Source organism: Manis javanica, chromosome 13 (genome assembly GCF_040802235.1).
Source record: "Manis javanica isolate MJ-LG chromosome 13, MJ_LKY, whole genome shotgun sequence".
In the NCBI taxonomy this organism is placed as follows: Eukaryota; Metazoa; Chordata; class Mammalia; order Pholidota; family Manidae; genus Manis; species Manis javanica.
In genome coordinates this window covers 2,659,399-2,898,270 of record NC_133168.1, presented here as the reverse complement: position 1 = coordinate 2,898,270, position 238,872 = coordinate 2,659,399, and the positions used below count along the sequence as shown (strand labels likewise).

Sequence of the window (238,872 nt, the reverse complement as noted above, 5' to 3'; positions counted from 1 at the left end):
GGAAGTGAAAACTGCTGCAACCCCACTCTCACCGTCCAGCCTTGGAGAAAGCGTGCTGGCCCAAAGGACAGCTCCTTCGGAGCCCAGAGTGCTGGCCGGAGGCTCTGCACCACCAGGGCCCCCACGCCCGAGGGGTGCTCAAGGGCCTGCAGCCAGGAGTCCCCTCACTGACCACCTGCCGCAGCCGCAGGAAGGAAACAGGGAGCAATGGGGCCAGTGTCCTAGCCACTGAAGAAGAAAAAGAAGACACAGACAGCTCTCGTAGTTGGTCGACTTTTAAGAAATTATTTCTGCTGTGGATCAGAAGATTCTTTAAATGAAATGGTGTACATACATTCGTACGTACACGCACCCATATACATTTTTTTAGGTCTTATTTGACTTGTCTAAAATCCCCTCATACAAATGAACTAGAGACCTGCTGACTCCACTTCGAGGAATCCACCCCAGAGAGAGAATCAACCCAGACTACCTCTACAAGGATATTCACTGTAGGGTCGTTCGTGATTGCAAAAAAAAAAAAAAAAATGCAAGAATTTGGAAAAGAGTTTTATGGATGATACGTGCCATGGAATCAGAGTCCATCAGAGTGACACCTGCTGTCTTAGTGGAGGTGAGGGCTTCACAGAGCCGTTGTTCAAAGCAGCAGCCCCCCCTCCAGCCGTATCCTCAGTCCTTGGCAGCCTAGGTTCCGCCCTCAGGAGGGCTCAGGTGTCCCAGGTCTGGGCTAGAGGCCCCTGCTCTGCGCTTCAGGGCACCTTGTGTTTCCCCTGGCAGGGAAAACTGGACAGAGTGTGATCACCTCCAAAATTCATGTATTGATGTCCTAACCCCCGGTATATGTCAGAAAGTGATCCTTTCTGGAGATAGGGCCTTTAAAGAGGTAATTGAGGCTAAGTGAGGTCATTTGAGTGGGTCTCAATCCGATATGACTGGCATCTCGCAAGAAGAGGGAGACACCAGGGTGTGTGCCGAGGAAGGACCCTGAGGACAGGCAGGGAGGAGGCGCTTCGGGGAGGCCAGGCCTGCCAGGACCTTGATCGTGGACTTCCAGCCTCCAGAACGGTGAGAAAATACATTTCTGTTGTTTCAGCCTCCTCGTGTGTAGGAGTCTGTTACGGCCCCTGAGCTGTCTGACACCCATTCTGCTCACCAGGAACCCCAGTCACCTTTATCTGGCTCCACAAGAATGTAAACCTCTGGAGGGCGAGACAGCATCCCAACACTGCCTCTGTGCCTGTAAAAGCGTTGATTTGCAACAAATATTTGCTGGAAGGATACATGAGTTGTTGTTCAGTATCATATGCTCATCCTCTTCCCCTTTCTGTAGTGGGAACAGTGGAAGGTTGGGGACGGGGCGGCTCCCGTCTACACAGATGGTGCCTCCTGGGGGCATCGCTGTGCGCTATGGGGGGACAGCCCACAGGCAGGTAGTTGACTCCCCGTGGCCCCGGGGCCACGAGCCTGAACGCCTCCCCCTTCCCAATCTAGCGCTGCATCCACCGCCCTCCACTGACTGAAATAACGGTCACACAGCATCCATACTTGTCCTGTCAGCTCAGGCTGCCGCAACAGAATACCATACACTCCTAGAACAGAAACTTATTTTCTCACACTTCTGGAGGCCGAAAGTCCAAGATCGGGGCCAGCATGGCTGGGTTCTGGCACGAGCTCTCTTGCTGGTCTGCAGGCAGCCCCGTTCTGCGTGTCTTCACATGGTAGAGAGAGAGCAGCTCCCTGGTTCGCCTTCTTAGAAGGGCACTAATCCCATCCTGAAGGCTCCACCCTCATAACCCCTTCTAACCCTAATACCTCATCTCCAAATATTATCACACTGGGGGGCAGAATTCCAGCATGTGGCTTTTGGAGGAATACAAACATTTAGTCCATGACAACGGTGCCTCACGCTTTGTCATCCTGTTCGCCCCTTCTCACAGACCCACAAGATGTACAGGTGTGTCTCCTCCACATACCAGTCCACCCCATTTTAAGCAGATGAGAAGAAATAATGTCCAGAGAGATTACATGGTTTATATTAATTCCTTCATTAAACAGCTAATTATTGCAGGCCTAATAAGTGCCAGGCATTGTGCCAGGCTCTCGATTCATAACTGGCAGTTGGCATGACTTCCATTATATCCAAAGGACTAATTCTTCTGCTCTTTCCCAATTAAGTCTACTTATTTCCCAGTTTAATTGCTCAAAAACATCAGTCCTGCTGAGCAGAAGAGAATTTAATCTTTTCCTTTCAGAAAATTCATTCTATGCTAAACTCAAAGGTGTGCTTAAGTGTTCCTTCCTGCCCAGGCTGGGCGTTTCTATCTGTCCTGCCTTTGTTTGTAATGCTCTGATAGCCCCTTTGCCAACGGCTCTTCACCCTCCACTTTGTGGCCAAAGGTCTTCTCTGTAGTGAGGTTTTCGGCATCCCCCTTCCCACCAGAGGGCTGGCACCCAAGTCTATGCTCCTGACTCACATGCAGGCTCTGATTCACACCTTTCCTGGGGACCGGCCCAATGTCAGCCTCCCTGGTGTTACTCGATCGTGCCGTTTACATGTGCTTCCATGATGCTCTTACACTGGACTCCATGCAGCCTCAGAGGCTGTGCTGTGCCCCCTCCTGTTCCTGTGGAGTCTCAGGGGCTCTTCCGGCTGTGACGGGGGGCGCATGCCCTGGGCACTCCCGCTGGGGTCGCTGTGCGGGTAGCCATTCAAGGCTGCAGGCAAGGATGCCAGAACTCCTTGGGGGCTTGGTGCTGGCTTGTCCAGAGAGGCACCCAAGTGGACAGTGAGAAACCACCAGCTGAATCTGCTCTTTGAAAAGTGTGCACGTCCCGCGGTGCTGTCCTTTCCCAGGAAGGCCGTAACCAAGTACCACGGACGGGGTGCCTTAGATGAACATCAGAATGGCAGAAACTTACTGCGTCACGGTTCCGGGACTAGAAGTCCAAAACCAACGTGTTGGCTCCTCCTGAGGCCAGTGAGGGAGGCCCTCCCCCGACTCCCGGGGGCCTCGGGCATTCCTTGGCCCAGAGGCGCTGTTCTCCCTGTCTCTCCTCGTTGCCTTCCCTCCGCAGTGTCTGTCTGGGTGTTCAAGTCAGAGGGGATCAGAGCCTACGCAAAGGACCTCATCTTCCCTTGCTCTTCTGCAAAGATCCTATTTCCAAATAAGGTCACCTCCACAGGCACTGCGGGTGAGGACTTCAACCTCGTGGGGGACAAATTGGGAAGAAGAGTGACAGGCCCACCTGGGTTCAGTCCTAACATCCCAGAAGCACCGGGTCCTAGCATGAGCGCTCACCCACAACGTGGCTGCTCAGCTGCAGAACAGCTCCAGGGACTCTTGTCAAAAGGAATCTGCCTCTTCTTTTATTTCTGAATGTGCTTCATTTCATTTTGCTGCCCCCTGGGGACTGGGCCATTTGCATTCATATGTCCAGCCCCCCAGCCATACTGTCCCACAGCAGGTGGTGATAAATGCTGTTGCACTTGGTGTAGAGCACGGGGCTTCTGAAGTCAGACAGATCCGGATCTGAATCCAGGCCCCATTATGTACTGAGTGTGCGGTTTTGGATGCTGCTTAAGCTTTAGCTTCCATTTCCTCATCCACAGCAAGGGGCACCCGCCTCTATAGGGGGGCTGTACGTGGCAGTTCTTTGCGGCACTGGTATGGTGGCTGACGTAAGGTTCATTCCATAATGGATTGCTCTTTTTATTGGTTGTAAATGCGGAGAGCCAACTGTTGAAATAACTAGCCCAGGCACATAACAGGGTTTTGAAAAATAACATTTCTAGTTTAGCAGCAAGTACACAAGGTTCATGTGACCAGCCTGAATGCTGCCGAGGACACCCACAGAACACCACATTAAACTCAAGCTCCACCCAGAAAGGAAAAAAAAGATACCATCATATGATTCTAAAACATGTGATGGTCCCCGACCACAGTTCTAATGTTTGTTCTCCTTACCCCACCCATCAGGAAAGGGCAGGGAGTCCAGCCATCTTTCTCCAGGACAGGTTCTGGCAGCTTCTGCCGTGTGTGCATACGGGTGCCGCTAGCACCCTGAGCTACATGCCCGAGCCAGGGAGAAAGTAAAGCTACTGCATGCAAATCTCATTCCATACATTTGTGCATAGGAAATGACCATTGTTATCACTTACTTTCCATTTTGAGCCCCAGCTTTCTGGAGTCCTCTCCACCCCAGTAGGTTTCCAGGGCCCTCTGCCCCCCAGGCATGTGTCCACAGGGTTCTTGCTGAGCCATCTGTCATTCTACTCCCTGTGCCCTGCAAGCAGCAGCTCGGAGGTGCCAGCTAGCCCCACAGTCATCTCTGTGCCAGGCGGTCTAGCAGAGGGACCACTATGTGAATGCCTACGAGGAGCAGGTAAGCGGAGGGCAGGTGTGAAGGTGGTGGTTTGCCTGTTAAGCACAGAGAACATCTTCATGTCTGCAAAGAAGTGCACCAGCTCCCCAGTCTCCTCAGCAAGAGCCATTTTCAGTCTATCTTTTGTTTCTCCATTTATGGGGAAAATCTTGGGTAAAGTGGAACATCCTCTATTGTCTGGGAAACAGCAGTGTGTCACAATAAGGGGCAACTGAGGCTCGGCCTCAGCGGAGGGGTGAAGCAGGGACTGGTGGGGTCCCTGGCAAATGGGATCGCGCATTCCTTACCTAAGGCAACGGTGGGCAGCCATCTGGGGCCGTGACAGCCCAAGCCCAGCATGACTAAGTCTGCCAGTTACTCAACAAAAGCTTGAACCTGGACTTTTACAGTGCTTAGACTTTAAATGCTGAATGACTAAAATTCACATGGCCGACCGAGCAGGTCAGGGTCAGTCTGTGGGGACAGCCCGCAGCTGCACCTTCTCAGGGGGCAGGCCCGCCCCCCAGCCAGGTTGCTGGATGCACCACATTGCAGCCCCGCTGTCCCAGCGTCCTGTGCAGAGCCCACTGGCTTCCACCCGGATGTCCTGCCCACGGCTCACGTCTCTCCCTGCTGGGCCTGAAGCTCTCAGAAACCAAAGCTTCGGGGCAGCTACAGCTTTCGGCTCCATCTCCCCTCACCAGGACAGTGAACCCAGACGGGAGTATCTGCCTGGAGGCAGCGGGGAGAAAGGGGGAAAGCCCAGGAGAATAAAAATACATACTAATATCTCAAAAATATCATCTTGCCACATATACGTACTGAACATATTTGACCTGAGGCTATGTATAAAACAGTTTCAGAATTTCTCTGTGCTACGGGCTCCCAGGGAGCACTAAGAAAGTCCTTTAGGAAGGAAATCCCAATTTGGCCAGTTAATCGAAGATTCTATTTTTTTCACTGTAAAAAATACATATATAAACATAGCATCTTCTTAATAATATATTATGATGAAGTATAGTACCTTGTTTTCTTGATGCTGTGATGGCAATTTATGAATTCAATAAGGCTTTTTGAAAAAATACATAAACCTTGAAGGTTTAGCCATTGAGCTAATAGTAAACACATGATATGGTCATTACTGAGAGGTCATTGGTTTAAAGGACGAACCTTATTACTGAGCCATTCCTGGGTTACAGGACGAAAGCAGAGCAACCTTGCGCTCTGGGAAGATGACAAATTTGGGAGCAGAAAGTTCAGACTCAAATTACCTCCATTTCATCATTTCCCCAGTGGTGGGAGAGAGATGCTGGTCATCCAACCGTGATACTGATGTGCGTGGTCAGGAGTGGGGCAAGAATATTAGAAATACAGCACAGGAAAAGCCTTCAGATAAATGACCTTGTTACCCTCCTGACCTATATAACCAGCATGGAGCAAAGAGGAATAATTGGCCTTTGGCACCCCAGTGTGTGAGTGTGAGGGGGAAAAGGGCAGAGGAATCCAATCAGCCACATTACCTGCTTCTTCCCTCTGAATACTTCACATTAGAGATTTTTTTAAAATGTTGGTTATTTCCCTCTAATAAAATTTAAAAATATTTTTAAAAAGGAAAGCATTAGTTTAGCATCAGCAGAAATAAAGCGGCATATGTACAGCGGCCGGGAGAAACTTGTAACAAGTTTGGGGACAGGTAGGGCCCTCATGTTGTGATGCCCTGAGACCCAAACATTTGGTATCTTCTGAATTCTCTTTCTGGAGATACTGAAGTTTTCAAGTGGAATATATAGCAAAATATATTACATCCAACTTGATAAGCCATGATTCAATAACGTTTAAATATTAAGAACTAAAGAGATGTCAAGGTACAGCTTCTGTAGCCATGCCAATTCTTCATAAATGCTGGTGGCAAACTTAGCTTTCAGTAAGGAAACTTTGTACTTGTGGAACTGCATTTATGCAGCCTTGACATTAGGTAAGTAAGTAAATTATTTCCATGTCAAAGGGATCTCTAGGCCAGACTGGGGGGAGGGAATGTGTGTTCCCCAGGCCTGGGTTCCCGGAGATGTTTGCAGAGGCTGAATTTGGCTCATATCAATTGTAGAGAGAGAGACAGGGAGGCCATTTAGTACTTACATAGAGGCCTGGGCACCCATGCACATAAGACCTCTTTCTAAGATGGCCTGACAGGCTTTAGTTTGACAGAAGCTTTCAAAAACAAACATTTACTGAACACCTATAACATCAGAGCTTTGAGTCCTCTGAGGAATTAAGAAGTGGCTAAGCCAGGCCCTTGTCCTCACAAGATTTCAGTCTACCTGAGGAATCAGCTGGGAGTTCTAAGACTGTGACCTAAAGCCCAAGTGAGCACCAGGGGAGGGGCCCAGAGGGGCGTGAGCAGGGAGCTGGAACAGACCAGGAGGGCTCCATGGAGGAGGAGGCCACCCTGGGAGCCACCCACAAGGCTGAATGGGATTCTGACCCGCAAAGGCTGTCAAGGGCATTCTGAGCAGGGAAAACTGGAGGCAGCAGCTGAGGCAGGAACTGCAGGCCATATTTAGAAAACTATAAATAGCCCTTTTGAATAAAAACCAGAGCCTTTAAGTCAGAGGATGGGCAAGAAGTAACACGGAGTTCAGAAGCCCTAGGTGGTGAACAGATGAGAGCTTCGTGGGTCTGGGCCACAAATCTTCCCAAACCTGCCCAAACCCAACACTCAGTTTGTCACTTGACAATTTCAAGCATGACCTCCGGCAGCCACAAGCCAGAATCCAGGGCTCCTGGATCCCTAGGCCTGCTGTTCTGCGCTGAGCAAGGCACTCAGACGGTCTGACTCCGTTTCAGCGACCCCGCTGTAACTCAGAAGGGGGGATGCCAGGAAGAGCGCTGGGGACAGAGACAGAAACGTAACCATAGCTGCCCACAGCCCTCCAACAGACCTGCACCGCCATGCAGCTTCCAAGAGGCCCATTTGCATATTCAGGACCACACCCAAGATCACTGGGACAGGGACACATGTTTATACAAAGACGGGAAAGCTGTTCCCAAACCGAGACATGTAACAAAGGAATAACCAAACTAAGAATTTTTGAGTCTATTGGGGAAAAGAGATCGTCCACAAAAGGCAACTGTAAATTTAAAAATTTTCATGGTGTTCATGGGACAGGGTTAACATTCTATGGATGGAATTTTCCATTTTTGCATGTCTTCCCTTTTTTCCTGCTTAAATTTCAATAAGGCTCAACTTAATCAAGGCTTTTTTATAGCCAACCAGAAACACTGAAGTAACCAAAGACTCCAAAATAGGAAACTATAGCGCTACTCTCATGTCAGAGCGTGCAGGCGATCCTTGATACGCATAGTGAAGCCCCACATGATGACCTCATCAAAAATGTAATTTTATGTGTAATGCAAAACTGGCCATGGGCTCCCACTCCCTGCCTAGCCCCTATCTGAGAACAGGGCAGGAATAAGGGTCAGGGGTGGGGTTAAAGTATGCTAGGGTCAGGGAGGGGGGTCTTGGAATGGAGGTGGGACAGGTCATGAAGGGGAGAGAAAGGCATGTGAACTTTTTTCAGAAAGAGAGGTGAAGGGTGTGCTCTGGTCCTCAGGATTTTCTCAGCTTACTCTCTGCATCTGGCCAACTGGCTGGGACATTCCTGCTGCCTCTGGACTCAGAATTGTCCCCAGCACCGAACCTGGAGCTAATCACCACCAGCAGGTGGCACCAAATCACAGCTGAGTGGGGCATGAGTTCAGGGCAGCTGGACTCCCAGAATTCCTTACCAGCTAGTGCCACCCCAATCATTGTGTTGTTAACCTTACAAGAAAAACTGTGTCTTGCATTTCACATGTCTGAACTCTTTGGCTCACTTATCCAATTATAGTAGCATTTACTATATTGATTTATGATAACCAATAATTGAGGCAAGTACTCTCTTAATAGACTAAAGACCAAGGGAGACTAGACATTGTATTGTTTTATATACATTAGCCAATTTAATCCCCTCAACAACTTATGAGGTCTAGGTTTAATAATTAGATCAAAATTTGCCAACTATTGACATTTTCACACAGTGGAATCTATTAGTGACTATGAAGCTATTCCTTGGGTGCTGAGTTCTATACATACCTCATACTTGAGTTTATTCGCTGTATTATTCAAAACTTTAGTATGTGTATTTTATGTTGGTCTGGTCTATTGACTTTCGAAAATGTGGTTCTAATCTATTAACTGTAACTTGATTTATCCATTTCTCCCTGCAATTCTTTCCATTGTTCCTTTATATATTTTGAGGCTGTGTTGTTTGGTGCATACATGTTTTTGATGATTCTTTTACCTTCTTGCTTTATTGTTCCTTTGGCATATAACACCTTTGCCTTTATCTTTTTTTAACCTTATGTTCTACATCATCAGATATTAAGATTCTTCCCTTTTCTTTGGGTTCATATTTTTCCATCTTTTATTATCCATCTTTCTGTGTCTTTTTCATCTAACTTTATCTTTGAGACAACTTATTATTGGATCTTACTTTTTAACCCAATCTGAGAGTTTTACAAAGGTGAATTTAATTTATATTTATTATAATCAATTTTAATGCAACTACTTATTTCTGCCATTTTGTTCTATTTTTTCATTTACTACACATTTTGTACTTCTTTCTGATTTTTTTAAATTGAGGCATAAATACAGATAACTTTATATTACTTCAGGTGTACAACATGATTATTTATTTGTATATATGCAAGATGATCACATAAGTCTAATTAACACCCATTATCATACAGTTACAAACTTTTTTTCTTGTGATGAAAACTTTTAAGATTTAATCTCTCAGCAACTTTCAAATATGCAATACAGTGTTATTAACTATAGTCGCCATGCTGTACATTACATCTCCATGACTTATTTATTTTATACCTGGAGGTTTGTACCTTTTGACCCCCTTCACCCATCTCCTCCTTCCACCCTACCTCTGGCAACCATCAGTCTGTTCTCTGTATCTATGAGTTCAGTTTTTTTTAGATTTCACATATAAGTGAGATAATGTGGTATTTGTCTTTCTTCCCTTTCTGCTTTCTATTGAATAGGTTTTCTTAAATGCAGAGCATTTCGGTCTGCCTGGAATTTTTATGTTTTTAAAGCTCACTGTCTGTTGCACCACATCAAGTTAGGTAACAATGGGAACTTTAGAAGTTTGTCATCTACCCCACTGGATCTAAAACTGGTGTGTGTATAAGAAATGTGGATTCCTGGACCTTACCTTCAAAGATCCTGGCTCAGTATATCTGGGTAAAACCAATTCTAATGCAAGCCCCAGGTTTTGACACAGTTGGGTCACAGACCACACTGTGGGGATACTATCACCTGACCCAAAACTTTTCTAATGGTAAGCTTTAGACTTGTCTTTGCCATTTAAAGATTGCTTTTTAAAGATATACCTCTGGGTGGGCAGCTCTAATCATCTCCTTTCTAGACCTTCTCTCACCTTTATTGTCTTATATGTCTGCAGACGTATTTCTATAATCTCTATTTTTCTAATTAGAGTTTGTAAACCATTGCTCTTTTATTAGTATTCTATTTTGCTTGCTTCATCATTATAAAAACATATTTCCTTTAACAGCATTTATTGAATGTCCACCTCTGAATAGGTACACCAATAGGTGTTTTGGGGCACTCAGCAGCCACTTTACTAGAGAGCAGACCGTCATTTCTACAAGAAAGACGAAAGAAACTTGTGGAGTTTTCTTAATATCCCATTCAATGGAGAAGCTAGTCTTTGAATCCAGCTCTGTCTATTCTGCTTGTTACATCCCACCGCCTTCAAAGAGAATCTGACCCAAGAAGCCCACAGTACGGTGCGGGGACACGCACCATCTCACTCTCTGGTCACCTTTGTGCCAGGGGAGTGCTTTGCACGCAGCAACAATAAATGCCAGTGAAAAGAAAGCATGAATTTATCCTGGGTTCTTACTCCTTTCTCTGTTTATGATTTCCAAGTCAAGGGAGTTACAACCTGGTAAAACAAAACAGCAGCAAACAGTGTTGTTTGGTAAAAAACAAATTGGGAGACAAAACAGGAAGCAGAGCACAGAGCGCATGTCACAAAGTTCGTTTCTTCCTCTAAACAGCTACTGTCGCAGGTCATCAAAGTCCCATTGTGTGAACATGTCCTTTAAAGCTGCGGCTGCTTTCATTTTGAGCTTTCAAATTACTTTTTCTAATTAATTTAATGAAGTCTTTAAGCAATACAAACATGTATTAGTACTATTTTCTCCTTCCTGTACTCAGTTTTGTAATGCTGATGTCGAACATAACAGCAAGAAACTATATGCAGTTGTAGAAATTATTGCTGAGAATTTGCATATGAAATATACACCTCTACTGCCTCTGGCTGGCATTGTGAACTAGGTTATAAATAGTACAGTTGACACACTGCAAACAGAAAGCGCTTTTCGATGGGCACATGCTATGAATGGGAGAAGTGTTCAAACACAATGTTTAGGTTGGAAAGCTTTCGTTAGAACAAGCCAAGGGGGAAGATGGTTTATTTCCTAATCATAGCCTTGCTTTAGGAATTCAATTATATAGAAAGACTTATGGTAAAGCTTTCTAAAACCAGATATTTATGCTACTGTTTGGGTAAACAAGTAATATATCCCATCTATAAACATATCTTTTTTTTTTTTATAAACATATGTTAATAGTGTTGATGGGCACTTTCAAGAAAATGGGGCTATTCCCTTTGGCTTAATCATCTCTTACTATGTATATGAGGAGAGGCAAAGAAAGTAGCCAGACTAAGATATAAAATTAGGATGTGCAGCTTATATTTATACCACTCTTGAAGATAAAGCTCATACTAGGTCATTTTGCTGAATTTATCTACTTGAATTTGAAATTTCCAAACCATTTGAAAAAGTTTAACTACTGAGACAGAACAAAAAGATGCCATTTATTTTGACTGCATGACCATAAAAATGATAATTAGTGAGGCAGTATTTTTGCTGGTGGTTTATATTGCTAGATTGCAGAAGTTCTATAAACTTACTGTGTGGACTGTTTCAATCATTACAAGATGTAGGTACAAAGACTAGTGATGACTTTTGTAAGTGACAAATACATTTGCAGATATTGTATTTCATGGGCTGTAATAATTTGGTCTTCAAAAGTTTGTTCTGTTATGGCTTAAAACAGCTATGACATGGAATTTTAATGCTGAACTGCTCGTCCAGATGACAGGGGAGGTGAGGGGGCTGGGGACAAAGTTTTCTTCCTACACATTTGCTTTTAGGCATCTGTATTTTCCTGAGTGCCTTGATACCATGGTGATAGCTTAGCAACGGCTAGATAGAAGTTAAGGTGATCTGTCATGTGGCCTCTGATCACAGAAAGTTGTTAGGTAGTACACTGGGAAGAAAATCTAAAATGTTTAGATGTTTAATGGTTTAACCAAAAAGCCACTTGCTCTCTCTACTACCTGCCCTTGTCTGTCTCTTCATCTCACATTCATATGTATATGTATCGAATGAATCCCTTTATAAAAGAGAAGAGAATCTAAAAAAATTTAGCTCAAACAAAACCAGTATAACTGGTGAGATAAAACAAAATTTAAACCTTCCTTAAATAGGGAACAATACATTTTCACCTTTCTTAAACAGGAACTAATGATCATAATGGTTGATAAAGAGTATTTTGCAAAGACATTTCAAAAGGATTTTTCATAGTAATGGACATTCTGAAAGGGTATCTCACCGCGACCCTCCTTACCCAAAATGACTCAGGAGACACGGGCCCATGCAAGAGACTTTATTATCTGAAGGAAAAGGTGGCTGCCCCAGAGGGGGTGGGGGGAGAGAGAGAGAGAGGGAGGGAGACAGGGAGAGAGGGAGAGAGCGGGGAGAGCAGGGGGACAGAGACAGAGACAAAGAGAGAGAGGGCAGCAGAGAGACAGAGAGAGAGACAGCAGAGAGAGGTCAGCAGCGTGGTGCCTTTTACTGTGGCGGATCCGCTCGGCCTGTTGCCTTGGGGGAGGGTCGGGATGTTTAGAGATGAGGCGGGGGAAGCCCAGCAAGCCCCAGGCAAGCCCCAGGCAGGCCCCAGGCACAATTCTCACCAGCTTATGTGCTTGGGACCATGGGGCAAATGGAGGATAAATCACTATTTTCTCACATTCCTCCCTTTTCTGTTTTGTAAGTGGTAGAGGATTTGGGAAGGGGTGCAGGTCAGTCTCCAGTAACTGCTTCCTGCTGACTAGGGGCGATGAAGTTCATTTTTGTATTGATGGGGGGCGGTCCTCAGATGAGCCCTTGGTCTGCAGTGGCGATGGCGTGTTCCAGGTTCAATAAGCATCATCGTCTTTGGAGAGGGGTTGGTAATCCTGTGATATAAGCTGGTTAAAGGTTTGGTTAGAAATGTTTTGCATTTGGGCTGATTGCTATGTTTACATAGGGTGGCTGAAATAATAGCATTTTTGGGGGGACATGTGTGTAGGCAGCAAAGCAACCTGTAGGGCAAAGGGAATCCTTGATGGCGCAATCTTTCGGACAGTCTGAAAGAGAAGAAAGGGCTGGTGTTGGGAAGATAGGTCTGGGGAGAGAGTAAGTGCTGAGACCAGGGTTAACAATCCTGAGGCATGACGCACGGCAGTTGTAAGGGAGGTCTTAGGACTCCGTGCTGGCAGAAACCTCTTCAGTGATGAGTGGAAGCGGAGATGAGCAGCGGGAAATGCGGAGAGTAAGAGGTCCCGTCAGGGTGGAGTCAGAACCTGTGGGAGATTTGGTGGGAGGGGAATAAGGGGAGACAAATGGCTTAAGGTGGGAGTTGTGTATCCATGGGAAAGACCCTGGAGTTTAACTGCAGTTGGTGTGGAAAGGATTACTGTGTATGGTCTTTGCCATCTGGGAGTTAGGGATGGTGTTGCTTGGTGTTTGGAACGGGCATGGTTTGGAGAAGTTTTTTCCTGTCTATGGTAATGGCCTTGTAGCCTGGGGAGAGCTGAACTCCCAGGTATGTGGCCTGAGCAGCAGACAGCTGAAGTTTGGAGCGTGAGACCCGACAGGCGCGTTCTGAGAGAAAGTTTAAAAGGAGAATAGTACCCTGTTGACAGGTTTGTAGGGAGGGACCGCACGGGGGAGGAGATCATCTACATATTGAAGGAGGGTGGAGCTCGAGGGAGTAAGGGATTTGGGGTCTTGTGCTAGAGCCTGTCCAAAAAGGTGGGGACTGTCTCTAAAGCCTTGGGGAAGGACTTGTTAACTGTTCTCTGAATATTAAAAATTAACAACATAAGGAATCTCCTGCCTTGATTTTTCTCTGGGATACCGGTGTCTTGGTCTGGGAGAGTATCAAAAGGCTGCCTGCTCAGTGCCCAAGGTGGGCTGAGGTCCTGTCTGTTTGCTAAAGAATCCTGCCTCTTACCATATCGTCTACACTGGGTCTGCAGCTAAGTTAGTTGCTCAGTTTGCAAAATAACCTCCTCAGATCTGAAGGAGGAAAGACAGCACAGAGGCCTGGGCCTTTTAGTGCTAAAGTAATTTTACACATGGTTACAAATGATCAGCATAATACAACATGTGCTGCTCTTCTTTATCTGGGGAACATTAACTGACCTCACTGAAGAATGATTCTAGAGCTTAATGTTCAACATAGTTTTAGTAGGGGGGGTTCCTAGCATGTAGTTTTACATTGCTCTGACTGCAAATATCCTGCCTTGCTTTCTTTAGAGGCTCTCCCTTTATTCTAAAGCCTATGGTCCCTGTCTCATTCTCCCCTCTACAGATGGAGACCCTAGCTGCTGCTAGGGAAAGGGGGCGACGACCGCTCTGGCTGCTTCATGCTGAGAGGGGGCGCAGCTAGGTCTCCATCACTGGTAAGCTGAGAGGGCCTCAGAAGGTTGGCGCTTCTATTCTGGGTTTCATTTCTATTACTATTTGCAGTTTTGTGGCTTCTAGGCAAGATAGAACAAATTGTGTTATTAGGTTATGTAGCAACATCTGGAGTTGGATTTTCCATTCTGGAAGGACAAACTTGAGGAGATTAAAAATGCATGGCTGAATATGAGAACTAGAAATATGAAGAGTCTAATTGAGAATCATAGCCAGGTTTCATGGGGAAACTAGAATTCTGGATCGAGTTTACATCTCAATGACTAGTATTAGGATTTAGTATAGATAAGACTGCATTATTGAAACAATACTTTTCTCTAAAATCACCCTCATTTTTATTAAAAGTAGCCAGATTAAGAAAATAATTAACAGTTGGCTTGATTATTTGCATAAGTGCAGCAAGAAGAGCAATTGATTACATGGGATCTTTTAAATGTGCTTTGCTGAAACTTTTTGCAAGGAATTTCAGATTGAACTCTTAAGGGCTTCTTGAGGCCAGAAAGCTAAGCCAGACTTCCCATCAGGTTGTGCCTGCAGTACCTGTAGATTTGGGTGAATTCCTCTCTTCTTGAGGTTCCCAAGACATTCGAGGTTCCTGCACCTGCCAGAAGTGACCTTCCTTACTCACCTGGTCAGGCTGCTGGGAACTCTGTAAGCAAGGTACCAGGCCAGTTCTTCCAAGGGACTTTGTTGGCTTTATAAAGTCAATCTTAGTTCCTTAAAGTTGTCTGTTCATATCTGAGTTTACACACGTGTCTCTCAGGTATTCCGTTCCAGTCAAAGCCTTGGTAATATAACCAGTGCTTTTAATTAGTCCTCTTACAATGAAAGCAGATTTTTATTGAACTTGTGCAAATAAACATACTGCAATGAAATATAAAAATAGTCACTGAGAGTTTTTAAATTCTGGAGGGATCAGGTAGAGAAAGATAAAGTTTCAATTCTGCTTATAAAGGCAGTCATTTACTAAACTGTTGTCAGCTTAAGAGAAAAAGCTTAAAACACTTTATCAACAATATTTGAAACAAAAGCCACTAAGTCATCTTCCTTAGTTTACTTAATCTTATGTAACTAATACCTATTCTGCTGAAATCTAGTTTTTTGCTAGTTTAGGAGTAATAAAACAATGAGTATAGATGACAGAAGACTTACAAATGATAATGGTTAAAGATCTGAAGAGAACTTACTGTAAGACAGCTGTCATAGGAAATTTGGATATTTTTGTAACACAAAACATTCAGTAACAAAGTTTAACATCATTCCCTGTGACAGTGCCTTCTAGGTAATTAAGCAGGTAAATAAGCTAAATTAGCCAAATATTTTCTCCAATGAGAAAAAATTCCTCTGACATGTTCTAGGGGCCCTCTGGAAAATATCAGAGTGAACTAGAGGTAAAAAGCACTTTTCTGAATTTGATTTGGGGAAGCTGTTAAAAATTTTAAGGCACTTGCTTAAATAGTTAATCACATTAGACAAAGCTACACTTCACTTTAAGCATTTTTCTTTGAAAGATTTAACAGATACCATCAACTTAAATGACTTTAGGTAAACTTAGGCAGCTGATAACCATAAGGACATGTCTATTTCAGTTCAACTTAAATTAGCATTAATGCTTAATATCTTCTATTAGAATTTTTTGGAAGTTTTAGAATGCCCAATTTTTACAAGTGCTTGTCTTTAAATCAATTTTTATTAATACCATCTGGAGGTAGAAAAATATTTTTCATTTACACACTTAGACACAAACATACAGATTGAGACGTAATGATACAGTGAGAGGACAGACAGAGCTCCTGGCGTGAGCCAGGAGGGGACAAGAAAGCCCGTGGTGGTGCATTGTCTAGGGGTTTTATAGGCAGTTGAGGATATTTGGGAACGTGAAAAAAGCTTAGGGGTGTGGACTTTAAGGCAAGTAGTAGGTGTTTAGGATTGCACGGGGGTCAGGGAGAGGGCTTAGTTCGGAGGTAGGAGAAAGCCTGGATACATGGGATCTCTTTCCATTTGCCCGTACGCTCACAGAAGTTGTATAAGTCACAGAGAATTTTAGGATCTAAAGAGCCATTTGGGGGCCATTTAGACTGATTGTCTAAGGGATATTGTGGCCAGATCTCATTACAGTAGCGAACAGGTTTGAGGTCTGGAGTGAGGTGGAGGGGCTTTAGATTATTGAGTAAGCACCCTAGCGGTGAATCTGTGGGAACAGAGGGGCCAGATCCCATGAACAAGACTCTTCAGAAGTCGCTGAGGTGTCCCTGAGCAATTGAGAAGGTCGCGGAGAAGACCAGACACAGTCAGGGGGTCGTCACCACCTCTAACTGTGGAGTCGAGGCGAAAACGGTGGGGAGGCTCGGTACCTGGTACCAGGAGTTTCTGAGTCAAGTAGATACGTAGATAAAGGGAGACTAGGCCTCAGTGAATGAGGATTCTCACCATGGGGAGGCAGAGAAGGGTCGACTATGGGGATCAACCGTGACTCTGAAAGTTGTGGTTGGGGGTGCCCCTGTCCTGGAGGAGCCCTTGGGGGTGCCGGACACTCAATGGTCACTTCCCAGGTTCCAAAGGGACATTTAAGTTGACTATGAAGGGGAGACTCACCAAATCGAAGGCGGGTGTTGGGCGAGAAGAGGAGCGACCGGGGAAATGGATGGTGAGCCTGTGGAGGAGGATTGGGCAGTGAGGATTCCCAGAGCAGCTCAGGTTCGCGGAGGAAGAGCAAAGTCAATGGGAGAGCCTCATCCGAGTCACGGCACCAATGAAAGGTATCTCGCCACGACCCTCCTTCACAGAATGACTCAGGAGACACGGGCCCCACAAGAGACTTTATTATCTGAAGGAAAAAGTGGCTGCCCCAGATGGGGTTGGGGGGGTGCGGGGAGAGAGAGAGAGAGAGAGGAGAGCAAGGGGAGAGTGGGGGAGGGTCGGGATGTTTTGAGATAAGGCAGGATAAGCCCAGCAAGCCCAGGCATAATTCTCACCGGCTTCTGTGCTTGGGAATGGGGCAAATGGAGGATAAATTACTATGTTCTTACACATTCTATTTCCGTGGATGGCTGTTAGGAGGATAAAGTCACATAAAATATAAATGCCACTGGACCAACAGACTGGGGTGACATGAAGACACTGCCGTTTTTAAAGTCAACATGCCATGTGCCACTTTTCATTATCTTTATGATAATTTATATACAAAGCAGAGAACATAAAATAATCTGAGAGGAAGAACATCACGTTTGGAAAGCCAGGAGTCAATAAATCACCTTGGTTTTCAGGGCTATCGATTTTATTCCAAATGCCCCCAAATAGTAAAATGCAAGTTAAAGCAAATAGTTATTAGCTGGTTGAACAGAAGTGCAAATAGATTTCAACTTGTGTGCTGGCTCTGATACATTAAACAGTGACTTCCTGGAGTGCAGTGTTGAGGAGGATTCTGAGGTTCTAGAGGGAAAGGGGCTGTGATGAGGAGCAAACATCTGGGCGGGCTGCGAGGGAGGCTCAAGGGTAAGAGCCTGCTTCAATGAACCGAGGGATGTGCTTAGCTCAAAGCCCCCAAATACAAACTTTACATTTATATTGGTCTTACATTTTTATATAAAGTAGATGCAAATCTTACATTCAATTTCCTAAAATATATTTGGTATGCTATAGAAGTTTAAAAAATAATTTGTAATTAAGTTACCTAATTTCACTTTGTGGGGAAAAATATGTTTAGACAATGTGTGTGTTCATTCTATGGCTTCCCATAGCACCTGCCAGGCTGCTGACTATCAGAATGGACAAGAGGCTCAAACATGGGAGAAGAGAACTCTGTGGGTAATGTTTTGAGACTTTGGGTTAGGCAAAGATTCCTTAGATATGACACCAAAAACATGATCTATAAGAGAAAAAAATAGATGAATAGGACTTCATCAAAATTAAAGATTCTACACTTCAAAAGACATCATTATGAAAATGAGGTTAAGCCATAGACTGGGAGCAAATATTTGCACATCATATATCTGATAAGGACTTGTATCCATAATATATAAAGAATGCTTACAACTCAATAATAAGAAAAACAACCCAGTTAAAACATAGACAAAAGATCTGAACAGACATTTCAGCAAAGAAGACATATAAGTGGCTGATATACTCAAGATGCTTAACATCATTACTCATTAAAGAAATGCAAATAAAAATCACAGTGAGATACCATCTCATTCCAACTAGAATAGCTGTAATAAAAAAGAGAATACCAAGGGTTAGCAAGGATGTGAAGAAACTGGAACCACATATGTTGCTGGTGGAAACATAAAATGATATAGCTACTTTGGAGAACAGTTTGTCACCTTCTAAAAAGTTACATTTCGTATAAAAAACAAACTTACTCTTAAGTTTTACTCCTGGGGATCTACTCAACAAAAATGAAAACTTAAGCCCACACACAGACTGGTACCCGGATGTTCATAGCAGCATTATTCATAATATATAAAAAGTTGCAAAACCCAAATGCCAATCACCTGGTAAATGGATAACCTAAGGTGGTCCATCCCTACAATGGGATACTGTTTAGTAATACAAAGGATTAAGGATACAATGTGGATGAATCTCAGAAACCTACTTACTGATACAAGCCAGATGCAAAAATCTAAGTACTGCATAATCCCATTTATATAAAATGTCTAGAGAAGGCAAATGTATATATATATAGAGAGTAGATTAGTGGCTGCCTAGGGTTGAGTGTAGGAGTAGGGGTGACTGCAAATGGACACAAGGGACCTCTAAAACCGAATTGTAGCGATATTTGCACAATTTTGCAAATTTACTAATCATAGGGTTGTATACTTAAACTAGGTGAACTTTAGGGTATGTAAATTATACCTCAATAAAGCTGCTCTTAAAAAAGAACGCACTTAAAACAGTACTGATCTTCAAAAAAAGAAGGAGAAAAGGAAAGAGAAGCCTGTTACAGAACTGCGTAAATAAGGAGCAATTAGGAAGGTCACAATAAACTGATCATATTCTGCATGAACAAGTAAGTTTAAGTTACCTTGCAACTCATGATAGCTGGAGGCATCGTTCAAATGCCTAGAAAGGGCGAAGTAATGAAAACAGTAGTTACAATGATTAATTTAAGGAAGGAGAGTTCAAATGTAGTTTAATTCGTAGAGGATGATGTTTTCTAGTTCATTGGAGGGCTTAAAAAAAAAAGACCCAAGCAAAGCAAGATGACAGCACACATAATAAGCTCACAGTGCTCTGAGAGATTTGCTCAGATATGGGTTATTTTGTTTCCCTTTTTCCCTTCTAGGTTGTTTGGCCTAATAACTAAATTGACATAAGACAGATTAACAGTAGAAAAACAAATTTAATTTCTCATGTACAGGAGCCCATAAAAATAAGAGACTCAAAGACGTGACCAAAAGCAGGCAGCTTTTAGACCTTCTAGAAAAAGAACAAATAACATTTGTGAAGAACTGACAAGACAGAGGGGTTGGGGCCAGGGTGTGAATTGGTGCAGCGGCCCCGCATCCCGCTCCCTCGGGCACAGGGAGGGCGCCTCCTGGCGGGACATCCATTCTTGCTTCCAGGGGCCTAGGGAGGGCCAGGGAGTCCCCACTCCGAAGGGGCGAGGGAGTCCCCACTCCGAAGGAGCCAAGGCGGCTGCTCATCTCTTACAAAATGCTCTCTCCGTGATGTTGGCCCATAGCAGAAACCACGACAACTGGCCGAGGCGCCTTCCCTCCCGACCGAGGAGCCTGTGACCTTCAGTGGGCAGAAGTCAGCCTAGTGACGTGTGGCTGCCTGAGCACCTGCAGTGGAGCAAGAGGGAAACACGCAGAGGTGGGAGTCCATCTTGAGCGCCACCGTGCAGGAATGGGGACCACCAGCTGAAAAGGTGAACCATTTAAGTTGAAGAATTTTAAGGGAATTTGTTCCACATCTTTCACCTGCAGTTGTGGAGAATCTCCAGGGGGCATTTTTACCAAGTCAAAGACTTTCTTGGTTGCAGGCTGAGAGGCTGACTTAGGAAGTGTTTTCTGTACCATCCTGGCACCACAGAAACCAGTCGGGAATAGGAATTCAGATACCTTGCTGAGAACGTAAGCTACTTAGTAACAGTGGTTATGAAGATGGCAGCAGCACAGGGAAATGTCCACGTTGGGTCAGATGGAGACAGCAGAGCCCGAAGTCAAATTTCTATGATAATTACAACCATGCAAAAAAAAGATACGCGTGGAAAAAAACGCCGGGAGAGAGACAATGAAATGGTGATACCGATTATGCTGGCACAGGGAAGTTGTGGAGGATCCATTTTTTTTTTGTTTTCCAAGATTTCTTTAAGGTGGTTATTTACTTAAATGTGTTCAAAAAGTTAAATTTAAGCCAAGGCACGTGGGACCCACAGCGAGGAGCATGCCGTCTGGGGAGTGCGCAGAACAGGCTGGGAGAAAGCCCTGCAGCTTTTCCATGAAGACGAGTCACTGTCTCCAGAAAGAGAGCATAAAAGCCTTTTCTAAAGAAAAGAAATAAATACACATCAAGGCAGAACTTCGGTCCACCAGGAGGTGGGGGGTGCGGGGAGGGGACGCGCTCCCCCTCTCAGGGGTGGTCCTCCTGGGGTCTCCCACGTGCCCTTTTACTTCAGTCACTCTACAAGTACCTGACCTCCCTTACGGGGAGGCAGGGCCCACTCTAAAAGGTTAAGTTGAGAGGGAATCAGGACCCAACGTAGAAAAAGAGAAAGAGGGAAATGATTATCTTGTTATATTGATTGCTTTGTTTTCAAAAGAAAGTGCAAATAACTTTATTCTTACTAAACACGATGAACAATAACGGAAACTGTTGTTACGACTAATGGAATAACAACGGTGTCCTCACACTTACACGGCTTCAAAAGCCAATCCCATCTATTTCTGCCCTGGTGGGTTTTAGTAAAGGTGTGGCTCATCTTTTCTAGATTGAGAGGCAGTCATTGCGGATTCTAAAGATAAGGCCTAGAGCTTCTATTGGTAAAAAGGCGATCTTCAAAATAGGACTTCAAAGTAGGAAGACAAATGAAGAGGCAGGAAGGGCTCCTCCTGAAACTGAGAACTCCAGGGAGGAGCTTGAAAAGGGTTTTCTGAAAAGCCAGGTTCTCCTTATCAGGAATGAAACTGCTGATTAGATGGTCTAAGAAAGAGGAATAGGAACCAGGTAGCTGCAGTTCTGGTGATGAAGCACAGCTCTCCCAAACCTACCTGCCCACGGGCACCTACCTGCCCACCGGCACCCGCTGTGGCCATCCGTCTGGTTTTGGAAGGAGAGCATCACGATTCCCCAGGTTACTTCCTGGTGACCTGAGATGTGGGTGTTGTAGCTACTGGGCCTCAATCAGTCTGTTTTTGCGGAGCACGTTGCACTACCCTACACGTGTCTCTGACCCCATTTGCAGGTCAGCCACCTTCTGGGCAGTAGCAATAGTGCTGTGGGGTAAGGGAAAGTCTCAAGGGCTGGAGAGGGAGACCCGGACGGGCAGACAGCGCCACCGGGAACCCAGTCTTAGGTGTGGCTGGATAACCACATTATATGACAAGAACGCAGGAAAAGGATTTAGTCTTATCCTCAAGGGCAATCTGCAACCAAGTTCCAGGAGAGCCACAATCCTTATTCTCTTTCAGGGCAATTGTCAATGGCCGATAGCGCCCTGCCTATGTCTAATTGATGTTTTTTTAATGCCAGAAAACAGTTTTTTTAAAAAGCAGATTTAGTGGGGCAGGAAACTGCTTTGTAGTTTCTGGGGAAATACAGTTTAAATGTTTAGACAACATCCCTGGGGGTGGGACTAAGAGATGTGTCAGCCCGGATACTCCGACCACAGGATGGTCAGAGAAGAGGGGACGAACAGAGGCGGGTCACTGATGGGGGGCGTGTTGTCCGAAGCTGCACTGGGCAACGGGAAACGCTGCTGGAGGTCTGCGCGTGTGTGGGGGGGGGCCGGGTTCGGCCCCCAGCATCGCAGCAGGGCCCTGAGGGAGGGGCACGGAGACTATCTGCATTTAACACCTCAGAGCGAATCAGCCAATGGGCGAGGCTTAACAGAAGCTTTCCGGGCCGAGGTAGCGAGAACCCCTCTGAGTAAGACCCCAGCAGAGGGGCGGGCGAGGCGCACAGTCAGTCCACCGTCAGGGCGGCACCGTGGGAAGGATGGAGGACGTGAAGGCGGTGAAAGGTGGAAGGGAAGGAGCAAGGCCCCCAGGGAAGCAGACAGCCTTTCTTGAAACAGAAGATTCCAGAACCACATGCTATACAAAGGAGAGCTAGGAATACCGCGGGTCTAAGGCCTCTCCAGGTGCTACCCTCTTCCCTTAATCTCACGTAGATGGTCAGAAATGGCAAATTTTAGAAAGTAAAACAAATCTGGAAGGGCTTTCATACATTCTCCTGTTCAGCCTTATTTTGCAGATGGAAATTCAGGCTCAGGGAGAAGTGACTTGCTCAAGATCACACAGCAAGCCAGCCGCCAACCCGGAATTCCCAGAGCCCTGGGCTCCTGCCTTGCGCCCTGAAGTACACCCCCAGCCCGCCTAAGCCCCCGCACGCCCAGAGAACAAAGCAGGGCTCCTCCTTCGTGGAGGTTAATGATTGAAACCTAGTCTGATCTAAAGCATCGAGCCCTAGTTACTAATTAAGCCAATGTCTGTGAGAAAAGGCATTTCAAACAGAAGAGTGGCGTGTTCTCTTAAACTAAATCCTTAGACCTTCTTCAAATTGTAGCAGCACAAACTATACACTTATAATATTACAAGTATATCAAATCTTTCCTAACACAATACCTTAACCTCTGCAGCTGACATTTCCTCTTCATTGCCTGCCACATGCTGGGTCCTGATAAAAAGGTTTTGTAACTTTTGCGGGGGAGGAATTTAACTAAAATAACTTCACTCAGTGTTTGAGTGAATGAGGTAATAAAATCTGTTTGCCGGGCTCGCTGTCTCCAGATAGGGCTGTAATTACACCACACAAGGAAGAAAGGTGGCTGCGTCTCCACCTAGATCATTTATGTAAACTCAACCTTCTTGTCAACGGGATTCTCGTGTTGCAAGCCTGCAAACCGCGAAAACCATCTCCTATGAACCACACGGAGCCCGGGTCTGATCGCAGGCCTGTGAGATGGCTTACATGCTTTCTGCAACTGGATGTCTGTGGTTCAAGACCAAAATCTGACATCCTGAGGTTAAATATGTACCACCAATGAATTCTCCAGTACAATTATGTAGCTGACACTTGTAAAAATTAAAGATAGTTGCTACACCAAAGTAATACAGACGAACACATTTTCTTTGGAAAAAGCACCCTGCTTAGCTTAAAAAAAAAAAAAATTTTGGTTCTTTGAAATGTGTTTGACAAAAAATTGGTCTTTAAGAAAGGAAAACAGGCTTTTCCTACTACAACCAAGTTCACATTTGATAACTTTTAATTCCTGCTTCCAATATTTGGCATTATTTTTTTCAGTATTTTTTCTCCCCCCCAATCTTATGAAAACCAGGAAGTGCCAAGTATATTCATACCGTATCTACAAACACGCAGACATGGCAAGGAGACGAGGCGCATTTTTCTTAATCACTGAACTACTCCGTGATGAGAAACTGGTCACAAGTCTTGGATCTGACAGTCCCCCTGGCCGGCACCGGTAGTGCCTCTCCTGACACCCCGAGCTTCCAGGCTGCTCTGTCCTCTCTGGAAGGAAAACCACAGGCCGCCGCCCTGGAGCCATCACTGGTGCAGTTCAATCAATAAGGACTTATTTCCTGTCCATTTGCTGAGGTCACAGGAGCGAATCTCATGAATTATTTCTGCCCCTGCGGCCTCCGGAGCGCTCCTGGCATGACAAGCGAATGCTGCTTGACCTTTTCCCTTCTGATTTTGTTTGCAGCAGTTCCAAAAAGAAGGCAGTACTCATTTAGCAATGTGATAAAAGGAAGGAAAAAATAGTATATGTTTTTAAAGTCATTAACACATTCAGGCATTTCATCGCGAAAGCCCTCCCGATCACCTTGTTCCCAGTTTTTACAGCTCCCGAACAGCAATGTCTTTTTAATTCGGTGTCACGAAAATCTGGTCACAGCAAACACCATGTTTTGTAAAGCAGATCTGGCCTCGGAGGGAGGAAAGCTCTCCAGGGCCGCCAAGGCCTTGTTTCCATGGTGACGACACAGGTCAATAGCTGAAGTCACACCTTTGCCAGCTTTGATTGTTTCTCTCAACTGTTAAGAAACAAACGCACAATAAGTCAGTTTTTAAGGTACCACAATTAAATCGGGGAGGGGAGGTGGGAAACAAAGAAGGGGAGAAACAGTACAGATTCATCGTTTCTGCCATTCTGTGGACACTCACTCCAGTCCCCAGCGAGTCTGAGACGCTGACAGCCCCCTCAGGCTGCATGCAAGGGGTCTCCGACCTGCCTAATCACACCCCCTCCCCGACTCCCACCCCTTGAAGCCTTGACATGTGCCCTGCTGGGGATGGCAGCAACGAAGGCCTCGAGGGCAGTTACATCTCTGGCATTTGAAATTCAGCAGGCTGAGCAAGGCTTCATTAACGGCCTAGTTAAGAACCATTTTTTTAGCCTATGTTGACACAATAGTCCACGTGAAAAATTCAAGGAAGACAGAGTATTAGATCCGAGTGCTACGTTTTTAAAACTAAAAAGCTTTGTTTGGCAAGGATGAACTAAAACACCTTTAGTAAAAAGTAAACTCTAGCCAACAAATGGAGTTGGTTTCCCTCCGTCCAGTGGTGGGAAAGGAAGGACAACAGAACAGCTACACTTCAGAGCTGGAAAGTACCTAGAGCGCTTTGCCCCGTCCGCGCCCCCTGCCCTGATTCCATCTTCCCTCTCTCCGGCTCCCTCCCTAAACCAGAAGCCTGGGAGGCCCCCTCCATCCCCTCCGAGCGAGTCGGGCACCAGGCAGTTTCACTGTTGGTCGCCCAGGACTGAATTTTTGCCCCCGGCCCCCCAGGTTGGGCCAGGTGACAAGTTCTAGTCCGTGGGCTGGGAAAGATGCGTGTCACTTCCGGCTGCATCGTGGAACTGCCCATGTGAGTCCCCCTGAGCCTTCGCTCTGGCATATCACCCAGGCCACCTCAGGGAGGCTCCCCAGGCCGCAGCCCTGGGTGGCCACGATGGGCACATAGTGCCTCTTCAGTCAGACATGCAGCCTGGGCAGGACACACGTATTGGAAGCCACCGAGATTGTGAGGTCGTCTGCAGCCATCTCGGCTGAGACAGCCACTGAGTCCCAGCCATTTCATCTCCTCTCGAGCCCTCCCATCTGTCCTCGGCTCCTCATTCTCGTTGCCACTATGCTGCTCCAGCTGCTTCCATCCCAGCCTGGGCTGTTCCCTGGCAGTCACCCCTGAAGAGTCTGCCCACCACCAGTCCTTGGCCCCTGGACTTCATCTGCCCCACTGCCAGGGGGCATTCTCTATCAAATGCAAATACGATCTTGCTTAAATCCTTCACTGCCTTCCAAATAGCCCTAAGAAGGCAGGGCGGTCCTTTCGCCATCCAGCTCCTGTCCGGACTGTTTTCTCCCTTTGCCCTGTTCATCATTTTTTGGGGAGACAACTTGCAGCTCTCTCTCTCTTGAGACTGTCCCCACACCACCATGAAGCTCCCCAAATTCCACGTGGGTGGAATGCACTCAGCCCAGGATGACACCCTGAGAGGCCAGACGCCCTTCCTTGCAGAGCTCCCGGAGTGCCCTGTGCATTTCTGGGGCACAGCATCACTACACACTGTTGTACCTCAAGTCTGTTTACGAACCTCTCTTCATTAGACTTTATAAACTACTGCATAAAAACCGAAGGAGCAAAACAGCAGCCGACTCACAGACTCCAGGAAGGGACCAGTGGGTGCCAAAGGGGAGGGGTGGGGGAAGGGGACTGAGGGGTGTTATGTTTAGTACACATGGTGTGGGGGGTTCACGGGGAAGACAGTGTAGCTCAGAGAAGGCCAGTAGTGGCTCTGTGGCATCTTACTACACTGATGGACAGTAACTGCAATGGGGTATGGGAGGGACTTGGTAACGGGTGAATGTAGTAACCACATTGTTTTTCATGTGAAACATTCACAAGAGTGTATATTAATACCTTAATTTTAAAAAAGAAAAAAAAAACTACTGCATAATGCACAAAATGGAAAGGAATAAAAGGAATAACCTGCTTTATTCCTCTAATTATGCAGATGAGAGAGCAGAGTCCAGGGAAGCTCAGCCGCTCACCCAACATCACAGATGGATGGTGGCAAAGCCCTGATCAGAAGCCAGGTTTTCTGATACGCAATCCAGTGGTGCTTAATACTGTACTTCACCAGACTCTCAGCACTCCACAGATATTTCCACGCTTTGGGACAATTTCAGCCCAGTCTCATGCCAATCATTGAATGCACGAATGCACTAAAATGATGCTGGGTATCAGAAGTAACAAGATTCAAACTTCCATTCTAGCTTTATAATCTCAGGGAGGCCATATTAGTGGTCTGAGTTCTAAAAGGGAATAATATCAATCTTGTAAACTGTTGGGGGGACTACATGAGACACCAGTGAGTACTTGACAGTGTTTAAAAGACTATAGATATTCAGAATGACTTAATTCTTCTTCCTCCTCCAGCCCTTAGCTATTGCCAAGAAAGTCACCCATCCAAGAAGATCACATCTATTTCAGCTGATGCACAACCTCAAAGGTGGCAGGAGTTGAATGAGAAGAGTCTTAAATATAAGAAAGGAAGGAAGAAGGAAAGAAGGAAGAGCATGCCACCAATTTCCATGATCTTTAATGCCCTCAAATCTAAATTACACATTTTCTCTGCTAGATTTCAAGGTTGGTACCTGCGGGCATATGGATATGTGCATGACTGGATTTCAATTTACAAATATAATTGAGCACCGATTATGTACCGCAAAGAGTCCAGTGATCCTTCTCTGCTTTATGGATCAGGAACTAATTAAGGGTGTACTGCAAAAGGCAGCAAAGCCGGGGAACAAATGTGGGACTGTAGATGATCAGAGAAACGAGAGATCAGCTTTAATTAGTAGAGATTCAAGAATCCTTACAGAATCAGTGGGATTTGAAGCATGTCCTGAGAATGTTGACAAGTAGTTTTGCAACCCTGGGGGTTGCAAGGGAATTACAGGGAGAGAGAAGAGCTTGAGTGAGGGCGCCGAGGACACCAGAGTGCAGTGAGTGGGGAATTAAAATAGATGGTGCGGCACATGTTGCAGGAGTAGGCGTCAGGACACCCAGGAGGGCTCTGGGAACCAGGCTAAGAAATCTAAACTGCACTAAAAACATTTTTTTTATTATCAAATATTTTAAAAATATAGAAAAGTTGAAAAACTAGCACAGAAGTTGGCAAACCATGGCCCCGGGCCAAACTAGCCCTTATTTTTATAAACAAAATCTTGTTGGACTGTAACCTCTCAGTTCCGTACTGTCCACGGCTGCTCTTTGCTCTAACGACAGAGCTGCAGAGTCGTGGGGCTGCCCGCAAAGCCTGAAATTGGACCTGGTGGACCTTTATAGAGAGAGTCCTAGAATGAATGACCACATGTCTTCTACCTAGATTCAACAACTGTTAACGTCTGGCCATTTCTGTTCTATTTACTTGCATGTGCGTGTTTTCTGAACCATTTGACTGTAAGCAGTGGGCCGTGGTGTGCTAGTGAATTAGCTTTCAAGAGGAGGAAAAGAGCCCTATTTTGTAGCATTTGCTGATTTTTGTGGTATGAACACTCTCATCATGGTTGATTCACCCTGCCAGGGGTTGTGGAATCTCAGACTCTTGTGTATTTAACAACAGGCTCTGAGCTGGCAGTATTTGGCTTGGACATGCCACGGGCTGCGGGATGCCTCACTCTGGCTTTGAAATGCACCTCCTGAGATAAGAACATTCTTCTACATCAGAATACTATTATCGCAGCTAGGAAAGCTAACAATAATGCATCTAGCCCATGCACAAATTTCTCCAGTTGGTTCCCAAATATCTTTCTTAGCTTCTTTTCTTCCCCAAACCAGGAAGAACCCTGGTTCCCACACTGTATCCTTTAGTTATGACACTTTAATTTCCCTCTGACGATGTTGCCATTTTGAAATGACCAGGCTGTACTGCACAATGTTCTACCTTCTGCATTTCTCTGATGCCTTCATTTAGTTTGTTACTGTATAAACTTATTCAGATAGGCTCAACTGAATATTTGATGGTGATTTACCCTTCAGATTAGGGCAAAATGGAAGCCAGGAGGGCATCATGGAAAGTTACCCCAGCCTGTGGGTCAGTTTCTCTTACCTAGTGGCTACTGTATTTCCATCCAATACTCAGATCTGCTCCACGGAGTTGGGCTCACAGAGCTTTGCATACCAAGAGACCTGGTACTTCCATGTGCAAAATGCCCATTTCATGGCTCACCAGTAATCTAAACCTTCACAGGAGGGATTCCTCACAGACATCGACACACACTTCCACCAACTGAACATAAACCACTGCTTCCAAAAAAAATCCTTTAGATGCAATTACTAGCCCATAAATGAGACTCATTGTTACCATCAATTAGAATGGGCAATGGGTCTATCCTGACAAAACAATCTTGTCCCTTGTAAATAAATGTGATAAAAAATATATAAAGCTGGAGTTCTTAAACTTGGTTGACTGTAAGATTCACCTGGGGAACTTTAAAATGCAGACACCTAGGCCCAATTCCTGGAGATGGATTCCATTCAGGTCTAAAAAATGCTCCTTAGGTCATTCCAGTGATTAGCCAGATCTGGGAGTGCCTCACGTGCTGGGGCTTGGATTTTGAGTTACTGTATTTTAATATACTTGTGTTGGGTTTATACTGTTTTAATCACACTTCCAACTGGCTGTCTTTACAATGATCAAATTCAATTCAACCAGCATTTATTGGGTACTTATGAGGCCTAAGTATATAGTAGGGGCTGGAGATGCAGAGAAAACCCCAGCTGCTGCCTCCCAGGACCACCTGGGAGAGGGATGGTCACAGGGTCACAGGGCTGAAGAACCACAGAGGGCTGAAGGGAACATGGGGGGGTTGGACCCATGACCTTGGTTCTAATAGCTGAAGGAGAAAAGACCACTGCTAAAACAATTCTTTTTCCCGCTTTTGCCTTCACCTACACTTTGACTCAGCAAATCCCAAATGGACGCATCGACAGAACTTTCCATATCAGGCTGGGGCTAGAGGGGCTAGTGTGCCCACTCTGGACTTTAGAGCTTGAAAAACACTTCAGCCAGATGATAAATAGCACAAGTACAAAAAGGTGAATTATCAGGTTGTGTTTTATTTCCCTGATATAGCACTTTGGAGCACTAATATAATCACATCTCTAATGAAGTCAGCTGAACAACTGTGTGAGTGAGGCATCACCTGAAATAAATTAAGCCCAAATCCCCTGCTAAGGGATCCAATTAAAGATATGAACACAGAGAGGGGGATGCAGGGTACTTAAAGTTAAGTGCATTGTTACTTAACATTTATTAAAACATGTTACTAAACACCTTTTCAGTGGTAAACGTTGCTTTTATGAGACCCTTTTGAGAAATCACTGCATGCCCCTGAAACTGTCTGGTTCAAAGTCCTCTTAAAGGACTAAAGACAAGCCCTTGCCAGGAGGGCTCAGTGGCTTTAGGAGGGGAGGCAGCGGCCCGTCTCTCCAGTGCCACCAGAAGACCAAGACCTAAAAGAAACCCCTGGCACGATCTCATCTTCTCACCTCGCTGTACAGAAGAAACTAGGATGAGAGAGGGTATGTGATGTGGACAAGAGCCAAGAGCAAATTCTGGGGAATAGCCTGGGCTTCATTCTGCACACCCAGAGCCCGCCCATCGACAGCACTGGAAATGATCTGGGGTTAAGCCCCCGTTTTCTTTCACCCACGCAGGGAGAAAAGAATGCCAGAACTTGTCCGGAACGCAGGCTAGAGCTTGCTCTGAAGAAGCTATGCAACAGAGAAGGGCGTATAAAACAGTATGTCAAAGCTTTTCTAAGGGTTGAGAACACCTGAATAAGGGCAAAGGGAAATGGACGGGGACCACCCGCTGTGGGAGGAGACCACACACTCCAAACCCGTCGAGATCAAGACACTGGCAGAAGGTGAGACGCAGTGATGACAGGGGACTTCACATCTGAACGTCTAAAACTCGCCTCCGTGGCTGACGAGTTCTTGGTGCGGCTGACTGAATGACAACCTCATGGGTCACAAGACAGATGCCGCCCCCTTGGCTTACCTATGGCAACACAACTGGATGTAAAGGTCACAGGAACCTGGCAGAAAAGGAAGGCCAATGCCATCTTGGCATCAGAAGGAGGGAACGAGAGGACTGGCAAGCATTGCTTTGGGACCCCCAGCCCGCACATGGGGCAAGTACGCGGCAAAAACAGTTCCTGGGACCGGCCTGGCATGGATCCGAGGGATCCTGGGTGGTGATGTCGTTCAAGGGCGGCCGGAGCCTCTGGTTAACTGGATTCCAACAGCGGCCATAATTAATGACGGAAGAGACCGAAGTCGGCGGCCACAGAGTAAGTTCTCCCAGGGCTCGGACCCGACAAGGTCCAGGAGTGAAGGGAGGGCCGCCCGGCCCCTCGACGCCGGCCCCGGGGACGGGACGAGGCCGCCAGGACCGCGGGCATCGCCCGCAGGTCTGTTTCAGCGCCAGCACCCTCGTCCCAGGGGTCGTGGAAGTGCCGCTTCCTGCAGGAAGACGTTCACAGGCCCACCACCTCGTCAGAACCTGCTGAGGGCAAACTGGGGTGCACGGCGGGGGGAGGCGAGGGCAAAACTCAGGGGCACCGGAATGTAAGGGCCGAATGTCAGATAAGAACAAATGTGCTCTAAGATCTGCAAAAGATGAAGATTATTAAGAGAAGACAAAGAGGACACAGAACAACTAACGAATGGGTAAAAAAAACATTGTAGAGATGCAAATAAATGCCACGAAGAGGGGCCTTCCAGGACGAAACGGGGTCCCACAGCGCATCGCGGGTTGCGAGGGGGCCGTGGAAGCAGCTGCCATCCTGGCTTTTATGGGGCGGCGGGTGCCCTTTGTTTCCCAAGGCCGCCCAGCCTCCCATCCAAAGGCCAGGTCCTCCTCGAGGGCATGCGGGGCGCTGGCCCCACGCCCGTCCCCACGCCCAGCAGCTTCCCACTTATGTTGCCTGAGCTCCCGCGGCGCCTCCTCCTGCTGGCGCCTCCCGGCTCCCTCTTCCTTCCCCCTCTGGGGACCTGATTCCCAGGCTCGACCGGCGGCACAGAGGGACCCGCCCGCTCCTGGCCCGCTCCTCCTGCTTAGAACGCGCGGACAGGCTGGCAGCCTGGGAAATCCCAGGGCGAGTCAGCTGACGGTCTGCAAACACAGGACGGAGGGAAATAATGAAGACAGAGGTGCATTCTGGAGCGCAGACCTGTCAATTTAGGGACAATTACGGCAAAATTCCGGGAAAGGTTATGAAGTAGATGGTGTGTGAGCTCCAGAGAAAAGGTGTGGTGATCACAGCCCTAGGATATGAGGGTCCCAATGAGGAAATCAGGACAAAACACTAATTTTCCTTTCAATTTGGCTCCTTGGCTGTTAGCTCAGGAAGTACAGATGGATTATATTCCGATTTTGGGAATTTAGTCCTTCCTGGATAAAACAGAGAAATGGTTCTGGACTAGAATATGGTAATATGGATTCACATATAAAACTCCGGCTCCGAAGAAAACGTTTCGTGGATTTACACACTTAGCAGAAAAGTGACCTCTGGAGTTGTGCTCAGGACCGAAGACTTGGTCTCTTTCCCTTATCACAGGAGAGCTCTATGCACCACTTGAATGAAGACAGGGAAGACATGAGTATTAAATTTTAATTTTTAGATGTCATACAGCTGAGAGAGAAAGCTGACACATAGTCAGCATCACAATTTTCCTGACTTTGACATGCTGAAGACTGATGTCAGCAGAAAAATGTAACAGAGATAATTGTACTGTGGTACATTTAGGTATCAGAAATTAATTGTTAAACCATAAGCCTCAGTTTGGCAACGACTCATAACAAAGGGCTGAGAATCTTTGATAACCACATTCTTTATATAAACCAAGACTGTAGATACAAAAAAACCCAAAAAACAAAACAAAATACAAACCTTGGCAGTATCAACAGATGTCTGTGCCCAAAACCCAGGTGGGAAGGGCCCCACAGCACTCTTTGATGGGCAGTTCATGTTCAGAAAACTATGTTCAGTCCTGGGCACTGTGGCCATGTGCCAAGAGGGGCATTCGAGAGCGACTGGGTCTGCATTAGGATGAAGAAGTGTTTGGAACACGTCCCCTCAGGAATGTTTAACCTGGAGGGAAGGATTAATGGAGGGCATGGCCGCTACCTTCAAGCACCCACAGCAGAGAAATGCAAGGGACAGTGCCCTTCTCCTGTGCTTTGGGGGACAGAACAAAGAGCAGCGGATGACATTTCTGGGAAGCAGATTTCAACTATGAATAAGAAAGAGCTTTCAAATGACTAGAGTTGTCTAACAACAAAAAAATTATTTTTTGACAAGCTACGAACTCCCTATTACTGCAAGTCCCCAGGGACTAGATGGCCATGTCAGGAGAAGCGTGGATGAGACTGCAGGTGGAGAAGGGAGAGGAACCCCGCTGCCTCCAGAGCCCCGTCCAACTCCAAGTTCTCGCCGTCGGCGCTCAGTTGAGCCAACATCTGAGTGGTGAGACTTGGTACAGAAGGAAAGGCTACAATTAAAACCTTTCTCCCAAATAAACTGTGAAATTGTATAGCAAACAACATAACAGCAATCCTTTTCACAAATTATTTGCAAGAGTCTATAGAAAAAAAATCTACAGATCTTAAATATCTACTTTTAGCAAAAGGGGAAGTGTCCTCAATCACATGAATCTGCGTGTGAAAACACCACCAACAGTAGTGCTTCTCAATATTAAAATGGCAATAATAATAGCAATACAAACAGGGCAACGAAGACAACTCGTGTATAGTGCTTTTGTGTGTCCAGCGCTGGTCTAAGATAAATATAAGTAACACGTATCTTCAATCCTCCTACCGATGAGGCGGATACCACTCTTCCCATTTAACGGATGAACAAACTTAGGCAAGATAAGCTGCCTGCAGTGATACAAAAGGTCAGTACTGGGGTGAAGATTCAGTTTTGCTCTTAGCCAATGACACTATAATTCCTTTTCTTTTGCTCCAACGTAACTGGAAAGCATTACAGTTTTATCTGAGAAGACAACACATACCTACGTCAAAAATACCTGTCCTGTGTATGCCTATGCACAAGGGCAACATTTTCTAATACACATCACAAATTTTTAAAAATACACCGAGTCAAGTGACCTTGGATAAAATCATCTTTACAGAGATGACAGAGAACTGAAGCCATCATTAGGTATGTGTCTCTATTACAATATGCAGCCACGACTAAAGCTGCCATATGGTTGGAGAACCACAGTCAGTAAGAATGAGAAGGGGAAAATGTCCACCTTAGTTGCTAAGAAAAAGGCCAGAAATATCTCAACTGATTAGTATATTCTTCTAGTCATATTTTTTTTTTAAAAAAACAAGGCACTGAACAAGACTCAGGTATTGAGTCTTAACTCATTATATCCACTACTGAGTCACAAAACAAAACTAGTGTGTTTTTACTTAAATTCTTAATAATAAAAATTTATTTTTACTAAGAATCTTAACCAAAGACTGACTGCAGTAACAGTAGTTGGGGTTTTACACAATCATAGGCTATTACCCCACGTCCTTTTCAGTATTTTTAAAATCCAGTTTCAGGGTTCAACCTACTATATTTAAGTCATTGGGATAAAGGATTAATGGGTTCAAAATGACAAATGTCATTTAGCCCGTGCTTTCACATTTTTACTGTTCTCTAATAAAATATCAGAGTATTTTTATTTTGTTAAATAGCCTGTAAAATTCCTGTGATAATGGATTTGCATTGAGTTTTAAGATAGTCACCAACTTCTACTTATTCTTCTGCAGAATTAGAACCATGCTGGGTAACTGTGAGAGCACATGACACGGGGGTCATTTGTTCCGCGGCTCCCCTTCTCCTGTGCTGAGTTGCAACCTGAAGCCCATGCAGAAGGGAGGTAAGTGCGAGGTGGGCCCTGCGAGGGAAGAAATGCTAATATTTCCAGTCACCATGGCATTTCAAGTATCTTGGAACAGATCTCCAAGATGAAGCCACACAGGAAGTTTTTTTTTTCTTTATCTTATAATGGGATGAGGTTTCCCCCCCATGACTTATTAATTCATTTCTGCTCTTTCACAATAATATAAAAATAACTGTAGAGAGGCAGCAAGCAAGCATTAGTAGGGATGTAACAGTGAAAAAACCTGGCATCTCTGCCTTCACACTGTATCTGCCTCCTTTGCTGTCTTAATCTTTGGGTAAAAAAGCTTCTGCTCAGCCCTACAGCCCTGCATGTAGGCTGGTTAATCATCAAAAGGGATTTTGCTCATGACTTAAGATTGATGCAACCAGCCCCTTACCTGAAACTCCCCTCCCCCGAGGAGATAAGGGGGGTATGTGCAAAAAATGAAGGCTGGCTTGTCAAGGACTTACACGCACATCAACGAAATGACTGGAGACAACTAAGCAAGGACAGGAGTGTCACCCCCTCCTCAGACCCTCGCTGACGTCCAGATGGCTGAGTTGATCGTCACGTCCTGACCTCAACCGCCTCCTGTTCCCCCTCTTCCCTAATAGAAAAGAAGCTTCAAATCAACCCTAAGTTAAGACGGTGTTTTAGGGCATGAGTCTACCACCTTCTCGGACTGCTGGCTTCCCAAGTGAAGCCGCTTTCCTTCTCCAACAGCTTGTCTTGTGACCTCCTGGCACGTAATGCGGCAAGTGGCACGAGCGTGGACTCGGTAACGGGGACTCTGGACCTGGATGACATGTGTGACCTTGGGCAAAGCAACTTCTCTAAGCCCAACCCACTGTAAAATGAGAAGGATAACATGTCTGCCGCACGGAGCTATCATGAGAACAAATAAGAGGGTACGTGCAGTTCCTTTGACATCAATAAAATGCTATACGAATGCAAGATCTGAAGAGGAAGGGGGCATGGAGTTCACCAGAGCTTACATTTAACATTTGCATATTGCACCTGCTTAATTGTAAACATTCACAGATCATTTTACATAGATGCATGAAGGTGTTTTAAATGCTATTTTAAATCTCAGATGACTAGTGAATTGGAAACATGCTTGTTTTTGGAAATGAATTTCCAAATCATCTTGACCACTTAAAATTTAATCTATTCCCCTTAGAAGAAACAAAATGAAAAAGACAGTTCTGTTGTGGTTTTCTTGCTTTCTCCTCCACATGTGTCACTTCGGGCAGGTCTAGGTGGTGTGTGGCCTCCTGTTGAAAGTGAGCTATGAGTCTAGGGCCGCATTGCCCCAAACACGCCCGGTCGCATAGGATCTCAGACGCTTAGCGGGGCCGGGGCTGCTTAGCCCTTGGACAGGAGAGTGAGATTTCAGAACTGAATTCAAGGCTCAGCCTCTCAGTTAAGTGCATTTCTGAGCCCGTGCTGTGGATGACCACCCACAAAGCGCTTTATAACTGACAGCTCATTTCATGCAGATTGTGGTGTCTGAATGCATATATCCCTATTTTCTGTCTAAATAACCCTAAACCACATCTACATACATAAAAATACATATAAACCCATAGGGATTATTAGGGATATTTTCATGTAGTTAAAAACATTTTACTGGCATACTCAAAACTGCTCTAAATGGTTGACTCCACAGCAGAGAATTCAGGCCAAGCAGTGCCTGCTACTTAAGAAACCGAGGTCAACTTCTAGCTCAGAGTGTGAGCAGATGGGCCCGATTTAACAACGTAATTAACTGGAACAGAATGACAGTTTACTTTTTAATCTACAAACTTCCATTAACATCTGGCAGGTTAGGTCTTCAAGGTTAGTAATATGGAATTACATTAAGTTGAGGCTTAATTCCACAGGAAAAGTGACCACTGCTTCTTGGTTATGTTTTCTGAAGGAAAATTTAACAACTTATAAATCATCTCAGATTATCCATAATCTGGTTCAAAGCTAATTTTTAATTTTACTATCATATTCCAAAAAGGAATTTAGTTCTACACATTGAAATTCAAAAAGCAAAATGGCCCCTGTGAAGCTTTTTAGCAAACGTAATCGAAATGCAGCCGGCAGAACATACCGGAGGTTGTTGACCGCAGCAACAAGCCCGTTCTGCCTGCAGCTTTCTGAGGAGTGAATCAATAAACAGTAGGCTCTGCAACCTCAGGAGAAACACTATGCTGGTTATTTAATTAAAAAGAACACTGTGGGACAAAAGCCCTTGCATCGTGTAGGTATCCAACAGTCCCAGGGTTATTTAAGAAATACATAAACTACGGAAGACTGAATTCGGGTTCTGCTATTGTACTGGAGTCCATATCTTACTTCCACATTTCTTAAATCCTCCTCCTGTCCCAATTTTTCATCTGCTTTAGTATCTGACTCCTGGGGATCACTTATGTCAAACTACCCCTACCACTGGCACCCACAGGACCCCCTATTCCTAACATCCTAACATGCGTCCAGATACTACATGAGCATAAAGCCCATGTATGACTCCCTCCCTCACTAGGAAGCACTTCAAACAGGAAGACTATGTATCCACTGAGAATAATGATAATGAAATAAATGTATGTCTCAGCTGCCTTAAAGCCAGGTTGCATCAGACTGGGGGCTGTCGCAGGAACCAATGTACGGGGTGAAGAAATTTCTCTCTCTGCCATATAAATGCAATCATATGGCAGGATTACACTTCTTCAGGTGTGGGAGGTCTCCATGCTATGATGGTACGGAAGCTGTACTTGTTAACGTAGATCCTTGTCTCCTTGAAGAGGATGGTGATGAGAATGTATTTTAAATGGTTGTATCTATGAAACTTTCTTGGGAGAGTCAAGAATGCTAACCAGTAAAAAAAAAAAAAGATAAAGATATCACAATAATTACTGTACAGGTTCGGGACACGTAAATCCGAGGACACTTACTAGACAATCACTATTTCTGACACCAGAACTGTTAGATTTTGTAAGACCAGCGTCTGCATACAAATCCCCTTGCTTCTTTCTGCAGTGTGTCTGGGGCACCTTGAGAAGCAGTATGGTGGCAAAGATTACCGTGAAGTCGGCAGATCTGGGCGGAATCATGATTTTGTGAGATAGTAACTGTGTGAACACTGTTAGGCCACTCAATCTCTTCTCCATAAAAGGAAGGTATTCAGAGATAAAATCTGATAGAACCATTTGATTGAAGCGCTCAGTGTGTGTCATGAACACAGCGCACACTGAAAAGCGTGCAGATGAGGGCTTATGTCGTCAAGAGATCGTGGCACATTAGAAGGCCTATAGCCTTTCCTCACAGGGGCACACAAATCTCATTAGCAATGAATCAAAGATAAACATTAGCATGATTTTCTTAAATCTCGAACAGGGAGAACTTCCACAGGGGGCACCATTGCGCCATGCACGAATCAATCTTTGGAGGAACATCCTTGGCTTTATTATGATCTGGTGACTAGGTAAGCTCTTTCACCAAGCCAGAAGGTCAAGGACCTGGGGGACAGGGACAGGATCCACTCACACATGTCCTTTAGGAGCATCTTGCTAACCAGTGTTGCTGGTCCTGTGATCTCTATGGTTATTTCAGTGATTCTGTTTGAAAATCAGGGTGGCACTACATCCTGCTATGGCAGGGAAGGTGGTTACACACATCCAGGATCAATACTCTGCCTGACGTGGTGTCGGAGAGGCTGAGCAACACTTAGGAAGCATGGAAAATGGCTTCAGATATACCAGCTACACAAACTGCAGCTTGCTGACAGATCGATTATCCTGAAATCACAAAAATCCTCAATTCTGTATGAAATCAGGCTAAGATTAGTGTAGGAGTTTGGAAATATCAGTTCGGTAATGATGAAGACTTCTAATTCACAAAACCACATTCTGCATCTGCACAGGCTGCTTCCCTTTTCTTTCTCTTCAAAAATATCGTTTTGGAAAACTGGTGCCTCTGCCCTGCTTTTTTATGACAGGAAGGATGAGTCTTCCCTTCAGACCTACTTAAACACTGTTTCAGCGGTCTGAACAGGTCCTTTTGGGGGACAGAAGGCTCCGCCCTCTACATAAAGGCATATAGGCTCTGCCTGCGCACAGGTGGCCCCTGAGGCCACCAACTGGGGGCAGTAATTGAATCCAGCTGCCCCACAGTGCACAGCCTCCACCTGCAGAGCCGGCCGGGAGGGCATTTTTAGTTGGCTTTCTAGACTCAGGTTCAAAAAGTTACCCCAATTGAATCCTTTTTTCTACTCAGGGAGGGCAAGACATTGAGGATATAAGCATTTAATTAAAAATATACTTGGTGCGGAAATAAGAGGAACAGGGTGGAGTCATATGCCTTAAGAATGAAAAGAACAGAATGTAGTCACAAACATTCGGCCTATCTCAGGTCATTCATCCATTCATTCAACAGTAACTCACCACACACTGACTGGGCGCCCAGCATGCCCCGGCACTGTGTCGGACCCTCAGAGATAATGCTGGGCAGACGCAGACACCATTTTGGCCCCCAGAGATAACGCTGGGCAGACGCAGACACCATTCCGGCCTTGCAGCTAAGGACTGGTCTTCTCCAGCGATCTACGTCTGCCTTACCTTCCTGATAAACAGTAGATATCATGCAGACATGTAATTTCTTAGGGGCTAGTAATTCAAGATGGCAAACTTATGAATGGGAAAGATTGCCCCAGTAAATATTACTGTTATGAATAATTTAACATTTCATATATAAAATTAGAAACCAAACATTAACAAGCTAGCAATATATGATTTGAAGAAAAATAAAAAGATCCACAACTGCCTGGAGGATTGAATTCAAATAGTATCAGTAGTATTTGGACTCATTACTGAGAGGGTAGCATATTTTATGATGTTATAAAGAGAATTATCGTTTTTATCATTTAATAATTTTATTTACGATCCACGAGGGAAGAGATTACAATCATTAATCTGTTGATGCCACTGAGGTGTGTGGGACTGCTAACACTTCAGAGAACAGGATCTGATTTTAAAATAACATTAAGAAATTAGAGGAATAGATCATCAAAGCAAGATGATAGTCACTGGGGACAAATGCAAAATAATATACTCGGAGACTTAAGGCAGAAAAAACACTAGCCTGATGCTGGCGAAGGAATGAACGACCAGAGGGCACCTGTTTTGCAAAAAGACTTGAGGGCTCAAGAAGGCCACATTCTGGTCCAAAATTCTAACTACTGCATGTGTTATTAGAACTTATTTTTGATGAGAAGTTTCACGTAGTACAAAAGCTCCTGTACATTATTGTGAACAGAAATTCATCAATGATTATTTTCCATCATTAATAATTGTGTTTTGAAGGAGATCTGAAATCGAAGCAGTAGTTGCAAAAAAACCTCTGACTTTAATAAGTTGTTTTGAAAAACAGATTAAACAAAATCTATTTGTTATTGCTGCAAGGGAAAACACGCGTTGGAAATGTGTCTGCCAAAAGGAAAGAACTGGCTGTGTGAGATTTTAAGGAAATGAGTGGGGGGTTTAAAGCTTTCGGACGGCAGGCCTGTGCTGTGGTGGGGTCATGAGACCCACCCCTGCAGTGTCCGCTCAGGGCCCTGGGTTCCTGCCTTCCTCGACAGCCACCCAGAATGGCAACCACTTCCTTGAGGCCTCGCAGAAAATTCACAGTGTAAAAAAATTATTTTTCCCAACTGGTCATTTCTGCCTATTGCCATAGAAGCAAGCAATTGTTTAGGAGCCCACAATTAAATTCTGGCTCTGTCACTGAAAACACGACTTCATGCAATGTATTTTTCAATTCTCAGTAGCTCAGGTCATAATCTGAAAAAAATCCAGTTCAAATTAGAGTCTACACTTTCAAAACAATTTTTAAAAATTACAATGTATTTCTTCTTTAAAACGTGCTTAAATGTTATCACCTTGAAGCCCCTATTTACATTTTTACATGTTGTCTTCCAGTCTTTATCAAGCATATGAAATTTTCCATGGTTGCATCCCTGTCATGATGGCATTTGGATTTTTTTCTTTATATTTTATTATAAACATCTTGCAAGTCCTTTATGGAGAAAGACGGGAGAGGCGGAAGTCAATGCTTCCACAGAGTCTCCATTATTATCATTACAACGGAAATCCTAACGTTAAGACAACTCCAAGAGGTTAAAGGGAACAGGGATCAGCGCACACAGAGATGCTGCATGCACAAGGGTACCCAGGAGCTCATGAAAAGCCCCAGCACCTGCCCAGGGAAGGGTGCAGGGAAAAGAAGACGCACCAACATCTGGCCTCTCCCTGTGCCAACAGGAAAGACTCCCAGAGCCAGGCGGCTGGGGTTGTAGGAAAGAACGGGCAGGCAAAAATGGTCTGCCAGAAAAAAGAGGGCACGAGCCTGGCTTTGTCAGTGAAGAAAGGACAATAATATGTACAGAAAATCTTCTATACTTAAGGTTCCACAAAGTAGAATTTTGGACTGAGTATGCAGCAAAATGGTTGAGGCAGTCTAGGTATAAGGAGAGAAAAAGTGGCTACAAGGGCAACTGGGGAAAGGGGACCATGACGTAAAAGGAAAGGCTCCTCGCTCTCCTTAGAGCGTAGGGAGGGCAGGTGGCCGCGCCAGGGCAAATGTCCGTGCGCTGCCTGCTGGTGGGAGAGAATTCTAATGTGTACCCCATGCAAACGCGCTTTATAATAAAGCTAAACGTGCAGGGCCTTCGGAGGGTGGGCGGGAAGCACGGGGCAGCCCTGGACACCGTGCCAGGAGCCTGCCGCCCCAAAAACCTGCTCCTTTGCCAGATCTTTCATACGTTTGACTGAGAACTGGATGTCGAAAGAATGAACATCTGGTGGAACCTTGAGCACTTCTCTGTGCCTAGAGTGAACCTCACTCAGTAAGGAGACATCTAAAAAAATTCTTTTTTCTGTACTGAGTCATGGGGAAAATTATAAGAACTGCACGTAAAGACTGGGGATGAATATAAAGAATGCCCCTGTAAACCATTGAGAGTCTTTGTGTCAAAACTAGATGCAAGTCAAAGCCCATTTACAGCCCAGTCTAGGCGCTTGCCGGAGAATGAGTGGGAGGCTGACTCGTGTGTTGACAGAGTCTGGTTTTGACCAAATGACTTCTGTTCATCTCTGAACATCTGAAGCAGTTATTGAAAAGAAATTGGGAGAAGGTCTGTGCTTCTGTGATGGAGATACTGAAGCAAGCCATTTTGAAAGTGTTAAAAAAATTAAAATTGTGGAAAGCCGAGCCCTAGGTGCCACATTTTGCCTGAAAGTGGGAAAAACGCCACCTGCCTCCCGTCTCTTAGCAGCGTGCCCACGTCAGCAGCAGTAGGCTGAGCGGCAGGCACACGCTAGGCTCCAGCTGGGGGAGACACACGGACGTTTGTAGATGTTTTCTAAGCAAGAGGAGCCAACATATTCATTTTCTTTCAGACAATATATATACTCCATGGCAAACCAAGTGTGAACGTGGTCACAGGATTTTCGCCATTGGCCCCCAACACTGATCTATGAGTCCCTGCAATTCAACAGGTGTTTTCTCCCACCTCTAGCACTGAATCGAGTCAGGTGTGCTTACTGTGGGGCCAGAAGCCCAGGGAACACGGAACAGCCTGAGAGAGACACTCAGGGCTGCAGACCAGTCGGTGTGCACAGGAGCAGAACCATCAGCGCCAGCCGTGTGGCCATAGCTCACGTCCAGGGGTTCTGTTCTCTGGCAGAGCCCCTGCAGGTCTATGTAGGCACATGTTCCTTGTTTTCCCGTTTTGGAAGCTACTGGGTGGAATCACCTCCGTCACACCCCCACCCCCACCAGCTCCCAGGAGCACCAGTTTCAGCACTGGGGACAGTGCCCCTGTGCCAAGCTCCCCGTCTCCCAGAGGCCACAGAGACGCAAGGAATAACCAGCTGTCAAGCATGTTGTGGCTGAAGATGACAGGGCTGCCGCACTGTGCTGCTAACACGGCCAGGCTCTGGCGCAACGGGAACTCAGCTGAAAGGTAATTTGGTGTCTCATCTGAGTGTTTGAGCACCGGCCAGTGTTTTGCTGAAGGTGACGGACATCCTCAAGAACCAGCAGAGGCTGGTGTTGAAATGACCCCTCCTCTGCCCCTCCCCTACTTCCTCACCAAGCTGAGACTGACAAAATCTGAGAGATGTCCCAGAAAGCCACAGCACACAAGGCCAGAATAATTCTCCATGGTTCTTGAAATCTGATTTTTCAGATAAAGTTTGGCTTTTGAGTAAATAATCACCACCTAGAAATAATGACATTTTTGCACAAATACATTTCATGACAGTCTCTCCAGAAATGGCTGCTGAGGTTTTTCAAATGTGGTTTTACAGATAAACCCACCTAGGGGAACCCGAAGCCACTAAGCATGCTGCCCACCTCAGTCGCAAGAGCACCATGGCCGTGATACGTTGTTACTATAGGCATGAGACACCACCTAAGGGACAGTACCGAGCTGCACTCTGCAGACATCTCCCCGATACTCAGTAGAGCTGGATGTAACCTTTTCTCCCCAGGTTACTGGGGTTCAGTAAGTCTGTGTAAGGGACAGTCTGGAGGCAGTGCCTAGGTCAAGAAGGGCACCACATGTCCCAGGAGGGTGGGTTTCTATTCACTGGCATGAGAAATACAGTCACTGAGCACGTGGGAAGGCAACCTTAGGGCTCCCGGACATTGCGATGGGCTGCGTTATATAGCTGACATTTCCTTTGCGTGGCTAACTGCTGTCTACAAGCCTCGATTCCAGACCTCTCCCAGCCCCCTGCCCATCCTGCATGACACTAATGCAACCGCCATCTGCACGCGCTCAGCAAGCACTTCTGCATGTGGGCCTGGGCCGGCACAGATGGTGCAACCCTGAACGAGGCCGTCGAGGCCCTGCGCTCAGGGCACTTACATTCTAGTGGAAGAGGAAAACAGAAACAAGCAATAGAAATGACAGCTTTAGAGATGATAAACGTCAAGAAGAGAAGAGCAGGGCACAGGGGGAGTGGCTGCTTTGGCTGGGGGGGTCTGAGCCAAGCAGTGGGACGGCGATGCCTGCCTCGGTCTTGCTGGCGGTGGTGGTCAGCACTGGCCCAGAGCCTCGTGTGTGCCGCATACAAACAGCGGCTGGGAGTGACGTGGATGAAGGGGCGCACGGACCTCAGCGCGCTCAAGTGCATGAAGTACCGGACCCCAGTGGTACACAGAACAGATGGCAGCCTCCCTGCCAAGAATGTCTTCTTGCAAACCCGCAGTGGGCCTACAGGGTGGGAAAGTACTACTCTAACCTGCTTCTTGCATGCTCAGGACCTGAAGGAAGGCCCCCGAGGGTAAGAGATCGACACTAGGTTTGGCAGTGAGATGCTGGAAGAACCACTGCTGGGTCCGGGGTGCTCTGTGTGCCACATTTTTGTTTTCTTTAAATCTCATCAACTGTCATGTGCCTCTGCAGTAAGAGACAGCAGGGGTGCTCTCCGAGTCACCCACAGGCATCAACGACCAACAGGCAGGTGATCGGGAACTGGGATGACTTTCCCTTACTTCCTTGTTCACAATTAGCTCTTCTACCCTCACAGTGAAATCCCAGCCTTTCTCTCCAAGCTCATCGATTATAATCGTCTCAAGCAATCTTTTTAACCCCATTGGTACCTGTGACATGTGTCAAAAGCTCTTTCTTCTGAGGTCAAAAACCCCAGGCCAGATTTTCTCCTGCACCTAACCTCATGCATCTTTGGTTCTCTTCTCTGGCCCTCGCTCTCTCTCCATTTACGGAGCCCTAAGCGCTGTGTTAGGCGCCAAGTAGTCAAAGACAGCAAGACACGGTCGCCGACCTCAAAGAGCTCACAGTCTGCGGTCTGTCTCATAAACGGTCATTCCAATACGATGGAGAAAGCGCAGTGACTGAGGGAGGCAGTGTAGCAGAGGATGGAAGACACCCCCTGATCCGGGGAGCCGGGAGGACCTCCTATAGGACATGATCCTAACGGGGCCTTACACGAGGTGCAGAGGTGGCTGGATAAAGGCGAAGGGCATTCCAAGCACTGGGGCGTGAGTCAGGCAGAGAACAGAAGCGGTAGGTTTTGAGTGATGAAGTGGTGCTGGAGCACAGGGTGGGAGGGCACAAGCTGGGGAGTCACTCTGGGAGGTGGGATCCCACGGGGCTTTCTCCGCCCATCCAGCAAGCTTTCAATGTGCCGTAGGGACAACGCGGAGCCACCGAAGGGTTTTAAACTGGAGTGTGAAACTGCCGGATTTGTGGTTTTGACAGACATTCTGGTTGGTAATGGATTTGTGGGGACAAAAGGGAGGCAGGGAGACCAGTCAGTAGCTTTCCAGCGGTTCCGATGAAGAGACTCAACATGAGCAACAGAATAGAGGCCAAGGGGAGGGGCTGGATTCAAGGAAACCTGGGCCATAGGACTGGCGTGCCTCGGGCATGGAGCGTGGGGTGAGCGAGCAGGGGCAGTCAGGGGAGACTTCCCAGGTTCCCACGGGGCTGCCTGGTGGGTGACAGTGCCAACATCAGGACAGAGAGTAAGTAAAGAGGACCAGAGAGACGACACCGAGAGTGACCCTAATGTGAACTATGCACTTTGGCTGATAATGACGTGTCAGTGTAGGGTCATCGATGCCACAAGTGTCCTGCTCTGGGGCTGCAGATAGTCAGGGAGGCTGGGCTGCACGTGGTTGGGGAGGCTGGGCTGCGGGTGGTCGGGGAGACTGAGCTGCAGACAGTTGGGGAGGCTGTGTGCATGCGCATGTGGGGTCAGGGTGAAGCGGGAACTCTCTGCACTTCTTGTTAAATTTTGCTGTGAACCTAAAACTCCTCTAAAAAATTCAAATCTATTAAAAAAAAGACCAAAGATGTCACAGAAGATGGTGAGTTCAGTTTAAGACACACTGACCTTCTCTGCTTGTGGGAGGCCTGAGAGGACAGGCCCACAGGCCGTGTTTGGGAATATGATCCAGTTCAGGGGGACGCCTGAGACAGAGCGGCGACACGGAAGCCCTCGGTTCAGAGGGGCTCCTATCGCCCAGGTTTTCTTGGAGGAGGACAGAGCGGGAGGGCCTGCATGCCCGTCAAGGAGAAGGGCTGGGGGGCTGGCAGGCAGCGCGGTGTGCGCCTCGCGGCTGCAGGGAAGACACAGCCACAGGCACCGAGGGTTTCACGGTCCCACTATGAGCAGGGCCCTTCCAGGGCACATCCCCTCGTCTTTGGGGTGCAGGTGTGCTTGCACCTGGTCACTCCTGACTGCTGCAGAAGCCAGATGGCTAGCATGCTCCCTCAGCCAAGAGCTGCATGTGTCCCACACACCCGCTACATGTGCCATTTGTCCCCGAGGCGAAAACAGAATGTCACCTCCGTGTGTTCACGGGCGTGCACTGTGAGCTCCGTGGTAGTTTTTAAACAGGACAGTGTCAGGACTGCCTGTGGAGCCCCTTTCAGCCCTTCCCTCCAGCCCCCGCGCTGCTCTCCCCACCAGGCGATGCTGGTCCTGCTGACAGAGGGTGATCTGTGGGCACCAGGTCCGCGTGATGTCCAAAGCCCCACAGGCGAGGGGAAACCAGTGCCTCTGGGCGTCCGGCTCTGCCCTGTGCGGTGCTTCTCAGGTGCTAAGAGCTGGTTTCCACCCAGAGGCCAAAGGCATCTTTCCAGCAATGGTGAGTGATTTCACTGTTTCTTCACAGCACTCGCCACCCCATGGCACTGCATCATGCACCCATTCAACTGTTCCTTCACTATCTGTCTCCCACACTAGACTGTAATGTCCTGAGGGGAGAGGCTTCACCGGGGTTCTTCTGAACCCCCACACCAACATGGTGTCCGGTGGAAGCAGGCACCCGGCAAGGACCACTGCTGTGGAGTGAGCCTCACTTTCCCTATGAATGCTACTCGACAGGGAATATCCCTCAGCTTTGATGGCGATGATTTTCTTTTGACTTTTCAAATATGAAAAACCAAACACCAAACTTAAATGTATAAAACCGTGTAGTATATGTAAAATCCACCTACCTTAGCATAGTTTAATCTTCCTTTCTCCTGAGCCTAAAATAGAAAAGAGGGGGAAATTAACTCATTTGTCCTTTAAAAATTACTTAGTGCTTCTCTAACTTTTGCTTCTGAAAGAATAAAAGTCAAGCCTCTCTCCATCATATATGCACCTAAAGATCTGTCCCGAGAACTGTGCAAGCAGACCGTGGAGACGCGGCGGGTGGGGCTCACACACACTGCCAAGTGTGCATGAAGTGACGTTTACACTATACTGCAGTCCGTTAGGTGTGCAACAGCACCCTGTCTGAACAATGTACATACCTTCATTAAAAAATATTTTACTGCTGAAAATGCTGGCCATCAGATGAGCTGTTGGGGACCGTAAGCGTTTTGCTGGTGGAGGCCCTGCCTTCCTGCCGCACACAGATGGGGTGGCGGTTGCTGTTGGCCGGGAAGGCTGGGGCGACATCTTAAAATGAGACACCGTGAAGCCTGTGGCACTGATCCCTCCTCCACAGGTGGTTTCTCTGCGGCCTGCGAAGCTCTGCGATGGCACTGTACCCACAGTAGTTCTTTCACGATTAGTCAGTCCCCTCAACGCTGCCACCGCTTCGTCAACTAAGTTCACGTCATATTCTAACCCTCTGTCATTTCAGCGAAGCTGTCTGAGAACCTGCTGGTTAGTGCCACCTTCATGAATGACGTGAGCTGGGTCCGCGGGGTGACTCGGTGCAGCTTCCCCCTCAGCACCCGCTGCTCCACCTGCTCTTTCCCGTCACAGAGGAGTTGACTTCTTTCCATAAACCTCGCAAACCAACCTCTGCAGGCTTCGACTTTTCTCCTGGAGCTTCCCCACCTCTCTCAGCCCTCAGGGAACTGGAGAGGGTTGACATTAAGCCTCGGCTTGAGGGGATGCTGGGGCTGGTCTGACCCTCTACCCAGACCGCTCAGCCTTCCTCTGTATCGGCAATAAGGCAGTTCCGCTCCGTACCATTCGTGTCTGCACCGGAGGAGCACTTTTAATCGCTCTGGAGCACCCGCCCTTTGCATTCACAGCGTGGCTGTTTGGCTCAAGAGGCCCAGCCCCGGGCCTGCCGTGACTTCGTCACTGAGCTGACTCATTTCTGGTTTCTGAGTTAAAGTGAGAGATGTTATTTCTTTCACTTGAACACTTAATGGCTGTTGTAGGGTGATGATTTGGCCCACTTTCAATATTGTTTTGTCCCAGGGGACAGGGAGGCCCGGGGACAGGCAGCCGACAGAGCAGCCAGACACACGCACTGCCCGTTAGCCTCACTGCCTCACACGGGAGGGCTTGCGGCTCTCCAGACAATTGCAGTAGTGACATCAAGGGTCACTGATCACAGGTCACCATAACAGATACAAAAGAAAGAAAATCTACTAAATATCAAGAATATTGATTAAATAATTAAAAATATTAAAGTATAAAAAATATAATGAAAAAGTTTAAAATATTGTGAGAATTCTAAAAATGTGACACAGAGACATTTTGTCACATTTTGGGAGTAAAATGCTGTTGGGAAAATGGTGCTGACAGACTTACTTGACATAGGGCTGCCACAAGCCTTCAATTTGTTAAAAACGCGGTATCTGTGAAGTGCAGGAAAGCAAAGCGCAGTAAAATGAGGCAGGCCTGTCCGTACACACGGCAGACCCCATCGTCCTGAGCGGTGAACAGGCAGCACCCGGAGCACCCGGACGCTCTCCGTTGAGGTCTGAGAGTGGCACACAGCATGAGTTCACTCTCCCATGCCTCAGTGCGTCCCCTTGCAAGCACAGGACATCTCATGCATGACCATGTGGCCACCACGAGATTAAAAACCTAACAACAATGACTCACCACCTAACATACAATCCTTATTCACATTTCTCCAACTGTCCCAAGTGCATCTTTTCCCCCAAAACAGAATTAATCAAGATTCACACATTGCATTTGGTTTCTGTCTCTGGTTAGACTTTTAAGCCCTAACTAGCCCCTCCCCATTTTTCAAGAAGTGAAAATAAAAGCCATTAAATTTTTTCATGAAAACCATTGACTTTTTGAGGAGACCAGGGCAGCTGTTTTTTAAAAAAAATGTTTCTCTTTCTGGATTTGTCATATTCTTTCTTTCTTGTGTCATTTAACTTATTCCTGCTCTGCTTGCAAACTGCAAGTTGGATCTGAGGATCGTGTAGATGTAGGTTAAACACTTTTGGCAAGAATACTTTATGTGGGGACATTATGCACTTCATATTTCACCGATCCACAAGGCACAAAACGTCAGGCTCTCCCGCTACCCTTCAGAAGGCTATGAACCTGATCCTTTGGTTAAGGTGGCGACTATCAGATGGTTCCATTGTAGTGGTATGTTTGCTCTTGTATAATTAGTTCAGTCGCCTGTGGGGTCAGTTTTTTTCCCCAACTTCTTTTGGCATAATTTTTATTGTGTTATTATGTCAAGAGACTCCCACCTCCACTCACCCTGACCAGGGATGAGGATAAGAGGCGAAGGAAACAACCTGCATGAGGTCAGATTTTATCTAAAAGATGTTTTTCATTATTAAAAACAATTAAAAATTATCACATAAACTCAAATGTGTGACATATAAAATCTCAATGCAATAGAGAAAACCCATGTGTTAGTCTTTGCTAATGGGTCAGTTCTTTGCAGACTTCGGAATAAAATTTGAGACCATTTTGTTTCTGGGTCCAAAATAGTGAAATAGATAATGAAGGCAGGCAGGTTACTTTCATGAGAGAAAAGGAGACGTTTATGACCTTGGCAGGGACCCCAATTTGTGCAGCAGATGGGACTCTTTTTGCTTCTTTATAATCCTTCAAAAGTTTATCCAAAGATGCCTGCATTTTGTTTTTCTTAATAATAAGCACCTTACGGGAAGCCACTAGTCACACACAGCTGTTGGCACCGCTGCAAACAAATTCTAAGTGAAAATTGTGACTTGAAGGTTTTCTACGAGACAAAAGGCCTCTGCAACCAATGAACTGTAAAAAAGAATTTGGGGTTTCCAGTCTGCTTTTCAAATGTTTTAGGGATCTAGGACATTCAGTGAACTAAGAAGAGTTTGAACTTGGCCCTGAGGTGCATTACACTAAAGGAGTATGAGTCAGATTCTTTCAGAAATTTAAAAACCAGGCTTATTCTGCCTGCATAGATACTTTATATTTACTGTTTGTGGGTCTATGGACATCTTTTTCCAAAGTAGTTTTGTCTGCACTGAAAATCCCCCCCACCGGCACTGTGACACCTGCAGTTGAGGGAGGCCCGTCTGTATGGCGCGCTCATGACGTGGCTACTGAACTCTGTTACCGCGCAGATATGACCCGGTCTTGATCCCGTGAATAATCCACGGCTTGTGACCAAAATCTCAGCAGTAGCATCTCACATATGCCCCGCCTTCGAGCTCGCCGGCCCCCCACTGCCTCTTGGACCCACTCTAGGTTAAGAGATGCCCACCACAGGCTGATCCTGGGCTGGCACCTTTCCTGCCCTCGCCTCACCTCCTGCTGGTCGGCGTGCTTTGCTCAAGCACAGCACCTCCCCCGTGCTGCCCAAACTGGGGGCCCCGGAGGACGCCTCCTGCTGTCCAACACCTCACTCCTGAAACACAGCGGCCATTTCCTCACTACGGTCAGTTCTGCTTCCGTTCTAAGCAGCTCTTCTTTCTAGCTCTTTCAACAGGCTCATCTTTCAGTGTTTCACCCAAAGGATGGGTTGAAAGTGTTGCAAGTGGCACTTGTTCAAAGTTGGGATGCTGAGCAGCCTGTGTGTCTCGGCTGCGAGGTAGGGTGCGGACGGCCGATGTGACCCCCATGCAGGGTGGACTTGTGCCTGGACGGGTACCGTGCTGCTTCCCAGTTTGTCTCATTAAAGAAAAACGCAACAGCAGTTTCTTCCGGTGGGAAGAATGAATACAATGCTGTGAATGCTAAAGTCACCTGAAGTAGCACTATCACAGTTTTTTGCAAAACCATTTTCCCATCACATGTTTTGTTCATAAACTAATTATCTTAGAGAATTCTGTTCTTTTGAAGTACTTGTACTTCATCGGTCATAAACTATTTTCAAACTCTCTCATTTTGTTTTATATTTCTGGCCTGGCCACCACCCTTTCACCCAGGAGAAATATACTCAGCTGAGGATGACGGCAGGTATGTAACCAGATCTGTTCAACATCGGCCCTAAAATGTTCTGAAGCTGAGAGATCAGGTGCTTACATAGAATGACAGCACGACTATCACAACCTGAACACATTGTAACCACTGACAGGCAGCTCACCTGAACGCCCCCTTTTTTTCATCACAACAAACATCCTAGTTGGGAAGCCATTTCAGCTTGTACATAAAAGTATCAACTATTTTTTAAAGCAAATATTATAAATACTTAAATTGTTATGGGGATTTAATATACAGTTCCAGCTACCATGTGGGTTAATATCTATAGATGTCATTTACACACCTGAGGGTACACATTTTGAAATGAAATTTTTTTTTCACAAAAAGCTTTTATAACTTACAAAAACACAGCGATTTAGTAGCAAATGCAAATTATGGTGTGATCCCCTACATAAATAATCCTTCTCATTAAACATCTCCTATTCTATTTCTTTTTGTAAAATAGTTAAATTTGGGAGGCACCATAGTTTCACCGTACGGTTGCTTATTCGTGAAACAATCACCCACTGCACACCTGTTACATGTCCAGCACTGCGTAGGTACCAGAGACGGAACCATGAGCAGAACAGATAAAAATCTGCCCTCAAGGGAGATATACTCTGTGGGGCTGCACGGTTTTGTTTCAGACAGGCTTTGCATACAACTCCCTCTACGACTTAAGCGCCATAGGAGCAGAGAGCTGTTCTTTCCTGTTCACAACTGTACCCATGGTCAGAGCAGTGCTGGTACATAGCAGATGCTCAATAATACCTGGTGAATGAACAGGTGGATAGATTTGAACTAAGCTTTCAACTATAACCACTCCAAGAGGCACTGTGACCTCCCAGGAAGATGGATATGCGAGGAGCCAGGAACTGGTTTCTAGCCCATAATAAGGGAATGCCTTGAATAGTTTTAAAATTTTTATGTGGGTCATTTTCTTATCTGTAAAATAAGAGTACTGGGCCAGACCAGATGTTCCCAAATGCTGGGTTTTCACAAATGCTGGGTTGACTGTATCTGCCACCTGGGTAGGTTGTTAAAAATGCAGGTAACATGCTAGCCCTAGGATTCTGACTCATATGAGGGTCACTGCTTTGGTCCATGCCTAACATACTTTTCAATTTATGCTTCTGTAGGTATCAGCATTTACATCAAAGGCTAAAGGAGCACAACCAGATAAACTCCTGAAGTCTCAAGGAGAATGGAGCACTGTAACTTTCTCCCTTTTCCTGACATCTGCCACTTATCATGTATATTTCTAGCAGAGCAAGATATTATTAAAATAACTTTCTCCCTGGGGCCCAAAATAGGCTGATATAAAATAAACACAGTGTGTATTTCAGCAGCCAGCAGTCCTGAACCTCTTTCTGCCGCACTGCTCACTCCAAGAAGCCACTGTAGTTTCTACCGTACACGGTGATTCCCTGGGGGCTTCATTATGAGGGTGTTTAAAAGGGGCTCACTCATCTTTCTGCCTCTTGTAGGTGTGCTCCTTGTCAGGCCGGGTCATGAGAAAGGAAAGTCATTTTTCCAGTCTTTAGCAGTTCACAGAGAATGTGTGGTTTGAACCTTGTTTTATCTTAAAAAAAAAAAAAAGTGAAAACAGACCAAATGCTGGGCCAGTGCTCATGACACCGGAGGCCTCCGCAGAGAGCTCCGCAGAGCGCCTGAGACAGTATTCCGCACAAAAACAGAGAAGCCGGCACTCTGACACGCACAGAGGGATTGATTCCGCAGGTTCACACGCCAGTCTCAGCAGACCAAAGGCAGATGGAGTCCCTGTTGGTAAGTAATGGAATGTACAATGTGGCCTTTCACTTGAAGAAACAAATGCTTTTATATAAGTCTGTTAACAAAGAAGATTGGATGACATAAATGAACTGTTGCCAATTTTCAACTACTGTTATCTGGACCTGAAAGCTGGTTATGGAGAAACCTTTTCGTAAAACTAGAAAACTAGTATTCCGCAGCAAGGGGTCTGGCAATTGCTAAAGACAGCGCATCTCTACTTACCACGTTGCTTTTCCCAAATGCTACAAGCTGTATTTTGGAATAACAGTCTTTTTTTTTTTCTTTTTAAAGATTCTCTTTATAAACCTTCAAGCCTTAAAGGAAAACTACCTTTCTCTTCAAATTTTCCTGCTGAAAGAACACAACGAGCCCTCATTCGTCCCCCTCCTGGGTCAACCAGTTGCTCATGTGCTGTCCTTGTCTTCTCTGCAGATGTCCCAGTACACACTCTGTGAGAGTCAGCCGGACGCATCGTGATGCCTCATCCCGACTACTTCAGCACCTGCCTCCAAGGAACGACGATGCCCTACATACCCACAAACCCACGATCACACCCAACGCGTTTTAAACGCTTCCTGTAATATTAAAGATATAAAGTCCATATTCAAAATATCCAAGTCCAACTAACAGTGTCCTTCAGAGCTGTTCCGATCCCATGTCAAGATGAAATTAAAAATCATAAAGTTTTAACCTCTTTAATCCCACAACACTCCTCACACCTCCGCTTTTTCTGCTGTTCATCATATTGGCATTTTTTAAGAGTTCAGGTCAGTCACCCTGAAGGATGTCCCTTATCCTGGATTTGTCTGATTGGTTTTTTCGTGTTTAGATTAGGATCAAAACACTTCTGGCAAGAAAACTATATAAGTGATGTTGTACACTGCCTATCACGTCAGGAGTGACACAGTATGGGTGTCTCATCACCGGGGAGGCTACGTACGTCTGCTCACTGCTTCCCTTTGCATTTAGGACATAATCGGTGGGGGTGCTTTGAGGCCGTATGAATAGTCGGTTCCCTACTAACCGTTCACCCAGTTGTCTTAATTGACTGCCCATTAATGATCCTATTGGATTAAAAGATTACATTGGTGGCTGCAAAAATAATGACATTTTAAAGGTCTTCTGCCTCAGCACTCATAGCACCATCATTGGTTTCTTTAGGGAAACCAGGTCTTCTGAAAATAAACTCTGCATTTCTATCAGTATTGAGAGATGGGGTTAGTTTACATATAAAAAGGAGGTTTGCTGGGGGTCAGAGGAAGGGGGGAAAGACACCTCCAACCTCATCCCAGAATGGTTTGGGTGTATGGGGATTTAAAAGAAAAATCACAATCAGAAATGTCCCAGCTCTGTTAGTCCAGCAGTTGAAGCAGCCAGTTGAGTGTTGGTTTGAGAGGAAGTAGGCCTTGTATTGCCGCCTCTCTCACTACAGAGGTGGAAGTTAGCAGAACATAAAGGAACAGGGCACGCTCTTCTTTGTTACCTTGACCAGTCCTGCTGGCGCTGATCAGAGCACAGAAGGCGCCTGCCAGGAGGTCCTCATGCAGAACGGGGCTGCGTGCGTCCCTGACTTCACCATTCCTTTTACCTGGCAGAGCTAATCTGTGGAGGCAAATGTGGTCTATGGAATTAACCTTCTCGTATTCCCTTCCTTTGGTTCACTGGGAAGAGAGCAAGCAACAGACAGGTGCAGAGGACATGGGGGCCCGGCTACAAGAAGGGGAGGGCTTGCATCATCTACACAGTAGGTCTTTCTCTGTCCAGAAGTCCTGTTATCCCTTTGCAAACCATTTTTCTTGCTATGCTCTTGGAAACTGGAAGACACATGAAATTTAAAATCGCACAGTTTGATCAAGAGAAGAGACTCTACCCAGACCCCAGAGAAGTCATGAGCAGGGAAATCAGTCTGAGACAGAGCTGAGCTGTCCCCCCCCAGGGGTGGAGCCCCAAGGCGGGCACCATCAACTGATGGAGCACCTCAAGTGTACCATGTCAAAAACAAAACTCACACCACTTTTTCCATTTAACTTTCCTATTTCTACCGGGAACACAATTCTTCCTGTTATCCAAGTTCAAAACCCTGGTTTTTGCTCTGACTGCCCCTCCCCAGTACACACCTGCCAGCTTCCCACATCAAGTCCATTTCCAGGTCCTAATTATCTTTTCTCTGAAATGAGTTTTATGTCTAACCTACTTACCTTCATGTTCTTGTTGCCAACACTCTGAAAGGGACTTTTCTCCTGCACTTACCAAAAGGTTCCTAAAACTTCCTAATGCATCTCTTTTTCTCTGGTATTTCCTTGTCCCTTAAGACCCATAATGTAGCCAGATACACCTCCCTAAAACACATTTCAGACCTTGACATTACCTGGTTTAAAAGGGTTTAAAGTCTGTTTCAGGACTTGTGACTCCAGTTCATTTTCCTCAGGCAAATATCCCAAAGTCTTTTTTTTTTTAATTGTGGTAAAAGTCACATAACATAAAATTCCTCATAATTTAGTGCATTTAGTACATTCCCAATGTTGTGCAACCATCACTACTGTCTAGTTCTGGAACATTTTGGTCATGTTGTAGCATGAATCAATACTTTATTCTTTTTTGTGGCTGGATAATATTCCATTGTATGGATATATCACATTTTCTGTTCATTATTTGATGGAAATTGGGTTATTTCCATTTTTTTGGCTACTGTAAATATTGTTTATCTGAACATTCATGTAAATGTTTGGCTTGAACCAAAGTCTTTAAATACATTACATATAATTTAAATACATTATGTATGTTATGTACTACTTCCAAGCAGTTCTTCCTATGTCCCTATTCTACCCCACATTTTTCACACTGCATCTAAATTATAACACTTTTTTTCCTTTGAATTCATGGTCTACTTGCCTATCTGTGCACCTTTTTCATGGTTTCCATTGCCTAGGAAACCCCCCATTCCCATCTTTGCTGTTAAGCTCTTCACGGTCTGTCCCAGGTACCAGCTACTGCACAAGCCTTTGTTGACTTTCTCAGCTTGGACCCCTCTTCCTCTGAGCTCCCCAAATGACACGACTACAGTATTCCTTCTTTTTGTGTCCTTTTCTATCCCCTCTTTCCAAGGCCACAGACAACCTTCAGGCAACTGACTCCTTCTGCCTCCTGTAGTCAAGCGCTTTGTTCCCTTAAGTGCAACAGAAAACCTTAAGAAATTTTAATTTAGGAGACATCTAGAGACATCTCAGAGTCTGCAGGGTCTCACATACAGTCCCCTCAAATGCCTGCACGGTGCACCCTCTGGGGGGAGGACGTCACCATTATTCCCTCTGAAACAACTCAAAGTAACTTAGATAACTAGAAGACTATAACGTGGCCTTAAAGACGGCTCTCTGAACGTGCACTTTTTTCTTTTAAGAATATACATGTGTTATGTTCATGCATAACAGCTTGCCTAGAAACCTTTGCTTCACTTTTTGAATAAGAAGTAATATTAGGATATATGGGGACAAGTGAGTTATAACTTAGCATTGATAATGTCACTTAGAGTATTTTATGGCTGGTTATGACAGTGTCAGAATGTCATAAGCCTAAGTGACATTTCAGTATTTTCGGAAATAGCCAGGAAAACATAATCATGATTCTTGTTTCTTCAGGTGACTTACAATGGCAGCAGAAAACAAGAAGGATCATTAAAATAAGGCTTGCTGACCTGCCAAAGCCCAGGACTCCCCGACAGGCAGGGCTCTGTGGTTCTCTGAAGGATTCCACTTCAGTTTATTAGGAACCAAAATGATACCAGAGTAATGACTTCACCTCCCCAGCCTGAATCACCCATTTATTATCAGTATTTTCACCTGATCATTATTTTTTAGCAGCTACAATTTTAAATTTAAAATTAAGATAGGGGGGAACTATAGAATTTAGTATGGAGACATCGCTCAACAAATATTTTTTAGCTATTTCATGTCTGGCCTAGTGCTCTTAACTGCCTCTTGTGAAAAGGCATGGTGTGTGTGTGTGCCCAGGGGTGTGACAGAAGAGTGCTTTCTAGGCTTAAGATTTTGTGAAATGGGGAGGAGGCTGTCTTCCTCCCGGCTACACAGCGATGTGGAACGGGCACTAATGATGTGATTTCCTCCTCCCTTCCTTGTCTAGCCATTAATTCTCACTCTCCCAAGGCAGGAAATCAAAAGGACAGATGGGATAGAAACCTGTCTGAGCAGAGCAAGTAATTTTACATGTGATAATAAGAAATCATAGGTGACTTCCATTATTGGGAGCAAGACTTTTCTATTTCTCAGTGTCAAAACTAGTATTAAACTTCTAATAGAGATAAATATTTTTCTTATAATGCATTTCTTACCTAAGAGACCTATTTCTAGATTTATTTGAGAGCTGAAAGGGATCTCGGAAATGATCTAGTTCAATACCATCATTTTACAGAAAATAGTAACAAGGACATAAAAGAAGGTGATTAAGGTCATACAGATGCTAGCAGAGCCTGAACCAGAATCCACGTCCCCCAAATCCTGGTCCTCTGTGGGCTGTTTGTTATACCAGCTTGACTCTACTTAACAAAACCGGGCTGCCACCCAACAGCCGGACCCTGTGATGGCCGTACTACACACACTTGCCCACAATGTTAACTGGATGACTGACCACCCCAGGTCAATCATTCTGCCAGGGCCTATGGGGCGTCCAAAGGTGAATTCACTCGTATCCCAAAGGAACTTGCAATATAGCAAAATCCAAAACCTTGGGGAGGCAAGCATCACAAAAATGCAGTGGAGGTAAATACCATGAAAAATTGGAAAGAGAGATGGGAACTATTTTCAGGATTAATAAGCAACCTCCCCGAGATTCAGGACAGACTGTCTGTCCCGCTCAAGCGTCATGCAAAGTGTTTTCCCTAATTCTGAGTACGTTGCCATTTAGAAGATTAAAAAAAACTCAAGTAAGGAGTCTTCCACCTGAAGATGTTTCCCCGTGCATGACCGAAACTAACTTGTTTCACACTGTTTGCGATGAATCCACCCCTTCTCTTCGCGGGCGGCCCTGTTCCTGACTCAGACCTGCAGATGGAAGGGCCTGAAGGCACGGGAGAGAACCCAGCCCGGGCGGGCCCCACAGGTGGGCGATGCGCTGCAGGCTTTTCCTGAGGGATGAGGGTTTAGGGAGGACCGCAGGGGATCCGGGCGGGGGGGCAGGGAGGGGGGCGGGCGGGACCCCGTCTGCTCGCAGACCGCGGCGGCTCGGCAGGGCTTACTGGTCTCTGGACGAATCTATCCGGTTTACTTGAGTTACCGCCTAACGTATAGACTATTCAGAAGGGATGTCCCTTTGAATCTAAGATCAAGTTGCAGACAATGATTTGGGAATATTTCCCCCGCTGTTTGGGAAATCCTGGACTCTCACGTTGTCTGTATTTATGACTTTGTATACTTGCAAAGAAACTCAGAGTTAAATACGTCCCTTTTGTGTAAAGCTTCTTGAAAATTCGTATCTATGCTACTCATATATGTGTGTGTATATGCAGCCAAGGGAAAGTTGGTAGCTTTCATTCAACATATTTAGCTGGATCTTTTCAACCAAAATGTAAATCTGCAATGTATCTAATATAACCCAATTAGAGCTACTAACACCATCTGTATATATATTTTTGGTTCAGCTGTCAAAAACACACAAATACAAATACAATATTCAGTAGTCGTGTGATACTTTATTGTACTATACATCATTTAACCTTTCCTTATTTTTAAATGGGTCAATTTTCACTTTCTGCCTTTTAGAATTGGTATTTGAGTACATATTTTAATGTGTCTTTGTCCATATTTCTGGTACTTTTCTTGGGCTAGATTATTAGAAATAGGATTACTACAGTGAAGTACATAAAATTTTAAACTAAAAGTTTTAAAATAAAAACAAGCATGTACAGTATCTAAAAAGTCAAATAATGTAAGACTTCTAACAAAACAGCCTAGTACTCATCCCACGTCCCTCTCTTGAGCTGTTTCTTTGTTGTTTACCTTCAATATTGCTCTTCCATGATTTAAAAATTTTAGACATTATCTATTGATCCTACCATGAAATGAATAATTACATTTCTTATATAATGAAACATACTTAACCCCCCCTACCCTCCTCCCATTGGTACACTTTTTGGTGTAAGTCAAAAGCCATGCAGTGTATTATGATTACACATTTCAAATATTTTCACTATAGCTAATAACTGCCTCACTTGCTCTGTATGTTTGGTGTGGCCCCCAGATTCTTCGATACCCTTCCCACTGATAGGTGAGGTCTGCAGCCCCTGTCCTTAATTCTGCCTGGGCTTGTGAGTGTTTTGATGGGGGGTCATGGAAATGGCTGTGTGACCTCTGCGGGGTCACAGAGGAAGCAGCCTCTGCCCTGTTTGCTGGAACACCTGTGATGGGGTCCTGAGTGAGCATGTACGAAGTGGGAACGCTCTGAGGCTGCCACGCTATGAGGAAGCCAAGCTACACAGAGGGGCCGCGTGTGACATGCTCGGGTTGGTCAGCAGCCTGAGCTGCCCGACGCCCCAGCCGAGGCGCCAGGTGTGAGTGGGGTCTCCGGAAGAGTCCCGTCTCCAGCATTGCTGAATCGCCTCCACCCTGTGGTTCTTCCCAGCTGAGGACCCAGACATCACGGAACAGCCATCTCCTCTGTGTGCTGTCCAAATTCCTGACCCACAACATGCATGATCATAATAAAACGGTCACTTCAGGCAGCTAACTTGTAGGGTAATTTGTTACGCAGCAATAGTAATGGGAACTCTTAGTTTTCTGTGTACCCATCATTAGTTGGTCTTTAAATTCTCCATATGGTCCAGCACATTGGTTCCATTTTTCTCCTGAGAGGTATTCTCCCGAAGATCTCTGTCCCCTGGTCCCAGTCCAGACTGGACACACAGCCATCAGCCTGGGACTTGCCTGGATGACAGACAGGGCAGCATGTTACTTAAGGACGCGGGCCCTGCGGGCAGGCTGCCTGGGTTTGAATCCTGGCCCCACACTTGCTTAGTTGTGTGACTGGGCACAAGTTAGTTCATCTCTGTGCCTCCGATTCCCCCTTAGAAGTGTGCCCAGCACACAGTAGGTACTCTCGGTGTTGGCATTATTGTTCTTATTGTTGTGTATCCCTCTTCCCTTCACACTTGATAATACGACAGGTATAAAGTTCTGAGTTGGAAACAATTTTTTTTCCCAGTGTTGAAGGTATCACTCATTGTCTTGAAGTCAACAGCGTGCAGTTGAGTGCTGAAAGGCCATCCTGACTCCTGACCCTTTGCATGAAAGTTTTTCTTTTTCTTCCTGGAGGTATTAGGATCTCTTCTTTACCCCCATTGTTTCAAAATTTGATAATGATGTGACTTGTTGTGTGTCTTTTAAAATTCATGGTGTAGGGTATCATTTTAATTCGGAAATAGGTCCTTCAATTCTCAGAATTTTTCTTTTAAAAAGATTGCTAATTTTCTCACCTTCATTTTCAGTTTTCTGTTTCTGGACTCATAAAAGGTATATAGGACCTGTTCAAGTGGTTCTCAAATTTTCTTATTTTGTTCTGTTCTCTGCTGTCTTTTTGCTCAATTTCCCATGAGATGTTCTCATTTGTCCCTCCCATTCTTCTGATTTTTAAAAAGAAACCTGCTCTCATGTTTCATGTTTTATAAACTCATTTATTCTTGGGTTGTCCCCTTTTATGTATCACCTGTTCTAACTTCACGGGTGTGACACCTTTTCTCCCTGAACGCACCGCTCACAGCACGTCTGGTCTCTTTCTGTCCTCGCATTGTCCGTTCCCTCCAAGTTCCCTTCTCCTCGGCTTGCTTTTGGCCCGTCCTCCACGGCAGGGGCTCTGCTCAAAGCCCAGGGCCCCACTGATACTCCCTCCTACTTCAGTTAGACGCTCTGCTCCGGACGACGTTCTGCGGCCTGTCAGCTCGGCGCCCGAGTGTTGGTCAGGCACAGGGCGCGCTTGCTGGGGGGCGGCCCAGACACCCCCCTCTGTGCATCTTTTCTCCTGGGTTTGACGGTCACCCCGAAAAGGAATCCTCTTGGTTTCTGCCTGGTGAATATGAGGGATTTTAAGCTGACTGCCAGCATTTTGAAAGCCAAGAAGGGAAGCGGGCTGGGAGAGGGAAAATTTGACCTTTCCAAATGCAGATATCACTTCGGCTCCCTCTGCTTTAAGTTTGGCGGCTACCCCCACCCTCAGTTGTGCCTGGTTCCCCAGGTCCAGAGCCTCAGATGAACCCAATCAGTCAGAAGCATGAACTTAAAAGAAATTCCATGAAGCTTTGGATGAAAGGGCAAGAACTTTTTGACCAGAGTTTCTGGATTAAATGCAAACCAAAATAGCTCCCTCTCACCTTCTATACCTTCCCTCCCACCAAAGAGGGGGTAATCGACGCAATTCAAGCCCCTCTATCCTTCCCACTTGCCCATGCTTTTTTTTCTTGATAATGCCATATTCAGGGTCCAAGTTTGTTTTAAAATAACCCAGTGAGCTGACAGACGGAGCTCCTGGAATTCTGCAGCTTGTGCTTAAGTCTCCAGATGGGAAATTGCTGTCAGTTAAAGGGTGGTGCTGTTACCAAAGCCCGGTTTCTCAAAGGCTTTAGGAAAAAAAATCATCTAAGCTAATTAGCATTCACCACAGGCACTAGCTTTGTGTTGCAGTATTCTAAGAACTCAGATAACAAAAAAACACAGTATTGCAATAACTTTTAACTAACATTTTTACCCTTTAAAAGTGCAGACTATAAAGTGAGAATTTTACCTGTTACATGAATATGGCTGATCTATGGTCTTAGATAATCAGGACATACGAATTATGTTCTAAAATTGACTAAATACTACTGGTACCTTAAACAGGAGTAATTTCATTTTACCTCTCTGATCTGCTTAATCCACAAATCTCTTCCAAGAAACTCCTGGTGTAAGATTACAGGAGCTGAATTTAGATTGAAAGTCATATAGTCGCTGGTCTTTTCTCTAACAAAAGGCTGGAGATCAGAATGTATCTAAAAAGGAGAATTCAAAATGTTAAAATCAGTGAAATGCACACATATGAGTACATTTCACTCATATTCAGAAAGCACCAGTTCACGCAATGAAAAATAAAAGCATGCAGTTTTTAGGTATAATTTAATAAGCAAACAGTTTGTATGATTAACAATAAATCTTTAAAATTCTTTAAAATAATTTTTCCCTAGCACATTCCTTTTTTATTTGGCAGCAGCCTTTTTTTTTTTTTCCACTTTTTAAGTTAAAGGCAAGGATTTAGGTAAAGTTTTGATAAATACAATTGCTTAATAAACAAATACAAGATTTAATAAATAACATAAAAAGCTCATCTGGAGATATTATATATGTATATATTTTCCCCCTTATGAGATATTTAAGTTACATTTGAGAAATATGTATTAAATGGAATTTTAAAATTACATATACATAGAGGTAACAGTATAACAGCTAATCTGGGGTTATTTTGTATCTCAGTATGCCCATTCAAAAGAACCAGTTATTAGAATTAAAGCTTTCAATTTGAATCAGTATATTTCTAAATTTCATTAACTTTCCACAATTTGTTTTACATAAGGAACCATACAGGAACTGTAACAAAAACGTAAGTATTCTTTCATTCTGTGAATGTTTAATAATTTGCAAGAGTTCTCTCAAGAACCCTTTCAGGTGGTAAGGAAGGACGAACACCACAAATATGGTTTAAGCAAGCTGGAGCTTTCTAGCAAATTGCACAGGAGTCACCACTCAAACGGTTTATATTATACAACAATCACCATCTCTGGCTGCCAGATTTTAGGCACACAATAAGCATTTTTTGAGATATAAAAGCAGCTTATTAAGTGGTAAAAGGTTTTCCGTGTCCCGTCTTAGCTGTTTAAGGACTGGAGAAAGAAAATGCGCAAATACCTTATGACTCATGGCCATGTGCTCCCCATACTGGAAGGCCATGTCCTGGACCTCAGCACCATGCTTTGCTAGTTCCATTGCAGCCCGGCAGCTCTTTGCTAGCAAGGCACCGTGGGAGAGAAAAGCTTGCTCCTTCCAAGTCGCTATACCAATATCATCGGTAATACAATTTTTCTAAAAAATGCAACAAGAGCCAAGATAAAAAAAGGCATTAGGAATAAGTTAATTGTTCTGGTTTTTGAAAAATAAAAGAGTGAAGAAATGAACTATGCAAAACACTCGGACTATTGTAGCAAGACAGAGCTAAAAGGTGCGGAAACTCGGCTTTATCTAAAAAGAACCAAGGGAGTGGGAACTGCTTTTTTGGGGCAGTAGGGAAAAAAATGAAACAAATGCTGAAGCAAATTTCATTCTGAGCTGGGAGGCTTCCATTAAAATATTATTTGGAGGATAAGGCAAAATCAGAAACTTGGACCTCCTTACAACCCCCTCACACCCTCGCGTCAGCTCCTGAGCGCTGCGGCTGGTCCCAGGCACAAGAAGTGCACTGCCTTTACCTTGCGTGGAAACGTCAAGGGCATAACGGACAAACCACGTTCTCTTAGAAACGGTCAAAGAGAAAAGCCGCAGAGGAGGCGGCCCATCATAATGGAGTGTGATCAGGCTATTTATTCACCAAAGCTTATTCCCATAAGAAGAAACAAGGAGAAAAAGGAGGATATAACTGTAGTTTATTTAATTTCATCTTTTAAAATTATGAAAATCATTATAGTACGTGTAAGTATACACACTCCTACTGCCTTTAGACCAGTGATATCCAATAAAAATATAACATAGGCCATGTAGCAAATGAAGATTTGCTAGTAGCTATAGTAAAAAGTTAAAAAACCAGGTGAAATTTATCCTAATGATGTATTTTATCTATCTCAATATATCCAAAATATTTCAATATATAATCTATATAAAATTGTTGAGATATTTTATCTTCTTTTTTTAATTCCAACTTTCCAAAATCAGTGTGTGTTTTACCCTTAGAGCACCTCACCCACCCACCTGCCCACCTGAGGTGCTCAACAGGCACGAGGAACCGCAGCCGCAGCGGGCAGGCTCTCGAGGGCACGCACAGAGCGCTGTTCATCCATCCTATGGGGTTTCTTTGAAACCCGAAGCTAACAGGACCTCCCAGAAGGACTGACTGCCTGTACTTCCTGCTGCCCACATGGTAATCCTCCTTCCATCATTGGAGGATAAAGTAAAAAATAATAAGAAAACTTAAACAGGGGCCATTAACAGGAGAGCTCAGATTTAGCCCCAGTTCTTTCACCACGCTGAAAGGGATCTTTGGTCCACTGGTCAGATCGAATTCTCAGATTCGCTTTATTACGCCCTTAAACAAAAAGAAAGCTCCACTTACAGCAACAGTTACAAATGTGTAACACTGCATTATGTAATAATTAAAAGAGCTACCCAGGGGACAAACAATGCATAAACTGCTTTACAAAACAGGCACAAACAATAACGTATTTAATTTTAGGAACCCGAGGATGTACTTTTAAAATGTGCCAAGTTAATGCGTCATATTAATAAACCTAAGATAAAAGCCATGTTATCTTTCCACATATACTAAAGAAGCATTTGACAAAATTCAACTTCTATTTTTGATGGGAAAAAGCCCTGAATAAAATAAGACGTGCATTTCTTTCATATGATATGTGTGTTTGCGTGTTTGTGTGTCTCAGTGTGTCAACCTGAAAGTCAGCAAATACTTTATAAGGAAATACATAAGCTTTTCTTGCTAAAGTCAGGAACAAGAGACACAAAACCGCTGCTAATTAGAAGGACAGACGTATAAAAATCGAAAAGGTAGAGTTTAACTATCACTGTTTGAAGACAATATAAGTGTATATTGGAAAAAAGTGAGAGACTTAAATAGAAAACTCCTATAAACAAGAAGATAATCCAGTAAGGTATCAGCCTATAAAATTAATATAATTTACAACCAATATAATAAATGTATTAGCCACAGCTTTCATGCATAAAAATAATCAGGAAGTATTATAAAGAGGGTATTTTCTTTCATTGTATCTATGAAAAGAAAGATTAAAGAGCTGGGAATAAACTTAGTAATGTGCAAAATTAATATGAACAAAATGCAAAATACTCCTGAAGGAACAAAAAGGGAAACTGAATGAATAAAAAAAAAATGTGTCATGTTTAAAGACAGTAAGATCCAACCTCATAAAAGTTTACCCCAGTAGATTAAAAAGACCTTTTTGCCCCCTGAAACCAGGCAAGCCAATTCTAAAGAACAAACAATAGGCAGGTAAAACATGAAAAAGAAGAGAGTATGTGTGGGGAGGGGGCAGGGGGTGAGTGGTGGGTGGCAGATGTGACAGTGATAGATATCTAGTCCTACCGGGTATTATAACACTACAAAGCTTCAGTAATTAAAAAAAAGAGTATACTTTTGAGAGAAATAGATAACTGGATAAAATATCGTCAAGTCAAACTAGTTGCAGGAACTCACTGTATTTTAGTGAAAAGCTGGACTTTTCAGTAAATGGTGCTAGCACACCCAAACAGCCATCTGGAGAAAAAAAAAAAAACCCAAAACACGGATATGCATTTCACGTCATTTACCAGGATCAACGCCAAACGGCAGAAACGACAAAGCGAAGCACTGCAGAGCCCAGGCACCGCGAGCGGATGGACGCAAGGTGATGAGAAGTAGTCGCGTGTCCCCCGCGCCTGGCTGGAGCGTGGGACCGTCACCTTACGTGTAAGGGACGTCACAGATGCAATCACACTCAGGATGCCAGGCCCACCCCCGGGTGACAGACGGGCCCGAGGCAGTCACAGGACCCTTCTGGGAGGAGGGCGGCGGAGGCTGGGGGACCCCGGGCTGTCCGGGTGCCAAGGATAAAGGCGCAGGTCAGAGAAGACGGGGAGACAGACGCAGTCCTGCCTAGAGCCTCCAGAAGGAAGGCGGCCCTGCTGACATCACATCTTGATTTGGGGGCTTCTGAGTGTTAAAAAAGTTCTCCAAAGCTTCACCAAGTGTCGGTGAGGCTGTGAAGCGACGGGCCTCCACACATGGCCGGTGGGATGAGGGCCTGATGGACACCGACAGGCTGGCGGGGAAACTACAAACACGTCTATCTGCCCCAGGGCCCGGGATTCCTACGGGCGGGATTAATCCTACATACAGGGCCACACCCGTGTGACAGGAAACACACACACACGTTCACGAATATCCTTCTAAAATTCAAGGCAGACACACCCCAGGGCCTCCCTGCCTCCCAGACCCCAGCAGGCTCCTCGGAGGCCGCCGCGCGCTCTCCCAGACGTGTGCACGGCTTGGGTCCCTCACTACTTCTGCATCTCTGTTCAATAATTTCAACCCATTTTTAACAGCCCACGTCCTTTGCCCCTTCATGTCCTGTTCACTCTGCGCACTTCTTGCCTGACGCCACTGGGCTCCCGAGAGCTGCTTGTTTGATGCTTTGCTGCCCGCCCCCCTCACTAGACGGGGCTCCGTGAAAGCAAGCGCTTTCTTGTTGCGCCGCTGCTGAAACGCCAGCATCCGATCTAGGTGTGCGACAGATATTTGCGGAATCTTTCTCTCTTCTGGTATTTTTCTCTTTCTTTTCCACCTTTCTCTAGCCTGCCTAACTTGAACATAAGAAAAGAACTGAAATACTTCTCCTTAAATGCAACTTATAGAGTCTTGCAACTCACAGAATCACGATGAGCTCTGTAGCCTAGCATTTATGGTGCACCTTTTTGGTACCAAGCAGTATTTCTAGCCCCTTCTCCTACCCGAATATCCCCTTTCAGGCTTCATTTCATTGGCACAGGGCAATTTCCCATTTCTCGAATAAAATATGCACTTTCCACTTGCGTGTATTTAGAAATACTATTCCCTTCAAAGGGAATTTCGTCACCTCCCACTGCCTGCCTATTAAATTGGACATATCCAGTTCAGTATGGCTTCGTTGAGAAAGAAGCTTTCTCAGCTACTCCCACAAAGCCTTTCCTCTTTAGCCTAATGTTACCTTACTTACATTACAACATAGCACTAATTCTCTGAATTGTATGGCTGCTTACTTGTCTGTTGTCTTGACCAGGTTGGACTTTGTCTTAGGCATCTTAATGCATTTTAAATTACTTAGGACATTCTAATTTCCAACAGATTTTTTTTTAAATGAAAGGAATCACATTTATCTGTTGCATTTATTAAGCAGTTGCATGTTCTTTCTGAAATTTAAAAGCGAATGAGTAGATATGTACCTACAATGAATGCTATTTGCAATAAAAAGGAACTATGACAGGTGAACCCCAGAGAACAATAAGCCGACTGAAGGGAGGGGGACACCAGAGACCACACAGCACGAGTGCGGGTACAGGAGGTGTGGGCGAGGGGTGGCGCGGGCTGGGAGGGAGCTGCCAGCGGGCAGGAGGGGCGGCCTGCCGGTGCGCAGGAGAATGCCCTGAGACTGGGTCATCGTGGTTGTGCTGCTCACAGTAATTAAAAATCACTGAATTGTATGCTTGAAATGGGCTAATTTTATGATAGGTAAAAATAATCTCAATAAATAAATAAATCTCAATAAAGTCGTTAAGAAAGAAACACAAGCAAATGAGCGTAACAGTTTCTTGGTCTCAAATGCTTACACTGACATTGAGAAACCTTTATCTGACTCTCAATTAACTTTTTTTGGTTTGTATTCCATCCTCATCTACTCACACAACCAACATTTATTCAGGTTCTACTGTGGGTCAGATTCTCCATGAAGCACTATAGATATGAAGACTAATAAACAGCCCATCCTCAAGAAGCTTGCAGTCCAGGGACAGCATGTATAATGTATCTATATGTGGATATAAATATATAGATAAGTCAGTATAGCTCTACTTCAGAATAATTTTTGCAGGATCTCCAATGATTACAGATTCAGTTTTGTTCATTATATTTTCCTTATTGTGATTAATATATTTTATTATTCATAATTTCTACAATTTAAATTATGCAAGTAATACACAATTGCTATAAAAAGATTAGAACATTCAGATAACCAAGAAACAATTAACTTATAGTCCCTAGAAATACCATAAGTTAATCAAGGCATAAGTTAATAATTTGATTCCTAAATTTACCAGAAATTTGATTCCCTGAACATTAAATCATTAACAATTGTGAACTTGGTTACAAATGAAACAAAGTCCCTCCCTTCATTTCCATCAGCTTGCCATGTATGTATCACAAAGGGAAGATTGATGTACAGTTATAAGATATCAAGAAACTGGTTTGATAACCATATTCGAATCAGCATTTTTTCAGATGTCAGATTTGTAGAGTTGGTGTGAAGTGAATGAATGTAGTCAGAGTAAATGAGATTTAGATATTCTTACTGCATCAACTACGTATGTACAATTTTTACTGAGGAGTTATTATATATAAAAGGAAGAACAACAATGGACATTTCCTTTTGATGGGATTTCCTTTTTCACAGAAAGATAATATAGGCCAACATACCTACATAGTGACCATCAGACAGAATTACAGTAATTTTAAACATGTAGGTCTCTTATTCACTGTCACATGACATTTTGCTCAAGTAAGGCTGGTTCAAATAACACACAGGAAAAACCTTTGACGCCTGCATGGCGATGTCTGCCTGAGGTTGTGTCCCTGGTGGTCGTGCTCAGATACAATGAGCTGTCCTGCTTCTGAGCTGTCGGGGGTGGGGGTGGGGGGCGCGCACCTCGGGCTGCTTTCCTTATGGTAGGACTTTGCTGGGACAGAGCCGCTCACAAGAGGCCCAAGTGCACTTACGAGGTGGCCGCTTGAGGTCAGAGGCTGGTCCACAGCCACAGAACCCAGGGAGATGTCAAAGTCCCAACTAGGACCTGCCAAATCAAACTTCTGCCTTCACAATACCAGAAAGCAAGAGTCTGGAAAACTAAGAAACGGGCTCTCTGTTGAGATAAAAGTACCTTAAAGAAATGTAAATATTTCCTGTTTTCATGCTTTCGACTTCAGATTCGTGCTCTGGGCCGGTGCCGTCACAAATGCAGCATGAATCTGGGTTCGATGAGAGGCCAGGTCTCTCTAGTGCCACATTTCACCATGCTAAATGCTTGCTTTCAGTTGTCCTTTCCAGCTGTTTTGAGAAGCTACACAAGAGATAAACAGTTTACCCAGCCTTATTAAAAAGGTCAAGTTCAGGAAATTTTCAATAAAGACTCTCTGAGTTTAGGGATAAAAAGGAAGCAAGGAGGGGAATGGAATCCCATACTTCCCGGGAGCTAACTATGTGGTGGCACTTCCACATTCATTATTACCTAAGTTCTTAAAAATCTGAATTAACACTATTCCCATTTAGTGGGTAAAAGAAGGTTTGAAGACGATTTTGACCAAGATCAGACACTAGATAAGTGGCAAAGATGGGTCCCAGATATACAGCAATTGGATTCTATTTTGCTTAATACATAATAGAAGCACACATAAAATGTCTTTTATAGTTTAAAAAGTACATTGTATTTAAAAGTAAATAACATGCTTCATCGCTGTATCAAAAAGTATCTCAACCTGTAAATTAAATCTTTTGATAATACCCATTGAAGACATCCAAGAGTCTAAAGCGTAGAAGTAACAAGATTAGAAATAGTAGATAACAAAAATAATTGTTTAGGAATCCTGAGGTATATAGGAATTGTATAGGAATCCTCAGGTTAGGAATCCTGAGGGTATAACATTAAACAGCAATCATCTAATAGGATGAAATAATTTGCTTTGATTTATAATCCAATCACATTGGAGATAGTCAAGCAGGCATTTAGAAGCTTTACATCTATATGAATCACGGGAGAGAAACTGGTAAGAGTTGATAAATGTGCATAACTAAAGTGTTTTTAAAAATGCTTCTATATAATAAGTAAAGCTATTAAAACTTTGTTTCCAAATTAGAGAGAGGAACTGTCAGGGTCTTTCAAAATCAAGAATTCTTGGGTCTCCAGCCAGCCAGCGCCTGCCCGCCCTCCTCACTAGCCAGTTCCTGCTGACGTGGACGGGAATGACCTGGCTGCAAAGTGGCCAGGTTGCAGAAGGGAGGCCTGCGTCGCAGCCCACACCCTTCAGCAGGCGGTGTCCTTGGGATGTGGGAAGCTCTGCACTGCTAGAGGGCAGCAGAGAGTCTCCAGCTGGGTGGCACCCTAGGCACAGCGGGGAGCAGGGCATACCTCCGTGAGACGGGCACACTGGACAGCCCCAGGGGAGACGCGCGCTGCTTGGAACGCACAGCATCTGCTGGTGCTCTCCACACCACACCGCGCCCCGTAAACGTGCAGGAGACGCAGCTCCGCTCGTCTGAGCGCTGACTGACACCAGGCATCGCGGGTTTGGCCATGAGGCATTACCCCTCGGCATTCAGGAGAGGTCTAGTGAATGGTCAGAAAATAGTTCATATGTAAAGAGAGAACTATGCTTATGTACAGAGGAAGGAGTCAAGACTTCTATCAACGAAGGGATAAAGAAGGCTTCTGCGGCAGGGGGCTGTCTGGATGTGAGTACTAATCTGGAACCCGACAGGAAGGTAAGGCCGAGGACGCCGGGGGGGGTCCCGATCAGCATTAGTCCCACACTGCTGAAACGTACGGCGGGAGATGAAGAAAGCTGCATCAGGTGGGTAAGAGGCCCAGAGGTTTGAACCCTATCACTTAGGTGCCAGGAAATGATAGCACTAGACGTGCAATTTAGACGGATTGCTCTAGAGGCAGTTCGGACTGGAGGGGCAGCAACTGGAAGGTCCATTATGGGGTGGGGTGGTTCTAGGTGGACGTGATGGCGCGGCTAGAGGGACTGAGAGGCAGGAGCATTATGAGCTGGCTGCTCAAAAAGGGGAACAAGATGGTTTCCTGTTGTGGACATGACAGATGCTCACCCAGATCCTCTCCTCTCTCCCTCCCTCCTAACAAACCCCAATTTTGTTCGAGTATTCGCAGCTCTTGGCCATGATTAATTTAGGAATGGGCATGTGGTCCAGTTCTAGGCACTGAGATATTCACCGGAGGGCTCCCAGAAAGGCCCAAGAGGAAGTGACAACGGTCGCCTCTGGCTGTTGTTCTGTCTAGACACAACCCCCCACAGTACGTGGGACACGAGGGACATGAGCAGAGGGAGAATCCGTGGTGTCGCGGAGTCGCTCCTCATGCCCGACCACTTCTGCACATTACGCTAGAGTGTATTTCTTTACTTTTATATCTATTTAACTGGATTTTTCATTTTTTGCAGCTGAAAACATTCCAATCAATTCACTCCTTCAGATGAAAAAATGTGCCCACTATACAAAGGCTACACCTGCCAACATTAACCAACTACTAAAACAATTTAGGAAGAATTTCCTTTGGATGGTGTATTAGTTATCTATTGCTATGTAACAAATTACCCCAAAACTTGGCATCTTAAAACAACAAACATTTATTATCTCACAGCTTGTTCAGGTCAGGAATCCAGGAATGGCTAGGCTGGCTGCTCTGGTCAGGGTTTCTCATGGGGTTGCTGTTGGGCGGGCAGCTGGGGCTTCAGCAATAGCAAGGGGCTGGAGAATGGACTCCCACACTCGCTCAGGTGGCCGTGGGCAGCACGTGACATGGTGGCTCACTTCCCCCAGAGCACATGCTCCAATCAAGTGAGAGGGGAAAGGAAGCCTTTAATTCCAGTAACTTTCATGGCACTTCTCCTGGCACCCCTGCCTCCAGAAGGAAGCTTCTCAACCTTCCATAACCCAGTCCTGGGGGTGACACGCATGCTTCTGCCGTAGCTGCTGGTCACACAGACCCGCCTGGTACAGCGGGGGGAGGATGACAAGGACTCCAGGAGCTGGTGCTCACTGGGGCCGTCCTGGAGGCTGGCTACACAGGTGCAAGTCGGTGCTTAGAATTTACGGGAAAACAGATCTGAACATTTTCAAGTTTCTTAAAACATTATGCCAAACTGTTTTATAGAAAGTTCTGATGAGCACACAGACCGGCAGAGGTTGAGGCTGTCTTGCCACTGGGTAGAATTATGGTTCTATTTGCAAATCGTATAGGTAAAAAGAGGCATTTCATTGATTAGCCATTTATATTTCCTCCAATTATTCATTTGTTACAGATTTCCTGAGTATCTTCTATGTACAACGCATTGTTTTAGGGGCTCATGCTAGTGAGCAAAACCAGAGAGTCCTCACACTCACGGCTCTTAAGAGTCCTGGGGAGAAGCCAGACAATCAGATAACCATGCAAATAAATACACAACTACAAACTAAGACGCTTCCAATGGGGGAAGACACTTATATGACGGCATGTACTGAAAGGAGACCTGGCTTTTTGGGTTGGTTTCCCTGAGGAAGTGACACTCGAGCTGACGTGGGAGGATGGGTGGGGTGAGTAGGAAAGAAGGTGAGTAAGCGGGTCTGGGCTGCCAGGGCCGCGCTTACAAGGAGATGATCTCTCAGGAACCCGAGAAGGCTCCTGGGCTGATACATGGACAGTGAGGCTAAGGACATTATGAGGGGAGGCTGGAGGCGCAGACTGGGCTCAGGCCATGGAGGGTCCCTGTCAGGATCCTGGTCTTTATCCCAAGAGAGGATGGCATGTCCCTGGGGATAGAAATGGAGGCACAGCATCATCAGGTTGGCGTTTTGAGGTCCTGGGAGGTGCAGAAAAGACTAGACGATGGGAGGATTGTACCCAGCAGATGAAGGAGAGGTTACTGGAGTGGCTCAGACAAGGGAAGATGGCATCTTGGGCCGGGCAAAAGGGGCACCAGGTTCCAGCAGTGGTGGTGGGGGGGCCTGGGCCACTGATGGTGAGGGAGTGAGGACGCGAGCGGGGCCGCTCCTGACCGCTGCCCTGGATTCAGCAAGTGCGTCCCTGCCGATTCGCGGGTGGAAGCCCTGCGGGCGGTGTGCTGTATTTAGAGTGAGGAAGGAATTCGGATGAAGTGAAGCCCCGGGGGTGGGGCCCTGATCTATGGGATCGGTGCCCTCATGAGAGAGACGCCCGAGGACTCACGCAGCCCCTCTTTTCCCTTTGAGGATCCAGAGAAGAGGTGGCCGTCTGTGTAAGCCAAGAAAAGGGCCCTCACCAGACACAGAAATGCCTAGAAGCTTCATCTTAGATTTCCAGCCTCCAGAACTATGGGAAATACATTTCTATTGGTTAGGCCACCCAGTCTATGGTATTTTGCTATGGCAGTCTGAGCTGACCAATGTAGCTCCTTTCTCCATAAATTTGGGGATTCAGTCAGTGTTTTGGAAGCACATCTACATTGTCCCTTCAACTATCTTTTTAGCATGGTCTTAACAACCACCATGTTAACATAATGCCTTACATTTTGTTGCAAAGATCTACATTCAGGTCATCCATATCTGCGTAACAAACGCCCCCAAAACTTAGTGGTGCAAAAACCACCACCACTTTATCACACTCACAGATTCTATGGGCCAGGAATTCAGAAAGGGGACAGAGAAGATGCCCGTGATATCTGGGGCCACAGCAGGAAGACCTGAGGACCTGGGGGAGACCTGGACCGGCTGGGGGCCGGGACAGCTGCGTCACCAGGGGGCCGCTGTCACTCCGCTGGCTTGGCTACCCACGTGTGAGTGAGGCCCGTCTGGGACCGACGACTGGAGCCCCTCCCCACAGACGGTCTCTTCACACACACACACGACTTTTCACAGCTGGCCGGTGAGTTCTGAGATGGGGCCAGGCGGGCAGTGGGTATTCTAAGGGCCCCTGTATGGCCACCCTAGAAGTCATGCCCTGTCACTTCCGTGGCACTAATTAGTTAAGGCTCCCATGAGCTCGATGGAGCTCAAGGGAAAGGGACACAGATCCTCACCCCTCAGCAGGGGGCGGTGGGAGGGGAGTCAGAATCTGTGGCCTTTTTGTGTGTTTTAAACCACCGCAGTGTGCTTGTGAAGGGAGCGCTCAGAAGGGCTGCTTTCTCCACTCCCTTCCAATTATGCTTCCAGCGAGGTGACAACACAGGTGGGGGAGGAAGGCAGGCAGGTGGGGACCCGCTGAGGGGAGAGGCATTAGGGATGCCCCTCACGGTTCTGAGTTGAGCATCTGGATGAATGGCGGTGCTCTTTGGGAAGATAGAGAAAACGGAATGGGTTTGGGGGGAAAGAGCAAATATCTGGTCCTTATGTACTGAGTCTGAGAAGCCTGAGAGACCTCCAAGTGGAAACACTGAGTCGCAAAAGATTTAGCTCTAGAGCTCAGAAGTGATCTGGGATGGGGATAGAAACTGGGGCTCACTGGCCCAGAAACAACGGGTCATTGAAGGCTTGAGGTCTTTTCCTGTCCTATGACCAGAATGGTACTCTACCAAATAATTCACATGCCTACTAGTGACGCTCCATCTCTCAGGCAAATAAATTGCCTTTTGAGATGTTTTTCTGTGAGAGCTGTCAGGGAGGGGCCCAGAGTCCCTCTAAATGGTGTACAATTCAAACATTTAACAAATAAAAACATTTCCAACCAGACCCACTCTAAACCTGAGGGTCTATTTAATCGAAAGGACCATCATATGGGTTAAGCTTTCTCGATCATCAGTAGCTTTTCTGCCTTCTCAGTATCTGTATCAGCCTTCACTTTACACCTCTGCATATCTGACCAAATATTCTGACGTTTGATTTCTGTCTACTTCACAAATACATTCGCTGCTTTTTCCATTCAATAAAAACATTTTGTGGATTAAGAAATATACACACTACTATTTCTTCAATGTGCTGGGAGATACCTGGGTATTTCACTTACCATATTTAAAATTGTATATTATCTGCCATATATACTTTTTTGTATGACTGACACGTTTCACAACACAAAACATTTTAAACCACTCGCAGTAGCCTTTAAATCTGAGTAAACTCAACATTTTTATTTCCAACAAATGATTTAAGACTATTTATAAAAGAGGATGTTAGTCCAATTACAGGTATCTGTTATTACCACCACCAGCATCTTTCAAGTCTTGGATACGTGAGTGATACAAGCTTGAACAGATGTCCAGCAAACAATAAAACATGACATGGCATGTTTTATTAGCTCGTTAATACATGCCTTGGGTACAATGTGAAGTACAGGTTGTGAGTAAATGTACCAATGAAATACACCCCAGAGTATCTTAATGCTTTTACACACACTCACTGTTTCAATTTTAAATCTCTTAAAATATATGTTTTCTTTTTAAGATAGTTTTTATGTGTATGTATACTTGAGATATTTTTTAACTTACAAGAAAGGAAAACAAGGTTTTCCTATGTCTAATCTACAAAAGAAAACCTTCATTATGAACTCCCTTCCACTGTCATAAGGTTAATTAGCTTCTTTCAACCCAAATTCATGGGTTCCCTCTAGTGAACCTCCCTTGCCCACCTTCATCTGTTTCATCCGCAAAGCCATGGATTTCCCGTCATGACTCTGGGCTCCTGGGCATGGCACAATGATGCCTCCATATAAAAACGGGTCCTCTCTGGCTGCCCGAGGATCAACGTGCGATGTGAACAAAGGGAAACCTCGCCCGGTGCAGCCGGGAGGCCAGGAGGGGGGGCTCCCTGGCCCAGCGCTTCCCGTCAGCAGCAAATGCATCCTGAGGAAGGGCCTTCGGAGACCACGGCCTCACCAAGCTGCAGCGGGAAGGAGGTTTCTCCCCAAGCCCAGCAATGGCCCAGGCAGTGAGAGGCTGTCACAACCTGGGCAGTGAGCCGCCACCATGCTTGGAAGTCCCAGTTCACCCCAGCGGACTCCATTCCCAACAGCGCCTCCCAAGCCCGCCCTTCCCTCCACAGACGGGCCTCCTCCGTCCTCAGGACTGGCCGCGCTCTGCTGCAGCTTGCTTGTCCCGAATTGCAATTCTCTGCTATTCCTGAGCAAACCCATTTTTGCAGGTAAAATAACTGATGGTTTACTTTTAAGGTTAACAACAATAGGGCAACTATCCCATCCCGGACGTTCACGACCAGCAGCACTTCAGTGGGAACAAAGGGCCTCCGAGGTCCTTCACCCTGCAGGGTAACAGTGCCTATGCCAGAAATTTGGGACAAACTCCCTAAATGTGCAAGACCAACTGGATGTCATCTTCGTACTTGGATTCAAACCCCATTTCGGTGGCAAGACAACTGGCTTTGGCATGATTTACGATTCATGGCCCCAAACACAGACTTGGGCATGACAGGCTTCCAGGGAAGGAAAAAGACCTCAAGGACACAGTGGAAGACACACAGGAACGGACTGGAAAGTCGGGGGGGTTGGGAGGGTTAAGGCCAGTGCTGGTGCTGGCAAAGGCACAGAACTGCAGAAACTTCATCTGCAGGCTGTGCAGCTTTTTCTTAAGAGGATTAATAAACTATGAAAACTAAAGAAAAGCACAAAAAACCCTTGTAGGGGCTTCATGAACAGCCCTGACGTGGCTTTCCTGAAATTCTAAGTGCCACACCTCTGGTCTCTCCAGCCTGGCGTGCTGGCATTCATTACTTGGCAGGTTCTAGCCCCAGGAGGCAGGGTTTGGGTCCTCAGGCTAGAAGCCCCCAGTCGGCTCCTCACAGCAGAGCCCTAGTGATAAGCATGGCCTACACCTCCAGGCCCACGGTCTCCGATGCCATCTGCCTCCGGCCCACCATTTGGAAAGCTACCCCCACTTGGGGCTTCAGTGGCAATCATTTATTATTGCTCATGTGTCTGTGGATCAGCTGTGAGCCAGCTAATTAGACTGGCCTCTGCCCCTCATTGCACAGCTCTGGGTAGGCTGGAGGGGCTCTGCTCCAAGCGGCTCTCATCCTTCCGGAGCAAGCAGTCCAGCCAGGGCAGGTTTTTCGCATGCTGACGGCAGAAGCCCAAGAGAGCCTCCTATCGGCCAAAGCATGTCAATGGCTGAGTTAGAGGGCACGTAGCACAGCCTGTCCACAGTGGGAGGGCACCGCAGTTACACAGCAAAGGACATAGATGTGTGTGTCAGTTATCTACTGCCGCATAATAGATTACCCCAACTTAGTGGCTTAAAACAACAAGAAACATTTATTTTGACTCACAATTTCTGTGCTTCACATTGAGAATGACTCAGCTGGGTGGTGCCAGCTTGGGGCTTCTCATGAAAGACTAGAAATGTTACCAAAATGAAGCTATACAAATACCTTGTATTTCTAATTATGGTCTATTATTTTTAAAACATATTTTTGTGCAATGCAATACATTTTGTGGGAAAATGCCATTTAGAGGTTACTTAAAACCAAGATAGAAGACTATGATGTGTGAAGGATTGGTTAAAAGATGGTGAACATCGACTCAATCCCTCAAAATACACAGTAAGAGAGTAATAAAACAGGAGACATAAATTGCACAGGACTTAATAAGCTGAGAAACAGAATACCGACTGAACTCCTGGGCCCTTGCCCCACACGTTTTCTGCTGCCAACCATCCTGTCTGTTGCTTGCCACCTGTGTTACTACCACAGTCTTCCAGCTGGTCTCTCTGCTTCTAATTTCTTTGGCTTCCAATTTATCCTATTTACAGTTTCTACAATAATCTTTATCAAAGATCTTCTCATTGCATAAGATCCTATGATACATTCTTCCTGCTTACTACTTTAAGTCCAAACTCCCCAGTACAAATGTTCAAGATTTACCCACTGATTCATTGATCCTTTTTAAAAGTATTACCTCCTTAGCAAGAAGGCCCTTTGCTCCAGCTCCAACTACCTTGTCTCATCTCAGCTCTCAATATACATGCACCCCATGTGTCTAGCACAGATGCTAGCACAGAACAGGTGCTCAGTAACATGTGCAAAGAGCAGGCTTGGAGTAATAAATGGTAACTCTAAACAAAATTTCTTTTTAAATAAGTGTCTTTAAAAATGTTTCTTGCCTTAGTTTTAGTTGAACCTGTGTCCAAAGCACCGTCATGTTTTTTCATCACATGTGTTTTCATAAAATCTGCCTGCCTTTCTGAACGCACCTCCAGCCACTCTCTAACTCCCATGTTCCAGCTGGTGGGCCTTCCTTCTATTTCTTGGATACATTAAGCTGGTTCTTCCCTTAGGCCTTTGGCTAAATCACTTCTCTTCCTGGAATGCTTTTCCCTCTGTTTTTTCACCAAGCCAGCTGCTTCTTGTCATTCAGATCTCAGCTCAAAAGTTATTTCTGCACGGAGGACTTCATGAGCATCCCATGTAAAGTAACTTCCTCAGTCCTTCACCATCACGCCTCCCTACGTGGCTCTCTGTTGTGGAGAACTGCCATCAGTTATTTCTCTTATCAGCCTCTCCACCAAGGTGAGCTTCACGAGGGCAAAGATGCCTTGTTCCTGGGCACTTGTATCGCTAGTGTCTGCCACACGGCAGATGCTCAAAAGATACATTAAATGAATGAATAAACAAATCTGACTCCCATCCAATGTGCAAAGCCAATTTCCTGATCTCAACAAATCTCAACAACTTCTCCTAATTCATTGACTATACCTCCTAAGATTCAACTTAAAGGAAATGACCTCCCCCAAGAAGCCTCCCCTGAAATCTTGTTAATTCTTAGTGTATTATTTCTCCTACATATTTAGCTTGTACTGTATCATTTTACACATGGTTAAATGAGTAAATTGCTCTCCAGTGGTTTCCCAAATTTAATCTCTTTATTATGTTGAAGTATCAGAAGACAGAAACTTACTCTCTGTTTTCCATCAAAATAAGTAACTTCACTGAGATATGAATTACTATGTATCCTTTGATTTTGAGTTGATGCTGGCAGAACTGGCCATTTGCAATTTTATGTTGAAGGGTACTATTCACTATTTTTGACAATATCCCTGGCACAAAGGCCCATCACATATACCCCTATTTGTTTAATTTTAAGAAAAAATGTCTATACCAAAAGTATCAGTAGCATTAGTCATCAAATAATGAAAAATTCAGAACACAACATATTTCTCTTTTAGTTTTTGTTAGGAAGAAACAGTGTCAAATTCAAAGTCTACTTATAGCACATCCTGGAAGTACTGACAACCATTTCAACTTCATTATTATATCCTTCACTCTATTTTTATTTTCCTAAACTTTGTTTCTTTGTCTATCAAAACTCATGTACCTATTAATCTATAAAGAGGAATTCCCTCATTACCTCTCTGGAGCTCTTGACTCTCTCATCTGGAGAGTCTGCCCCACCTCAACATTAATCTGATGCCAACTAAACTCTTCCATTTCTCTCTATAAGTAACCCTCTTTTGGGTCAAATATATCATCATTTCCTTGTCAATCAGGTACAAAATAATGGAGCAATTTTTGATTTCTTATGTCTATGGCTGAGTAACAGACCCACTAAAATAAGACTTCAGGTACCAGCAACTCAAGGGAACCATAAAATATAGGGGATTTGTTGTTTTTTAAAAAGTCATTACGACACAAATCAAAAACTAAAGTCACGAGGACAGGCAGTTGCAGCAGGATGGAACAAAAGGACTGGATTTACCCTCCCGCCTGATAACAACAGAAACACTGGACAAAATATACAAAACAACAGCTTTTAAGACATTTGAACCCAGGCAACAAAGGCCAGTGATCTCTGAGAGATGGGGAAGAATGGGGCTTACAGTTGTTCCAGCTTATTGCCTGCAGGGAACGCCAGGTCACAGTGCGGCCAGGAGTCTCTCTGAGCTGAGGAGGTGGACCTCAGTGTCTAGAGAGCTCAAAGGGGTTAGTCAGGGGCCAGAGCTCAGGGGGCAGAGTATTCAAGATGACGGCGCTCACAGAGAACTCTGGAGATGTACAGAGGGTTTCCCTGAAGTCTTCAGTTGGGCATTACCAATGCATGTGTTTCAAAGAAACTATCCAGGTCTGGGGAAAGAATCATTCAGAGGGAAAAACAGGGCTGGACACAGCTGCTGTTCCTCACAGAGTGGGAAAACTCATAATTCACAGGGTGTCAGCGGAGAGGTGGGGAAAATAAGCCTTAGACTAAATAATACTCTTGTCCTGCCTAACAAAGCTTAAAATTAAGACCGGAAAGGACCAAACTGTTTCCAGTAACAATTGCATTCCAATAGAAAGCTCAAGAATATTTACAGAGATACAAAAATATCTAGCATCCAACGAAATAAAGTTCAGAGTATCTGGCATCCAATCAAAAATAACCAAGCATGCAAAGAAAAAGCAGGAAAATACAATGCATAATGACGAGAAAAATCAGTCAACTGAAACCAATTCAGAAATGACACATGATAGAATTAGTAGACAGGGATATTAAAAATTTTCATCACTGTATTCCATATGGTCTAGAAGCTGGAAGAAACATTAAGCATGTTAAGTAGAAACATGAAAGATACAAATTGGTGAACCTGAATGCACACAAACAGAAATGATCCAAAATGAAATGCAAAGAGAAAAATACTAAAAAAAAAAAAAGAATACAGAATCAATAGACTCTGGGATAAATTCAAGCAGTCTATTACACGTGTAATTGGAGTCCCTGTGAGAGAAGAGAGAGGAAGAAAGAACATGTATTTGAACAAATAATGACCAGTATTTCCCCAAATTTGATAAAAAAAATTAACTAACAGATCCAAGAAGCTCCATGAACCCCAAGCACAAGAAACAGAAAAAAAAATAAATAAATAAAAAGACACCGTGGTGCATCATAATCCAATTGCTCCAAACCAGTGGAAAAGAGAAAGTCATAGAAACAGAGTTGCATGTATGTAATGTGCATAGGAACGAACGTAAGGATGACAGCAGCTTTCTTGTTGGAAATAACGTGAGAAGACAATGGAGCGACATCTTTAGAACACTACAAGAAAAAACCTGTTAATCTTGAATGCTATATCCAGTGAACTTATCTTTTAAAAACAAAGTTGAACACTTTTTCATATACACAAAACTTGAAAGAATTTATCACCAGGAGACCTGTACTGAAATGTGAAAAGAAATCTTTTAGGAAGAAGGAAAATAATGCCACATGGAAAACTGGATGTGCACAAAGAAATAAAAAGCACTGTACATGTTAACTATGTGGGTAAATATAAAAGGTTTTAAAAAAATTTAAATCCCTTTGAAATACAATAGAATGTTTGAAGCAACCATAATAACAATGTTTTTTGAGATTTATAATATGTATGGAAGTAAAACATATACAATGGTAACACAAAGCCTGAGAGGGAAGAAATAGAAATATAATTCTATAAGATTCTTATACTATAAGTAAAGGTATACTAGAAAGTAGACTGTAGTAAGTTAAGCACATATATTATAAACTTAAGAGTACATTATATAAAGTAATCAAAGAGTTACAGCTAGTAAGTAAAAAAGAAGACAAAAAAAAAGACAAGATTATTTCATGAAAAATTATCTAAGATAAAGAAGGGAAGAAAGGACAAATGGGACAAATGGAAAACAACAAGACGATAAATATAAACTCAACCGTATCTATAAGTACATCAAATATAAATAATCTAAATACACAAATTAAAAGGCAGACATTGTCAGACTGAATAAAAGAGTAAAATTCAACTAATGCAAACTATACAAGGAGCCCACTTTAAATACAAAACCAGTACGAAGATGAAAAAAGATTATTTTAATCCAAAGAAAGTTGGAGTGATTATACTAATATCAAAGTATATAGCAGAGAAAAAATATTTAAAATATTACCAGTGATAAAAAATATCAGTTAATAATGACAAAGGGATTGAATCATCAAGATAATATAGTGATGCTACAAGTTAATGTGCCTACAGCAGAGGCACATATATTGAAATACAGGAAGGAAAAGCTGACGACACCTGCTGGGAGGAAGAGAAAAATCTACAATTTCAGTCAGAGACTAAACATCCTTCTCTCAGTAATTGACAGAACAAGGAGAATGGAAATAATTACAGATATATAAAACTTTAATGACACTCTCAACCAATATCACCTGTTATTTACAGAACACCACATGAACAATAGCAGAATATTCTTTTTAATATTTACCACAATAGATCATATCTGGGCCATACAACAACTCTCAATGAATTTAAAATAATTCCAACAGAAAAACATCTGGAAATTTTCCAAATACTTGTAAACTAAATAAAAAACTTTTAAGTAATACATGAATAAAAAAAAATCAAGAAATTAGTAGCAGCTTGAACTAAATGCAGATTTAAAAGCAACAGAATGAAAATTTGTGGGATGCTGCTAACATAGCACTTAAAGGGACACTCACTGCACCAAATGCCATATTAGAAAAGAAAACAGGTCTCAAGTAAATGAGTTCAGCATATAAAAATTTTAAAAATTAAAGAAGAGGAAATAAAACCAAAGTAATCAAAAGAAAAGAGATAAAACTCAGAGTAAAAAAAAATAAATGCAATGAAAGGAGAAAAATAAAGTCAATGAAACCAGAAACTTATCTTTTGAAATCAATAATACAGTTAGAGACTATGAGAAAAAAAGACACAAATTACTAATATCCAAAATGAGAGAGGTGATGGCACTACAAAGTCTACAGGTATTGAAAGAGAAAGGGGAGCCCTCCCACACTGCTGGTGGGATTATAAACTAGCGCAGCTGCTACGGAAAGCAGTGCGAAGGTTTCTCAAAAAAGTGAAAACAGAAATACCATACAACCCGCAATTCCATGTCTGGGAATGAACTAATCACTGATTTAAAAAGATACATGCACCTCTGTGTTTACTGCAGCATTATTTACAATACTCAGGATACAGAAACAACCTAAGTGTTCATCACTAGATGAATGGATAAAGATGTGGTACATATACACAAAGGAATATTTAGCCATAAAAAAGAATGAGACCTTGTCATCTAGGATGGACCTAGAGGGTATTAAGCTAAGTGAAATAAGTCAGAGAAAGACAATTACTATACGATTTCACTTATTTATAGAATCTATAAAAACAAAACAGAGGAACAAACAAACAAAACCAAAATGGATTCATAAACCCAGAGAACAGACTGGTGGTTGCCACAGAGGATGGAAGTGAAGGCATGGGTGAAATAGGTGAAGGGCATAAAGAGGTATAAACTTCCAATTATAAAATAAATTAGTTACAGGGATAGAAGCACAGCATAGGAATATAGCCAATAATATTGTAATATCTTTGTATGTTGACAGATGGCAACTACACTCATTGTGGTGAGCATTTAACAATGTATGTAACTGTCAAATCACTACATTGTACATCTGAAATCAATATATCAACTGTACTTCAATAAAAAAAAGAAAAAAGAGGAAAATAGTCTAATATCCCTTATGAACACAGATGCAAACATTAACAAAATTCTGATGAATCAAATCCAACACATAAAAAGGAAACTGCACCATGATCAGCAGAGGTTTATTTCAGAAATGCCAGACTAGTGTAACATCTAAAAATTATTTTATTTATATAATTAACAGACTGGAAAAAGAAAAACCTAAAAGAGAAAAAAACTACAAAAGAAAAATATGATCCACCTCAATAGCTGCAGAAATTCAAACTGTCAAAATTCAGCATTAATTCCTGATCAAAAACTTTCAGGAAATTAGGAATATAAGGGAACTTCTTCACTAATCAGGAGCTTTTACAAACCAAACCAAAAGCCTACAGCCAACATTGCACCTAATGATGAAATACTGAATGTTTTCCACCTGGCATAAGAAACAAAGTAAGAATGTCCATTTTCACTTCAACATTGTATTGGAGGGGTTGGGTCTGAGATTTGATTTTACCCTAAATACAAACTAGTGAGTTAGCCTATTCCTGTTTTGTGGATGCTAACAGAAGGCATGAGACTCCTGCGTCAGAGACAAAGGACTTCATTATTCATGGCACAGCGAGACGCATGTGCATCGGCATCTCTGTGCGCGCTGACCTTGGCCCCCAGTCCTGCAGGGACAGCACAGTGGCTCGGATGGATGCTATGCCTTCAGTGGACTTGTGTTACAGCTAAAAAACACTGAGTTTGTGGGATCACTGCTTTTGTGGCATGCAGTAAGCAAGCCTGCTCTTTGGGAGTGATGGATATTTTAGTATCTTGATTGTGATGGTTTAATTGGTGCATGCATATATCAAAACATATCAGACTGTGCACTTTAAACATAAATATTTGCAGTTTATTGTACATCAATGAAGCTGTCCAAAAAAAAAAAAGAGAGAGAGAGTAATCTTCCATTCCAAGCATTCTAGGCTTTTCTATATCATATTTTTGGGCTACTATTAATGTGCGGGCACTGTCCTGGTACTCTAGACTACAATGGTAAACAACCCCCCCTCCCCCATTGAGCTTTTATTCCTGTAGGAGGAGACTGAAAATAAACAGTTCAGAAAAACATCAGCTGCTGACAACGGATTAAGAGCATTAAGTAGGGTGGCTACTGCAGACTGGTTTGGGGGACTCACGTCTCTGACAAGGTGATACTGACGTGGAGATAGGGGTATCAAGAGGGGGCCCACAACGTCAATGTGGGAGAAGCGCATTTTGCTTTCCAACTGTACTCATTTACCTCCAATTCCTGTGAACCACCCCAATGACCACTGATCAATTAACCTCCCCAATGGTTCATCTGATCACATAATTCCTTTGTTTAAAAATCTTCAACTCCTTTCCTACCTCTACCAAATATCTCATTAGCCCTATGTTCTGGCATGATGAGTCCTCACGTGTGCGGTGAAACCGCCATTTCCAGTCTTCTCACTGTTGCGTTATCTTACCTGGAGGAATCCCTGATCTTAAATATGCTTCCCTACTTTTGGTCACGCTACTTTCTCTGCCTGAGATGTCATCGGTCTCCATCAGTGCGTCCTTTCCATCCTTAAATATTTATCTCAAACACCATGCTCTCCGTGATGTCTTTTCTGAATTCCCCAACTAGATGTGACTTTTGCCCACATTTTTCTCGTTACATTTCTCAATGGGCAAAACTCATCTTGGTTATCTGTTCATTGTATTTTACATGATGCCCTAGGGCTTTGTAGGGGGAGATAATCTGTAACTTCTTAGTGGACTAAGTACTTATTTTTATAAACTGCCTGAGAGCCGAGGGAAGATAAGCATAAGGACAAAACCAACATATGGACAGAAGTTATCTTGCCCCAGAAAAACACAATGATGTTCCTCATTGGAGAAAAATCTACTGAAAAGTATAGTGTGTGCCTGGAAAAAAAATAGAATGGCTCTTTGGAAGTTCAGCGCCCCTGTTAAGCCAGTTCTTTTCCAAGATGACTGAATTGTCTTTAAAACCCTCTCACTTGCCCGAGACTGGGGCCGACCCAACACAGCAGGACCCTGAGGACTGGGAAGAGGGGCCTGTCCCCCATCTCTGTACCGTCGTCATGAGCATCTCAGGGGACTTGATTAGATTCTGGAGGAGGGAACAAAAATGAGTGGGAAATAAGGAAGAATCAGAAGAAGAGGGTGTGGGGGTCCCCAAGACCACCCCCGGGTTTGGTGATTTGTTAGAAGGACTCAACAGGGCTCAACACACAGTCAGACTCACAACTACGGTTTATTACAGAAAAGGACGCAGAACAAACCAGCAACGGGAAAAAGGTGCGGGGAGAAGCCCGCGGGGGACCGGGCGCGCTTCTGAGAGGCCTGCACCAGCTGAGCCACACGGGACGTGCTGGACGCCTCCAAGACCTAACACACGTGACGACACACATGGAACGCCGCCCGCCAGCGCAACTCCCTGGGACTCAGTGCCCGGGGCTTCACAGGGGTTGATGGTGCGCGCACCCTCCAGCGCCTATCAAAACCCGACACTCAGAAGGAAAGTGGGTGTTCAGAGTGAATCACACGGTTGCAGAAACAGTTTGGGTACAGTGAACTGCCCTTATCAGTTAGGGAACGGTGCGGACGCTCCTAAAATCCAAGTTCCCAGCCTGTCAGTCAAGGTCCAGCCTTACAAGCAGGCCTTTCTGAGGATAATAATCCTTTTCTGCATTAGGAATATACTGAAATATTCTTACTTTTTGACTGAAGAATATTGCTTTCAAGAGTTTTTTTCAGCAGTGTAAAATGGGACAAAGTTACATACACCAAGATGTTCTTCACAATATTAATTTTACAAAAAAAAAGGAAACAAAGTTAGTATCCGAAAATTGTGGGATGATTTAGTGAATTATAGTATAGTAGTATTAAGATATTAAGAAATATTAAATGGCCATTAAAATTGTATTTTGAAGATTTTTAATGATAAAAATGATTATCCTGGGGAGTAAGTCAGGACAAAAATTATATATAGAATAACAGCTCAAAAATTGGAGAAATACAGAATGAAATCTGCAAGGAAATATATAAAATGTAATTATGGTTCATTGCTGGGGGATGGATTATATAAAACAATTTTTATTTTCCTCTTGACCTTTTTCTGCACTTTCAATTTTAATTAGTGAACACATTTATTTTTCTAATTAGAAAACAAGTTATAATAATAAAATAATTATGTTAAGATATTTTAGATATAAAGGATGTATACTCAAAGTGAATTTTGCTAAAGTGTAAAGTATTTGGTGTGTATGGTGATTAACATGAGTATAATGTATAAGTCAGAGCTTGACTGGAGAACTCTTAGAATGGCAAATGACTATTTAAAATACAATTTAATATGCTTCTTTTTTCAATCAGTTAACAAAGAAATGGAGAGAGGGGAGATATTATAAATACCAAAGAAGCACAATGACAATTACTGTTTTAAGAAAGAAATGGTTCACAAACTAGCAAACACAAAATAAAAACGTTGTTGTTTACACAATCACAATTTACCTGCAGTCTGTTAAGTATTACTAACATAAGTCACATAAATTTTCAGTTTTCAGTTTCCTTAAAACTTCTCTTCAGGAGAAGGTGATTTTGAACCTGTTCAGTTCCAACTCCCTGCCGTTTGCTTTTCTGCATCCGTCCTGTCGCAGAGACGCTACTCCACAGAAAGCTGGTTTTGTGCTACTTGGATTCGCCATCACTGCATTAAGAAGCCATACAGAAAGCAGATGACTGGTGTGCCCTCTCAGGCCCAGAGAGGTGAAATGGCCTGCAGCTTATTGTAAATCACAAGGTAATTCTCTCCTGCACTGAATCGGCCCCAGGCTAGGGAGGCTGTGTGCCTTACTCCTGCATGCCCTGGGCTGTGGCCGCTCCCCAGCGGGCCAGCACAGGGGACCCCGGAAGGCACCCTGTGTGGGGCCACGTTCTCTCTGCCTCTGCCGTGAGTCCAGGGCCAAGTGAGAAAAACTGAATTCTGAAGGGCCTCTGCAACGGCCAGGATGCTTGGGGGAGTGTGGGGGTGGGGGGAGGCCAGACTGTCTCCGGTCAGGAGGGGAGATGCGGGGACCCGAATTGGACCTGGGGCACCCAGGCGGGTGTCAAGACGCGCCCCCACCATGTCAGTCCCACTGGCCCCTCTGGGTCCATCACAACAAGAGAATCGCTCCTTACGTGGTTTGGCTGTATCGGAAAGGTAACTGCCAGAAAAGGTCTCTGGCGTTGTAAAGGCCTGGGTGTGGGGAGGCGGGAGAGAACGGGGACATGGACACACATCGCTACGGATTCCTTCGGGCAGAGCTCAGCGGCTCCTCCCAGTCGGGGGCTGCAGCTTGCTAAGCGGCGGTTCGCGTGTGATCAACAGTCCTGCAGCGACTTTGCTGCTGCGTCTTCTCTCTCCCAGGAAGAAACAGATCACATGGGACTTGGAGTAAAAAAAAACCTGGGTCCAAATCATGTCACTGTTGAACATGCACGGACGATTTCCAGTCACTATGCTTTCCTGCCATTTGTCATCTCTGCATTTCAAACTTCCTCAGTAAAACGGGCACACCGACAAATGTCACCCTTTCACAGAAAGAAGTCTGAACTGACTGTACAGCACGACCTGAGCATTTGTTATTGTTGCTGTCAGTCTGCCTGGTATACAGAAAATACTTCACGGGGCTAATTACAGTGGACACGTGCTAAGAGTGGATGGATCAAGAACCTTAAGACCAATAAAAATTGGTTTTACTTAAAAATTAACAGATATTTAACTGTGAAATATTATATCTTACATGGAACTACACTGAACACCTTAGAAATATCTTGGGGAAAACAAGGCCTCAGCCACCAGAGGAGGCCACTGCTGTCATCATACGTGGTGGGGGCCTCAGGTACGGCTGGGGGATGCCAGCAAGTCAGGTCTCACTGAGGCACTGGAGGCAAAAAATCAGAGTTCGAACCTCAACTAACACATTGGACAACTGTAGGCAAATTGATCTTTTCTAAACCTTGGTCTTCAAATATGCAAAATGGGGACAGCAGTAGTATCTGCCAGTAGGATTTCTGCGGAGAGTAAATGAAGAAACACAGGTGAACCACTTACTAGTGCATGGCACCCTCTTCATCGTGCCATGTGTACAAGGCGACTTCCTGGGAGCGGAACGGGGCCAGGATCCTTCCATTTTACCATCCATCAACCCTCAGACAAGGTGGTGAGCTCTGGTATGTTTCTGAAATCCCCAGAAAGGGGATCCACTACGGTCATATATCCTGCCAGGTCCCCACATGCCACTATGCTGCTCGGGTGAAGTCAGACATGCCTTTGGGGAAACTGGTTCCCCGAACTGAATGTTAACAGACAGCCACAGTACAATTTTCCACATTTCACTAACCACTATGAACATTCAGAGTCCCTGGGTTACACTTTGAAATTTCTTATCCAAGTTGCTCATGCCCTGTGTTTCATTTCCAGTAAAACCTTTCTTTTTTCAAGTGAAAATGTCAAAAAGCTTAAGATGTACATACATGCATATTTTTTTTCTAATTTGCATCAGTGACATCTTGCTAATACAGAAGCTAAAGGAGTTAGGATAATGAGGCGCTAAGACAGGAGTCTCTTATAATAGTATGCGCCACGGTAAATGATGGTGGTGGTCAATGAAGCAATCACTTCACATCCAATATCCTACTAAAATGAAATAAGTGCATGGTAAGGAAATAAAGCCTAACCCTTCAAGAGGTCCTGCTAAATGAGTCAAAGAACCTTAATTCCAGATCTGTAAAATTAATCAAAATAATCCCACTGTGCACCCATTCTACTTCTCATCACAAAGAATATAAGTGTGCAGGACACCCTGGGTTTGGGTATAAAAGACATTCATTCCTCCCTCACACTCCCCGGAGTCAGCTTCTCGGGACCTGCCCACTCTTCTGGGACTCGGAAGGCGCCTTCCTCTGGGGACAGGCTGTGCCCAGTCAGCTGGGCGCACGCTGCCCCGCCTGACAGTCCACCTGCCAGCGCACAGCACCCTGGTGCCTGCTGGGGACGGAACAGACTGTGCCTCCGGCCAGAGGAGGAGAGGCTTTTTTAATCGGCTAGATCTGCTATGTACTAAGCGTATGGCCATGAATTTGTAACCAAAACACTAATCTAAAAAAAAAGTCAAGTACAATTTAAACATAAAACAAGAATGACATTTTCGCTCGTCAGTTCTAGTTTTGCCGCAAGGGTTTTTAAAAACATTTTATAACAACTACCAAATCCTTACCTTGGCTGAAGTGGAATTTTCATGGTATACGCCTTGTACCAAGTCCATAAGTGCACTTGCTAACAGTTCCACAACCTAAAAACCAAGAAAAAGATATAAAAGAAGCAATTCAAAAAATGTATCCCCATTTTTACCTCAGGGGCTTAGTAGCAAGGCAGTATTTGTGATTGATAGGAAAAAATGGGGTCGTGTACAAAGATCCTGGCAAATGGCACTGCCCACCTGGATATTAGAGCTGTTATCCCAATTTTTTTGAGTCATAATTCATGCAAAAAAAATCCTATTATGCATGCCATTTATACATGAAAATCCAGTAAAGCCATTTTGAATATAAGCTTACATTTCAGATAACTAATGAAATCTTAATTCATTTTCTGTATGTTTATTTCTGTCAGGTGGGTATTTTTCAATATCCTCATTTTGGGAGCCATTACAATGCTAATTTTCATGCTTTATGCAGAAAGAAAAGCAGCAGCAAAGGAATGGTTAACCTTCAGATGTGTTTGTACTGTTGTACGTAGGATGTGCTGCAGATATATTTGGTGTAGGACCCTTGAGTGAAATGTACTATAAATACTGAAAATTTTTACCGACATGTAATACTGAAATCACATTCATCAAACCTGTATTATTTTCAAGGCTCAGGCTATTTAAAAAAAAAAAAAGGAACATCAAAAGCTTTGAACTTGTTCCAGGACAAGAAGAAAACAGTCTATTTGGAACTACTATGCAGTTCAGAGTTGTTTGCACAAACCATCTTAATTTAAGAGGGTAAAATAGTGTTATTTATTATAATGCTCCATGCAGCCATTTCAGACAGGACTTTCTCAAAGTGAACCCAACCGCTTCTTACAAAGTCTTACTTTCTTGTATATTTAACTTCCTGTGTTATGCAGTCCTAGATCCGATTCCCACTCCCTGCTTCCTAAAATTTAGCTCACTTTCTGATGTAATTAAAGGATTTTGTTTCAGCTTTTATCATTCTTGTAATTGAAGACATTATTAAGCCGAAGGACACAGACCCAAACAAGATGATACTTCAATCTTAGGTACCTTGGATTTAATAAACATTTTCTTAGAAGCAAATTATGTTAATCTGTGGGAAGATTTTACAATTTTAACACATGAGCATTTAGCTCCAAATTCATATTTACATTCATACTGCATAACACATACAAGGCTGCTGATATGGAAATTTTGCTGATTGAAGGCATATTTTTTTCTAGCTCGGCAGATGGGTTAATTTGTAAGCCCTATAGAAAGTTTTTTTTTTTTTTAATCACATTGCCCTTTAGGTAACCAAATACTTAAGAAATATTGTAGCAAATTGAGCTGCAGAGGAACTGCAGGGACAATGATCCTACAGTGTTAGCAGATGTGTTGAGTTATTTAAGTAGGGAAGAGAAAAATGAACGGATTTTTTTCCCCCTGAAGGTATCAGATAAGCCCTGTTCCCAAATCCAGGAGGATCGAGTATCACCAATAGGTCTACGAAAGACTGTAACTAAATGCAGAGCCTCAGACTGGATTACAGTTACACAGGCAACATCCCAGGATCCCCCTGATGGCCGGACACACAATACGGATCAGTCACTCACTAAGAAATGCCATGTTTTTGAAACAGTGTGAGCTCTGAGGCCAGCACTGGTAAAGTGAAGAAAGATTTGAAAAGAAAAAGCCTGACGCTAAATGTCAAAATGACGGCGTGAGGGTTAAATAGTGGATCTGGCCCTGGACAACCAGTGTGCCTTTATTTCCCTGAAATTCCAGACCAGGCAGAAGCGAGAAGAACACTTCACTCTCTGACTCTTCTCTCAGTGCAGTTAGCAAACACGGGCAGACCTGTACTTAGAAATTCATGAGTTATAAATGACCTAGATTTTGTATTTCCAAATGGTCATATTTCAGCAGAATACACCTCCATAGCGAATGACAACCGTCAAGGAAAAAGCTTTGGACTTCCTTGGGTCAACAAGCTGGGGAAGGTATGAAATCACGAAAAGCAGGAACGGCCTAGGGAGGCGAATGTGTCCCAGGCAAGGGCGACTTACCCAGGGCACACACACATCTCCTTCCATTGCCCGAAATGTTTACTTTTAAAATTATACCGAAGAGACGTGGGTTTTACATATCATCCTCCTTTAAAATCGCAGTATTTCTAGGAAAACCACAGGGTTACCAGCCACATATACTTCAACAAGACCATTTAAGGATCTGTTTTGTTTTTTTTTTTAACTTTTTTATGACATGGCTTACTACAGCAGGCGTCCACCTGTTTTGGTACCTGCTGTGCTTTACGTACAAGAAAGCACTTGCTTAATGACATCCCCTCCCCGCCCCCCAGATTCCTGAAGAGTATTTATTCAAGCAGCCCAACAGGGTAGCAAGGGTGACAGCCAGAAGAGAACCCCCAAGCCTAACGGTTTGCGAGCCTGAGCCCAGCCCTCCTGGTGCCCTAGACGAGGGCAGCCGTCCCCACGACACAGATTCACGGGCTTCTGCGGCTCAGGCCCGGGGCCGGTAGGGCGGCGACAAACACTCCTCCGGGAAAGAGACCCACTACGGGCCTCGGTGTGAGCGCCTCCCGCGGGCCCAGCAAGCCAGAGGGTGGTAAGGAAATAGAGCCGCAGGGCCTAGATCACACCTCAGGAGCTACTGCTGATGTCACTGCGACATTTGGGGCACATCAATTAATTTCTTTGAGTTTTGGTTTTCCTCGACTATAAAATGACAGGAGTTGCAAAACCTAATTCCTTAAAGTCCCTTCTAGTTCTAAGATTCTGGGCTTCTAAAAATGCAAATCTTAGTGTTTATAATTAGGCATGTAAATTTAAAAACTGCTTTTTTGTCGACTTTGATGAGACATCTTTACTCATGCTCTTATTTTTATCTGTTCTCTTCACATATACCTTTCCCTCTGAACTTCACTGATTACTTTCTTTGTGAAATTTCTTCGTACCCCAGTCACCTTTGATTCCAATCCCTGGGATCACAAGGAAACAATTTTCACTTTTGAAGCCACTTAAAACCATTTCCATCATCATGACTGGCAGCCCACCCCACTAGCTGGCAAAGAGGTCCCAGTGGGGTCTCAAAGGGTGCTAATGCTCGGGAACTCACACTAGCGGATTCAGAACGGTATCAGGTCTAACCGCGAAGCTGTATCAAAAAATAAGCGTTCTCGCTGGTCTCCTCACTTCCTTTTCTAATGAGTAAATACGTGGAGCACTTAGAGGAGAATATGGGACATATTAACACAGCGTGTTAATTCACTACTCTTCTCTGTCATTATTCTCTATTCGAGACAAGTCCTCGGTAGATGAAGGGCCCAGTATGGAAACCAAGATTAGTGTTTTTAAAATTGTTTGCCCAAATATTTTAGAAGAAAGAGGGTCTTAGTTCAACAACAGAGCACATGCAAAGACTCTTTTGATCAAAATCTGAGCTCTTTAACGTTGACTTGTTGCGTCCTAAAACATTCTCTCAGATTTTAAATACTGTTACGTAACACTGTCACCGTCAGTGTTATAAAGTTTACGTTAGCTGTCTGTGGAGTACTCAGACAGGAAATACAATTTTTCATTTCCACAGTTCTGGAGGTTTCGAGGTTTGCAGAACTGCCTACCAACACACACAAATATAAAAATACTTCTTTCTTTGATTTGTGTCCGAAGTTCAAACGTGACTCTACAGCGATGCCACACACTGTCCCCCAGCCGTCTAAGCGACACCTCAGATCCTGATAAGCAGAACATTCACAATGTCAGTGTGCGGAGCCGGCTTACCTTGCCGCCCGTTTGGGGCTGCCAGGAGGGGCGGCCGGGTAGGACGGTGGGTGGGCCCTGCGCATCTGATGGCCACTCTCCCGCACACGCGGTCTCTCCCCTGCCACCAGCACCCTCCCCGCAGCTAAGGAGCAAGCGCTCTCCCGATGCCCAGGGACCCTGGCACAATTACAACATGTACCTGACAGTGTATTACAGTGATGTAACCGACCTTTGGAATGAATTTCTTTATTATTACTTTTTATTGAGGTATAATTGAGGGATTGAGTTTCTTAAATGATTAATCTACAGGATGAATCTCGCCAATCTCAGGAGAATATGTAATTGCTTCAACTCTATCTTTTGGCAAGCATAATGAGAACTGAGTGATTTTTTTAAACTGAAACACTCAAGTGATGTATATCCTTAAAAAGGTGTTGTGATGATTATGCCTGAGCTGTATTAACACTTCCATCATAAAAAATAGAAATTGAGATAAATAGGGAAGAGAGAACAATGAGCAAAAGGCACCCTCACTTACATGGTGATACAAAGGTGTTTATAACATTCTTAAGAAAAAAAAGGCTGGTTATAAATCAGGGCAGCATGATAGGTATTTCTAAAACAAAAATGAGGTCAATCCATGTGTTTACCTATGTAGAGAAAAAAGTCTGAGAGACAATAAAATATTAGTAATAATCATAATGTATAAGTCATAAGATTCTGAATGATTTTTAACTAAAATTTTTTATTCCTCAACTTTTCTGAACTGCATGAATTTATAATTGCTAAATTTACAACTGCTTAAATTCACAATGTTTTACAGCCCTCCCCTTTTATAATTAGATAGAGCAACAAACCTCCTTCCCTGGGGAAGCACACTCTGCTTTTAGTCTCAGAGGGGCTTCAAACTAAGCCATGTCCACACATTGGCTTACGGACTGTATCAGTCAGGAGTCCCCGGACGGGCAAAAACACGGTCGGTGAGTGGTGGTTAGCAGTCTGTAGAAGGGTGGCGCCTGGCTCGGCAGACGTCATTCAGGAGTACTGTCAGTCAGCATGACAGACGGAAAAGACTCGGAGTGGTAGCTGTTTAGCTAGGAAACCAGACCCCTTTGGTTTTAGCAAAAGAGTACCTATGGTAAATTAAAAGTAAGACACAACTAAATCTTTAAAAAAGTTACTGTAAGCGAATGTGGCTCAATGAAAGCCCCAGCCGGCATAACCTATTTGAGCTGATGTAATAGGTGGTACAGTTGTATTTTAATCCACTTAAGAAAGCTTGCCCTGTACTTAATTTGTTTGGATTATAAAAACGTGGAAGCTATTACAGATTTACAACTGCCTTTCAACCTCTTGGGCTGCAAAGGTTATCTTAATGATGGCTTGTACTCAGCCGTGGAGCGAGCCATCACTCGAGGAGGCGAGTGAGCCCTCAGCCCCTCACCTTTCCTGCTCCCCACAGCTGCTGGCAAAGGACACGCTGCCCTGGGAGCACTGCGTCTGCAGGCTGTGGCCTTCCCGCTGCCCGGGCAGGGGACAGAAGTCCTGCAGGGCAGTGGCCGAGGTGGACCCGTGGGGAGGATGAATTCTCAGACCAAAGATGGGCTGGGCGTAAGTAATGTCCTTTTCAAAGGGCTTTGGTTTGAGAAGGGATATTGGCAAAAATTCTTTTAAGCCACAAAAATTGTACCATCAGTGAAAAACGTGTTGCATCTTTTTATGAAGGGCGCCGAGCGACCTGGTAATGGTAGCCAGAGCGAACAGTGTCACTGCCTAGATCCTCTTCATACAAATGAAGCCCAAAGCAGTTGAGAGATGCATTTAAAGATGGAAAGATTACTGGCTAAGAAGTAGTGTTCGTCCACAGAGACCAGTAAGAACATCTGACATTTATAAAGCGTTTTATCATTTACAAACTGGGTTTAAGCAAACCATCTCGTTCCAGGGGGATCCAGTCCCTGGTGCTCAGCCAGAGCTCCTGGCTGGCAGCCTGGGCAGAGAAGCGACCTGCGAACACGGGGAGCAGAGTGGCCAAGTAACGGGTGAATGTGCCCCCCGGCCACCTGGGCACCACAAGGCAGATGAGCCCTACTCTGCATGCTGATGAATACAAACGAGGGGCTTTAACAGAGCCATTGACGAAGCCTGCGAAAGGAAGGTTCTCTCCACTCCTTCCTATCAGACAAGGACCCGTTTAATGAAGACAATGATGAGAGGCCTGTTAAAATAAACACACCACCAACAGGAGTTGGGGAGGACGCATCTAACTCGGCTGTTTGGAGGGAGCCTCTCTGGGGCTGCCAACTGTGTAAAGCCGCGTATTTGTGGGAGGGACGGCAATCTGTTCCCCGAGCTGGACGTTCTTTCTGGCTAAGGGGGAAGAGTGGAGAGAGAAATGGCACTACCAGTCGGACAGGTGCAGCAACAACCAAGCAAATTGATCATCTTAATTTTTAATTTAGAACAGCTGATACACTGGTTTATAAAATAACTACTGGTAGTATTTGTCAAAGAGGAAAACTGTGAACTAAAGAAAAGTATAAAATCACAACTGATAAAACTTAAAATAGGCCACGCGGTCTGGAGGACGGCTTGAACACGAAATGACTGAAATGTAGTTGTACACTGGCCAGCGCACTCGGTCCATCAGCATTTGCTGGTGGGCTCCTAAGTGCCTGGCACTGAACTTATGAAACTGGTAACGACCTCACAAAGATAAAAGCCATTAATGTGCTTCTGGCCAATCAGAAGGTCCAAACAGAGATGAACTGCACAACCCCGGCCCAGCCGCCTCACTTCTCTGAGCCTCCGTTTGCTTGTCCAGGCGTGAGGTGTCTGTGCTTCATCAACAGCAGGCCCCACGGCCAGAAATACCTACATGGGCAGCTGTGTACATTTTTTATCCCCAACAATTTTAAGGAATAGTGAACTAGCCAAAAATGTGGGTTTCCTTCAGTAATGTTAAAAAAGGGAGCCGAATACACTGAGCTCACTTTCTGAATAAAGGTCCATGGTCCTTGGCCTACTGGGTCTCTGAACACAGACCAATAATTTGTTGATTAAAAAAATTGTTAAGTTCCTAACAAGTGGCAGATAGTTTAAAATGCTTACATCAAGATACAACTTTTCGTAAGAAATAAAGGAAAAGGATGCTTCCTGGTAGGTTAGAAAGTTGGCTGCATCAAACGTCTTGCATTATTACAAAAACTCTAGTTATGAGAATTGAATGCTTAGTTGTGAAACAAAGTGATTCTGACATTATCAGACAGCAGTTAGCTGCTTATTTTCTGCCTGTTGGGTACGGGAGCCCCCGCGCGGGAGGTGTGGGGTGGTCAGAGTGTCCCTGCTGCGCCCTGGCCTGGCTGGACTTCCTCCACAGAATCCAGTCTGCCCTTTCAGTGGTCTGCCCGCTTTTCCCCATGTGGCCGAGAGTCTCCATTCTGCTTTCACTGCATTCTCAGTTGAGGACGTGCCTAGTGGTAAGTGACATGTTCCAACTGTCATTTTACTTAACAGTGAACCCCACCTCTGACTAATACAAGTTCACAGTGCGAAGCTTCAGAACACCGGAGTCATAGTACAGTATTTCACTCAACCGAAAAGATGCTGGTGGTTACAGCACGGCCTAATAGTATTGACTTCCAGAATTCTTAAATTGCAAGCCACAGTAAGAACAGTATTTCACATCATAGACCCAGAACATACATGTATGCATATGTATAAAAATGAGTGAAGTGTTTCCTAAACACAGGGTTCATTATCCATTTTCTATTATGTTCCATTAAAAAAAGTGTTGGTGCCTAACTTACGTTATCTTTGCCAGCCAAAGTTCCTTCCTCCGCTTCTGAATATCCATGCTTATCATGAAAGGGTCCAGGTTATGGCCCGAGAAGCAGGTTGACTTACAAACAGGGGCCTTGGGACACAAACTCCTCAGAGCCCAGGACTGTGTTCTGCTGGGTGCCATACTGGGTTTCCCCGCCACCTCCCCGCAGGAAGCAGGGCCCAGCAGGCAGTGCGGTCCTTCTGTCTGAACGTGCTCCGAAGACAGAGCCTGGGTCTGAGTCCCAGCGCTGCCCCTTCTCAGCTGTGTGATCCAGGTACACAGCTTCAGTTTCCTCTTCTAAAAAATGGGGTCTAATCCTGCTGTCTACTTCATACTGTCGTTGTGAGGTTTAAAGGACTTCTGTATGCAAAGCGTAGGAGGTGTTGGGTGCAGTAAACCGCCAATAAATGTTTTTTAAAGTGAAAAAATTGTTGATGGTCATTTGCTAGATCGGTTTCACCACCCACCAATAAATGGGGTGTGATCTGCGGTTTTGAAACATTCTTTTCTGTCATGCTGGTCGTATATGTCATGTATAGCTCATACTTTGCTTAGCCATCCTAACTGCACATGAAGGCCCCAGATTTGGGACATGCAGTTTAAACACTGTTATTCTGAAATGTACTTGTAAAGTCTAAAAACATGAAAATTAACTGCATGTAATTAGAGGCAGAAAGCAAGATAAAACAGAATTATTCTTGGGTACTAGGAGGTATATTCAATTAGGGTGCATCTCAGTCTTGTTAGTTTATATCACTGATGTTGGATTCTTGGCTTTGCTTTTACTAGAACAAAGAGTTAAAAATTTCAGGATTTTTCTAGAATTCACACATGCATCCTCCAAATTCCAGGAACCCCATGTCTTTTGAGTAACACAGTTCATTTTCCAGCTCAATTAGTTCCTCTTCAAATTGGGCCATACTAAACGGCAGATGTTTGTGATTTAGAGGCCTCCCAAGGTTTGCACTTCAAAAGTAGCTGCAGAAATAGTAGCATGACTTGTATGCATTAAAATCCATACATCTTGTCTAAAACTATAATGCATTTCTTCCAAGTACCTTCACAGCTCTTCAAATTTGTGATTCAGTGGAATTCTAAAAATAACTGACCCTACTAATACCATGTCATAGAAAATTAGGTAACCACTTTTTTCCCTCCTTCAAAAAAACCAGATAGTAGAAACAAGACACTGGCAGTCTCGTACCTTTGAATCAAATAATGGATATCCTTGGATTAGAAATTCTCCAGTCTTTCAAGATATACAATTGGCTTCTAAACTGGTATTTCCATTGCTTAGCACAATGCACACAAATAATTTTGCTGAAATTACCAATAGTATTCCAATATGTGAATTAGTTGCATAAATCATAACTATTTCAAAATAAATTTGCAGTTACCACTTGGTTTAAGCACTATTTTCAGAAAGTTGTGTTTGCGTATCACGTTGTAAAGCACATGAACAAATAGAGCCATATAAGTTTCTCATCACAAATCTGCCATGAAGGTGAGTCACTAATTTGGGGTACTGCTTTCAATTGCTGAAATGTGCATATATATCTCTGGATTTCTGACATAAAAGATTTTGGATTCCCTATTATATCTGACTTCATCAACAATCTTTCTTGATTTCTTTGTTCTTCACCACATTTCATGCCATTTTCAGGACCTGTGTGTATGTTTTAAGTTGAGGCTCTTTCTTATAACACTCAGAATTAAAGAATACTGGAACTGGCAATGATGTTGGGGATGGAGATGATGCTGCCTTTATTTTACAGATGATGACACTGAGAAAATGAGTGGCCTTTGCTTACTAGTTATTTCTCTATAATGTCTCATAAAGCCTCTATAGATGTTTGTATTAAAATATCTATTTCAATATTTAAAAACTGTTCAAGGTATTATAAATTCCAGGATCACTAACTGCAAAATTGCTGGGCAAACAAGGTATCATAGTTCTTTGCTGGTTTGTTTGTTTTCTACTTCAGTTAAGCATAAGGATTCTGGAGCCGGAATGCCAGCACGGAGGCCGCGGTTCTCCATCACTAGCAGGTGTTACCATGAAGTTACTGAATCCTTTCCTGTGCCTCTGGAGAGATTAAATGGGTTAATACACATATGGCACTTACATCAGAGTCTACTACATAGCAAGCACTCAAAAACATAAGCTGTTAATATTATTTAAATGTCTGCTACTAATTTCAATAAATATTAAAGACTCTACTACATCATGAAGTTTCTAATTTCATTTGTAAAATGGAGTATCGGGACATTAGGTAAGTAGTCTGGAGAAAAAGATGAATGATCTGAACTAGAATTCTGAGAGATCGAATGAGCTGTCCAATGCTAAAAGGCTAATTTAGAAAACTGAATAGCTGGTATAGGAACTAGGTCCACAGACTTCTACTATGGGACTCTTTCTGCCTGTCTCTGTAGCTTTATATGTGATACACATAAAATAGAAGAATGCTATACAGCTCAACACACTATGACAACATCAGTGATCCACAGGACTGCAAGCTGAAGCTGCTCGGTAATGAAATACTTAGTCTGATATTCTAAACAGAGAAACTGTCCTTTAAAAACTAAAGATTAGACGTACAGTAGTTTTGGTGTTTAGTGATGTCTGACTGACTTGCTATGCGCAGTGAAAATGGCTCCAAAACAAAGACAACTGAGCCACATGAATAACAAACTATTTAATGCATTTCCCAAAATGCTTTAAAAAGGAGCTTTCTTGGTGCAGCCATACTTTGCAGCAAACCCACTCTAATGTTCGCACAGTTTACAGTGTCAGAAGCGACCTCGGGGTCAGGTCTGCCAGTTAATGACCTGTCGGCTCATGGCCTTCAGCTTTGCCCTGGGCACACTGGTCCTCCGGCAGGTCATTAGCTGCCTGGAAAGGGCTCTTCCGCATCACTATTGCTAAATAAATAAAATCTGCTCCTGGGTTAAGGCCCCATAAACTGACCTGGGCTTAGAGTGAATTTTTTTGAGTATGTACAACTCTGAGGATTCGAGAAAATGATGGAAATGCTAAAACCAAAATCATATAAATACAACTAAGCTGTGGCTACCAATGAAAAGTAGTCACAGGGATCCTTCGGGCGCTCTCAGTTTTGTTTTGCTAGTGGTGTTCAAACTCAGTATTAACCCAGGACAGTGTGCACGAGATTATGAGCGCACCGCATTTGGGTCTTTAAGTGTTGACAGCTGCGGGGAAATTTGGTTTACTGAAAGGATGAGGGTAGAGACGGGTTCTCTTATGCCTGCTTCATTTCAGATGGTATAATTTCCCCTTTTCTTAATACAAGAGTTTACCAAGCTTGAAAGCTTTTCATCTCCAGTAAAGATTTTTGGTTTATTTTTCCTCTTGAAAGGAGCAAGAAGGCAAGAGGTAGATGGGAATTTTTCGGAAATAACATGTAAGAGGAGAAAGAATGAACACCTAGAGGAACAGGGTCGAAGAGGATGTGTGCACACTGTGGAGAGTGCCTGAGGGGACACTGACTGACTTGGGGACAGTAAGAGGCGAGGAAGGCGACGGGATAAAGGGGCACAGAAATTCTCAGTCATAATGTAGGCTGGCCATGGGGATGGCAGTGTCGCATGGAGAATACAGCCAATGATTCTGTAACATCTTCTGTGTTGACAGATAGTAGCTGTACCAGTGGTGGTGAGGACTTAATAGGGGTAACTGATGAACCACTGTGTTGCATACTTGAAACTAATATAAATTGACTGTATATCAATTTAAAAAAAGGGGGTGGGGGGAAGACAGAGACAAGGAAATGGGTACTGTGCTCAAGCCTAGCAGGGTAAAGAAAGGATGGGTGGAGGAGAGACGTGAGGTTAGGTAGCGGGGGGCACAGATGAAGCAGTCAGCTGTTCACCTGCCCAGCACTTCTGTAAACTTCTAACTCAGAAAGTTACTTCAGTAAAATTATTGGAAAAGCGAAAGAGTGCTGAGTAACTCAAGCCAGAAAATAGATTTTTGTTTTTCCCTTTGGTTTTGGAGAAATAGCAATTTAAGTTGGTGAAATTGGGAGGAAAAAAAGCTGGTTTAATTAATTTCATTTCTGGAAAGTCAAAAAAGGGGTTTACAAAAATTGAGGTTGCTAAATGTAGTATAAAATGACCACATTCAGTGTTGTCTCTACCACTTATGACCAAACACACTGTGGGGTTGAGTTCTACCCATGTCAGAGGATGTATTTTTGTAGAATACAGACTTTAAAAAAAATTAAAGTATCATTAATATACAGTCTTATGTTGGTTTTAAATGCACATAACAGTGGTTCAACAGTCCCCGTAATCAACTTATATTGTGACTGCGAATTATTGTGCCCCTTTATCCCCTCTTACTACCCTCTGCAACCACCCCAGCCCCTCCCCCTTGGTAACCACTAGGCCCTTTTCAGTGTCTATGGGTCTATTGCCATTTGTTCTTTCTGCTTTGCTTTGTTTCTATATTCCACAAATACGTGAAATTATATGGTATTTGTCTTTCTCCATTTGGCTTATTTCACTGAGCATAATATCCCATAGCTCCATCCTGCTGTTGCAAATGGCAGGATTTGTTTTCTTCTTATGGCTGAATAGTATTCCATTGTGTAAATGCACCATGTCTTCTTTATCCATTCATCTACTGATGGGCGCTTAAGTTGCTTCCGTATCTTGACTATTACAAACAGTGTGGCAATAAACATAGGGGTGTATATATCTGTTTGAATTAAGGTTTTTGTGTCCTTTGGGTAAATTCCTAGGAGTGGAATCCTAGGTCAAATGGATTTCCTATTTTTAGTTTTTTGAGGAACCTCCATACTGCTTTCCACAGTGGCTACACCGATTTACATTCCCACCAACAGTGTGGGAGGGCTCCCCTTTCTCTGCATCCTCGTCAGCATTTGTTGTTTTGGGTATTGGCCATCCTAACTGGTGTGAGGTGATGTCTCATTGTGGTTTTAATTTGCATTTCCCTGATGATTAGCTGTGTGGAGCATCTCTTCATGTGCCTGTTGGCCATTTGTATTTCTTCTTGGGAGAAGTGTCTGTTCAGGTCCTCTGTCCATTTTTTAATTGGGTTATTTGTTTTTTTGGGTATTGATGCACATGCGTTCTTTATGTATTTTGGATGTTAACCCCTTATCAAATGAGTCATTTACAAATATATTCTCCCATACTGTGGAATGCCTTTTTGTTCTGCTGATGGTGTCCTTTGCTGTACAGACACTTTTTAGTTTGATGTAGTCCCACTTGTTCATTTTTATTTTGTTTCCTTTGCCCGGGGAGATGTGTCCAGGAAAAAGCTGATTATGTTCATAGTCAAGAGCTTTTTGTCTAGGTTTTCTTCTAAGAATTTTATGGTTTCATGACTTATTCAGGTCTTTGACCCATTTCAAGTTTATTTTTGTGTATGGAGTTAGACAATAATCCTCTTTCATTCTCTTACGTGTAGTTGTCCAGTTTGAGAATACAGACTTTTTTTGAGTGGGCTTCTCTGAATGCCAAGCTTAGAATAAATGCCTCTATGGCTTCTCTGGCTTCTGGTTGACACAGAGAACACCTGGAGAAGTACCCATTTGGCATGATGGTATGTGATCTTCCTGTGCCAAAAAGATACTTAATTCCATTGTTTACAGCATCAAAAGGGCAAAGTTCAAGGTTTTAATGAGAGAATAAATTTTAAAAGAACATGGTATTTTCTTCTTATTTCTAGCACACTTCTCAAACACTAATTAATCATTTATCACTTTTGCTGTCAGGATCAAGGAAGCAGGCTCAGAAATGGATACATTAATTTGTGGCTATGGTAGAAAATCATAAGAAAACATTGGAAATATTAGTTTGGGATTTTGAAATTTTAGTTTTATGACAGCATTTTGACACCTCTATTTAACTGATATGTAGTTAGTTTCCTTATTTTTTATAATATTTGACACCCCACTTAACTTCCGCACACATTTACGTTAGTCATGAAAATCTATATATATACTTGAGTGGGTTATGTGAAGTACAGAACATTAATCTTGGTTGTCAAACTAAGAGGCTAAAAGACATTAATTCAATAATTTCCACTAGTAAAATAGTATTGACAAGAGTGTAAACATACAAGGTCATAATAATGTCTACTTTAAATGAATCTGATAGAGAAAACTTGAATTTCATGATAGAGCATGTTTCTTAGGTTTCACTTTTTAACATGAATTTGAAATTAAAATTGATATAACAGATAAGGCAAACATCAAATAATCAAAGCAGCTTTTTTATTTAAAATATATAGTGTATTTATCGATGGTGTAAGAGGAGGAGATTTATATGCATAAATTAAGCATATTTATACAAACAAAATTCTTCCTTGTAAACAACATATTTCTGCCTTTAGGAAAACAAAGTTAACATACGGAACTACATCAGTTATGTAGGGAGTACATCTGTGCCGCTGGTTACTTAGAAATATGAATCACTAGTGCTTAATAGGACAGCCCCCAAGAGTGATGTCGTGACTGGGGTGTTAAGACAGGACTCAGACTAATTCACAGCCTCCTATGTGATGTATAGTGATAGGTCCATTTAATGCAAATGATTACAGAGATCAACACACACACACACCACATATACACACAATGAATTCAGTTCTTTAACTATTAGAGTTATCACTATATATGTAAAACACTGTTTTTTGTTTTTTTAAGGTGAAAAGAAGTAATCCACACAGTCTTAATTGCACTGTGGCTTAATCCTAAAATACAAATACAGTCTACAAATAAACACAGAGACCAGAGAAAACCTGTCATGGCCAACCAGATATCTAAATTATAGTGCCTTTCCACTTCATGATTTTTCCTCCAATTATTCAGTATATCTCATTGACAGCTTGTTGCTCAAACACTAACATTTTAGATTCTGGCATGATCTCATCTTTTCAACATTCACCGATGTTCTACATGAACACAATTTAGAGCAACTTACAGCATGAGGGAATTTTATGGCTTAAAAAGAGACATGCTAAGGTCTCCTGGTGGAGGGTCCTTCTCCAGTGAAGGACTGAAATAAAAAGTTGACCTCAGGTTCCGTAACTGAAAATGAATGAAAACCCAAGCATTAATTTTTAAACTCACTCTTGAGTTCAAAATCTTGTTAACTCACCTTTATGTGACTACAGTTGTAATAGTAAGAAGACAATTACCAGAGGATTAATATACCAATTTCTATACTTAAAGATATTTAACAATCTAAGTGTTACCTAAGGCAATTACCTTGAAGACCCCAAATATCTTCAGGGAAAAGCCAAAGGGAGAATAATTGGCTTTGCTGGTTTTACCCTTGGCTATTATAAAACAGCTCTGAGTTTCATGTGACTGCAGAACCCTTCACCTAATGCTCTGCCCCAGGAGGAGAAGAGGTAAACACATAATACAGAAATTCAGGTAAGAATCCAGTAGCACAAGAAAACGGGAAGTTGGTACAATGAGTAAGTCATAAAAAATTAAAGTTGCTACAGATATGCCAACTTCAGTTGCCAGGTTAAATATATACCTTCGAAGTAAAAGCAGGCTGTCACTGTGAAAAGGCAGTGACATACTATACAGAAATTCTGTTGTAAGTTCTGCCTGCTCCCTCACTGCTGCTATTTAGGTTGCTTTGCTGACAATTTGTTTCTTTTTTTAACTGATGTATAAGTGACACACAATGTCCTATTAGTTTCAGGTGTACATCGCAGTGATTTGGTATTTTCACACATTATGAAATGATCCCCAGGATTAATTCACTTACCATCTGTCACCTTACAAAGTCATTACAGTATTATTATGTTCCTTATGCTGTACTTTACATCTCCATGACTAAGTTATCTTGTAACTGGAAGTTTGCACCTCTTGATCCCCTTCACCTATTTCGCCACCCTCCAACCCCTCCCAACGCTGGGAACTAACAGTTTGTTTCCTGTATCTGTGAGTCTGGTTCTGTTTTGTTTAGTTGGTTTTCTAGATTTCACATATACATGAAATCATGTGGCACTTGTCTTTCTCTGTCTGACTTTTTTCACTTAGTATTATATCCTTTAGGTCCATCCATATTGCTGTGAATGGTAAGATTTCACTCTTTTTTATGGCTGAGTAGTACTCCTCTCCCTCTTTCTCTCTCTTTCTCTCTGTGTACCACATGCTCCTCATCATTCACCTATCAACAATTTTTCTTTCTTATAAAATAAAATTAGAATATCATTATATAGAAACCTAAATTTATCAAAACATTAGGCATAAAGCAGAGAATTTATGAAAACTTAATATTGTTCCAAGGAAATTTTATCACCACTTCCTCCCCCAAAAATGCCTATTAATGGTTAGTACTGTCCTGCATCAACTTAAGTTTCTGGGAACTCACTGAATAGAATTAATCTTCTCCTGAAGTATAACTTCACTTTCCTTAACAGAATATTCTGACGGGAACATGTCAAGTATTTAAATGAAAGGCACTGGCTCTGAAAATAGGAGATTCGCTTTGTCAAAAGCGATTCTTGGGTTTCAGCTGTTTAGTTGCTCCCTACAATCTCTTCGGTTTAAAATACTGTTCACACAATTTGGAAATCATCTACTTTGTCTAAAAAAGGGCTACTAAAGGCCTAGCCTTGCAGAACATGAGTGACTGACTCCTGGATATGGTACTAATAGTCTTTTACAGTAAGTCAGACAGTGAAGCATCTCCTGAAACTGACCTTGCAGAGCCTTCAATGACTCTTTTAAGAATGAGGTTCAAAAGATCCATGTTTTGGATGAACAGGAAGGCTGCACAGAGTAGAGGCGTCAATTCAACACACAATTATCAAATTAAAAAAAAATACCATGTCCTAAAAAGGAAAAAAAGTCCTCACCAAAGGTTGATAAAATGCACATCTAGAGGTGCAAACCTGTGCAGAGACCATGGTGTGGAATGCACTGGTGGGGAAGGAAACGCCTGGTCATTCTTATTGCAAGGAGAAGCGTCAGGCTGAACTGGCGCTTGGACATGCTGGGGTTACTGTTGTGGTTTTTTGTAAATCAAGGAGTGCTACTGAAATCCAGTGCCTATGGAGCAGGTGGTGGAGGTCTGAGGCTCTGCGACATCTACAGTGATGCTTCCGAATGCAAAACACAAGAGTGGATTTCACGGGCTGTGAATCTGATTTGATTTTGATAGGAGTAAAGCCTCCATTTTCTCTGAACTTGAACCACTGAAAGAAATAATGTGTGGATGATACAAGCTAGCTAGCTAAGAAAAAGGAGCGCATTAAATATTATTCCCAAAAAGTGAGTGGTTAAAGTGAATGAATACTTGTTTATGTCATTACAGCGGGATTACATTTGTACCTAATACCACCATTTTAACCTATATAATATTTCATCAGAATAGCCTAAAGTAAGTTAAAACTTACTTTTTTTTAAGATAAAACAGAAATTTGTCTAAGGCAATAAGCCTTGTTTTTTTTAAAAGGCAGGGCCACACTGCAGGCTAATTACTGAAATGTGCACTTAGTTAATATGTCCAGAACATCTCTTCCTCTCAGGTACATGGGTCTAAACCATGAGTGGCCAGTGCACTGACTAGAGCTAGTCCCGTGCAGCCCAAGGCGCCCAGAAAATGAACCAGCCCTGTACCTTCTTTGGCCTCCTGCCCCTGCAAGTCCCCAAGTTCACCAGAGATCACGGCAGTGATGGAGCGGAGGGAAGGTGGGAGATGCAGTCGGAGTGGCCCCCGGGGACAACGGTGGGTCCCCGGCCTTGTGCTAATATGTGCATCCAGAAAAGGGCAGGATTCAGTGAGTTCCATCACACTAGACTCTACACAGAGAACACAGAACAATTTGAGGGCAAATAAAACGAATGCCCAAATGGTAATACATCTCTGGAGGGCGATTTGAGATGACCTATATGTCCAATTCACTTCTTAGTTCCTTTTCATGTGAATATAAACTATATGATAGTCGTAACACATTATCTTCTCCCTAAAAAATCAGCAGGTTTGTCTGATGAAAAAATGTGCTAGCCAGCAGTGTGAGGGAAGGCAGGACAGAACGGGGCTGTCTTCCGGTATCTGCTCTCTGTATCTTCCAGATTTTTGGCTGGGCACATGGCTGCCCACAATAAAGTTTACATTTCCCTTTCCTAGCCTCCCCTGCAGCTAGGTACAGCCGTATCATTAACTTCTGGTCAACAGAAGAACATAGACAGAAGGATCTCTAACTTCCGAGAAATGTCTTTAAAGTCGTGACACTATTATCATCCCAACTGGGGCACATCCCAGTGAAAAGAAGTGCTGACATAATTTTAAATGTATACTTTTTGAAATCTGTATTTATTAACTAGCCGTTGATTTTATTATATTGGTGGACTTGTTAACTAGTTCCATTCAAAAACTGTTTTCAAAAATAAAATTTCAAAGGAAATAAAAATAATATATACCCATTAAAACAAAATAAAAAAACCTTTATACTATTTCAATATTAAAAAAAAGCAGAGGAATAGTTGTTCTTGGTACATATTCATGTACTTTGTTTCTTAGCTGTGTCTGTCTCTAATACAGTGTAACTGGCATATTTTTCTGCAGAATGTATTTTTTAAAATATGGCATTTTAAAATAAAACTGCCAGCAATATTCTTCACAGTTGCATTTTATGATTAATTATTTTGAAATTACTGATATCTTTAAGTGATTCTTATTGGTAGTCTACCATATTTTTGAGAAAATGCTCTTTCTTTGAGTTACCTGGTAAGGTCAGGGCAAATTTGCTAAATGGAGGAGATAATTCTAATTTTTTAAATATTGAAGAGTGTAACTATTCCAGCCCAAATATTTGCAAGGCATTGTCTTTTGATTCCCTTCAGAGTATCTTTCTTTGACAAATACTTTCATAAGACAAAACACGATAAGTAAATTGTCTCTATGATACTTTTGAATGTTTTGCCAAAATTAGATGCTGCAAAATTAAAGACCTCCTCGCTTCATTTCATGTGTGTGTGTGTGTGTGTGTGTGTGTGTTACTTATTCAAAATAGAACACCCAAAAGATCCTTTCTGCAAAGTAGATATTCGAAATCACAATTACAGAATTGAAAATTTTAATCTTGTACAGCATTTGTGCTCTTACTATTTATTTTGTTCAGTTCCTTCTTTGTTTTTGTAGGGAGAAATTCCAATGGAAGCTTTGTTTTCATTAATTGTAATTCCCTAAAAGGTCCATTCATTGAACGCTTTAAGATTTCCAATCGATTTTGAACAAAATGTCCCCAAATTTTGACAACCATTTATAACAAAGTTCAATATCATTGCTGGTATAAAGATTTCTAAAATCGGATTGATGATAGGGACAAAGAGAGAAGGTATATACTGCGGTGCTAAAGTATATTTTTGTATCCAGCATCAACAATATCCCCCAAATCTTACAGTTTAGAGACTCTGACTATAAAGGTATTTGTAAGCTTTTATAACAACACCTTCTATTTCAGTCAGAAGAATATTGACACGTTTGGGTGCACTTATGAATTATGGGTAAGACACAACCAATTCCAAACACTCGACAGGTTTCTCAAGGTAGTAAGAACACTGTTTGTACCACAACAGCATGTGTACTTCACCAAAATTTGTACTTGTACTATTAAAAACTAATAACTTCATCTTCCATTTGACCTTTTAAACTGAATTTCCGATTTCATTCATAATGGTCTTATACCTCTGATAGAATGTACTTCCGAAAGCTTTGCCTTGATCCCATGACTGGATGGAGTCAACTAAAATGATTTGATCACTTGCAGTATTGATAACATTCAGCTAAGCCTGGAGTTACTTAACTGTTTCCCAAGTTCCTCTTCTGCCGAGGGAACCAAGAAGCACAAAGCTATTGCTCCCCTTTCCTAGGTGCACATAAAAACTGGTAGTTGAAAATAACCGAAGTTAATTTAGAAGAACAGGTAATCTTCTCAATTAAAGTTAGGCTCACAGGGTGGTATGCATACGTATCTTCTGTGGCTACACGTGGTAAGTCACCTTGAGTAAGTCTCCCACCCACCAGCTTTGAACGTGGATCCTGACACTTACTTGGTCAGTAGGTGCGATGCGTCTTGTTTCCACGGGGCCAGTGACACCACTACGTCCTCCACAGTCAATGATTAGTGCATGCCACAAACATTCTGTGCAAGTTACCCATTCCTTACCAACTTTATCAGGAACCAAAAATTCAGTACTTTGCAACAATGAAATATATGCTTCTATTTTCTGAGCTTACTGCTGCCAAAAGGGCTCATTGCAAAAATGAAGTGTCACCCAACGATGAAATAGTTGTAGGTTTGCATCATACAAGCGGCCGTGCTCCGTCTCCTCTCGACAGCCCTGCACAGAACTGATCGGCTTCGATTTACCCGACACATTTTGTGGACCATGAACCTCCAACTTACTGTTTCCCACTGAGCTAGTGGACTGGCACCTGGTGGCTTTGTGGCTCTGGCAGGCCATGCACAGGACACGGTACAGTTGGGTGGTCCCCCAGGCGAGCAGCTTGGGCATGACTCAAATGAGACAGGAAGGAGCTGACTGTGCCTCGTTCAGCGCGCTTCCTTGTCGCAGCAACTGCCCTGCGTTTTGTGCTTGCCTGGGAGCTGTCTGAAGGGGCTGGGAGAAGAGATGAGCTGCTGTTCATTGTCTTGCAGATTTAACAATACCTTAACGTGAGAACCCTCTCCGCTGGACGTGAGCCTCACACAGTAGTAGCCAATACCGGACAAAAGCTGAAGCAGAGGCTGAAAGTATTAAGTGGAGATCTATGAAGCCCATTGTGGCTTATTCTAACACAATTATTAGTACTCACTCTTTGTTAAAAAATGAAGAATCCAGGAAAAATGCTAAGTCAAACGGGACTCCGGGACAGCAGGCTTATTCTGAGACTGCCCTGATTAAACCAGATGTAGCCTTGCCGGACCTGCAGGGGAAGGAGATCTGCCTTTCCTCCTCCTTCCCTCCTATTGACTGGACTGAGGATGTGATGGCGACTATTCTGGGGCATGAAATGGTAAGAGGGACGGCGAAGCAGGGTGACAAAGGGGCTTGGGCTCCCAGCTGTGCAGAACTGCCGCACCAACCTCAGCACGCCAAGTCCCGGGTGTTTTTACATGAGAAAAAATAAACTCTCATCTTGTTTAGGCCACTGTTATTTTGTAGCTAACCTTTAATTCTAACTGATATATAAGGAATACCTCTAGAATCTTTGATACTATATGTATCAAGAGCATGAAAAATGTATCTTAAAGATATAATCTGGAATGAGGAAAACTGATGTGTAAAGATACTGCTATTTATGATAAAAAAAATTAGAAGCAATCTAAATTCAGAATATGAGGGACCTGTTAAAGAAATGATATGACATCTAAATAAATGAATACTATGCAACCATTAAAGAGTTTGTGAAAAATGTTAATAACATGGGAAAATGCCCACATCATAACAGGAAGTGGGAAAAAATAGGCAGGATTTAAAAAAAAACTTACACATGCAAGTTCTCAGCTGTCATAAAAAAAAATCTGCCTATATAAAGTAGGAATAAACAGCAACAAAACAGACTGAAAGGAAATACATCATATTGGCTTACAGTGAATATCCCTGGATAGTGAGAGCATTGATAACATCTATGTATACCTTCTTTATGTTATTATTTAACAGTATCCTATGGTTAACAAATAATTTCTTCTATAACTAGAAAAAAAATCACTTCAAAACTCTTTCCTAGCATTTGCCAGTTTTGTGATCACCACCAGTTTTACTGAGCATTCCACGTGTGGGGAGCTGGGGCGCAGGGTGCACAGACCTCCTCGGCCTCCGCAGGGACCAAAGCCGCCTAAAGGCATCCAGCTGCAAGCGAACCCCGCCCGGCTTTACCTTGGTGTTCTGTAGCAGAGCTAGTCCGTTGCAGGCATTTGCTAGAAGGAAGTCTCCACTCAGGATAGCTACTTTATTTCCAAACTGCATGTCTTTCAGTGGCCCATCGGAAGATTGCAGTTCATTTAAATTTACTATCCCACGATGCACCAGGAGAGCGGTATGGATAAGTTCTGTGATCTCTGCCAAACTTCTTTGACTAAAACATAAAGGTAAGACTTGTCTGAGTGTCGCAATACCATCTTATCACAAACGTGAGACCGCACTTTTCAACAATGAAGTATTTCAATGATTCGTCTCTCTCTCTCTCTCTCTCTTTTGGATGATTCCTTTTTGATTTAGTTCCTGAGTAGTTTGGGGACTTGTAAGCAGATCTTGACATGTTCCTTCTCTAAACCATTCCTTACCCTCTAACCCATGAGTAACAGGATTCCCCAGAGAGAAGCTCTCAGGTGGAGGCCACCCTCCACAGTTCCTCTTAGATACTTGGTTCTCAGCATACAGCTACTTCTGTAACGCAAGGATTTCTGAGAATCCTTACTGGCATTCCACAGAACCCCAGTCTAAGTGGGAACATAACCAGAGTCAGACATTAATTAAGCTAAACACTTTCACACTTTATCTGTTTTACCCTAAATACAAAGCTGTGAGATTTACAGAGATGTATAAAGTGCGGTCTCTTCCTTCAAGGACCTTACTTTTCAGAATAAGAAACAAGAGAAATACCACCTATATCAGATAGGATTTCTTTCAGGAGATGTTTCTTTTTCTTTTTTTTATACTTTTCTATAGTTTGTACATTTTGCACAATAACAAAACTATTACTTTTGTAACCATAAAAAGTCAACAATACTAAAAATTTTAAACCTCACAACCACCCTTTGGTACGTATAATGAACCCCTTTTGATAGGTGAGAAAATTGTTGCCCCTGGTTAAAGGGCTGGCCCAAAGGTATACAGTAGGGCAGAGCGGGAAATCTGTTGGAATCTGTTACAAATGGCCCCAGGTGCATCATGCCTCTTTGTTTCCATGCTTTCTAGTTCCCTCCACACTAACTCTGGGCTTGGCTACAGAACTTACTTTGGCTAAAAAGACATTAGCAAATGTGACATAAGTGCTTATGTATTAAGGCCTGGACAGTGTGGTCACAGAAAGACCCGGGCAGAAGAACCAGCCAGTCAGCCCACAGAATGTTAAGAAATAAAACAGATGTTTCAAGTCACTAAATTACAGGGTACTTTGTTGCGCAATAATAGTTATCTGACCCAAATACTGGTATGATATGGAAACGAGGGTGCTGCTCAACAAAAGCCTAAAATATGTGTCAGTGGCTGTGGGTCTGAATGGTGGGGGCTAAAGATAAAGGCTGAAAAACGGCAAACAGTAGAGCTGGAGAGGCAGTGAAGACACTGTTACTGGAAGACTGAGAAAGGACACACTGGGTTGTAAGACTGGGCAACAATTGGCAGAAGTGTTTCTTGTGGTAACTTGAAAGACAGAAAAATACATCTACTAAGTCTGTGGATCTGGATAAGATTTCCAGGCAGAACGCGGAACATGGCAGCTGGATTCTTGCAGCTGCGTCTAATAAGGCATAAAAGAAGATGAGCTGAAGAGAGAACTGTTCAGTTGGGAAGCACTGTGCAGAGGAACAATAAAGGAGCAAAGACCTGCTAGGTTGAAAATAAAACTGTTTCATTTCCAGTCTCTCTGGAAAAAGATTCTGAAAGTAAGAAATGGTATTAGGAAAAAGACCAAATCTACTAGAAAACCTACTGTAAGGACCTAAAATTTTCAGGTGATGTCTAGTAGAACCCATAGCTAGACAAAAGGTCTCTTAAGAATTTTAAGGGTATTGTCCCATAGCAGTCACAAGCCCAACCTGAAGTAGAGAGGTCTACGATTACTAGCATGAAATTGAATCAGTGATCAAGAATCTCCCAATAAACAAAAGTCCAGGTACAGATGGCTTCACAGGTGAATTCTATCAAGCATTTAAAAAAAAGTTAATACCTAGCCTTCTCAAACTATTTAAAAAAATTGAAGAAGAAATGCTTCCAAACTGATTCTGAGTCCAGCATTACCTTGATACCAAAACCAGACAATGATATAAAAAGAAAAGAAAATTATAGATGATGAACAGATATGCAAAAATCCTCAACACAGTACTAGCAAACCAAATTCAACAATATAGTAAAAGGCTCATACACCATGATCAAGTGGTATTTATTCCATGGATGCAAGGATGGTTCAACATTGACAAGTCAGTCAACATGATATACCACATTAACAAAAAGGACAAAAATCATATCATCATCTCAATAGATACAGAAAAAGCATTTGATAAAATTCAACATACATTTATTATAAAAACTCTCAACATAATAAATATAGAGGGAATATACCTCAACATAATAATGGTCACACATGACAAACCTATGGGTCACATTAGCTGAACCAATCAGGGAGGATCAGCAAGAATTAACGATGGCCGCTCTCTCCACTTTTATTCAACCTAGTACTGGAAGTCCTAGCCACAGAAATTAGATAAGAAAAAGAAATAAAATCTACATCCAAACTGGAAAAGAAGTAAAACTGTCACCATTTGCAGATGACATGATACCATACATAGAGAACCCTAAAGACTCCCGCCAAAAACTATTAGAATTAAATGAATTCAGTAACGTTGCAGGATACAAAAGTAACACACATAAACTGGTTACACGTCTATAGACTAATAATGAACTTTTGTTTGAAGAATCTGAAAGACAAATTAAGAAAACAATCTCATTTACAATTGCATCAGAGAGAGTAAAGTAGCTAGGAATTAAGTTTAATCAAGGAGGAGATATCAAGCTAATAAGTTTAACCAAGTATATGCTAGATATCAAGTCATTTCATCTGAAAGAGAACTGTACTCTGAAAACCATAAGACACTGATGAAAGAAACTGAAGATGACAAAAATAAATGAAAAGATATACCATGCTTATGGATTAGAAGAATATGACCAAATAAAATGACCAAACTACCCCCCCAAAATCTACAGATTCAATGCTATCAAATATGGCATTTTTTTTTGCAGAACTAAAACAAATAATTCTAAAATGAGTATGGAACCACAAAAGACCCTGAATAGCCAAAGCAATCTTTGAGAGAACAAAGCTGTAGTATCACACTCCCTGATTTTCAAGTATATTACAAAGATACAGTATGGAACTGGCACAAAAATAGACACATATATCAATGGAACAGAATAAAGTCTGGAAATAAACCCATGCTTCTATGGTCAATTAATCTTTGACAAAGAAGGAAATGAAACTGAAGATTGATCAATGTTTTTACAAGAATTTTCACCAAATAACTTTCTTTCAGTTAGATGTTGAGTTTGATGCTTTGATCCATTTTCTTCCAACATTCCTCCACGTTTTTAGCCTCCTAAACTTTCTAAGTGAGGGTGAAGGCATTGCCAGCCACCTACGCATTCTTTCCTTCCTCACTACCAACATACCTTTGAGTACACTTGGGGTGACAAATGACCTCACTTAAAAACACTCACCTCTCCGAGAGCCCCTGAGGCTAGAGGTGATCGTGTAGCACTGCCTGGCCAAAGGTTAGGCAGATACCCACGAGGTGTAGTTTCTGGGAAATCTGCTGAGTTCCTGATATAAAGGGACAGATTCCACTGGTGTGTACCGCTGGCATTCTGGGCTTCCCCCTTCTCCTGCCTGGAATATGGCCCAGCTGCCTGGGGACGCAGCAAGACTTCAGGATCCTGGAGGGCCCCAAACTCAGGACGGTAGAGCAGGAAGAAAGAAGCCTGGGCCCCTGATGACTTACTTCTTGGGGAGCCACTAGCTCTGATGTGACCATCTCTAGACTACTCATCGCCTGACATAAACACTGCACTCTTTTAAGCTAGTGTTTGTCAGAGACCTGTTACATGCAGCTAAATAAATTCCTGAAAGATATGGTCAATAAAAATTATATCACAAAAATGGCAAAGACATTTTATGTTCCTATTTCTGCACTCTGGTTTTATTCATGAATATTATCTCTCAGAGATAGTTCCACATTATTTACAAACAGAAACTCCTTGCTCTATTTAACATCTCTAGAGAGGTCCATTGTGTGGATGCATGTGCCGTACAACTGCTGCTGCTATAGGGTGAGTCACAGATACATTTTGTTAGAAAAATTTTAAAGAATCAGTCCATGTGTTACTTCTTCCCAGAGTTAACCCTTTCTGCGTTTGAAAGCCTTTGACTAAAGCTCAGTCTTATTATATATAATTCTTTCTTTAGCCATCTATCTTCCAGCCATCTCTCTCCCTCACTATATTGTAAGTTATATTATACGACTTCCCTAGGCTGCCTATAAATATTTGCTAAATGAGTAACTCTTTACTTAGCAATCAATTTTATAAAGGTATAGGGGACTGTTACCATTCTTAGTTTCAAAAGGGAAGGAATGACATAAACTAAAAAGTCAGGTTTATAGAATCCGAGCTTGAAGTGACCCCAGAGGTCAATTAACCTCATTTGGCCCCTTTGAGGAATGAGTGATAACTACCTCGGCGGAGCCAGGTCTGCTGATAAATAGGTTTAATTATCAGAAATTGTTCCTCATATGAACTTGAAATCCCTTAGAACATTTTACACGTTTATGTTGCTGTTATAAAAGAGTCGTGTTTCCCCACACAGGCAAGAGAGATAAAAGACAATGGGGTCCTTTTCTTACTCCACTTATTCCCTTTTCCTTCCTCCTTCCCTCCATGCTTTCCTTCTTTGGAGAAGTTTACAAATCCCAGAAGTATATAGAATAACGTAACAAATGCATCCTATTCCATTTGGAAATAGCAAAGGTCTACACTTCTGTCATTTTTAACAGTTTAAAACATGCATTAAAGAAAAACTTTTATTTGGAAAATTTTCCATCATGCAAAAGTGGAAAATACAGCAAAGAGAACCTCTGTGGACCCCAATCTATGTCAGTAATGCCTTTCATGCTCTCTGCAGATTATTTTGAAGTACACGCTAGATATCAAGTCATTTCATCTGAAAATACTTCAAATATCCCATTTTTAAAAGTGCCTAATAGAGATTACGGCTCTCACTTATTAAATTATTCATTACTAAAAATGAAAAGATCAGAAAGTAATTATTAAATGGATTTATTAATTACTTTGAGCCAATAAATTACTGTATGCACAAGCACTTTGCATAAAATAATTTTGCGAGAAAAACTCAGTTAACAGATTAATAAGCAAAACAATGTAAACCTATCAACAGCCCTGAGATAAGCACTGCTATCGCCAGGGTACAGCGGGGAGCTGGGCTGGCAGGCTGGGTACCCTCTCAGGTTCCCGGAGTTGGGGCCTCCAGAGCTGGACAGAAGCTCAGGGCGCTCTGATTTCTACAGCCTAAGTTCTTTGTACAGCAGTAGAAAACTAACAAAAATCCCAAATACAAAACGTACCAAATTCAGGGTGTTTCTGAAAGTATTAAAATCGTAGGCAGGAGTCATTTATTTAAGATCATTTAAATTGAATCCTAAAAGATTTCTATATATTAAAAAACTGAGTTTTATGTTCATGTGAGAAGAATAAATTTGAAAATTAAAAGGAAATTTTGGAAAAGAAAATAAGAGGCCTGCCATTGCAAATTTCACAACACATTAGGAAGCTACCGAATTTTTAAAAGTACAATAATATCACGAGAATAAACAAATAGATCAGTGGATTGGAATCCAGAAAGAGATCCAAATATATTTGGAAAATTAATTCTTTATTGCAAAGACAACATTTCAAATTGTTAGGGAAAAGATGGATTATTCTTACAAAAGCTGTTGGGGCAAATGGCTACTGATTAAAATATAATAAAGTTAGATCCCTCTCTTATACCATAGATAAGAATATATTTAGATGGTTTAAAGATCTAAATGTGAAAAACAAGACTACAAACTTAGGAAAACATTCTTATGACCTTGGGGTGAAAACCTTTATAAAATAAAACAGGACATCAAGGAGCTATAAAGAAAAGAGCAGATAAATTCGTCTAATTAAAATATCAAAAAATGTTATTAGTAAAATTAACCATAAAAAAGATTCAGGTAAACAAAGACTTGAAATAAAGTATTTGCAATACATGCAACAGACAGAAGATTATATTAAAAATATGTGTGAAGGGTTTTGGACAAGACATTATTAATAAAGTGATAAAAGCTCAAGCATAGAATGGAAAGGATTCGAAGAGGTCATTCCGAGAAACACAAATGGCCAAAACCATAGAAAATGATTCGCAACCTCACTCATAATTTGGAAGAAGAATATTATAAGAATAACGAGGCGGTATTTTCAGTCTGTGAGATCTGCAGAATGAGAAAGATCAGAGAAGGGGCAGGAAGACTGAGAAGCATGTGGCCCGCCAGCTCACTCCGCTCAGAGGACCCCAGGGCTGTCTCACCTCACTCAGGGCGGAGGCTATCGTTCCTGCAACGGACTCCGAGGTCCAGCCCCACCGACCGCCTCAGCTCTCCGTGCTCACCGGCCGCCCTCTTCCCTCCCTGCCCGCTCTCCTCCACCAGCATCGGCTGCCCTGGTGTTCCCTGAACACGCCGGGTCTGCTCTCGCCGCAGGGCCTTGGCCCATGCCTTTATCTGGACTATCTTCCCTTACTATCTGCAAGGCTTGGTCACTAGCTTCCTTCTGGACACCTGATCAGCAAGGCCTTCCCCGGGCACTCCCTTTATAGTAGCAAGCCTGCGGTCCCCACCCCAAATTCCTGCTCCCCCACCTCCCCCAGCACTTCCTGCCATCTGACAGAGGGGCCCTGTAGGAAGCAAGCCCCCTCTATGGGCAAAGAACGAAGGGGGGACGGAGAGAAGATAAGAGCAAAAGAATTTCTAAAGTACGCTTCAAAACTAGCAAATTTACAGTAGCGAATATGGGAGGACTTTGTTTTAAAGATTTTTGTTGAAGTGGTACTAAGAATATTGTCCTGTTTTTCTACTTCCAGACCTTGTGTTTTCACATCACAGCAATATTCTTTTCAAAAAGAAAGTCAGTATTTCTTAGATTTTAAATAACACTTTAAAAAATATCAAGGCGAGTAATCAAGACAATTTGGTACTGGCACAAGAACAGAGCCACAGACCAGTGGAACAGATTAGAGACCCCAGAAATTAACCCAAACATATATGGTCAATTAATATTTGATAAAGGAGCCATGGACATACAATGGCAAAATGACAGTCTCTTCAACAGATGGTGCTGGCAAAACTGGACAGCTACATGTAGGAGAATGAAACTGGACCATTGTCTAACCCCATATACAAAGGTAAACTCAAAATGGATCAAAGACCTGAATGTAAGGTATGAAACCATTAAACTCTTGGAAAAAAACATAGGCAAAAACCTCTTAGACATAAACATGAGTGATCTCTTCTTGAACATATCTCCCCGGGCAAGGAAAACAACAGCAAAAATGAGCAAGTGGGACTACATTAAGCTGAAAAGCTTCTGTACAGCGAAAGACACCATCAATAGAACAAAAAGGAACCCTACAGTATGGGAGAATATATTTGAAAATGACAGATCTGATAAAGGCTTGACGTCCAGAATATATAAAGAGCTCACACGCCTCAACAAACAAAAAACAAATAACCCAATTAAAAAATGGGCAGAGGAACTGAACAGACAGTTCTCCAAAAAAGAAATACAGATGGCCAAGAGACACATGAAAAGATGCTCCACATCGCTAATTATCAGAGAAATGCAAATTAAAACTACAATAAGGTATCACCTCACACCAGTAAGGATAGCTGCCATCCAAAAGACAAACAACAACAAATGTTGGCGAGGCTGTGGAGAAAGGGGAACCCTCCTACACTGCTGGTGGGAATGTAAATTAGTTCAACCATTGTGTTGTATGTATGGAAAGCAGTATGGAGGTGCATCAAAATGCTCAAAACAGACCTACCATTTGACCCAGGAATTCCACTCCTAGGAATTTACCCTAAGAACGCAGCAATCAAGTTTGAGAAAGACAGATGCACCCCTATGTTTATCGCAGCACTATTTACAATAGCCAAGAATTGGAAGCAACCTAAATGTCCATCGGTAGATGAATGGATAAAGAAGATGTGGTACATATACACAATGGAATACTACTCAGCCATAAGAAGTGGAAAAATCCAACCATTTGCAGCAACATGGATGGAGCTGGAGAGTATTATGCTCAGTGAAATAAGCCAAGCGGAGAAAGAGAAATACCAAATGATGTCACTCATCTGAGGAGTATAGGAACAAAGGAAAAACTGAAGGAACAAAACAGCAGTGGAATTACAGAACCCAAAAATGGACTAACAGGTACCAAAGGGAAAGGAACTGGGGAGGATGGGTGGGCAGGGAGGGATAAGGGGGGGAAGAAGAAGGGGGGTATTAAGATTAGCATGCATGGGGGGGAGGGAGCAAGGGGAGGGTGGGCTGCACAACACAGAGAGGACAAGTAGTGACTCTACAACATTTTGCTAAGCTGATGGACAGTAACCGTAATGTGGTTGTTAGGGGGGACCTGATATAGGGGAGAGCATAGTAAACATAGTATTCTTCATGTAAGTGTAGATTAAAAATTTAAAAAAAAAAAAAAAAAAGAAAGAAAGAAAGAAGGAAAAGGGGGATTACTCCTTAACAGGATAAAACTATTGGTAAATCAAAGATCAACGCATGCTTTAAATATCCTTAATGTTGATCACTTAAAGGGTGTCAGATGATCAGCTATGGAGGTACTCTTTTCTGATAATATTCCTTTCTCTTAATTTAAAAAAAAAAAAAAAAGCAGTTCCTGTGTGCTGACCTCCAATGAGTTCTACACAGTGGTATAGAGGGCATGTCAAAGTGTGGGCAAGGGTCTGTTTGTTTCTATGCAGAAGATCAAGGCCTAGCTTGGCTACCCAGAAAATGAACTAAGATACGATATGAGGAGGAGCTTCCGGCATCAGCACTCTCTGGAGGACTCGTGCTGGGGGATGATCATCAAAAAGCCTCCACAGGGATCCGGGCGATGCTGCGGTTGTGGCTGCATCCAGCCCACCGTCTCCTGGACTTGCCATAGGAATGAGGAGGGAGATGTCTAGGCTGGCATGTGCATACAGTGAGACAACGAATTTGACCGGATCTGTACTGTTGGAACTCAACCAGGAGTTGGGAGGGGTGCAAGGTGTAGCGCTCCAAAATCTTACGACTATAGACTATCTATGGTTAAAAGAACATATGGGATGTGAACAGATCCCAGAAATGGGCTGCTTTAATTTGTCTGATGGTTCAAGTACAGTTGGACAATATCCATCATATCATAGATAAATTTTCACAAATGCCTAGGGTGCCTAAATGGTTTTCTTGGCTTCACTGGAGATGGATGGTAATTATAGATTTGCTTTGTTTATGTCACCGTATTCCTATTATGTTAATATATGTGTGCAAATTAGTTAGTAGTTTAAAACCTATACATACTTAAGGTACTATACAAGAAGATATGTCAAAGAAATAATCAATCCTCCCAAGTTTCCTTCATATGCTACATCTATAGCTTTTCTTCTTCCTTCCTAATTACAACCCTTAAATAGAATTCGTGCCTCATATCGAATTTACCGAGTATTATAATTCCTCCAGGTGGTAAAGATACCTCGAGACAAGTGCTGGGCATAGAAGCCACAGGGCATAAATCTGCAAAGAAGTAAAAAGCTAACCTTTGCAAACAATATGGCTTCTCTCTCACTTACCAACTTTACATTTCCCTGTATGGCCCCGGAAGATGCCTGGTTAGCCAGAGACGGGTAAGATTCCTCAAGGGAGGAACAACCTAAGACAGGCACAGTCGCAGGGGGGCCATCAGGTGAGAATTTGGGGATCAACAGAGGTGAGGCTCAGAACCTCACTCCCCCTGCTTTGAGAGAAATCTTCTGCATCCGTGGATGTCTTGCTGCCCTTGTCTAGCCTGGATTAATACTTAGTCCATAGGCACACACCTGATCATCTGATCATCTACATTTGCCTTCTTACAGCACTAAACTATGTTTTCTACCTTTATCTTGCATCTACCTACCACTTCAGCATTTTATTAAAAATAAAAATAATAATAATAATAGGAGAAATGTGGGATCAACATATAAATCAAGTACAAAAATCAAACGAATATTCATATTTGACCTGATTGTTTATAGGTCATATTGCATGATCAAAACCGAAAGTTTCTGTGATGACTGCCCTTGTACTGTTCACCATGTTAGAATTTATTCACTATGTAAGAATTCGTTCACCATGTAAGAACTTGTTCGTTATGCTTCAGAAGATTGGAGACTGACGAGAATTAGGCTTGAGATGGATTAATGATTGTACATTGAGCGTTGACCCCCCTATACTGAATTTTATTGTTGTTAACAACCATTTGATCAATAAATATGAGAGATGCCCTCTCAAAAAAAAAAAAAATATCAAGGCGTATGTACTATAGTAGAAGAAAAGTGTAAGTTTCAATGCCAGGAAAAAGAATCTTTTATGGTGATAACCTTAAACTAATTACAAGTTTATTAATTCCTTTTAAGTAGGCCAGACCCAAAGTTTCAAGAAATTCATTCAATTCATTGCAAAAATTACAGAAATGCAAATGATTTCTCCTATTTTGCCATTGATTCACGTTGATAACCTAAGTAAAAATGGAACTTTGGATTTTGTATTGTCATGATCACAGCACTGAACTACTCTTGTTTCGTTCCTGCACTTGGAAATGAGCATTCTGATTGAAAGCAGGCTACTGGAACCCAAAATCTCAGCCATTAGAAGCAAAATGCCAACGCTCTAAGCCACAGTAATGGTGATCTCCATAAAGAGATGAAGTCACCCTTTGAGGGGCAGAAAAGGAGGGCCAGGCCTCGGCTCCAGCCCTGGCTGCGCTGAGGGTGCCGTGTCTCTGTCGGGGAAGCTCGGCTGACGTTCTGTTCTGAGGTGCAGTCTACAGAAACCGGAGGGCAAATGACAAGTCTTGGTGGCCAGCCTCAGTCACAGAGTAAGACACCTGAGTCAATGCTAGAATACTGCCGTCCCGTGAAAACACAAGGTCTGGGAGTAGAAAAACAGGACAAATATTCTTAGTACCACTTCGACAAAAATCTTTAAAACAAAGTCCTCCCATATTCACTACTGTAATTTTGAACTGTTGGTAGTCTTGCAGAAATACAATTTTAAATTAATCACAGCTTAACACAAGGACTAATCTTTCTCATTTCCAAAAAGAAAGCTCAGTATTTCTTAGATTTTTAAATAACAATTTTATGTGTTTAAGGGGTACATCATGCTTTGAAAAAACATACATAGCATGAAATAATTATCCTAGAGTCAAGCCATTCCACAAATCTCTTCACATCTATTTTCTTTCTTCCAAGAAAGCTCACCATTGGTGTGCTCTGTTCTCAGCGCCCCCCACTCCTGCCTGCCCACCTGCGGATGGGTGTGCTGCCGTCACAGCCGGTTGCCGTACTTGGGAAAGCAGAGGATGTTGGGACTCAGCGAGGAGGCATCATAGTCATTACTAGAAATAGCCAACCTGAACAAAATTGGCATTTTCTCTTTATACACGAACCTGATAAAGTTCTGCGTCGTGATGAACACACCGACACAACCAATAAAGCATAACCAAGCCAGGCAACTTACTGTACGAAGAACATCTTAATAACACTATTTTGAATAACTAGACACAAACGTGACTGTCAACGCACAGTTATCCTGCAGGTCAGTGAGATGCTTATTATGAGGGAAGGTGGGGGGGTAGCTAACTAATAGTATCTGGTCTCTGCAAACTGTCAGCCAAGCTGTTTTCTGCCAGAAAAGCAAAGGGGAAGCCTGGCTAGCCATCCTTGTCTAGGTGCCTTTTGGCTTGGGTATCACAAAAGGGGTTAAAAATGCTTGAGATGAGCAGAAAAAGCCTAACAAGACACCGGGGGTGCTGCGGCTGTCACTGCCAGGCAGCCCCGGGAGAGAAAGCCCGCATTAGCCCGCTTTATCAGATGGACAGCTGATCACATCAAACAGACTCGCCCTGGGCAGGCTGAGCTGAGCCTCCTGACGTGAATTCCAATGAGCGCCCTCTGCGCTCTGCCACTGGCGGAGCTCTGCCAGTTTTTCACTGTTGCAGCTCCCTGGACATATGGGAATCCCTAGCGATGAGCACATAAAGCTGCCTCTGACTCAAGTGACGGCTCATTTCCCCTGGCTGAAGGCAGACATTAATATCCTGAGGAGATCGGTCCCGCCTCTCTGACCCCCACCTACCGAGGCTAAACGACTGTCCTGTTTCTTCATTTAATAAGCTTTTAATGAAGAAAACCCAAACCCCCTCTCTGCATCACAGTTCTACATGAAAAGGTTACACAAATACATCCAATTCCAAGTCGAAGTTTCCCAAAATATCAGTCCCCCCCCCCCCCGGCGTGTAGATTTGTCATCCGTCCTGCCACCGCGATTCTTTCTGCAGCAGCCCAGGAGTTCGGCGCTCTGCGCCAGTAATTAGGAGCTGGTGCCCCATCACGGCAGGTGCAGGATTAAAGAGCTGATTACAGAGAGCACACGGGTGTCTCCGTTTTCCTCCCAAACCTCCTCCTCCGAAGGCTCATCATGGAGCTCTGAAACCGCTTCAGGCACAAGCAGCTGGGAGAGACACAGGTCCAGCGACACCCGGGTAGGTCACCGGGAAGTGTTTCTGAGCTACGCTGGAATACAGGCGAGCTAAAGCAGCCGCGGACCCGGAGGCGGCACGCACGCTCTGGCTGTAGGAGGGGTAAGAGGGCGGATGCATGATGGCACAGGAGGACGACAAGCAGCTTTTCACCTGTGAGTCTTGGTGCTTGCTCACAAATGAGGGCGATCGGAATCACCGCCCAAGTTCAGCGTGGGGCCCCTTGCTGGTTGTACTGCCAAGGCCTGTGAGCTCTCAATCGCTCCATGAGAGGCTGAGGTTTGAGTTTTCTCCCCTTTGGAAGGCGAGTAGGGGTCAGGAGAAATGTGGAGACCGCACGTTAAACAGGGCACAGGCCACGCTGCAGGAGGGAAGCGCCACCCTGCAAAGACCTCGCCTACTAAGTCCCAGGCAGCAGTGACGGGCTGAGAAGGGAAGCCTGGCAGGGGTCGTCTGGACCGTCAGCAGCGTCCGAGGCTGGAATCGTGAAGTTTAGGAGAGAGAGCATCAAGGGGCAGCGATCTGTCCCCCATGAGAAGAGTGTCAGGGCACAGGCTGCAGGCTGCACAGTGGCTTCGGCTGGGTCACTTCCATGGCCATCGCACCAACCAGAGTCACAAGAGCAAATCCTAAATGTTCCCTCGAAGAGTTCACCAGGTCTTCTCGTGTACGGAAGGACAGTGGGTCCCCAGCACGTGTGCACTGTCCACAATAAAAGCAGCGGGCAGGTACTGAGTGTGTGGGTCACACAACTCAGACTCTACTACATCCCAGATGCTACTATTTTAGACACAGTATCTCATTTAATCTTCACTAACTTTAGTGATTAGCCCTATTTTATAGATGAGGAAATGGATGTCCACAGAGGAAAGAAATGTCATGTCAGGGAGCCTCTACAGCAGATACTTTCCAGGAGATAGAGGACATACAGTCTGAACACTGAATGGAAGGAAGATTTGAAAACCAAATGACATCTCCAAATATCTCTTTAATCAGACCCTACAAAATACTCCTATGCTATGCATAAAATTATTTTCAAACTACAGTTATGGCTGTAAAAATTCTTAACAGGGTCACAAAGGGCTAATTTATCTTTTAAAAAAACCCCAGCTTTATTAAGCTATAACTTACGTATTATAAAAGTCACCCAATTTTAGGTACATGATTCAATGAATTTTAGTATTTACAGAGTTGTGCAAGCATCACCACAATCTAATTTTAGAATATTTCCATCACCTAAAAAATAAACCCTGTGCTCATTTAGCATCATTCCTTATTTATGCTGTCTTGATGTTCATTTTCATTTTTCAAGTATTTGGAATTTTTAAGGAAATTAACTATGAAGAACAACAATATAAAATGGAAATGTCTACATACTTTTACTGAAAAAAAATATTACAATCTGGGTCAAGTAGTAAAATGTCCATGTGACACACATGTTCTCGAAGCTCAATATCAATATAAATGACAGACCTATTAGGTATCTGAAAATAGTGCTTGGTTTTAAAACCAAGTTATTTCAAAGGATGGATGAAGAAAATGGCATCCATATATAAACTTTCAAGCAAATTACTTTGAAAAGCAAATGTATACAGTTTGTTTATACACCAAAAAATTAAACCCTACTACTTTGTAACCACACCTCACAGCCTAGGCACCCCTCACGCTGGACATTTCTTCTTCAGTGTGATTTTTGTTTACGTCCCCAGAAACAACAGGCATATTCCAAAGGCCACAAAGAAAGGAGTAATATGCACACACAAAGTAATGAGAAAGCCTGTGAATCACAGTTTAGATGCTATAAAAAGCTACCTCTGTTCATTTTTTCCAATTTTTATCACTTTACTTAATTCCAGTATGGTCTTAATGTGTATTCACTAGGTTGAAAATCCATGACTACCAATTTCAAGTGAATCTAGTGTGCCATCCAAATTTCTTTTTCACAGAAAAGTGGTAGAGGAAGTTTAAAAGGTGAGGTTAAAACTCATCTTTTAAAAACATCACAACTATTAAATAGTCTACTTAGAAAAATATATTGTACAAGTCAGATGGGAGCATCGTCTTACCATAAAAAAATCAAAGCGATATAAAAGCACATAGCAAGGGGCTGCTCCGTGTGGTAGACACCAACCTCCTGCAGCTACTGAGCATCTGAAACATCACTAGTGTGAATCTGGATGTGCTGTGGCTGTTAAAGACTTAGCACAAAAAATTCTTTAAAAATATCTCAATCTGTGCTTTACAATGATGACATGCTGAGATGGTAATATTTTAGATATATTAGGTTAAATAAATATATTATTAACATTATTTTCACTCACTGTTTCTTTTTTTATTTTTAGTGTGGCTACTCGAAATTTAAAATTATATTCCTATGGGACCCCACCAGGTTTACCATCCCTCCATCTACCCCAGAAGTTATCGCTTATAGCTCAGCGTATTTTCATTCAGACTTGAGCTATATGTTTTTTGTTTTTGGGGGTTGGGTACAGTGTACTTTATTGACAGTCCATGACAAGGAAGGGCTCCCTAAGCCCCAGCTATATGTTTTTAACATAGGTTTATAAACATATAGTAAATGTAATGCATTTACTAACAGAGTAAATGCTATGCATTTTCCCACAAAAATGAGTTCAGATTATACATACTGCTTTATTCACTTAATACAATTTGAAGAATTTTCTTCACTATATATACCTAATTCTTTTAAATGATGGATATTTAACCACAGTATGGTATACCAGAATGTTCTCCAGACCCCATTTTTCTATCACGATGAACAATGCTGCAGTGAACACCCTCATACATGTATCTATGTATATATGTGAGAGTATTTTTGTGGGCTATCTCCCAAAAGTGAAATTACAGTATCAAAGATTATGTCCTATAAAATTATGTTATTTATTGCTAATGGGCTGTTGTACTTTCAAAACAAAAATATAAATGACCTGGTTCATGACAGTCTATAATTTCTCCATGAGTTTCTGAAATGACAAGGATATAAGCTTTATATGTCAGGGATTTGGTGAAAAAAAACAATGGTAGCCTATGTCCTGAAGTCTGCCCAGACTTAGCCCAGTGATCACGGTGGTGGGCACCTTCAGGGTGACCGTCCTGGTGAGGATTCCCTCTTCTCTGGAAATGCCGCTCCCCACCCCCTACAGAGGTCACAAGTGGGTGGTAGCTGCCACATCTGTCCTGTGTGGCCCTCAGCCTCCCCTGCCCCGGCTGAGGGACCCAGAGCTGAGCACGTGGCCTAAGCAAGGGCAGTCAGGCTCTTTCTCCAGGGGATCTGCAATCAGGGCTAACCCAGGGTTGCTAAGGGTAACGCACCAAAGCAGCGTTTATGAACCTCAGTTATTCATGCACCACTTCTGTCATTTCTGCATCTACTATACATACTCTTCTGTCCTTAAGATTTTTCTTTAAATCCTCTTTTAGCATTTTTTCTAGATACCACATAGCAAAGAGCGTAAGAATGCAGATTCCGGATCTAGACCACCTTGATCATACCCAGCTTTGCCTCTCGTTAGCTGTGTGGTCTTGAACAATCTGCTTGACCACTCTCAGTGCCCAGGGTTTTCCTGCGTAAAGTGGTGATAACAATGACACAGATGTCAGTGTTGAGGGGGTGAAATGACAGCATATATAGTTCTTAGAATGATAACTCCATAGTAAGTGCTCAACGTACTAGATTGAACTACTACGGCTTTTAAATCAATGCACCTTTCTAGTTCAATAAACCTTTAGCGGAAACATTATCCCAACTCGCTGGTTAGTACAGGTCAGGAGTGAGTCGCCTACAGGGCAGCAAGACCTGAGCTGCGGTGACAGGGGTCACAGCCATCACACTGCCGCAGGCTCTCTTCCCGGGGCATCCTGGGCTCAGGGTAGACCTTTCCTGGCCCTCCAGTCCCATCCCTACACCCTACCCCTGACCAACCCTTGAAGTTCTTCAATGAATCCGTAAAAAAATCACTGATCTAGATGAACGCGTCTGCGTCACAGATGAAGAGCCAACCACCCAGTAAGCCTGCTGGATCAGGTCCACGTGCTGTGGACAGGACTCAAGGCCGGGCGTCCTAACCGCCAATCTAGTGCTTTTTCATGTATAGTCTGTAAGTGTGTTTTAGGAGCAAAGAAAATATTCTTTCTTCATAGTGATACCTTAACTTCTTGGAAAAAAAAAAAACCTGCTGAATATTTCAAGGCATCTTAATGTTGTTTACCCATTTCAAATAAGAGGAAACCAGGAGTAGGATGGGGGTGGGGGTGGGGATGAGATAACCTGGAAGGTTCTGCAGCTCTTAGCAAACGAAGCCAGGATTTAAAGCCAGAGCTTTCTGATAACAAAACTCACTGTTTGGATCATCTTAACTCACCCTACAGTATAATGAGTCACAACTGTTGCCAAAGGTTCTTGATGTGGGAGGCGAGGTAGGAACAGAAAGGGGTGGGAGGTGATCGGGTGCTGCGGGGGGAACAGGGACTTCCAGGCCTGCGCCCGCCGGGCCACTAAGCCCTCTCTTCCCCGACGGTCGCCTTTTCTTTCTGTGGGTCTGCACGTGACAGCTCATCCTGGCCCTCTGGACCCACAGTGCCCATCTCCACTTCCGTAAAGGCAAGTAATATGGCTTATTAAAATACATGCATATTTTGAGAACATGTATTTTAAAAAATAACTAATATGTACTTTAAAAGGATGGCCAAATGTGTACGTGGCCCAACGATCGGGTGTGTCGTGAGCTCCGGTGACATGCCGGGCGCTGGCCTGGTGACGCCTGCACGCTGTGAATACAGCACAGTCCTCCTCTCAAGGAGGTGAAATCCCAGCAGGGACAAACAGTAATGAACAGAAACAGATATATGAAAATGTGTCCTGTTCACCTCAGAAAAATACATTAATTTTGCAGAAGGATAAAACTACACATTCCCATCAGCAAACATTTCACTCCTGCTTCCAACTGAAATACTAGGCAGCATCTTATGAAGTTTGGATTTAAAGAATTAAACAGAGAACGTGAAGCTTATCCAATATACTTCCAGCTCGCAGACAGACATAAGACAGACACTTCCACCCCACACGGCTTTCTGTCAGCAGGCAGGTGGGCGTGTGGCTGCCTGCACTCTCACGCTCTTTCCGACCACACTGTGCAATGTCTCACTGATTTTCCAAGTAATCTGACCTTTTCCCAGTTCGTGTGGGTTCTATATTGCCTTTCATGCCTTTATACATCTCCACATTTAATCACCTTGGCACTCTGCTACCATTACTGTCTTCTCCAGGCACCTGTCTAGTCGATTCTCTGTCCACAGTATGGTTTCTTTAAAGGAAGCCGGCTTCCTTTCACTCTGAATTCTTAGAAGTTCTCAAGTCCAATCACTTAAAGAATAATCTAGCCTACAGTAGTTATTTTTGAAATATTGATGATTCTTTCTTTACAAAAGAATGTGTCTGTGAGTAGGCTTTAGAAGCAGGAAGGCTGTAAGGAGTAAGATAAACTGACATATCTGAGTACAAGCCATCAACTTCTCCTGTTAAAAGCCTTCCTGGTAATTGATGAGAGCCAATAGTTCACAAGCCAGTTTGGAAGTCGAAGGTCAGCTGAACAAGAAAGGAGAAAGAATAATTTAATAAACACTCACTCCATTCATATTACATATAGTGCTATTATAGCAAGTAAAATATGTTTATCTTCATAATGTATAGCCTACTCTTGAGTTAATTTATGGCGAAAAAGCTTTAAAAACTAAATATTTTGATTGTTTGTAACGTAAGAGTCAGAACAGGTTAAAAGTGGGAATACTGCTAACCTGGATTATCTGGTTGTTGTCATCATTCAAAGTATTAATATACTACTAGTAATTCTTATGCATCAGACCCTAGAAATACAAAGTTAAAGTGATTTTGTTTTATCAATAAATACATATCAAAGTGTGAGTGTCCATGTACTCCTTTTACGAAGTGGTGTAAGACATGCTCAGGGCTTATAGTTTAGTTGGGGATAAAGTACAATGACACAAAAGGATTTAATAAGAAAACTATATATTATATAATAAGAATAAATGAATGCCGTAATCTGTAATTGCTGGAGGGGTACACAATTACCACTGAGGATCTGGGAGGAGAAGTGGGAAGTCCCCGTGGGCAAGGTGACAGGAGAGCGGGTTGTGGGGGGGCGCACTCAATCAGTGACTGCAGGGAGCCACTGCTCGTCCCCCCCAAGTGGGGGTGGCTGCACACTTCCCACTGCCCCTGGTGCCATGGGTGGCTCCCCCCAAGGCCCCCTGCCATGGCGGCTGCCTCAGAAGGGCTGGATCTCCAGTCGGCGTGCTGCTAGTCCCCGCAGGGCTCATTGCCCCTGCCAGACAATGAGCAGAGTCGACAGCTGCCCCGAACGGTGGAGAATGGCTGCGGCCAGAAGGCACAAACAGGAATATGGGCGGGGCGTAGCTTTAGGACAAAGGCGTGGGTGTCTCCTCTCACACAGGCCACAGGGGAAAAGAAATGAGAACAATACCAGAGAGGAGGAGAGAAGTCCAGCAACATCCTTCATTGTCTCGCCATACCCTCCAACGACTTGGATAAATTAAGGAGAACAAAATGATTGAATTGGTATTATTTGCCAAAAAGTCATTTTCACACAGAGACAAAAGAAAATTAGCATGCTTATTTATATTTTACTTAAGTGAAGTTACCTACACCAAAGAAATGTAAGTTAACAACTGGGTCTTAGACACCAAAGTAAAATACTCACTGCCAGTTAATTATCAGAATGTCAAGCCATTGTACTACCTGATTTCAACAGCACACTTTCATGTGGACACAGATGCCCTGCCGGGCCCAGAGCAGAGACGGACATAGGGATCATAGTGGTCTGACAGCACTAACTCCGTCTGAGAGAGAAGAAATGAGTAGGCTAACCTAGCCCTTTGTCTTCGTTCTCATTCTAAAGGAAAGAATGAAGACTTTATCCCGGGCGGTGACATGGAGAACATCATGTCGTGCCCTTGCTGCAAGCCTTCTGCAAAGACAAAGATGTACCCACAGTTTTTGGCCTCCCTGGGCCTTAAGTTTAAGTAAGAATTTAAATAGCCCACAACTGAACTGCCTTCCAATCTTAAGGGTATCATCCTACCATGAGGAAAGGACCACGCCAGGAATCCTGAGAAGCCTTGGGGTCAACCCCGAGGTAAGGGAAGGATGCTGGGTTATTTCTCGGGGCCGAAGGTAGGTGGCTGTCATTCTGAATCCCTGACAACATCAGCAGTTTGAGTCCTCTGTAATTCTATAAAGACCTTATCATTGTTCTTATTATTAATGGCATAGCCTGAGTTATTCAGGGCTACCCTTTGTTGGATATTTACATTGTTAAATTATCAATTACAAATATTTCATTTAATATTTGATTAAAATCCTAAAGCAGAAGATCTAGAATAACCTACCCAAAACTGTCTGTAAGTGGTTTTCTCGGTTTGATGTATTATTAAGTCAAAAGAAAATTACATGTAAACTCATTAAAAACACATTTAAAATTCAAGTACATTTAGCAAAAATAAGCATGTTTTACTATTCCATTTCTTTCTTCTCTAAAGCACAATTCTGATAAGATCTGGAGTTAAAAATGAGTAAGACACAGTGTAGTCCTTGAAGGGTTTGTAATCTGGTTGTAAGAAAGACAAAAGCAGATAATGGCAACAAAATATGGTAAGTACACTGCAGCTATTAAGAATAGGAGTTTGGAGTAAGAAAGACCTGGTTGAAGTCCCAGAACTGCCACTTATTGGCTGTGCAATGTTGGCTAAACTATTTAACATCTCCAAGCTTTACTGTCCTCATCTCTATAAAGGGGATATCACTACTGACCCTTTAAGATTGCTGTGAGACATGAATGAGGTCACAGTGCCTAGCACGTGGTCTGTGCTCAGCACACGGTCTCTATTACTGCCATCGCCACTGGCAAACAGACGCACAAAGGGAGGCGGGCCGGGTCTCTCTAGAACCCGACCAGGACCCGCTCTTTCCCTTTGTCTTAGCAACACAAGAAGACGTGAACTGCTCAGACGGTGCAGCCGAGTGGCCCAGATCCAGGCTCTGGCGTCAGACTGCGTGGCTTCAAACGCTGGCCCTGTCACCGTGTCACTCCGGGCAAGCTGCTTCACCTACGTGTGCTTCCGTTTCTTTCCATTTGTTAAATGGGGATGATGATAACTTCTTAGGGTTGCTGTGAGGATTCAGTGAGTTAATGCATGTAAGAAAAGTAGAATAGGGCCTGGCTGCTAATAAGTATTAGCTATTATAACCTAACAAAATTTAAATTGTTTATTTCATGGACGGAACACCCTTGAGAGAGCAGAGAATGCACCAGAGATTAGAAATGTGGTCACCTGGGGAGGCAGAGGGATGAAGGGCAAGGAGAAATACAGTGTTTATTGAGTACCTACTAGGTGCCAACAATACTGCCTTTAAGAACCTCACGTGTTTTTCACACATGGTCCTTACAGCAGCTGTGCTAGGTAGGCAGTATTCTCCCTATTTTCGCACATGGTACACTGGGGCTCAGAAAGGTCAGGAAATTTGCCTAGACAAATGGACAGGACCACGATTCAAAACCACGGGTGGACAAATACAGAGCCACGCTCTTCCAACAGGTACTGTCTTCACTAGACTGGTGAAAATGGGCCTTTGTTTCCTTAGCCAAAAAATTATGGTATCAGTCTTCACATTGCTAAGAAAAAACCTGGGGGCTGCCAAAGTTTTCACATGATTTTCTAGTCCTACTCCAGGAAATAAAAATATTTGTTCATGTTCTACTTTCATGTGCTATGCTGAGGATTTCGTTTCATAAAAACCACAAACTATAGTATATAAATCAAGAGTACATTTCCTCATGCAGAAGTTCAGAGTATATTATAATTACACAGTGGATAACAAAAATATTCTCTGGGATTCCATCTACATTTTCAGACATAAATGGACTAGGCCTCCATCTGTTTTATAACATGAGATAGGCACAGTTCTAATCTTTGATTCATATTTTTTCAAGCCCAAATATTATGTAAAGTATTCTGTGGGTCTTAAATAGCCCTGTGATTCCAATTTCATAGTAATTTGGCTTCTTGGGTATCCTTTTTCTCTACCACAGAACATAAATTTCTTATAACAAAATGAGAATAAAAGTTAGGAAAAAAGTAAAGTCAAAGAAAACCATAGGAAAGCCAAATAATATGGGAATGTCTGTCTTTTTAGGTATTAACTTTCTGAGCTGAACCCAGAACTATAAACTACAGCCTAATGGGACTTATACATACACAGAAGAAGCTATTCATACTGTCACATCTTTGTCAATGTGTGGAGGAAAATCTCTCTCTCTCTCTCTCTCACACACACACACACACATGCACATGCACACGCACACGCACACACACGAGGGTCCTGTCACATGTTGGCCTTATACTGACAAAAGAGCTCCAATCCTCAGGGGAAGCTTCAAATGCTACAGGGCAAGAAGCTGCAAAGGTGGGGTGGGGGAGGGGGGATGGTGCTGGCGAGCAGGCAATTCTCCATAGAGACATTTTACATACACAGATACAATTTTTTAACCTAAAATATATACCATTTTTTTCTTTAATTACAGTTTCTCTATAACCATTAGTGGGCTCCAGTGATGCAAACCACATTTATTAGGGGCAGCATGTCAAATAGGAGTTGACAATTACAGTCTCTATCAATACATATTATGCCAGACCGTAATGAGCCATCCACAAAGGGCCAGCCATCCAAAATAATCACGCCGCTTTCCAGAGAAATGTCAAAGAGGTTACGGTTTATCACACAGTGCTCATTAGATATACAGTGGCAGCAGCAGCAATTTTTCCTTCATTTGTGTCTCATTTAAGGCTCTGCCCCCACAAGCACAGTCAAATTAGTACACAAGGTTAAAACCATTATGCCCAGAAAAAAATTAAGTTCTATTTTATTTTACAGTAATGGTGGATCAAAGGTCCCTGGAATCTATTATTTGTGAAATGATTACCTAACACAGGACACTAACAAAAGAGAAAAGGAAAGCAATGTCCGGCCTGCATGGCTTTGACAGGGACAAAGACAGACTGTTTGAAATAAGCAAACACCACATTACTTAATTAAATACCCCAAAAAAAACTATTTTAAAAATAACACTAAGGTTGTGACATCAACTGACAAAGTCACAAAATTAAAGTTAATGATGAAGTGCCAACCTATACTTTGAAATGCTTCATTGACATCAACTTATTTTTAAACACTTTTTACACTGCCTTTGTGCAGTTTGGTTACATATTCAATTACCGCTATAAATACTTATTTTCTTAAAAGGATAACCTAGTTCGTCATCTTTGTGGTAACCCCATATTTACTCATACTTAATAAATTATAATTTTGGAATATAACTGTTATAACTAGAAAGATCTGGTCAAGAAGGCGGATCTTGGAGCAAGCTACAAAAACTAAAACAGATACTGCTAAATAATATCTCCTTGATGGATTCTGTCAGATCATCAGACAGCTGGTGAGCAGCATTTGAATGACTAACATGGTAAACAGTTGCACCAAAGGGTCTTTTAACGAGATTTCTAAGTCGTGATCAGTCGTTAATAAAATGTTAAAATTCATTACAGTTAGAAGAATAATAGTTCAAATACACTTTCCCCATATTTTATTATTAACAGACTGCAACTGCAGTGGATATTCAAGGATCCCTTGTTTTCATTTAATGAACATTTACCGAGTGTCTGCCACATGTTAAACTCTATGATAGGCTCTGAGGATTCCTTAAAAAAAAGACCAAAAATGGAAGAAAACCATAGCTCAGGTCTCAAGCCCACGGGCAGATCAGTGAAGGATTCAGACAGGAAACCAAACGGTTTCAGTTCTGGGCGGTGTTTGCTGTCACAGGAGCAGGCACAGAGCACCAAGGCAGCCCAGAGCAAGGGGCCCCGAGCCAAGCCCCGTGGGGTAAGGGAAGAATTCCCACAGGAAGTGGCGCACAGTGGGACCTACGGGGTGGTTCTACTTAGCAGAGAACTGTGGGGGAGAAAGACACGGAGCATGCGGAGTGGGGAGAGAAGTGGGATGGTCTGCCTCATAGAATCAGAATATACAACTTTAAGGAATCTCTTTCAGAAGCTGATCCAAATTAGAAGCATCCTGAAGTTGAATGACGGACTTCATGAAATGAATCGGCAAGGAAGTTCTAGAACAGTCTACATGAGGATGCTTTAAATGTTAAAGACATGTATCTTAAGGTGAACATTCCCTAGTTAGGTCCATGTCTGGTCGATTAAATTTCCGAGAGATAAGTGTATGATCTCTTTACTGTTAACCAAACATGAAACATCAGTCATAAGTCTCACTGAATCAGTTGCCATGACCAAATTTTGAATTTCGATGGCTACTCTCACTGGTCTTTATCCCGGCAAATGAGTCAAGTCCTTGTTGCGTTCCTTGTAAACTGACAAAAGTGTGAGCTATTTTATGTCTAATAAATGTGTACCCACTCTCAGAATACACGTAAAAGATAATAATCTCTTAGCGGACAGAGAATACATTGACTTATTTCTTGTGGTATGGTACCTAGTTCAGGTATAATCAGATTATTACAGAAGCATTTTCTTTTTAAATGGAAGTGTCATTCTGTCCCAGCTATGGTATATATGCCATATACCAGAGTTTAAAAACTATACATGAAACTACATCTATAACTATGTATATACTACATATGTATAGCTTTGTGTAAATGGTTGCAGCATCATTCCTGACTTCTGAGGTTTGATTGGTTCAATCTTTTCCTACCAGGAAACGCCTCAGGACATCAGAAGTCACGAAAGGTACAGAGCACCAAGAGACGCTGACCCTAACACAACAGTAAGAACTTGTGTCGCTGAGCCACAGACAGGGAAAAAGCCATGGGGTCCTGTACGGGTCGTTTGTTGCCCTGAGTTACTGTGTGTGATGATGTTTTGTTCATGGAACAAAACAAGGATGAGGCTGTGAAGCGCTGGACAGAGAAGGACATGGGCGGCCACTCCGCAGGGCACCCAGAGGCCTGCCAGGGCCACTGCCTGGCAGTGTGTCTTTTCTTCCCACTACTTTACAGACTGTAATTTACCCCCTTGCTGTCACCTCTGCCTTCTTCTAGAGAGTTTAAGATGTTTAGGTATTACTACATGATAGTCAGTAACGGACAAAAAGCATCATTAGTACATGTGGGGAAAACGAGGCAGGAGAGCGAGACGAAAGTGCGATGAGCTGAGAGGACACCGGCCACCCAGAGCGATAAGCTCAGAGCCTGAATCACAGGCTTCACGAAGCTCCTAGAAATAGAGCCTCCTTCCATATGTGTGATGGGCCTACTATTTTATCTCGGATGTAAAGATGTCTGAGATCCAGGTTTGATGACCACGTGTTCTCCAAAGATGGTACATAGATTAAAACCTTACGTGACCTCATAGCTTTAGGAAAGAGCACCTCTGCCTTGGAAACCATTAGGGCCTTTGGTTTCATCTCCAGCTCCTTATTCTATGTGTAAAAATAAAAGCTTCTGATACAGTATTCATCACTTACAGCAATAACAAGGGGTGGTCATTTCTACTGTCTGAAATGGCACTGAACTAGTAATGGTCATAATTTCTACAGCCCAAGTATCTGTACCCACTTGGCCTGATGAGACTGCCTAGCTCAGAGGTTCCCTGTCTGGCGTTCCTGCATCTTTAAGGATTCTTCATAGCAGGTAAAGAAGTCCTCACAGAGCTCAGTTATCTGCCTCTTTCCAAAGTGTCTAAGGAAAGGCATTCATTGACCCCTGGATAAAAGCAGATCTGCTGATGCAAATTTCAGTTTCCTTTAGTTTTGTACACATTAGGATGTGATAGCCACGTTATCTCATGGTCATTATATGCTCAGGTTGTTCCAAGTGTAACAAAATGGAAAATCAAGTAATCATCATTTTACACGGAAGTGTGTTTGGCAAACAAACTCTTCTTTCCAGGCGGGTGGGAGTCCTGGGGGTAAAGCGGTTGGGAGGTTACCACCGCAAAGTCTACCCGGGCTAATTTCCCTCCTCTTTTCCTCGGCCACCCGCCTTTACCACCCCAGGCATTTCCTCTGCAAGGGAGCGGCCGTCCGCAGCTACAGGGCACCGGGAGGAGGCCAGGAGAGGTCAGCGGAGAGTGAGGCCAGGCACCCCATCCTCCCACCCCGAGGGCCAGGCTCCCGCACAGCTCGGGTCTCTGCTCACCCAAAAGGAAGAAGCCAAGGAAACAGACTAAATCATGATGCCCAATATTTTATTTTCACACAATCAGAGATGACTTTTAGGCTCTTGTAATGTTTAACTTGGAAAAAAGGTTCTAAGTAGAAAACAAGGAAATTGTCCTGTGATTGTAAAATATGTCTTTATACCAAAAAGTTCCTTAAGGGGGACAATGACAACAGAGATGATAAAGACTTGATTGACATAGCAACCCTACTTTTCCTAAGGTAATGATCCATTTTTTCTCAAAAACATATGAGAAATAATAAATTTCCATTTAAATGTGCTCAGTATCTGATGATTCGTATTATGGAAAAGAAAGGGTATGTGATTAATAAGAACTAATCCAGTATCACAGAGCCCCCAGCTTCTCAATTAATTCTAGAACAAAAGGGAGAACAGAAAAATCGATCACGTTGTTTTGAGTGTCCTGAATACTTAACTATGGGTAATTGTTTCCTCTCTTATACCTTCAGGGAAGTGCGAACAAAACCGAAAGCTCTCGCCCTATTTAGAGCCCAGGAATAAAAGGAAAAGCCTATAGACTTTACGCTCCGTTCCAGGGTTCCACATGCCTCACTAGGGACTTCTTTCCCCGAAGGCCGTCCCACAAGGTGGAGCTCCGAAAAGCCAGCCTTGGGCAGGTAGCTCTTCACAGAGAAACCGCTTTCCCACCAAAACGTAGGTCCTGGTCTGGGGCATGTTCATTGAGTGTAAACTTGCAGTAGCGTAGGAGACACACGGAGAAGGTGCACCAGCAAAGACAGTGTGGTATGTGATGCTGGGGGCTTTACGAATCTCAGATGGGAACCAATAAAATTAGAAAATGTTACCAAAACCCTAAAACGGGCGGATCTGTTCAATGGATTACAGAGAGGTTCAAGTTCCTTGCCTACCCTTCTAATTGTTCCTGAGGAAGATTAACTTCCGGCCAAAGTGCTCTAGACAATATACAACAAAATCTGCATAAGGTACTTTTGAAAATCACAAGCCATTATGCACTGCAGGTGTGTTAAAAAGAAAACCAGGTTTTGCAAAACTGACGCCATAAATTGAATTAAATCCTCATAATTTAGTCCTAGTCCACCAAATTCCCTGACAATACTGAATTTTCAGCTTATTGTTTTCATTAAATTAAAATTGTTCTGGCCTATCCATAGAGATAAAAGTAAATTCCTAATTTTTTAGAGATCTGAATTGAATGATATAAAATTAAATGCAGTAATGCATTTTAAGTGCAAAGTATCCTTCCTCTGTTGCAAGTAAACAACTAACAAAGGGGAGTTAAGTAATTTCACAGCCGTATTTTCTCACTCTTCTTCACGGAGAACACAGTTGCTTGCATGGCATAATAAGCTGTAAATTATAAACATTTTTACATAGCCTGCTGCAAAGAAAAGTCTGCCAGTTTTCTACTTTGTTGGATAGTGTTCAAGTGATTAACTGTATCTTTGGAAAGAAAGGGTGGAAACTGTTTTGCATCTGAGTTTGTTGATTCTCTTCTGCACAGACTTTAAAAATCCATCACATCATTATTTTCAATGAATATATAAGTAATTAAAACAGAGTAACTACAGATTACTACAGCAGAGTAAGTTTCACATCACTGCAGTATGTGAATTACCCATGGACAGCCACGGGGCTTGCAGATGCATAATTAGTCAAGTGTTTCCGTGAAACAGTGTCTCCAAACAGTACAAATGTAATGGTCTTCAGTACCAAAATTTGTAGCACTGAGCATTTCTGGACTAATGACAAATGAAATACACTTGGTTCTCTGTCTAAAAACCGTTTAAAAAACGGTTCCTGTGTCAAAGAGAATATGCAGGTATCTGTATTCCCCACCAGATAAAGAATAAATCTGTGAAAGGAAATTTACAGTAAAAGAGATAGCGCCTGCAAACCTAAGTTTCTATTTTCAAATTGTATAGAGCCCTGCCATGACCCACACTCAACCTCAAGAGAAAAGGAAATTTTGTCTCAATAATTGACATAATTCATGGTGCTCTTGAGGGTCCACCATAGCGCTACGGCCCTGGAGGCCCAAGACAAGGCTCATGACCCGGTTTCTACCTGCTACACCAAACACAGAACATAAAAATTTGTGTTTAGTAATGAGGATGTCGAGAGGAGTAAGAAAATACTGAGGGCACCCTAGCCCAGAGGCTGTCTACAGTGAGGGACAGAACATGGATTCTATGGTTCAGTGGGGTTCAAATGCCAACTTGGCCACTTACTTATACTATAAACTTGATCAAGTTATTGAATTTCCCTAAGCTTGTTTCCAAAGTGATTTTTTTGGGATTAAATGAATTAATAAAGCACACAGAACAGTACCACACATATAGAACACTTGATTATATGTTAGCTATAGTAGTAATTGTTATTTTTCTGTATTTACCACAGCTAGTTTTGCACATAGCAGGTGCTCAACAAATGATTATTGAATGAAGTCAGTTGAGTGAATGAACAAAGCTAGCAGAAAGATAACATAGGTGTACAACTTACTACTAGATGCACCAGTGCCTCAAAGGCACAAAACATGACAGAAGGCTCGAGTGGTGAGGGGTGCTGGGCTGGCAGGTGACTAAAACACAGGCCCTGAACTCTAGAAGGTACAGCCTAGTGGGAAAACATAAATTACTCATCACAAAACAATGTTGGAAGTGTTCTGAAGATTCATTCCAGGCAGGACATTCCCTCTAATTCTGGCTTTAATTAAGCCACGGCTCTTTCTGGTGTCTGGAAATCCGTGCACCTGTGTGAGTGGATATACTTAACTTCCCACAAGCCAAGGGCCAACCTCCTACAGAAACCATGGGGCTGGGATCGCCTCACCTCCTCACCCTCCTGAGAAAACCACTACTCCTCTGAAGCCAGCCCCGCTTCGCATCACCGCCCCTCCTCGGTCCCTCCCAACTCCCCAGCGCCTGGCTCCACTCTGCTGTCTCCCTGGGCGACTTCAGCCCCGAGAAGGGCCCACCCTGCGCTCTCTCAGTTTACTCGGTTCAGCCTCTACTACATTCTGCCAGCCTCACTTAACCATTCACTGCTTCTGAGCTCTTCATTTCAGATACCCCACTTTCCACCTACAACCCCTGCTGTCTCAGCTCTCTCACTGCATTACTGCCTCCACCCCTGTGATCTGGGCCCTCAAAATCGTCAGGCCTTGACCACGATTTCCTCCCTACGCTTGGACTCCCTCAGCCTGCCCTCCTGCCTGGGCAAGTCTAACAACTTTACTAAGTTGATCATTCTTTTGCAGGTACCCTTCCCTTGGAGGCAAAGAACAACCACGATCGCGCCTTTACTTTCCCCACTTTTACCCCAGGGCTGCTGGGAACTGTCTGCTGCTGTGCTGAGGAATTTTGAGAACTGGCGCTCTTCGCCTCTGTCATCACCACTAACACCTACACAGTCCCAGATGAAAGCCCAGGGACATAGAGAGGAAGAAGTGCCTCAGGCCCTGAGCCGCCTGTAGGTGTCGGTCCTCTCTCAGCACCTTATGAGAGGGGTGTCAAGGACTACCTGTCTTTAGTAAAACAAAGGGCGGCCAGTGAACATGGTTAGATTGTGGACCCAATAATGAGTATGGTTACAGCTCTAGAAGTTAAGTTCCAGAAACAGAGTTGGAGAAATGAAATTGCACCAGTAGTGTCAGAAGGCTACTAGTGCATAAAATTGCTTCCTACACTTGTCACCTGAAGTCAGACTATCTCTTACTGATATTTACACTTCCCTCAATGTTCAGCCCTGTGCTTTGCAGAGGGGAGATGGTCAGGATGTGCTGTACTGGACCACATGCTACCCGAACCAGCCGAGTATGTGCTCTGCTGAGCTCCCTGACTTGAAGGCCAGTATCATCCCCATCTTACAGATGAGTAATCACATAGAGTGATGAAGTGACTTGTGTAAGGTCAGATAACTAATCAGTTACAGATTTCAGACAAGAACTCAGGTCTCTGGCCCTCTACGCATGTCTCTATCACACCGCACTGTTTACCACTGGGTGGGCCTTGAGTTGGGATTCACAGGATCAATATTAAGTTATCAAGCTGTTAAGCAAACTCTGCCACTAAACATTTTAAGTGACTCCAAGTCTTCTACCACATAAAACTAACATTTACTCTGGTGAACACCGAGAACCATGCACTGTAAAATGCAGCGTTAGTCACTGCACATGGCCTTTGACTGTGGCTTCTCACACCTCAAAGTATCACCCTTTAAGGAAAAGGCTTAAACTTCTTTACCATTAACAAAACAATTTACGCAGCTTGTATTTTGCTGTGATGTAGTCGGGCAAGCTAAGCTACAGCGAGACATTTATATATAAAAAGTCTCAGCTGAGTAGATGTGTAGCTGGGCCCACATCCTTTGCCATTAATTACACTTGTTTTGTAAGAGGCTGCGCCTGCTTCGTGTCTCTCCAACAGCTCCGGTGAAGTGATGACTTCCGATGCGCAGTATGTTGAACATAAAGAGCCTCTCCCCCTTCTTTGCCCAACATATAATGGCTGCATTTGTGCATGCTGTGTAAGTTGAAAATAACAATAAAAAGTTAATGAAGTAAATAAGTACTGCTTGTAATGAATTAGTAATATTGCTAGATTTGTATCTGGAGTTTATTGTTATAAGTGGAATACAATCAATAAGAGTATGGAATCAACCTGCATATACGTCCATCTCCTGAGATTTCTCTGAAAAAGAGCAGAGATATCTTTAGGAAACTAACTTCAAAAGCCTACTCTAAATTCAATTATTCAGCATAATTATTTTAAAAGTCACCATCAATAAACACTCCTCATTTTCAAGGTTCTTGTAGTACAAAAAGATACATTTCTTCAATAGGTTTTATTGCTTTATAAATATGAAATATAACTTTCTTTGACTTTTCAAGTTAATTTGAATTACACAAAATAATATGAATGGATTTCCTTATAAAAAAATCAAACATTACAAATAAAGTCCCCTATGACGATTTCCCTACACCTGATCCCAGACCTTCCCCCACCACTTCCTGCAGCCACTGTTATTTATTATCAGACGGGTGATGTCCCTTTCAGACTCTTTCCTAGCATTTACATGTCACCTTAAACAAATAATAACCATAACTATTTTATGTATTTATGAACTATGCTATACATTTCAAAATTAATTATTACATGTTATTATAATTGAGCCCTAAATAAATAATAATGATTAACATGCTCACACTTAAGTCTCATTTCTGAAGGTGTTTTTGATTTGGTCAGTCCCCAAGGGAATTGTGGTTTCTTAATTTTGTTAGACATTTTTAAGTGCTAGACACTTTTTTTAAGGCAGTACTTTAAAATTAACCCATTTAATTAATAGTAGAGTGCTAGACAAATTCTAATGTGTGGTGTGAAGGTGAGAGTTGGCAGTCACAGCCTATGGTTACCATGACTAGAAGTCATCAGACATGAATCAGTACCACTTAAAATGATAAATCATGAACTAAAATATTTACAGCTGAGACCAAGAACAATTCCCTAAATTTAAAGATTTATTAAAAATAAACCACAAAGTAAAACTTGCTTCTTTCACAGCTTTTATATTCTCCACTTTGCTCCTTAAATTAAGATTCCACATAAGCCTCTACGTATCTCGCCAGCGCCTCTTCTATACCAGCACACCAGACCTGACCGATTTCCTCTTAGAAGAGAAAGTCATGTTAAGGTCAGTAATTTTATTAAGACGTTTACTAGATTTAACCTACAGTTTTGTTTATAATGCTTCTTCTGTGATTAGTGCTTGAAGCTCAACAATTACCTTAGCATATAAATCATTAATTTAACTGTAATCAATTGAATAATATGCTGACTTGCAAAAGAATGAGCACAGTTACCAAGACACTGATGGTGTCATTTTAACAAGGACACAAAGTTAGTCTAAAAATATCACTCTGCTTCACTCCTTTATTTAAAAAAAAACTATAGTTAGTGCATTTTCATAGGATATTTGGTCTTGTCAAAAAGTGCAAAAGATAAAAGTTCAGGTCAGCTCAGGGATGCTAAGACCCTCATTTTAAAAGCGGGACTAAGCTAATTACCAGTTTTCACCTGGTTTTAAGAAGTCTGTAAGTGAAACATACACCCAGTTAAAAATAATTCAGACCACTGAAGAGCACATAAAGTGACCAAAGTCTCTCCAACCCACTTCCTCCTACCAGCTGTCACTCCCCAGAGGTGATGACCACCAATAACAGCTCCCCATGTGTTCTCTGAAGCTCTTTCCACACATATAAAAACCCACTGCCCACCCACTCATCCCCCAATGGGGACAAACTCTAATACTTGTCTGCATCTTGCTTTTTTCACATGATTCTTTGAGATAGATCTCCTCAGTTCTTCCAACCACAATTTGATACTGCCTTGCATCAGTGACAACGTGTGCCCCACTGGTGAACACTTGGTTGTTTCTTTTTGTTGTTGTTCTTACAAACTATGCTACAAAGAGCATTTTATACATATATCTTGGAGCCCTTATGTTAATATATCAGCATGCAATTTTGCTAAATCAAAGCTCAATTAAAATAAAATTTACAGCTCTTACCAAATTGTTCTCTAAGCAGCTATACCAATTAATGAACATCCCTATAAACAAAACATTTGTGCCTCTTTCCTTACACGCTCACAAATATTTAGTAGCAAACATTTTAATCTTTGCCAAACTGATAGGGAAGAACTGTGATTTTGTTTTAATTGACCCTTTATGATGAGGTCTGGCCCTTTTTCCCTTTTGTCCGGGAACCATCTATGATTTTTCTTCACTGAACAGCCTGTTTGTGTCTTTTGCCCATATTTGTGTTGTATTATCTTCTTTTTCCTGATGTATAATATCTTCAACTGATTAGTTTATTAAAAATTGGCCTTTTGTCAGGTACACTGCAAATATTTTTGTAATTCTGGCATTTACCTTTTGATTGTATGGGAATTTTTTCTACTGAAGAATTATCTTTTGCACAGTCACATGCTAATCTTTTTGTTTTTAGGTTGAGTTTTGGGAACCTTTTAGGAAGATTGTTCTTACTTCAAGAATAACTGATAATGATAACATATATGTGTTACTATTATTATTGTCCAAACACGATCGAATAGTCATTGACTGCCATCTAGCTATGTAGTAGGAACGTGCTGAAGGCTGGGGTAATACAGAGAAAATGGATCGTCTGAACTGCGTTCAGCAGCACACAGAGCACAGTGTTCTTGGGTCGCACTACAGGTGAACCCAGAGAATGACCAGTCCGTGACCGTTCTTCCTCACCAGGTCACCGGCCGGCCTGAAGGGGCCCTGCCACCGCACTGGTCCCCAGCAGCGGCTCGTCTTCCTCCCCTGGAACGGCAGTCGAGGGCAACGCAAACTCAGACAAGCCAGAGACCTGTCAGTGACACTGCAAGCCATGTAGTCGCCAGGATGGTAAGTAAAATGCAGTAAGAGAAGGAATAGATCAAAAGTGAGGGGAAAAAAACAAAATAAACTTTTGATGGGATTAAAAAAATTTTACAAGATATTCTGCAACACTTCTTGTTTTTTCTGTGTGCATGAGATTCTACTAGTACTTTCTTCCTTTCCACATCACAGTATATATTGCTTTAGATAATACCTAAGTTAAAAAATGAAGACTTCTTCATGTTCCGTGAAGAGTGAGTGCTTTAGGGTCTGATTATAGCTCACATCCTAATTTAAGAGATTGCAAAGAGCAGAATAAGGTATAGTTAGTGCAAGACACAGTCCCTACTGTTAAATGTGTGATTCAAATGTTTATTTTGGTCTAGGCCACTTATGTTACACGAAAGATTTAGTCATCCAAAGATTTAAATGAATACTATGCCCAAGGCACTGGGGAGATATAAAGATGCACCAAGCTGGGACAGGTCGTCCAGCGGGACACTCAGGACAAAAGGAAAACGCGTTTGGCAAGCTTGTTGCCATCTCTTTTACCAGAGTTAGCAAGAGATGTAGGGAAATTTCAGGTCATGAAGGTAGAGGGCAAAATATGCAGTCTGTTTATAACTGCCAGATAGATGAGAAATAACAGTGTCAGTTCTTGCCAAAACAACTGTGAAAGTGGAATCGTCAGTGAAAAAACCCACCTGAATTTCTTTAAACTTAATAATCACGTTACATTAGTGAAGTCTATTACTTTGTAATACTATGTTTTATAGACTGTAATGACATTTTTATACCCCAAATAAAAATATCCTACCATTAATAGAACAAGAAGTTATAAGTATTTTCTCGGGAGTGCCTAGGGATACTTGTAAATTTAGTAAAACTTTTTTGATTGATCACCTTTGCAACCAGTTTTTTTAAAGTCACGGTTGGTGGAATACACCTAAAGCCCATAATTTTGTTAGCAAAAGGCTATGGTAGTTATTTATAGTGCATTTTCATATATGTGGCTCTCTTACCTGTTTTTCAAAATAAAGTTATTACATTTTAGTCCAAATTCTACCTCTCTTGGCCATTCTATAGTAAGTTCCCTAGAAACATTCACAAATTATAGCCAGCAGTTATATCCTTAGGCCAAACAAGAGGTCACCTAACTTACTTTTGGTCCCTGAGGTAATTACTCAGGTCTCATTACTTGACATCAAAGTCAAGTTTATGAGTGAAAAAACACCAACAATGTAAATCCCAGCAGTCGCAGGTGAATTAAAAAGCTCCCAAGTCAGTATTTCCCTCAAATGTTAAATAATTCACCGTGGCATTATAAATACAAGCCTCCAGCAAAAGTTACACTTGAACAATTAAGGAAGCAGGAGCCACACAAATGACTTCAGGGGGAGAGAAACAAATTAATGGTTTCTCATAATACTGTGCCAATTATGTTTTCACATTAACAAGTGTGTAAAATACCCAAGCATTAACAATGACTTACCAGATCAAGTTTGATTATAGAAAACAGCCTGGAACCACACAGCAGGATTATTCCCTAAATGTAATTGTGGATTCTACGTACTTGGGTATGAAATGCATTTATATTATTTGAAAGTTTATTATAATGTACCACCTCCTCTTTCACAAAGTTCATGTACAGTGACCATCTACCAAATGCATTATGTTCCTCTGAAGGATCAGAGGGCAATGCAGCTGTTAGCAGGTAGATGAGAAATCTGAGGTCAAATCACAATGTACTGTGTACATATAAGTAACAGCACCTGCAGATATAAGCACCAACCTCTATTGCTTATATCTAGAGGGTTTTAGATATGTCTTAATCTCAGTATTAGTTGCTTTTTATGGAAAATGGGGATGATTCATTTATGCAACAAGTATTTATTGAACACCTATCATGCGTCCAATGATACTTTTCAAGTATTATTTTAGGATTAGCGATAATAAAACACAGCTGCTGTTCATTAGAGATTTGTATGGTCACCCAACTGCAAGAGCAGATGACTGACAGTTAAACAGGGTCAAAGTCCGCAGACTGAAAGCCAAAAGCTTCTGACAGGAGAGAGATGCACAGTCCCCGGGGTGATGTGAAGTCTCCCTGCTTTCAAGGGACTGGCAGGTTACTAGCATTCATTATAGATCTTTATGTATTTTCTCCTGTTATTTCAACTAAACTCAGTCAAGAGCGCTTTATAAATGTATTTCATAAAGTTCTGAGCTGTAACTCAGATAGGCTGGGGGGAAGGTTCCAGATGTATTAAAGATGCATTTACCAAGCTGCTTTCTGTTCAGAAGTTCTTCAAAGATATAATTACGAGAAGGAGATCCTTTTTAGGTCACTAATTTAACGGCTAGTCTAAACTACAAGTGAAATGATCTGAATGAGACTAGGAAAGCAGAATGGAATTGAGAAAGGAAACACCTAAGATTTGAAAGGAAGAGAACTGCAGTTAGAGCACCGATTTGCCTCATTTGCTTGTGCCGCCTTGAAAAAGTCTCAAGATTTTTGAATCTCAGTTTTCTCAAGAGTGAAATATGTACAATGATAACTCTTACGTGCAGCATTACTGGGGTGACTGTCAGAGAAATGACCGATGACCTACAAAGCACTGTACAAATATAAATCATTGTAGAAATGGTCCCAACATATCCTTTCTAGTAAAGACACTTGTATGGATGGGCAGTAAAAGGTTTGCAACATTACCCCGGCTGGAGGAGGGTCATTTGTATCAACCACACTAATAATTCTGCTTGCTTGTTAATGAGGAAGGATCACTGGACTTCCTAGCTGGCAAGCAATAGTCATCTCCAAATATTATAGAAGAGAAAAACATTTACGGATAAGACCACTAGGAATAAAACAGAAAATCTGAGATGGGGATCGATTTTTAAAGGACATCAGTAAGACATGTGAGCCATAAGTCAAAGTTTCTAGAAATGCTTCTTTTTGTGAGGAAAATTTCCTTGTCACCCATGTTTTTAGGGTGTTTTTAATATCACGTGCCAAACTCCACCTGCAGATCATTACTTCTACAGAGCCTTTTAACACAGTGCCAGGCACACTACTAAGATTAAATAAAATTACTGCTAATACACTGTTACTAAAAAATATGTAACTTTTTAAAAGCAAAACTGAAATTTTTGTTTTTATATGCAGCAAAATGACTACTACAGTCATAAATTTACTTTTTAATCCAAATGTGTGAGATATAAGCATTTATTTTAGTATTTTCAATAAAAAACTTTACCATAAAAATAAGCAAAATACAATAAATGATAGAGTATTAAAGTACACCACTTCTCCTAAAATGGTAGTTGTATCATTACTTTACAACTAGGTATTACTCTGAGTAGGTTTAAATATAATAAATCTTGGACTAAGGGACGTAGAGGCAGGTCTCTACAGAGATACAGTGATACCATGGTAGGGCCGCTGAATGGGAAACTTTAAATGCCCAGGATAGAAATGAAAGTATTTGATGCAAATGGTGGGGAAATTTATCAAGAGTTAATGCAATGGGCAGCCAAGACTATCAGACCTGTTGAGAACAATAGAAATCCTTTTTTTCCTAATCCTACGATATATTTTAATCTACCCTTGAATCAGAAAATGACAAAGAACTAAACAGTGATTTCCACTGACTACTGTTCAGTAAAACACCACTTGGGGAGCGAGATCAAAAGACAGACCTCTTCTTACCATGAGTAGATCCCGCTGACCATGTCATAGGTGTGACGCGAAGCACCCGCGTGGCTGGGCCCGGCCGCCTTGGAGACCAGGAGTACCACCAGGCCCCTGAGCTGCAGGCTGTTCTGACTGTCCTGGACCAGCCCCCTGCCAACGAGGGAAAGAGGAGGTGAACACACCCTCACGGGTCGGCCAAAGGTTGGAAATTGCTGCAAGTGTACCCACACTCCCGAATCAGTCAATGACTGTAGAAAAGAAATAGGATTTGGGGGAGGAAGTTAATAGGAGGAAGTAATGAGTTCAGGAAACACGCAGAGAGACTGGCCAAAGCTGGTGTCAAAGCAATACTCTCGGACTGCGTGACCCGAGGTTCCGGCACCCCCCTTGCCCTTCCTTGTCCTGGCTTCCCAGTGCTCCGCCCACCCTCTCAGCCTGATACCAAGAGGAACCCCCAGTTTCAAACTGCTTTATGGTAGGGCCACAGCAACTGAATCCAAACTGTGTGGCCTGGACGAAGTGGTATGATTTGGGGACGCTGGTGGTGAGGGAATGGTAAAAAAGGATTAGAAGGTAGACAAGAAGCTCGAGGCTGAAAGGATTAAGTCAAATCCAAGTAGAAGTTTATTTGATAAGTAAAATGGAAATGGATGCAATCAGTGAAAACCTTGCTATTTCCTGTCATGCAAAGCATCATTCTAGACAACAAAAAGGCTTTAATTTGGAATGTCTTATTTTTTTGCTACGAGGACTGAACTTTTATAATTTCTACTATAACTAAGGCTGGAAATACTTTTTTGTTTTAACTACTGCAAATGGTTGTCATGCAGGAACTAAATGACATTATGAAAAAAAAAATAGAAGAAACCATGGGCAATATAGTATAATAAATTAATATTTATAATAATACTCATGAGCACTAATCAAATAAATTATATTATGCCATAAATAAATAATATACAAATATAGTTCTTGAATGTTCTAAACATTGATGTTTTAGTTCTAAAGCATTAAAAATTTGTATTATAGTATTCATTGAATTATTAAGATTTCCTTAGTGAATTAAAAAAAATCAATCTAACTTAATTAAATTAACACAGCCAAAATTAATGAGTTAGTCCATTACTTAAGAAAAATCTTTGCCTTTTATGCCTCCAATCAGATATTTTAGAAAGGACCACTTGTTATGCTTGGTAGTTTTAAGACAAGACACATCTTCAGGCTTCTCTGCGAAGTACCAGGCATCACTCTTTCTCTACATGTATGTTCTCCTCCATCCAGTAAGTGATCTTCAGCAAGTTAGAGGAGTTAGTGATTTTTAAAAAGACATTCTAATTTCCTAAGAAAAGGAAGTTAACCTAAGGTAATTAAGCTATATCACAACTGAAACAAGTATCATCAGAAATGTCCAAAGCTCACTATTTTCACGTAACCATCTACTTAAATCCTACAATATGAATTGCACACTGGGAACTGGAGGCTGGGAAGCACCTCATTTTGGAACAAGTAAACGTAAAGAGCCAGGATTTGAACCCAGGCCAAGTGGCTTTCGGGTCTAGCCGCTCTCAACCGTTATGCTACAGTACTCACTATCTGCTTCATCCCATTTGCAAAACTATTTGCTAAGTCAGTTAGAATAGTGCAAAATCCTTGTGCCATTCACCAGCTATATGGCTCAGACTGTCACCTCTTCTAGAAAGTGAGATAAATACCTGCTTTCCACAGCCACTGTACGGAAGACGCAACATAAACCAAGTATACAGCGTGGTGGAAGCACACGATAGGTGATCGGATATCAGAAAACGACCTTCTCTTTCCTTATTGATATCTTGCCATCTATTTTTTTCTCCTCTTATATTTTCTCTTTCTTCTACTCCAGATTTCCTTCTATCTCTCAAGGTCTTCCTCATTCTACCAGCATCTATAATCTCCTATAAATACTGTTTCCTTGTCTACCTCCCAAAACAGCAAAAGTTAGGGTGCCCGCTGCTCCCCAATAATACCACGTACCACTGAAACTCCACCTCCAGAGCGCATTACTGAAAAGGCCAGGAAAAGAAACTGCAGGACTGGTCGACAGAAACCGAGAGAGCCGTCGGACTGTTCATCTCCACACACGAGGGTAGTTAGCAGCCCGAGGACGGATTCACTGCTTGAGCACATTAAATAACTGTTTTCAACACACCGCTTCCTTTTTTAGTTTTATTAAGGTATCACTGATACACACTCTTACGAAGGCTTCACAAGAAAAACAATGAGGTTACTACATTCACTCTTATTATCGAGTCCCCCCCACACCCCATTGCAGTCACTGTCCATCAGAAAACACCGCTTCCTTAAATTCCCATAACACCCATAAAAAAAATAAAAAATAAACTATGATAAATTGATGATGTCCACAGCTCAAAAATCAGCTCACGACCAAAAGAGAGTAAGATATTTTGCTCCTGAGAATAAAAAAATCCCTAGAATTCTAAACTTAGAGATAGTATGTTTCATACAGGCCGGGTCCTACTTCGCTGGAACACTCAGCTGTGTGCTCAGCGGCCCCCTTAAGGAGGGACACCGGCAGCCGCAGCACATGCAGGAGAAGGTGCAACGCGCACGGCCACATGCACGGCGGCGGATGCTCTCAAATTTACTCAAAAATGCAGTGAGCGCTTATATATGTCAGGCACGGCGGGGGCGCGATGAGCGCTGCGGAGCTGCGGTTCTTCCCCCCCTCCCACCCCGTGGATGACGCAGTCGGATCAAGAATCCCAGGGCAGTGGGGCATGTGCTGCTTTCAGTGACGAACAAGGGCTGTGAGGGCACCGACAAGGGGCAGCTGGGAGCTGCAGGCGGGAAGGGGCGAGGCGGGGGCTTCCCGGAGATCTAACAGACGGGGCGGCAGTAGCCAGGGGAGCTGGGGCGGGGCTGGCAAGGGAAAGGGAAGGGTTCCAAAGAGAAAACGGCCTGTGTGCAGGTCTGCAGAGCAGGGCACAGCTGTTTGCAGAGCCAGTGCGGCAGCAGCGGAGCATGAGGGGAAGGGCTGGGAGAACCAAAGCTAGAGGGACACAAGGAAGTTGTCTACTTATTTGAAAGGCTTCCAAACAGCCAGGAGATAGGCCGGTAAGTATTGCCTTACAGACCGAGACTAGTAGCTGGAACGCAGAGCAGGCCACTCTGGGCTCAAGAAGAAGAAATGAAAAAACAGACTGACGCTCAGTCCCTTGTCAACACAGCTGCTCAGAAGCTGCACAGCCTCTGACATTAGGAAGTCAGGACCATCTGGCGTCTGAAGCTTTTTCTTACTCTGTGATTATGATCTCACTTTGTGACATTTGATCATCTAATCACAGTATGTACAATAGGTAGAGAAACTGGAAAAATCCTTTATTATTAAAGTGTCACAAATGAAAGCAATATTTGGTATTTTGTAATCTGTATCACTGAAGTTCCACAAAATTATGTTCCTTTTACTACTATAGACAAAGGCTTCATCGCTCATTCATTCAGCTAATACAGGCCGGACGCCTTCCGCACACCAGGCACTGTGCGAGGCAAGGATGTGACGGCGAGCAGCTCGTGGGGTCACCGTCTAGTGGGAGAGACTGGTACGATACAAGATTCCCAAATAAACGTAAAATTACAATGGCGGTCATGCCAAGGAAGAAGACGGTGCTGTGAGAGCTTGCGGCAGGGGACTACCCAGCCAGGAAAGGCAGAGGCTTCCCTGAGGAAGTGAGGCTGAGCTGATACCGTAAAGCAGGGCGTGGGAGAGAGTGGCAGGGGGATGTCACCCCGCAAGAGAACGGGCACGGGCACCTACGAAATGAGGCTGGAGGCAGACAGGGACTAGACCTCACGGGTCAAGCAGGCCGTGGGAGGAGGTCTGCCCTTGACCCAAAGGACGGTGCCAAGCCACTGCAGTATTTCATTAAGCAGCTGGTGACATAACCAGGTATTTTAAAAACAAAAAACAAAACTATCCTCTGTCGTCGGTAGGAAAACCACTTGGGTGGAAGGGGAGCAGGGAAACAAAGTGGGTGGGAGGAGACCGACTAGGGGGCTTTGTAGTGGTCGGAAACAAGTATGGGGTGGCTTGGTGGACAAGCTGGAGAAGGAACAAATCTAAACGATTTCAATTCAATTTAAATGGATGTCAGATATTATGTAGTTCTCAAAATTAGCTAGTATAGATATATCACTATTTTAAATAATATAATCCTGAAAAGCCTATTAGTTGAATTTATAGGGAGAGGTCGGGTGGGGGGGACTTGGCCTCCAAAATGCTGCTCTAGATCTGTAACAGATGAACAGTAAACATTAAAATTCTAATAGTTATACAATTTCACAGAAATAAGGGTTGAACAGGTGGAGCTTCGTGCGACCTGGCTCTGTGTTCTTCTCACAGTATGGTTTCAGTGGTTAACTGCAGTTCTCACTGCGTCACTCTATCTTTCCACGACTATAGCTAATTTATCTTCCTTAACGCAATCCTATAGGTGTCTCAGATCCTCACATCACAGCTGTGGGACCTTCTCATGCCGCCTCTCAAACTGCATTTCTTCAACGCGTATGTATCAAGCATGCGAGGCATACAAAGAATGAGAGTTTTAATAAGAGAACTATTACAACAGGTTCGAAAGTGGCAAAACTGGATAATACAAGGAACAGATAGCAAAGATGTGGCCCAACAAAAAGCTATTAACAGACAGAGGAAGAAAGAAAACCGCTTCTTGTTCCTGCGCGCCACCTCTGGATGCTACAGTGCACAGAGCGTCCGCAGTGGTTAAACTTCCCTGAGCAGAGAATGGAAGCAGGAGTGGGGCGGCGTTTCTGGAATGGAAGGAAGCATACTTTAGGAGAAAGAAGCAGGTTATTCAGTGACAAGGAGGTAGAAGAACAGGGAGCGGGTTCAGGAGCCGTGGGGCCACCCACTTGGGCAGTGGGTGAAGGTGAGTAAGCCCAAAAAGAGTCTAAAAAGTGAAGGGCCTTGAAAGTCAGGTGTAGAGTCAGGCCTGGATTCTGCAGACAATCTGACGGCCTGGATGGTTCGTCACAAGGAAGCAATGTGACCAGAGCTGAAGACTAAAACTGTTGCTCCGGGCCTGGTGGTAGCGTGTTGGGGGCAGTGGGAAGGAAGATTAGTTAGGAGGAGCTGCTCCAGTAGTCCAGGTGGGGCTAATGAGGGCCTAAATTAGGGCAGTGGAGCAGGGAGAAAAGCAAAGCTGAGTGGTGGCAGCGGCGTGGAGGCGGCCCAGGCTGGTCTGGCCAACCGACTGCGTGAGGGAGACACCGGGAAGGGACCAGGACACAAAGAACAGTGAGCGCTGACTTTAGCTCCAAGCCTGTCCCAGGAGGTGGTGGTGCTAGCGCTAGCAGGAATTGGAAAGATGGGGGCGAGCTAATGGGGAATTAATGACTTCAGTTCTGGACATGTTGACTCTGTGCAGGACGGACTTCCAGATGGAGAAGCTCAGCGGGCAGCTGGGGATGCTGGGTAGATCTGGGAAGCATCTTCACAGAGCGGATGGATGGCCGAGGCAGTGGGAACCGATGCATGAGTCTCTGTGCGGAGAAAAAGAAGAACAGGGCCAGGAAGGGGAGAGAAAAAGAATCCTGGAGAATCCCTGTACTTCTGAGGAGGATGAGCGACCCACATGAAGGAACACAGTTTGTCCACGAACAAATAAAAAGGGGCTCCCACAGACACACCAGAAGAAGTGTGGACACACATGCCCCACGGAGGCCGAGAACTGTGACGGTGCAGAGCGCAGAAACGAGGGCCAGGAGTTGCCCCTTGCATGGGCTTCGGATGTTTGTACTTACTGTAAACCTCTATTTGGCACTTAAAACAATGAATATTACAAAATGATAACAACAGTGACACAGACAATACTGCCAGGCATGTGCTGTTTAACACAAAAATGCTCTAGTTCTCTCAAAACTCACGCAAGATAACTGGTAATATCTCTTCACAGATAACGAGAATTAGCGAGAAGTCTTAGGAAAGTTAAATAATTACTCGTTACACCAACCAACCACTATGGAAGTGCCAAGATACAGATGCACAGTTTGGACTTCAAGCCCAGATGTGCGTGCGGTCTGCAGCCTTGCGGGGTAATTACCCGATTACAGGTACCTTCTCACAAAGCCGTGAGGACCTTGAGGGCACTCAGGCTGCTCGTCTTTGGATGCCCTGCACGCAGCAGAGTAATGGAAACAAAATAGGCCACAAAAGAAAAACCTGCAGAATAGGTGGCTTCGAGAAGCACAGCGGTGGGTGCTCCGTCTCACACATCCCACCCAGGAGACCCATTACTGCTCCCAACCTCCCTCATCTCTCCTGTTGCCCGTTTGCTACAGTCAGCCATTCAGCTCTGACGTCTTGAGTCTCTCTTCCTAAAAATCACAGCGGATTCTTTAAAAGTGACAGTCATACAAGAGGAATGCCCCAAAACATCCTACAAAAACATGCTGAGATTAATTTTAATGCTATGTCGAAAGGTTACTGCATACAAGAATTACATGGTTTTAAAGGATCTATTCCTTAAGCTTTCAGGAGAGAGAACTCAGTGTACTGGAGCATTTGTGTTTTGTTTCCCCCTTTAGGGGAACGGACTGAGTCTCCTGGCCCATCAGTGCCCGGAGAGGAGCTGCCCTCGCTCTGAACAGAAGGGAGGGGTAGATCCACGTGCAGAGTGGGGGCAGGAGGGCCGAAGTGGGGCATGAGAGAAGACTGTGAGATTCATGCTCAAGGGCTCAGGATTCTGACTTAATGCCAGTGATCCGAATTACAGTCTTTTGGTAATTTATACTCAAATTTTGAGGGAGCAATTTACCTACTACACCGGACTACTATCCTTGAGTCAGCTCAAAGCTGACTCCAAATCGTAAAACCACTGGGAAAGAATCTGCTCTGGCCAGACCCTCACGAGCAGAGAACGCCCCCCAGGACTTAGCAGAGAGGACCAGGGTTTGTTTTACCGTTTTATTAACCCACTTTTAATGCAACCAATTCCAATAAATCAAATGTAAGCATAAAAGATGACTGTTAAATCTAACATACACAAAGTGAGTAGATTGACAGCATCCCTAAAATGCTTGTGATTATAACCCCTAGTTAAAATTGTAAAAATTTACATACAGCTACTAAAACAAAAGGACTGACTATAATGTGCACAGTTTTTGCCAGAGAACCATAGGAATACTCTGATCTTTTCTATTATTTTTTTAAAATGCTGACTACCTGCTAAATTTGTTTTGTGACCCATTAATGAGTTGCAACCTGCAGGTTTTGAAAAATAGTTTTAAGTCATGTAGAGTATGCGATAATATATTAAGTCAAAAAAGCTAAGTACGATGTAAAATTAATAGGGATAGAATTATCACTACTTAAAAACAAAATCTGCCCATAGAACAGAATAAATTTAGTGTTGACAGAAAGCATTAGTTTTTTTTAATGATAATTTAAAGCAGTAAAAAAATATAGAACTCTATACAATATGATTTCAATTATTTTTCAATATATGCATACACATATGCATATAAACAAGGCCAAGGACAAAAACTGGAAATAAATATGGCAAAACATTAACATTTTAAACCTGAGTATCATTATACAGGTGTTCAATATACAAAGTGTCTTCGTATTTTCCTCTGTATTTAAAATATTTTATTTAAGAACTGAAAAGAAACAAGATAGGAAGAAAATATCCCCAAATGATAACGAGTTCATCAGTGGATTTTGAGATTAAGGGTAAATTTATTTTCTATGTTGTGTAAGAGCACAGATCTCTTTTAAGTATGGAGAAAAAATACCATATTTAAAAAATAGCAGAATTTTAAGAAGGCAGATGACTTACTACATTATTTTTGTGTTCTCATTTAAAGAAAGTAATTTACCCCACATTGAATGAACCTCAGAGTCCTGCACTGGGTGCCTTCTGGATTCTCATCTTTCACTTTTAATTTCTCTAAGATTTAGACACAAGGCCAAAGTTTAAATGTCATCAAAGAAGAGATGTTAAAAAAATATATATAATTAGCAATTCATGACAGTAATATTACTCGGTTGTAAGAGAAAAAAATTAACACTCCGAAAACTGTTTTAAAGCACTATAATTTGAGGGAGGCTAAAAATAGTCAGCATGTCACAGATTTTTATACAAAATTAGCAGAAGAGCTGGAGGTTAATTTCCATTGACAAAATGACCCAAATTGTATTATTTCTGCTATATCCGTCCTGAGACTAAAGTGTCCCAGACTTGCAACAACTTTAGGGCCTGAGGTGACCAGCCTTTCGGGTCTGGGAGCTGGCGCAGCCGCTGACATGGCTCGAGGGCCACATGCACACCCCACCTGCATGGATCCCCGAGGGACAGCAGGGCAACGCCGCGGACTGGCCAAGCCCTCCCCCAGCTGCAGTCAGGTGTGACGGGCATGGGGCAGGAGACAGGCGCTGGAAAAAAAAAATTAGGGAGAAGAGGGTGCGGATCGGTGGTAGGCACAGGGGTTGTTGAGCAAGGCGGAAATCAAGCCCCGAGCTCTTTAGAAATGGTCACCAAACACCAGTTGTTTAATGACATGTGATTACAATTGAAAAAGAAGTATACAGTAATGCCATAAGCAATCAATTTTGCAGCAAGATACGGGCTGGCTGGCTACTGTACAATCAAACATACCACCAGAAAAAAAAGCCCAGCAAAGATTCCCGCAACTCAAATGATAACTGTTGATTCATGTAAAAATACTAATATAGTATGTTATTCTGACAACACTGAAAACTCTGTTAAAATGATCTCGTACAGTAATTTTTACATACAGACCCCTTTTGGTCACATTTAAAAAATTAATCTAGTGTTGAAGCAAAGGGTAGAAAACTGGACGGCTGGACTCCGGGCAGTGTCCCACTCCACAGACACCCGAAACCCGTCCCCGCTCAAGCAGTGCTGCCGGCCGAGGTGCAGCACACCTCCCGCGGGCACAGCGGGTTCGTGCAGGGCACGATCACCCGGGCGTGCGCGAGTGTCCCCTTACAGCTCCGTGCTCTTCCCGACTTGCGGTCTCAGCTGCAACAGACCGTGCCGCTCAAGGCAGAACTGCGCTCCGATTAATCTTCTCGGACTTTCTGTGGTTTTACTCGGAAACTGCATAAAGAATGTCTCAATATAAGTAATAAATATCTAGTACTTGGCATATCAGTTGTATTAGCTAATGAAGGCAGTCCGATTGTGCAAAACTGAGAATATTTGAATAAGATAAAAAGGTCAAAGGCCATTCAGTTGGCTTCAAATACTGTATTATTAAGAGGCTAAAGCAAAGTGTACAAGATATAACAGCAGATGGGAGAAACCAGTGAAAATAAGCAAACTGGGTAAAAGTGATGAAATACTTTATAGAGGAACAGATAATACCTCAAGGGCAAATTGGGGGAGGGCAGCAAAGCAAACATACCATGGCTTTTAGCAGCAGAAATGAGTTTTTTAAAAATATGAAGGGAAAAACAATCAAAAATCGAAATCTATACTATTACAACATGAGGGCTCAGAAATCAAGTGCAAAATGTCCAGGAAAATCTCATTTATTTTTCCAAAGTTAACACTGAAATTAGGAAGCGGAGACCGAAATGCGGGCGAATGAGAAGCGGCAGGTGGTAGGTGGCACATAGATGCGTGGGCCCGTCTTCCACTGGGACCGTGGAAGCTCCCGTCTGTCACCTCTCCTCAGCGCCGAATCCTGCCGCCCAACTAGCATTATGACCTGACAGGTATTTAAATCTGCTACCAACAGAGGCAGTAAAGGGAAAGGATGGTTCTGATCGAGGCGTCTCTCAAATCATGTGTGTCAACAGCAAACCCTGATTTGGTTTGGTAAAGTTTCATTTACACGCATTCATGAATAGGATGGCACCTCCTGGTGAGGGAGAGACCCTCGGAGTAAATCACACTCAGGCCGTTCTCGTCGATCTGATCCTCGGAGAACGGTAACACTTGCTCTTCTCTAACAAGTCATAAGGGTCTGGGAAGAAATCTCTGATTTACCAGACTGCCAGCAAGCGACCTGGGGCACTCGCGTCCACCCTGCTGTGTCCCCCAGGCTTCACAGGTCAGCTCATCCATACCGACAACGTTCTGTGAGGCGACAGCTTTCTTCATTTTATTGATGAGAACATGGAGGCTGGCAGAGATAAATTATATTCTCCATATCAGTAATTATTGCTTATCACCTACATATTTGCATTCATTTTCTTGCTTATTACTTGTCTTCCTCGATCAGATTTTTTTGCTACAGCCTAGTTCCTTGTCCACAATTGTATCTCCAGTGATCAGCAACACACAGATATTCAATAAATACGTGTTCACTGAAATAAGAAGGTAACCTGCCCAAAATTATTTAGCCTATAATTGAGAGACCTGGGGTTTGATTCAGATGTCCGCCTCCAAAGCCCATGTTCACCCAACCTAGAGAGAGAATGATCACAGCAGCATTAAAATACGGAGGAAAAGGAATGACAGCTTGGAATCGTATCTTAGAAAGTGCACTGTAGATAAGAGGTGTGAAAAAATTTCAAAGTTCTCCTAAGCTCCTAAGCATCTCCTTGAAACTGCTCTTGATTACAGGTCTGGTGTGCTGAGGGCTGGACAAGCAGGAGGTGTGCGTTTCCCCACGCAGACAAGTCCCACCAGGCCCCCAGGCAGCGCGGAGCCGGAGATGTGCGGCCCATCAATCATTGGGCCATGGGGAGCCTCGAAGGATGCCCAATGCACGCAGAGGCTTAGGGAAGTCCTCACTGCAGGCAACGTGCTGTCCAGGTCGAAAACCGCAACTTGAAACCAACAAGACCCTCCCAGCCTGCAGGAGGAGTGGCCGGGGCTACACCACAGCCAAGGAGCCTCACAGGGACGTGAGGATCCACGCTGGCCCAGCTAGGGGCTTACGGCCCTCTTCCCTCCTGGGGGCCTGTGACAGTCCATCTAAAATAGCCACAAAATCACAACTTTCAGGGAAGGAGAAGATCACATATTTCATCATTCTTTACTGAACTCCGTAAGTTCTTTCCTTGAAATTGGGCAGAATGTGAAATTTCTCCATGGAAATAGTTGTTGAAGGGCTACTTAGTTAAAAGAGATTGTTTATGTACATTTCATGCTTTTATTTCTAGGACTATATTAAAATGAGACGGGACATCTGTTTATGTTTGGAGATTTTTTTACTCCCATGCCAGCTATATTTTGTCCTAATTCATGCTAAAATAACTCACTTTTAAAAGGTAAACGAGAGTAAAGGAGGGCATTGGGAGATTGGAAAGTACCCTGCTCACCACCAGGCTTTACTCATTGGCCACTGTCCCCCCACCCCCCAGTTGTCCTTCTGGAAAAGTTGCAGGGCATGGACTGAAAATGATGGCCTCTACTTCACTAGAAATGAGAGAAAAGGAATGAGGTAGGCCAGACCCTCACCCACTGTCCGCGGTCGGCCGTCTGCCTGCCCTTCGGACTCCGCTGGAGCACGGGGGTGGGCGAGCCTCCCTATATACTCTGCTCCCCATTCAATCTGGACTTAAGATGTGATGTAATTACTGAGCAAGCTAGTGCCTACATGAAAAATTATTGAAAAGTATGGTTAAAGTGCACAATTACTTAAGAATATCTAAAAGTTCTAATATCCTCATTCTTTCCCCAAAAAACTATTGTTCTCCAGGCTTGCATTCTTCCAAAATGTTCTTTAGTTGACTATAGTGAGATCCAGTCCTTTCCTGTCAAGCCGCATTAACAGAGTAATGTATTTATATTAAGTTTTGAAATAATCATTCAAACGATAAAAAGATATTTTCATATTTTTATGAGATTTTAGGGGAATGGGCTAACAAGTACTTTTTGGTAAAGAAACTTCATGAAGCATAGAGACCTGATGAACTTTGCCCGTTTGGAGGTCTGCTGAGTCCCAATCTGTAATATCCCATTTTAACATGTTACTAAGAAATGTATTTTGTGTTAAAGCAAAGCCTCACAAGAAAATGAAACAAAAACATCCATGTTTTCCAAAAAGGGAAAATAATTAACCATGACTATTAAGTAGTATTGCTATTATGAGTTTAACTCTAAAAGATTCTTTGACTCTTTAAGAATAGACCATGATTGACCTTCTTCTAGTTTTTCAATATCACAGAAAAGGTTCATACAAACTTAACTCTGCTAAACATTCCTCCACAAGTCAGTAATAGGAAAAACTAACAGAAAACCTTAGTTTGGCAGTTGTAACTGAATACACTGAAATAATAAGGATTTCTTTCCATTTTTAACATATGAAACTCAACAGAAGATTCTAAAATTCTATTATTAAAAACTTTTATGAATATGTCATTTTCATGCAATCTACAATAATCACTCCATTTGTTTCACTCTGCTGCAAAACAGTTTTCAAAATCCTGAGTAAGGAGGGATGTCACAATGGGGGCAGTGACACGTGAAGAGCGGGAAGTGGTTTACAAACTATTTCCACCAGAAACAAATTAAACTGCTGGCTCTCCTAAAGCCGTGGTTCCCAACAGGGGGGTAACTGTAGCTCCCCGGGAGGCTCCAGCAACGTCTGGAGATGTTTTTGGCTGTCACAACTTGGGGGGAAGGCTACTAGCATCTGCAGGGCAGACAGGGCTGCTGCTGAGCACCCCACAACGTACCTGACCGTTGAGCGCTGAGCCCAGCACGGCGGCAGTGCCAAGGCTGGGAAAGCCTACCTTAAAGAACGCACTGGGCATCTGCAGGACGTCCCTCACAGGAGTCCCAGGAAGCCTACGCAACACTCGGCACGTCAGGTGCTGAGCACACTCCCTGCACAGACTAGTGCTCCCGACACACGGGTCACTACCATTGTCGGTATTTCTGCTGTTAGCCACAGTCAGTGACTCTGGCTTTAGTGACAGCCGGAACAAATGCGATCCTGTTTTACCTGCCCGAGTGTAAAAACATGAAGAATAACTTTTAAGACATTGGAGGGCACAGCAGAAAGCTTCTTGAATGTCTATGCAGACACAAGGCTTATATAAACAAAACATGTGGAAGTACACAGTCACTTTGGATTAGGAAACATTACGTCTAGATTTTTATTTACGGTAAGAACAATGGTAAGATACATTTTACTTCTTTCATCCCAGGCAGGATTCCCAAGAATATCAACTGATTTTATTTACAGTTATTATAACAGAGTATTTTTTACTGGCCACACTTTTAAAAGTCAGAACCATTCTGTTTAAAGCCTAGTACTCCCCTGCTGTAATTTTTCTCATATTAGCTAATATGACAGCATTAACTAAATACGGTCTAACTAAACGCAGTCAGCGGCTTTCAGAAATTACGTTACAGTTGCCTTCCCTCCCCAGGTAACACGTTATGTTTGTTATCACTTCAGACTCCTTTTTATTGTTACACCAAAAAAAGTTTTTCTGAAGAAGCAAAGCCTTTACTTACAACAAGACAGGTGGTACCCCTCAATAGGGTAGTGTTAACATTTTTTCCCCCAGTTATTGAAAATGCCATAGATTCTCAAATTAAGAGGTCCTTCAGTTTAATTCATGAAATCCTGAGGGAAAATATCAGCCAAGAAATAAAAAATGAATCCTACAGAGAAATGACTTTTAGAAAATCACTGGAAATTTTAAAATGTACTTTCCTATTCTTTCTCTCAGGAAAAAAGCTTATGACTTTAAAAGGTTGGAGAATTTAAGCAAACACTCAGTGGTTTTGGAAATGTAGTTTCCATAGCAACTAACATGGTCTTCTTTATATAGCATAAACAGATGGTAAAGAGTGGCCGTGTCTGTTTCTTTGCCAGGAGATCAATAAAACTGCTGTAATACTATATTGAATACACTTGAACTATTTAATAAATTCAATATACTAAGCACAAGATCTAGTAATTCAGACAAATTAACTCTTTTTCTTTTTAATAAACACATGAAAATCTTGAACACTGAGGTCACTATACTATACTCCATAGAGTCAACAGTCTTTCTTGGCAAGACGTTGTACAAAGTTTCCTCAGAACTTGCCACGCAGAGCATATCACCATAAATACAATATGATGAGGAGGAGATAATGGGTTGAAATAGTAAAAGTGAAACCATATCTGTAAATTATATTCCTTAGACATCTTTTCCCAAAGAACAAATGAGAAATTGGGAAACACAAAGAGTCTCTCTACAATAAACAATAGATTATAAAGCAAACAGCAAAAATTGTTGTTTAAAGATCAATTTCCATTCCACATACACAGTAGTGGCTTTCAGAAGAGCAGGTGCACAAATTCCACTAGTTTAACTACAGTAACTTGCTAGGCACTGTTTGCTAAAAAACTAACATAAGCCAACAAGATATAAGTGTGATCAGTCTGGCAGTAAGAGTTTGAATAGCCAGTTCCTGCACGTATTACCAACACGTCTGAGGCGGTCTGGAAGGCAGGCAGGCAGAACGGGCTGCACATGAGCCGGTGGCTCTGCAGGGGCACTGGTAACCCTTCCTAATATGCCTACTGAGGGACCCTGACGTTGCTTCTAAGCTGGGTGAGGAAGTTACCTGAAAAAGAAAAAGACTTGGGACAATATTTACTATTTGTAATAATACAAGTGGCCATTTAATTACATTTGAAAAACAACATTCGGTAAATGGTACCTGTCCTACATTCTCCCTCGCATGCATCTATCCCTAAATTGGTTGATTCTTATCATTCATAAATGCTTTCTATGCTTTACACATTAAAGCAAGTTCACTGGAAGTGAGATATTTCACTTTGCAGAATAATCTGTGATGAGCATACGGAAGAAGGGTATGCATATTTATGAAAGGCGTGGACTTGGATGGTATAAAGTATTTCATGGTCTAAATGAAAACCAAAAGAAATCTCAGTTAAAACATTTTAAGCCTGGAAGACACTGTCCTAGATTTACATTTGACTCAAAACCGGGAAATATTTAAAACTTATGTGTCCTGGGTGAGCTACAGTGAACTCTACAGTCTACCAAAAACTGCTGCCATAATACAATTTAAAGGCATCATTTAAACCTGGAGAGCCTAGGAAAGAGCCTCCTTCTCCACATGAGGCTGAAGAGCCTCTAACAAGGTACCAAAACTCTTCCCCCCAAAACACACGCCTTCCTGCAGCGAGCGGTCACTCCCTGAGTGGTCACATGACCAGCAGCCCTGTCAGGGGGCTCTCTCGCCTTCTACAGCACTTGCAGTGCAGGAAGTTACCTAGCAACTGACAGCCCCGCCGTTGGCTTAACTTCTTCTAAGAGTGGTTCTCAGACCTGGTGACAAAAGAGAATCAGCTAGAGAGCCTGAAATATAACAACACCTGTACCGAAGCATATGCCAGTCTAGGCAGAATCACCAGGGGTGGGGTCCAGGCACGAAAATTTAAAAATTACTCAAGTGTGATTCTAATGTGTAAACCAGCGTTTAAAAACACCAGACAGACTATGATTTATGTTTCTCTTTACCCCTGATGAGAAAGAGATCTCAGTTCACCACTTTTGTCTTTTCAGGATACACAATCCAGTGTTAGATTTCCTTTTCATACAGAGGAACACGACCGAAGAAAGCCATTGCTGTACGGAGTTATTAGGTATAGTGAACCTGATTATAAAGGTATGCAGCAAAATACAAGACTGAGGTGTGAAAACCTTTCCCTGTAACTATTCCAGAAAATGTTTACCTCTTAAAAATATGATCATTACCAGGAAGACCTGTGAACAACAAATTTATTTTCGCTCCTTTTGGGATGCCCTCAGTATTTGAGCTAGTTACAATGTATTCTCCACAAAAATAAATGCTTTCAGGGTTTCCAGCACACTTACCAGATATTCTGACTTAAATGATCAGCCAGGTAATTCTCGCTTATTACCTCCAGGATGATACACTCTTTTTCAAGAATGCCCGCTGAGCTATCACCGAGAGTAGTGAGAACTCGGGCACCTGGAGAGGAAAGAGCTGCAGAAGCAGGGAGACCACCTACATTCGTCTGCAGCACACACATAAAAACCATTTAAAAAACCTGTTTGTAGATTGTCCCCAAAAGAGCGGAAATGAATGCTGCAGATCGAAAATGTTATTTTGAGCCCCACTTTCACACCAAAATTCTGCCGTACAGAAAAATGCAAATGTCTCGTGGATTGTGGTAACAATTCTCTATATCAGGTTTTCTCCCTTTAGCCTATTTGCATGAGGACCAATAATTTTTTGCTTGATATGAAATACCACAGAGAATTAAAGTAGGCAGAGAAAGACAAATACCAATGATTTCCCTCATTTGTAGAGTGTAACAATGAAGCAAAACTGAAGGAACAAAATAGCAGCAGACTCACAGACTCCAAGAAGGAACTAGCGGTTACCAGAGGGGAGGGGTGGGGAAGAGCGGGTGGGGAGGGAGGGAGAAGGAGATTGTGGGGTATCATGATTGGTGCACATGGTGTGGGGAGGTCACGGGGAAGACAGTGTAGCTCAGAGAAGACAAATAGGGACTCCGTGGCATCTTACTACACTGATGGACAGTGACTGCAATGGGGTGGGGGAGACTCGATAATAAGGGTGAATGTAATAACCACATTGTCCTCTTCTGAAACCTTCATAAGAGTGTATATCAATGATACCTTAATAAAAAATAAATAATAACCAAAGAGAATTAAAGTAAATAAAATAAAACTCTCCAAATTGTCAGTGATAGGAAATAGGGAGAAGAATGTCCAGATAAGTAACCTCAGAGGATAAACCATAATGATACTAGGGACTTGGGACCGATTTCACTTTTTTTTTGTTTGTTTTCTTACATTTCCACAGGCTATTAAAATTTCCACAAGTCATTTATTCTTTCCCTGAGAAACTTTATTTGGCTATTTGTGCATCTGGTGCTATTTACTCATCATAATTTTATATCAAATCCTCATAACATAACATGATTGAGGTTTGATTCTAAAAAAAAAATTCAAAACACACGAAACAGGAAAAAATATCACCCTAATGCATTTGGGAAGAGACAACCTATTAAAGAGAATAAGTGTGTCTGGCAGAATTCTAGAGATGACAGAAAATGAGGAAATAACATTTCTTAATGTTATTTAACTATGCACATAGGAGACAGGGAGACAGGCTGGGACAGAGTCAACAGGAACCTCACCTTCCTGCACCCAGGAGAGCTTCATCAACACTAAAGGAGCAGGGGTCTTGCAGCCGTTTATCTAGGCTGTTCGCTACTATGAGTGCTGGTATCCAGATTTATTTTAGTCCTAGGCAACCGATTGAAAATAAATACAAATTTCTATTCCATCTATTAGCATGTGAAAGCAATGCCTGCATTTCCAGAGTCTAATTTAACACAAAGGTATTTTTCTATGGTTCTGATTACAGAGGATACTTTAGTTCATATACATTATTTCCTAAGTCTCAAATGAAGACCTTCATATTAAAACTCATTTGAATGTAAAAGAAAAGTGGCTTTTTGTCCTGACCTAACAAGTTCAAACAAGCTGTTTACTAAAACCGAGATTTGTATTCATATGTAAACAAATAATGAAACAAGCACCCATCTATCTTGTTAAAACTGGGGTAAAGACTCAAACACACACACTCCTGCCCTAAATTCAGTGCATTTCACCACATTTTCTATTACTGATATTGAAAAACATGAGTGGCAATGGTTATCCTCTGATATTTTATAACTATCTCATCTATAAATAATGATTAATAAACTAACATTTGAACATTTATGATGAATCATCTAAATTTTACTAAAAATATATATAGAATGTTAGAGTTAGAACTGCAGAAGGGATAAATTTAGCTCAAGACACTTTTTTACCGAATAAGAAGATACAGTGAAGACAAGTAATTTGTCTAAGGTAAACATTTCAACAATTTTTTGACCACTAAATGGTCACAAGACTATTATACCGTAAAGTCAGCATGACAGACCTGTCTTCCAAAGATGATGTGAAATTCAATTCATTAATTGTTGTTGTTATATCAAACAGTTATATTGACCTGTACCTAGTTTGTTAACTTGCCTTTGTTCATTCACTTCTATATATATATTTCTGATAGTGATATTATTTCTACTTGTTCCAGAAGTATTAAGTGATCACTCTGTATTTTCTCTGCCACACTCTGTGGAGACTAAAAATAGTAAAACATGATCTACAAGTATCTAATAAAAGCCACTGTAGAAATGAAATGGTGAAAATGTGAGAGATTGATGAGGAAGCCATAGAATCATGATTCTTAAAAATATGATGATATTTTAAATGGAAATCATGTGCTAGGACCATAGTCTTTCACCCTTAGCACTCTCGGCATTTTGAGATAGGTCTTGATTGTAGGGTTTGTGCACTGCATGCAGTTTAGCAGCATCCCTAACCTGGGATCCACTAGATTGGCATCTCCAAATTGTAACAACTGAAAACGTCTCCAGACATTGCCAAATGTCCCCAGGGTTAAGAAACACTAGATAAGGCAGACTAATAAACCTTATGTTGCTTTTCATTCTATTGTTACACCCTAAATATCACCTAGAGGCAAAGCAAATCTGGAGCTTCTGTATTCTTTTAAAGATAGCTCTGGCTCTTTCAATAAATTCAAAAGGACTGAAATTGTATCAAGCAGTTTCTCCGACCACAATGGTATGAAACTAGAAATAAATTTCACAAAGAAAACAAAAAAGACTTACAAACACATGGAGGCCAAACAACATGCTTTTAAATAATCAGTGGATCAATGAACAAATTAAAACAGAAATCAAGCAGTACATGGAGACAAATGAAAACAAAAACACAATAGCCCAAAACCTGTGGGGGGCAGCAAAGGCAGTCCTAAGAGGAAAGTACGTAGCAATACAGGCTTACCTCAAGAAATAGAAATAATCCCAAATAAACAGTCAAAATCATAATTAAAGAAACTAGAAACAGAAGAACAAATGAAACCCAAAGTCAGTAGGAGGGACATAATAAAGATCAGAGCAGAAAAATAAATAAAATTGAGAAGAATAAACCAATAGAAAAAAAAATCAATGAAACCAGGAACTGGTTCTTTGAGAAAATAAACAAAATAATAATCCCCTAACCAGATTTACCAAGAAAAAAAGAGTGTACACACAAACAGAATAAAAAACAAAGCAAGAATAATCACAACAGATATGGCATAAACACAAAGAATTATTAGGGGATACCATGAAAAATTATATGCCAATAAATTGGACAACCTAGAAAAATATAACCTTCCAAGACTGACCCAGGAAGAAACAAAAAATCTGAACAGACCAATTACCAGCAATGAAATGAAACTGGCAATCAAAAAACTCCCTAAAAACAAAACTCCACTTCCAGATGGCTTCACAGCTGAATTCTAACCAAACATTTAAAGAAGACCTAGTACCCATCCTTCTTAAAGCATTCCAAAAAGTAGAAGAGGGAATACTTTCAAACTCATTCTATGAGCCAGCATAATCAAAACCAGTCAAAGACACCACACAAAAAGAAAATTATAGACCAATATCCCTGATGAACATAGATGCAAAAATGCTCAACAAAATATTACCAAACCAAATCCAAAAATACATAAAAAAGATCCCCCGTCATGACCAAGTGGGATTCATTCCAGGGATGCAAAGATGGTACAATATTCATAAATCCATCAATATCATACACCACATTAATAAAAAGGAGCATAAAAATCACATCATCATCTCAATGGATGCTGAAAAAGCATTTGACAAAATTCAACATCCATTCATGATGACAACTCTCAACAAAATAGGCATATAGGGTCCTTACCTCCACATAATAAAGGACATATACCCACAAGACAAACCCACAGCCATATCATACTTAATAGCAAAAAGCTGAAAGCTTTTCCTCTAAGGTCAGAAACAAGACAAGGATGCCCACTCTCCCCACTTTTATTCAACACAGTGCTGAAGGTCCTAGCCACGGCAATCACACAACACAAAGAGATAAAAGGCAACCAAATTCATAAGGAAGAAGTTAAATTCTCACTATTTGCAGATGAAATGATATACAGAGGAAACCCTAAAGAATCCACAAAAAAAATACCAGAACTAATAACTGAATTGAGCAAAGTTGCAGGATACAAAATTAATACACAGAAAACTGTTGCATTCTTATGTACTATCAATGTATTAGCAGAAAGAGAAATCAGGAAAACAACTCCCTTTACAATTGTATCAAAAAGAAAAAAATACCTAGGAATAAATTCAACCAAGGCGGTGAAAGACTTATACTCTGAAAACTACAAGGCACTCATGAGAGAAATTAAAGAAGATACCAATAAATGGAAATCTATCCTGTGCTCATGGATAGGAAGAAAATATTGTCAAAATGGCCATCCTGCCTAAAGCAATCTACAGATTCAATGCAATCCCTATCAAAATACCAACAGCATTCTTCAATGAACTAGAACAAATAGTTCTAAAATTCATATGGAAACACAAAAGACTCCAAATAGCCAAAGCAATCCTGAGAAAGAACAAAGCTGGGGGAGATTACGCTCCCTGACTTCAAGCTCTACTACAAAGCTATAGTAAGCAAGACAATTTGATACTGGCCCAAGAACAGACCCATAGATCAATGGAACAGAATAGAGAGTCCAGATATAAACCCACACATATACGGCCAATTAAAATATGACAAAGCAGCCATGTGTATACAGTGGGGAAAAGACAGCCTCTTCAACAACTGATGTTGGCAAAACTGGATAGCTACATGTAAGAGAATGAAACTGGATTATTGTCTAACTCTATACACAACAGTAAACTCAAAATGGATCAAAGACCTGAATGTAAGTCATGAAACCATAAAACTCTTAGAAGGGAACACAGGCAAAAATCTCCAGAATATAAACATGAGCAACTTTTTCCTGAATGCATCTCCTCAGGCAAGGGAAACAAAAGCAAAAATGAACAAGTGGGACTACATCAAACTAAAAAGCTTCTGTACAGCAAAGGACACCATCAGCAGAACAAAAAGGCATCCACCCTACAGTATGGGAGAATATAGTTGTAATCAACTCTTCTAATAAGGGGCTAACATAAAAAATATATAAAGAACTCACACACCTCAACATCCAAAAAACAAATAACCTGATCAAAAAATGGGCAGAGGACCTGAACAGACACTTCTCCAAAGAAGAAATATAAATGGCAAAGGAACGTGAAAAGATGCTCCACATCGCCAATCATCAGGGAAATGCAAATTAAAACCACAATGAGCTATCACCTCACACCAGTTGGAATGGCCACCATCCAAAAGACAAGAAGTAACAAATGCTGGCGAGGGTGTGGAGAAATAGGAACCCTCCTACACTGCTGGTGGGAATGTAAATTGGTGCAGCCGCTGTGGAAAACAGTGTACAGATTCATCAAAAAACTAAAAATAGAATAACCATTTGATCCAGTAAATCCCACTCCTAGGAATTTACCTGAAGAAAACAAAAACCCTAATTTGAAAAGATATATGCACCTCTGTGCTTTTCGCCGCACTGTTTGCAATAGTCAAGATAAGGAAGCAACCTAAGTGTCCATCAGTAGATGACTGGATAAAGAAAAGGTGTTACATATACACAATGGAATATTATTCAGCCATAAGAAGAAAACAAATCCTACCATTTGCAACAACATGGATGGAGCTAGAGGGTATTTTGCTCAGTGAAATTAGCCAGGCGGAGAAAGACAAGTACCATACGATTTCATTCGTGGAACATAAAAACAAAGCAAAACAGAAGAAACAAAACAGCATTACACTCATAGACACTGAGAAGTGACTAGTGGGTACCAAAGGGGAGGGAAGGGCTGGGGGTGGGGGAGGGAGAGGGGGACTGTTGAACCACTTAATGAGCATAAAACAAAAAAAGATAGCTCTGGCTCTAAGGCACCAATCATTAGGGTATTCAGCAGTGGAATAAAATCACAAATTTAATATCAAGGTCTGGCTTGGGTTTTGAGTCTATGGTTTTCTGCCACTAAGTGCCAAGAAGCCCAGAAATATGAATAGGCCCATGTTCCTAATGATAGGTTAGTTTTCATTGTATTAAGGTTTTCTAATTAGAAATAGCTCCCAAGTGCCCAGAAACCCTTAGCACTTCCTTTCCTACTCTCCCAAAATATAATTTGACATTTTGCTGAAGCACAAATCTCAATCAAGTACACTTTGAGGCTGGTATTCTGGAGCAAGTCATTTAGTTCACGTGTAACCTATCCAGTAGCCTCGGAGAATTAAAACAATATAGTTTGTTCTCTGTATATGAATTGTATGGGGAAAATTTGTCATAAAACCATTCTCAAATTTTACACTTTTCAAAGATCTGAAAAATACTGAAGGTTTATTATATGGAGATCTCTAAAACGTGAGATTGAGAACCAAATACCTGAGGTAAGAAGCAAACATCAGGTCCATGTAATATATGAAGGAAAAGAACTGACCTCTGCCTCTTGCCCTCTTTTCTAGCCTTCATGCCTACAAGTACGGAACTCTGAGCAATACTTGGCAATGATGGGGACACGGGGCATGCGAAAGCACTCTACAAGAAGACCATGAAGAGAAAGTTGGGGAAGAATGTGGCCAAGCATGAGTTTGCTTAGGGTTAATTTTGAAAAGAATTTGGTTCCCTGGAGGCACAGTCCACGAGCCAGGCCTACCCTCAGTGCCCTCTGCTCTGGGCAGCCTGCAGGCCCTACATGCCACACATAGAAGCAGACAAACGAAAGCGGCCCGGACAGCTGATGAGTTTGGTGATCGTAACCGTCAAGAGGAGAGTGTTGCTCATTTGGGTTTTGCCTTCACTTGAAAAGTTACCAAGGAGTCTCCACTTTTCATACTCAACCAACTTTTGTTTCTTCAACGCTGTGAAAGAAGAAAGCGGTCTGTGTTTTTGCAAAGGGATGCCTACAGGCTGAAAAGTTCTGTTAATACTGTTTTGTTTTGACTTCATGTATAGTGATATCTCCAACATTAGAAATTTGGACATAATCTGCTAAATCTGAATTTACATACTGGGCAGTATTTCCTTTAACAAAGTCTAATTGGAACAGCATTTTGTGGTATATGAGAATTTAGTTTCAAATGAAAGAGATACAGAGAAATCTGATTTAAATAGAGGACAACATATTTTTAGTCGCAAAAAACTGCAATGCCAAAGTATTTTGCATTTAATGCCATAATTTACATATATTACAATATTCATGATATATGATAAACAGCCAAATCCTACTTGGGAAACTTGCATTGTGAAAAAATTAGAATTTTAACAAAATGGTGCTTCATATTTCAAAGAATGTTCTTACTTAAAAAATATAAACATACCAATATGACAAATTATATTAAACCTATTACTAATAATTCATATTCCTTTGATATTCTTTAAATAATTCTAAATATTGATGGTAAGCACCATATGTATGCTAATAACTTTTAAACTTACAAAATATGTAAGTCAGCACCCTGCATTTTAAGTATATATTGTGAACATTTCACACAGGTACAGAAGTGGTATAGGATTTTTTAGTTATATGGCAGCACGCTGCCACGAACTAAAGAGGATAGGGCTCTGGCCCATTTCATTTTTCAATATGTGTTTCAAGGAAAACTTTTAGGGTTGACATATTCTACTTGACCCTACAAATGTCTTTTCTCTAAAGTACTGCGTCACTTGGGTAACAAATCATCTATATTTCAACACAATGGAAATGAACAGCCCCCCCCCATCTCCCACACACAAAGACCAGCTCTGACCAAGATACATTAGTTATACGTGATACCAACATAAAATACAGGATCACACATGTAACAGAACACTTATCATTAGTCCTTTAAAATGTACAGGGACTGCCAACCTTATTATCATGGTGAATGAGGTGGTTGACAAATTCTCCCTCAACATGCAACCAGAAAGCTGGACAAGATGGTCAAATGCAGTAATTTTAGCATTCTGGAATTCTAAGGCATACATACACTTCATGAAAACTATGTAACTTCAGGGAAGAACAGTGCGAGGCTCTGACGTCCTTGCCAGGGGCTGCTTCCCACCTCCACCCCTGGCTTTGTCAGCACAGCAGCTCAGTCAGAGCAGGGCAGGCTGTGAGAAGCAGCAGCTTTTCACCTCGGCCAGAGGGGAGTGCCTGATCTGGAGCACCCGCAGTGGTGATGTCCCTCGTAAGCTGCCAACTAGCAGGCTAGCCAGGGATTCAACAGGGAGTTACAGCAGATGACCCAGCCAGAGGGGGCTTGACCCCGTATTTTTCATATTGACCAGAGACTGTATGCAGTGCTGCGGAGACCAGAGGGGGCCCGTGTGTCACTGGCGGATGAAGCCTGTGGGCATGTGCAGCTGAAACATGAGAGAGTCCAAGAGGAAGTAAAAGCCAGGCTGACTGGGGTTCAAACGTGCTTCCCAGCTCACACTGATCCGTCACGAGCAATGAGAGGCCTTCCTGGCTCAAGGTGTTTCAGCATAAGTTCTGACCAAACTGACTGATCACCAAGCTATGCAGACACAGGGACAGTGCCTAGGAAGCCAGGCTCACAAGTAAAAGCGAGGGAAAAGGTAGGGGGCATAGAAAGCAACTGCTGTGCACTGTGGGGGATACCGACATCAAAGATGAATACAGTTGACAAACTTTTCACTGAACTGATCAGAAATGAAAGAAAAGACCTCATTACTGACCATACAGGAATTAAAAGAACTCTGAGAATATTATGAACAAACTTATACCAGCAAAATTAGACAATTCAGAAAAAATGAACAAATTTTTAGAAACAAATTTCAAAACCTGAATTAAGAATAAACAGAAAATTATGTATATAGACTTACAACAAGCAAATACATCGAATTATTAACTAAAAACCTTTCCACAAAGATAATCCCAGGCCCAGATGGCTTTGCTGGAAAAATATCAAATATTTAAAAAAGAAATGTCAGTCCTTCAAAACACTCAAAAAACAGAGGAGAGAAATGTTCCAACTCATCTTCTGAGGCCAGTACTTCCCAAGCACCAAAGGCAGACAAAGACATCACAAGAAAATTAACAGATCAATATCCTCATGAATACAGACACAAAACTTCTCAACAAAGTATCAGCAAACTGAACCCAGTGACAAATAACAAGGACCATACATGATGAGGAAGCGGGGTGCATCCCAGGGACAGTTTGACATCCAAAACCAAGTAATATAATAATTATTACACTAATGATCAATGTTATAATACATACTGATAGGATATAATACATATTAACAGAACAAAGGACAAAATACATGACCATTTCAAGAGACACAGAAAAAAGCATTTAACAAAATCCAACAACCATTCATGATAAAAATTCTCAATGAGGAACAAAACTTCCCCAACCTAATAAAAGGCATCAGTGAAAAAACCTACATTAACATCACAAAATAATTAAAGACTGAATGCTCCCATCTAAGAATGGGAATAAGGTAAAAAAGGCAGTTCTTGCTACTTCTATTCAACACTGTATGGAAGTTTTCAGCCAGAGCAATAAAAAAATTACAGGCATTCAGACTGGAGAGGAAGAAAAAATGCTTTTATCCAAGGATGATCGTCTATGTAGAAAATCCTAAGGAATCTATAATAAAATACTAGAACTTATACATGAATTTAGCAAGGAATAAGTTTTATAGAGTTCAGTGTCATATATTGCCCTTCTTTTGTTAAGTTTCTTCCTGAATATTGTTTTGATGCAATTGTGAATAGGATTGTTTAAAAAATTTTTTTGTACAGTTTTTGTTAGTATATAGAAAAACCATTGATGTTTGTGCATTTATCTTATATCCTCAGACCTTTCTTCCATTAAGTATTTAAGTTAGGGGACTTCTTAAAAATTACAGCTACTTTTAAGAGCAGGTTTAGGTACACAGCAAAACTGAGGTACAGAGATTTGTTACACCACCTGCCCCCACACATACACTGCCTCTCCCCTTATCAGCATCCCTTACCTGTGTGGTATAATAGCTACAACTGATGACCCTAACCTGACACATTACAATCACCCGAAGTCCACAGTTCACATGAGGGTTCACTGTTGAAGCTGTACATTTTATGGGTTTGGACAAATGTACAGTGACATGCACCCATTATCATGTATTAATACAGAGTATTTTCACTGACCTAAAATAATCCTCTGCGCTCTACCTATTCATCTTTCTCCGCCCCCTGCTCCCCAACCCCTGGCAACCACTGATCTTTTTCTCTGTGTCCATAATTTGCCTTTTGCAGAATGTCATATAGTTTGAATTAAGCAATATGTAGCCTTTTCACACTGGCTTCTTTCCCTTAGTCATCTGCATTATTCCATGTCTTTCCATGGCTCGATAGCTCAATTCTTATTAGTGCTCAATAATATTCCATTGTCTGGATGTACCACAGCTTACTTATCCATTCACCTATTAAAGGACATCTTGGTTGCTTCCAAGCTTTGGTAACTATGAATAAAGCTGCTATAAAAATCCATGTACAGGTTTTTGTATGGATACGTGTTCGATTTCTTTGGACAAATACCAAGGTGTGTGATTGCTGGATCATATGGCAGGAGTATGTTTATTTTTGTAAGAAACTGCCAGTCTTCAGAGCAGCTGCACATTCTGCATGCCCACCAGCGATGGGTGAAGCCCTCTTGCCCCACATCCTCGCCAGCATTTCGTGTTACTGATGCCCTGGATTTTGTCCATTCAATAGGTGTGCGGTAGTATCTCACTGTTTCAATTCAGGTGACTTTTCAAAATTCCATGTAATAACTTAAAAAGATTTCAAAGGTAAAGCAATACTAATTAAACATGACAACAGTGAGAAATACCAGAAAAAAGTGTTTTATGAAATACACTTCCAAATAACCAAATTTGGTATTACTGCTTTCTTTTACTTCTGATCTCAGAAATAACCTTCTATTACAGCCAGTAAATCTGGACTACACTAGGTCTTCAGGCTGGCCCAAGTTGCTAAGGCCTGAACAATCCTGAGTTTCTCCAATTAAAAGAGAAAAAATCAAAATGGACATTTTCTCAGTTACGTTCATTCCCCATGCTCTCCCATACAGTTTTCTTAAGCTCTTATTGCCTACAACTACCTGAACTACAAGCCAATGGATACTTAATTTTGGTTATTTGGGGCTTACTAAATTTCACTTTTAAAAAAATCACTTCAACTTAACTCTGCCACTTAATAAACTTGAGCATTAGTCCAAGACCATATACCACAGACAGACTTATAACAGGATCCAAGATCTCCCTGCTTTTTCATTCCCAGATCCTATTATTAATCAGAAACAATCTATAATCTTACCCCTGGTTTCATGTCAGAATCTAGCAGCCAAGTAGTTCTACACCCATATCACCCCAGCAATTTCCCTTTCTCAGTTCCACATCTGTCAATCTATTTGTGTCATCTGGTTAAGTCTGTCAGTTCCATTACATTATAAGCTAAATGGAGGGGGAAGATTATGTTTTATTCATCTTTACATCTCTCCTGTGTTAACAATGCTCTCTACATTACAAGTTTAATGTTTAGAAAACCTCAATGTATTCTTTGTATGGTTTCCTTATACCAAGATCTTTGTACATTTGTTCTTAGCAATTTACCTATTGCTTGAAAAACAATTTCAATGTCTAGCGCTTATCTATTTACTTATGTGAGATACCTTCTCGAGGAACATATTAATAGAATGTTAGAACAGGAGGGACTTCAACTTAGAAAATATTTCTCAGATACCAAAGGCAGCTATGGAATACAAATAGGGCACTGGATTTTTAAGTCAAGCATTCTGGGCTTGACCTCAGCTTGACCATTTACTACCTGGATAGTTCAGCAGAAATCACTTAACATCTCTGAGTTTCAATGTTCTTATTAGTAAAATTAGGAAAATCAACTCGCAGTGTTCTGAAAACTATAGGAAATTGCCTGAAATTAAGCTCCCTAACCAGCCTTTACTGAATCTGAGGACCAGAGAGTTAAGCTGACTTAACCAAGAACGCAGATCTCCATTACTTCATCAAATGGAGAGTACCGCATTGCCAATCCATTCAGAGCCTTCTCTTACACAGAATAAACATATTTCACCAAGTGCGTGGTGTACTTTTGAGGTAAAAAGAAAACAGACTTCTTATAATATTAAAAAACAATCAAATATCTTTCAGATCCAGCTTTTTACATGTCCTTTAGACACTCATTTGTTGTCTAGGCTCAACCATCTCTTTAAGTAGATCAAATGAATTTTATGGTACTGATACTTTATTAATACACCACAATGTGTCTGAGGGTGTTTCATTACTTCTTGTTTCACATCAGATAAATTTAGAGTACCCACAAGGCGTGCACATGCACACACACTCACAAATACTAAGGGATAAGTGTAACATAGGACTAATATATATGGGATCATTTGTAATTGAGAAGCTGGAAATAAAATGTCAGATAAAGAGGAAATGGTTAGATTCAACTGGACAGATGTTAGACAGTCATTAAAAAAAATATGAGGACTACTGTAATACGGAAAATGTGTGCCTTTAGCTGAAATGAAAAGTTAAACACAACTGTATATACACTATGACCTCATCTATGTAAAACATAAATAAATATGAATAAATTTGTAAAGGAAAAATATTGGAAGGCTGCCCAGAAATATGTACATATGTTATATTATCATGATGGGATTATAAGGAAATTTATCTTCTTTTAGTGTTGATATGACAAATTTATATCATACATTTGTTTATTTTGATCCATGAAAAGCTGATAACTTCTTTTTGCCAGATATTTTTAACTGCTAAGAAAAAAAAAACATTAGCCAAGAGAAAATAAACTATTTTTACAATACTTACTACCTAATGTGATTTTAAAGAAATCAGCATACCTAATAAGTAGTTTTAAAGCACAGAAAGAATCCCGAAAGACCAACAATAAGAAATAGTTTTCTCAGCTTTGAAAAATAAACCACAGTTTTGAAATTCTGAGTTATGGAGCCACTGAAGAGGTAGAGCGATAGAGAAGGCAGACTCGGGGGCCTTCACCCGACACCCCGCAGCAGAGTCGGCTCTGGATCACCTTCACCCGACACCCCGCAGCGGAGTCGGCTCTGGGTCACCCTCAAGAGTTGTGACAGATTTGCTAAAACTTTACAGAATCATCAACCTGAGGTCCAGATCTTTTTCGTGTAACTTACTGGCAAGGTCTGGAGTAATTCAGAGAATATTTACCAGTAATTGGTGGGATATGTTTCAGCAAAAGCCTCACCAACTCTTCACCGGATCATTTATACAAGATCACCTTCAAAAGTGGTCCCAGTTCAAAGAAAACTAGACCATGTGGAGATCTGAATATTACTGCCAGACTGATTTCTACAAAGAATTCAATCAGGAAAACAAAGCTTCCTGATCCACAGTTCCCACTGGGAACTCCGCACTCAGTACCGTCTGCAGAATTAAAGAATCTCCAAAGACAGCATGGTGCGGCTTACGGGGCTGAATTTTAAGTCTGCCCTGTAAGCATAACTGCAGTGTATTTCAAAAATAAGGGAATATATATTAAAGAATAACGAAATTTTAGTTTCTCCCTCTCCAGTTACAGTGCAGGGTATTCAAGTATCAATTTTGCTCTCTCCTCACTAAGCAAACATCAATTCTAGACCTAAAGAGAACAACTCTAGAACAATGTATTTTATCGCCTCCTCTCAAGAGGCAGAAGGCAAGATAGAGTTCTTTCCGATGCTAAGAAAATCTGGGTATCTCTGCACGTCCAGTTCCCAGTTCATAATCAGAGCAACCCTCCATCTCACTTCTTTAATAAATGCAGATGAAACGAATGCTTTAGAAACTCCCAAATGCCAGAAGCCAAAGAAAAGCACACCGAGTGTGAATTTCCCTGCAGAGGTCGCTTACATACCATTTACCACCAGCCACACACTATCTATCCTAAGCGTTTTCTATAATGCTCAGAACTCATTTAATTCTCAAAACAACATAATAAGGATTCCTCACCGAAGTCGCACAGCCGGTGACTGGTGAAGCCAGGATTCAAATCCAGGCAGTTTGGTTGCAGAGTCCATGCCTTTCACCTGGAACAAGGCACCTTCTGCCTTACTTACCATGTATTTTTCCCTCAGGAAGATCAGCCCAATTCCTAAATCGGTATTAACACCTCAAGGCTGAAGATGTCCAGATCTTATCCGATTGACAGCTTGCTGAACTTCAAGCTGGGTATGCAGTGTCTGTAAAACTGATGCACCCTCTTCTCCCCCAGAAACTTCCTGGCTCCGAGGGTCGCCCTTTCACTAGCACAAGCACTTCCTTCATTCTTTCCACGTATGGTCAACCAGGCAGTTATGATTTTCCTTTCCTCTAAATTTCAGGAACATTTATATCTACACTAACAATCCCTGAACACTGATTCAAACCGAGTTCACAAAGGTACACAGAAAAGTAGAAATACAATGTGCTGTTCTATTTAAACACCTGCCCTTAATTCTGATCAATTCCTACATTTTAGTGTGTGTTTTTCCCTTTATGAAATAGTGATCATAGGTAATAGGTTTTTAAAAATAATTTTTTCCTCAGTGAACTAAGAAAAAATGACACTATTAATGATTCCCAAAGTTACTGACTGGCTGGTCTATTTTGAATTTTTACTGAACCAGGAAATTCAAAAGTCTGCAAACTCTTAGGCTATACAAGCGTTGTTAGTGTATCAGGATCCGCCTTCGCCCGCCCCCCTCCCCCCCCACCTTCTCTAACACAGTCGGGCACATCAAGCCAGGCTCCTGCCCAGACAGCCTCGGCGCCCCGTACAGAATGTACTGACATTGTTAGCGAGCGCTATCAGTTGGCTTTTCAAAATGTTCAAAAAGATACTTTCTTACTGCTCTTTGAGCCCGGAGACTGTTCCCGGTTCCCTTCTCACTCACCACACAGGCTGCTCATCTAACGCAGTAAGGAATTAAGTCACTCTACTCCCAACAGCTTTGTACAGAAACCTTTTAATAGCCGTAATTATGGTAAAAAAAAAAAAAACCACCTTCACCAATCACTCGCTGATATATAACTTATTTCATTCACAAACTCCTAAATGGATTTCCACCAATTTTTGTTTTTTTACCACCAGGCTGACAGCAAGTAGCATGTTTTGAATAACAGAATATGAGTTGGAAGAAATGTGAAACATCATCTACTCCAAACTCTTCATTTCCTCATTAAGAACAGTGTAGCTTAAATTCACAGAGCTAGTTCGTGAATGAATGACACAGCTGAGACCGGAAAGCTAAGCCGAACAGACACCTAGGGAGCCGTGGGAAGGTCTGATTCCCAGGAGAAGAGCCAACAGTCAGACGGAGCTGACACGGCCATCAGCACACTCCTGGAGTTACGCCGGCAGGACAGGAGGGCGAGGCGGACTACACACAAGCAGCGGTGCTGGCGGCCAGAGGGAGCCGAACTGCTGTGCGTTCATGAAGCCTGCGGCCATGCTGACGATGCCAGGCCCCCACCCAGGGGACCAGGGAGGAGGATCACCAGAAGCCAGTGAGGATGAGGAAGCGAAAAGAATCTACCCTCCTATTTAGCTGCTCGTGGAAGGAGCAGCCAAAAGATTAGAGTTTTGGTCCATCGACAGATACATGAATGAACAAAATAAGGTACAATCCCTATAACGGAATATTATTCGGCCATAAGAAAGCATGAGATTCTGACACATGCTATAACATGGATGGACCCTGAAAACATTATGCTAAGTGAAGTAAACCAGACACATTATGTAATTCCACGTGTATGAAATACCTAGAATATGAAAATTCACAGAGTCAGAAAACAGAACAGAGGCCACCAGGTGCAGGAGGCGTGGGGAGAGGGGAGTCCCTGTGCAATGAGCGCACAGTGTACATCTGGGGCGATGAGACCGTCTGGAAATGGGTGATGGTGATGGTCGCACTGCCAGTGAACACGCATGCTCAGTGAACTGCACACACTCAAATGGTTAGAATGGTGAGTTTCATGTTATGTATATTTTACCCCCCAAAAATGGAAAAAATTAGAGTTTTGGAGGTGTAAGGAATTTTGGTTCTCCATACCACTTACCAACTTGTCAACTTGTTAGTGATGGGTTATTTCCCCTTTAAAACTCTCCTTGAAAAAAAAATCTAAACATTTTCATCAACAGGTAATGTTTTTCAATGAACTTAGAGGAATTACAGGAAGCTCCAGAAAACAGTTCTAGCATTAAAACCAACCCTGACTGGGTAGTACCTCAGGTCTTATAAATGGCTGTTTATCTGTGCCAGACTCATTTCTACAAGACACCCAGTGCCATTTTAACATGCCATCTACCAGGAGAGGGGAACAGGACTCCCTTAATCAGGATGCCACAGGGATGGGAAACCCTGCACACTTGTTTATTTTTTGCTTTTGTTTACCTTGCCTGGGGAGATGTGTACAGAAAAAAATTACTTATGCTTATCTTCATAAGATTTTTGCCTCTGTTTTCTTCTCTAAGAGTTTTATGGTTTCACGTCTTATATCTAGGAATATAATCTAGTTTGAGTTTACTTCTATGTATGGTGTTAAGGAGTAATCCAGTTTCACTCTCTTGTATGTAGCTGTCCAGTTTTCCCAACACCAGTTATTGAAGAGACTTTTCTCCATTGTATATTCATGGCTCCTTTATTGTATATTAATTGACCCGATATGTGTGGGTTTATATCTGGGCTCTCTATTCTGTTCCATTGATCTATGGGTCTGTTCTTGTGTCAATACCATACTGTTTTGATTACTGTAGCTCTGTAGGACAGCTTGCCATCAGGGAGTGAAATACCCCCAGCTTTGTTCTCCTTTCTTAGGATTGCTTTGGCTATTTGGGGTTCCATATGAATTTTAGGATTATTTGCTCTTGTTCACTGAAAAATGCTATTTGTGTTTTCAGGGGGATTGCATTGAATCTTTAAATTGCTTTGGACAGGATGGCCATTTTGACAATATTAATTCTTACTATTCATGAGCATGGGATACATTTCCATTTATTTCTTTCTTCAATTTCTCCCATGAGTCTTATAGTTTGCAGAGTACAGGTCTTTCACCTCCTTGGTTAGGTTTATTCCTAGGTATTTTATTCTTTTTGATGCAATTGTAAAAAGAATTGTTTTCCTGATTTCTCTTTCTGCTAGTTCCTTGTTAGTATGTATAAAGGAATGCTACAAATTTCTGTATATTTTTTATTCTGCAACTTTGCTGAATCTAGGTGTTAGTTCTAATAGTTTTTTGGTAGAGTCTTTAGAGTTTTTCTCTATACAGTATCATGTCATCTGCAAAGAGTGACAGCTTTACTTCTTCCTTAACAATCTGAATGCCTCTTACCTCTTTATCTTATTTGATTGCTGTGGCCAGGACTTCCAGTACTCTGCTGAATAAAAGTGGTAAAGGTGGGCATCCTTGTCTTGTTCCTGATCTTAGAGGAAAACCTTTCAGCTTTTTGCTATTGAGTATGATGTTAGCTGTGGGTTTGTTGAATACGACCTTTACTATGTTGAGGTATGTTCTCTCTATACCCATTTTTTGAGCTTTTATCAGAATGGAGGTTGAATTTTATCAAATGCTTTTCACCATCTATTGAGATGATCATATGGTTTTTATCCTTCCTTTTGTTAATGTTGTATAGCACACTGATTGATTTATGAGTATTGTACCATCCTCACATCCCTGGAATAAATACTACTTGGTTGTGATGGATGATCCTTTTGATATATTTGTTAATGGTTTGCTGACATTTTGTTGAGGATTTCTGCATCTATGTTCATCAGAGATATTGGTCTATAATTTCCTTTTTTTGTACTGTCTTTGTCTGGTTTTGGTATTAGCATGATGCTGGTCTCAAGTATACATTTCTTTAGGTTGCTCTATACTGTTTTCTATCCCCCATGCTTTGTCCCCAATGTCTACCCAACACATTGAAAAGATTTAGGTCAACTGAGGAAATATAATGCTGTGAACTTCTAAATTATTTTGTAGAACTAGTGCCATAGGTTGTTCATTCTGCCGTCAGCCTTATGTGGTAGACTTACAAGAAGGTATTGCATCAGAGAACTGTACTAACTTGGCAAAACCTACTTAATGATATCAACTTTCTGTACAAGGTTGTCTGAAAAGAATCAGGGACTGGCTGTTGTTGCAATTTAATTTGCATATCCCCTTTTTGGAACCAGGGGGAAGTAATGGAGAATATTAAAGAATGTGGTGGCTATTCTGAAGGGACAAAGTTTTTATTTCTTTATAGAATTAGAATTGTGCTAGTTCTTGCCAGGGCAGCAGAGACTAAATCACACGGTAGCACATTATGGCGAAGCTTATTCAGTGCACTGTTACGGGAAGCAGGGAGGATGCATTCTATTCCTACGGTAAAGTGACAGAACTCAGTTCCAGGTGTGTGCCTAACCCGTGGTTGAAGAAAAAGACTTGTAAGCACAAGATTCTACCAACTTACAGCAGGCAGATCAAGGGCACATAAACCATGAAATAGGAAACAAACAGGAAAGAAACCCAGCACAAGCATTTGAGGGTGATAAATATGATAGCAATCCAGAAGATGAACACTTCATGTTGTTTATGATTACAGACTGATTATTCCTCTAAGTGCAAAGGCTATCCAATAAGTCATATATGGGTTGATTTGTTAGCAAGGTACTTTCACCAGATAATAAATTAGAATGTAATTAAAGTGCATTCTGTCTGTTTATCATGGACAAAGATAGCTTACTATAATTCTCAATTATTTGCATGAACACACAACATGACAGCATGGTGAACAAACCTTCTAGCAAAGGGCAATAAACAATAAACACCTTAGGACTATACTAAATTGCTGGATTTCTTCTCCAGTCCTTTAAAAATTTGTTTCTAATTTTGATAAATTATGTAAATGGAACCAAATTAATTTGGTACTTGCTTTAGTACAGTAAGTCACACATTAAGTATGGTTTCACAAGTCCCCAAACTTCTTAGCTTGTTAGCAATTTGCTAAAGGTAGTGATAAAATCATGAAAGAGGAAAAAGAAAACAGAAGTATTTACCACGAACCTTTGTTAGGTGGAAACACTTAAGCATAGAAAAATAAAGGAATCACAAAGGAAAAAACAGATATGAACATTCAAAATATTGAAATGTGTGCTAAAAAAACATTTGTAGCATATAAAAGTAATTTCATCATATAAGGAAGTCATAAGGATTAATAAGAAAAAACACAAGACATGAGAACCAAATGAACAAAACACAAAAAGATAAATAATTAGAACAGTTATAGATCTAAATAAATGGAAACATTTAGAAAAAACATGAATGTTGTTTCACGTAATTAGTCAAAATCATTTTCTAAACAATAATGAACAATATTGGCAAAGACATAGTAATACTGGTGCTCTCAAACATTGCTGATAATATTGTAAACAGATTAGAACTCTTCAAAAATACAACTTAGCAGTTTGAATTAAACACGACAACAATGTTTATGTTTAGCTCAGTACTCCATACCAGAGGATCTACCTAATAAAAATATTTATTACAGCTTAGTCTATCAGTAATAATCTGAATCTGAAACATAAAAGTCCAACAGTAAAGACAATGTAAAATATGGTATAATGAAGGATGGACTCTTATGTAGTTATTTAAAATGATGGTTATGAAGACTAAGTAGAAAAGGATAGAAAGTGTATATTCAAGATGATCACATTCTAATAAAATATGCAGATTAAGACTAAGAAGGAAAATGCCAAAGTGATAATTGTATTAGGCTGGAATGGTACGCTGAATAATTGTCTCCCCTACAAAATGTCCAGGTCCTAATCCCCAAAACCTGTGAATGGTACTCTACTTGGCAAGAGGGACTTTGCAGATATGACTAAATTAAGCACCTTGAGATGGGGAGACGGTCCTGTATTACCTGGATGGGCCCAAACCATCACAAGGTATTGGCCCCATAAGAGGGAGTCAGGAGGGTCAGAGTCAGAACAGGATAGGTGACGACATAAGCAGAGGTTGGAGCGATGTGGCCACGAATCAAGGAAGGTGAGCAGCTTCTCGAAGTTGGAAAAGGCAAAGAGTGGCTTCTCCCTGGAGTCTCTGTGCTGTGCTAACACCTTGATTTAAGCTCCCTAAGGCCCATTTCAGACTTCTGACCTCCAGAAAAGTATGATAAACTTGTGTTGTGTCAAACCAATAAAATGCGGTAATTTGTTACGAGGGCAAAAGGAAACTAATATAGATGGTCCCCTTTCTAAACTTTCTAAAATGTTCGTATCACTTCAACTGATGCATTCTAAGACAAACTTGGCTAAAATTTAAGATTCTAGATGAAAATTTACTTTGCTGCAGTGGTTCTCAGCCCTGGCTGCATATTAGTATCAAATAATCAGCTTTAAGAAAAAAAAAGAATACCAATGCCATGCTTTCTCCTTATTCCAAGATTCTGATTTGATTTTTGTTAGGCTCAGGCATCAGTACTTCTTAAAAGCCCCACCTGCTGATGTGCAGCCAGGGCTGAACCACTGCTCTAGGATGTTGATTCATAACCGACAGGCTTCTCCAACCGAAAGCAGGAATATGTATCAAACTAAAACTACCTTCCTTTCAAGAATTCTGCCAATGAAAACACTCCCCAACATTCTGTCTTATTTTAAATTTAGGGCTGGCAGCTGCATCCTAGTTTAACTGACACAGTCAAAGAAAAATAAAATCACTACTCCACTTCAATGTCTCTTATTTGTAGAGTGCAAAGGGCTCTTCAGAGATACAGTACTCCAAGAAAAAGGTTGTTAGCTGTTACCATATTTATATTAGAATAATTCACAGGAAAAATTGTGCTTCCTTCACTTTGCTACTGCCAACTGACTTTATTATGTAAGGCTACTATACTAAAATTATGTGAGATATTTAGTCTTTGCATTTCTATAGTGTATTTTAGAAATGGTGTAGACTAGTCAAGGAAAGGAGTCTGTCAAATTCCATTCTTTAAAGGCCTATTTTCCCTCTATTCTGGCTATCAAACATACATTAAAAACAAAATACACACACTTTACTATGTTTGTAAGCAAATGTGTGACTTAAAATTTTCAAATGTGAGTCTCAGCTATAGTAAAATTACTAGCAAAGCCTTAAGCATCTCTTGGTCAACTCATAGCACCACTTTATATTCTTTCAGCTGCAAAATCCACACGTGAGAGACATTGTTGCCAATCAAGTGTGTCCAAAGATTGATCTCCATAGCAACAGCAGCTCGGCCACATGTAGAGTGCAAGGCATCAGAGTGAACACCACATGCACACAAAGTGTTGGTATTATGTAGTCCAGGCTGTTGTTGCTGTAGAAACCTAGACCCAAATCCCTGACAACAGTGGGTAACATGGAAACACCAACAGAAGGGTCCCTGAGTACTCAGCCATCTAGTACATTGCTTTCAAGCAGGACGATGCCATTCTAAACACTGTATAGTAGCCTAGTATTGATATCACTGGAGGAAAATTTTCTACAAAAATAATTTTAAATTAGTTATGTCTCTGTTAAAACATCAGAAACCATTTCCTATTTCCTTGAAAAATTCCCCCTCTTGCCATGTGCTCAGCTGGACATTCAGAAGCTCATCCTAACAGAGTGCTGCCTCCTTCTCCTGCCCTCAGCCACAGCTAGTCCCCCACAGGGGCAGGCTGGAGAGGTGCCAGGGCTCCCGCCCCCACAACTGTGACAGGCACAGACAAGCTTACTCTGAAGCAATTTTCAGAAGAAGAGTAAAGCAGGAGGAAAAACTTATTATGTTAAGTCTCCCTATAAAGCAATCGTGAACAAGACAGTGTGGTATTGGCAGAAGGACAGAAACAGATCAACGTTTCTATGTTGACAGAAACATGGAACAGAGAAGTCTGAAAACGGATCAGTACAAATGCACTAACTGGTTTTGACGAGGGGCAAAAAGCAGTTCAATGGAGGAAGGAGAGCCTTTTCAACAAACGGTGCTAGAGCACCTAGACATTCATGGGCAAAAATAATAATGAGCGGCGACTGAAAACTCATGCTACATAAAAGAGCCAATGCAAAATGGACCATGAATTTAAATGTGAAACATGAAACTATAAACAAAATTTGATGAGATTTGCTTTAAAAAACAACCCATGTGAAAAACCACATGATCATCTCCATAGATGCTGAAAACGCATTCTACAAGATTCAACATCCATTCATGATAAAAACTCTCAACAAAATGGGTATAGAGGGCAGGTACCTCAACATAATAAAGGCCATATACGATAAACCCACAGCCAACATTATACTTAACCATGAGAAGCTGAAAGCTTTTCCTTTAAGATCGGGAACAAGACAAGAATGACCACTTACCCCACTTTTATTCAACATAGTACTGGAGGTCCTAGCCATGGCAATCAGACAACACAAAGAAATAAATGCATCCACACTGGCAAGGAAGAATTTAAACTCTCCCTGTTTGTTTGCAGATGACATAATATTGTATACAAAAAACCCTAAAGAATCCACTTCCAAACTACTAGATCTAATATCTGAATTCAGCAAAGTTGCAGGATACAAAATTAACACACAGAAATCTGTCACATTCCTATACACTAACAGTGAACTAGCAGAGAGAGAAATCAGGAAAACAATTCCATTCATAGCTGCATCAAAAAGAATAAAATACCTAGGAATAAACCTAACCAAGGAAGTGAAAGACCTATACTCTGAAAACTAAAAGACACTCATGAGAGAAATTAAAGAAGATACCAATAAATGGAAACACATCCCATGCTCATGGATAGGAAGAATTAATATTGTCAAAATGGCCATCCTGCCTAAAGCAATCTACAGATTCAATGCAATCCCTATCAAAATACCAACAGCATTCTTCAACGAACTAGAGCAAATAGTTCTAAAATTCATATGGAAACACAAAAGACCCCGAATAGCCAAAGCAATCCTGAGAAGGAAGAATAAAGTTGGGGGGATTATGTTCCCTGACTTTAAGCTCTACTACAAAGCCACAGTAATCAAGACAATTTGGTACTAGCACAAGAACAGACCTATAGATGAATGGAACAGACTAGAGAGCCCTGATATAAACCCAAGCATATATGGTCAATTAATATACGATATAGGAGCTATGGATATACAATTGGGAAATGACAGCCTCTTCAACAGCTGGCGTTGGCAAAACTGGACAGCTACATGTAAGAGAATGAAACTGGATCACTGTCTAACCCCATACACAAAAGTAAACACAAAGTGGATCAAAGACCTGAATGTAAGTCATGAAACCATAAAACTCTTAAAAGGAAACATAGGCAAAAATCTCTTGAATATAAACACGAGCAACTTTTTCCTGAACATATCTCCTTGGTTGGGCAAGGCAAACAAAATAAAAAATGAACAGATAGGACTACATCATGCTAAAAAGCTTCTGTACAGCAAAGGACACCATCAGCAGAACAAAAAGGCATCCTACAATATGGGATAATATATTTGTAAATGATATATCTGACAAGAGGTTAACATGCAAAATATATAAAGAACTCACACACCTCAACACCCAAGAAGCAAATAGCCCTTTAAAAATGGGTGGAGGATATGAACAGACACTTTTCCAAAGAAGAAATACAGATGGCCAACAGGCATGTGAAAAGATGCTCCACATCATTGATTATCAGAGAAATGCAAATTAAAACCACAGTGAGATATCACCTCATACCAGTTGGGATGGCCAACATAGAAAAGACTAGGAACAACAAATGCTGGTGAGGATATGGAGAAAGATGAACCCTCCTACACTGCTGGTAGAAATGTAAACTAGTTCAACCATTGTGGAAAGCAGTATGGAGGTTCCTCCAAAAATTCAAAATAGAAATACCATTTGACCCAGGAATTCCACTTCTAGGAATTTACCCTAAGAATGCAGGATCCCAGTTTCAAAAAGACAGATGCATCCCTATGTTTACTGCAGCACTATTTACAATAGCCAAGAAATGGAAGCAGCCTAAGTGTCCATCAGTTGATGAATGGATAAAGAAGATGTGGTACATATACACAATGGAATACTATTCAGCCATAAGAAGAAAACAAATCCCACCATTTGCAACAACATGGATGGAGCTAGAGGGTAGTATGCTCAGTGAAATAAGCCAGGTGAAAAAGACAAGTATCAAATGATTTCACTCATCTGTGGAGCATAAGAACAAAGCAAAAACTGAAGGAACAAAACAGCAGCAGACTCACAGAACCTAAGAAAGGACTAACAGTTACCAAAGGGAAAGGGACTGGGGAGGGTGGGTGGGAAGGGAGGGATAAGGGGGGAAAAAGGGGCATTACAATTAGCACACATAATGTAGGTAGGGGCACAGGGAAGGCAGTGTAGCACAGAAAAGACAAGTAGTGACTCTACAGCATCTTACTATGCTGATGGACAGTGACTGTAATGGGGTATGTGGTGGGGACTTGATGATGGGGGGAGTCTAGTAACCACAATGTTGCTCATGTGATTGTATATTAATGATATCAAAATAAAAAAAAATTTTTAAATGCTAAAAAAACGACCCACGTGACCCTTTATGGAGTGTGTATGCCTATTCACCACGAAGTTGATATTCTTTACATCTCTATTTTTGTCTAATTGTAAATGGCAATGAGTAAAGATTTAGGTATTTTTAAACAGATAATTAAAGCATACTGACAAGAGTACTGTACAATAAATATAGTAAAGGAAAGAGGGACACGAAAAAGAGAATAAATACATTGACAAGAATGACAATAGTATCTACCTTAATGTGATCTTGAGAAAAATGGAATCACTGTAGCTCTGAGGATTAGGAACAAGGGAGGCATAAAGGAGACCTTTCACTCGTTAAGTATAATTTCTATCAAGATCAGAATCTCTGAAGGCTTCTTTGATGCGCTCTTTCCCTCAGGTTAACTGCCTGAGGTGCCCAAGTGTAATAATATCATATTGCTGCTCTCATAGTGGGCACCCTGGATGGCATCCCTTTCTCTCTGCCTTCCCAGCATCCTGAAAACCTGTTTTTGTCTTCGTTTCCCAGGCCTGAATCGGGGCAATTACAATATGCTGACATCCCATCATCAGGGGGTCTCTTTGGGCTCCTTGAGCTAAAGTGATCCCACATGGTGAACTGCTGATTCTGACTCAAAATTAACTGACACTCACTTGCTCTTCCCGACTTCCACACGTGGTCTTCCAGGTAAAGGGAAGGGCAGAAGAAACAGCTGCTAATTTTCCATCTGTCCAAATGTTACCCTTTCTTCAAGCAGCTGCTCAGAATTCTTCCACGAAGCCCTCGCGTTTAGCCAGGCCACAGTGGTCTAGGCCTGCCCTGAACTCCGGGAACCCTTAACTACATCTTTCATTTGGCACTTACTAACAATGGAGAATACATTTTTTTATCTTATGTCATCATGTGAACTGCATGTGCTCACGCCTGTTTCCTGGGAGTCCTCCAATTTCTCTGAGTACAGGAGCATTTTCCACCTCAACACGGCACCCACTGTGTTTTAACACACAGCTCCACGGTCAGTAAATACCGGTCGGCTCAGGGCAACACATCTCTACCTCTCAGTTCCCCCCCTTAATGATGCCAGCTTTTTTCTGAGGCTCAGCTATTATCCCTCCTCCGTGCCCTGCTGACAGAGGGACAGAACAAAGAACCACAGGGAGAAGATAGGGGCTTTGAAAGGCATTGTTTTCTCTTTGTCTCCCTGCAGCAAAACTTTTCTAAACGTGTGAAAACAGAATTAAACTAAATGTATACCTTTCACACATGTCTTTGGACGTAAAACCACCATCACTTAACACGAACTAAGCTGCCTTTACTGGTGAATATTCCCGGGGAAAAGGCGGGTTGCAAACGGCCCTGGCGCCCCGACGGGTCACCACCTCTCCCCTCTCCAAGCCCACGAACTCCGAACTCCATCCCGCTGGGTCCCACTACTTCCTAACCCTGCACTCGTGACGTGTGGGAGACTCCACGAATTCAAAGATATTTTTACCAGTCATGTGAGTTCTATCTACCCAAAAGCATTTTTTAGTGCCAGAAAAGTTTTCTGATTAGGAGCCCATTCTTTTAAGAATATTTATAGTGCCTAAATAACTCCAGATGTTTTGCTTTCGTTTTTGGCTTAAGGGATGGGCCAGGGAGGCAGAAATCAAACTGAGGACCCTCCCAATTCGAAATGCTTGCCATTCCGCCCGAAATGAGCCCTTTCTTGTACTTCTGCTTGGAGGTTCCAGAATTTAAACGTATGACACTCATGTGTAACGCCAAAATACAAGGATTTACATAGGACTGTCACCAAAAAAAAAAAAAATCAGTTGTGGATAGCTTACATCTGAATTATTTTTTACAAATCACAACCCTATGAAACAGGAATTGCTTCCTGCATTTGTAATGAATTTGCCAACAGTATGAAGCACTATTTGTAGACAGCTGTTTTTGATGGAGGACAAACTATGGAACAACAAATCCCACGTTTTTTTGCAGAAGTTGCTGATTAGAATTTGCTCTTGAATTTTAAATCTACAATGTCTTAAAGCGAATATATCATCATACTATATATCACATATAGTCAAAATTTTCTGAAACATTCTCACCAGTCACTAGTGCACTGCACAGAGGGAATTTTCTGTTACTTTTCCCTCTGTCTTCAAGAAGGTGTGATGCAATCCCGTGGAAGATTCCAAAAATAAAAGGATGCAGCAGCATCTCCTGCTAATCCTTTCCTAACAAATGTTACAGCGAGGGGAGGTTTCCCTACCTTATTTTAATCAATCCTGTTACAATTTAAGGGCATTTTTTTCTTCCTGTCTTCAGGAAGAGTTGATCACTATCTTTAACCACGATGTTCTTCTAGGCTATGAACAATGATACATAAGATAAACACCAGGATCTAATTAAAGTAATGATAAAGCAAAGACCAAGAAAAGGACAAAAGCCTCTGGTTAGGAAAGGTTTTACTCCATTCACTTTGAATCTGCAAGTACTTACTGAAGGCTTTCTATGTGTCAAGTATATATACTGGGCAATAGGAATACAGGACTATAAAGACAAACATCATTTTTCAAAAAGCCTTAGTCTCAGAAACACTTATTCTTAAATCAGAGGTCTAAAATAAAGGATACAAATAGACCAATGAACCCACGAAGTGGCCAGATGTAACTGAAACATCTCCAACGGAGAGCTGGAGAACATATGCCCAATCATTTTTTTCTCCCAGCTTTACTGAGGAATAATTGGCAAATACAACTGCATACATGTTAAGTGTACAACATACGCCCAGCCACCACCTGACACCAGCTGATCAGTGCTGCAGAGAATGCAAGGTCTGTGGCATCACAGCTTCTGATTTTTTAAAGAGACAGAAAGCTGGAGGAATGAGCAATTTAACCTGCAGGAATCAAGGGGTGCTTAGCAAAACAGCAAACGCTGGAGCTGAGCCCCCGAGGGGCAACAATGCTTATCAGGTATGACAGGAGACGATTTCCTGTGGAACGTGGAGAGTGACAGGAGTGACTGGGAAGGAAGGTAGGGATGTTGTGCTATGCACAGGCTAACCTGTCCCCTGCACAACATGGGAAGCCACTGAGGAGTCTATGGCTCCACATCACAGAAGGGTAGAATGTATCTGTCTGCAGAAAACTTCACCACACTGCCATTCAGTGAGATTTCAAGGTTTGCTAGTCACATAAAGAGGCAGGCACCTTGCCTGCAAACCATAAAGCTAGACGGGGCATCACCACAGCCGTATGTCTGTCTTTGGCCCCTGAGCACTGAGGCATCACAGTGCTCATGGGGTCCCAGAAACAGCAATGGCTGCTTGATCAGAGTGCAGCCAGTGTACCCACAGAGAAGAGCATGCCAGAAAAAAGGTTTTGTCATTTGCCAGCCCCAGATGCTTCCTCTTTCCTTATGGCAAAGGTAAAAAAAAAAAAAGGCAATACCTTATTCATGGCTAAAATGGCTTAGAGTTCACAGACCCCTGACATACATTATTCTTCGCACCTGAGACCCTCGGCTCCCTCTTTTCTACCTTGCCTGGGTCGATGACACAAATCAGAGCAGCCAACTGTATTCACATTTTGAACTTTTTTCTTTATACTCTTCAAATCCCTTAAATTGCAAGAATTCTAAAATCTAATCGAGGGCCACATGTTCTTCAGACCTTTGTTCTCTTAATCCATTAGCCAATCCCATTTTAGTTGCAATGAAAATAGAGAAAAACTTTAATGCAAAGTTCACCTATATTTTGCTTCAGAAAGGGTGTTGTTTTTGCCAAGGACATTTCCTGCTCTCCAGGTAGGAAGGGGCAAAGGAGACTGCTGGCCGCCTAGGCCTTTCAGTCAAGCCTCCCAACACGATGGGTATGATTGGTCCACAAGGTGGGTATTATTCCTATTTCTGCTGATGAGAAAATGGGAGGTCTGAGCAAACCACAGCCAGTAAATGACATAAACCAGGTCTGAGCCCGGGTCAGCCCGTGTCCAGAACAATGTTCTTCTCACTATCCCACCCGGCTTCAACTGCTACTATTTCTAACGACAACTATCACAATATTCCACTTCCACCTCGTATTTGCTCAGAGCAGCATACCTTTCAAATGCTTTTCATCTGTAATATTTCTTTGGGTTCCAGAAACTATACTTTAATTAAAAAGATCACAGAGACCTAAAAAGACCTAAGCTCACAGAGAAATGATGACTGGACACAAATAATATCTAATAACAACAGCTGTGTTTGTCGAGCACTTCAGCTAAACATTCTGCAGCGTGCGGGCTCACGTCATCCTCATTGCAATCCCATGAGACAGAAATAACAACAATCGCACCTCTTCCACAGAAGACGTAGTAAGACCCAAGGAATCCTCTAGTTCCCACATACAGGGAATGGCAGCACTGGGACTTAATCCGCTGGGACGCAAGCCCACGCGCATCTATGGCTCACGCAGCGCAGCCTCCCTAAACTGCAGTGTTCTTCATAGACTACTACTTCCACTGTAATTAGGTAAGCGAAAACGAGCTGGAATTCCATGGTAAAATTAAAAACCAGCCTGCATTCCCTAACCCACTACCAAATGAAAGTGGTGGAAGCAGCCAGGCAGCAGGATGACATCCATCAGGAACTTAAAAGCAATTTTTTGCTGGATAACTGTGGAGAAAGTGAAGGTTCCTGCGGCCAGGACTCTCCCCTGACCCTGGTTGGGTAGCTCACTACATACGTGTGAGCAATACGTTGTTACTGACTCTATGTAAAGAGCTCTGCTCAGGGCTCTGGGCTGCACGGCTGCAGGGCAGCAGAGCAGAGGCTGGAGTGGTGGCAGCACCGAGGACAGAGACTGAGACGGCTGCAGAGGCAGAGAGGCCCAGGGACAGAGACCGGCTTGCTGCCTGCAGACTCGCTCTGAGTGGACAGGATTCTAGTGACGGACCTGCCACCGTGGGAATAAAGTTGTGTAATAACCCTTTCACCCCAAGAATGTTCCATTGTCATTTTTCAGTCTCACTGAATCCACAGTGAACTTGTCCGGGGCTGAAACCCATTGGCAAGACAATAACTGACACATAGATAACCAGAAACTCAGTATGATCTGGGGGAAATTACACCAAGCTCCCAGCATTAGCCTCGATAGGACAAAGACATTACCCCAACCGTGCAACAAATGAACCCATTATTCTAACACACATTCAAAATCAAAGACTTTTTTTTTTTTTTAGTATGAAACAGTAAAAATTATCCAGGATGGAAAACCTCCATCCCCATTTTTTCCTAAGTTGACGAAGTATATTCATAAATATCTTTCAAGTCAGATTAAAATGCTGGGGCCAGGACCACCGACTTCTAGGTGTTCATTTTGAGAGCTCCTTTCTGCATACTCATGAAATTGTGCCATGCATACTCAATTGTCACATTTGTTTTTTAATCATGCACACTACCGAATAATGTGAGAAAATATGTAATACTTAAAAATAATTGAACTACATACAAACGCTTTTAATAGAATCTTTGTATACAGAATAGCATTAGTCCTATAAAACTAAATGACATTCTTTTAAAATACACAACATAAAAGAAAAAGCCTGAAGTTTGAGAGACATGCTAAAGTAGAAGATTCATGAAGCCATTTTTATTCGGAGGATAAATTTCATTTACTTGTTAATGTTTAACAATTTAAGATGTTGAAAGCATATGTCACAAAAGCCCAGTAATTATTAAACACCATATAGAATATGCACATGCAAATGATAAATGTTTGCAAAATTCAAAACATTGCTGCTAAGTTTTTAGAATATGACATAATATTCACTAGATCTACAACTAGCCTCACAATTCTGGAAATAAAACTGATTCCGTTTGCAAAAAATCAAAAAAAAAGAAAACTTTGGAGCAAATGTAACAACTTTCCAAGGAGATTCTAAGAGAATGGTGATTTTTAAAGCTATTTAAAAATATTTGTTAAAATGAAGTTCCAGTATACAAAAATAGAAAAAACTGAAAGGCTTTGAGAGGCCTTTGGTGAGTCAGAGGAAGAAAATAAAATCCAGCTGCACTCCATGAACTAAAGGTTTGTATCCAGAATGTTGAATCACTATTAAGTCAGAAACAAGTATCTGAATGGTTAACATCTAGTGCCCATTTTAAAAACATACTCTAGGGTAGCTATTTTTGGAAAAACATTAATTAAACTCTCCAAATCACAAGCACAAATGAACATTTCTTGGTGACTAAAGGGCTTCCAAGGTTTTAAAACACATATACACATTGAAAATTCTGAATCCTATGGAAGAATAAAGAAAGGGCAGTTATAGAATACAGAATGGATGAAAAGCAGTTGCCAAAAATCAGTCGTAATGAGAAATATGAGAAGAGAGATGTGGGTATCTGAATCCCAATTCATTAGAATGTAAGCACTAAGAATTATATAGTATTACAGCCTGTGGAGAGAGTGAAGGTTCCTGCGGCCAGGACTCTCCCCTGGCCCTGGTCGGCTGGCTCACTGCACACATGTGGCCGATACATTGTTACTGACTCTATATAAAGAGCTTCGCCCAGTGCTCTGGGCTGCGCGGTGGCGTGGCTGCAGCAGAGCAGAGCCTGGAGCGGTGGCAGCGCTGAGGGCAGAGACTGAGACGGCTGCAGGGGCGGAGAGGCCCAGAGACAGAGACGAAGGAGGATTACAGACCTGCAGACTGTTGGATGCAGACGTTAATTCTAGTGCTCGACCTACCGCAGGGAGAACAAGCTGGTAATAAACACTTTTACCCCAAGAATGTTCCATTGTCATTCCTCCATCTCACTGAATCCATAGTAAACTTGCCCGGGGCTGAAACCCACTGGCAAGACACAGCCTTAAAATCCTATGACCAATTTATCCTTATGAACTGGGCCCCAAACTAAGAATACAGACTAGTTGGTATTCCTCAAGCTTTATTCCAAGAGTAATAAAATGGAAGGTCTTTAAAGGGTAAAAATTCAGTCACCCAGTATTGCCTTAAGTGAGTTTTATTAAAATAGTATTTAAATATGCACAAATATAAAAATGATAAACACTGTATGATTTTAGTTCTTATTCAACTAAAATAAATGAAATTACAAATTGAGTATAATACTGTGGGGAAAATGGAAGTCTCTATATGGCCAGTGTGGATAAAGTGGAGGTTCCTGAGGCCAGGGCTCTCCCCTGGCCCTGGCCGGCTGGCTCACTGCACACGTGTGGGTAACACGTTGTTACTGACTCTGTTTAAAGAGCCCCGCCCAGTGCTCTGGGCGACATGGTGGCAGGGCTGCAAGGCTGCAGGAGAGCAGATATGAGACTGGAGTGGTGGCAGCACCAAGGACAGAGACTGAGACGGCTGCAGGGGCGGAGAGGCCCGGAGGCAGAGACAGGCTTGAGTGCAGGCTCGCTCTGAGTGGACGGGATTCTAGTGATTGACCTGCCACTGTGGGAATAAAGCCGGGTAATAAACCCTTTCACCCCAAGAACGTTCCATTGTCATTCTTCCATCTCAATGAATCCATAGTGAACTTGCCCAGGGCTGAAACCCAGTGGCAAGGCAGCCAGGATCCTAAACTACTTGCCGATGTCACTGGCCTGCTGCTAGGCTACTGCTTCCACACCCTAGGCAATGAGCAATTACTGAGTCACTAGATAAAGAGCCCTGCCCTGCCCAGGGCTCTGAGCGGAGGCAGAGACAGCGGAAGATTACAGCCCTGCAGACTGCGCGCGCAGATGTGATTCTAATGCTCGACCTACTGCCAGGAGAATAAAGCCGGTATAAACCCTTTCACCGCAAGACCGTTCCATTGCCGTTTCTCTGTCTCACTGAATCCATAGAGAACCTGCCTGGGGCTGAAACCCTGAGGCAAGACAAATACCTATTTAAATTGGCATTAATTTACTATGACAGAATGATGGTACTTGATTGATCCTAAATTGTGATTCCCAATATGAAAATGGTCCCAACTGTCACGGTAGGTTCTTAGGAATAAGGGAAGCTGATGGTGAAGATATTATTTCCCCAATTTTCTCTATTCGAACTATATAAACTTTTTTTCATACAACATACTGCTTTTAGTAGGTCCCCCAGTTGGGCCCAGAACACCCTCCTCTTTGGACCCTCTTTGGACCCTGGTGTGGGTGCACCATCACTCGTCATGTTGGCGGCGCTGGTTGCTGGGGTTGCTGGGGCTAAGGCCCCACCGCCGGCACGGACTCCCTGACCTCAGAGCAATGGGAGGGGACCAGGGTAGGCGGGGGCAGTTACCTGGCAGAAGCAAAGAGGGCAGGTGTCCTACCAAGCAGCAAGTGGACACAGGAGTACTAGGTAACCTCGGGCTTTGCTGTGATAGGCAGAAATCCCTGACCACGTTTAATTAATCAGACCCAGGAATTCAAATGAACAGGAATCCCACTAATATCTGTTTTGATTACAAAAAACAAAAAAACCAAACAGCTCCAGAAGTAGTGACTAGGGACTCATCTGTGACACAGCAGAAGAGATCTGCTGGCCTCTTACCCACACAGTTCTTGAATAGAGCAACGGCCAAATTCCTTGGGCAAGATTTTCTTTCCCAAACAGACCTCTGGACATTTACCCAGATGAGCTGGTGAAAGGGAAATGCCTAATCTCTTTGAGGATTATTACCTACTGGCTCTGAGTTAACATGAATTCTTAGAAATAAGAATTCCTCTGGTCCACAGGTCAGGTTGGCAATACGTAGGAGTCATGTACGAGGGGCAGAGCTCTAACCAACCTCTTCTCTCAGTGATCATCGTGACAGCCCAGGTGTTCCGCAAAGCTGGCAGAATCCCCGCAGCAGCTCCCTGGCTCAGGAGGAAGGAATATTATGGAAAGACGTACATAGTAGAAGTTGATCAAATTCCCTTTCCTTATCAAAATCATTGCATTTCTAGGGGAAAACTTCTGAAAGAAAAGTGACGCTATCATGAAACTAAGGCGTACTAGGTTCTGGGGGGAGCACCCTCCGCTTGAATTGCTTGAATAGTAGGTGCACACACTGCCCTCCTGCCCTATCCTACTACTGCACAGACAAGTCAGAAGATGCTTCCACCTCAGAGACTGTACTGAACTTGTGAAAAGGCCCACGGAAGATAGCACAGCCCTGTAACCTTCTGGAATACGACCCAGGCCCTGTCAGCAAGCAACTGAAACAACGACTTCCTTTTGAGAAACAGCTCCTGTCTTGCCACAGGACTCTGATGAAAACTGAACAGAAAAACTTTTAGTGACCATGCAATCTAGCAGCTTAGCGTGGCTACTGGATGCAGTTAGTCCTAAATTCCAGCAGGACATCGTCAAAGGAGCAGCAGCAGGCCCAACGGGCATCTGAAAGCAGCTACGTAGCACATACAGTCCCTGTGCCTCGGGCCCTGCTGCATGACAGCTCCCCCCCAAGCTGCACCCATGCTTTATGAGGGGTACCCTTTCCCCAGCGAGCCTAAGACTGAGGGGAAGAAGTTCCCTCTTGCTTGCGGAGAGACCTGAGCTATGTGTTAGCAGCAGCGACAAGTGCACCTCTGCTACACGACAAGCCCATCCAGAGGTGATTCTGAGAATAAGAAGAGAAACCCTTCCTGTGGGCAGAGAGGACCTAGGGCACCACAGCTCACTGGTCACTTTGCCTGGAAATAATGTCTAATAGGCCAGCCAAATGATCAGGACAAGGAAGGAACATGTCTGGTGGTTTGGGGAAGGGACATTTTGATAAATCTCTGGGAATGGGACCAGCACCTGAGAATATCTGTGTTCCATGTGACCCAACAAAGCTACCACCACTGAGAAGGGGTTCTTAATGAGCAGATGTGCAGGGTGACTGTTGCCAACAGAGTGGACCGTTCTACTTACCTCGTCAAGTCAGCCCGACAAGGTGGGAGTGGGGGCAGGTAGGGGTGGCTGTGCATGTGCTCAAGAGCAGGGACTTCCTCCCGTGAAAGCCGACCCGACAGCTGTGATCCACACGGTACACTCCTGCAGATAAACCACTGACCTCATAAGGGACACACCCCAGACACCCTTTTCATCCTGGAGAGGCGACAAACTTGTCTTCTTCAGAAGAGACATTTATGTTGGTTGGATGTGATTCCCCTGCCACACCACTGCCCACACTGCCATGTGTGGACTGACTTGTGTGCCAGCATGACATCCCGTCCAACAGTGCCTCTGAGGAGCAAAATCGCTTCCCAGCAAAAGTAAGGCAGCTGGGCGTGGACCAAGGGCTTCTCCTAACATGAACCCTCCCCCATCTTTCAGAAGCAGCCGGGCCCACACGCGGTGAGACAGCTCATGGCCGCCCAGGCCGGGCCCCGCTGGGAGCTGCCACGCTGCGAGGCTGGGCCCTTGCTGCCAATTGCAGCTTCCTAGCTGAACCAGCTCTATTCCAACTGGGTGCCGGACCTCTATCTTACACCACTCACAAAAATTAACTCAAAATGTTTCAAAGACTTAAAGGTAAGACCTGAAACTGCAAAACTCCTAGAAAAAAACAAGGATAAGCTCCTTGACATTGCTCTTGACAATAATTTTTTGGATATGACATCAGAAACAAAGGCAACAAAAGTAAAAGTAAACAAGTGAGACCACGTCAAACTGAAAAGCTTCTGTACAGTAGAGGAAGCGATCAACAAGATCAAAAGGCAACCTATGGAATGGGAGAAAACATTTGCAAACCATGTATCCCAATAGCAAAAAACAAACAAACCAAAACCCCCAGCCAAAGAAATAATCCAGTTTAAAAATGGGCAGAGAATCTGAATATACAAGAAGACATGCAAATGTCCAATAGTTACATGGAAAAGGTGCTCAACATCACCAATCATCAGGGAAAGGCGAATCAAAACCACAGTGAGACGCCACCTCACACCAGCGAGAATGGCCACCATCCAGAAGATAAGAAATAACTAGTGCTGGCAAGGATGTGAAGAAAAGGGAGCCCTTGTACACTTCCGATGGCAATGTAAATTGGTGCAGCCACTAAGCAAAGCAATGTAGAGGTTCATCAAAAACTAAACATAGAAATACCATGTGACCCAGTAATTCTACTTCTAGGAATTTACCCAAAGAAAACAAAATCTCTGATTCAAAAAGATACGTGCACCCCTAAGTTTACTGCCACATTATTTAAAATAGTTGAGATATGGAAGCAACCAAAGTGTCTATCAACAGATGAATGGATAGATGTGACACATATACACAATGGAATATTTGCCAGCCATGAAAAAGAAAAGAAATCCTGCCATTTGTGAGAACATGGATGGAAGTAGAGGGTATTATGCTAAATGAAATAAGCCAGGTGGAGAAAGACAAATACCGTATGATTTCACTTACTTGTGGAATCTAAAAACAAAATGAACAAAACAGCAATAGACTCAGACACTGAGAAGTGACTGGCAGTTGCCATTGCAGAGGGGAGAGGTGTGTGAGTATAATAGATAAAGGGGATAAAGAGGCACAAAATCTCAATCATAATATAAGTTAGTCAATTAGGGGATGAAAGTACAGCACAGAGAATATAGTCAATAGTTTTGTAATGCCTTTCTATGCTGACAGATAGTAACTACACTAGTTGGGGTAAGGATTTAATAACACATATAACTATTGAATCACTATGTTGCATATTTGAAACCAATATAATATTGTTTATCAACTAAACTTCAATAAAAAATATTCAACAACAACAACAAAAACTCGGTAAAGATGAAAAAAAATGCATATTTATTCAGGTCTCTCTGCTACCTAACCTTTACAGTTAGTTGCCACTAACCTCAGAATAAAATTAGATTTCCTTAACATGACATACAAAGCTCCTCACATATGGCTACAACCTTTCACTTTTAAAATTAATGTTATTTAGTTTATAGCAGCTCTATTCACAGTTGCTAAAAACTAGAAACAATCACAATGTTCATTTAAGGTAAACAAATTGCTCTATGTTCATGCAAATGAATACCCTTTGACAATAATAATGAATTGATTAATGATACACTCAGTAACATTTAGATAAAATAAAATACACCGATTTTAAGTGTATAGTAAAATGTTTTGTCAAATGTACCCATCTGTGTAACCACCACAGTAAAGATATAATACATTTCCAGTACCCTAAAAAGCTCCCCTGTTCCCATTTGTGGTCCCAAGCAATCAACCAAGGTGGATGTTTCTGCCACTATAATTATATCCACTGTAGATTTTTCATGTAAATGAAATAATACAGGATCACTCTTTTACATCTGGCTTCTTTCACTCAGAATGTTAAGATCCATCCATATTATTGGCTGCATTATTAATCTATTCATTTTCTTTCTGAAGGGTATTCCATTCACCCTAGATAGAAATATGGATTGTTTTTAGTTTATAGCTATTATGAATAAAACTGCTCTGATCAATCATGTTAAAATCTCTGAATGCACATGTTTCCTTTCTCTATCATTTCAATACCCAGGAGTGGTACTAGTAGGTCATATGGCATAGTACATGCTTAACTTAAAAAAAAAAAAAGATAAAATACTTCTCCAAAGTGGTTATACCACTGTACATTCTCATCAGCAATGTTTAACAGTTCCAGTTGCTCTACATCCTAATCAACATTTATTACAGTCAGACCTTCTAAATTTAGCCATTGTTATTTGTATATAGTGGCATATCATCGTAGTTTTATTTTGCATTTTCAGATAACTAATCATGTTCAGCATATTTTAATGTGCTTATTTACAAATTTCTTTTGTAAAATGTGCACATCTTTCCCAATTTTTAAAATAGGTTGTCTTCTTATTGAGCTGTAAGATTTCTTTATATGTTCTGTATACAAGTCCTATATCAGACATGTGCATATTTTCTTCCAGTCTGTGGCCTGCCTATTTATTTTAACAGCATCTTTAAAAGAGTGAAGTGTTAAATTTTGACACTCTAGTTCACCAATATTTTCTTTTATACTTCATGCTTTCTATACCTTATGAAATCTTTGCTTACTTCAAAGACACAAAGGTTTTTTTTTTTTAATGGGGGAGCCCTGTTTTTATTTTTTATTTTAATTTGGCATCATTAATGTACAATTACATGAGCAACATTATGGTTACTAGAATCCCCCATTATCAAATCCCCACCACATACTCCATTACAGTCACTGTCCATCAGCGTAGTAAGATGCGATAGAATCACTACTTGTCTTCTCTGTGCTGTACTGCCTGCCCCGTGCCTCTGCCTTCATTATGTGTGCTAATCATAATGCCCCTTACTCACCTTCTCTGTCCCTTCCCACCCCCAACCCCAGTCCCCCTTTCCCTTTAGTAACTGTTAGTCCATTCTTGGGTTCTGTGAGTCTGCTGCTGTTTTGTTCCTTCAGTTTTTTCTTTGTTCTTATGCTCTATAGATACTCATTTGAAACTTGTCTTTCTCCACCTGGCTTATTTCACTGAGCATAATACTCTCTAGCTCCATCCATGTTGTTGCAAATGGTAGGATTTGCTTTTTCTTCTTATGGCTGAATAATATCCCATTGTGTATATGTACCACATCTTCTTTATCTATTCATCTACTGATGGACACTTAAGTTGGATGCATTTCTTGGCTATTGTAAATAGTGCTGCAATAAACATAGGGGTGCATCTGTCTTTTTGAAACTAGTCTCCTGCATTCAACACAAAGTTTTTTTTTTCTGTGTTCCTTTTAGAATCTTTAGTTTAGTTTTCATGTATAGATATGCAAGATCCATTACAATTTAATTGTTCTTTATGCTGTGATATAAGGATTAAGGATTTTCTTTTTCCTCAGCACCAGTTGTTGAAGATACTATCATTTGAATGTTGAATTAATTTGATACTTTTGTCAAAAATCAATTGACTATTTACATATGGGTCCATTTCTGAACTCTCTATTCAGTTATATTGATGTATATGTCTACCTTTCCACCAGTCCCACAGTCCTACTTATTGTAGCTTTATAGAAAGTCTTAAAATCATATAATGTAAGTGCTACAATGTTATTTTTCAAAATTGGTTTGGCTATTCTAGATCTTTGCAATCAAAGATGAATTTTAAAAACTGTCAGTTTTGACAAAAAAATTATCTGCAGAAATTTTGAGTGGGATTATGCTAAATCTGTAAGATAGATTTGGAGAAAATTGACATTCTGATATTAAATTTTCCTATTCATTTAGGTCATCTTTGATTTCCTTATCAATGTTTCATAGTTCTCAAAATACAGATTTTACATGTACTTATAAAATTTATCCCTCAGCATTTCCTACTTTTATACTATTGTAAACAGTATTGCTTTGTGAATCCATTTTCTAACTGTTCGCTCATAATATAGAGAAATACAATTGATTTGACATTGTGTCCCTCAGCCTCATTATACTTACTTACTAGTTCTAGTAGTTGGTTTTTTTTTTTTTTGTAAATTGCAAAGAACTTCCTAGCAGGTGGACATTATTTAGTAATAAAGACTTGCTTTTTTTCTAATCTAATATTCCTTTAGTTTTTTTTTTTTTTTGACTGGCAAAAACATCTGGTAAAATTTTGAACAGAAGTGGTGAGGGAGAATATCCTTCTCTTGATTCCTATCCTAGGGAGAAAGCATTCAGCCCTTCGCCATTAACAATATTAGTTATAATTTTGCACGGATCTCTTCTATCAGGAGAAAAGAGTGCCTATTGCTAAGCTCTTACTTTACTTGTCTTTTCTTCTTTAGGGTCTCATCTGCTGCTGAGCCAGTCCAGATTATTTTTTCTTTTACATATTGAACTTACAGTTACAGGACTTATATCTGATATAAATTTTTCCATCACTTTTATTCATTTTTCACATTTTCCATTAAATATTTGAGCATGTTTATAATAAGAACTTGTTACTTGCATTGTCTCTGTCTCTTATGCATCTGTTCCTATTGACTGATTTTTCTCGGGTATGGGTCATTTTTGCTGCTTCTTGAAGCGTACTATAATTTTTTTATTAGATATTGGGTATTGTGATATTTTGTGGCTGAGTGTCTGGATTTTCCAGTCTCCCTTTAAAGGGTTTTGGGGTGCTGCTGGCAGTTCATTTACTTCTGAGTCAGCTTAATCCTTTTGAGACTTGCTGTTTAGCTCTGTTAGGGAGGCTCGGGAATACAGTGTACTCTGAAGCTGATTCATCCCTGTTACTAAGGCATAGCTTCTCTGGGGCACCTACTGCGTGCCCAGCTGCTCAAAAGGTCTTCTCACACTGTCCGGTTAGAATCCAGTACCCCCTAGCTCTCCGAGAATTACAGAGCTTAGAGCTCCCAGGCCTCGCAGGGTTGCATTTTATTCATGTGATGCTTAGCTTTCAGCAGGGGACTGAAGTGGGCACCTCGGATTTCTGGGAACTTCCTCTGCACACTCCCTTCTCTTCTGTACGCTGCCCCATGACATCCAGCCGCCTCCGCCTTCCCAAAATCTGACTGTCTCCTCAACTCAGTAGTGCCACCACCCTCTGCTTGGATTCCCCCTCTCTGTACTGCTATGTGGGAAACACCTCCCAGCAGAAAACCAGTGATCACAGTTCTCACTGCACTTGTTTTTCCTCTCACAGGGATCACAATCTTGTGCTGCCTGTAGTCCAAGCAGAATATAGTTATTTAATATACTTTTCTGCTTCCTATTTATTTACAGTGGAAGGACAAGTCTAGCATTAGTTACTCTACCTTGGCAAAAGCGGGCATTTCCAGCCTATCTCTTTCGCCTCATCCCACCCCATGTTCAGCTCGTACCAAACTACTACTTCCCTACACTTCATTAAGCAATTCCTTGTGTCTTAATTTCTTTCCCTGCTTTGGTCATTTTCTTCTCATTCAACATGACCCAACTCTAATGTCACATCACCTTTGAAAGTTTACAATTTTCCAAAGACAGAGAGATTTTCTCCCTCTTTGCCCCTACAACATGATGTTCACACATACCATAGCATTTATCCCGAGGTGTACTATTTGCACATCTCCTCCCTAAAATGAATTTCCAGTAATAAGAATTGCTAACACTTGGAAATTTTCCATGTTCAAGGTGCTGTTCTAAGCACTTTACATATATTTACTCATTTAATCTTCATAAAATGCTAAGATACAGGTACTTATTCTCATTTTACAAACGAAGCAACTAGGACACAGAAAGGTTAAGTAAATTGCCTGATATCAAATAGCTGCTAGTGAGCAACCTAAGTGTCCATCAGTAGATGAATGGATAAAGAAGATGCGGTACATACACAAAATGGAATATTATTCACCCATAAAATGAAAAGAAATCCTACCATTTGCAACACCATGGATGGAGCTAGAGGGTATTATGCTCAGTGAAATAAGCCAGGAGGAGAAAGACAAGTATCATATAATTTCACTTATTTGTGGTATATAAAAACAAAGCAAAACAGAAGGAACAAAACAGCATTAGACACCAAGGTGACCAGCAATTACCAAGGGGAAGGGGAATGGGAGGGGGAGGGGGAGAGGGACTGTTGAACCACTGTGACATACATGGGCTAAAATAAAAACACTAAAAAAAATTTTTTAATAGTTGGTAGTGGTAGAGCCAGGATATGAATCTAAACAGCCTGATTCCAGAGCTCATGCTCACTCTATTGTCTCTCATGAATTCTTGGAGGACAGAACTACATATATCTTAGTTTTGTTTGTACACCTCACGCACCTCAAATATTTATGGAATGAATTAAAATTTATAATTTTCTCCTAGTCATCCAAGACAACATCCTTCCTAAGTACTGGAGGTTTTCAGTCAGTAATTACAGAACTAAATGTAGAAAAGTTCTTTCACAGACATGGAAGGAACTAAAATAAAATTTCTAATAATAAATTCAAAGAGCTCTGAAGAATTTTACCATGAAGAAAAGACTACAAAGCTTTCTTTTGTAGCCAAGTAACTGTAGAGAATTCTATCACGGTCTACGAAGGGATCAATATCTGCTAAGAGGGACACTAAATGTCATAATTTGTCTCCAATAAATGTACACTAAATTAACCTCATCTATCTAAATCTGAAATAGAGATCACAGTGTTTTGAAGGCAAAAGTATTTACACACAAATTTAACCCGAAGAGATAAATCTGTCAAAAGTAATCAATGAAAAGTAATAAAGCCACATTGCTCAATAAAATCAACTGTTTAAACAACAAAAAGTTAACCAATTCTCTATGAAGAAAGTATTAGTCATCACGTTAGAAGCAATTATGTGTCCTCATATGATTATTACAAGCATTCATGTTCTTGACAATATACGGTACATGAAGTGAATTTATAAAATCTGAAAGTATTATTAAAATAATGACTTTGCATAGAAATTTAAGCGATTAAAAATGAAACTTTATATTTTGCACAAGTAGACAATTACATTTAATTAGCAAGATAGCAATGAAACATAGAGTGCAAGGTGTACCGGGAGGAAGTGGGGATCGAGGCACAGCAGCTAACTGCCGCACCTCCCACACTACCAATCTACAGCATGTACCTGGGCTTCTACTCCATCCTACATACCATTGTCCAGCTCGGACAGGTTCACCAGCCCTCAGCCAAAGTCCTTGAAACCAAATGTCTCTCAGAATTCAAATTCTTTCTGTTTCTGGGAAGGTGCATTTTACCCAGCACCCCAGCAGAATCTGGGGCAGCACCCTGTAATCAAAAACATTGTATTTCTGCAGCAAAATGACCATTCACATTAAGTGGATAAAAGAAAGACTACAAACAATCTCACATCTGTTCACGCCAGATTTATGAGCCTGAAAAAGCATTGTTTTCAGAACTTCTAGGATTTTTAAAGAGAAGGAAAGGATTATAAATTTGTGTCACCACATTGTAGTCACTCTGCTCATTTCCTGCTTGAGAACTGACAATGGCTACCTTACCTGCCGTATTTGGTCACAAAACTAATTTCTACACTAGTCTAGAATTGGCAACACCTTTGGAAATCATTTAGTCAAACTCCTTGCTTCATTGTTTAGGAAATTCAACCCAGAGGGATGGAATAACTCGCCTAGGATCCCACTGTTACCCACTGACAGAGATGAAATGAGGAAATACAATTCTGTCTCCCAGGCCTACTATTTGTTTATTTTTTCACTCATTTGTTCATTCATTCTCTTTTCTAAGCAATATTTTTTAGCTTTTCAAAATCATGAAATAATTAGACTCCCCAAAAGTTGCAAAAACAGTACAAAAAATCCTGTGTATCTTTCATCCAGCTTCCCATAGTGAACAGTTATAGAACATAAAAAAAAAATTAACATTGGTACAGTAGTGCTAACATACTATAGGCCTTATTCCATTTTCAGTACTGCTTTTGACCTTCACTCATTTGTGAGTGCTAGGGTGCAGCTTTATCCCACGTACAGACTAATGCAGCCACTACCACAAGCAAGCAGATTGCTCCATCACCTCCAAACACCTCTGCATACGTACACCCTCCCTACTGCGCATACTGCCCGAGTCTAGCCAGCACCGTTCCATTCCCCTCCTCTCCGGTTTGTCATTTTGAAAATGCTGTATAAATGGAATCACATATTACATAATCTTTTGAGATCAACTTTTTCTTTGTAGTAAAATACACATAAAATTTACCACTGTAATCATTTTTTTTTTGAGAGGGCATCTCTCATATTTATTGATCAAATGGTTGTTAACAACAATAAAATTCTGTATAGGGGGGTCAACACTCAATGCACAATCATTAATCCATCCCAAGCCCAATTCTCATCAGTCTCCAATCTTCTGAAGCATAACGAACAAGTTCTTACATGGTGAACAAATTCTTACATAGTGAATAAGTTCTTACATGGTGAACAGCGCAAGGGCAGTCATCACAGAAATTTTCCATTTTGATCACACATTATGAACTATAAACAATCAGGTCAAATATGAATATTCGTTTGATTTTTATACTTGATTTATATGTGGATCCCACATTTCTCCCTATATTATTATTATTTTTTTTATTTTTAATAAACTGCTGAAGTGGTAGGTAGATGCAAGATAAAGGTAGAAACCATAGTTTAGTGCTGTAAGAGGGCAAATGTAGATGATCAGGTGTGTGCCTGTAGACTATGTGCTCACTGTAATCATTTTTAAGTTTTCTATTCAGTAGTGTTAAGTATATTGGTTGTTGTGCAATCTCCAAACTTTTTCGTCTTGCAAAACTGAGATGCTATACCCACTAAAAAAACAACTCCCCATTTCCCCCTCCTTCTAGTCCCTGGCAACCAGCATTTTACTACTTCTCTCCATGTGTCCACTCTAGATACCTCATATAAATGGAATCATACAGTATTTGTCTTTTTGTAACTGTCTTATTTCACTTAGCATAATGTCCTCAAGGTTCATTCATAGTGTAACATGTGCCAGAATCCCCTTCTTTTTATAGCTGAATAATATTCCATTTACACACACACTGCATTTTGTTTATCCATTGATCTATCAATAGACACCTAGGTTGTTTCCACCTCTTGGCTACTGCGAACAATGCTGCTATGAACATGGGTAAACAAATCTCTCTTCACAAACCTACTTTCAAATCTTTTGAATAAATACCCAGAAGTGGAATTGTTAGATTACATGGTGATTCTACTTCTAATTTTTTGAGGAATATGATTGACCTTTTTCATTCAGTGTAATTCTTTTGAGATTCATTCAAGTTGTTATATGAATAAATAGTTCATTTTGTGTCACTATTGAGAAGAATTCCATTACATGGGTGTGCCAGTTTGTCCCGCTATTCACCACCGAATGACACTTGGGTTGTTTCCAGTTTTTGGTTATTACAAATAAGGCTGTATAAACACTTATGTATAGGTTTTGAAATAAATTTTTATTTCTCTGGGATAAATGCTCAGGAGTGTGACTATTAGCTTGTATGGTAAGTGTATGTTTAACTTTAAAAGAAATTGCCAAGCCGTCTTCCAGAGAAGCTGTACTAGACTTACATTCCCATCAGCAATATATGAGAAATCTAGTTTTCCTGCCTCTTCACCAGGACTTCGTGCTGTCAGTCTCTTTAATTTGTGCCATTCTAAAAGGTATGTATCTAACAGCAGTCATCTCATCAGTTTTAATTCATAATGGCTAATCATGTTTTATGCTTAGCACCTTTTCATATGCTTTTGCCATCTTTATAGCCTCTTTTTGTTCATTTTTTGTTTTCTTACCATTGAGTCTGGAGTTCTTTTCATATTCTGGATACACGTCCTTCTTCAGATATGTGATTTGCAAATATTTTCTCCCAGTCTGTGACTAATCTTTTTATCCTATTAACAAGGTCTTTGGCAGAGCAAAGTATTTAACTTTGATGAAGTCCAATACTGATTCTTTCCTCTTATGAAAAGGGTTTTTGGTCTCAGGTCTAATAACTATTTAACCCTAGGTCCCAAAGATGTTCTCCTATGTTTCCTTCCAAAGCTTTGAAGTTGTACACTTCAGAGTGATCTGTTTTACATTGATATATTTATAATATGGTGTGAAGCTGAGGTCAAAGTTCATTTTCTTGCCAATGATGTCCAATCATTCCTGCACCATTTGCTGAAAAGACTATTGAACTGCTTTTGCATCTTTGTCAAAAATCATTAGGTATATTTATGTAAGAACTTATTCACTATGTAAGACCTTGGTAAGGTCTTACATGTAAGAACTTGTTCGTTATGCTTTAGAAGATTGGAGACTGTTGAGATATAGGCTTGGGGTTGATTAATGACTGTGCATTGAGTCCCCTATACAGAATTTTATTGTTAACAACCATGTGATCAATAAACATGAGAGATGCCCTCTCAAAAAAAAAAAAAAGAATGATTAAAAAAAATCATTAGGTATATTTGAGTTGATCTATTTCTGTCTATTCTGTCCCATCGATCTGTCTATGCCTGTGCTAATACTGTACTGGCTCGATCAGTGAAGTCACACGTAAGACGTAACATTAGGTGGGATCATTCTTCCCACTTTCTTTTTTGCACTAACATTGTTTCAGCTGTTCCAGCTGCATTTTGTGCCACTCTCTTTACTTTACTCCCTGTTCATCCTCACTTTTTAAGGTCCCCCCTATACCTAGTAGAGGTAAGACAGACTGGGAAGGAAAGAGAAAAAAAAAACAGGGAGGAAACAATGCATAACATACTACCAGCACCCAAAAACAGTACCTGCGCAATTTCTAGCCATCCACCTAACGGCACCCCGGTTTCCTCAGGTTCTCCGTTATTCCAGGCCACTTCAGTATTTCTAAACATGAGACCTAGTGTATCACTACTACTCATTAGCCACAGGTCATTAACTTCCTTCTGTTAGATGTTTGTAAATATATTTGTGTCCAACACAATGTCTATGTATCAAGGGACATAGTCCATATCCTAGATTTCTTTATATTCCTTTAATAAACACTGAATTAATTAATTGAGTATTATTTATCTAATTGGAGCTTACAACAGAGAGCTACTAGAAAATCTAGAACAAAGGCAAAAAAAAATTAGCTAATTGCTACATCGTTCCCAAGATTAAGATCATTACCTCACCAAACCTCAAGATTTTAAATTTAACCTCACTTCTGAATTAAACTGTTAAAGAGTATATATACTTTTAGGCTCTTTCCCCCTTTTTATGATGGGATGGCTTAGGTAAAGAAAGAGAAAGTAATAAATAATAAATAATGGTGATTTCCTTTTTGTCTCCTGCTGTTTGCCAAAAATGCCACCATTCACCTAAGTTTTAGGGTTATTAGACATGATTCATCCCTAACATATCATGCAGATGTACCCAAAAAGTAAAATGACCCAAGGGGCAGAATACTGATTTAAGTAAATAATGAAACAGAAAATGTAAAATGGAACTGTAAAAGAGTTTACCAAGTCGTGTTTACTATGGTCCTAACTAGATCAACTACAAGGAGTCTGTGTGTCCTTGGCTGAGAGGTCTTCCTCTTAATTATCAATGCTTTGCTGACAAGATTTCAACACAGTAAGGTGTGCTGCATTTGCAGTTACAGTAACCACAATCTGCCTACCCTGAGGATCAAATGCCTGCTTTTTTACTAAAACAGATACATACATGACTCCTTCCCCAAAGTGTTTTGTTCATTGGCTGCCTGTGAGTTTAGACTGTTTAGATTATTTGAAAGACTATCAAAGTAAATGTAATAAAACAGCATGCAGATTATCTCTCTTTTCTAATGTAGTAATTCATATATGTTCCCTCAACAGCTTTCTGAAACTTATTTTTTTCCTTTACAATTACTTCACTGTTGTATGGGACTAGGTAGGCAGGGTAGGCTACAATCAGCAAAGTTTCAAAGCCATTGGTCTTAGAAGCTTTCTTCTAGTGTGTCTCTGGGGCTTCAGAAAGGATCTTCTCCAGGACCCCATCTAATGCTCTGGCAACTAAGCAGATGAACTGCAAATCTCAGAATACACATATTAATAAGGCTCTTTCTAGTGCTGCCTTTTTCACTTCAATGATTTATTACAGAGACTACAATATACACAATGTAATATAGGACTACAACCCCCACCACTAATAATATAATTCCCACCAGGCACAGAAAAACTTACTATTTAATTAGCAAAAATTAAGAAACCTCATGTTTCTAGTGCTATGAGAACATGGGAGCACCCTGAACTCAGACATGGTTCATGAGAGTGTAAACTGGTACAACCACTTTGGAAAACAGTTTGGTATTACCTACTAAAGGGGAATGTATGCATACATTCCTCAATCTATTCTCTCAAGACAAGAACACCAGGAGACATGCACATTCTCAAAAGCGTTATTCATAATACAAAAACGCAAACAACCCGAATACTGATGGAAAGAGGGCTGTGGCATATTCACAGAATAGGATTTCATATACCGGTGAAAACCTGATAAAGTACAGTCAGACCCAGCATGGATGACTCTTAGAAACGATAAATTTAAAAAAGCAAGTCATAGCTGATGATAAACAATTAACTACCATATTAATAAACTTCATAAATGAGAATTAAACATGTTATTATTTAGGGAAACACTCGTATAATTTTAAAAAGGAAAAATAAGCACAAATCCTGTACAGTGGGGGTCAGGGAGATGGACTGGGGAGTACACAGGTCACTTCAACAGGACTGGTGAAAGTATAGTTCTTAAACTGGGCAATAAGCTCATTAGTTTCATCACTAAACTTTAGAGCATATATGGGTGGGGGGCAGGGGGTGGATGTTTTGAGTGCATCACCTAGAATCTCCTAGAATCTCTGGGGAACTAACATTCCAGAAGGACAAATTTAGCTCACTCATAAGACGATTCCTGATAATTGGGAACAATGCCAAGAAATAAAATCACTTTAATACTGTTACTTAGTAACCTGTAGTAACAGAAATAACAGGTGTCTCATAAAAAATTATAGCGAGGATAATTCTTCCAAATGGTAAAGATACCTCAAGACAAATGCTGGGCATAAAAGCCACAGGGCATAAATCTGCAAAGAAGTAAAAAGCTAACCTTTTCAAACAATATTGCTTCTCTCTCACTTACCAACTTTACATTTCCCTGTATGGCCCTGGAAGATGACTGGTTAGCCAGAGATGGGTAAGATTCCTCAAGGGAGGAACAACCTAAGACAGGCACAGTCGCAGGGGGGCCATCAGGTGAGAAATTGGGAATCAACAGAGGTGAGGCTTAGAACCTCACCCCTCCTGTTTTGAGAGAAATCTGCATCCGTGGATGTTTTGCTGCCCTTGTCTAGCTTGGATTAACACAGTCTACAGGCACACACCTGATCATCTACATTTGCCCTCTTACAGCACTAAACTATGTTTTCTACCTTTATCTTGCATCTACCTACCACTTCAGCATTTTATTAAACATAATAATAATAATAATAATAATAATGGAGAAATGTGGGATTCACATATAAATCAAGTATAAAAATCAAACGAATATTCATATCTGACCTGCTTGTTTATAGTTCATAATGCGTGATCAAAACCAAAAGTTTCTGTGATGACTGCCCTTGTACTGTTCACCGTGTAAGAACTTACTCACCATGTAAGAACTTGTTCGTTATGCTTCAGAAGATTGGAGACTGATGAGAATTAGGCTTGGGGTTGATTAATGATTGTGCATTGAGTCCCCTATACAGCATTTTATTGTTGTTAACAACCATTTGATCAATAAATATGAGAGATGCCCTCTCAAAAAAAAAAAAATTACAGCGAGGGGGCAAACAAGGAAAGTGGGGGTGGCTAGATAAAGGCAACATGAGGGACCCTTCTAATGATGTAAATGTCCCCCATCTTAACTATATCAATATCAGTACCGTAGTTTTGATACTGTTTCATAGTTGCACAAGATGCTGCCATTGGGAGCAGCTGGGTAAAGGGTATATTAGATCTCTATCATTAGATCTGTATTATTTTTTCCAACTGTGTGTGAATCTATAATTATCTCAAAATAATAAGTTTCATTTTTTTAAAAAACGGGAAAAAAAGATAATTTTTGTGTAGGGTTTTTCTACCTTTGTACTAATGACATTTGGGGATGCATAATTCTTCATTGTAGGGGCTGTCCTGGGCACTGTAGGGTGTTTAACAATACCTATGCCCTCTGTCCACCAAATGCCAGCAGCACGCCCCAGCTGTGACACCTCCATGCACTGCCAAATGTTCCCTAGAGGGCAAAACTGCCCTGTGTGAGAACCACTGCTCTCGTCATAAGTGTAGAGTTGTAGAAATGTTCCCAGCAGAAGGAGACAAGAGAGGCATGACAACTACATGCAATACTAGAGAGGAAAGAATGTGATAAAGAACGTTAGGGTCAATTAACAAAACTGGAATATGAATGGCAGATTAAATGAAAGTATCGGTATTAAAAGTGCCCAAATTGATTATTGTCATGTAGTTACGTAAAGAATGTTCCTACGCTTAGGAAATAAACAAAAGAGAATTTAGGGTCAAGGTACCATGATGTATGCAATCTACCCTCAAATGACTCAGGAAAAATATGTGTACTTTACATACACATGTTAAAAGTATGTATGTAATAGATGGATCTAATTAACAGTATATAAGTGTGTTCTTTGTTCTGACTGAAGGGTATACTAACGTGTTTCATTTTTATCCTTGTAACTTTTCACTATGTTTGAAATTATTTACAAATAAAAAGGTGTTTGTTTTTTTAAACAGAAGCAAAAGCTATGGTCCTTGAAATCCTAACGGCAGGTTTCACAGTAGCCGTCCATCATAAGTCATAAAAATTCCAAGAGGTTAATGACTACTGACTGGATAAATTCCTACTATTAAGCCCAGGACATTCGTTGGAAAGAACTGTCTACCTTCAGCTCTGGAGGTGACTCTTGAATAGTGCGGAAGCAAAAGTCAATCTATTCCACTTTTCAAAGACTATTTCTAGAAAGTGACTCAAACCCACATCCCCACGCGATTTCTCCACAAGTCACTGAGGTGCCTTCCCCCTCAATAGTTAAGATGCAAAAACGCGAGAAGAGTACAAGTGTTCGCGAAAGAAAACCACTTATCCGCTCAGTTGAGCGAATGGAGGAAGAACGTGAGGCTGGGTGAACTACATAGGGGAGAACACCGATCGTCAAGGAGGACCGAGGAAAGGAAGGGGTAAAAAGAACTAAACAGAGAGCCAGACTGAGCGAGCTGGAAAGGTGTGTTACAGGCCAGGAAAAAGGACTCGAGTGGGTGCGAGAGTGACGGGGGTGGGGGAGTAGCTCACCTGGCTGTGGAAAGCAGAGGATGCTGCGTCCCCACCAGCTTCCGCACCTGCACAGCGATGTTGCTGACCTCGTCGCTCAGCAGGCAGCGCAGGCTCATGAAGGACGTGGGATAGCCCACGATCTTCTCCGCCTCGGACACCACCTGCTTCCAATGGGCCGGGGACCGGGGGGACTGACCGTGCCAGGAACCCACCGAGCAGACGGGGTCGAGGGACGGGGACCCCAAACGACGCGGGGGCCCCGAGGCCCCGAGATAACGGGGCAAGCGCAAAAGCAGCTGCTGAAGACTCATGGTGTGAGCCTGGGAGTGTCAGGGACCTGGGGGTGTCCGGCGGTGGCACAGGAGGCAAGCCAGGGGCACAGCGGGAGCTTGCAGGGACTAGGAGCAGGCGGCGGCTCCTGCCCCTCGGAGGAGAGTGGGTTCCTGGAGCTGAAACCAGAAACGGATTGTAGCTGCAGCTTTCTGAAGCCTGGGTTCAACAGACAGCACCCCAGCTCAGCACTGCCCCCCGGCTATCCGGGTAGAAACCACTGGGACTGCCCAAATGGGGGGCGCCATATTGGCAGCGCGGAATGCGGCCTGCCGCAAACACAGAGGCGGACTGTTTGGGAGCAAAAACCATTCCCTACTTTACGGCGCAGCCGTGAAGGCCCCCTCAAGGGGCGGGGCTACGGAGCAACGGCGCGGAAGGGAAGGCAAGGGGCGGGGCGAAGGCCTGAGCTCCTCCCGCTCCGCTGCTCCGCACCCGCCGATGGTGCTAAGGGCCCCGAGGCCCCCCGCGCCATCCGTGGAGGCCGGGTCTGCGTGCGCGGAGCACAGAGCGGGCGCACAGAAATGTCTGCGCGGGGCTTCGGCTAAGCGCGGCCCGTCCGGGAACCCCTGGCTGCCGTGCGCCGCCAGCCCTCGCGCGCCACGACGCAGTGGGGCGCTCGGACTCCCGGCGGGCTGAGCCCTCGTGCCTCGGCTCCCAGCCAGGCGGAAGGTCGCGTGGCCGGCGGCGGGAAGGTGCGCGCTCCTGGTCGCTGGTCTCCGCGCCGAGCTCGGTTCCTGTGCACGGCCCACGCCGAACCAGCCGTGCCCCACGGCGCCGAGAGGCCCGCGCGCAGCCTCGCTGGGCTTCACAGGGGGGCTCAGCGCCCAGCCAGAATTCAAAACGATCACTGACCCACTGCTTTCCACCGAGAACTCACGCATCGGCTCATTTAATCCTCGAAACAACTCCGTTAAGTGGGTAGTGTTCGTATTCTCCGCGTTTCGTATGAGGAAACTGAGTCAAGTCGTGTAAATGCCTAAGGCCACACTAGGCGAGGATGCGAACCCAGGCAATCTGACTTCTGCATGTGTACGTTTGTTTGTTTTCACTGGTTTAATTGACATCAGTATTCTATTAGTTGCATGCGAACAGCAGTGTGAATCCATGCTCTTGATCACACCCTCGCTGGTTTCCATGACAAGCTGCCACCTGCCCTTCTCCCCGCACCGCTGAGCAGTAGAGGAGGTTATGGGTTCTGTAATGCTGCTTTCCCTTCTGCAGGGATGTACCCTCCTGCCCGCCTTCTCATCGCCCAGACAAGCGTCAGCAACCCTTGTTAAAAATAAGGGATGTATTACCCAGTTTTACACTCCAAAAAACAGCCTGTAAAACTCAACTTTCAAAATCCTTTCAAATTCGTGACTGATGTTTTTTAAATTAGCATCATGCTAAATATTGCGCTAGACACAAGCTACGTATAAAAATTTGGGCTTAAAAAAGGGCAAATAGAAGGCTATTCGCTTTGCAAAAAAAAAAATGGTTTTCTTTACAAAGGCTTAGCCTCAGACTCCCTTTGAATGGCAAATTTCCCTTCTGATTTAAAAATTCGATTTTATTTACAAAAATTCAATTTAGGCATAACTTTCCAGGGGTGCGTTTTATATAGACACTTTTTTAATTATCAAATGGACATTGCAGTGGTTCAACAGTCCTCTCCCCCTGCTCCACCCTGGCCCCCTCTCCTCTCCCTTGGTAACCAAAGTCACTTCTAGGTGTCTATAGGTCTCATGCTGTTTTATTCCTTCTGTTTTGCTTTGTTTTTATATTCCACAAATAAGTGAAATCATATGGTATTTGTCTGTCTCCACTTGGCTTATTTCACTGAGCATAATACCCTCTAGAACCATCCATGTTGCTGCAAATGGCAGGATTTCTTTTCTTTTTATGGCTGAATAATATTCCAATATGAAAATGTACCACATCTTCTTTATCCATTCAACTGTTGATGAACCCTTAGGTTGCATCATTATCTTTGTTATTGCAAACAGTGCAGCAATAAACACAGAGGTGCATATGTCTTTTTGAATCAGGGATTTTGTTTTCTTTTGGGTAAATTCCTAGGAGTGGAATTCCTGGGTCAAATGGTATTTCTATTTTTAGTTTTTTGGGGAACCTCCATACTGCTTTCCAGCAGTTGCTCGAATTTGCAGACCCACCAACAGTCTAGGAGGGCTCCCCTTTCTCCGTATCCTCACCAGCATTTGTTGTTTCTTGTCTTTTGGATGGTGGCCATCCTAAGTGGTGTGAGGTGATAGTTCATTGTGGTTTTAATTTGCATTTCCCTAATGTGGATAAAATGAAGGTTCCTGTGGCCAGGATTCTCACCTGGCCCTGATTGGCTAGCTCACTGCACAGGTGTGGGCAATGCGTTGTTACTGACTCTATATAAAGAGCTCCGCCCAGTGCTCTGGGTGAAACGATGGCACAGCTGCAGGGCTGCGGGAGAGTAGAGGCTGGAGTGGTGGCAGCGCCGAGGACAGAAACTGACACGGCTGCAGGGGCGGAGAGGCGCAGGGGCGGAGAGGCCCAGAGGCAGAGACCGGCTTGCTGAGTGCAGACTCGCTCTGAGTTAATGGGATTCTAGTGACTGACCTGCCACCGTGGGAATAAAGTTGGATATAACCCTTTCACCCCAAGAACGTTCTACTGTCATTCTTTGGTCACATTGAATCCATAATGAACTTGCCCAGGGCTGAAAAGCACTGGCAAGACACCTGATGATTAGCGATGTGGAGCATCTTTTCATGCCTTCTGAATTTCTTCTTTGGAGAACTGTCTGTTCAGCTCCTCTGCCCATTTTTCGACCGGGTTATTTGTGTTTTGGGCATTGAGGCATATGAGTTCTTTATATATTTTGGATGTTAACCTTCAAGGGTACATTTAAATGAAATGAATTATGCTTGTAAGTGTTAGGCACACTCTGTACCCACAAAATATGTAAAACAGGCTGATGTTCAAAAGCAGTTCCTGTGAATGAGATAAACTCGTGGCAACAAAATTCAGGTCTGTACTAGATGAAAGTTAATGTGGAGAGTGAGATCCTTACCATCCCCAAACTTCCGAGACTGGAGCTTCTGGGTTATCCAGGGTGAAAGAAGCCATGAGGAAATGGAGAGAGATGAAGACTGACTGAAGAGAGATGATACACTGTGCACCCAAGGCTGCTTCCTCAGCATCACGGTGGCTTAGGATTAACTTTTCCTGCCGTTTCCTTTATACCAGCACATCATGTACTTTAATTTCTCCACAGCAGCCAAGTGCTTTGTCCCCTGGTCATCCTCTATTAGCCAAGTTTTTGATTATTCATGGGACATTTGGTCCCCCTTCCTTTAAATAATCAGCACTTTTCTAAATACAGTTAAAAGGTTGCATTCTACCTAGATAATCAGTTTTTAGAAGGTAAAAATGTTATTTGTTCTTTGATCTTCCACATAAATATATAACTGCTTAGAGTCTTTCTGACTAAAGAAATTTCTGAATTGCTAGTGACTTTCAGAGGAGGCGGGAAGGGGTGCCTGTGTTTCTGCCCTTCCTTCCGCTGCCCCTGATATTAATCATTTTGAGGATGTCTGTCAGTCAGTGTGTGCATATAGAAAGAATACAGTAGGGTCACCCTTGATGCTACTGACATTTGGGGGCATGTAATTCTGCGTTATGGAGTGGGGGCTGCCCTGCACATAGTAGGATGTTTAGCGACATCCTTGGCCTCTACTCACTAGGTGCCAGCAGTACCCCTCCAAGTTGTGGCAGCCAGATGTCTCAGGACATTGCCAAATGGTGTCAGGTAAAATCGCCCACGAGAATGCAGGGAAATGGGAAATGCTGAGAGAAAAAGACGGTGTCCATCCATGACATTTACTCCTACAAGCACAAAGGAAGAAGTCCTGGGTGTGAGCGAGCCTGCAGGAAGAGGGCGGTCGCTCCACAGCCATCGGAACCTCCACGCACACACGGGGCCTCCTCCGCCGTGGCCCCGGGGCTGCTCTGGAGACAGCAGGCAGATGGAAGGTGGCCAGGGTTCCTCCTCCACCCTTCCCAGGATCCTGAAGCTGGTGAAGTACCCGTGGGCGTCACTTGCTATCCTCTGCTTTCTACTGACCTTAGAAAGAAGTGAGGTCATATTGATGTCTGTTCTCTGGTTGGAAACCTGAACCAGCCTTTGGAAGTACAAGGTCTTGACAAGGATGGTGTATGCCGTGGGCTCTGGCATTTCCATGATGAGGGGAGTGGAAATATATAGGCACACTGCAGCCACCCTCCTTCTGTCACCCCAACATAGTCACCTATTGTTTATGCTAAGAGAGCTCTTCCAAAAGCAGATGAAAGCATTGTGGGACATCTTGGGGCAGAATGATAAAAGAAGGCAAGTAATCAGATTAGCAAGAATCCAAGTGTGCCCACTTACGGCGCCGGCAGGCTGTAGAGAACGGACGGCACGTACGGCCAGGGAGAGTGTAAAATGGTACACAGCACCTATGGAAGAGAATTTGATAATCCCTTGAAAAATTGCATGCACATTCACCCTTTAACTCAGAAATCCCAGTTCTAGGAATCCTTCCCAAAATACAAAATGACTTATGCACAAGGTTATTCATTGCAGCATTCTCTGCAATAGCAAGCGCTTGGAAACAAACCAAATAACCGCAAGTAGAGAACTGGCTGAAAAAACTAGGGCAGATCCACATAGTGACACACTGTGCAACTCTGAACAAGACCGAGGGCCATCTCTTCCCACTGATGTAGGGGAACCTCCAGAATATATGTTAGTTTTAAAACAAGAAAAACCAGGAGGGATAAGGTGGGGGGGGGGGAAGAAAGGGGGCATTACGATTAGCACACATAATGTAGGTGGGGGCACCGGGAGGGCTGTACAACACCAAGAAGACAAGTATGATTCTACAGCATCTTACTACGCTGATGGACTGTGACTGCAATGGGGTGTGTGGAGGGGACTTGATGATGGGGGGAGTCTAGTAAACATAATATCGCTCATGTACTTGTAGATTAATGATACCAAAATAAATAAATGAAAGAAAGGTGCAGTCAGGTTACACCTGCAGAGAGCAGTGCTTCAGCAATGGCTCTGGGAAAAGGCAGGTCGCGAGGATGTGAAACAGGAAAGGCTGCCTCTACTGTGGCAACGGAATGGCCCAGGCTGATGAGGGAAAGGTCTTTGTCACACAGTTCCATCTCATCAAAGAGGAAGAAGGATAGAATTAAGAATTTATCATATTGTAACTCATTAAAGAAATCTATTCAGGCAACAATCACCGACAGATGAGGGGCTGCTGGGGAACTCTGCCACGGCCAACGACGCCTGCAGCCACTGACCATCTCGGGGTCCCTGGGGGTGGGGAGTCCACACAACGTGCCTCCCGCTGGGTGTGGTGAAGTGCACAGCAGCACCCATGAAAGGGTTTTGCCAAAACAGTTGCATCTAAATCTCATCAAGCCTGTAGATCTAACTTCCCATTTTCTAGAGGCATAGGGGGGAGCAGAACAAGTGAAACAGCTTCACCAGGAAGCAAATAGAAGCGTCCAGCATGTCTGATATTCTACAAGCCAACCGGCTGGGGTTCAACCAGACACGGGGATGGGGTGGGGGTAACAGGACTTCGCTAGGGTGGCAGACTTTGGGAGTCACAACATATCAAGTGTGAGGGGTAGATCTTGTTTAGATCTTGATTCTAACAAACCAACTGTAAAAAGCAAAATCTGAGACAGTTTGTTTGGATTACGGTTTTGATATATTAGATATTACAAAGGAATGACTATTTTATGTGTATGTCTTTAAGAAAATATCCAATGTTCTAAAGCAATGCCTGCTAAAGTATGCAGGTGTAAAATAATACAATGTCAGGAATTTGCTTTAATATGCTCCAGAGGGGGGAAAATAGCTGAAACAAGTATGCTAACATATAGAAAGTTGTTGAGTCCAGATAGTGCGTGTAAAGTATTATTATACTATTCTATTTGTATATGTTTGAATACTTTCACAGTAAAATTTTATATATCCTCATTCCTTCTTACAAAAGGAAGGAAATCAAATGACTTGCCCAAAGGCATGAAGCTGGAAAGTAGTGCAGCTAGAATCTGCTCAAACTCATCTCACACCTTCCCCGGTTTCCTGCTACCTTCAGAACTGAATGCACGTGTTTATTCACTTATTTTCCAACCTCAAGTACACACCACTGTTCCTTAACACACTTCATCATTGGTCCATCATCGTTCTTTTTTGTTTTATTAGGATGGTAGGCAGCCTCCAGGAAGGAGCACGGTCCCCTCCCACCTTGTCCCAGGGCTGGTCCGTGTGGTCAGTGACATCTGGCAGATGTGATGACATGTCACTTTCAATGTTTGCTTCATAGAAGACATTGCAGCTCCCATCTTGGGCTCTTCCCCGTTCTCTCTCCTTCGTGTGCGTTACTTGCCTCAGAAGAAGCCCTGTTGCGAGTAGTCCTGTGGAGAGGCCCATGGGCTGAGGGACTGAGTCTCGGGCCACCCCATGTGAATGAGCCACGTTGGAAGCAGATCCTCTGGCTGCTTCAGAGACTGTAGCCCTGACTCATAGCTCGACTGCAACCTCATGAGGGACTCTGGGTGTCTTGCCAATGGGTTTCAGCCCGGGGCAAGTTCACTGTGGATTCAGTGTGACCAAAGAAATTGACAGCGAAACATTCTTGGGGTGAAAGGGTTATACCCACCCTTATTTCCAGGTGGCAGGTCAGTCACTAGAGTCCCGTTCACTCAGAGTGAGTCTGCAGGCAGCAAGCCGGTCTCTGCCTCTGGGCCCCTCTGTCCGCACAGCTCTCCTCTGGGCCTCTCTGTACAGTCATCCCACACAGCCGTCCTCTGGGCCTCTGTCCTCGGCGCTGCCACCACTCCAGCCTCGTCTCTGCTCTCCTGCAGCCTTGAAGCCCTGCCACCGTGTCGTGCCCAGAGCACTGGGCGGAGCTCTTTTTATAGAGTCCACAGCCATGTATTGCCCACAGGTGTGCAGTGAGCTAGTCAGCCAGGGCCAGGTGGGAATCCTGGCCACAGGGACTCTCATTTTATCCACACTGAGCCAAACCACCCGGCTAAGATGCACCTACATTCCTGCCCCTAGAAACTATGTGAAATAACAAATATTTATTGTTTTAAGTTGCTAAGTCATGAGATAATTTGTTATGTTGCATTAAATAACTTATACAATAGATAAAAATACTGTTATCTATTAATCTTTATGTCATGCAATACAGACCATGAACCCATCACTAACACAAGAACTAGAATATTGGCAATAGACTTCTGTCTGTGTGGACTTCCTGCATCCTAGTCTCCTTCCTCAACTTCCTCCAAGGCTGTCTTTATCCTAAATCTTGTATTCCCATGATTTTTCAAAAAACAGTTTAATAATACATGTATTCCTAGAAAGTGTATTATTTAGTTTATTTTTAACTTAAAAAGAAGTTTCCATGCTAAATGTAGCTTTCTGCAACCTTTTTTATTCACTCAACATTCATTTACTGAAACTCACCCATTTTGGTGTGTATAGTGGCAGTGCATTTGTTTTGACGGCTGTGTTATGTCCACTGAGTGAATATACCACACGTTGCTCATTCTCCTGTCAGTGACCATTTGGCCTGCTTCCAGATCTTTTTTCTATTCCAGCAATGTTGCCATGAACAAGTTCATAAATGCCTCCAAATTCACAAATCAAGAGTTTGTATCTACAATTGCAATTACTGGGTTATAGAGTATGTGGATATGCACTTGAAAAGATAATGCCAAGCAGCTTTCCAAAGTGACTTTACCAGTTTGCACTTCCAACCATGTTGCCAGTTCCTAGCCATTTATGAGAGACTCTTTCGATCTCAACACTTGATATTGCTAGACTTCTTTAAATTTCCACCATTCCCATAAAGGGAATCCCATGACAGTACGGATCTTTCCCCTCATCGCTAGGAAGACTGCTGAATGTCCTTTCTGCGTTGCCAATGAGTCCTCAAAGATGATGCAGGAAAGCATAGATGACTACACTTAGTCATTGTAATTTTTCTTTTTGGTTAAAGTTTTGGGTCTTCCCTTCTCACATCCTCATGCCCCATGTTCACAGTAGTCCTTTCTTGCCATCTCCTTCTAATGTTCAGAATATTTGACCTTAGAGCAATTAGGGAGGAAACAGACCAAGACCCACTCTCCTTTTCTCCTAGTTTCTCTCCCTACAGGGCAGCAGTGTCTAATTGACTAGCGATGTTGCTAGTTAATTTCACACTAGGATTAGTTCAACAGGGGAAGAACTTGGTCCTTTTCTTTTATGAAGTATCTTTCTAGGAGACTATTTTCTTTCAGGAATTTAGGAGGAAAAAAGAATCAGCTGAGATGGTTTTTACGTCAACATAGACAGCATTCTAAAATGGCCAGTGATCTGGGTTCTATAGTCTGTCCTATATGATCATTAACACTTCTGAGTTTAAAATTACTCAACTGTAAAGCAAAAGTAGATGATATTTTGGGCCCAGTTAAGTATCAGAATGTTTTTATTCCTTTTATTCCATGAATGAAATCAACTAGTAGACTAATCTGGCCCTTGTTGTCGTTTCGCTGCCTGTCTCTGTCTGTGTGCCTGATGCAGCAACCTGATTCATATTGGCAGTGACATCCTTGGAACTGGAGGCCCCCAAGGAGGGTTTCAGAGAGGTGAAATCTATCATTCTTCTTTAATTGTTGTGTCTGCCACTTCACCTCCACTCCTAACACAGCATCTGTTGTTAGAAATAGCTGTTGGTTAGTTGAGTGAAGAATGAATGAATGAATGAATGAATGAATGAATGAATGAATGAATGAATGAATGAATGAATGAATAAGCTAGGTCTTAGTTCTCCAGTCCCATCTTCACTTCACCATCGCGCTCAAAATCAGAAGTTATTCGCGTTGTATATTATTCGTGGTAAGATCAGGAAACCCGGAGCGAAGAATGTCTCCGCAGCACAAATCCGGCTGGTTCTCCACGGCTATTTAAATAAACATGTCTCATGACGACCAAGAAGTCACCACAGCAAGTGAATCAAATGCGCTGGGCTTGAGGACCAGGTATCAGGACTTTTTAAATACTCCTTAGATTATCATATGCAGCCAGGGCTGAGAATCACTATTCCAAAATAATTCTGATCTAATCTTTTCTGTTATTTCTTGTTGGTTTTTCCTCTTTTTCTCTTCCTTTCTTTTCCTCCCTCCCTCCCTACTCCTTCCCTTCTCCCCACCCTTCCTTTTTTCTTTTTTTCTTTAAAAAAATAAATAGGTTAGAGTCCATTCCCTAGGGCTGGAGAAATCCCAGTAGAACTCTATGCACAGAAACCCTTTCCTTTTGTTTCATAGAATGCATGCACAGGTAATAGCAGGTAAAAGGGAGCCAGGACATAGGCGTTTGTTACATGTATAAAGACTGACAACCTGAACCTGTAGAGTTGTCAAGGCATCTTTTCAAAGCTGCCCTAAAGAGGCATTGAAAAGATGCCTTGACAACTCTACAGTTTCAGGGTATAACCCCTAAATCACCTGGAAATATTTCCCCTGACTTTAAATGCAGTTTTCTCCCAAAATTAGAAAACGTTTCATTCAGGGATGGATCTATCTATGGGTGAACAATCAAATCAGTATGGTAAGTTAATTCTAAGAAATCACTTTTCACAAATTTACTTATAAGACTCAGTCAAGCCATTCTTTTTATAAGTTTGATGACCAATTCAGTTATATAACTCAATTTGAGCCCCCTGCAAACTCACATTAACTCCTTCCTGGAAATAGCTACCAGAAGTCCCCAAGTCACAGTCACCATATTCAAAGACTATTATGATGTGACCCATAGCAAATGGACCTTTAAAAACTATTTTTCCCAAATAAAGACAGTGTCTCTGCAGGGAGAGAGAAAGAGAAAGAAAAAGAGAAGAAGATTCCATTGTTAACCTTAATGCAATATGGAAGCAGTGATATCAACTTACTGGGCTGTAAAGAATTTGTGTAAAGAATTTGAGAAAGTCAGATGATTAGTAAAATCATATAAAGTCATTTCCCAGAAGCTCACACCCACATAAGAGAGATGTCCCTGTCAGCGACTACAGTGTCAGAGCCGTTTCTCAGAATAATCCCAGTTTAAATCAATCAGAAGAGCTGGCTGTGATGTTTCCTGTCCTTGGAAATCATGCCATAAACAAACATCTGTAATAAATATGTTTGAATATTATAGGGTTGGTATGACTATATTGGGAGACATAGGTTTGAAGCACATGACAAAATAAAAGGAATAAGCTGATGTCAAAGGGAGAAAGAGTGGCTTTATTTTTCTCAAATAAAAGAGACCGGGTTCCCAAAGTCTAAACAAAGAACAACTCTACTGGACGCTCTTTCCGTGGAGAGTGGCAGAACTTGGTGATTAAGGGATCAGACACAGTAGCCAGACGTCCTGAATTTGTATCCCAACTTTGCTATTAACCAATAGTGTAATATTGGGTAAATTATCTAATTACTCTCAGTACTGTGGTTTTCTTAGTTGTGAAATGGGAAGAACAATAACATCTCTATCAGTGGATAATTTCGGACATTAGCCTGCATTCATACATGTAAAGCACCTTGATCAGTGCCTGGCGCTCAGCAAGCTTGCAGCACAAACCCCCATCCTTCTCGGCTCTTCAGCCCTAGGTCCTCTTAACTTCAGATCAATAAAAAACATAGATATAAAATGCTTTTACTGCTTCTGTCTCTAGGAGAACAGCTGTTTTTTATTCCAGATCAATCATATAATTGACCCACGTAGAATAAGCATGTGTATACACACAAAAGACAATCGAAATGCTGTGTTGCTTACGAATGTTATGGTCATGATGTTTTAAGATGTTGTGAGTTATATGGCTTAGAACTTCTTTTATTTCAGAGAGGAATCTACCCACTACTGAGGACATCTTCTGAACTAGACTTCTCTTTCAATGGCCTTTAAAAAAAATTTTTTTCTTTTTACCATAGTTCTTCAACTATGCAAAAGTAGAAAAACATAGGATAATGAGCCTTTATGTACTTGTTATCTAGTTTGGCAATTATCAACACTTTGTACTCCGCTTCACAACAGTGCTGGAGTATTTTGAAACAAATCCCAGATAGCGTAATATTTTGCCTGTAAATATATTTCAGAATTTATTTATAAGAAATAAAGGCTTCCTTTTTTAGAAAGGTAACCACAATACAATTACACATGGCAGAAGTACCAAAATTCTTAATATTCATAGTCTCAAAAATGTCTCTGTGTAGTTGATTAGTTTAAATCAAGGTTCAAACAAGGTGAAATGGGTAGTTTAAGTTGAAACTATTTGGTTTCACATCATGGAAGGCATTTCAGCTTTATTCTTACTCTAAAAAGAAATGAATGGCCATGGCTGTGATTTGAAATTGAAATCCTCTTAACAGGGTAGAGAAAGCTAGAGGGGGAAATGGGAGTGTCACAGGAGGTTTGGGCTTTACTTACACCACTGACCTAGGGTTCAGTTTCATGACATTAGATTCTTTTGCTACTGTGGAAAGAAGAAAGGGAATCATTCTAAAGCGCCTGTGCTATAGGACGCACACGGACTTCAAAAACAGCCCGTCTGTGGGTGTTCCAGCACTCTGAGGCTGCATGAACTGGTCAGCATCTCCCAACTTTGAAGTCCCCTGGGTGTGAAATTCCCTCCTGCTTCTCATCTATCCAACTATGTCTCTTCTCTTCCTTAAAAATATTTCCACAGGATTTGTACCTTGGGTCTCATATTTTATAATCATGTCTCAGGGTCTGTTTGTATTTCCTCTCTTTGAGTGCCTCTTAAGGCTTGAATCTAATGTCTACTGGACTTCATTGTTTTTAATATTGATTTAATGTGACTGCCACTGGAGCCCCCAAGTGTTTTTACGAAGAGATACTTTATGTGATAGGTTTCTCATAATAATCAGAATAAATGAGATTTCTCTTTCAAAGTAGGTGGATAAGTAACAAAGAAAATAAGTAACAAAGGTAGTATTTAAATAGGTAAAATGTTAACATACTTGTATGGTGGGGGGATCTAAAAAATGAACCCACATCCTTCTGCGGGTTCCTACCATATAATCTCTTGCAGCTATGAAGGCTAAGGAGAAAATTATCTTTATTGATTAGGATCTCAAAATAGAGTCTTTTACCTTACACACTTCTTTCCCTCAGGTCCCATTTATTGCTGTAAAATCACCAGGGCTTCTGTATTTCCCTTTGTAATGCCTTCTCGAGTCTGGTTTGTTAAAACTATGTGGAGTGATAGTTCAGGTCCCAGGTTCTGGAATCACACAGGCTGGATTCAAATCTCAACTTCACCGTTTCTTAGCTGTATGTCTTTGGACAAGTCACTTAACCTCTCTGTGCTTTGTAAAATGGGTGTAAACTACTGATTATACCTACCTTGTTATGTAATATTTGATTGTAGTTTGGCAAATATTCACTCTCAGCCTTGGGTAGTGTTTCTTCCTCCATATCCATGTTGGCCTTGGTATGGGCTGTGGGTAGGGGTGACAGCGTGCCAGTCCCAAGAGTGGTATCGTGAGTTCTCACTTGCCCTCTGGCACTCCTGCATCACTAGGAGAAGAACATGCCCCGGGAAGCTCTTCCCAGAATGGCCAGAGACATGTTGAACGTGTCTGAATGCCACCCACAGCCTGGGGCCAGGCCTCCCTTGCGCGCAGCGCAGCCCGAAGCTGGGCCCTGCAGCAGAGCTCAGCCTGCATTGCCCAGGCCACAGTCAGCCCGCAGCTCAGTGAGAAATACAATACATGCCTGTGGCTGTAAGTTACTGGGTTTCAAGTGGATTGTTACAAGGCATTATTTCAGCAATAGCTAATACATAAGACTATTACCTAGAGCAAATGACATCATTTATGTCAACCATTTAGCCTAGTGCTAGGCATGTAGTCAGCACTCTGCTCAATTCATGTTTACTGTTATTATATCATCACCATCACTATTATTTTGTTTCTGGGTAAGAATATCCAAGTTATATATTGTGATCAATGTGTAACACAGTGTGAGGTCATACACAGTGGGCAATGCTCTGAGTTGGCTTCCACACAGCTCCCGACGCTGACCACAGATGGGGCTTCTTCATCTGGCAGATGCCCACATCTCTCTGATGCTGCCTGTGGATTGTGACAGCCCACCCTTCTCTCTTTCCGTCTATTTCAGCCTCTTATCTACTTTAGGGGGATGTGAAAAACATATTTCACAAGCGTGCATCCATATATTTTGTCTTACGTTTATGCCAGTGGCTACTCAACTCCATTTTTGCTAGCTTTGCTCTCTGGTTACCCGTGAAATAAGATAAGACTACTGCCTACCTCTGTGGGCTAGGGAGACAAGGAGGAAGTCCTTTGGGGTGTAATTCAATAAGTTATATGAGGTAGTAGGGAGGGGGACAGAGGAGAGGTAAGGGAAAGTCACAGCTTACCTTTTCCTTAGGTTTGAACTTGACTTTCTATGTGAAATTTACATGTTTCCCTTACAGTTAATGCTTAAGGTCATACTGTTACATACAACATGCTAAAAAGAACATGTGTTTATCAGGAAGTCTCACTGATGTATAAACTCCACATTAGCATGTACATAGTATCAAGTCAGCAAGTCTTTATTGGATGCTTGCTATATGTGTTGTGCTGATATATGATAATGTGTATAACACCTACTATATTTCATTGAGTCTGAGATGCTTATATTGTTCACATTCTGACATCTCTGAAATCCAGGTGCAGCTTGCAATTGGTGGCAGGTAGTAGTTTAATTGCCATAGCGTTTGCTGATTATTCCCTTCAGTGGCTAACCATGACACCTATTTCTTGTCCACATTCTGGAGGGCTGTGGTTTGGCTGTGGCCCCCGGGGCCTTTGCTGTGGTTGGTTTGACTGATTCTAGACTGTTGTTCTAGAATCCCCGTGGGAGGACTAACCACCGCTTCAGACTATTCTACCACCACCTGGTGACTGTGGCAGGAGCAAAAGCCGAATCTAGTCCTGCAAGCGCATTTAAAGCGGCCCAGATACGGCCCTCGTCATGGTTCCAAGCAGAGGGGAAGCGAGTGCGAGGACCTCAGAAGAGCAGAAGAGAAGGAAGACCGGTACGACTAGAATGTGGTGAACAAGGATTTGAGTATCAGTTAAAGTGTAAGTTGGACTGTTGTCATAAAGAGGCCCAAGAAGTACAATGACTTAAGTACAATATATAACTTTATGTCTTGCTCTTGTGAAAAACCAGACAGACAGTCCTGGCTTAATGGTATTGGGAATCTAGGCCCTTTCTATCTGGTGGCTGTGCTGTGCTCACCGTGCAATTCCATCCGGTGGCTTGAGTTGGCTAGTCCAGCTTCCCCCGTTGTCCCATCTTACTGGCATTCCAGTCAGCAGGAAGGAGGAGAAGGGGGACCGAAGGCATGTTCCCTCCCTTTAAAGGCACCGTTGGAAGGTCGTGCACATCAGCCCGATTATCCCATTAGCCAGAATTTGGCATATGACCATATCTCGCTGTGAGGGAGGCTAGGAGATGTGGTCATTAGCTTGAATTCATGTCCCTGGGTAAGTGACCCATTTCTAAACGCAGAAGAGACAAATAGTTGCGAAAGGACCAGTAATAGTCTGCTCCCCAAGTGAGTGACAGACGAAGTTACTCATACAGGCAGAATCCTGAATACGTAAGGCCTTGTTGGCTGTGGCAAGGAGTTTGGATTCTCTTGTAAGTAAGTGTATCAGTTGTAGATTGTTGCTTTATAGATTTCCCCCAAAATGAGAAAGCTTGAAACCAACATTTATTTTCATTTATTTATTTGTTAAATTTTGGTGTCATTAATATACAATCACATGAGCAACACTGTGGTTTCTAGATTTCCCCCATTATCAAGTCCCCCCCACATGCCCCCTTACAGTCAATGTCCATCAGCATAGTAAGATGCTGTAGAGTCACTACTTGTCTTCTCTGTGCTACACTGCCTTCCCCACGCCCCCTACATTATGTGTGCTAATCAAAATGCCCCCTTAATCCCCTTATCCCTCCCTTCCCACCCATCCTCCCCAGTCCCTTTCCCTTTGGTAACTGTTTGTCCATTCTTGGGTTCTGTGAGTCTGCTGCTGTTTTGTTCCTTCAGTTTTTGCTTTGTTCTTATGCTCCACAGATGAGTGAAATTATTTATACTTGTCTTTCTCCGCCTGGCTTATTTCACTGAGCATAACACCCTCCAGCTCCATCCATGTTGTTGTAAATGGTAGGATTTGTTTTCTTCTTATGGCTGAAGAGTATTCCATTGTGTATATGTACCACATCTTCTTGATCCATTCATCTACTGATGGACGCTTAGGTTGCTTCCATTTCTTGGCTCTTGTAAATAGTGCTGTGTAAACATAGGGGTGCATATGTCTTTTTGAAACTGGGCTCCTGCCTTCTTAGAAACCAACATTTATTACCTGGTATTTTCTGTGGGCCAGGAATTCGGGATCCACATAGCCACGTGGTTCTGGCTCAGGGTCTCTCAGGTAACCGGAGTCAAGACTTTGACGAGGGCTGCAGTCATCTGAAGCCTCGACTGAGGCTGGAGGCTCTGCTTGCAAGGTGGCCTGTTCACATGGCTGTTGGCAGAAGGCCTCAGTTCCCTGCTATGTGGACCCCTCCACAGGGCTGCCTGACTGTCTTCATGCCATGGTAGCTGCTTCTGCCATGCAAATAATCCAAGAAAAGAGAGCCAGAAGGCAACCACAACGCTATTTATGTTCTCACCATGGGCATCACAGACCATCACTTTGGTACATTCTTCTTGGAAGTAAGTCACCAAGTACAGCCCACAATCAAGAGAAGGGGAACCAAGCTTTCTTTTGCCGACGGAGAAGCATCAAAGAATTTATCGACGTCTTTTAAAACCATCACAAGTATAAAGTCACTGGGCCATTTTTAAACAAGAGAGTGCAGGGTCTGTTTTTCCTTTTTAAAGAATTGGTCTGGGGGCCTTCTGGAGGATGGACTGCACAGAGCGAGAACGGAAGCAGGGAGCCCAGTAGGTGGGCAATGGATACAGGGGCCCAAGGTTTGTGTGGGTGCAGTGGAATCGGAGAGAAGTGAGTTTCAGGATATGTTCAGACAGGACACGATACGATATTGCTGAATCTAATGGTAGGTATCACTTCCTTTTCACATCTTGAACTGCAATGCTTTCTCAAACTGACTGATCACCAGAAACCTTAGAAAGTGTTAAAAGTATGGACTGCGGTCTTCACTTCCAGATGACCTACTTCCAGAAGCCCAGGAGGGGAGATGATCAGTCAAACTGAACACCCACTGCACCACTTATTCAATGAGCTAATTAGAAGTTTCTACAAAAAAGGCAGTTACTATGCAGTGGGCTGCCTTCCACAAATACTCATTTCTGCACACAGTTCCCCTTCCCCATTCAGTCAGATAACGGTTTCTGTGGAGTCTGCCTCTGAGGTAACTCTTAGAGAGAATTCCTCCCAGCCGCTGCTGTCTAAGCAGTCATTTATCACTTCTTGGACTACTGCAGACATCTCACATGTGATTTCCCACCTCTGGTCCCTCCTCTTGTCTTTCACCTGTAATCTGGGTGGTCTTCCTATCCCACATTTATGATATCACCTCCATAGTAAAAAAGACTCAGTGCTTCCTACGACTCTCGGAAAGTAGTCCACGCTCCTTTAGGATGGCACTTGAGGCCACTGACGGTCCGGTCCGATCCTGCCCCTGGGGTGACCTCATTGTCCCCTTTACACATCACGCACACTGACTATTCACCTTTCCCTTAACTCGGGTTACACCTTCCCATCCTGACGTCTTGCTTCATGTTGTTCTCACTGTCTAGAATGCTCCTTCCCTCACCCAACAATATTCTACTCATCTGCCTTCAAGGTGCCACTCGGATGGTCACTGTCTCTGCCTCCCTCACTCAGAGCTGGTCATTCCCTTTTCTTAATTCCTGTCTCAGTTTTAAAACACCTCTATCATTTACGTTTCCACTGACAGTGCCTAAGGTGTGCTTTCCCTTAGCAGGCGCCAGTAAAATATTTACATGGACAGAATTCATTTCCTCCTCTTTATCCAGCAGTGGAGAAAGCAAAAGGCAAACCCACATGAGAAGTTTGGTTAATGCAATGTACATGTGGCACATATGCCCGGGGACTCGCACACATGTAGCACAGTCTACACTCACAGCACTTTACAAAGACACATGGTGGCATTGATAATTCTGAGGTGCTGCAGAATCTTCAGAACCCAAATATTCTATTAAGAACTCCAATGACAGGATCTGGAATATAAAGGTCTGTGAGTCTTTTAAAAGGTTTCGTCACATTTAGTTAGAAGTTTAAGTTGACAAGAACATTCCATTCCCTACACATTCTAATTAATTGATGTTTAGCATATGAGTTACCAAATTTATCTTTTCAAACTTTGCATCTAGAGATTGCAAATACATCTATTAGGATGAGTTTCTAGGTCAGTCAGGATTTGATTTGCAATATTTAATGTTTGCACAATTCCACCTATGCCTGACCTTTCAAAATTATTTTAACAGGTGTACATTTCCATTTCTAATGGAATGATTTGCTATTAAGTGGCTACAGTGGGTAGTCTGGGAGAACTAATGTTCTTTTGGCAGTCAAAACCCATCCGTCTTCACATTTGGCGAAGTTCTTCACTGAGTGTGATCGGATCCCATTGAGTGGGTTTTAGGACCCCACCTTCCACGGTGGAAACCAAAGAGTCTGAACTCACTTTCCCTACACTCTGGCATTTGGAGCAGGGGCCCCAATACCTGGCAATGGACCCCTCTACCCAGGCCTTGCACCCTGAGATGGAAGAGCATCTGGGGCAGCTCAAGGAGTAGCATGATGTCTAGTGGTGGTTTTGAGACGGTGTGGTTCAGCTGAGGCAGAAATGGCGGCATCTGGGGTGTGGTCTTCTTGTGGCTTGGCCCCCTGGGGCCCTGGGTAAGTGCCTGTGTCCCAAGCCCGTGCTCAGCCTCTCGGGCTCTATGAATCCTGTTTCCTCCAATATCTGTTTTTCCTTTAGACAGAGTTCATTTTCGTTGCCTGCAAGCAAGAACCCTCGCCGATGCCCTTGGTGTTGCAAGGTGACAAGGGGGAGCCCTGAGCCCTGGGGTGAGACTGCTGGCCCTCACCAGGCCACTGCCTAACGCCGCAAAGCCTTTACTTCCCGTTTGTCAAACAGGACCAAAACCGATAATTGTGTCAACTGCATGAGGATTGAATAAAGTAATCTGTAAAATATTTAGCATGGTCCCTGGCATAAAGAGGCATTGAGTAAATAGTAGCTTTGTGTCACTTAATTCTGTGTGATTGTGTGTTCAGGCCACAAAACTCTACTGCTCACCACATAAAAAGAGTGCCCCGCTGCATCTGTGTGTCAGGATTGCACTCCATTTTTCCCCATGCTGGGTTTTTGTTTTATTTAGCTTTGTTTCCTAGCTTAGGACTTTGGTGCCTTCCACACTGAATCTCCCAAGCCTTTCCTGGGCACTGCCACTTACAGCCCCTGTACCCAACCTCACCCCTGCCAGCTCCCCCTCCCTGCAGGCCTTCAGAAGGGGATCAGCTGCTCTACAGACCCACTGCCCTCAGTGGGAAGGACAAGAGTGAGGCGCAGCAGTTCTTCAGTGTCTCGTATACAGAGGTAGAAACTTTAATGGAATTTTTTAAAAATGCGCAGTTCTGTCCCAAGACTTATGGAATCCTTAATTTATCTACGTAGCTTTTGATGAAATCTTTTTTCTTTCACTGAAATGCATAATGTCTTCTCATAGTTAAATTGGGGAGTCTTCTCCCCTCATCTTCCTCCCCCCGGGATGTAATAAAGGGTCAACGTAAGGCCCAGCAGCACACCGGAGACAAATTTTCTGTGAAAGAAAACTGTTTTTTACTACATGTAATGTTTCTCAAAGGAGGTGGGTCAAAACATAGGCATCAGTCCTGTGTAACCGTTTACTCAATACCCTGTTTGGTTAGAAACCATTAAAATGTTGTTTGGTATTTTTGAAAGGTCGAATATATTGCTGGGGCTGTTGTAATTTCCACAACAGCCATGTGTAAATTAGAATAAAGAAGAAATTAAAATTACTTACCATATCCTCGAGCTCAATTCCCCCCCCCCTCAAAAAAAAGAGTGATAAGACGGCTTAGCAGAGAGGAGCAGCGTCTGGTGTACATCACACCATCCTGTCTGGGGATTTTTATCCTGGATCGGCCACTTCCCAGGGTGACCCTGGGCTCAGCTCCACTCTCCTAGCTGTGAAATGGAACAATTACACTTTCAAGCATGGTTGTGAGAAATAAATGACATAAGACATGTAAAATATTTGGCTCATAGCAGGAATTCAATACACAATAGTTGATAACATTGCTTAACACGGGGTTGTCAGAGTCCTACTAGTGTTAATGGCATTTGATCATTTATCTAAAGGAAATATGATACTATTATAAGCCTGCATTAGTATCTATATGAATCAATAAGGAGAGTCCCGATGTCATCATGGAGCTCATCGAGGAAGGCGATGACGATTCAAGATGACCCAGATACCAGGTTAGGTTTTATATTCGCCACAACTTTGGCTAATGACTCAACGTGCTCAGCATTTAAGCTGGTCTTCTTATGATGTTAAGGCCATGACCCCAAACTGTTTTTATTTCGGTGATACTATTTAGATATTAAATAATTAGGCAGATAATGCACCAGATTTATTTCAGAAGTCAGAAAACTCCATTTTAAAGTTGCTTAAAAGCAAATTTGCGTTATAGGGAGACCATACGTGTGAGCTCTAAGTGCCGGTGTGAACACCTGCGGTGTTGGCTACATGCTTCCTTATTTCTTTACACCGGCACTCAGTCCGCTTCATGAGACTACTCTGCCAGGAGGTGGAAATGAAGCCTCCAGGTCAACCCAGTTGCTTGGGCTTCTCTCATGCCCACCCTACGCTTTTGTCACTGGGCTGGCAGCTACCTGCGAAGGGTAGGTGGGAGGCACTAGTCCCTCAGCCACAGTCACCTCTCCAGCTGGTCTCCTCTGAGATGGAGTCTCCAGTACAGCATTGTGGGTGCAGGACTCATCCAGTTCTGCAGTCTCTCAGAGCCCCACCTGCTCCGCACTCAGCCACACACAAAACACATATATGGTGAGAGGAGAGGATTCACGGCCACCCTAGGACCTTCTGCCCAAGCCCCCAAGCACCACTGTGCCTGCCTGCTCCCGGCTGGCCGGTCTGTTGTAAGGTTCCTGCTGTCCCAGGCTCCATCTCAGAAGAAGACACAAGCCACCTCCGCCTCTGCCTTCAGGTGCCCTCAAACCTCCCCAGTGGTTTTCCTTCTGCTCCCCAGGGAACTGGGATCTGGTTGGGTCCACAGTGACGCTCCTTCATTGCCTAAGCCCCTTTCTCTGTCGCTCCTTTCTCCCAACCAGACAGAATTGCCAGGAGAACTTCCTTGGCATTCCCGTATCTTTCTCAAAAGCTACTTTTTACAGCATCAACTTTTAATCTAAATCCTTCAGGTGGTTCAGTCTTGATACTCAAAATCTCAACCTTCAAAACTAAGAAAAAAGTTTTCTCTCAAACCATTTTTTTGGCCTTGAATTTCACAAGTCCAATTTAAATGTCAAAAGTCATAGACAAGTCATATTTTTCTATAAATTTCTTTTGTAGCATTCTTTCCCTGAAGCAATGGACACCAGTGACGTGTAGTTTGAACGAAAGAGTGACTGGAATAGAAAGAAAGGCACGAGCAGGTACAAGGGAAACAAAACACTTCTTAAAGCATCAAAATATTTCCCCACCACAAATGAGATAATATTTAGTCCCCCCAAACGGCCTTACGCCTTGATCTAGTTTTTTCTCGGTTGTCTGGACTAAATTATTTTCTAGCAATGGCTGGAGAGACTGACTATACAAATGGACAATGGCCAGACCGTATATGACATAGACGTCTCTGACCCATAACCTCTGACGAAACAAACCCGCGAAGCCGAACCACCTTCTCTGTCACAATCAACGCAGAAGAGTCAGGACTTGGCCAGTGAATGCCAGCCTCCTGATTCCTCACCACCACCACCCACTGCTTGCAACCCCGGGCCAGCTGCAGAAAGCCAAATGTGCTCCCCAAACGAATCACATAGGAGGCCCTGCCTTTAGCTAGCCCACCTTCAGGCCAGCCGGCCGGCAGCTTCTCCGCGCCAACAATCTCCAATCAGAGGATCCCTGAAGTCTTTTTTTTTTCTTTTCATTGTAAAGCTTTCTCACTCCCATGCCTGCCTTTGAGTCTGTCAAATGCAAGTGATGCAGGCTGACCTCCTTGCTCTAAATAAGGAAGCTCTGTTTCTTCTCCTTCGGGCGGTCTGCATTTATCTCCACAGCTTACTGCACGTAAAGCCTACGTATTGATAGCTGATCTTAACATCTTAACATTGACCTTTGCCTCGAATGCGTAGGTGCCCGTATACTTCCCTCAATGGGCAGAGTTGAAGTGTGCTTGAAAGCACATATGATGATCTCATTTTTATGAGTTAAAATGATCACATTCTTGCAAATTACTGTTAAAAGGGATCTTGTTGTAGATTATTTTGGAAAGAAGAACACATTCATTATATATAAGGTTTCCTTAAATTGGCACATCTGTATCAGTCTGTGCATGGGAACCTAAGGCTGATGTGCAACAACCATGATCCTCAGGAGAGCAGGTAACACATGACACACATTTGTATACAGTTCACATAAATTGTGCAGTCTTCTTTTTTTAAGTTCACCTTCATAGACATTATGTGGGCATAACAACAATGCTCCAAAATGTCTTGCTCTTCTCATTTCACAGATGAAGAAATGAAGGCTGCAGTAAAATGACTTGCTCAAGGCCCCCCAAAGGCCGAAGCCCCTTACTCTCCTGCCAAGAAGCTTCAGTTTGCTTGAAGCTGCCAGCTGGGGAGCCTCTCGTATCCTTCTGACTGCAGGCAGGCTCCACTCCTCCAGGAAGGCCATGGTCTCCTCCTCGACACCGTGACAAAAGGGGCCGGGTGTTGTCAGAAGAGCCAGAAGGGAAGGCGATCCCCATGCAGGGTTGTGCCCAGATGGGTTAACCTGCTGCTAGATCTCAAGCACCCAGCACAGGGCTGGAATAGACTGGGCCCTCAATACCTGTTTGTAGAATAAATCATGAATCCCAAGGGAGAATCTGATTATACATATGTGCCTGTTCTTCAGAAAAAATGCACTGAATGTTTTGTGTATGATTTTAGGACCCTGGACTCTTGCCTGCAGATGTCTGGTCAAAGCCTCTGCATTATAGTTACGCTGTTTCATAGTGTTCTTTTTGAAACTGATTGTGAATTTTGTTCTTTGACTTTGAACATGAGCATAGACTTTGAAAATATTTTTTTGATGGAGTATAACAAATCACAGGCCAATTGCTGCTCATTGGTTTTGAATAAAATAGATCTCTGATATGTACATTAATTGACCCCTGTGACCATATTGCATTGAACGAAGATGCCTTTGTAGTACACATGTTAAGTGCTTACCCATATCCTGTTCTCCTATCCTCTCCTCTCCATTGGGGAACAGGGGAGGATGAAACTTCCCAGCTTCCCTAGTAGCTGGGCACAGCCACATGCCTAATTCTAGCCAACGGGTTGGATGCAGAGGTAACGGATGTCACTACCAGGCTGGAGCATTTAATTGTTGGTGTGATGAAGTCCCCAGGGCTCCTCGCTCTCCTGTAGTAGTGACAGTGCGAGGCGTTCACATGGAGGTGCAATGCCAGGCTCTCACATGGAGGGCAGTTGCTCTGGATAGCACCCAGATCTTCAGCGGACTTGGTGTGAAGAAGAAATATAAACCTTTGCTCTTTTAAGCTGCTGAGATTTTCTGATGATTTGCCATTGTGGCATGTGGTTGTGACCTAACATAACCAAATATGCCACTGATTGGAAAATGTACTATTATTTTATATACCATTGAGAAAGAAAAAGCTATCATTTATAATTGCAAGAATTCATCGTGAGATACACCACAATCTCAGGGATGTTAAAATGTGGGCCTTAGAAAAAATACAGATTGTGAAAAGGAATTCATTAAAGCATATTAGCATAATGTCATGAACCTCAAATCTAGACATGGACAGAGTTATAGATTCAAATTCCAGTACTTACTAGCTTGTGACTTAATAACTCAGCTTGTGTAAACTTTCGTTTCCACATCTGTGAAATGGGGATGACAGTAGAAGCATAGGATTTTGTGAACTCAATGAGATACTTCTTACACTATGTTTAGCCTATTAAATATTCCACATAATTTATTCCCCGTATTTGGTTAGATCACAGGACATGCTCAAAATGAGCATTAACTTCAAACAATATACTGGAAAATCTCTTTGAATTGTCTATTATTATGTCACACAAATCAATCAGACAATATTTATTAATTCTTCACTAGATGTGAGGACTGGGCCTCTGAGTTAGATGTTCTTGGAGATAACAAAGAAGCAAATCTAAGGACTGGGGTCCAGGGCAGATCCACCTGGGATCTTCCCATCTGCTCTCTGATGTATTTTCTGGGTGAAACCAGCTAGAATGAGTATCAAGAGAATCTCTGAGGAGTGAAAGAAGTCACAACAATATACCTGAGGAATGTATGAAGGTCAGTCCGGGACGTATTTTGGTGTCTGGTAGGGATAATAATGGGAGAAGTGAATACACGTTTTCTAGGTCTAGGTCTAGGACCAGACACGGACACCTGGGCAGTGGTTCGGAGCGTAAGATTGAGTCATAGCAGCGAAGAGTGGCTCTTCCAAGATCTGCATGAGACTTCCTGTCCAACTAGGGTCACACTCTTACAGACAGTATGAAGTCATCCAGAGAACATTACTGGACTCACGGTATGTCCAAATTCGTAAGGCAGCAGCTCTTTGCTATAATGTCTTCATCTGTATTACCTCTTGTCATTAACAAGGAGTAACGATCATTAGTTCTGAAGTTCATTCTAGACTAAGAGTTTCCTCACACATTATGAGCTTCCATTCTATCCCTGAGGATATGATTGTGGATTCTAATGCAGCGTTTTCACCTCAGTTTTCCGGAGGACAGAAGCCTGTGAAGGGACAGGTGGCTGATTTTGTGAATACTAAATATTACTTTTAATTAACATCATTGCTTATTAAATGCCTGAGACATTACAGAGTAGAAATTTTCTTTAAAGGAAGTATAGCTGCCTCTAACTCTGGGCTAATTCACCTTTCCTGTTTATTTTATTCATAACTTGTGAAACTATCGTAGGACCTGGGGTATATAACTTGGTATTTGATATCCTCTGAACAACAGTGAATCAATTGTAGTTGTTCTGGCACCAGAGGAAACAGAGGGGCTTAAATATGTTTCCAGAAGACGAAAAGCTTCTCTTTGTATACACTTTACAACATATGTCTCCGCAGTTTCACAGTATTCAAAAGTCCATAAAGTTTTCTCACTACTTCTCAGTAAGATCAAGAGGACAAAACAGAGGAAACAAAGGAACTCCAGCCCACATAGTATTTATCAGATGTCTGGATGAAACGCATATGGAAAACCAAAAAGGCCCCCTCTCCGTCCCTCCCGCAGCCGCCCCGGGCGCTGCCCCTGGCTTGCGCGCACACCCTCTCTCACCCACTGAGGGTGTGTGTCCCCGGCCCGGAAGGCGGGGAGGCGGGGAGGCGGGGAGAAGGAGGGATGCTGCCCGTGCAAACAGTTCTGGGCTCCTTTTCCCATATCCTCGCTGCTTGCGTCGCGT

The 238,872-nt window shown here is 42.5% G+C and overlaps 1 protein-coding gene and 1 long non-coding RNA gene across 3 annotated transcripts; one reads left to right on the top strand and one right to left on the bottom strand.

The window, feature by feature from the left end:
* Window positions 1-4,180: 4,180 nt before the first annotated feature.
* Window positions 4,181-42,274, top strand: LOC140845789 (uncharacterized). The gene is made up of 4 exons (XR_012124686.1): window positions 4,181-4,383; window positions 14,144-14,234; window positions 26,878-27,087; window positions 34,280-42,274. It is a non-coding gene; the product is annotated as an uncharacterized lncRNA (long non-coding RNA).
* PDSS2 (decaprenyl diphosphate synthase subunit 2) lies at window positions 23,663-214,290 on the bottom strand. 2 transcript variants are annotated; one of them, XM_037012283.2, is made up of 8 exons: window positions 213,725-214,287; window positions 147,450-147,584; window positions 110,312-110,510; window positions 88,821-88,895; window positions 62,297-62,470; window positions 61,255-61,386; window positions 46,415-46,447; window positions 23,663-24,470 (listed from the first exon to the last, which is right to left on the bottom strand). In XM_037012283.2, exons 1-8 carry the CDS (start codon window positions 214,015-214,017, stop codon window positions 24,312-24,314), a joined length of 1,200 nt encoding a protein of 399 aa, XP_036868178.1. In that variant the 5' UTR covers window positions 214,018-214,287; the 3' UTR covers window positions 23,663-24,311. The 2 variants fall into 2 exon arrangements, with proteins under 2 accessions (XP_036868178.1, XP_036868179.1); XM_037012284.2 differs by lacking the exon at window positions 147,450-147,584 and having other exon boundaries at window positions 213,725-214,290.
* Between the last annotated feature and the right edge of the window lie 24,582 nt (window positions 214,291-238,872).

Excerpts from the sequence above, each read along its gene's own strand:
- PDSS2 (XM_037012283.2), bottom strand. The coding sequence starts at position 214,017 with ATGAGTCTTCAGCAGCTGCTTTTGCGCTTGCCCCGTTATCTCGGGGCC. Across the intron at positions 110,511-147,449 it reads GTCAGCGGGATCTACTCATG|TCAAAGAAGTTTGGCAGAGA; the intron begins GTAAGAAGAGGT and ends TTTATGTTTTAG. Across the intron at positions 46,448-61,254 it reads GGATTAAGCAGATCAGAGAG|GCTCAGGAGAAAGGAAGATT; the intron begins GTAAAATGAAAT and ends TTTCTATTTTAG.